At 38.6% G+C, this 288358-nt stretch overlaps 10 protein-coding genes and 1 long non-coding RNA gene across 13 annotated transcripts in view; 3 read left to right on the top strand and 8 right to left on the bottom strand.

Annotated features, from left to right (window-relative positions):
* The window catches only part of LOC106065295 (uncharacterized), an 8956-nt gene extending 599 nt beyond the window's left edge, over positions 1-8357 (bottom strand). The window contains exons 1-3 of the mRNA XM_013224078.2: positions 8226-8357; positions 3905-5249; positions 1-1582 (exon numbers count right to left, since the gene is read on the bottom strand). The exon at positions 1-1582 is cut by the window's left edge and continues 599 nt beyond it. Of these exons, the coding sequence (XP_013079532.2) occupies positions 1406-1582; positions 3905-5188 (1461 nt within the window). The 5' untranslated portion in view covers positions 5189-5249; positions 8226-8357 and the 3' untranslated portion in view covers positions 1-1405. The remainder of the gene's footprint in view (positions 1583-3904; positions 5250-8225) is intronic.
* A 45064-nt stretch (positions 8358-53421) lies between these two features.
* LOC106064170 (T-box transcription factor TBX3-like) lies at positions 53422-173038 on the top strand. Of its 3 annotated transcripts, none has more exons than XM_056006731.1 (10): positions 53422-53982; positions 81556-81646; positions 84694-84944; positions 87982-88110; positions 106711-106806; positions 112655-112826; positions 158392-158538; positions 159715-159791; positions 163043-163338; positions 167205-173038. In XM_056006731.1, exons 3-10 carry the CDS (start codon positions 84694-84696, stop codon positions 169181-169183), a joined length of 3147 nt encoding a protein of 1048 aa, XP_055862706.1. In that variant the 5' UTR covers positions 53422-53982; positions 81556-81646; the 3' UTR covers positions 169184-173038. The 3 variants fall into 3 exon arrangements, with proteins under 3 accessions (XP_055862706.1, XP_055862705.1, XP_055862707.1); XM_056006730.1 differs by having other exon boundaries at positions 53422-54013; XM_056006732.1 differs by lacking the exon at positions 81556-81646 and having other exon boundaries at positions 53422-54013.
* A 29841-nt stretch (positions 173039-202879) lies between these two features.
* Positions 202880-207818, bottom strand: LOC129922087 (brorin-like). The gene is made up of 3 exons (XM_056006618.1): positions 207663-207818; positions 203513-203663; positions 202880-203177 (listed from the first exon to the last, which is right to left on the bottom strand). Exons 1-3 carry the CDS (start codon positions 207765-207767, stop codon positions 203053-203055), a joined length of 381 nt encoding a protein of 126 aa, XP_055862593.1. The 5' UTR covers positions 207768-207818; the 3' UTR covers positions 202880-203052.
* Positions 207819-208944: 1126 nt separating this feature from the next.
* LOC106065700 (brorin-like) lies at positions 208945-213721 on the bottom strand. The gene is made up of 3 exons (XM_056007226.1): positions 213561-213721; positions 209831-209981; positions 208945-209146 (listed from the first exon to the last, which is right to left on the bottom strand). Exons 1-3 carry the CDS (start codon positions 213657-213659, stop codon positions 209022-209024), a joined length of 375 nt encoding a protein of 124 aa, XP_055863201.1. The 5' UTR covers positions 213660-213721; the 3' UTR covers positions 208945-209021.
* Positions 213722-222956: 9235 nt separating this feature from the next.
* On the bottom strand, positions 222957-234983 carry LOC129922160 (uncharacterized). Its single transcript, XM_056006998.1, has 3 exons — positions 234767-234983; positions 230571-230646; positions 222957-223333 (listed from the first exon to the last, which is right to left on the bottom strand). The coding sequence occupies exons 1-3, from the start codon at positions 234854-234856 to the stop codon at positions 223149-223151; spliced, it is 351 nt and encodes a 116-aa protein (XP_055862973.1). The 5' UTR covers positions 234857-234983; the 3' UTR covers positions 222957-223148.
* An 11313-nt stretch (positions 234984-246296) lies between these two features.
* LOC129921937 (MAP7 domain-containing protein 3-like) lies at positions 246297-246806 on the top strand. Its single transcript, XM_056005308.1, has one exon. The coding sequence runs from the start codon at positions 246297-246299 to the stop codon at positions 246804-246806; it is 510 nt and encodes a 169-aa protein (XP_055861283.1).
* A 2066-nt stretch (positions 246807-248872) lies between these two features.
* On the bottom strand, positions 248873-251409 carry LOC106062892 (brorin-like). The gene is made up of 3 exons (XM_013221206.2): positions 251229-251409; positions 249700-249775; positions 248873-249109 (listed from the first exon to the last, which is right to left on the bottom strand). The coding sequence occupies exons 1-3, from the start codon at positions 251355-251357 to the stop codon at positions 248967-248969; spliced, it is 348 nt and encodes a 115-aa protein (XP_013076660.2). The 5' UTR covers positions 251358-251409; the 3' UTR covers positions 248873-248966.
* A 6209-nt stretch (positions 251410-257618) lies between these two features.
* On the bottom strand, positions 257619-263810 carry LOC129922035 (uncharacterized). Its single transcript, XM_056006029.1, has 3 exons — positions 263354-263810; positions 259269-259428; positions 257619-258289 (listed from the first exon to the last, which is right to left on the bottom strand). The coding sequence occupies exons 1-3, from the start codon at positions 263552-263554 to the stop codon at positions 258105-258107; spliced, it is 546 nt and encodes a 181-aa protein (XP_055862004.1). The 5' UTR covers positions 263555-263810; the 3' UTR covers positions 257619-258104.
* Positions 263811-266491: 2681 nt separating this feature from the next.
* LOC106079996 (uncharacterized) lies at positions 266492-270940 on the bottom strand. The gene is made up of 3 exons (XR_008774166.1): positions 270699-270940; positions 268782-268938; positions 266492-266720 (listed from the first exon to the last, which is right to left on the bottom strand). It is a non-coding gene; the product is annotated as an uncharacterized LOC106079996 (long non-coding RNA).
* A 2334-nt stretch (positions 270941-273274) lies between these two features.
* On the top strand, positions 273275-278166 carry LOC106078001 (uncharacterized). The gene is made up of 3 exons (XM_013238723.2): positions 273275-273601; positions 276134-276287; positions 277770-278166. The coding sequence occupies exons 1-3, from the start codon at positions 273401-273403 to the stop codon at positions 277949-277951; spliced, it is 537 nt and encodes a 178-aa protein (XP_013094177.2). The 5' UTR covers positions 273275-273400; the 3' UTR covers positions 277952-278166.
* Positions 278167-278385: 219 nt separating this feature from the next.
* On the bottom strand, positions 278386-282253 carry LOC129921936 (uncharacterized). Its single transcript, XM_056005307.1, has 3 exons — positions 280935-282253; positions 279781-280779; positions 278386-279241 (listed from the first exon to the last, which is right to left on the bottom strand). Exons 1-3 carry the CDS (start codon positions 282251-282253, stop codon positions 278386-278388), a joined length of 3174 nt encoding a protein of 1057 aa, XP_055861282.1.
* Between the last annotated feature and the right edge of the window lie 6105 nt (positions 282254-288358).

Here is a 288358-nt window from a genome sequence, read left to right as displayed (position 1 = left end):
TAATTGTTGTTTTAAATTATATCCAGCTTATATGTATACTAAATAGATTTTTTCTCTTTAAAAAAAAACAAAACTTTTTTTGTGTGTGTAAATGTAGTAATTAATGTGACAGAACTTACATAACTTAGCAATACAAATGTAATAAAAAAAATTTTTAGACAAAAAATCTAAATCCATTTGCCTAAGTGATTTTAAAAATTAGATTTTTCGCTTTCAGAAAAGAAAAATGTTGCCGTAGAATCATAACTTTGAATGGTCTAAAATATTATGGTGTCAGATTTTCACTATCTTTTCTAGTTTACGAGATCTAAACGGGACGGACGGACAGACATTCCATACAAAACTAATGGGTTTAAAATATGGATACAAAAAACGGATAAAACTATAAGATTATGAGGCATGAGAGAAAAACAATGTAATTACAATGTTATGGCCCAACAATACTTAAGCACTATATGTGTCAATATCCAATTGTATACCAGACATATTGAAATACCAGACAACATATGGACATATATCACGTGTGAGAGACACAAGTAATTTGAATATGTAAATGTAAACTTTGTGTTGAATGGTAGAACACATTAAATGTGACAATTTATATTTCTCTTCATCAGGACCAAACTTTAGTAGAAACAAAATTATACAAATGAAATCCTGACATAGTTTTTGGCCATGACCCAGGTCTAATGACCTAATTATTACAACCTAGTTTCAGTGACCTACATCTAATGACCTAGTTCCAATGACCTGCATCTAATAAAAACCTAGAAGATGTTTGTATCACTGTTATAAAGGAATTCATTTATTTAGTATGTGACCTAATGCAGGTCTATTCATAACTGGTCGAGCTATTTCTTGGGTTCGGTCCATCATCACAAGAGTACAGAAACACTTTCCCTAACAGGATTTAATAGACCTTGTTCGCAAAATGTTTCGGATGTCCCTTCAGAGCTGAAGATAATTTACGTCCTAGTCCAAACCCTCTCTCTCAGGACGACGTGGGATGGCAGCGAGCAGGGTATGAACTCGGGACCATCGCCATGTCCGAACGACAGTCCAGCGTAAAGAAAGTGGTGAGGTCTTCTCTTGTTTCCAACGATTTAGTCAGTTCTCTGGAGACCCCCCACAAAGATGTATTCCCAATGAATTCCTTCTTCGTTCGAAAGTTTTCAACGTTGACGAATGAATTTTGAACGTACATTTTTTTTTTAATCTCCAATAAGATTTCAACCCGAACCCATCGCTTCCAAACTGAAGCACTTAAGCAAAACAAATTATTTAAAAGCAGACATTTTGCATGACAAAGTTCTGCCAGTGTCTATTTGATAACCCCTATTTTAATCGAATGACGCATTTTGAAAACTAAATTCATAATTCAGCAGATGGTGAACAATAGTCACTTCTAAAGCATACTGGCAAGCCCTGGTTGGGTGCCCTTGTTCTCCGGGACGTCCTTAATGACAGCGAGCAGGGGACTGGACCACGCGAATATGACGGATGTCTTTTGTGCAAGATTTTCTGGAGAAGCTCGTGCATTGCGAGAGTCCACGCGGGGACTAGAACTGGCCATGAAGCGTTCCTGTTGAGATACAAACAAACAAAATCTACACAGCATCTTCATATGTAAGAAAAAAATGTACTTATAAGTCCGCAGTTCTTTTAAACACGTTAATGACCATAAGAATGTTTAACAGGCCATAGAGCGTTCTTTAACAGGTCATTAAGTGTTCTTTAACAGGTCATTAAGTGTTCTTTAACAGGTCATTAAGTGTTCTTACACAGGCCATAGAGCGTTCTTTAACAGGTCATTAAGTGTTCTTACACAGGTCATTAAGTGTTCTTTAACAGGTCATTAAGTGTTCTTACACAGGTCATTAAGTGTTCTTTAACAGGTCATTAAGTGTTCTTACACAGGTCATTAAGTGTTCTTTAACAGGTCATTAAGTGTTCTTACACAGGTCATTAAGTGTTCTTACATAGGTCATTAAGTGTTCTTTAACAGGTCATTAAGTGTTCTTTAACAGGTCATTAAGTGTTCTTACACGGTCATAAAGTGTTCTTTAACTGGTCATTAAGTGTTCTTTAATAGGTCATTAAGTGTTCTTACACAGGTCATTAAGTGTTCTTTAACAGGTCATTAAGTGTTCTTACACAGGTCATTAAGTGTTCTTTAACAGTTCATTAAGTTTTCTTTAACAGGTTATTAAGTGTTCTTACACAGGTCATTAAGTGTTTTTAACAGGTCATTTAGTGTTCTTACACAGGTCATTAAGTGTTCTTTTACAGGTCATTAAGTGTTCTTTAACAGGTCATTAATTGTTCTTACATAGGTCATTAAGTGTTCTTTAACAGGTCGTAAAGTGTTCTTTAACAAGTCTTAAAGTGTAGTTTAACATGCTATAAAGTATTTTTTGACAGATCATAAAGTGTTCTTTAACAGACCATAAAGTGTTTTTAAACAGGTCATCAAGTTTTCCTAGGGTGATCATAAAGTGTTATGTAACTGGTCATATAAAAGAGATTTTCAAGCTAATCTAAAGAAATTTCAAGATCAATAAAAAAGATTTAACATGTGATTCGAAGGTGTTTAAAAAGGTCAAAATTTTGAAATCTTTAAAAGTACTCAAAAAGCTCTTGCAGTGCTGAAAGATCTTTTAAGAAAAAGCAAATATTTATTTCAAACCTTGATGTCAAAGATGTGAGGTTGTTGATATCAAGTTATTCTGTTTCGATGGTCAAGTTATGGATGGTTCAGCTCAATGACATATCTGTATTAGCAACCTACCCAAACCAATCGTCAGAGGCCTGAACACTGACCTCCAACTTCGCAATGGAGACCAATATCCCGTTGCTACGTCACAGCAGGTCTGTACGACGTGACAAGGAGCTATTGGTTGTGACGTCGCATGTCGGTATTAAGGCCTATTAGAACGAGTGGTCTCTCCTTAACAGATCTAGAGCAACTTAAAGTTCGGGCGTGGAGAAGAAAAGCTTAAGAGAGTTAAAGCAGACCTAGCCCTCCAGGGGCTGTGGCTCCACTGGGATGGATCTATGGATATGTCAGTAGCGCTAATACTGAACGGTTTATTATGAGAGAGAGTTAGAGAGAGAGAAAGAGAGAGATCGATAGTCAGTGTATTGTCTAACAGAAAAACCCAGAAATATTAATAATCAATTTTTATGGACATTTACATCTTCTCTAAACGTAATTCGATATTGTTAAACAGATCATGTGTGATGCCCAAAAGGTTAAAAAAAAAAAAGTTGGACTAAGAGATAGGTGAAGATGAATTAAAGGTAGACAGAGGACGTTAGGAAGACGTTATAAGTCGAACGATGTTTGGTGAATGTCGTTAGGCAAACAAGCAGGGGGGAAAAAATTAGAGTTGAAAGGTCAATGTTACTAACAGTGTAGATTCTCGTGCATGGAGTACGTAGAAGCTAAAAAATATATTACAAAATAAAAGGAAAAAAATGAAAAAAGAATGGAATAATATACAACCTTCTACTTGACCTTTACCTTGACCCCACCCAACTTGACCCTTCAACTTGGACCTAAACATGTCCCTCGGGCCTCAACATGGCTCTCAACTCGACCCTAATTTTAGGCCTGAGCTTGACCAATGACGTTTCAAGAATGCTGCTAAGTTTTCTTGTAACGGTCAATTAGGTTTATAATGAAATGCTGATTTGCTTCTGTAGACATGTAAACTGGCAAACTTCACGACCAACCTTTCCCCAAACGATTTCCGATACTTACAACAGTTGAATACACTATAAACCCAATTTAAAAAAAAAAAAACTAACCGGTCGAACTCGGTTTGGAAACCAAATTATTTCGCATCTTAACAACCGCGCAAGCCTTGCCCAGAAGAAACAGTTACCTTGTGTGGAGACTTACCGCGTACTCTTTTCGAAGCTCCGTATAGGACACCATGCTGAGTTTTCGGTCTCTCTCGTCCACAGCCAGCTGATACTTCCTCAACTTCTGGCTCGCGCAGTGACGAATCAGCATGACGTAAGCGACACAGGCGACGAGGAAGGCCGTTGTCACGATGACTGAGGCGATGATGAGCGGGACAGAGTTTCCGGACTTGACATAACTGTCCATCTTTGACCTTTCGGGTTCCCGTTTCACCTCTGGTTGTTGCATCCACTGCTTGTCTTGGAGCTCCTTACATCTAATATCCTTGGATTCTATCTCTTCCGGGGTCATCCGGATCTCGCACCGTGCGCCGTAGCTCACACCGTCTTCGCATTTTTTGCAGACGCCTGTGGACAGGTGACACTCCCTCGGGCTCCCTCCACACATCGCTGAGCAGGTTTCGGAACAAGACGGGCCATACTGCCCATGGCTGCAGGCGTACCCCCTCTCCCAACAATTTCCGTTGGACGGGTGGCACTCTACCGCGTCGCATGGGCATCTGCATGTCTGGTCGCACATGGCACCCCATGTCCCGTATGCGCACACAGGCTGGCCTTTCACCGTCACCTCGGCCGCCTCGTCGCTTAGGCACACTGTATTGTTCTTAGAGATAACGCTCTCGATGAGAAGAAAGTCGGCGATGGTCAGTCTCTTGAGCTTCTGGCTCAGTGTAACCGAGGAGTTGACGAGGGTAGAGTCTAAGGGGACTTGAAATGAAGAAGCGTTTCCGTGAAGTAGTGAAATGAATGTCACGTAAAAGGCTTCCTCCACAGAGGGATTCACACCCAACACGATCGCAATGTGCTCGACGGCGATCGTGACGTTGGTGGTGACCTCCCAGCGCTTCCTCCACGCCTGTTCTGCGGGCACCATGACGCAGCTCTCCATGGAGGAAAATCTGTACGTCACACTGTCGACCAGAGAACGTCTCGGAAACGGATGAGGTCGTGATTCCCCGCGTTCCAGTCTGACCTCAGAACACCCCGCGGGCACTTTCGCCCCGGAAAGTCCTTCTCTGCACCCACTTGGACAGACAAGAGGACGTACACATTCTGTCAAGTTTAGGCAGGGACATGGAAGGCTGCAATTGTACTCCAGAGAACCGCTATTCTGCGGAATGCAGGGAAGTGAAGTGTTTGTAGATTTATAGAGAAAAAGGGTTAAAATAACAGCTGGCTTCAACAAAAAGCTAATAGGCCTTATAACCGTCACGTGACCATATTGGAGAAGAGGAACTGTTTTAATTCTTTTGACGTCCATAACGTGTAAAGTAATCCCAGAAGTAATAGTGGTTGAAATTTCCAAACACAACTTTAATTCTCTATGGAAAGAAAAAACAACAACATTGGCATCAATGAATTAATCATATAATACAATTTTTAAAAATATTTTAAAAAACAATAGCATGAACAAACACAAAGTCAGTACCTTTGTTCAGCTACTGAGCCGATTGTCTGAAAGTTCGAAACTTTTAGTTTTTCGTGTTTGAAGGAGCATGAGACATTTAGTTTGGCCGGACACGTGACTTCCTCTAAACCACATAAACATAAGCCCTTTGGCGTCCACTTGAGTATATGAAGTTGGAGATGATAAGATGACATCTACCGCTTGTCATCCGTCCTCCAGCGCCGGACATCTTCCAAACTGGACCCACTGGAAGCCCCCCCCCCTCCCAATGTGATGCACATAATGAATCACGCAGTGAGAAGTGCCTAATTACAAACGAAACAGAGTAAAGCTTCCACCTGAAGAAGAGCCTCAGTGACAATAGAAGTAGACACCGGACGAATCTACCTCCGGCAAGCGATGCACAAGAATAGCTTAATAACGTATTCGCAAAGCTTATATCAACTCTCTCCGTCTGTCTGGTACACATCTCGGTACAAATTGTGCACACTTTATATCTCCCACTTCTCGTTCTCGGATCCAGCTGAAACATTGCCCAGCTATTTAGTGTCCATAACAAAACACGAATCAGTCAAAAAAAAAAAAAAAAAGACAATTAATTAATCATTAGAGATATTTAATTAATTTTGTTTGATGTAGTAAAAGGAAATAAATCTTACAGTATTGAGATAAATGACTGTAAATGTACAGTTCTCTCCCTTATATAAGCTATGTTTTTTTAAAAAGTATTTTCCATTCATGTCTTGCACAAGACTAACAGAGATACACTAAGGGAGATCCCTTGGGAAGATATTATTTTTGTAATTTGACACATCTTCACATTTTCTGACCATGTCACAACAACACAAGCTCACACACACACATATACACAAAGATCAACCTACACTTTGGGCCAATATTTGTTTTTCCCAATTTAAGGAATCACAATTCAGACTAGACCCCTAGACCTAAAGATTGTTTATGACTAGAATTAACTAGAATTAAGGAGACTAGATACAAATCCAGATACCAACCAAAGACACCGATACTTATCACAAATGAATATATTCAAACTTGACAACAGTAGAACCGTTAGTAAAATCACTTCTTTATGGAGAAGATTCATAAAACACTAAACAATAACATATATATAAAACACAGACAAATGAAATACTTTAAAATGACACAAATATAAAGGCACATTTCTGTTTCTAAATGCTCGACCCGGCTCATAGAACTACCGCTTCAACTCAAGTGCCATTACTGCAAGGAATGGATGGCCAGAATCAGCCAAGATAACCAAAGACTTAGCATGGAATGGATGGCCAGAATCAGCCAAGATAATCAATGACTTTGCATGGAATGGATTGCCTGAATCAGCCAAGATAACCAATGACTTAGCATGGAATGGATTGCCTGAATCAGCCAAGATAACCAATGACTTAGCATGGAATGGATTGCCTGAATCAGCCAAGATAACCAATGACTTAGCATGGAATGGATGGCCAGAATCAGCCAAGATAATCAATGACTTTGCATGGAATGGATTGCCTGAATCAGCCAAGATAACCAATGACTTAGCATGGAATGGATTGCCTGAATCAGCCAAGATGACCAATGACTTAGCATGGAATGGATTGCCTGAATCAGCCAAGATAACCAATGACTTAGCATGGAATGGATTGCCTGAATCAGCCAAAATAACCAATGGCTTAGCATGGAATGGATTGCCTGAATCAGCCAAGATAACCAAAGACTTAGCAAGGAATGGATTGCCTGAATCAGCCAAGATAACCAAAGACTTAGCAAGGAATGGATTGCTTGAATCAGCCAAGATAACCAAAGACTTAGCATGGAATGGATTGCCGGAATCAGCCAAGATAACCAATGAGTTAGCATGGAATGGATTGCCTGAATCAGCCAAGACAACATATGACTTAGCATGGAATGGATTGCCTGAATCAGCCAAGATAACCAATGACTTAGCATGGAATGGATTGCCTGAATCAGCCAAGATAACCAATGGCTTAGCATGGAATGGATTGCCTGAATCAGCCAAGATAACCAAAGACTTAGCAAGGAATGGATTGCCTGAATCAGCCAAGATAACCAAAGACTTTGCATGGAATGGATTGCCTGAATCAGCCAAGATAACCAATGACTTAGCATGGAATGGATTGCCTGAATCAACCAAGATAACCAATGGCTTAGCATGGAGTGGGTTGCCTGAATCAGCCAAGACAACATATGACTTAGCATGGAGTGGGTTGCCTGAATCAGCCAAGACAACATATGACTTAGCATGGAGTGGGTTGCCTGAATCAGCCAAGACAACATATGACTTAGCATGGAGTGGGTTGCCTGAATCAGCCAAGATAACCAATGACTTACCAGGGAGTGGGTTGCCTGAATCAGCCAAGACAACATATGACTTAGCATGGAGTGGGTTGCCTGAATCAGCCAAGACAACATATGACTTAGCATGGAGTGGATTGCCTGAATCAGCCAAGACAACATATGACTTAGCATGGAGTGGGTTGCCTGAATCAGCCAAGACAACATATGACTTAGCAGAGTTTACGTCTCCAATTGACACGCACGACTAGATGAACACATGGATACGCGTAGCACATAATTACGATATAAAGGAAAGGAATTATATAATCAGTGTAGTGCAGCATGTGTACACGACCTCTTAGGTCTGCGCTGGATGTGGCAAAATATGTAGGTCACAGCTGTGGCTGCGTGGACACGTGAAATACTGCAGCCCTCAAAGTAGTCATAGACTTAAAGACTCATTCATCTTTAACATTTGGGAACCGGTGATAGATGAGGTCTGCTCTGTCAAGCTTGAAAATAATTAGTACTCATTTCATGGCATACTTAAAAAAAAAAAAAAAACTAGATTTACCTGTGAAAATAAACCTAAATTTGGACACCGTACACGTACAAAATGAATACAAAATAAGGAAGTATACGAACTGATTTGAAGACATTAAGAACCTTCTATTCAAAACAAGGCGTTCAACATCCTAAAATTTTAGTGTCAATTGGGTAATTGCTTCCCATTTGTCAGTATTACCAAATTTCCCGTTTTTGTGTTAGTTCAAATACACTGTGTTTTCTAGAATTCCTACGGGGGGAGAATAAAAGATCTAGCAAGACTTTTCTGCTTGCTCTTTTTTTTTTCTCTTTCTTGACAGTGTGGACTAGGAGATATCGACGCCACCCCAATTTGTTTGTCAGCGTTCGGAGCATCGGCTTAAATCTAAATCACTCCCGGAAATGCCCAATGGCTAGCTGAGAGGCTTTCGTTGTTCTTGGTATCAGAGATGGCTCAGATGGAGTGGCGATACCTCCCCGGCTCCGAACACACACACACACGCGCACACATCACCAGCACCAAAATCTCATATCAGATAACAGCTGAGGTGGTCTTTTCTTTTTTTAGTTTCGGTTTAAAGAAGTGGAGTTTTTAAAAGAACTACAGAAAAAGGAAGCAGGGAGGAAAGAGGGGGGTATATTTACGAGATGACATCTGCTCCTTGTCATTCGTCCTCCAGAGCCGCACATCTTCCAAACTGGACACTCACTGGAGGCTCCTCCCCCTTTTTTCCCCATTGTGATGCATCTCTCCAGTATATTTTTGTGTGGTTATTATAAAGTCTATTTAGTCTTGATTTACATCTTTAATACCTCTCTGTCTCACTCTTCTTCTTCTCTCTCTCTCTCTTTTTCTTACACTTCCTTCCTCACTCTTGATCTTTCTCTGTGTCCCTTTCTTAATATCCCTTTCTCTCTTTCTCTTTATCTCTCCTTCTTTCTTTTTATCTCTCCCTTTCTCTTTATCTCTCCCTTTCTCTTTATCTCTCCCTTTCTCTTTATCTCTCCCTTTCTCTTCATCTCTCCTTCTGTCTCTGTATCTTTCCCTTTCTCTTCATCTCTCCTTCTGTCTCTGTATCTCTCCCTTTTTCCTGATCTCTTCCTCTCTCTTTTTTCTTCCTCTTAATGCCTTCCTTTTTTCTGTCTTTCCTCTTTCTCTTTTAATACTCTCTTTACTAGCCTCCTCCCCTCTCTCACACTCCTTTATACACCTCACCCTCACACCCATTCGTTCTTTCTCAGGCTTTCATCCCCCCCCCTCTCTCTCCCTCCTTTCCTCCTTTTTCTCCTCCCAAACAAGTTCTTATCCCGACACTTTTATTTAACCCCCCCCCCCCCCAGTGTCTTATATTGAGTGCGACAACTGTAATGACGTCGGGAAAATGGTGGGAATGGAATTAAGACTGGATGAGACCAACCGTGACCTCGGGTGACGTGTCGAAGGTGTCGGATCTGCTTAACCTTTTTAAATGATTTCGTTGTCCACGTTTATCAACTTACGTCCTAAATTTTAATATTTCATTGACTCGGCTTCAACTTTTGATCAATATTGATCAAGACACAAAGATAAAGGCACATTCCTCGTTCCATATGCTAGGACAAATTTGTACAAATAGTCCTTCTTCCCTAGTGCTATTAGAGCATGGAATGGGTTGCCTGAGGCAGCCAGGAAAACCAGTGAATTCGCAGAATTTAGATCATTTGTTAATATGCATGACTAAATGCATGACGCGTAGGACGTAATCATCTTCGTCATTATTATATAAGGTAAGATAAGATTACATATTTTCATACATGGAAGCTAATCCATAAAAAAACAAGCCTTTTAGTGTATCTGGTCTAATTAATAATACAGATGTATTGATAAAGCAAGGTATTTTAACAAACTATTTTTTTTTCCCTTTTCAGCACTTAAGAATCAAACTTCTAAGATCTTTATCTTGCAGTACAGACAACATGGGCGCCTGCATTTTGCGTAGTATTTAATTTTTAATGTAAAGAAAAAAAACGCTCATTTCACCCCCCCCCCCCACATTAAGTGGGGGCCGGGGGATTTTCAAATCCCCCCCCCCGCCCCCGCCTTCCCCCCTAGCTACGCCGCTGACAAAGTACTTTTTAGTATTTAGTTGGCAAGATAATCTTTCAATACAACGTCCTTGACGTTTTGTATGTTTCCTATTTCAAAGTTTCTCGCAATTTCTAGGATGGCTGCCTGGTCGTGCGGTTTGAGCGCTGGACTGTCGTTCGGATTTATCGATGGTCGAGGGTTCAAATTCTGCCCGCTCCCACCCCCCGTCGTCCTGCGGGAGGTTTGGACTAGGAAGTAAACTATCTTCAACTCTGAAGGAACATCCGAAACATGTAAAACATTTTACAAACAATCTGCGTCTTATCAGTTTTTTATTCACGTTTTTCTTTGAGTTTCATGACATCGCCGCTACATTTCTTCCTATCACTTCTCTTTTTTCCTCCTTCTATTTTCTCATATTTAGTGGGAGCTTAATTATTAAAAATGAAAATTCTCAATTAAAACAAAAATACTTTAGATTCCGTTCGGGTAATTAAAAAATGTTTGCAAGCTAAAAAAAAACCCAACTTGTTGCGAAATAAACATCGGACACGAAAAACATTTAAAAGTACATTCCCAAAACATACTATACCTTCATTATACCTTCATTATACCTTTATTATTAAACTTAAAATATAATAAATAAATAAAAATATTTGGGTCAGACCGAGGTATCGAACGCGTGACACCGGCAGTTGTTGAACATACGATGTTTCTGATTCTGCCAGCGGGTAACGCCTATGTATCTTCAATATATAGATATCTAGATTTAACACTAGACCTATACTTCTGATTTAGAACTCTAAAGATCTAGTCTAGATCTAGGTTTTGTTTTTTTTAACCTAAAAAAGTAGGGGTTTTTTTATTTAACCTTTTCTCAGTGTTGCCATCTTGCGTTCATCGAACATCATTGTAGTAAACATCTAAACACTGACATAAAATGGACATAAAATTCATGTGTTTAGCAGCACTGAGACTAGGAAACATCTAAACATATTACACAGATTTTATTTCAGAACAAATTAAAAAATATTTTTACATGTATACTTTACACTAGAAAATACTTATTTCTTTTCTTTTATTGTCTAATTAACTCATTCTGTTCACTTTAATAACTAGAAAGACAAGACTAAAAAACTCAAATGACAAAAACAAAAAAAAAAAAAGAAAAAGAAAGTCAAATTAAAAAAAAAAAATAATCATAAACATCTATTTTTATATAAGCCAATTATCAACACTAAATATTGGCTGGAAAAAAAGAGGATATTAAAAGACAGATATTTTATTGTAGTTTGAACACTATTTTTATCGTTTAAACTGATATTTAAATTCCAAAAATTCCTAATATTATGAAAGAGTAAAATAATTGAATAAAAACAACAACAAAAATTGTCATTGAAATATTTGATATTAAAATATATATGGTCCACTATCATCCTGACGATGGTCTTTCTCCGATGGTCCGGGTCCCATGACCTTTGTGTATGTCACTGATACACACCCACTGAGATTCAAGATTATCTTTCCATAAAGTCACCTTGTTATCTGCCCCAGACACTGCCAATATGTTGCCTGTAGTTGACCAACTAACAATGCCACACTACGTCATCAAACTTGTGAAGTATTTTCGATGTCCAGGAATTGCTGACACCATCATTTGTCCAGATCCTCGACAATCCTGTGAGCAGTAGGCTATTATTGTCTTAGGCAGACCAATGGACTGTAATATGGATTAGAATCGCGTACAAAATAAAAATAAAGCTTAGATAATCTTTCAATAAACTTACGATCACTTTCAATGTACTTATCGCATAATATCTGTAAATTACGATTGACTACGCTATATTTTATTACTATTATTATTATTGAATAATTCCAACGATAGGCCTTTAAATCTAGACTAAGAAGACGCTACACACACTTTTCCCAAACATCAACTTTGTATATTCTTGAATCAATAATGTCTTACATTCGGAAATTCCCAAACGTGATAGCATTTCCAAACCGGTCTAAGTTACTCTAAGTCTAGTACTCAAGCCAAATTTAGATTTATTTATTTTTTTTTACTTTGAAAAATTACAACGGTCAAACTAGAGTTTTGTCCATGTGGCCAACGAGCTAGTAATTCTGCTCTTAGCGATATACGTCAACAGTTTAATTTCTAGAAAACTTGTTAGAGCCGTTTTTAAGATCAGCGTCCTTGCTGGTTCCTGGCTGATTGCAGGCTGGTTCCAGGTTCCATGAAGTTCTTACTTGAATAGAAGTATTGTAACAAAATACATTTAGAGGACAGAAAATGTTAAGGGTGCCTTCGTCTGTTTTCTTGGTGTTTGCATATAGATACCATAGAAGTTAAGCCCAATTTTTTAATCTGCAGGTCTAATTACATTGATTTTCATCAATCGGAAGTGGGCGTGTCCACATAAAACTCGGGGGCGGAGTTCAGTTTTAAATTGACGCTCAGAGAGGACGTGTGCTTAATCTTTTCATATATCTCCGATCTTTTGAATGTCAGTTTTCTCCAGCCAGATCATTCAAGTTCATTTCTTCTCTTTGGTTTTTATAGGTTTAAGTTAGCATGCTCACAAATACAAGAAATCAACTCCCCACGCCCATTTCCCCCCCCCCCCCCCAATATTGTCACATTCTGTTCTTTATACCGACCAGACATGACGAAAAGAAAGGCGAGTACATTAAACGCGCCCCGCGTGCCTTCCACCCTTACCCAAGGAACGAGTTTCAAACACCCCCCATTCTCGTCACGTCCTGGGACCATTTTTCAGCTTGTTAGCGTCAGAGATTTGACTTTAAAAGTCCCTCTGTCTGGGTTATTTTCTAAGCCTCAACCCACTTAATACGTTGTTTTTTTTAAAGAGTGTGTATTGACTGTTAACTCTATCATCTAGTATCCCTCTTTCACAAACTGAATCCTCCTTCCTCCCTCCTTATGTGGCCCCCCTACCTCTTTTCCTCCCCCTGTTTAAATGATCTAATTTGCTTGCACAATGCTAGGCGCATCAAACAGTAGGAATTAAGATTCGACGGGATATGGAAGACCTCGGGCTGGTGAAGAGAGGATAGGAGTAGGATAGGGAGGGGGGCGGGTGGTCGTGTGGAGTAAGGGGCAGACGAATAAACGTGGAGGCTGTGGCACGGGAATGGGTCGTCAAATGTCTCCTATGGAGACAGATGTAGCTGCAACTTTTTGGAGGGTTTTATTTTACACGACAGGGACGCAGTGTGGTCAGATTTAGATGAGGATATTTGAGGTTTGATAACGGAATGGTGGTCAGATTACGGGTATTTGTGGCGCGGTGTGCAGTGGGATTTTTTCGCAGTTTGATGGGATAGATGTGGTTGGATGGGATATTTGTGGGTTGATAGGATATTTGTGGTTTGATGGGATATTTGTGGTTTGATGGGATATTTGTGGTTTGATGGGATATTTGTGGTTTGATGGGATATTTGTGGTTTGATGGGATATTTGTGGGTTGATAGGATATTTGTCTTTGATAGGATATTTGTGATTTGATGGGATATTTGTGGTTTGATGGGATATTTGTGGTTTGATGGGATATTAATGGTTTGATGGGATATTTGTGGTTGGATGGGATATTTGTGGTTTGATGGGATATTTGTGGTTGGACGGGATATTTGTGGTTTGATGGGATATTTGTGGTTGGATGGGATATTTGTGGTTGGATGGGATATTTGTGGTTTGATGGGATATTTGTGGCTTGATGGGATATTTGTGGGTTGATAGGATATTTGTCTTTGATAGGATATTTGTGTTTTGATGGGATATTTGTGGTTTGATGGCATATTTGTGTTTTGATAGGATATTTGTGTTTTGATGGGATATTTGTGGGTTGATAGGATATTTGTCTTTGATAGGATATTTGTGTTTTGATGGGATATTTGTGGTTTGATGGGATATTTGTGTTTTGATGGGATATTAGTTGTTTGATGGGATATTTGTGTTTTGATGGGATATTAGTTGTTTGATGGGATATTTGTGTTTTGATGGGATATTAGTTGTTTGATGGGATATTTGTTGTTAGATGGAATATCTGTCGTTTTATAGTAATATTAAGATATTGTAATTAGAGTGGTGTATTTCTAATTAATTGAAGCTATTTGTATGGGCACCAGTTGACAAGAGCAGTCTATCTAGCTTATGTACGATCTCTGTGGAGACAGCTTGTCAAACCACGTACCGATTAGCGCTGGAGGACAAGTGTTGGCATTTCTAAGTGGCTAGATTGGGACATTTGTGGTGGGATTCAAATATAAGTAGTTTGATTTGGATATGGGGGTTTTGGTATTTTTAGGAAGAAAGATAAGTGTGGTCAGATTGGAATATTTATTGTTAATTTTGGTATCTATGGTTTATAAGCACATATAAAGGGAGTTTTTTTTCTTCTTTTGTTTACAATACCTCTATTCAAGTTAGAACTTCATGGACGCTGATCTCAAAAACGTCTTTAACAATTTTTCTAGAAATTTAACAGTTAATGTATACACGGGGAAAACAATAGTTTGTGACTTATCATTTTCAAGTAAAAAAATGAAATAAATTTAAATTTGGATAGAAAATTAGATCTAGGATTCTAATTTAAGATCCAACATCGGTTTTTTAAGGACTATCGCGTTCTTGAAAGGACTATCGCGTTCTTGAAAGGACTATCGCGTTCTTGAAAGGACTATAGCGTTCTTGAAAGGACTATCGCGTTCTTGAAAGGACTATCGCTTTCGGGAATCTCCGAGTGTTAGGGTTTATTGATTGAAGATTTTTTAATAAATGAATGTTCGGGAAAATTTTGCGCCTCGTCTTGTAAGTCTAGAAATAAATGCTTAGCGTTGGAATATTTATACATATCAAGTGTACAAGATCTATCATCATCATCATCACTCCTTTGAGTTCCTCATGGAACATAGGGCCTCGACAAAAACACGTCACTCTCCACGGTCTCTTGCTAGTTTTTTGATGGTTTCCCAGCTCTTCCCGGTCTTCTCTGCTTCTTCAAGTACACTGCGTCGCCATGTTCTTTTTTGGTCTTCCTCTGCGTCTTGTTCCCTGGGAGGTTCCACTCTAAGGGCCTGCCTAGCTCTGTTGCTGGTATCTTTTCTAAGGGTGTGACCAATCCATGTCCATTTGCTCTCTAAGATCTATGCATTCGCTTAAAAAGGAGACTTTCTCATGGAGAAGGGCGGGGTTGGGGGGGGGGGGAGGACGGGGTAAAATAAATGTTCCATTGTTTTTAATCGAACATTCATTAATTAATGAGTTATATAAAGGAGGTATTGTCTTTAAACACACACACACACTATGAGTTATATAAAGGAGGTATTGTCTTTAAACACACACACACACTATGAGTTATATAAAGGAGGTATTGTCTTTAAACACACACACACACTATGAGTTATATAAAGGAGGTATTGTCTTTAAACACACACACACACTATGAGTTATATAAAGGAGGTATTGTCTTTAAACACACACACACACTATGAGTTATATAAAGGAGGTATTGTCTTTAAACACACACACACACTATGAGTTATATAAAGGAGGTATTGTCTTTAAACACACACACACACTATGAGTTATATAAAGGAGGTATTGTCTTTAAACACACACACACACTATGAGTTATATAAAGGAGGTATTGTCTTTAAACACACACACACACTATGAGTTATATAAAGGAGGTATTGTCTTTAAACACACACACACACTATGAGTTATATAAAGGAGGTATTGTCTTTAAACACACACACACACTATGAGTTATATAAAGGAGGTATTGTCTTTAAACACACACACACACTATGAGTTATATAAAGGAGGTATTGTCTTTAAACACACACACACACACTATGAGTTATATAAAGGAGGTATTGTCTTTAAACACACACACACACTATGAGTTATATAAAGGAGGTATTGTCTTTAAAAACACACACACACACACACAAAACTATTTTCAAATGTTATTCTTGTTAGCTGACAGAAGTGATATTTATGGTTCGACCTGGTATTGGAGAAATTTTGTTCTTTTTGAAGGTCAGTCTATTTACGAGGTCTGGTCAGGTACCTAAAATTGAGCGTTATTGTTTAATGTAGAGACTCGGTGTGCTTTGAGAATTTAGAAATCAACTGTTTATGTTGAAATATGGGGGGGGGGGGTTCATACTTTCTCTCTGTGACAAGAGGGACAATAAGGGTAGCTACTTTTTTTTTCAATAAGAGTTAGTCCCCTTTAGTACTTGATTTAAGTCCCTGTTAACTGTTTACAATTGCCACTCTCTCTTGAGTCCTTGAGCTGACCAGTGTATTTTGAACAAAGTCTCCACAATGTGTAACTAATACTTGTGCTTTTGTGTTCTAACTGTATTACTCAAGAGGAGTGTGCCACTGTTATGGGAAGAGTGTTTCAATAATGAGCTAAGTAGACTTTATTTATTTGTTATTAATAAGTTGGTTTATGTAAATAGTATATGTCTACTTCGTCTCTTATCCTCCCCTATATATTTTTTGTAAAAGACATCTTTTGTTTTGATACGAAACTGTAGTGTGTCTCATGGATGGTGCCATTTAATTGTCATGACATGTATTATATTATTGTAAACCATTGTTTTGGTTTTTGAGATGAGACACTATTGTGCCTCTGTGATACTGGTTCTTTGATTAGTTTGAACTGAACCTGTCCTACTATTTTGATTTGTTTCATTATTTCAGCTTCTTTTGATAGCCTTTATTTCCGTTTTTAATTTACATGATCTATTTCTTTTGTTTCTAAATAAATTCTTTGTTGTTTTTTTTTTTTTTGTTACAACTGACATCTCAGTATTATTACTTGTCTGTCTCAGTAATTTTGTATAGCTAGAGGCTATAGTTAATAGCCTAGATAATATATTTTGGGACCACAGAGTACCACTGGACTAACTTGCCAGTACAGCAGAGGTCACTGGTCTTATGACCTAATCAAAATACTAGGTCACACCCTCCCACTCTCTTTCTTCTTATTCACTCTCTTTTTCTCTTTCTCTTTTTCTTTTTTTTTGCTCTCGTACTCTTTATCTCTCTTTCTCATTTTCTTACTTTTTCTATTCCCTTCTCTCTTTCTCTTTTTTTTCTATCTGATTTTTTTTTCTCTCTCTCCATTTTTTCTTTTTATTTCTCTCTTTCTCTTGTTTTCTCTTGATCTCTCTCCCTTTTTTCCTCTCGTTCTTTCTTTCTCAATATTTTATTTCTGTTTTTTATTCTCTCTTCCTTTCTCTATTTCTCTTTCTCCATTTCCCTCTTCTCTTTTTCTCTCCCCCCTTCTCTCTTTGTATGTCTTTAGTATTTGTTTTTTTTTCTTCTCTCTCCTTTTTGTCTATTTTTTCTCGCTCTTTCTCTCCTCTTTCTCCATCTCTCTCTCCCTCTCTCTCTCCCCCTCTCTCTTTCTCTCTCTTCCTCTCTCTCTCCCCCATCTCTCTCTCTCTTTCTCTTTCTCTCTCTCTCTCTCTCTCTCTGTTTTGCTCTCTCATTCCATCCAGACACAGCACAAGGTAAAATATTGAGTAAAGTAGTCATCCCGGGGCGGGGGGCGGCCTGGGGTGGAGCAAAGGTAAGTTAAATCTTACAAAGGTGAAGGGAAAGAGGAGACTGAGGGGGGCGGGGGCTCGGGAGGAAGCCCCTACTTGAAACTTACCTAGACGACTGCCCAAAGTTTTGAAACTATTGGCGCCAGTAACAGTAGCAGGAAGACAGACCTCCGCCCTTTTTTTTTTCCTCCTGACTTCTGTTTGCACAGTTTTGTTGTTTGACACTGGGGGAAGAGAGAGACAGAGAGTGAAGGAGAAAGAGGTGAACTAGACAGAGGGCTGCTATGGAGTTGGGCAGGGAGGGGTGAAGTAAGGAGGTGGGGGGTGGTTTTTTTTTAAAAAAGGAAGCAGCATTGGCATACAGTAATTGACAGTTTCCTTTATTTGTTAAATTACTTTCTTTTTCTCTCCCCCCCCCCTTTTCCGACACTCTTTTATGTGCGGGGGGGGGGGGGAGTACAAAGCGGAGCAGCGATAGGGAGGCACCACAGATGCATGCATTATGTAAGAGGGTCGGGTCCTCTGCTTCTGTTACACCATAAGATCTCCGGTTTTCAATTGCATGTTTTATTTCTAATTTTCTTTTTGGATTTTCTTCTTATGCAATAGGTACCATAGCTGTGTAGCAGCAGTGGATCCTTTTGTCCATTTAACAATTTCAGTGTCATTTGCGTCATTTTATTAGTGATAGTTGAAATTGAACTTGACCTTTGACCTTATGTCATTGCTCTCATGCTAGTTCTGTGATAATCTAGTACTAGATCAAAGTGTTGTTATTTGATTTCCATGGAGCTATTTCCCCTAGCACACGACTATTTCTAACTGAGGAGGATTTATTTTTAAAGAGTTTATGGTAAGTTCATACAACTGTAGATCTTGTTCATAACACCCACCACCCCCCTTCCTCCACAAGCACTCACAGAACAGACAGACATGGAGGCAAACACAGATACATATATAACCTAATGCAACAACATATGGCACACCACGTTTAAGGGTACTGGTTAGAGAAAATGCCTGACATGCCTGTATGTGCAAGTATGCACAGCCAACCATGGCCTTATCGTTATATGGTACTCTCTCTTACATTAATTACTTTAAAAACAAATTATATAGATCTATATCAAAAATAAGAAAATGATTTAAATGAGGTGAACGTTAAAAGTACTCTAATTTTTAAAAAAAAATGCTTGAATAATTATTAATATTATAATAAATGAAGTGCGTAAAAAAAAATAAAAAATAAGTATATATAAATAAAAACAAAGTAAAATATTTTTTAAATTTATGTTTTTAAAATAAAGCTTACATTGAGTACAATTACATCAATTATTTTTGAATCAATTCTTAATGGCTCCAGATTTAATGATATCAAATCCATGCAATACCATATAGGTTTGTCGTACTAAAAGGATGAACGGTCTGGCTAATCAGTGGTCCTTACGTTTTCAGAGTGCTATCATTTCGTTTAGAGAAACTCTCATGTTCATTGCAAGCTCATTGCTCTATTGTCCAATCACTTTTGTGGACTAGTTGGTGGTATCTGAGAGAAGGTTTCCGTGCTGCCATTTCAAAACCACTTTAAAAAAAAAAAGTACTCGAGTTTGAATTCGAACTCGAGTCTCCATCATGATGAAAGGCACCGCGCTATTCAAGTACTACAAATTTAAGGGTTTATACTAAGTTTGAAATTTTGAGCGGGCGAGCTAATTCTCTACAACAGGCTTATTTATACTTTTCGTAGTACATTTTTAGACTAAATAATTAACTAATAGGTTAATTTTTTAAATAAATTCGTGTATTGTCATCAACAAGGAATAATTGTGTAAAGTTTTAACTTGATTCGACAATGGCAAGAGGGTAAAATTGCGTGTACAAGATTTCACCCAGACAGACAGACGGAGTGAGTTTATATAAGCTTTGTAGTAATAAATGGACAGGCACACTTTCAGGAGAACAAAACTATAATCCATTGCGCCTATGTCGAACATTTAACAGACGTGGAGGAAATCGAATTTCCCTAAACACATAATCTAGTCTATCGGTTCATATCAACAATATCACAACGACAATGCCACGGAAGACTTATAACTCTGTGACATTTTACGTCTCGAGAGATCATCTTTTCCCTTTGCAACTTCTTGTGTGACTAAAGAGGCCAATCCTTGATACACAGCTGCAGTCACAGGTTGGGCATCTGTAATTACCAGGCGCCGTTGCATTTAAAACCTTCTTTCTACTTCTGTTGTGTATGGCATCTGCAATCCAGGACTCATCCTTTATGCTCACTGGATGTGAATTTATCCAGTGCCACTTTTTGTCTATAAACTTGAGATGAATAAGTCCTATGATAAAATAACATTATAAAAGTTTAGTATTGTATTAGTATTGGGAGGTCAGGGTTGTATGTCCTAGCTCAGATGTATAGTAGGACGGTCAGGGTATTAAGTCCTAGCTTAAATCTCCTGCAAGACAGCAGCATGACAGTCTGAGCATATATCTTAAGATCAACAATCAATTTAGTGATATCAAAAAATATTCTGTCGCAGCTCTATTAGTTCATTTTCATCTTTTATCTTCGCCTATCCCTTAGTCTGCTGGACAGTTAGGGCACCACACATACCATTCCTCTGCTTTTTCGCCTTTTCCATTATCCGTCTGCTTCCACTTCTTTTCCCTGGTACTGTTCCTTGCAGAAAAGTATTTGCGATCATCAAGGGCCACGTGGTATTGTCATACAGTATTAGTTGTTTTTTGATATAGTGGTCAATAGGCCATCGTGGGGTCCGATTGCCATTGTGATACTGTGTCAGGTGACCTCATTTGTGATGCTGTCGTTACAGAGTATTTTATTCAAAGTTATTCATTATCGCCGACTAGTGTTAAAATTAGACCACATACTTACTACATAGTACAACTCAACACAAGGTCATATAATAAAGAGCTAAAAACTAAAATTTATGCAAAACCACAGAGACTAGGTTTTTATCCAAAACTTTAAAGAGATTTTTTTTTCCCATAGAGCATTGCGTACATGCATTCTGAAAACATATCTCAGGTCTTCTTATGACATATCGCTGGTCAGCATCTCATATCCGAGCTTATATCTTAACTCATATTCCAGGTCATATTTTAAGTCATATCCCGAACCAAACGTTAGTTAACGATTGACACGGTATTTTATATTTTAAAAGCCCGCAAGATGGTCATACTTTCTCTTCACCACGTCCAAGGCGCAAACTGCGCCGAAGAGAAAAAAAAAGGGAGATGGGGCAGGGGCTAACGATAATATTTTAATCAATAACTTAATTAATGTCAACAAAAGAGAAGTCAATGTGTAACGTGGTTACAAGGTGAAAAAATAGCTGGCGGTACAAGGTAGCATGTGTAGCACAGGGAAAATGAAAAGAAAAAAAAAACGGATATTCAGTCTGAAGCCTGAGGTCAAGTTGTGAAGACAAGCCTCAATCTTTTCAGTCTTAAGTCTGATGTTGAATTGAGAAGCCAAGCCTCAATCTTTTCAGTCTCAAGACTGATGTTGAATTGAGAAGTCAAGCCTCAATCTTTTCAGTCTTAAGTCTGATGTTGAATTGAGAAGTCAAGCCTCAATCTTTTCAGTCTTAAGTCTGATGTTGAATTGAGAAGTCAAGCCTCAATCTTTTCAGTCTTAAGTCTGATGTTGAATTGAGAAGCCAAGCCTCAATCTTTTCAGTCTCAAGACTGATGTTGAATTGAGAAGTCAAGCCTCAATCTTTTCAGTCTCAAGACTGATGTTGAATTGAGAAGTCAAGCCTCAATCTTTTCAGTCTTAAGTCTGATGTAGAATTGAGAAGCCAAGCCTCAATCTTTTCAGTCTTAAGTCTGATGTTGAATTGAGAAGCCAAGCCTCAATCTTTTCAGTCTTAAGTCTGATGTTGAATTGAGAAGCCAAGCCTCAATCTTTTCAGTCTTAAGTCTGATGTTGAATTGAGAAGCCAAGCCTCAATCTTTTCAGTCTTAAGTCTGATGTTGAATTGAGAAGTCAAGCCTCAATCTTTTCAGTCTTAAGTCTGATGTTGAATTGAGAAGTCAAGCCTCATCTTAAGTCTGATGTCGAGTTGAGAAGTCAAGCCTCATCTTAAGTCTGATGTCGAGTTGAGAAGTCAAGCCTCATCTGAAGTCTGATGTCAAGTTGAGAGGTCAAGCCTCATCTGAAGTCTGATGTCAAGTTGAGAAGTCAAGCCTCATCTGAAGTCTGATGTCAAGTTGAGAAGTCAAGCCTCATCTGAAGTCTGATGTCAAGTTGAGAAGTCAAGCCTCATCTGAAGTCTGATGCCGAATTGAGAAGTCACGCCTCAATCATTTCCGTCTGTCTGTCATCAACACGATTATTACTGTATTTGAAGCCAGACCCGAAAGAGTAGACTCCGTGTCTATATTTAAAAACAATCAAGTATTTTGCCTAATTAATATATTAGCACATAAAGTACGCACATTGGGCATCACAGAGCAAAGAACAAAACAAGAAACACCATTAAAAATACTTTTTAGAAAAAGACTAATGGTTACGCCAATGGATATATAATATTCCAATAATAACCATTTAGATCTAGACCCTAGAAGACGATGTGCATAATTTTCCTGAACATTAATTTATTAAACACTTGAATCAATATGGCTTTACATTTGGAAAGTCCCGGAAGCGATAGTCCTTTCCAAAATGCACTTGTCCTTTCAAAACCGATGTTGGATCTAGACCTAGAATCCCAGATCTAGATCTCTAGCCAAATTTAAATTTATTTAATTTTTTTTTTTAACTTTAAAAATGATACAAGTCAAACTAGTGTAAGCTAGTAATTCTTTTCTCAACAATATACATCAACTGTTACATTTCTAGAAAAATCGTTAGAGCAGTTTTTGAGATTAGCGTCCAGCCTCCGTTGCCCTCCTGTAAGTTTTGACTTGAATAGAGGTATTTTAGAGGTATTGTAGGAAAAAAAGGCTAATACAATGAAAATAAATATTTGTTGTAATGTTCCTAATGTATTTAGCAATTAAAAATAAATATTTTTTTTGGGGGGGGTTGAAATTAAATTTTTTTTAAATACCTTTACCACACCTCCAGCAGGACAGTGTAGGTGGGTAAACTCGGGAACATTGAGACGACGGTCAACAGCGTATGTCACATTTCACATTCCGCCATCCTCTATGAGGGTGGAGGGAGCGTTCTCATCAGTATCATATCATAGTCTTTTTTTTTGTTTGTTCCGTACCATTGAGTTATTATGACTATTCCTTATGGATAATAAAAGTATATTATTATTATTATTATTATTATTATTATTATTATTATTATTATTATTATTATTATTATTATTATTATTATATTATCTTATCTTATATAATACAGACGTTACTTCAAAAAAAGAAGATGATTACGTCCTACGCGTCATGCATTCAGTCGTGCACATTAACCAATGACTTAAATTCTGCCAAGTCACTGGTTTTCCTGGCTAGCTCAGGCAATCCATTCCATGCTCTAATAACACTAGGGAAGAAGGAGTATTTGTACAAATTTGTCCTAGCATATGTAATGAGGAATGTGCCTTTATCTTTGTGTCTTTCTTGAGTATTTTATTAAATTTTGTTTTTGTATTTTTCATATTATAATTATTATCTTTAATAAAGTGCATTTTTTCTTTCTTATAAATAAAGTACAATATTAATTTCTGTATTAATTACTTCATTAATATTTCCCCATAGAACACCCCTTTTGAGCAGCTCCCGGGTCGAGAGACGCCATGCTCTGGGGGGGGGGGGGGCGCTATTAATCTTTCGTCCCACCTCTCAAACTCTTTTAGTTTAATGCCAGAATATCGATATCAGCTCTAGACTAGTTAATTGCTAACTTGGGAAGTTGACGCTTGTATTGATACCAAAGATTTAGCCCAAACCGAATTGTTCCCCCCCTTGGGAAGTTGACGCTTGTATTGATACCAAAGATTTAGCCCAAACCGAATTGTTCCCCCCCCCTTTTTTTTTCCTTGCCGTAAATTAAGATTGCTATGTGGGCAACTTATTTATTATGTCTGTGTTTATGTTTGCGATACACACACACACACAGCGTCACAGACAGACAGACAGTCAGGCTAATAACAAGAGAAAAAAGAAATAGAGACAGTAGCAAGATTAAGACAGAAATAAAAAAAAAAACAACAGAATGGATTATCTGATAAAAGAAATAAAAATATTTTAAGTTTTATTTATATTTTTAAATCTAGAAACGCATCGTGGGGTCAGTTCAATACCCTTTGTTACACCTCGCAAGAAGTTGACTACCCCCCCCCCTCCCGATACAATGACCTATCACTGGCTTTTGGATCTATCTATTTACTTTTCCCGGCCATGAAGGTGTAGGTTTAGGATTAAACTACCCATCAACAGCTTGACCATCGATGGACCAACACCGTGGGAAGAATAAACATGAGGAAAAAAATGAGCAAATATATAAACTAAAACTTACTCTCTCTCTCTCTCTCTCTCTCTCTTTCTTTTGAGTTAGAATTTGAAAAACAAATCTAAAACAAAAAGTTTACTTCTTCTAAATGGGCAACAGAATTGTGGATTCTTCTGGTTCTAGATGTCCAACCAATACATTGTAATATATCCACTTCTAGGGATCACTAATAACGAATGTACTAAAACAAAACAATACTAGAAGATGCATCAATAGCTGCACAAGATGAGCGAGCATCCGTATCTATTTACTGTCCTTCTTTTTAAATAGTTTGTCAGTGAAATACAAACAATTAACAAACATACCCGAAGAAAACAAACACTAAATTCATATAATTCATGCTAAGCAGTTTGACGTAAATGTTTGTAAATTGATTCCCAATCGTTCGTCTGCTAACATTCCCAGGACAGTACGTGTGAAATCAAGTGTGACAAAACCTAAGTTCCAGACTAATGAAATATAACAACTGCTGTTTGTCACGAGGGACGACTCACCCTTTCTGATCAAATTGGTGTTTTTTTGTCGGTACCCACAATGCCTTTTGTTTACCGTATGTCGTCACGTATAACTGTCTCTATAAATATTGTAGCAGGCAAAGATAAGACCGCTTTCTTACATCGGTCAGTGCGCGCGCCATTTTGTAGGTATTGTTTTTTGATAGGATATACTCTCAAAACAGAATCGCTCTTAAGAAAGAAAAGACGGCAAGAAAATGATTGTTATTATTTTTTTTTTTCAAATCAACCTTTTTTTTTAAAATATAATTTAGGACTTACCAAACTATCCCGTACACGTTTTGCGTACATTGGACAAAGTCCCTCGCCAAATGCATAGTTAATATAAAGTGTTATCAGTGAGCCCACTGTAGCAAAACAATTTAAAAAAAAATAAGAAACCCACATATTTATTTACTTTAAAATGTTTTAGTTTATTTTTTTTTTAACTTGTGTATTTTTTAATTATTTTTTTTTAAGTGGGTGGGGAAAGGCTGGATGTTTCCTAGCGTCAATTTGTTTTCAAGTTGTGAGTGTTGATCGTTTACAAGATTAAGAGAAAAACAAACTTTAAGTGTTTGTTTTTAGTTATTTTAACAAAGCTTCTATCAACTCACTCTGTCAGTCAAATCTTTTACACGTTATTTCTCCCACTTCAAATTCATATCCTCGGATCAAGTTGAAACTTTGCACAATAATTCATTGTTGAAGACAATACATGAATCAATGAAAAGGTTCAACTATTAAATAATTAGTGGTAATTGATTAATGATTGTTATTTTATTATATAGAAAATTGAGAGAAATCTTGCTGCATTTCGATATTGCAATAATTGTGCGGTTCTGTCCTTTATTTAAGCTTTGTTTTTCTTTTTATAGGACATTTTGCTTGTTTGACGTAAACATATTTTAACGAAATGTCATAGATATTTTCTTAAGACCTGGTATAATGAGTACCTGTTACTCTCATGAACTCAATAGAGGCTGTTGGGCCCAAAGAAAGAAAGACAAAAACACACATTTCAGAATTATTTGAATATTTATATTTAAGATCAACTATGTAGCCCATTCAGTATATCCGCCTCTTTTCTCCGCTTCATGAGAGTAGATGGAATGGGGGCCGAGACTAAAGTTCCCAAGAAATAAAAATGCCAAACCGCCGGGCAACTGATAGAGTGATTTCACTACTAACTTAATTAACGCCATTACAATCAGAAGGACATAGGACACAAATGGAATTTCAACTGATCACATCAGACATAGGACACAAATGGAATGTCAATTGATCACATCAGACATAGGACACAAATGGAATGTCAACCGATCACATCAGACATAGGACACAAATGGAATGTCAACTGATCACATCAGACATAGGACACAAATGGAATGTCAACTGATCACATCAGACATAGGACACAAATGGAATGTCAACTGATCACATCAGACATAGGACACAAATGGAATGTCAACTGATCACATCAGACACAGGGTCTCAATTTATAACATGTATATATATAATCGTATTCTGTTCACAGACATTTCTAGATCGAGTTTCACTTCAACTCTTGTTCTTATGTCTGTTATGCCGTCATAATCATAGTGCCTAAAGCTTTCATTATTTTTGCTAAAGGCGCTCTATAAATTAAATTGTTATTATTATTATTATTATTATGTAATCAATACTATGTAAGATTCATCAATTCCTTGATATTGACTGCTCTTTAGGTCTTCGGCCTACCTTGACATTGGTGCTGTCTGTTACACGATTTACAATCATCGAAAGTTTTGGTAAATCTTCCTTTTAATTCTTAGTTTCCAGGATTGAAACGGTTGGTCTAGCACAAATTTCTTTAGTTCACAAAGATATCTAGCTAGCTCGATAGATTGAAAGGCAATTAGGTAATTAAAGACATAGATAGAGACAGACAGACAGACAGACAGACAGACAGACAGACAAACAGACAGACAGACAGACAGACAGACAGACAGATAGATAGATAGATAGATAGATAGATAGATAGATAGATAGATAGATAGATAGATAGATAGAATGGGGCAGTGAATAATATCCCAGATTATAGTCATATTACTCCAAATCATTAACTCGGACCAGCCTACATTAGTTGTGGAAGTTTAAGATGCGTAACGTACGCAGAATTTGTTTAAATTATTGCTCCTCAAGGTGGTAGGTGCGTCATCTAGATCTATAAAACTGTCCTATAGCTGACGGCTAAAAACAAATAATATCAAAAGAATGATAATATCTGAACTTTAAATAATCCCCCCACCCTGTTCTGAAATATTTTTTTTTAGGAAATATGCTTTAGCAGTTCAGGGGAGGCAATAAATTGTTAAAAGGGTTAATAAAAGAAAGGTAAATGTTTTTGTAAAGTTATGAGTTGTCCCCCCACTTGAGCCGTTAGATTACTTCCACTTGACTCTTAAATAGTCCCGCGTTTTCAGGTGGACGCGTCAAACTGACATCAGTTACTAACTATTTTCCGGTCCGACTTTTGATTTAGTTCTTGTGCCGTAAATCGGAGTCAGTGCAGACTGGGAAGTTTTCAATATTGCGTTAGGTTTGAAGCACAGGGGCCCCAAAAGTAACGCAAGACATAAGGGCTTGAACAAATAGAGAGATCAATAATTTAACAAAGTGAAGATTTATTTTTTTTAAAGGCTGGGGAGGGTGGGGGGATACTATTAAAAACCAGCGGGTAAATCTCAAAAATATATCACGAAACACACAGGAATAAAAAAAAACAGAAAGAAAAAAAAGGGAACACATAAAGAACAAGGAACACACAAAAACATAACAAACACACACACACATAAAGAATACACAAAAACATAACAAACAACACACACACACACATAAAGAACACACAAAAACATAACAAACACACACACACACATAAAGAACACACAAAAACATAACAAACAACACACACACACATAAAGAACACAAAAAAAACATAACAAAGAACACACAAAAACATACGAAAGAACGCACACACAAACATAATAAACAACACACACACAATCTTAACAAACAACACACACAAAAACATAAAGAACACACAAAAACATAAAGAACACACAAAACATAAAGAGAACACATAAAAACATAACAAAGAACACACAAAAATATAAAGAACACACAAAAACATAACAAACAACACACAAAAACATAACAAACAACACACACAAAAACATAAAGAAAACACAAAAACATAAAGAACATACAAAAACATAAAGAACACACAAAAACATAACAAAGAACAGACAAAAACATAATGAAGAACACACAAAAACATGACAAACAACACACACAAAAACATAAAGAACACACAAAAAAAAAAGAACACACAAAAACATAAAGAACACACAAAAACAAAAAGAACACACAAAAAACATAACAAACAACACACAAAAACATAAAGAACACACAAAAAACATAAAGAACACACAAAAACATAAAGAACACACAAAAAACATAACAAAGAACACACAAAAACATAACAAACAATACACAAAAACATAACAAACAACACACACAAAAACATAAAGAACACACAAAAACATAAAGAACACACAAAAACATAACAAAGAACACACAAAAACATAATGAAGAACACACAAAAACATGACAAACAACACACACAAAAACATAAAGAACACATAAAAACATAAAGAACACATAAAAAACATAACAATGAAAACAATAAAAATAAGGTTGAGACAATACAGATATCAAGAAATACGATAAATATATCAAAGAACTCGTAAAGAGGTAACAACGAATACAATAAATATAACAGGGAACACAATAAATATAACGGGGAACACAATAAATATAACAGGGAACACAATAAACATAACAAGGAACACAATAAACATAACAAGAAAGAAACACAAAGAGACCAGAAGAAACACATAGGACATAGTGAATATACTTACAAACCCAAAGACTTACCAAAGCATAGTGACATTCAAATAAACTGTGGCGATATTTACGATGTCCTAACCATTGTCAAGGACGCTACATTGATGTTGCCTAGGAAATAAAATATGTAATAAAAAATAGATCTACAAACGGAAGGTCTCAGAAAATTGGATTCTCCAGAGCTAAAGAGTGTATAGGCTAAATATTATATAACTTTTTATTGGATCACCGGATACACCAAAGAGCTGTCTATTTAAAGTGTTTTCCACCTTTAACTTAAACTCTCTATTTAGCAAAAAAAAAAATATATATATAAAATTACAAATTTAAAACATTAAAAAATATATAATACACTTTTTTCTTTATAAAAAAGGAACAAAATAAAAGGTATAAAGTGAAAATAAAATGTAGACAGAAAAAAAAAAGAAAGAAAGAATAAGGGAAAAGAGAAAAAGAGAGAGAAGTGAAAGAAAAGGGTGGAAAAAAAGAGATGTGTAGAAGGAAATGAGAGAGTTGAAGAAATGACAAGGAAAGGAGAAATCAGGAAACAAAAGAAACACATTAAACAAAGCAAGACAAGTGAGATGTAAATAGAGAGAAAGAGAGAAAGAGAGAGAGAGAGAGAGAGAGAGAGAGAGAGAGAGAGAGAGAGAGAGAGAGAGAGAGAGAGAGAGAATTATGATCTCATCACTACTTGCTAAAAATAATCTCAACTGTTTCTCCAGGACACCATCCAGATAGGACAAAAGAAGAAATAGAAATCTAAATAAAGATATGTCAACACAGTTATACATAGACACATTTAGACACTCCGTCAAGTTAGACCACCCTGGAGATGACAAATGTTAAAAAGTGTGTGTGTGTGGGGGGGGGGTGAGTCAATTTATGTATTTTTTTTTTAAGTAGGACATTTGAAAAAAAGATTTGATTGATTGATTAAGTGAATGTGTACGCTGGTCTATCGATGAAACGAGGACTATTATAGTGACCGTGAAGGTAGCTGATGGTTTGTATTTAGAGTTGGTAGCTACTTTGAAGAATCGTCGCCTTCGTTGTAGACTTAGAGACACAAAGTTAGAGACATAGACTTAGAGACACAAGGTTAGAGACATAGACTTAGAGACACAAGGTTAGAGACATAGACTTAGAGACACAAGGTTAGAGACATAGACTTAGAGACACAAGGTTAGAGACATAGACTTTGAGACACAAGGTTAGAGACACAAGGTTAGAGACATAGACTTAGAGACACAAGGTTAGAGACATAGACTTAGAGACACAAGGTTAGAGACATAGACTTTGAGACACAAGGTTAGAGACACAAGGTTAGAGACATAGACTTAGAGACACAAGGTTAGAGACATAGACTTAGAGACACAAGGTTAGAGACATAGACTTTGAGACACAAGGTTAGAGACGCAAGGTTAGAGACATAGACTTAGAGACACAAGGTTAGAGACATAGACGTTGAGACATAAAGTTTGAGACATAAAGTTTGAGACATAAAGTTTGAGACATAAAGTTTGAGACATTGAGTTTGAGACACAAACTTTGAGAAATAGAGTCTGAGACACTGCTCTGTTTTATTTTACAAGTTTCGGAGGTTCTGAAATCATTATGTCTTATAACTCAGAGGTCCTGCAGGACGGCAGCGGGCTGGGTTCGAACCATGAAGACAACATTCCTAAGTTCTTGTCCCACGACCACCCCGTTTAACTCAGATGCTAGGCTAGCTGGTGTGGGCTGTGCCTTACAGAAGTATTTCCTTTAAGAAAACTCTCAACAACAAACAGTAGATCCATTTTCGTGCTCCGGGTTTCGTAATCATTGATTGTAGCTCTTGCATTAATAATATTATTATGAAATAGTTTCTATTCTTGCAATGTCAGGGGTCGAGCTTCGTTAATGGGAAAAACAAAATTCTATGAAGTCCCATCAACAGTGTCCACTGAGGAATTTTCTGGTGATGTGGCAGCTCTGCGGCAATACCGCACCCCGATGAGCGCGAAGTTGGGGACCACAAATGATGAATCTCGTCTTAAATCGGGTAGATTCGAGTGCCCTGAAAATCGCAGTATTTAATGGGAATCGATACCGCTCCTTTTGAAAACCATGTATACATACGATACAACATTTCCGGTTTAAGCAAGGAAAACAATGTTATTTTAGTTTTGCAGTTCTTCCCCTTTGATAACCTTTTTAAGTATTTTTTTTTTATTTCTCTTGTTTATAAATTCAAGACATTAATGTAATTAATTATTCTCAAGTGCAAAGAGATGGTGCGACCGAGAAGGGAGACAGGCGCCCCCCACGTAACTGCTGCAAGTGTTTGGAATAAATTTATACAATTGAAGTGGTTGTGATTTTTATATTTCTAAATATTGCATCGTGACCCACATAATAAATTTCGGGAACGAATTAAAATTCATATCGCATGAGTGCATTGACAATAAAAAAAAAATATTTTTTTTGAAGTACCGGATCCAGGTATATAAAAAAAAATCTTCGCAAGACGTCTGTGTAACATATGTAACGAATGAAATTCAGACACCAGACTTTACTTTTGAATTGCAGACGAGACATGTGACACGACCTGATGGATCTTACCATTTGAAATACAACATGTTGTGCCCAGAATATTAAGGGCCAGAGATGAGGCTGTCGCAGGCGTGATGCGGCTATTGTTTATGTTTTGTTTTGTTTTGTTTAACATGTTTCAGATGTTCCGTCAGAATTGAAGATTATTTCATCCTAACCCAAACATCCCGCAGGAGGGCGGTGGAGGGGTTCTCACACCGGGGGCCATCGAAACGACAGCCCAGAGCACATATGGCATGACCTGGCAGTGAGAGATCGCTTGTGGGAGGTTTGAACTCTTTCTCTCCATTTTATTGTCCACGTTCCGACAGAATTCTTCATTTTCACCCTCAATAACTTTGTCGTTAGTCATCAGACAATGTTTTATTTGGTATAGCGTGCTCTTTCTATATAACACAAAGTAAAGGTTATAAATATCAAAAATTTATTTTATTTAATGAGGTAAAATCAACGTTGGTATCGTCGATTAAGAGAGAAAGGGTTAAAACAGGCCACAAAGTGTCAAAAACTGATTGCCTTTGACTTTCCTCATAGCACTTTGATTCGTTTCCTTGCTTACAATGTCTAGAGTTCAACACTAGCTCAGTGTGGACTGCATATCTTCTTTGGTTGATATTGTTGTAATATAGGCCGGCAACGTAACGACCAGTGAATAAGAGATGACGAAGCGGCTGAACTAAACAAAGGGATCGATACAAAGAATTGAATAGCCACGACTTCAACACACAGTTCTGCTTCTTGTGGAAGCCCGGGCCATGCTTCTCAGCCTCACCGTGGCGCTCGGGTGGAAGCGTTCGTTAGAGGAGACCATTAGGCCAGTAGAGAAGCAAAATAGAACACCCGTTGTGGTGCTTAAGGACCGACTCTATTGCACTGGCTGGGGTGGAAGAAAGCCCCAACAAAAATATCACTATCCCACTCACCGTTCCTAAACGGGACGTTTTTTTATGGCGGACACCTGCACGGCTGATGTGTTGCAGTGAAGAAATATGGAGGAATTTCCACGGTGTGCTCGGCCTTTGGCCTCCCTCCTAAGCTGAGGGTCTAGCGAGACGAGTCTTCGGTAATAGGGATGTAATAATTTACATCTGCTTGCATCTTTCCCAGACAGAAATTTGTTCCGACAGGCAGATGTAGGCAAAGCTTCCATAGGCCTAGAGTTCCAAGAGTCTTATGACGATGAAGAAGAATAGTTAGAAAGACTTCCCTTATTGTGCCATAACATTGCATTTTAGACCTGTCTAGGATAGTGCCCAGGATAGTGATCTCTACACTATACAAAATAAAGGTACTTTAAGTCTACCACACTTTCAACCCTTTAAGTGCTAAGCTGTTTTACTATGAGTGCAAACAAAATGGAATTACAATTCTGATGTTTAGAGGCTAAACTAACACACGCGTTTAAAGGGTTAAGATAGTCGACAATGACCCACAAGCAGAAATTAGTTAAAACCATTTTAAACTCAGAGCTATTGAAGAATTGAACAGATTTGAACATTTTAAACGCGTTTATCAAGTCTGTGAATATGCACATGTAAGGTGTACAATTAATTGAAATTTTATTCAGATGAACGCAACATAACAATCTATTTGCGTCTTTGAGGAGAATTGAAATTGAATGAGATGCAAGCGTTTGATCTCACGTCTGCTTGTCTTTTTATGACCTTGGCTGTTATGGTAGCCGCAGGGCCGAACTTACACAGTGAAATACACCAAGCACTAAGCGCCTTCACGTAATGGCGCCCCCTTTCTCCACTCGCACCTCCAACATTGTCACTACTTCGACATGCTTCGTATGAACATAATATATAAAAGGGAACATCTGGAGCAGTGGCGTAGCTAGGAATTTACATTGTTTGGGGGTCCGGGGGGGGGACTTGACCTCTTCATGGGGGCCCCTGTATTTTGACATTCCACATCACGATTACCAGAGAATGGCGTAGTATTTAATATTTACTGTAAAAAAAAATCGAACACTCATTTGGGGGACCCCCTCAAGTGGGGCCGGGTGGATATTCAAGTTTCACCCCATCCACCCACCATAGCTACGCCGCTGATCTGGAGCGGTTCCGGCATGAACATAAAAAAAAAATCATGTTGCAATGGTTTTAGGGGGTGAAGACGTCTTCGTACTTCCAGAAATTTAAATCTGATGACTGATTATCCAGTTCTATGCGCAGTGCGCTATGGTCCCAGTTGGGAGAGGGGGTGAGGGGGTATCTGGGAGCATATTTTAGTGTTGCCTTTACAAACACGATTCTAAAAGAAGATCTCGAGCCTCTATGACGTGCTAGCCACTGAGCTATTCAAGTACTTATAAAAAAAAAAGGTGGTGTAGACTATTGTTAAACATTTTTAGCCAGCGAACAGAGCTTGTCTACCCTAAGCTTAGTACATTTTCTATGTAAAACAAAACTAATTAACTACGACAAATTGATTAACTAATTGGTTAACTTTTTTGATTGAATCATGTTTACCATCAGGGGTGTAGCTAGGGATTTGGGGGCCCGGGGGGGTTGACCTCTTTGGGGGCCACACTCAAGTGGGGGCCCGGGGGGGGGATCTTCAAATTCTCCCACCATCTCCCCCTTAGCTACGCCACTGTTTATCATTGACAATGAGCAATTGTGAAAATTGGATTCGAGAAGGGGAAATGGGTGAAATAACGTTATCTACACAGACAGACAGACGGACAGACAGAGTGGGTAATTTAAGCTTTGTAAAGAAAGGGTTATTTGGAGCATTGATTGCATTTTGTATCTCACCCTACTTTTATATTTCAAGTTTTAAAACAACTGGATAGGACTCAAACCTGTGGAATAATGTCTATTAATTATCCCCTTGATGCCACCTCTTCCGCGTAATGCCCTAAGAGCGTGCTTAACGTGCTGAAATACCGATCCAGCTCGAACACGCACACACCTATGGAAGTACACATCACACGTAACACGCACGGCTAACTTCCCCCTTGCGTCGTGTGTGGTAGGTATATTAAAAAATAAAAGGGGATAATAATTTACACGAAAGGGGCACCTTGTAAGTCGGTACAGGTAATACGCGGACAGTTAAAAATAAAGCTTCGATGGCGCCCCCCCCTCCCAACCCATCGTCATCCCCTTGGACACAGCCCCCTCTACATCATCTACTGACTGCTGACTGTTGAAGACGAGTGCATTGAATGATGTAGATATGATGTTATCCCCTGCACTTAACTCTCTTTCTCTCTTTTTTCTCTTCCTCTTTCTCACTCTTTCTCTCTTTTTTTATCTTTCCTCTTCCGGTATCTGCCTTTGTCTCACTGTCTTCTTGTTTCTCTATCTTGTTTTATCTCTCTCGCTCTGTCACGTTCCATCTTCCATTCTCCCTCTGTCCTCCTTTCTCTCTCTGTATTCCTTTCTCTCTCTGTCCTCCTTTCTCTCTTTGTCTTTCTTTATCTCTTTTGTACTCCTTTATCTCTTTGTACTTTCTCTCTTTGTCCTTCTTTATCTCTTTTTCCTCATTTCTCTCTATGTCCTCCTTTCTCTTTATGTCCTCCTTTCTCTCTATGTCCTCCTTTCTCTTTATGTCCTCCTTTCTCTATTTGTCTTCCTTTCTCTCTATGTCATACTTTCTCTTTATGCCCTCCTTTCTCCCTCTGTCCTCCTTTCTCTCTCTGTATTCCTTTCTCTCTCTGTATTCCTTTCTCTCTCTGTCCTCCTTTCTCTCTTTGTATTTCTTTATCTCTTTTGTACTCCTTTATCTCTTTGTCCTTTCTCTCTTTGTCCTTCTTTATCTCTTTGTCCTCCTTTCTCTCTATGTCCTCCTTTCTCTTTATGTCCTCCTTTCTCTCTATATCCTCCTTTCTCTTTATGTCCTCCTTTCTCTATTTGTCTTCCTTTCTCTCTATGTCATACGTTCTCTTTATGTCCTCCTTTTTCTCTTTGTCCTCCTTTCTCTCGGTGTCCTCCTTTCTCTCTATGTCCTCCTTTCTCTCTCTGTCATCCTTTCTATCTTTGTCCTCCTTACTCTCTCTGTCCTCATTTTACTCATGTTTCCTCTTACTGTTGCTCCTCTACTTTCTCTCTTTGTCATGTTTCCTCTTATTGTTGCTCTACTTTCTCTTCTCTTTATTTCATCCCTCATGCTCTCTCTCTTTCTCTCTCTCTTTCTCTCTCTCTCTCTCTCTCTCTCTCTTTCATAGCCTCAATTGAAACTTGGAACCATAAGAGTGGGAGGGGGGGGGGGAATGGTCTCATTGTTAGACCTGGCCGGATCTAGCTTTGTGGCACTTTTTTTTTCATATTTAACCCTGTACATATGTTATTGTGGGTATTTATAGCCTCCACCTTTTTACCAAGCGATTACCTGTAAATCGAGTGTCACGTAAATAGTTCATCTTAATGGCAAAGCATTTTAAAGACTCTTAAATATATTTATTTCCAAGATGTCTAATGCCCCAGCCCCCCCCCCCTTTTTTTTTATTTATTTGTCCTCCTTCGTTTATAGTATTCAGTGTTAATTGTAGTTCGAAGAGACATTTATAACAAGAGTAGAAACTCATCACATTTTTAGCTATTTATTGTCTAACACTGTCAACTTTGCTCCTTAATCGTTTCTAAACCAAAAAAAAAAAAAATAAAAAAAAATGGTGCTATTAAATTGCAATAGTCAGTCTACAGGTCCAAGATATACACTTCGTCCCGAGACATGACGTTAAACTGCGCTCCTCTTTCCTTAGCACTTTTGGAGCTCAAAAGTGCCCTACTTCTTTTCTATCATTGTGTCTGCCTCCTCTTTTCCTAAGTCTGCCTTCATTGAACATCACACTGTCTCCTTAACTTTAAATTCTCACTACGTCCTAGACCAGTCCGTTTGCCGTGGACTGCGACGGGTAAGGGGGGATAAAGAGATCCTGGTGTTTGAGTGGTGGCTATCTGAGGATAAACCACAACAACACAATACTTTGGCTCCAAGTTCCCCTAGACCTGAGACCCAGATGGCCCGCTCTGGGTCAACCGGCTGGTCATGCCGAGCTACCAGCATAGGTCGTCGACCTATGCTGGAGGGCGGTGGCTGGAGGGTCAATCAGGGAGCTGCTGTATCGGACACATGTCCGATGTAGCAGCTGACTGAGTATAGCACCTGTGTAGCCCTGACGGGCTCATTCTGGACATCCGAATGGCCCGTCCCCTTGTTGGACTCGATGGCGGGTGGGGAGCACAGGTGCCGAATTAACCAAAATATATATGGACAAAAAAACACACACAAAACTACTTGCCCCAGACCTATGTCTGGGCAAGAAACGCCGAATCGACGATAAAAAAGAGGAGGTCCCAAAAAGCTGTGCCACCTGGCCATCATTTCTGGTGGTTAGATGCACAGAGGAGGGAAAAAGCCTGACCAAGTTGAGCCCTTTTATTATCTATAAGGGACTCAAGTCAGTAGTGGGAGAGCCCAAGAGTGTGTCTAAGCTACACAAAACAATGGAACTACTTGTAGAAGTAGACAGCAAGACACACTCTGATGGGCTTTTAAGATGCAGAAGACTCTGTGATCTCCAAGTGGAAGTCATGCCACACAAGAGTCTGAACACCAGCAGAGGTGTAATCAGCTCTAGGGAACTACTGGAATGTTCCGAGAAGGAAATAGTGGAGGGCATTGAAGGAGTCACCCATGCCCGGCGCATTACCAGGCGCAGGGAGGGTGAGGAGGTCAAAACCGCCACTATTATCCTCACATTCGGAACTAGGACACCGCCAGAGTATGTGAAGGCAGGATACCTACGAGTTCCAGTGAGGCCCTACATACCTAACCCCATGAGGTGCTTCAAGTGCCAGGGTTATGGACACGGCGCGGCAGTCTGCAAGAGGAACACTGTGTGTGCCAGATGTGCTGGAGAGGGTCATGAGGACAAGGGCTGCACAGCCCAGTTCAAATGCCCAAACTGTCAAGCTGGCCACTCAGCCTACTCCAAGGACTGCCCTGTGTGGAAACAGGAGGTTGCCGTGCAGGAGTACAAGGCAAGAAACGGATGTACCTTTAGCCAGGCGAAATCGGCTGTACTGGCCCTACCCAAGGGCCAATTCGGCTTGACAAAGACCTACGCCCAGGCTATTGCTAAGAAAGGAAGATCCATAGCCACACAGACGGACACATTGACCCCACCACCCCCTCCTCCTCCCCCAACTCAGAAGAAAACACCGCCAAAGAACACACCTCTGAAGAAACAAGAAAGCCCTGTTGTCATGCTAAAGAACAGGTTCTCTGTGCTCGCTGATGAGAGCATGGAGACTGAGCAGCATGTCAAAACCAATACTCCGGGAGAACCCGGAGACATCATGTCTGACACAGGTTCTCCTCAGAGAACCCAGCCAGACACCCCAACCTCTACCGAGTTAGAGGTTGACCAACTCCCTAAGGGGAGAAATCAAAGCGGAGAGGATGCCCGAGGTGAGAGAGGAGGAAATAACTTCCGCTCTAACCAGAGGGATCTCCCCTCTCCAGAGAGAAAGACTTCCCCCAAAAGGGGGTTGTCCTCCTCTCCATCCAAACCCAAGAATAAAAATACCAAGGTCACTGGAATAAAGGGAAACCCCTCCGGGGGCCTCCCAAGGCCAAATAGCTCCAAGTAGGTCATCTAGAATAAGCCATGGATTCCAGAATTGTACAATGGAATTGTAGAGGCCTCAAGGCCAATTACGAGGAAATGCAGCTACTGATGGACTCTGAGACTCCTGTAGCTGTCTGCTTACAGGAAACATTTCTGAAAGATTGCATCAGCTTCCGAAGCTACCGTGCTTACACCAAGAATGTTGAGGATGCAGAGAGAGCATCAGGTGGAGTCTGTATCCTTGTGAAGGATAGCATCCCCCATGAGAGGGTAGAACTACAGACCACACTACAGGCCGTAGCATCTAGGATAACCCTTCACAAGGTTATCACTTGCTGCAGCCTGTATCTACCACCAGGCGCTCCATTAAACCGAACAGACATGGAGGACCTATTGAAACAACTCCCCCGGCCTTATTTAATCCTTGGGGATTTCAATGCCCATAACACCATGTGGGGATCCAACAATACCGACACAAGAGGTCGTATGCTGGAGGATATCTTCCTCCAACATGATTTATGCATACTTAATGATGCATCACCGACCTACTTGCACCCAGGAACTGGATCATTCACATGCATTGACCTCACCGTATGCGTCCCCGGACTTCTGGACGATTTTAAATGGTCAGTTAGCAATGATCTACGGGGAAGTGATCACTTCCCAATCATCATTACTAACAATCTCCCTTCATTGGGACGACCTCAGCGGTGGAAACTGAATAAGGCCGATTGGGAACAATTCCAAAAAAGATGCTCTGAGGATATCACAGAAAATATCCTCCATGAACAGAACCCAGCTGATACCTTTGCTAGCAAGCTACTAAGTATAGCCAGGAAAGTTGTACCCCTAACCTCTGCAAATCCAAAACGGCCTAGCAAACCATGGTTTGATACAGCTTGCAAAAGTGCTATTGGTGATAGGAAAAAACGACTGGCTGCATTTATAAAGAATCCTTCCCAGGAAAACCTAAAGCTATTCAGGATAGCTAGAGCAAAGGCTAGACAAACCATACGGTCAGCCAAAAGGAATTCCTGGAGAAGTTTTGTCGGCAGTCTGGATGCCAAAACTTCTGCTAGAGCGGTTTGGAAGGCAGTAAGGCGAATCAAAGGGAAAGAATCAAATGCAATAGGGCATCTGAAAAACCAAGGACGAACTGTCACGTCCCCCAGAGAAATAGCTGACTGCCTTGCATCCTCAATAGCAGAAAAATCATCCACTGCACACTACACGCCAGAGTTCCAAAAAGTCAAAACCAGGGAGGAAAGACACCCCATTGATTTCAGGTCAGAGAACAATGAAGACTACAACAAACCGTTCTCGCTTGAGGAACTGAGAGAATCGCTGGACAAGTCACATGACACAGCGCCTGGAGAAGACGAAATCCATTACCAGTTCCTCAAGCACCTTCCCGAACCCTCATTGGCAGTCCTGCTAGGGTTCTATAACTGTGTGTGGCAAACAGGCGCTTTCCCAAATAGCTGGAGGAAAGCCACAGTTATACCGATACCTAAACCGGGAAGAGACGGCTCTGACCCAGCTAACTATCGACCAATAGCACTAACAAGCTGCATCTGCAAAACCATGGAAAGAATGATTAACAGTAGGCTGGTCTGGTACCTGGAAAGGAATAAAGTGATCTCAAACTACCAGTGCGGATTCCGGCAGGGGCGGACAACAACTGACCACCTGGTAAGGCTGGAAGCTTATATTAGAAATGCATTACTCAGAAGAGAACATCTAGTAGCTGTATTCTTCGATATAGAAAAGGCCTATGACACAACCTGGAAACATGGCATTCTACGTGACCTGGCGCTTATGGGGCTTAAGGGACACCTCCCCCGTTTTGTGGAGGAATTCCTGAAAGATCGAAAATTTCAGGTTCGAGTGGGCAACTCCGCTTCTGACACTCATGACCAGGAAATGGGTGTACCCCAGGGCAGCATTCTGTCAGTCACCCTGTTCAACATTAAAATAAATAGCATCATAAATGCGCTGTCCCCTGGCATAGAGTGCTCTTTGTATGTTGATGACTTTGTCATTCTTACTTATGGGAAAAACATGAACACCTTAGAAAGGAAATTACAGTTATGTTTAAACAAAATTCAGGGTTGGACAAACTATAATGGTTTCAAATTCTCAGACTCCAAAACAGTTAGTATGCATTTTTGTAATCTAAGGGGACTCCACCCAGACCCTGAACTATTTATACACAAAAAGAAGATCCCTGTCGTGAAAACTACAAAATTTTTAGGCCTCACCTTAGACTCCAAATTTAATTTTCTCCCCCACATTAAGGAACTTAAGAAGAAATGCCAAAAGTCATTAAACATACTAAGAGTACTCAGCCATACGGACTGGGGAGCTGACAGAGATACCTTGCTGCTGCTCTATCGGAGTCTAATTCGATCCAAGCTAGACTACGGATCCATAATATATGGAGCAGCAAGGAAGTCGTACCTAAAAATACTGGAACCAATACAAAATGCTGCCCTGCGTCTCTGTCTCGGCGCGTTTCGTACATCACCTATCCCAAGTCTCCATGTGGAGGCTGGAGAACTCCCCATGGATATAAGAATGAAAAAGCTTGCAATGCAGTATATAGTCAAGCTAAAATCCAACCCCACGAACCCTGCTTTCGACTCCATATTTAACCCCACAGAGGTAGAATTATACAATCGAAGGCCTAACGTCATACAGCCGTTGGGCCTTCGAATGAGAGAACCCATCCAAAATTTAACCCCACCCATTGACCAAATCTCTAAAATAGAAACCCCTCAGAATCCTCCTTGGCTAATGAATAAACCCAAATTAAATTTATCCCTCCTTAATTTCAAAAAAGAAAATACAGACCCAAGCATACTACAAGTCCACTTTAGGGAACTGCAGGAGAGCTACGGAGATTGTGGCACCATCTACACAGACGGATCCAAAATGGAGGGAAAGGTCGCGTGTGCCTGCTCCTTTCGGAACAAAACAATCTCCCGTAGACTCCCCGATGGCTGCTCCATCTTTACGGCCGAATTGCACGCAATATTGCTTGCACTTATGGCCGTAAAAGCATCAGAAAGGAGTAAATTTATAATCTGCTCCGACTCCAAATCTGCATTGCAAGCTTTGGGGCGGATGAAGACTGACATCCCATTGGTACATAAGAGCCTGAAGCTGCTGGACCTAATAACAGCCGACCGTAGGGATGTCACCTTCATCTGGGTCCCCTCCCATGTTGGCATTGAGGGAAACGAAGCCGCAGACAGAGAAGCAAAGAGACCCCTAAATCATGCGGTGTCAGGAACCCAAATTCCCTACTCGGACCTGAGACAAAGTATTGCCTCTGCCACCTATCGAGAGTGGCAGAACCGATGGGAGGCTGAGACTCACAGTAAACTCAGGCAGATGGTGGCGGATGTCAGGTGGCGGCCCACATCTAAGGGTCTGACAAGGCGTGGTAGCACAACCATGTCCAGACTTAGGATTGGCCACACCTACATCACGCACTCTTTTGTACTGAAGAGAGAGGAGCCCCCACTTTGCGAGTACTGTGACTCTCGCCTCACCGTGGAACATATCCTCGTTGATTGCCCCAGATACCAGGATGTCAGGGCGAAATATTTTAGAGCCACTAATCTAAAAACACTATTTAATAATGTCGACCCTGGGAAGGTACTGGGCTTTATTCGGGAAGTGGGGCTATCTACGAAGATCTGATTTCTGAATTTGTGAACATGCACTATTTACATTAGATTTTTACCAAATATTTAAATTTTTACTACCTTTACTATTTTAACTGTGAATAGACCTTGATTTTAATTATATGACTGTATAGAATCTGGCCCTTGTTGTTTAGAGAGAGAGTGGTCCTTGAGGGACTGCAGGCACGACATGGCCTAAATTGTGCCGATGTGCCTCAAATCAACAAATCAAATCAAATCAAGATATACACAATGGTAAGACAATAGTTTGAGCAGAAAAGTTGTGTACATGCATCAAGTTGAGAGGTATGTCTCTTGATAGCAATGAAAAAGATGGTGTGCATCGAAGAAGCACGTTATGCTCCTATAATGTACCGCCACTCTCATGAAAAGGTCTGCCAATTTATAAAGAGACGGAACCCGAATGACACGATCTATTGGGTTAAAACTTAAGGTTCAGGGGTCTTTCTTAGGTTGAGTTGAATGTCATTGAGAGTCGATTGGGTCATTAAATACCTACTTTCTTTAAGAATATTTTCACAAGGATGGTAACGCTACGGCCAGGAAAACTAATTTTTTTCTGGCTCTAGACTGAAATCTTCATCCCGTTGGCATTTTAGTCGCAACGATCTTGTTGATTTATTATGAGTTGACACGCGTGACGTAACGCTATACTAGGAATCATACAGCAGTTTTTCTTTCTTTCCCGTGTTATGGTCTTCACCGTTGGACCTAAGAGAAGTTAGTGGAATAGTGGAGACAACTTGCGTTTTTGCGGCTAAAGAAGTTGCGAGATTGAGGTGGAAAATGTCAAAGATGATTCCGCTGCTGTCCTCGTGTTGAGCTGCACTGGCACGCTGCGCACGTGACCCAGTTTCTTGATTTACTCTTCTTTGACATGGATGGTGTCACGCTACTCGCTAAGTTTGGACTCTTGTTGTGCATCTCTTGGGTGTAACTAAATATTTATTACAGGGTTGGTGGAAAGGAAGTCAGGAAGTAACAAGCTGAATGTTGAGTACAGATTTGTGTGTAAGTGAATCCAAATATCACGGTCGCTCCGCAATTTGCTCTATCGCTCTCAATTTCTTTGGCCCTTTCTCCACACTTTCTCTCTTTCAAGTTTGTCTCTCTATGTATTCCTTTCTCTTTTTCTCTCTCTTTCTCTCTCTTGCTTTCTTTTTACTCTCTATTTTAAATCTATTTCTTACTCGCTTTTTATCCTCTTTCTATCAGTCTCTCTCTCACTCTCTCTCTTTCTCTCTCTCTTTCTTTCTATTTCGTTTTCTTTTGCTCTCCATTCTCTCTATCTCTCTTTCCTTTCTCTCTCTTGCTCTCTCTATCTCTCTTTCCTTTCTCTCTCTCTTGCTCTCTCTATCTCTCTTTCTCTCTCTCTTGCTCTCTCTCTTTCTTTTCTCTCTCTTGCTCTCTCTATCTCTCTTTCCTTTCTCTCTCTTGCTCTCTCTATCTCTCTTTCCTTTCTCTCTCTTGCTCTCTCTATCTCTCTTTCTATTCTCTCTCTTGCTCTCTCTATCTTTCTTTCCTTTCTGTCTCTTGCTCTCTCTATCTCTCTTTCCTTTCTGTCTCTTGCTCTCTCTATCTCTCTTTCCTTTCTCTCTCTTGCTCTCTCTCTCTCACTCAATTCTCGCTCTCCTTTTCTCTCTATCGCTTTCTCTTTTTGCTCTTCTATTTATTTCTATCTGTCTATCACTCTTACTATGTAAATGTTCCCTTTTCAAACCATGCAGTCTATAGGGCAGATGATGTTAAGGTCACCTGTTTATGTGACCAACGGTTAACGAGGGTGTCTTCTGGCCAGCATAACAACCAACCGCCTTTACTGATGTTTGGTACCCATTAGAGCTGGGTCGACTATGAGGTACCTTTAAGATCCCGAAGTAAAAAAAAAACAGTCTTCATCAAGATTCAAACCTGGGACCCTCCGTTTCGGAAGCCAAACGCTTTACCACTCAGCCATCGCGCCTCCTTACTATCACATTCACTATCACTATCTTGTACCATACCTCTCTTTCTTAGACTGTCTCTCTCTCTCTCTTTCACTCTCTATGTAATTGTGTGTGTTAGTGTGTGTGTCTGTCTGTCTGTTCTAAATGAAAGTGTCTGTCATATGGCACTTTAGTTCTGCATGAAGTTTGAAATGCATATAAAAAGAACGCATTCAGTTACACCTGCACTTAGTATTATGTCCACTCCCAGGTCTGTCTGCCTTAAAGGGGGAGAAACGAGTCGACTATTCTATTCTAATTATTGTCACTTTCAAACGATAAAAGTCGCAAGTGTCTGGTAGCAGATTCATTTTTTTTTTAACATGTCTCTCAACCTCGCTGTTGTTGGAGGATGTCTTTGTAAGTACAAGGACGAAGAGCCTCAAGTAAGTCACATTTCGAGATCAAATCGCTGATAGTGTAGCATGACTTTTTAAAATGACATGGTTTCTGTGACCAGGGTATGTGTTCACCACAACATCGACTTAACACCATTATATATATATAGAGTTCGTCCATCGTGGTTCGATGATGACCACCTTATCATCCAGGGGGCTGAGGGCTTTGCATTGGGGTTTTATGCCTCCTCATGTGGCTGGTGAGACCTATGTGAGCCCGGATTGTTCGGCCGCACACTGGGCAGGTTATTCCAGCTGGAACTAGTGTCGTTCGCCTTGCTTTTCTTTTCTGGCGTTTTTCTTCTGCCAGCGTTGTTCTTTTTTCCTCAGCAACCTGTGCGCCAGTTTTCACAGCGCGACGCCATGATGCTCTGTCTTGTGCCTCTTGCCTGGGTCTATGCTGAACGCCTTCAGAGAAGCTTTGAGGGTGTCCCTGAAGTGCTTTCTTTGACCACCTTGCGAGCTCTTTCCTTCGCTTAGTTGGCCATACAAGAGTCGTTTAGGGATGCGGTGGTCTTCCATTCTGTAGATGTGACCTGCTCATCGCAGCTGGGACTGCATCAGGCTTGTGTGGATGCTTCGCAGACACGCTCTTCGAAGGACTTAACATCATTACTCCCCTACACACACACACACACACACACACACAACACACACACACACGTGTAACGGGCACACCGCGACGTCCTAAAATAAACAGAAAGGAACAAAATATTTAAAAAAAAAACGTATATAAGTGAAAGAACCGCAAAATTATTGTCGTATCGCTAAATACTGCAAAATGTATCTTCCTTTTCTATTTTATAAAAAATATCTACCTATCTACCTCAATATGCTGCATACTTTTATATACGTCCTACGTCATACAATAGTCAACTGTGTCATGTGTTTAACCTGGCATAGTGCCACATTTAGTACTTCCTTATGTGTAATACAAGGTATAATGTCACGTTGGTTCATGTACTATATGATGTAATGTCACGTTGGTTCGTGTACTATATGATGTAATGTCACATTTGTTCGTGTACTATATGATGTAATGTCACGTTGGTATATGTACTATATGATGTAACGTTACGTTGGTTCATGTACTATATGATGTAATGTCACGTTGGTTCGTTTACTATATGATGTAATGTTATGTTGGTTCATATAATACATGATGCAATAACACGTTGTTACATGTAATGCAGGGTGTAATGTCACGTTGTTACGCGTAGACACACGATGTAATATCACGTTGTTACATGCAATACCTGATGTGATGTTACAGTGTTATATTTAATTACTGGTTTAATATCATGTATTTACATGCCAAACCTGGTATGATGTCACGGCTCTACGTGTAATAACAGGCAGACTGTCACGATGTCACTTGTAATGCATGACATAGTGTCACGGTAAGACATCTAATCCATTCTCATTCACATCATTAGAAACATCTTACTTTTCCTGTACACAATGTCTCTAAGTAAAAACGTTTTCCAACTGCGAGCCAGAGACAAGCCTTGAACGATTAGACAGGAAACATTTAGAATTTACTCAGCGTTGAAATGGAACCTGAACCCTGATCTTTTCTCATGACAGGTTGTGGCGAAGGAACACAAATAATAATATTAAAAAAGCATGTATCATATATTTTTTTTATTTTTTTCGGAATTAAGCTAAAATTCTAAACGGCTGAAGTGTTGGTTTATTTTTGTATTATGACGTCATGATTGATGTCTGCGTTCTGATGATCTCGTATATCGTTGACTTCCCAACATCTCGAAGCGCTAACGGTGTTCAGCACGGCGCCGTTGACATTAGCGGGCCAGAAGTGGGCTTGACATTTGGTGTTCCTAACGTACACGGCTCTCAGGGAACCACGCAACGGTAGCTAGGCGCCAATGAAAAGGCAGGGAAGAGAGGCCACCAAGTGTAACAAAAATAAGAACAACAAAACCTACAGCGTCCCAATCGATACGGAAAGTAGATATCGAAATTATTCTTTAACACTAATTGGTCGAGAAAGAGATTGTGCATCATTGTGGCTGCAGTCCTGGGTAGAGGACTTCATCAAACATCGAAATTCCTGCTATTCAGTAAAAAAGAAATAAAAAAAAAAATTACGGATGTTTTTCGCGCCAATTCATTTATTAGCCCTCAATTTCTTCTTCTTCTTCTTCTTCGTTCTCATTGTCATGTTGGAGTGTTCAGATGACTAGACATGAGATGAACTGCGCAGTGGTTTCCAAATCAGGGAGCTCTCCATATAGTTTTCTCTCTATTGGGGTGTTTTGGGGCCAGTGTCTTATACGGGCCTCTTGGTAGAGAGAGCAGTTTTGGAGGACGTGGTCGGCATTCTTTGGTGACACTCCACAAGGGCAGACCTCACTGGTTCCAATTTTGAGCTTCCGGTACATGTGTTGTCGCATTCTGTTGTGTCCGGTCCTAAGTCGAAAGATTAGACTTTGATCTTGTCGGGATAGCTTATAGTAAGCGTCATCTTGCTTGTGATTTGGATGAGAGCTCGTCCATTTCTCATTTATTTCATTTACAATTAATTTCTTCATTTCTTCTGGATACTGTGCAGAGTTTATTTGTGAGTTAGTTCTCCCACTCTTGGCGAGTGTGTCAGACTTCTCATTTTATTCTAGTTCTATATGTGCTGGTATCCATTCATCAAACATCGAAATTCCTGCTATTTAGTAAAAAGAAATATAAAAAAAAATTACAGATGTTTTTCACGCCAATTCATTTATTAGCCCTCAATGACAGTAGTATTGCAAATAAAGCAAAGGGTAGTGTTTACTGAGAATTTCAAAAGAGCATGGAACGTGTTGCCTGAATCAGCCAGGAAAAACACATGATTTTACTTATACTTACTTAGATCCTCCCGCGCTGTTAGGCGGATTGGGTGGCAAGCTGTCTCCACAAAGAGTTGTCACTGGCAATGTCTGAAGCGTCTTCCCATCTGGTGTCCACCGCTCTGAGGTCCTCCATTAAAGTGTGGCGCCAAGTTATACTAGGATTTCCCTGTTTCCGCTTTCCCCGTAATGACCTCCATGTCATCGCAACTCTTGGTATGCGTAATTCATTTTGTCGGAGAATACGTCCCGATGATTTAGCAGAGCTTAAGTCTCGAAAGAACATGCACTATTAGATAGGACGTAATTATCTTATCTTATTAGATGCACGTCTGAATTTTGTTAAGTAAACATAATGTACGCCAGACGAACGGAATTAAACTGATATTACACAGTAAATAATTTGTCTAGGTTTTTTTTTTGTTTACTTATTTCTGTTTCACATGTTGCGGTGGCTGTATTTCTGTTTCACATGTTGCGGTGGCTGTATTTCTGTTTCACATGTTGCGGTGGCTGTATTTCTGTTTCACATGTTGCGGTGGCTGTATTTCTGTTTCACATGTTGCGGTGGCTAAGTTTATTTCTGTTTCACATGTTGCGGTGGCTGAGTTTAATTCTGTTTTACATGTTGCGGTGGTTGAGTTTAGTTCTGTTTTACATGTTGCGGTGGTTGAGTTTAATTCTGTTTTACATGTTGCGGTGGCTGAGTTTAATTCTGTTTTACATGTTGCGGTGGCTGAGTTTAATTCTGTTTTACATGTTGCGGTGGCTGAGTTTAATTCTGTTTAACATGTTGCGGTGGCTGAGTTTAATTCTGCTTTACATGTTGCGGTGGCTGAGTTTAATTCTGTTTTACATGTTGCGGTGGCTGAGTTTAATTCTGTTTTACATGTTGCGGTGGCTGAGTTTAATTCTGTTTCACATGTTGCGGTGGTTGAGTTTAATTCTGTTTTACATGTTGCGGTGGCTGAGTTTAATTCTGTTTAACATGTTGCGGTGGCTGAGTTTAATTCTGCTTTACATGTTGCGGTGGCTGAGTTTAATTCTGTTTTACATGTTGCGGTGGCTGAGTTTAATTCTGTTTTACATGTTGCGGTGGCTGAGTTTAATTCTGTTTCACATGTTGCGGTGGTTGAGTTTAATTCTGTTTTACATGTTGCGGTGGCTGAGTTTAATTCTGTTTTACATGTTGCGGTGGTTGAGTTTAATTCTGTTTTACATGTTGCGGTGGTTGAGTTTAATTCTGTTTTACATGTTGCGGTGGCTGAGTTTAATTCTGTTTTACATGTTGCGGTGGCTGAGTTTAATTCTGTTTTACATGTTGCGGTGGCTGAGTTTAATTCTGTTTCACATGTTGCGGTGGTTGAGTTTAATTCTGTTTTACATGTTGCGGTGGTTGAGTTTAATTCTGTTTTACATGTTGCGGTGGTTGAGTTTAATTCTGTTTTACATGTTGCGGTGGTTGAGTTTAATTCTGTTTCACATGTTGCGGTGGTTGAGTTTAATTCTGTTTTACATGTTGCGGTGGTTGAGTTTAATTCTGTTTTACATGTTGCGGTGGTTGAGTTTAATTCTGTTTTACATGTTGCGGTGGTTGAGTTTAATTCTGTTTTACATGTTGCGGTGGTTGAGTTTAATTCTGTTTTACATGTTGCGGTGGTTGAGATTAATTCTGTTTTACATGTTGCGGTGGCTGAGTTTAATTCTGTTTTACATGTTGCGGTGGCTGAGTTTAATTCTGTTTTACATGTTGCGGTGGCTGAGTTTAATTCTGTTTTACATGTTGCGGTGGTTGAGTTTAATTCTGTTTTACATGTTGCGGTGGCTGAGTTTAATTCTGTTTTACATGTTGCGGTGGCTGAGTTTAATTCTGTTTTACATGTTGCGGTGGTTGAGTTTAATTCTGTTTTACATGTTGCGGTGGTTGAGTTTAATTCTGTTTTACATGTTGCGGTGGTTGAGTTTAATTCTGTTTTACATGTTGCGGTGGTTGAGTTTAATTCTGTTTTACATGTTGCGGTGGTTGAGTTTAATTCTGTTTTACATGTTGCGGTGGTTGAGTTTAATTATGTTTTACATGTTGCGGTGGCTGAGTTTAATTCTGTTTTACATGTTGCGGTGGTTGAGTTTAATTCTGTTTTACATGTTGCGGTGGTTGAGTTTAATTCTGTTTTACATGTTGCGGTGGTTGAGTTTAATTCTGTTTTACATGTTGCGGTGGTTGAGTTTAATTCTGTTTTACATGTTGCGGTGGTTGAGTTTAATTCTGTTTTACATGTTGTGGTGGTTGAGTTTAATTCTGTTTTACATGTTGCGGTGGTTGAGTTTAATTCTGTTTTACATGTTGCGGTGGTTGAGTTTAAACATCTGAAATTTCAGGGCACCCTAGAGTCTAACAGGTAACTCAAATAAAATGGGGTACGTAAAGGCGGCTGTGCTGGTCACTTGACAATATGGTTAACCGTGGGTCACAGAAACAGATGACCGGTACATCATCTGCCCTATAAATCTCAAGTTCTGAAAGTTGTAATTTTCTTCGCAAAAGAAACGAAGCTGCATGATTCAAGAGAAAGAAGAAGAGAGCTGCCCTATCATCTAGCTCAAGGACAGATGTATATACATGCACGAACTGTGGCAAACTCTGCTTCTCCAGACTTGACTTGATCAGTCACTCCAGATTCTGCCCCGTCTCAAGACGAAACCAAAGCCAGTGACTCACCTGGGCGCATCCATTGCCCTCCGAGATAGAAGAAGACATAATTTTCTTATTTACTATTTCTGTTAAAAAAAAAAGTTGTAGTTTCTTTATACCTTTGAACTTAGTCTTTTAAATAAAGCGAATGTCAAATAATAAGTTGATGGATTGTCAAGTTTCATGTTGTCGTTCCTCTCTTCACCTCAAAAGCCAGTTAAACATTTCTAGTTTTAAGACTCCTAAGGATTAGGGTTCACTTCCGTTAAAAGTTATTTCGTGTCCGTATCGATTACCAATAACTGCACAGTACAAAGTTTGGATATGATAGAGGCCAAGAAATGTTAGCTACTTAGATGCCTTAACAAACTAGAGAAAGACCACGACCTTTGTAATACTAAAAAGAAAGCGAATACAGTCTTCCTGGGGCAGGGATGGACTCATCGTTAGATAACTCAAGATGTTTGTTTGTCGACTTGAAAACAACTTACTAGGAAACAAGAGATATCTATCTAGATCTACATTTTTTTTTCAACCCATTGGTAAAGATGCTGACACTGCCTCATGACAGCTGTCACAAGATGACACAATCTGACATCAGATGACAGAACCATCACCGGCCCATGTCCTGACTTCCCGTGTATCCACTCTAGTCCGCCCCCTGTGCATACTTGAGTCGCTATCGAGCACCCCCCCTCCCCCGCCTCCTCCACTAGTAGTACTTACCACTGGTATCTGTGGACACTGTCGAGTGATACGACTTCTTAAAGTCTTGACAGATGTCTGGGGAGGTTTAAAACCATCTCACTCCCACCGACCAGGCCGTGAAACCTGAAGGTTTGACCATAGTGAGAGAAAGGTTTGGAAGAAAGGTCTACTCACCTACTAGGTCAGGACGTTGTAAGTAGAAACAATTTATACCATATATACCATATATACCATATACCATATATACCATATATACCATATATTCCATATACCATATAAGGCTTGTCTTCGAGTCCGAAGATTAGTGAGGAATGCAATATTTCCCGTGGCTGCGCAGCCCCAGCTGTGACCTACATATTTTGCCCCACCCAAGACAAGCATAACCATAGCCATATATGTCACATAGCGTATATGCCATATACCATATATACCGTACACCATATAGTCCATACAGACTATACATATTAGTACGAAAGTAAAGGAAATTAACCCTTTCAAACCTTGCGATTTCTAGAACGGATGATGTAAAGCTTATTCCTTTCTTTGGCCGACGGTTAACGAGTGTGTCTCCTGGCCTGTACAATGACCAGCCGCCTTTACTTTCCCCATAAAATATCTGGTGCCCACTACTGTATCGCGGACTCAGGGGCGTCCTAAAAAATCCTGAAGTTTAAAATCCTAGACTTCACAGGGAATCGAACTGGAGATCTCTCGGTTATCACTCAGCCACCACGACCTACATGTACATTTATAATTAGTAACAAAGAGAAGGGGAAATTGATAGATAGATAGAGAGAGAGAGAGAGAGAGAACAACAGAAGAAGAACTATAATATGAGATATTAAGGATGACCGTCATTCTCTGGTCACGACTGCTCCTTTGCTGACTTTTAATTATGTATCTGGTTGATCGTGTGGGTTTTTGATCGTGTGGGTTTTTGGTCGTGAGGGTTTTTGGTCGTGTGGGTTTTTGATCGTGTGGGTTTTTGGTCGTTTGGGTTTTTGGTCGTTTCCAGTTGTTCTTATTTGAATGGATCATACCAACAAACAACGTAAGAATGTTGTAAGTTCTGTTTAACTGTTTATCTATAAGACTATGCCCCCTCTCCCCTCCCCCGACTATTAAACAGCTAGTACTCAATGTCAATGTTCCTTACATAGTTTCATCCGAGTCATTTTGTATTTTAACAAAGCTTATATCTACTCACTCTGTCACTCTGTCAACACCGATCTCCACTGTTTTGAAGACACATTTGTTAACATATAAATACTGGAGGTAAAGGCGGCCAGTTTTTCTTGTGCAAGTTGCAAGTGACCCGTAGATGTGGACTTGGGCCGGGCGTGACCAAGGCGGCGTAACCTGCAGATGGTGAATGAACTGAGGGAGTCCTGAGCAAGTTTCTCAGTGTTTCTTATTTAGTCTTGCCATGAAATTTTTTACAAGTTACGGGAGAAAAAGACAAATGGAACCCGTTTTTATTTGCGCTCTGGTTTCACATACGTGATACTTGTTTTTGATTAAAATATCTAGGTCATATCACTGCCAGACAAGGCCGGCCTTAGGCCCATTTAACCGATTGCTCCAATCGGGCCCTGTGCCTGGGAGGGGCCCCGCAATTTACATTAAGCATATCACTATCAGTCATGGTTCTTGTCACAGGCTTTTAAAGATGTTGGACTCAAAGGGTTAACGTATTTGGTGTATCGTTCGGCTGGCGTCACTTTCATTAACCCACTGGCAACTATTGCGTTTGAGTTGCTTCTTATGCATGTTGTATAACAGATGTTGGTATAATGATCTCATTAATAGTAATACTAATTGTTTTTAATGTAAAAAAAAAAAAAAATAAGATGGGTCTCGCAAGTATCCATTAAATAGGGCCCCGCTATTCGTAAGGCCGGCCCTAGCTGGACATCCTAATCTGCTCGACTAATTCAATTATAGTAAAGTAAAGTTTCCCTTTCAGACCTTGCGATCTATGGGGAGGATGATGTAAAGTTTTTCTGTTACTGTGGCTCACGGTTAACGAGGGTGTCATGTGCACCACGACCAACCGCATTTACTTTCCCCAAACTAATGTAGGTACCCATTAGAGCTGGGTGGACTCTAAGGCGCCCAAAGATTCAGAACTTAAAAATCCTAGTCTTCCGTCGATTCATATATATTTCATCAATTCGGACATCATCGTAATTATCACCATCATTATGTTATTTTTGGTGATTATTCTAGATCTAGTCATCACTATCAACTTTTCTAGTCAAGGTTTCTCTGCCTCGGTTTGGGTTAACCAGCGTGCCTCGTTTTAAAAACTTGTTCCGGTTTTTGTCCTCGTTTGATTAACATTCAGGACCAGGACATATGGTTCTTAACCGCTCAAACTCGCTTCTTGCTAAGCTCACTCTTCATACTCTGTAATCCTCCCCTATTTCCCCTCTGCGTCCTCCCCCCCCCCCACACACACACCTTTTCCTCCTGTTCTCCGTTTGGTCCAGGCAACACTCTTGCAGTTTGAGTCTCCTTTGCATCAACCCAGTCATAGCCTTTCTTCACGTTCTTCAAACAATGTTGACACGGCGCCCCTCCCTCCACCTTGCTTCACCACCTAGACCTCCCCCACCTTCCTCCGTTATTTCACGAACCCCTCCCCCCTCCCACCACGCCAACCACTCTCTTTTTCTCTATTTCTTGCCTTATTGTTCTCCACCCCTTCTCCTTAGTTCAGCAAGATTCCCCCCCCTCCCAATTTTTTTCAACCGAAATTGACGCGCCGCCCAAACTACCCCCTCCCCCCCAAAGCCTTCAACATTATTCCCCCCCCCCTTATCCCCCTTCGAGCTAGGTTCGACTACCCACCAGCTAACACCTAGAGCGCCTGAGCTCGCGGCCAAGGCTCCCGAAATCCCGCCTACTTATCACCCGATTGGTTCCTCGACACTGGCCCGGCCAATCACTAACAGTTTTACAGTTGCAGAAACGAGGCGAAGAAAGGCCGCCTGCGAAGCCAAATAATGGCGGCGAAAAAAAGATGGGGGAGTGGGGGGGGGGGACTGTCTTCCATTTTTTTTTATTTTTTTTTGCCGTCATCGGCTATGGTGAAGTCTCAACAGCAGAGAAAAACAAAGGGAAGAATTCGAATTTCTCCTTTGTGCTAAGAATCTTCTTTATCTGTTCGAAATGATAATTATAATGATTAATTAATTATTCACGCGGGAACACGAAAACAACGATCGTCTGCTCCTGTAATCTGAACCTGTGAATAGGAATTTCTACTTACTACATTCTACTTTGTCTACCTTAAAGATTTAATTTAAAAAAAAAAAAACATTTTTGAAGCTGTTGTTATTGAAGTCGATAATTTCTGTTTATAAACTTCCATAGCAGTTGACATTTGTTTGAAGTGCGGACTTGGCTGGAATTAAAAACAACAAAATTTACAGCTTTACCGAAGTTGTGACTATTGTAAGGGCTAGGTCTACGCTCGCGTGCGTGCTAGATCTAGATTTATACCGTGTGTGTCTGAGCGGCCTTCACTGTTTTGGCGCCCTCGGAGATTAATACTTCTAATGTTTCACGGATGATGACCACTGCAGGCAGATTATCAGGGGAGGCTGCCAACGGATCCATCGCTGGCTAATCACACGTACTAACGAGGTTTGTGGATTGCGTGTCCTGTAATTGAACAGTGAGTAATACTCTCCGTCTTTTTCTCTCTCTCTCTCTCACTCTCTCTTTCTTGCTGTCAATTCCTCATCATCTAGATCTTTCTTATTCTTATCTATATTTCTTCTTTTTATTTCTTTATTTTTTTCCTAATTGTTTCTCTTTTTTTCTCCGCCTCTCTCCTTCTCTCTCTCTCTCTCTTTCTCTCTCTCTTTCTCTTTTACTTCTATATTTTCCCCTTGTGACCCACCGTTTCTCTTTCCACATTTTTTTTCAATGTTATTATTATTTTTGCTTTCCTTAATTTTTCTTCTTAAATTAAAAAAAAAAAACTATTTGTCAACAATGTTTACATATACCAGTGGTGCTAAAACTACAGCGCGTGGCGCCGAGTAATGCGGTCCGTCAAGACCACCGCCTACGGTACCCGTATAGTAACGAACCGCAAAGCCTTGGTTCCACCAGACTCGACCATTATGGTTTGCATCCACGCAGTCCATGACGTGTCTGGAATTAAAATGTCCCTGGTCTTGATAAAAGTCTGTAACCAATGATATAAACAGAACTATATAATTAAGCGACTTTCAATAGACAATAGTCTTATATTAATGCGCCTGTGCACGTCACCATACTGGAAATACTTCTAATACTTTCGTATTGCATATATATGAATGAAACATCAATTTTTTAAAATGGTTTATTCTGATTATACTTTCCTTTACACTAACACACAAGACAAACAGGTTAACGCATCCACGTCCAGACCATGTAGTACTGTTGAGCAGTCAAGGTTATTGAAAAGTTATACATAGTTCACACTCGGATACACTGTTCTTATTACCGCTGAAGTTCATCACTTAGTCATTATATGGTAGATTTAGGAGTACAAGCAATATTTTTTTCCCACTTTATTATCCAAAAAATACATTGCAAAAAAAAAAAAAAAAACAAAAAAAAAAAAAAACGAATTTTATGGTAACACAACAAGAAATGTAAAAGCTTTGTTCAGAAATTGTTCATAGTTCTTGCTTTCATTTGCTTGTCCTTTTTCCTGCCCTAGACGCATGAAAGTCCGCATACATTTTAAGCCATATAATCCACATCTCACACGAAATGCCTGATCTCCGAAGTTTTGAAGGTCAATGTCTTTATTTACTAGTAAAGTCCAATAGTTCTTTGACACATTCAGCAATAAAAAATACATTATTGTGAGTTTTGGGTAAGCATGTGTAAGGTAACTGGCAATAATTTACTATATTCCTAATTTAAAGGATTATTTCAACTTTACTAAATTTGCATATTGAATATTTCAATAATGCATTGGCATGAATAATTAATATTGTAATCTATTTCAATTGCTGATTTAAAGTTTAATATTATTATAAATATTCTGAAGGATAATTAGTATTTAAAGACTAATACTGATTTATTGATCCTTATTGGGAATTGAATGTGATCAAATTGACTCTGTTTCTTATCAAAAACACATTACACAAAAAAAAGTAAACACAGTCACACAAGACACAGATACGTTTAGTGACTACACGAAAACAACGACTTGGTATGACTAATTAATTCTGTAATACATTTATATTGGTGATAATTAATTGAATACATTCTTAAGGATAATTAAACGTTTGTAATACACCTATGCAGATGATTAATGCTGTATCACATATAAAGGTCGTTTAAGTACAGGTGTATCAATGATTTAATGGACAGAACCCCATACCATCTTTCCTAAGAATAGAAGAGAAAAGGGGGGGGGGAACTATGTCTATGCGTATGTCAGCATATGTCAGCATATGTCATATGCCTATGGCCCACATCGTTTCGTACTTCAATTCTATTCTGTTTTACAGAGCAGTGATGACATCTATCTAATAGTCTATATTTCTTTTATTGTCTAGTCATTGTTCCAAATGTTAACAATAGAAGTTTATATACCAGAGACATGACAAAAGACTCTTAAAATAACACATTTGTTCTCAAATTCTAATTTATAACAAGATTATAAAAAATATGAAATGTTAGCAGCCATGAAATATATAAATGTATAAATAATAAATACAAACAAACTGCCCAGTTCCACTTAAACGTTAGTTCCAAAAAAAAAATATATATATAATAATAATAAATAAATAAAAAAGTATCTCTTATTTATTTTTCAGTTTTAAATTGTACGAAACAAACCTTTATTTCACTGAATGTAAGACATTCTTCTTGTCCACGTTGCGCCTTTAAATAAAACTATGCAGGGCAGGATTTACCTTATAGGCAGTGCCTTATTTAGACTTGAAAGTAACCTTAACTCTCTGAGATATTGGATCCTTTATACGATCAGAAATTATATGAAAGTGCTAAATATTTCTTGGGGGGGCCCTAAGCAAGAGATTGTATTGCCTATAGATGAATCCGTCCCTGTATATAGTGCTATTAGACCCTCGCTAGATGACATTTATATTAAATACAGCATTAATCATCTGCATTGATGTATTAAAAATAGTAATTATCTTTAAGAATGTATTCAACTAATTATCACCAATAAAAACGTTTTAAAGAAATAATTACAAAACAAACAAACAATATCACGTGATAGTAGGGAAAAAAGCCTTATTTCAAACCAGTCATTAAACTTTTACCTTTACCTGTCTCTTAGTCTGTTGGACCGTTGGGGCACCAGGCAAGACTTGTCGACCGTCTTTCTCCATTCCTCTCTGTCTTTTGCCTTAAGTTAAAACCTCTTTCAATGGCAGGCCCGTCCATTCTTTCATGTTGTCCTCCCATCGCTTGCTCTGTCTGCCTCTTCTTCTGTTTCCTGGTATTTTCCCTGAAAGAAGGTCTTTGCGGGCCCCGAAGATCTTCTCATATGGCCATAGACATAAACTAGACTTTGCTTTTAGCAGTTACAGGAATCTTGGAAGCATAGGTCCACAGCTGTACCACGTCATCTAGGGCCTTTTCCGTAAGTTGGGTTCATGTCCATTCCGCCATCTTTGGTTCTTGGTCATCTGATCTTCTCCATGTCTGCTTTTGTCTTCCAGCTTTTCTCTTCCCCTTTTGGGTTCCAGCCTGCTTTACAATGCTGTTTGCTGTTCATTGTCTGCCCAACACCCAGCCCCCACTCGTTTGATTGCTAGCTCTTTTTTTTTTTTTTTTGTTGGTGTTAGCTGGGTTGTTTCCCCACATACGGTTGTTAAAAAATTTTGTTCGGCCATCTTAGCATCTATTATAGGCCGCAAGCGTTTGTGTAGGACTGCTTGGAGCAGAGACGTAGCTAGGGTGGGGGGGGGGGGGGAAAGGGGGAGAATTTGAACATCTCCCCGGGCCCCCACATGAGGGGGGACCCAAATGAGTGTTGTTGTTTTTTTACATTAAATATTACGCAAAATGCAGGGCCCCCCAAAAAGGTCAAGCCCTCTCCGTGCCTACCAAATGATGGCAAATTCCTAGTTACGCCACTGGCTTGGAGCTTGCTTGTATTACTATTACTCTCCGAGTTTCTGTGCCATATAAAGGAACTGATTTCACAGTCATGTAAATAATGCGAATTGTATTGTGTAGATAATTGAAATTTTATTAACAACTATGCAAATATAACTTGATATCTTATGTAAACATCAGGATTTTAAATCTTATGAAATACGCACGGTACTTCACAAAAGAATATGATTACGTCCTACCCGTGTTCCTAGGTCAATCTAGTCATGCAATCAACGACTTCAATTCTGCCACGTCATTGGTTTTCCTGACTAACCCATTCCATGCTCTAATAGCATTAGGAAAGACGGAGCATTTGTACAAATTTGTCCTAGGATATGGAACAAAGAATGTGCCTTTATCTTTGTGTCTTTCTGAGTATTTTATTAGATGTTGTATTTTGTATTTGAAGATTATGGTTCAGTGTTTTATGTATAATTGCTACTTTACTTTTAAGTCTTCATTCCGGAAGGGTTTCTAAATTTAGTGATATTACTGAAGGTGTTACTCTAGTCAAATGTGAATATTCGTTATAAATCTCACTGCATTCTCCTCCCACAGTAGCACTACCAACACGTTAAAACTGACCACTGAGACACCCATGGCGATCTTTCAATAGCCCAGCTCATTACAACAACGATAATAATGATAATAAACCCTTGACAGGATTTCCCCAGACTTAGACAGGAAGTACTGATTAGGTTATAGAAGTTTAATTTTTTTTTTCTTGGAAATTTTGGGGTTTTAAACTTAAGTGGAAGAAACAAAAAAAAAAAAACTTGGAGTGTGCGTGATTGCCATAATGTAACTATACATATTATTATTACGCTTTGGTCAGATCTTGAGATAACCCAAGATAAACTTCGCAGTGGTTTTCCAGGTCAGTCAGCTATACGTATGTTTTTCTTCTATGTCTTCTGGGGGCCAGTTCCGGCCTCTCATTATTTACTGAAGGTTAAACCCAAATTACGGGCCTGCGGGCTATACGAGGCCCATGACGCGTTGATTCCGGGCCTATTTAACTTCTACCCATTGTGCATAAGGCGCACAGGATTGCATTTTTTATTAAAATAGTTTTGAAAGTATACGTCTTCCCCCTCCAGAGAAATAAAAGTTTTGACAGAACTGGTTTAACACTATATAGTAGTGCTAGAAGCATCAGTTAGGATGACAATTTTTGAATTGACAGGAGAGGCTGATTCTCTTTCACATTGATAAAAAAATAAAAATGACTAGAATGGAAGCACGCGGTTAAGAAAATCAAAAACTTAAAACTTAATACAATCGTAACTTGTACGACACTTGACTTTCTAGAGAAAGCTTCGGAGAGTTACATTTTGTTGTTCTCGGAAGTACGTGAATAGGAAGCAAAGGGAGAGTCGAATGAATATCACAGGCAATTTCACTGATCTGGTCAAACACTGAGCCATTAAATTATGAGATTTCGTGTAGTAGTGGTACTAGTTCCGTTCCGTTAGGACTCTATTTACTGGTACTATCATGTAGTATCTAACAGCTTAAAGGGAAGTAAGAAGTATTCTTATAATGTGTAATTGCTGCAGGGACTTCATACCAAAAGTACACCAAAAATACTTTACATTTCAACAATAAAAAAAGCAATTTAAAAAATACAAAGCCTGAAATACGAGATTCATGAAAAAATAAAAAGCTATTAGTAAAAGATATATATTTTTTAAGTAAAATGTTTCATGAAATCCCGGCCTAGAGAGCAAGAATCAGCTTCCTTTATTTAAACCCGTATGACCCGGAGCTTCACCGTGGCATTACCATAACGACAAGAAAAAAATTAATATACTTTCTGAAAAGTACAATATATATATATATATATATATATATATATATATACAGCATTGTATCATTGTTTAGTCTGTGATTTATATTATTGTGTGTTTGATGTCGCACCATCTTAAAACACAAAAAAATCCGCAGGTACTAACTGGGAAGAGGCTGCCGGTGTCGCAAGTGACCCATCTCTTGAGAGAGCTTGCACCCCCCCCTCCCTCCATGAGCAGAACGGTTAAGGAGGATCCAGGTCCACAAGTAAGACGACAATGAAAACCTAGTAAGCCATAAAAGGACATATGAATTATAATAATTTGAATCTAAGTTTAAAAAAAAATGTATGCCAAGCTTCCTTATGCAAACAAAAGGCTACCTACTTTAAAATTCGAAAATGACATTATAATAAAGCATTGAAAACAAGAACAGTAGGCTACCGACAAACTCTAGCACTCGCAAACAAACACGCTCACAAACAAAAAGAAAAGATTACAACGGTTTGGGGGCAAAGAGGGGGAGATAATGAGAGGAGGAAGTCAAATAATTTCGCCATGGATCAGGCGGGATCGTCTGCCTCAATTGCCGTTAAGTGGCGCTCAATACCTCCGCCATTTCCCAATGTAATCGCCATACTTATCTCAATTATTATTATACACGATAAGTCATCAGTACACGAGATGCTAGTGGTGCAATAAGAAAGTGGATGATGGAGTAGATGTGGATGTGTGGGCGCTAGAAGGATCCCCCCCCCCTTTTTTTTATATTATTTATCCTGTTGGTGTATAAAAACAACAACAACACGCAACTCTTTCCCGGCTAAAGTTATACGACTATCTCCTTATCTTCCTCCTTCCATATAGCATTGCTTCTGACACCAATGTAATAAGACTTTGTCGAAGGAATTAGTGACAGCTCAGCAATTTAGCTTCTTCATAAATACGATCATTACTCTTAATGCGATTACTTTGAACAGGACGCGAGTGTAATTGTTAATATACACTATATGAACTCGAGTTATCTGATTTGTATTGAAGACCGTTCATGTTCAGGAGTTCCGATTCCGGCCAATTTTTTTTTTTCAGAGACAAAATATTAAAAAGCTTTTTTTTTTATTCATAGGGGGTTGATTAAAAAAAAAAGTTAATTAATTAAAACGCATTGCAAAGAAACAGTTGCTTACGCTTTGGCGTAATCAGAAAAGATATTTTTTTTTACTAGCAAAGATTTATCATTCCTATTTCCGCGTTGGCGGCAGTGAGAACAATTAAAGGCTCTTGTGGTCATTTGATTGAAAATCCAATGAAAATGGTTGAGAGTTAGGAACCAAGTCAAGGCTCGATTTCTATCTTATCTTATCTTATCTTATCTTATTAGCTCCAGTGCCAGTTGACCTACATGACCACTAATGACTTGTACTAATCATTGAATCAAGGCTCGATTTCTATCTTATCTTATCTTATCTTATCTTATCTTATCTTATTAGCTCCAGTGCCAGTTGACCTACATGACCACTAATGACTTGTACTAATGAAGGCTCGATTTCTATCTTATCTTATCTTATCTTATTAGCTCCAGTGCTAGTTGACCTACATGAACACTAATGACTTGTACTTATCATTGAATCAAGGCTCGATTTCTATCTTATCTTATCTTATTAGCTCCAGTGCTAGTTGACCTACATGACCACTAATGACTTGTACTAATTGAATTCTCCTCCTACCTTGCTTAGCAGCTTCCGCCTTTATTTTTAAAATCTTTATAAAGTTTTTTTGTGATTAAGATGCGTGACTATTTTACTCTCAAGCTTCAACTTTCTCGACCTAATTACAAGAGATTTATTGTGTCGTGTGTGTGTTTACAGGTAGTTGCGCTAGTGTGTCTTTTATTCGCCGTGTATAGCTGCCCCTCCCTCCCCCCCCCCCCCCCCGCTTCTCTTGTTTCCATTCGTTGGTGAACTTAAGCAACAGGCGATGAGTGAAAGTCATTTGCATCATGTGACATGTCCTGTGTGGTCTGGGCGACCAATGTCACATTATATATATATATATATATATATATATATATATATATATATATATATTTATTTATATATATATATATAATGTGTGTGTGTGTGCGTGTATGTGTGTGTATCTATATATAGCTTAAAAATGGCTGACTACCACGTCACATATAAAGAATAAAAAAAGAGAAATCTTGTCCGCCCACAAGAAAAGAGTTGAGTCTTTATATACACATTCATTGCGTATTTGTTACGTTATATCAGATAAATAGACTGAAAGACTGTCAGACAGACAGAAATAAAGAAAGAGAGACCAACAGAAAAACAGACAGACAGACAGACAGACAGACAGATAGATAGATAGGTAGATAGATAGACAGACAGACAGACATATCAATATATAGATAGATAGATACATAGATAGACGGACGGACGGACGGACGAAGAGATGATAAATCAGGGCAGGAAAGGCACCATTCATTATGATCTCTACGTTTGTTGTTTCTAAACAGTGAATGTTTTTCCTTTCATTTGAACCTTTGACTATTACATCCACATCTGGACGTCGTAAAAGAAATAACTACAACAAGTTGAATGACTGATTCATTAGCTTTGTTATGTCATTCTCATGACATTTGACATTTAACAAAAAAACTTGTATGTCTTCCGTGTCCGAAATTCCCTCAGCGATTGAATGTCTAATTAGTTTTATTGAGATCAATATAAGGAGTTCGTTATAAACTTGCAACATATTAAATGTCCAGCTAATAGGCCTATTTATATTTTTAATGAAACTTCACACGTGAAAGAAAGAAATGAAGGAATTTCAAACTCAGCATCAAGTATCGTCTTGTCTTATAAGTTACAGACGTATTTTTTTTTTAAAGTATGCTATTGCATTCATGTTAATCTAGTCATTGGTGTTAATTTCAGATTTAAACGCTTAGAAAATCCTTTGCTGTTCCTTACTAATAGAAGCAATGGCTTCTTGATCTAATGGTATTTGCAAAGATAGACCACTTAAATGAATTTGTCCTAGGAAATTAAACAAAATTATGTTTCTGAGAATTGTAAAAGGTGTTTGTAAATAATTGTTTCGTGTGTGTACCTAGTAAAAGTAAGTAAAGTTCCCCTTTCGGACCTTGGGGCAGATGATGTAAAGGTCATCTCTATCTGTAGCCAGCACAACGAACAACCGCCATTACGTTTCCCCAACTAATGTCAGGTCCCCATTAAAGCTGGGTGGGCGCCCAAAGATCCCGAAATTAAAAATATCAGTCTTCACCAGGATTTCGGACCCCCGGCTCGGAAGTCAAGCGCTTTACAACTCAGCCACCGCGCCTCCATGTGTACCTAGTACTGTACTTAGGTTTGAAACATTTTTCTCTGGGATGATTCTTTTTGCTCTGTGTGATCATTAACTTTGAATAATGTGTTTTCATCTTATCTTATAAATTACAGACGTTTGTTATAGGAAGAAAATAATTTCGTACTACTCGTAGACCTTTATCCATTTATTTTCATGCATGTTAATCTGTGATTTAGAATATGTCAAATCGTTGGTTTTTACTGTCTGATTCAGGCAACCTATATTATGGTTTAATAGCACTAGGAAAGAAGAAGCACCTCAGGGCCGACCTTAGGCATAAGCAAACTAGGTTGTCTCCGATTGGTGACCTCGCACAGCACTCAAACCAATATTTTAGAGAAGAAATAGCCCAATGTTTGCCCAATGTTAGCCCAATGTTAGCCCAATGTTAGCTCAATGTTAGCCCAATGTTAGCCCAATGTTAGCCCAATGTTAGCCCAATGTTAGCCCAATGTTAGCTCAATGTTAGCCCAATGTTAGCTCAATGTTAGCCCAATGTTAGCCCAATGTTAGCCCAATGTTAGCCCAATGTTAGTCCAATGTTAGCTCAATGTTAGTCCAATGTTAGCCCAATGTTAGTCCAATGTTAGCCCAATGTTAGCCCAATGTTAGCCCAATGTTAGCTCAATGTTAGCCCAATGTTAGCCCAATGTTAGCCCAATGTTTGCCCAATGTTAGCCCAATGTTAGCCCAATGTTAGTCCAATGTTAGCCCAATGTTAGCCCAATGTTAGCCCAATGTTAGCTCAATGTTAGCCCAATGTTAGCCCAATGTTAGCCCAATGTTAGCCCAAATGTTAGCTCAATGTTATTGTTGAAGCTCACTAGCCTCTATGTTTGAAACAAATTGCGTGATTTTTTTTTTATGTTTATTTATTTTTTTTTTTCTGTTTCATTTGGAGCCACTAAATTCACTTCAACTAGGACCTCCGATTATCAAAGCCCGGCCCTGAGCACCTGTAGAAGTTTGTCCTAGCATATGGAATGAGAAACGTTCCTTTATCTTTGTGTCTTTCTGAATTTGTTTTTTTGTATTTGTGAATGAGTGTCCAATGTTTTATATATTTTTGCTACTTTAACTTTTCTTCTTTGTCCTGAAGTGTCTCTAAATTTAGTGATTTTACTAAAGATGTTTCTCTAATCAAATGTGAATATTAGTTTGTTAATAAATTTCACGGCTCTATTTTGTGTCTGTTGTATTTTCATTGTGTTGTTTTTTTCCTAGTTGAGAACAAAGAAAGCACATTATAATAATGGTCTAACTAATAGCATTGTTGTAACTATTCTTGTTTTAGTGTTGATATTGTCTTGATTCCTTGCAGTCCTTGTGTTAGTGTTGATTTTGTCTTGATTCCTTGCAGTCCTTGTGTTAGTGTTGATATTGTCTTGATTCCTTGCAGTCCTTGTGTTAGTGTTGATATTGTCTTGATTCCTTGCAGTCCTTGTGTTAGTGTTGATATTGTCTTGATTCTGAAGTCCTTGTTTTAGTTTGTGTGTTTCGGACGTTGCTTCCGAAATGCAAATTATCACGTAACCTAGCCCGAAACCTCTTTCAGGACAGCACGAGATGACAGCGGGCAGGAGTCGAACTCAGATTCATCTTGACGACAGCCCAAAGCGTAATCCCCTCTACCATTTCTTATCCCAGGCATAGGATGCATTTTTTGGTACAGAGTATTTTACATTTTACGTTTCTTTAGGGGGGCGCGGTGACTGAATGGTAAAGCACTTGGTTTTAGAACCGATGGGCCCAGGGTTTGAATCCTGGTAAAGAGTGGGATTTTCAAATTCGGGATCTTTAGGTGGCTATAATGGATACATGATGTTCGTTAGGGAAAGTGAAGGGAGTTGGTCGTTGTTCTGGCCACATGACACCCTCGTTAACCGTGGGTCTCACAAGCAGTTTACAGTTGTTCAAATTTATGTTAATTGCAACCTAATGTGTATGGTTGTATCACCATCACCAATATTATTATTATTATTATTATAATCATTACAGTATTGAATATTATACAGTCATACTCTACACTGCCATGACTGAGCTTCAGAAACAAATCTTCTTCCCCTTCCATGAACTCATTTTTTTTTTGGCTCCTTTAGACGCAGAACGGCTATGGTTCATCTCGTAGAACGGCTATGGTTCATCTCGTAGAACGGCTATGGTTCATCTCGTAGAACGGCTATGGTTCATCTCGCAGAACGGCTATGGTTCATCTCGCAGAACGGCTATGGTTTATCTCGCAGAACGGCTATGGTTCATCTCGTAGAACGGCTATGGTTCATCTCGCAGAACGGCTATGGTTCATCTCGTAGAACGGCTATGGTTCATCTCGCAGAACGGCTATGGTTTATCTCGTAGAACGGCTATGGATCATCTCGTAGAACGCTATGGTTAATCTCGTAGAACGGCTATGGTTCATCTCGTAGAACGGCTATGGTTTATCTCGTAGAACGACTATGGTTCATCTCGTAGAACGACTATGGTTCATCTCGTAGAACGGCTATGGTTTATCTCGTAGAACGGCTATGGTTTATCTCGTAGAACGACTATGGTTCATCTCGTAGAACGACTATGGTTCATCTCGTAGAACGGCTATGGTTTATCTCGTAGAACGGCTATGGTTTATCTCGTAGAACGACTATGGTTCATCTCGTAGAACGGCTATGGTTCATCTCGCAGAACGGCTATGGTTTATCTCGTAGAACGACTATGGTTTATCTCGTAGAACGGCTATGGTTCATCTCGTAGAACGACTATGGTTTATCTCGTAGAACGGCTATGGTTCATCTCGTAGAACGGCTATGGTTTATCTCGTAGAACGGCTATGGTTAATCTCGTAGAACGGCTATGGTTCATCTCGTAACGGCTATGGTTTATCTCGTAGAACGGCTATGGTTCATCTCGCAAAACGGCTATGGTTCATCTCGCAGAACGGCTATGGTTTATCTCGCAGAACGGCTATGGTTCATCTCGTAGAACGGCTATGGTTCATCTCGCAGAACGGCTATGGTTCATCTCGTAGAACGGCTATGGTTCATCTCGCAGAACGGCTATGGTTTATCTCGCAGAACGGCTATGGTTTATCTCGTAGAACGGCTATGGATCATCTCGTAGAACGCTATGGTTAATCTCGTAGAACGGCTATGGTTCATCTCGTAGAACGGCTATGGTTTATCTCGTAGAACGACTATGGTTCATCTCGTAGAACGACTATGGTTCATCTCGTAGAACGGCTATGGTTTATCTCGTAGAACGGCTATGGTTTATCTCGTAGAACGACTATGGTTCATCTCGTAGAACGACTATGGTTCATCTCGTAGAACGGCTATGGTTTATCTCGTAGAACGGCTATGGTTTATCTCGTAGAACGACTATGGTTCATCTCGTAGAACGGCTATGGTTCATCTCGCAGAACGGCTATGGTTTATCTCGTAGAACGACTATGGTTTATCTCGTAGAACGGCTATGGTTCATCTCGTAGAACGACTATGGTTTATCTCGTAGAACGGCTATGGTTCATCTCGTAGAACGGCTATGGTTTATCTCGTAGAACGGCTATGGTTTATCTCGTAGAACGGCTATGGTTCATCTCGTAGAACGGCTATGGTTCATCTCGTAACGGCTATGGTTTATCTCGTAGAACGACTATGGTTCATCTCGTAGAACGACTATGGTTCATCTCGTAGAACGGCTATGGTTTATCTCGTAGAACGACTATGGTTCATCTCGTAGAACGACTATGGTTTATCTCGTAGAACGGCTATGGTTCATCTCGTAGAACGACTATGGTTTATCTCGTCGAACGGCTATGGTTTATCTCGTAGAACGACTATGGTTTATCTCGTAGAACGGCTATGGTTCATCTCGTAGAACGGCTATGGTTTATCTCGTAGAACGGCTATGGTTAATCTCGTAGAACGGCTATGGTTCATCTCGTAACGGCTATGGTTTATCTCGTAGAACGGCTATGGTTAATCTCGTAGAACGACTATGGTTCATCTCGTAACGGCTATGGTTTATCTCGTAGAACGCTATGGTTAATCTCGTAGAACGGCTATGGGTCATCTCGCAGAACGGCTATGGTTCATCTCGTAGAACGGCTATGGTTTATCTCGTAGAACGGCTATGGTTTTTCTCGTAGAACGGCTATGGTTTATCTCGTAGAACGGCTATGGTTTATCTCGTAGAACGGCTATGGTTCATCTCGTAGAACGGCTATGGTTTATCTTCGTAGAACGGCTATGGTTCATCTCGCAGAACGGCTATGGTTTATCTCATACAACAGTTTTTCATGTGACTGTGGAGCCCTATTGGCTTATGATTATGATTATTATTAAAGAAGCTCTGTTATGGCTATTTCTTTTGTTTTTGTATGGGACAGTAGACGTCGAAGATGGAACACATTGGACACTTTGCCGTACGGTCTGAGAGAAACCTGATGAAAAGAATCTAAAACGGCCAACGGTGGACAATGGTTAAGCGTCAGATGTGGCAAAATATGCAGGTCACATCTGGGGCTGCGTAGTCACAGGAAATACTGCACTCTTCATTAATCTTCAGACTCGAAGACAGATCTTATTATGATTTTGATTATGATTCTTTTTATCATTATGTTAGAGACGAACGAGTGATCATTCTCTAGCACTGCCAGGGTCGAGTTTCGTTAAAGTGAAACAATTATTATTATTATTATTATTATTATTATATTGCACTTCTGTTCGTATTAAAGTTCATAATGCGAATCTCGCGCGACACTTCCGTCTAGACAGCCATCTTGACGAACCTGACCTAGTTTCTAGATTTTGGGGTTAAATAATTTTAACATGTTAATTATTATTCTTAACTTGGACATTATTTAATGTCACACTATTTGCACCAGACAAATTACAATGTCTGATTCGACATGACAGCAGTGTGTGTACTAGTGACATGTCATAGACTTATGGGCTTATTGTCACTGTGACATACAGATGAGGCAGTTGGTAACTCATATCTCAAAGACCATCATTCTTTAATCATTGCAATAAATAAACAAGTTTAAAAAGAGAGTCTGTGTTTTACACAAACTCGGAGGCGGCCCCATAAGAGTCCGCCTATAACTTTAGTAAGTAATGAAGATTTAAAGAAAAAAGCAGGCTTAGAAATATCAGAAGTTATGCACTACAAAATACAAACATTTATCTTTTGCATGTTAAATCAACAATTTCACTTTTTTTTTTACAAAGCTTATATCAAGTTGATATTATCAACTCACCGTGCCTGTCTGTCTGGTAAAACGTTTGTACACGCAATTTCTCCCACACCCAATTTTGCACAATTATTTCTTTTACAGCCAACACAAAAAAAAATAAAATTAACTAATTAGTTAATAGTTAATTATTATTAATTAATTATTTTGTTTGGTATCTCAAAAAAGGAAAGAAAGTGTACTTGACTGATAAGGTGTATAAGTGGAATTAGTCCCCTTTATTATTTGTAGAAACAAAAGTTTGTTAATAACTATTAAATCCTGTTTTCGTAAGCACCCCCCCCCCCCCAGGGTACAATGGTTAGACGTAGAGTTCGAAATCAGGTCACTTGCCTTTTTTTTTTTAAAAAAAAGGTCACCCAGATCCCCCCTACCTCCTCCCCCAAACTGGTTCATACAAGTGAAAGAAACAGAGCGTATTTTCAAACCTTTTTCCAGATACCCCCCTCCACTCCTCCTTTAGCTGGTAAACATATTTCTAATTACACAGATTTATTGTTGTAGGTCTGGGTTTATTTCAAACTTAATGATATGACTGAATCCAAACTAATTGATACAAATACACTTCCTCTAAGGTTGTTGTTTTTTTAATGTATTTGTTTTTTTGTTAAAATTTATTTTTAGGACTATTTTTTTTTGTTTTTGCTCAGTGCTGTCAGGTATACATGTATCCTGTCTAGGTCGAAGTAACTTTGGTTACGGAGTCTGTATCTAGACCTAGATCTGGCATCCACTGCACTCACTGTCGGATCAAACAATAGAAATATAAATATTATTTCGTTTTTTTTTTGTTTTGTTTATTCATTTAAATCTTGTTGCTATCCAGTCCTACTTTTTATTCAAACAATTTGTTTTTAAAGCGTTCATCTAACTTTAGAGCCAGTACCAAGATAACCTTTTATTGTTACATCTAAAAATAAAAATCTGTCTGTCTGTTTGTCTGTCTATTCATCCTCACCTGTTCAGTTCTTTGTAAGGCCGTTGGGGCGCCACAATTTGGATTATTTTTATTCTCCTCCACCATCTATTCTCATCAATCTTTGGGCTCTCAGTGTATAACCCCTCCATTTGTGTAAAATACTTGTTCAAAATTAAAGACTATTATTTTTTTTCCAGATTTACTTTTCGAATTTGATATACATTTTTTAGATCAGTTTCAACACCAGAAGAATGATTTCAGGAACATAACAAAAAACGAATCAATTTTCTTGTTGCATTTTTGACATTCGGTTTTGTTTCGCCCCGTGGGAGACTATCCCGTAACTCGACTGAACGGACCATTGCACCCGGAGTGACACCTCCATTAGGGGGGTTAGAGCTAACGGTTATAAATAATTAAAAAAGTGAATGTCGATGTTTTGATGTGGCGGGGAGAAAGGGGTGGGGGCGCCAAAGTCAAGAACAAAACCATGCGATGGAGAAAGTGTGGTAGGGAATGTGTGTAGGGAGTGGGGTGGGGAGGGGATATGTTTTAAGCATGTGGGTCGAAGGGTGTCACTCAGTGCAACGAAGGGTGTCACTCAGTGCAACGCTTAAGTTGTAAATCTTTTGTTGAGTTCACGCATTGTCTTGATAACTGTTTAATTGTGAGATATGGGAAAGCAGGTCTGGGGAGGGGGGAGGAGGGAGATAACAGGGAGGAATAGAAGGAGACGAGAGAGAGAGAGGGAGTGTGTGATAGAAACAAAGAGAAAAAGAGTATGAGTGAAAAACACAGAGTTAGAGAGAGAGAAAGAGAGAGAGAGAGAGAGAGAGAGATTTTATCTCATCATATGCAGATCAGTTCAGCTATCATGTCATTGAGTCCAGTCTACTGCTTTAGCCTGGACCACTTTGGAATGTAGGGGAGGGGTAGTTTATATCGGTGGGCCACGATTGATGTTAGCACCTATTACAGGTAAAGCACCACTCCCCACTTTTTTTTTTTCAATCCCACCAGAACTTCTTGACTAATACTTTCCATAAGATACATCTCTATACATAGTAGTATACAGTCGAGTTGGCAGTCTCAGGGCACAAATATTAGCATTTAAAAATAAAAGAACAAAAGAGGTAAAAGGATTGTTAATAAACTTATCTATGATGCTCTATATTACTTTTTGTTATCAGTAATACTCTATATTACTTTTTTTGTTATCAGTATATGCTCGTGTGCATGCGAGAGCATTGGCAAATCAATCCATGAGTCCTGGCTGACCCACACACTACTTAAGCATAGATGCTTATTTTGTTCAAACCTATTCATAAGGCACAGTTATTTCTTTTTGTTCAAACCTATTCAATAGGCACAGTTATTTCTTTTTGTTCAAACCTATTCATAAGGCACAGTTATTTCTTTTGTTCAAACCTATTCATAAGGCACAGTTATTTCTTTTGTTCAAACCTATTCATAAGGCACAGTTATTTCTTTTGTTCAAACCTATTCATAAGGCACAGTTATTTCTTTTGTTCAAACCTATTCATAAGGCACAGTTATTTCTTTTGTTCAAACCTATTCATAAGGCACAGTTATTTCTTTTGTTCAAACCTATTCATAAGGCACAGTTATTTCTTTTGTTCTTTTCATACCCACTAGCAATTGCAGCGTCTTCAGCCTTTTTTTTTTGTGCTTCTGATATATATTACACATCAGAATATTAGTACTTTATACACAAATACCTACATATGTTGTAGGCCTCATTCAGTCTCGTAGAGCACTTTTTCATGTGACTGTTTGGCCCTACTGTCAAAAGACACTCCCGTCCACATGTGTCGGAGGTTAAGATGGCATTCGCTTTTGGTAGAGGAGCCAGCCAATTTTCGTTTGGCACGCTTTTCTTCCAGAGCTGAAACCAATGCTTTATTGGTGACCATCTCTCTCCACATAGTGCCAGTTTAGGGTATGTCTTCCCAGTACTCAGCATCAATGTCCACTGCTTTAAGGTCCCATGTGATAACATTCACATATAGGAGGTGGGGACAACTAATTTTTCTTGAGCAGGTCACTAGTTGACCAAAAAGGATGACTTTCATGATACGATACGTCCGTCTGACTTGATCAAGCTAATGCAGCGTTGTCTGAGGATTGTAAAGATGCCGGAAAGATCTGTTCTAGCGAGTATCACAGTGTTACACACTTTTTATTGCCATGTAATTTTCAAGATCAATCGGAGGCCGTGCAAGTGAAATGAATTTAATTTTCTCTCTTTTGCTAGGTCGGCCTTGACTCACTGCCGTACAGAACCGTGCTCAAAACATATGCCTCCATTTTGATCATTGCAGTGAGCTTCCAGTTCCTCTAAGGTCATGACTTTTCGTATGCTGATCTTGGAAATCATGTTTTTTTTTTAACACTGTTTCTCACAACAGCGAAAAAGAACAAAAATGTGTAGAAATTTAGCCCCCATCAGGTATATCACTGCTCCAAGCAGATTATAGCATTAGATCTCTGGGTGATGTGGGAAATAGTTTTTACTAGATAAAAAGAACGCATCTTTAGTTCAAAGCATCGATCACATTAATAAACGAAGACTTTTTTTTTTATCCTAACACCAAAGATAATCATGCAGGCTTTGTAAGTGATAAAACCGGCCTTGTATAGTGACCTGAATGTAAAGAGTCTAGCAGGAGTTTTTTTTTTATGACTTTAATGTGACAGTGTGTACGCAGGAAGCTCTTACCTATTATCGATAATCTAGAATGGTTTTATTGTTCCATGACATCATGAATATATCATGAATAAATTAACTTGAACTACTTATGACGTCGTTTTTCTATTAGAGCCTTACATAATATTCTGCCCCCCTCTCCCCCAAAGCGAGGGTTCTCATCCCTTTGACCTACAAAGACACATAGCTTCTGACAAAGTAACTGATCAATACTTATAAGCAGAAAACTAACACAAAAAAAAATCTTGTTTCATTTAAGTGCTATTTGGGATGTAAAAAAAAAATTAGGGTTAGACTCTTGAGGCCAAATAGTGTAGTTCCTGATGTGTGGTCTGTGCCGAAGCTTTGAAAGCTTAGCTCTGTAACATCAAACAGTCACTTATATATTTTTATTAAAATATAGAGGCTAAATAGCAACAGGCAGCGACAATTGGTTGTGAATGATGCAAGATAATTGGCATTGCCGTCTGCGGTCTTAGGTAGGAGAGACCACTCCTGAACGCAAGACATAAAAGACGCGTTTTTCTACTGACTTAGATTTTGCCTATAATACCATCGTATTAAAATAAAACCTCTACCTAATATTGTTCACCAAAGAAGCTATTCAAGTCATTTCAAGTTTGACAAGCTAAAATACAATACAGCGGGTTAGTTGTCTCCCAGCAGCTTGGTGCTACAAGTCAACCACCGCCCACTACAAAGATCCTCCTAAGAGGCCGAAGGCTTATCCCACACAGTCCCATAAGAACTGAAAGATGATTGCGAGGCCAGACAACCCTGGTTTGACCGTTGTGATTTAAAAACAACAACAACTAATAATCATATTACCAAATTTGGTCTGGGGTTCAAGACATTCCGTACACATACGTCAGATGTTTTTTTTTGTCTAGATCTGGGTCTAAAGGCCCATAATTAGAATTCTATATACTCTGAGTATATCAACCAGGATTTTATTTCGGAAGGGGAGGGGAATATTTGGGCGGACTAAAAAAATGTCAATTTTTTTTTTCTATTTCATTAGTTACTAAGACCAAAATAACAAAATATAGGAAATCGCCACACACAAAAAAATATTAAAGTTACTTGTTTTAATTGTTCTTATTTATTTACTAAGCTTTTGTCCAACGGTTAACATCTACAGGATACTTCCTGTGTAAATTTTGAGAACCACCGGGGCGAAGCGTACGCCTGTATGTTCTCTAATAGGGTAAATTCCATGCATTAACTTCGACCACTCATTGGCTTTACATGAATAATGGAACAGACAGGCTTAGGGCGCCCCACTCCCGGCTTTCTTCACGCGCACCAGCGCCACCACCGCGGCTTCCACTTGAGGTAGACGACCATTCTGTCGTTCTGTAGAGAGAGGGGGGGAGAAGCTACCGGTAAACACACTTGACTGTCTAGAATCAGGTCTTGAAGTCACCCACCGCCTGGCTCTCCATTCTCTCTCTCTCTCTTCACAGTTTATAGGTCTCTCCGTTTCTCTTCGTCAATAGAGAAGTTCGCTTCTCATTCTGCTTTCCCTCTGGCTAGTTCTTTCTCTCTCTTTCTCTCTTTCCTTCTTTCATCCACCTCTCTCCTTTTCATCATCTCTCATTTTTTTCTCCTTCTCTTTCTCTCTCCTTCTCTTTTTCTCTCCTTCTATCTCCACCACTCTCTCTCCTTCAATCTCTCCTCCTCTCTTTTTCTCCTCCTCTCTCTCTTTCTGTTTCTCTCTTTCTCTCTCCTTCTCTTTCTCTCTTCTTCTATCTCCACCACTCTCTCCTTCTCTCTCTCCTTCTCTCTCTTCTTCTCCTCCTCTCCATCTCTCTTTCTGTTTCTCTCCTCCTCTTTCTCTCTCCTTCTCTTTCGCTCTCCTTCCCCCTCTCCTCTTTCTCCTTCTCTCACTACTTCTCTCTCTCCTTCTCGTCCTTCTCTCTTTCCCCTCCCTCTCTCTCTCCTCTCTCCTTTTCACTCTATCCCCCACTCCACTATCTTGTCGTGTCACTAAGTTTCCTACAAAAGATGACGACCTCGGAAAGCTACTTCAGCCAGCAGACATTTAGATGATGGACAAACCCAGTCCTAGACGAGGATCGGTGAAAAGACAGACACTTGTCTTGTCTTGAGACATCGTGAGATATGTCTGTTCTTGAAAGATGCTGCCAACGTAAACCACCATGTATACATTATCTATTTACATTTATCTCAATATCAACATCTCTCTCTCTCTTTTTAACGTTCTCTCTCTCTCTCTCTCTCTCACTTTCTCACTCTTGCTTTTTTTCTGTCTCTCTCTCTCCCTCTAGCTCTATCTCTGTCGTACACTTCAGAGACTCTACAAAGTTATTGGTTTTACTGGCTGATTCAGGCAACCCGTTCCGTGCCGTAATAGCATAACAGAAAAAAGTGCACATAGGAATATGACCTAGCATGTGGAATAATAAATACACTTTTCACTCTCTCTCTCTCACTCTCTCTCTCTCTCTCTCTCCCTCCCTCTCTCTAGTTTGTGTTCACATTATATTGAAGCATTCGCTACCTTTTAGTTCGCTACCTTATAACTCGCTACAACATAAAATGGTTTTTATCTCTACTATGCTGTGCTGCTATCGATGTTTGCGTGATTGTGTAAACGCACTTAGAACTTTCGTCACGATGGACCCGAGTTCGGATCTTGGCTACTGACGTCTGCAACCATTCTTCATGATATCTGAGCCAGGATATAACTTTGACAAAACCTTACACTTCTAAAACAGTTATAGTCATTTTTGAATGGTTTGTCTCGTTCATAATCTCTATGATCAAACTTTTTGAAATCTGGTTTAACCTGCTTACGGTGATATTCTCAGCGTAGGAAAAAAAAAAAGTGGCGTATCGCTGGTTAGATACGTGTGGGGAGGAGGGGGAAGTTCCATTTCATTAATTACCATAATTCCTTTAATGTCGGCATAATTTTTTCTAACACTTCCTGAATCTCACGTGACACAGTAACACTAGTTGCCACGTACCACAGATGGTTTTTAGTGTTTTGAAAGTAATGTTGAACAGTTTCTTGTGACAAATGATTAGAAATGTCACGGAACCACTTTAGAACTAAATTAATCATCATTAGCCAAGTCTAGTGGTTTCATAATACGAGCCTCGTTCAGTACCAGTAGCGTGACGAGGTACGCGCGGCCCTCGGTTCGAGGATATAATGGCGGACCCCCTCTCTGTAAGGTGACCAAAAATAAATTCAGGTAATTCTGTATAGTCACATTTATAAAAGCGGTTCTAATACATGTATTATCGCTTAGTAGTAGGTATCTGACTATATTCCATGTAATCACCCATCGCATTCAATCGTAGAACGACTATGGTTCATCTCAGAGCACACTTCCTCGTGTGGCTGTGGAGCCCTATTTTGGAGAGACACTCCCGTCCACAGATAACGCAGGTTAAGGTGACTTTTGCTTCGGTGGTTGAGGAGCTGGCCGTTTTTCAGATTGTACGTTTTTCTTCCTGAGCTGAGACCCATGTACTTTCACTGTCCATAGCTTTCTTGGTCACTGTTTCTCTCCATCTGGTGCGGTCTAGAGCTATGCCTTCCCAATAGTCAGTATTGATGTTCACTGATTTGAGGTCACGTTTTATTACATCTATGTAACGGAGGTGGGGGCGACCAGTTTTTCTTTTTTAGTTTATTTAGTAACACACATAATAATCATACACATTTGATGATTTGACAATATCAATTCATTCAGGAATACTTGTTTTCTTTTTTCCCTTCTGTTACAGGCTCCTGTGGGCCCCTTAAAAAAACAAAACATTCGCGTTATGGTTGCAACGTCCCTGTTGTATGAACAACCATTGCTTTTGATAATGTTTCTTACGTAACTTGAACAGGAACATTGATAGGATAAACAATATTACATTCGCAGATGTAATCTGACCTTGACCATTGTCATTTGCAGTGATGGAAAATTTATTTACACACCACCACAATAATAGATAACTTTAATTCATTTTTTAAAAAAGCTTATTTTTTAAAATAAATTATTTTAAACACTTTAGAGTCCTGTTTGTCTGTCACTGACATATCCAATTTCGTCCCGAATATTTAAAGGACCTATTTTTTCACACCTACTGATTTTAGCCCGACAGATTTTTATTTTTAAATTTCCCGCCTATTATATCAGCGTTTGCTCATTTTATTTCCATACTGGATAGCCGAACAAGGACATCGGAGAGTTCACTTTAAGCCTTTTTTTTTTATGTTTGTCTTTTTTGTTTGTGTGTAGCTCACGAAGGCCTCGTGGCCCGAACGTCCATTGTTATTACTTTGATCCAGCAGGGTTTCCTATGTGTATGTCTACTGTATTGTCCTAGAACAAACTTCCTGAGGACGCAGGAGGGGATGGAAGGTTTCTTGAAGACGTATATAAAATAAGATAAGATAATTGTGTTGGTCTCAACAAATGGACAATTTGTTTTAACTGCAATAGTCCGTCTGTGCATAACTAATTTAACAATTACAACATAGATGCAAACACGGAAAAAAAAACTTTTTACATATGAAATAAATACACACACACACATACAGCCAGAGCTTTCTTGAATTAGGCTTCATTGTACTTCTCGGTAACATCACACACACGTACACACACACACACGTACACACACACGTACACACACACACACGTACACACACACACACTCTCTCTCTCTCTCTCTCTATTTCTCTCTCACACACTCTCTCTCTCATTCTCTCTCTCTCTCTCTCTCTCTCTCTCTCTCTCTCTCTCTCTGGAAAGGACTGAAAGTAGAATAAAAGATTGATTAAAATATTTCTGTTTGAGCCTTAATGGAGATGAGACGACCATTACGTGTAGGTCTGACGGCACTGTGGCTTATAACTTTATATCTCTTTATAAATGCATCTATGTAGCTATAGTGGCAGTATCTCAACACATAAATCTATGTATTATGATGTGGTTAAATGTTTGGTTGTAGTTTTGATGGAATCGAAAAGTATTCGTAAAAGTTCTCACGATCGATTCATCATTTGAAAAGATAATAATAAAACTCTTTTTATCGACAATTCTTGGGCTAGAAACACATTAATTATCTGTAATCGATATCTATTGTTGTGTTTTTTGATTCAATATGCGTTTAGTTAGGTGTTTGTTTTTTCCTATGGAAACAGATTAATGATTGAATGATTAATGAGGCTGCACAGAACACATGCAGTGATGAGCTCTTCTCTGGTAGTCAGAGGCTGGCGTCGGCTGGCGAGCAGGGAAAGAGCCCAATGGCCTGAGTTATAGGAGAGTCCCGTGATAAAGAAAATTTGTAGTAACCATCGGCGCATTTCTACAAATCTACAAATATTCGTGGTCCTGATATGACGCTTGCCCAGAGCTCCACGCACTGCTAAGGCCGCCTCAGGGTTGAGTTGGCAGGAGAGGAATTTACATTTATTTTTTTTTACGATAACAGTAAGACAAGATATTCAAAACACATGTTTCATAAGTAGATGTCTGTTTCGATTTGAGAGCCTAACCGGGTTGCCATTTTACATTTTCGACCCAACGTGGTACGACCGGATGTTAATATATAAAATGGTCAAGTCAATCGGATCCTATGTGGCTTCATTACTTTTTGTTGTAAGACATTACTCGATTAGACTATTGTATTGTTAAGCCTGTAAACATTTTCTTATGTCTGGAATTATTTCATTAGCTTTGGAAGTATTGCATAAAGTCTGGAAGTATTGCTCTAGGTTTTGAATATTTCCTTCGGTCTGGAAGTATTGCCTTAAGTATGGAAGTATATTTTTTTTAGGTTTGGAAGTATCACCTTAGGTCTGGAAGGTTTGCTTTAGGTTTTGAATATTTCCTTCGGTCTGGAAGTATTACCTTAAGTCTGGAAGTATTTTCTTAGGTTTGGAAATATCACCTTAGGTCTGGAAGGTTTGCTTTAGGTCTAGAAGTTTTGCTTTAGGTCTGGAAGGTTTGCTTTAGGTCTAGAAGTTTTGCTTTAGGTCTGGAAGTTTTGCCTTACATCTCTTGAAAGTGATTGAAAGTCAAATGCTCCTCTATGAAGTTTTATCTAAACAAATGGTGTCAGAAACAAAAGAGATAAACTCCTCTTTCTTCAGACTTGTTCCTAGATGTATCTCTTTGGCATGAAAACAAAGTCTGTGACAAAATGCTTACTTTCTGACAAATATTAAACAAATATGTGAACACTCAAGAAGCAAGGAGACATCCTTATGTTTTTCATTATCTATCCATTGATGCACCTCTCTACCCTCGCATTGGTTCAAACTAATGAGTTCAAAAACCGTTTTAACTCTTTATACATTTCTTTGGAATCTAATTGTGCATTTTTTTTATGTTGATAACTTAACTCTTTAAAATGTCTTGAGCTTATATTAAGAAATTCAAAATGGGATTTTAATTTTAGGAGGTATGTTTTTTTCTCTTCTTAAATAAGTTCATACCTAACCAATCCCTGGGGTATATCTTCCACCATGATGCCTCGCAACGGGCTACCATGCTACGCAAATTAGGTCAATCAATAGAGTCATCGATTTTGAGAACATCGCTGCACAGATCTATAGACAAGCCTCTGGTCTCCAATCGTTGAGTCAGATTTCACTAGGATGGACATTACAGTTACCGCCAGTACACTAACCTGTGCAACCATTCTCAATAATTCATCGCATTCTACACTCAAGGCAATTTCTCTCCATAAGCCCATCTTGTCCCAACATGCTGCATAAGCCCATCTTGTCCCAACATGCTGCATAAGCCCACCTAGCTCAATCCCGTAAGTCTTCTCGCGTATCACCGTGTAAAAGCAATTTAAATAACAACTTTAAAGCCGATCAATCCAATCTAAAAGCCCAACCAAGTATTTCTAAAAGCCATGCTAAAAGCCCTATTAACACTTCTAAAGCTCATCTAAAAGCCAATCTAAAAGCCCTTCTAAAAACCAATCTAAATGAACCATCCAAAGATCTGAAATCCTGTCAAAAAGCTCATCTTTCATATAAAATTCAACAAGTGCTAACAATTACATAGTATTGTTTGACCAAAAAAAAAAAAACCCACAAAAAAAAACACAAAAAAACAACAACAACAACAAAACATCTCTTCGCATTCCAGCCTACAAACGAAAAAGAAAAAGGCAAAATGTTTTAATGAGCACCCCCAATTAATTTCAAGCACATGAAAACCGAATTCATACAATAATACACTGACATCTAGATGTGTTCTTATGTACATAACATTAAAATGTTTATTTACAGAAACAACAAGGAAAATATTTTAAAAACTTATACAACTTAAAATAATATATATATATATATATAAAACAACAACTAAGTATAAAAAACTTAGCTCAAACGAATATCGATCTCGTGATTTTGACACCGTCAACTTCTTGAACGAACGATTCTGTCAATCAGGCCAGCGACCATTGTATAAGAATGTAATTCTATTTTGATACGTTTATTACACGTATCTGATTTAGAACTCTTAAAATCTAGTCTAGATCTAGATCTACTTCTATATCTAGAATCTAGAATCTAGACGTAATCAATATTACATTTACTTAAAAATATAAACAAAGCCTTGATAATCAATCGATACACTTTAAACAACTTTAAATTTATAAAAACAACTCAGTTATCGTTACTCTACGGCTGACTACAATGTTTTTTTAATTCAATTTATAGCCGAATATATGTCCTCCGAAATTTTGTTTCATTTTTTACCTTCAAAATAAAAACACTGTCAAACTAGAAATTTTCCCATGTAAATCATTGCTTAACTGTTATATCTCAAGAAAAATCGTTAGAGCCGTTTTAAAGATCTACGTCCAGGTTCCGCCCTCCATGAAGTAATGACTTGAATAGAGGTATTGTAATAAAAGAAACGAATTTAAAATATCATATAAAACAACAATAAAAATAATAGAAAGTAACAAATGAGAAATACTTGAAGACTTGAACTTGATGGCTTCACTAAGACATCTTCCTAGACTTATTGGGTACCACAACATGAAGGTTCTTTTGGTTAAATCGCTTCTAGATTCTTCCTTATTCAATCAAACATGTCATAGACATTTTCTGATAGAGACAGGGGTACACAGTTCTCAAACTACAAGGCACTGACCCTAAAAATTATTAGTGTACAAAGTATATAGTCTAGTTCTAATTAATTAGCTGTTGGCCATCAGGGCTTTAAAAGGGGCATCAGTATTGGAAGTGAAAAGCTGACCAGTGTCAGTAGTTTCAAATACCTCAGATGAGGGAACGAAAATTGATATACTTAACATTTTCTCTCCAAACTGACGACACCAGCGTTGATTCCACTAGAATGTGGTAAATTATTAAGGAGAAAAAGAGTTAAAATAATATGGAACGACAAAGGCAAAGCTTATGCTTATGAGTCTTGGACGCCGACTGCAGAGCTAGAGAGGAGGAATGGAATTGAGAGCTACAGCAGGATCCTAGGTATCACATTCAAAGACCGCATCACAAACCAAGAGATTAGAGACGGGGGTACTTCAGAGATTGGACCCCATGATGACCTGCTAACTATAGTGAAAAAAAACAAACAAGCTGACAATCTATGGCCATATTACAAGGTCTTCGGGGCTCGCAAAGAACTTCCTTCGGGGAACAGTACCAGGTAAACGAAGAAGAGGCAGGCATAGAAAGTGATGGGAGGGACAACATAAAAGAATGGACGGGCCTGCCATTGAAAGAGGTTTCTAACTAAGGCAAAAGACAAAGAGGAATGAAGAAAGACGGTCGACAAATCTTGCATGGTGCCCCAACGGTTCAACAAATTAAGGGATAGGTAAATGTAAAATTAATTAGCCATAGCTTCAAAAACATCACAAGAAAGATAAGAATACAAATGACAACATAAGTCAAACAATGGCCACCCGTTACAGCAGCAGGGCTACTTGACATTTACATCCAAACCACACAGGTCATTCTTTCAAATTAAAACATTGAGGGGTCATCTATTACAAAGGTCAAATAGAGTCATCCACACAAAAGATCACATTCAAAAGACAATATATAAGTATGAAAGTACCGACACCTATCTAAAGGTTTATGTAATAGCCCAACTATAAGTCCATCTAAAAAGCGATTCTGTTTACAATAAACCCACAGCACTTTTGTCTTCGTGTTATTTTATTTTCCACCTCCACCAATTCCACCCCTACTTTAACAATTCATTAAACTAATCTAACCTCCTGAAGTCCCTATATACTTTCTCTTATGCTTACTGACGCTTTACCTACACTTTTTTTAAAATAAATAAGCAACCAGTGTTTTTATTATTTTTGCTTCTAGACTAACTTATTAAAAAAAATCTAAATAATATTAATATTATTAAAAGTTACAAAATTTATGCCAATTAATGATAGGTATTAAAAGTTTTTCTAGCTACTTACATAGCAGTTGTTATACACCCTTCTTCTTTAATTGGAGGGTGCGCATAAGGTTAGAAAACAAAAGCTTTTATCTTCAATCTCAATGTTTACATCTCCTTCCCTCTAGAACACTCATTCTATATCGTCCAAGTTAGTCCGCTCGTTGACTGCTAGGTTACCCATCAAGAGGGCCTGAGTTCGAAACCCGACTCAGCAGAGTTGTGTTTAGCTAAATCTAGAAGTATCGTGGAAACCTTCTCCCAGATAAACCCTTCCCCCAACTGGTCTGCAAAAAAGATAGGGCGAGACCATTCGTTGTAGAAGGCCTCAACGCTGACTTGCAACGTCACAGCCTGTGGGCAGTCCAGACCAATAGCTATTTGCCAAGTCGTACAGACCTGTGACGTGGCAACGAGATATTGGTTTAAAATGCCACAGGTTGTGACGTAGCAGGTCAGTGTTAAGGCCTCTAATAGGCATGAAAGATGCACTACATGAAATAAATAAAAAGCAACAACAGTTTGTCTCTATGATATTAGATAAGTTTTTCAATTCTCTAGTGCTTCGTTGATCTATACATATCTTTTTTTTCTAGTTGAATGAGACTAAAGATTGTAAACTATGAAAAGTCAAGTAGCATGGGATTGAGAGGCAGTGCAATGACACAAGTCTGAGACTAACACAGTGTAAGTACACATCTTTAGTGTCCATTTTTATACGCATGTTGTTTTTTTTCCCCTTGGTTTGTAAGCTTCAAGGTAAATGGTCATTGACCTGAGTGTAACTTTAATGTAACAAAATATTCATTGACCTGAGTGTAACTTTAATGTAACAAAATATTCATTGACCTGAGTGTAACTTTAATGTAACAAAAAAGTCATTGACCTGAGTGTAACTTTAATGTAACAAAATAGTCATTGACCTGAGTGTAACTTTATGTAACAAAATATTCATTGACCTGAGTGTAACTTTATGTAACAAAATATTCATTGACCTGAGTGTAACTTTATGTAACAAAATATTCATTGACCTGAGTGTAACTTTAATGTAACAAAATATCCATTGACCTGAGTGTAACTTTAATCTAACAAAATATTCATTGACCTGAGTGTAACTTTATGTTGCCTGTTAAGTGGTATGCCTGTCAAGTGGTATGCCTATCGAGTTTAATGCCAGTCTAGTGGTATGCCTGTCTAGTGGTATGCATGTCCAGTGGTATGCCTGTCAAGTGGTATGCCTATCGAGTTTAATGCCTGTCTAGTGGTATGCCTGTCTAGTGGTATGCATGTCCAGTGGTATGCCTGTCCAGTGGAATGCCTGTCCAGTGGAATGCCTGTCCAGTGGTATGCCTGTCCAATGGTATGATTGTCCAATGGAATGCCTGTCCAGTGGTAATTATCCAGCATGTATATTCATGTCCAGATTTCCTGTGCGACTGCTATCACTCTTGTAGGGAATGGAATATAAAAGTAAGCAATATTTTCAAGTAATTTCTTTCTTTCTTAACCAACAGGGCAAACTGTTCCATTGATCAATATTATTAAGAGCATTGAGATTGATGATTAAAGAAAGTAGACACCTCCATAAAAATCATTCCCATGACCTCCATTTACTAAAATCCCGAACTGTTGGCATATATTTATGTGTCTACGCTATACGCTGTCCTTAATGTATATCACAATATGTATACCTATGTGTGCCTCGCTCTTTCTCTCTCTCTCTCTCTCTTTAGCACAGATAATTGAGGAGCATCACTATAGGTCATTTTGATGATCACGTGATCCAACTTTAGTTCTGATCTGGTTGACCTCACTTCAAGTTTCAGTCCACCCTCCTCCCCTCCCCCAAAACTATTCCCAAACCTCCGAGCCAGACATCTTTTTTTTTAACTCACGTGGAACTTTCTGGATAATTCCAAAATCATGTACCCAGGAGCGTCGTGGGGGAGCCGATGGTACAGGGGGAGGGGGGGGGGCTATCTTGTACCTCATGAACCAATAAAATCCCGTCTGTAAATTCTCTCTCTCACACACGCACTCACGCAGACACACATTCAACTGTCAGATGTTTTTGTCCACTCACGTCATTGCCACACAAAAGGTACTCATCATCTCCCACAGTCTAGGGAGAGGAGGGGGGGGGGAGACGCTTGTTAGGGGAGCGGGGGGTTCCTGGAAAATGGCCAGAACTGAAAAACTCCAAAAAATCTCGGACAAAGGAGCTTTAAACCAAATGAACTTCTGGCATTTCCGAGAGAGAGAATCACGTAGTCCAGCGACTTGGGCCGAACTCTCAGACGAGCATTGAACCGTAGCGACAATATTTTTTCCCCGGTTATTTAGTAAAATATTTACGTTGTTGTTGTTTACGTCATGACGTCTGCATGACGTCTGCTTCAGAAATGGAAGGGGTTTGAGGTTTTGGGATTTTTTTTCCCTGGACGATGCCAGCAATGATGAATGTGTCTGTGTCATTTAGTACAGGGGCAATAACATTATAAGGCGGCGATTTTAAACAAACAAATAAATAGAAACCATTACTGTACACATAGAACTGAAAATGTTTAGTATTTATTTTGTAAAAAGCTTATGTCTTTCTGTCTGTCTGGGTGGATTCTTTTACAACCTTATTTCTCCCTCTTCCCATTCTCGGATCAAGTTTAAATTTAGCAAAATTAATCCTAGTCTAAGACAACATAATAATCAATTAAAAATGTAACCAATTAATTAATTAATAAGTGGTAATTAATTATGTTTCTTTTTCATAGAAAGAGGAGAGGCAAACCTTTCATTATTGAGGGATATGTCAGTGATTGTACGGTTCTTTCCCTCATATACGCTTTGCTTTTAAAAAAGTATTGTTTATAAATTTTGTTAAATATTTCATTTGAAACAAAAGACATCGATACACAAACTTTACCTTTTGACACATCACAGACATACACAACACATTCCTTAGTGATCGAACAGACAGATTCTCATTCAAATGTGCTACAGACACATGGAAGTAGCCTTATTGCTACACGCAAACATCAGCAGATACTTGATAGCGACATTACACACGAAACCAACTCACCTCACAAGCACATCTAATTGACCATGCACACACAAAAATAAAATTAAAATGACGTAAAGCAAAATGATAGGGGACCGTACACAGATACACACTCTCTTATTAATCTTACACACAAACGAATTGAGATTCCATAAGTACAAACATCAAAATGATCTAACACACAATAATAAACAATAACAAGGTTTGTCTTCGGGCCCGAAGATTAAGAAGTACAGTATATCATGTAACTACGCAGTCCTAGCTGTGACCTACATATTTTGCCAAACTCAGTACAGACATAGCCGTTTTCTGCCGATGGTTGGTTTAAGTTCTCATTCCGCCGTCTCTACGTCTGTCCTCAGCAGTCGATTTCCTTTTGTTCTCTAATGTGTTCAGTATAGCATACATCCGTAGTAAGAAATCTCCAGCTGTCATTATTGATAGGACAAACACCAAAAAGAAAGATGAAATTTTGAATCGCCAGCAATCATAATCACTTCACCAGCTAGACATGTATCATTGTAAATGCCGCAAACTGATTGATATAGAACATAGACAGACAGACAGACAGGAAAAAAAGAAAGAAAGAAAGAGGTATTGGGAATGAGAAGAGAGAAGTTATAACAATTAAGCTCTTTCAAATGTGCATACATTTCTTTTTTTTTAAATATATTTTCAGATGGCGTATCATCCATTTTTGTACCAACGACCGTCCGAGTTTCAAGGTCAGCCTACTCATCCTGCTCAGTTTCTTTCTCCACGTGCAATCCCCTTCACCCTTCCTCTTGGCGGCCCATTCACTCTCGGCTCGGGCCCCCCACATCCAGCTGGAGTGACCTCCTACTGCCCAGGATCTGGTGGACTGGGCCCTTTACCTGGCTTTCTGCTTGCAGAGTACCTGGCTCACCCTGAGTACTACAGGACACTAAGGTAAGGACAGAAACATTAAGTACGTGGTACAGGACCAGCACAATGGCTACTTGTAACTTTTCTTTAACCAAAAACAACATACTTCAAATAGATGGAAATTAAATGTAAATATTTACACTTTGAAATAAAACAAGAGGAACATATCGAGGAGTTTCACCACTAAGCAATGCCAAGGATGTACAGTTAAAAACTTCAATCATAACAACTTCATTAAAATAGAAGTAGAGCTTAGAAAATTGGATTCTGCTGTGCAGAATCTCCTTACTTAGATTATACCTGACACATAACATACTTCTTTCAATAACTCAAAGTGACGCCAGAGATGAATTAACAACAAAATATAACTTTAATAATTGTAATCAGGATAACTGTAGTTGTAGACAACGCTACAAATGTTAGATAGTAAGCATATACATAATTATGCAAATTGACTTCTACATTACTTATACTATACGACTGGGATCCCAAAACTCAGGCCTCTGACAACAATAACAAAAAACCAAGCCATGTGAAATAATAATAAATAAACCTAGAATTCCTTAAATCTTACACCCAAGATCCTCTCAAGTGTGGTTTACAATATTATATACAAACATAATCAACACATTTGCCCCTTACCAAAATAAAGTATTAATATACATTATTAATAGCGTACAAAGTTACTAGCTTAGATTTAGTACAATGGTAGATTCAGTAAATAAATAAGTAACTTTTAAAAAACATAGCTGAACACTAGCTATTTATAGTTTTAGTGATGTGTCATAGAGGGAATGCTCTAGTATTGGCCTAACAAATTCTTGAAAGCCGTGACTGCATTCTTATGTTTACTTATTGATAATAGATTTCCAGTTGGTTGCAAAAGAAACCTATCTGCTTCTATTGCTAATATTTCAATCTTATTTTACTTACAATCTTATTGGTTTGAATCTAGATAATTGCGGTTTCTCTACTGTTGATTCTATTGCGTTTGACAAGTTAATATCTTATTGGCTAGGAGCTGTGGGCGTTTCTGGTTATAACAACAAATAATAAAATTATAATCAATTCCGACTTTATTTTCAGTTAATATAGTAAAGATATAATTGTGTTAGCATGGGGGTGGCCATATGCAAAAGGTATTACTACTAGTCAGTAATCAGAAAAATATAATAGGTAGCTACCTTAAATCCAATAGGTTGAGACTTTCAATAGAATTTTAATAACTTTAACTATTAATCAAGGCTTTATGAAATTTCAATTAAATGTGTTGACACGGAGATCGAATCGATGTTCAAAATTTCAGCCCCGAAATTATTTTGACTATGAATAAGTGAGAGAATCAACAGACAAGAGAGAGCCCAAAATACAGCAACACAGCCTTCTCCCTGGTCTTTAATCGTAATCACTTATCACCAATCAGACTGAGCTTCGTAACCCACTTTCATGTACACAGTAGCCTACAACTAAGAATGCGCTCTTCCTGTTTTGTAAAGCGTCAATATGGTTCTTATCATTGATGAGCACTAAGGGGCCGTTTCACACTATTCAAGATTAATTCTTAAAAGGAACATTTAAAACCTATAGGATGGACACATATAATGATAACATAAGTAAGACAATTGTTGTAATAAAAATGCGATCAAATATTTAAGGCTATATACAAAATAAAACGAATATTTTGTAATCTTTATTTTTGAAATTTTTGGAAGCAAAAAAAAAGAAAAAAAAACACGATCTCTCGCTTAAATTCTTTGTTGTTGTTTTTTTTCCTCCTCAAGTTTCAATTTCCATGAAAGTTAATTTAAAAAAAGAAAGCGAAATGAAATCGATCTGAATGTACTTCCGGGTTATAAGGTGTTAGTTTTCAGGCTTAGTAACAGCTGCCACGTAACATTTGATAACTTTGTACAACAACAGACGACCTGATTATATACAAGTCTACGGGTCGTTAATCTTAAGCTTTCTTTTGTTTCTTATGATGAAGAGGGGTGGGGGGAAAGTGGAATAATAAAGAACAAAGGGGATGTAAGCAGTAGAGGTGATGCATGTTTACTTACATGTTGCCACATGTGTTTACTGTTTGTGTCCGACAGTTTTCTCTATTTGCATATGATTGATATTGTGACATTTGTCTAGCTAAGGTTTGAATGTCACATCTAGGTGTTACACTAGAATTGGGTGTTTAATTACAGCCTAGCATTGTAAGACGTAAATCTAGTGGTATCATAGAATCATGAATCCACGGTGATTGGGTTGATATGAAACAGAAAAACAAATAGGTCCAAATGTTCAAAGATGCCAGATTTTAATACTCGCGACCTAAGAAGTTTTTAGAACCATCTGGTTTCTCGTAATATTGAAGTTTATTTTAGCTCCCTTTGGCTTCTATGATTAAAGTGTTTAGTCATACTATATTGTTGATATGGAAATGTGAAGCAAAATAGCTTCTGTATATATATATATATATATATATATAAAAGTGTATGTGTACCTCAGCGTGTATTACGATGTTTAGGTCTAGAATTATTGTTTTGAATCTAAGTTTCGAAAATGGTTTTTATGTGCATTAATAATCTTTGATAAATTAAAGTGTTTCTAGATTTTAAAAACTCCAGAGAAAATGAAAGTAATGAATAAATACAAGAGATTAACAAAATACATGTCATGTCTTTGCATCCACGAACTTTATTCCTTTATTTGTGTCCATACTTCTCCAGTCTGGCTCCGTCACAGTAAATAGGTCACATGAGGAGGCATAAAACCCCAGTGCAAAGCCCTCAGCCCCCTGGATGACGACAGCGTGTTTATCATAGAACCACTATGAACAAACAAAATATATATGTTTTAACAATACTGAATAGAAGCTTTTGATAAACCTCTCTCCTAAAATAAATGTTAGGATTTGACTAAAACCTGTCTTCAATAGAGATTGCATCACTTGATTGTGATACCAGCCCTTTCATAAGCCATCACGAGGTACTGTAACGCTCTATTGAGCCCACACATTGTATTATTTTATAAGGATTTCACTAACCGTATATTTTTTTGTCCTCACTAGGGCGGCAGCGGGATTTGAACCCAAAGACGATGGAGTAAAAGATAACCCAAAGGCTGACTTGGAAGGATTAAATTTATGGGATATGTTCTACCAGCATGGGACAGAAATGGTCATCACTAAGTCAGGAAGGTAAGAGTCTCAGTGTGTGAGCTGATAATTACTTAAGGGTTACTCTTGAAGATCATTTACAAAGGCCGCGGGATACACATTTGAGTCCAAAATAAAAATAGAAGAAGACGGCGAAAAAAAGCTTATGTCTGTGCTGGATGTGGCAAAATATGTACGTCGCAGCTGGGGCTACCTAGCCTGGGGAAATACTACATTCCTCGTTATTTTTCGAACTAAAAGACAAGCCTTATTAATTCTTAGTTTTTTTTTTTTTACATCTGTGAAAATACAAAAGCAGTTTCGTCTTGCGTATCAATTGGAATTGGGCTGCTTTGAACTCCGAGACATTTGGACAAGACTTTCGCAGGAAGACGTGGGATCGCAGTCGACAGGGTTGCCGAATGACAGCCCAGCGCACATATCCCACCACCAGGAAGCCATCTATGACCATCATGGAGGGGAGGGGGCTGGATAGCTTAAAGAGAAAGGGAACGAAAGGTCCACCCTAAAACTTTTTGGACGAACGTCTAGGACGCAGGATATACTCGCATGCCAGGCAATACTGATTTGTTCCTGAATCTATTAATAGATGACGAAAAGAAAGTGTGGGGAAAACTAGATGGGGTGGGGTGAGGGGGGTGGGGTAGGAGGAAGACACCACACACTCCCCGTTTCATTGTAAAACAATGAGCTCGAACAAAAGAGCGGGAACACGCAGACAGGACCACGTGTCTATTAACACCCATACCTGACAGACGTAAGACAATAGACTCAGACAGACAAGACGAGGGGACACTCTGTAGAGACCTCGGAACTAGCGAAAACCTCAGTAAATGGCTCAGTGAAAAGAAAAAATTAACAATGTCTGCAATTAACGAAACATGTCATCACCGATGTCACGTCTGCTGTCTGAGCGGTATGAAAACTGCCAATGTCAAGGATCTCTTTTCCTTTCGACAACACACTCCCCACCAGGCACGAATTCGCCCTCCGCCCCCCCTACTTATATTTGTTCCACCCGTTTAAAGGCCGCCCCTTACTCTCTTCCGTTTGTTTTCTAATGAACTGACCTGAAGGCGATGTAAGCTTATACATGGAGATGTCATGCAAGATAGTAGCGGGAGGGGAGGTGCAAGGGGAGGGGGGTAGTGACAGATTGACATTACAGCTTGTGACATTAGATGGACAAGTCAGAAGAGCAGTGTGTAGACATAATGCCAAGTAGTTCGATGAGCTAATCGGATCTATTATAATGCAGCAAGAAGAAGCAAAATGAAGCAAGATGAAGCCAGATGAAGCCAAAGAAGCAAGATGAAGCAAGATGAAGCAAGATGAAGCCAAACGAATCAAGATGAAGCAAGATGAAGCCAAACGAAGCAAGATGAAGCAAGATGAAGCCAGATGAAGCCAAACGAAGCAAAATGAAGCAAGATGAAGCAAGATGAAGCCAAACGAAGCAAGATGAAGCAAGATGAAGCCAAATGAAGCAAAATGAAGCAAGATGAAGCCAAACGAAGCAAAATGAAGCAAGATGAAGCAAGATGAAGCCAAACGAAGCAAGATGAAGCAAGATGAAGCCAGATGAAGCCAGATGAAGCAAAATGAAGCCAAACGAAGCAAGATGAAGCCAAACGAAGCAAGATGAAGCCAAACGAAGCAAGATGAAGCAAGATGAAGCCAAATGAAGCAAAATGAAGCAAGATGAAGCCAAACGAAGCAAAATGAAGCAAGATGAAGCCAGATGAAGCAAGATGAAGCCAAACGAAGCAAGATGAAGCCAGATGAAGCAAGATGAAGCCAAACGAAGCAAGATGAAGCAAGATGAAGCCAGATGAAGCCAAACGAAGCAAAATGTAGCATGATGAAGCAAGATGAAGCCAAACGAAGCAAGATGAAGCCAAACGAAGCAAGATGAAGCAAGATGAAGCCAAACGAAGCAAAATGAAGCAAGATGATGCCAAACGAAGCAAAATGAAGCAAGATGAAGCAAGATGAAGCCAGATGAAGCAAGATGAAGCAAGATGAAGCGAAACGAAGCAAGATGAAGCCAGATGAAGCAAGATGAAGCCAAATGAAACAAAATGAAGCAAGATGAAGCCAAACGAAGCAAGATGAAGCAAGATGAAGCCAGATGAAGCCAAACGAAGCAAGATGAAGCAAGATGAAGCCAGATGAAGCCAAACGAAGCAAGATGAAGCAAAATGAAGCAAGATGAAGCAAGACGAAGCCAGATGAAGCAAGATGAAGCAATATGAAGCAAGATGAAGCCAAACGATGCAAAATGAAGCAAGATGAAGCCAAACGATGCAAAATGAAGCAAGATGAAGCAATATGAAGCAAGATGAAGCCAAACGATGCAAAATGAAGCAAGATGAAGCCAGATGAAGCAAGATGAAGCAAGATGAAGCCAGATGAAGCCAAACGAAGCAAGATGAAGCAAAAGGAAGCAAGATGAAGCCAAACGATGCAATATGAAGCAAGATGAAGCCAAACGATGCAAAATGAAGCAAGATGAAGCCAAACGATGCAAAATGAAGCAAGATGAAGCAAAATGAAGCAAGATGAAGCAAAAATGAAGCAAGACGAAGCCAGATGAAGCAAGATGAAGCAAGATGAAGCCAAACGAAGCAAAATGAAGCCAGATGAAGCCAAACGAAGCAAGATGAAGCAAAATGAAGCAAGATGAAGCAAGACGAAGCCAGATGAAGCAAGATGAAGCAATATGAAGCAAGATGAAGCCAAACGATGCAAAATGAAGCAAGATGAAGCCAAACGATGCAAAATGAAGCAAGATGAAGCAATATGAAGCAAGATGAAGCCAAACGATGCAAAATGAAGCAAGATGAAGCAAGATGAAGCAAAATGAAGCAAGATGAAGCAAGACGAAGCCAGATGAAGCAAGATGAAGCAAGATGAAGCAAGATGAAGCCAGATGAAGCCAAACGAAGCAAGATGAAGCAAAAGGAAGCAAGATGAAGCCAAACGATGCAATATGAAGCAAGATGAAGCCAAACGATGCAAAATGAAGCAAGATGAAGCCAAACGATGCAAAATGAATCAAGATGAAGCAAAATGAAGCAAGATGAAGCAAAATGAAGCAAGACGAAGCCAGATGAAGCAAGATGAAGCAAGATGAAGCCAAACGAAGCAAAATGAAGCAAGATGAAGCCAAACGATGCAAGATGAAGCAAGATGAAGCAATATGAAGCAAGACGAAGCCAGATGAAGCAAGATGAAGAGAACTTAAATAAAACAACACAATAAAACATAAAACGAGGACGAACTGATTTGTGGTGGAGAGGCTTAAACCACTTGGCTACCTCTCAAGAAGGATTGAGTTCGACACCCGATCCGAGCAGAGCTGTGTTCAACGAGCACCTAAAGGCAGCACGGAAAACCTTCTCCTAGATACCCTCTCTCCCCACTGGTCCATAAAAATAGATTGAATTAAAGCGCTGTGAGCGTGCTATAAGCATGAAAGTTGCACTTTATAAGAGCTATTCATTAGGATAAGATAACTAGTTATAAAGTGATACTTGAGATTGTAGCCATGCAATACTTTCATATTGCTGGACATTATTGACATTGACTCCATTTCTGCCTTAAATGGCTACCTGGTTGTGTGATAAGCGCATCATACTGTCACACGATGGTTTCGAGTTTGAACCTTTCCCGCTTTCATCCCTTGACGTCTTGCAGGAGGTTTGGACTAGGACGTAAAAGACGTCATTTCTGAAGGAACGTCCTAACCTTAAAACAACCAATAGAAAAAAAAAAGAATACTTTTTAAAAAAAAGCTTATCTAAGGGAAGGAACCGCTAAGTACTGCCATTTATCTGAAAATTACGGGGGGTTGATCGCTGCTATATAAACAAAATTAATTAATTATTTCTAAATGGGGACTTAATCCATATATATATATATATATATATATATATATATATTAATATATATATATATATATATATACATATATATATATATATATATATATATATACATATATATATATATATATATATATGTATATAATTGAGTAGCATTTATTCCCTGTATTTCAAAATCAAAGAAACTTATGACGATGTCTACCATCATTACTAGTGACAATGAATAAGTCAATTAATTATTGGTAGTTAATTATTTAGTTTGATATTGAAAAGGGAAATAACTTTTACTTTATTGAGAGATTTAGTTGTAATTGTGGATTTCTTCACATTCGTTGAATTTTTGAAAAAGTATTTTAATATTTCGCTAGCGATTAATTAGGTCACATGTTCAAGCCAGATGTTGTTGGATTACTCTCCCCTGGTTATTGCGACCTTCATATGTATATTCTGATAACGCTGGACTCACGAGCCTAATCTACTCTTTTATTTATTTACTTTTCCACATTTGTCAATGACATTTTGATCTTGTCAAAGGGTATTCTGTCTATAGTTTCTGGTCTTGATAACTGGGTAATGCGTGCCAACTCACTTCCGCATTGGAGGTATAAATCTAGGTATCGATTTTTAACCCGATAATTACAGGGTTTAGTTGATCTTGTCTTCGATGACTTTTCATTTCACTGACGACCATCACCGCTGTCTCCCAAACCAACATCACCGCTGTCTCCCAAACCAACATCACGGCTGTCTCCCAAACCAACATCACCGCTGTCTCCCAAACCAACATCACCGCTGTCTCCCAAACCAACATCACCGCTGTCTCCCAAACCAACATCACCGCTGTCTCCCAAACCAACATCACCGCTGTCTCCCAAACCAACATCACCGCTGTCTCCCAAACCAACATCACCGCTGTCTCCCAAACCAACATCACCGCTGTCTCCCAAACCAACATCACCGCTGTCTCCCAAACCAACATCACCGCTGTCTCCCAAACCAACATCACGGCTGTCTCCCAAACCAACATCACCGCTGTCTCCCAAACCAACATCACCGCTGTCTCCCAAACCAACATCGCGGCTGTCTCCCAAACCAACATCACCGCTGTCTCCCAAACCAACATCACGGCTGTCTCCCAAACCAACATCACCGCTGTCTCCCAAACCAACATCACCGCTGTCTCCCAAACCAACATCACGGCTGTCTCCCAAACCAACATCACCGCTGTCTCCCAAACCAACATCACGGCTGTCTCCCAAACCAACATCACCGCTGTCTCCCAAACCAACATCACCGCTGTCTCCCAAACCAACATCACCGCTGTCTCCCAAACCAACATCACCGCTGTCTCCCAAACCAACATCACGGCTGTCTCCCAAACCAACATCACGGCTGTCTCCCAAACCAACATTACGGCTGTCTCCCAAACCAACACCACGGCTGTCTCCCAAACCAACATCACCGCTGTCTCCCAAACCAACATCACAGCTGTCTCCCAAACCAACATCACCGCTGTCTCCCAAACCAACATCACCGCTGTCTCCCAAACCAACATCACAGCTGTCTCCCAAACCAACATCACGGCTGTCTCCCAAACCAACATCACCGCTGTCTCCCAAACCAACATCACCGCTGTCTCCCAAACCAACATCACCGCTGTCTCCCAAACCAACATCACCGCTGTCTCCCAAACCAACATCACCGCTGTCTCCCAAACCAACATTACGGCTGTTGTTGTTTTTCTTACTTCCGTTCAGTCTCCTTAAAAAACAACAACAACAAAAAAAACAACATTTGAAGGACACAGAAGTTCACAGTTTTTATACTGTCACAATAGAATTGCGCGATAAATATGTTCTGGTAGCTTCAGAAGCTACACAATGTGACATTTTTTCTCCTCATCTAAGGGTACCGAGACTGACCTGACTCTGATGATTAGCAAGTTCGCCATTGAACTACAATTGGTTTCCGTTTAACGAATATTGGAATAATGTTTTGAATAATAATAATTATAATAAAAAAATAGTGGAAATTATTATTACACTTGCGGTAAAGCGCTTGGCTTTCGAACCGGGGTCCGGGGTTCTAATCCTGGTGAAGACTGGGATTTTTAATTTCGGGATCTTTGGGCGCCTCTGAGTCCACCCAGCTCTAATGGGTACCTGACATTAGTTGGGGAAAAGGCGGTTGGTCGTTGTGCTGGCCACATGACACCCTCATTAACCGTAGACCATAGAAACAGATGACTTTTACATTATCTGCCCTTTAGAACACAAGGTCTGGAAGGGGAACTTTACTATTTAGTATCGTAATCCTTAAGTATGTCAAGTTTAGACATGTTGGTTTTTTTTTGTTTGTTTTAGTAAGAACTACTCTATCTTGTTTTCTTCTAATCCCTCCGTCCAGAATCTACTGGACCGAAACCAATCGTCACAGTAGGCTTAAACTCTGACCTGTGATGTGGCAATCGTCACATTAGGCTTAAACTCTGACCTGTGACGTGGCAATCGTCACATTAGGCTTAAACTCTGACCTGTGATGTGGCAATCGTCACATTAGGCTTACACTCTGACCTGTGACGTGGCAATCGTCACAGTAGGCTTAAACTCTGACCTGTGACGTGGCAATCGTCACAGTAGGCTTAAACTCTGACCTGTGACGTGGCAATCGTCACAGTAGGCTTAAACTCTGACCTGTGACGTGATAATCGTCACAGTAGGCTTAAACTCTGACATGTGACGTGGCAATCGTCACAGTAGGCTTAAACTCTGACATGTGACGTGGCAATCGTCACAGTAGGCTTAAACTCTGACCTGTGATGTGGCAATCGTCACAGTAGGCTTAAACTCTGATCTGTGACGTGGCGATCGTCACATTAGGCTTAAACTCTGACCTGTGACGTGGCAATCGTCACAGTAGGCTTAAACTCTGACATGTGACGTGGCAATCGTCACATTAGGCTTAAACTCTGACCTGTGACGTGGCAATCGTCACAGTAGGCTTAAACTCTAACCTGTGATGTGGCAATCGTCACAGTAGGCTTAAACTCTGATCTGTGACGTGGCGATCGTCACATTAGGCTTAAACTCTGACCTGTGACGTGGCAATCGTCACAGTAGGCTTAAACTCTTACCTGTGACGTGGCAATCGTCACAGTAGGCTTAAACTCTGACCTGTGACGTGGCAATCGTCACAGTAGGCTTAAACTCTGACCTGTGATGTGGCAATCGTCTTATTCGGCTTAAACTCTGACCTGTGACGTGGCAACCTGTGGTCTGTGGAGACCAATAGTATTCAAGTCTACTATGACGAGTGATCTCGATTGGACTGGCCAAGTCTGAAGACACACAAACACAAACACAGTTGTGGAATGTCTTAAATCTAAAATAGAAACGTTTTTTGTTGCTGCTGTTGTTGTCATTGTTGCTGCTGTTGTTGTCATTGTTGCTGCTGTTGTTGTCATTGTTGCTGTTTATGTTGTTATTGTAGCAATTGTTATGGCTGTTGTTATTGTTTTTGTTGTTGTTGTTGCAGTTGTATTGTTGCTATTATTGTACGGTTAGCTGTTTTTTGTTGTCATTGTTGCTGTTGTTGTTATCGTTACTAATGTTGTTATTGTTGTTGCTGTTGTTGTGATTATTATTGCTATTGTTGAAAAGCCCTATCAACTAATTCCATAATCTAAAGACAGCAATGATTTTAATATCAATCAATAGGTTAAAATATAACACAAACTTTAATTTCTGAGCGCCGCCCCTGTTACTGCTATATAGCCCCCCCCCTCCCCAACTCCTTTTTTCTTTTCAAACTGCATTTAAAAACGAATAAAAAAAAAAACACAAGAAAATCACAAGTTTCTATCTCTATGTTTGAACATTTCTTCCATTCCTCTTATCTAAGCCTTAGATGGCGACAGCTTTCTTATCCCCCCCTGAGTCTAGCGCCCCGGGGGCAGACCACACAGTGTACAGGACGGAACGTAGAGTGGCGAACAGCGTTCAATTTTTTTTGGCCGCTCAGGTAGAAACGATTATTAACGCCTTCTGGATTTTTTTCACCAATCAGGCATACATTTCTAATAAGTGACATTTTTGTTGATTTATTAACACTTTTCCTTTTCCAGAACCCCCCCCCCCCAAACCTTGCTTTAATTATTTATTTGGATTAAACGGAATTTAAAAGGAAGACGAGACATGAACATACCAGGTCATAGATTTTAAATTCCGCCTGAAGTTTTAGAAATATAGAAACTACACACTGTTTATAATTTGTATTATTAAAAGAAAATTTTTTTAATCTACTTATGTGTTTCACTATTGATAGTTTGTATTCATCATCATCATCAAACTCCATTTGAGTGAGGACTTGAGAGGCTCAAATCCTCTCTTGCAAAAGCCCTGGACAGAAACACTGCTGTCTTGCGTAGTGCATACACGTCACCATACAGGCCGAGAATTTTTCGAGTCCCAGACCTTTCGATGCGGAGATCAGCAAGTCTGGGGCAGTCAAACAGAATATGAGGCACGGTTTTCTCTTCTTCCCCGCAGCGGGGGCACCGTGAATCGAAATTTGGCCATAGCCCTGAGATATATGAGCCAACAGGACAGAGGCCTGTCCTGCACTGTGCTATAATAGCCTGGTCAGGCCTGGACAGCCTCCACCACGGGGAAGTGCGGTCAGGGAGCCTCATGCGCTCCCAGACTCCACGGGCTTTTTGAGACTTGTCCCAGCACTCAAACCATTTCTGTTTTTTTTGAATTATAGCCAGTTTCATTATTGTCGGTTTGTATTTGATTATTTAATTATTTTTGTATAGCGACCAAAGTAGTGAAAATCAGATAATTTTTGAGCTGTCGATCCATAAGTCGCATACACTATAATGGCAGTGTATAATACACAATATTGTATGCCCAGACAATGAACAGTTTTCAGTACAAGTTTAACAAGCAATAGAAAAAAAAAAGAATGCTTTTTAAAAACAAAGCTTATATAAGGGAAAGAACCGCTAATTACTGCCATTTATCTGATTAAATTACAGGGATTAGCTCCCATTTCTGCTATATAAAACAAAATTAATTGGTTATTTTGTGTCTAAATGTAAGTTTGCGTATTTATGCACATTTACATACACCATTTTAAACAAGATTTGGAAAATCTATTTCAATCAATTAACAAAATACATTCAATTGACACAAACGCACACACGCTCCGAATTCTCCTAACGTCTTTAAAATGCCGTTTATTTTAAAGGCTGGACAGTGTTCCATATCATGTTTTCCTCTTAATAAAAGACATTGTTAAGGATGAAAATGCATTCCTATTATTAGAATTGAACTTAATACTGTAAAAGCGTTGTGATGGAGACAACCGCAACACTTAAGCAGACTCGGTTTTGAAAGCTACCACCATCTGGGGCTTAGCACTTCTATATCATCTCTATATCCTTACATACACCTCACCCCCCCTCCTCTCTACGCCTATACACATCTTCGAGATGTTCATTCTCTCTTTGAAAGATAAGCAACAAGGGGAAAAAAATCGATCACATTTTAAAATAAATAAATAAATAAAATGTATTGTTGCGTAAAACTAATCCAACCTTTTAGAACAAACACGCCTTCAAAGGATGTGGTGGATACAAGATCAGAGCGAAGGTGGGGATGGAGGGGTAAAGGTTCAGATCCAGGGATTTAAGAAAAAAAAAAGTTTGGTAGGGGGGGGAGAGGCTTAAAGAAGAGATGAGATTATAAGACACAATAATCTTTCTTTAATTCCGCCATCAACAAAATATGTTCTCGGCATTTCAATCTCTCAGCGAATGTGTTAGTGTCCGGGTCGAGTCCTTTATACCCACGTGATGGAAGCCGGGCCGTTGAAGTGACGAAACTCTCTAAAGGGATTAGCTGGGACCCAGGTGTGGATTGCGGATAAGTGTTTGCGTAGACGTGTGTGTGTGTTTGTGAGTGAGCGTGTGTGTGAGGGGGGATTAGGGGGATAGGGTGAGAGAAGAAACGCGTGAAAGAGATTAGAGTCGCCCGAGTGAGCGCTGTATCTGTCGAATGGTGCTTGTGTGTGAGTGAGGAGCTTCATCTAGTGTATGTCTAAATGTGACAGACAGACAGACAGACAGAGAAAGTGAGACAGGCAGAAAGAAAGAGAGACAAAAAAAACAGAGATAGGAAGACACAAAGAGAGACAGACAGATAGAGCGAGAAAGACAGACAGATAGAGTTAGAGGGAGAGAGAGACAGCGAGAGAAAGACAGACAGAGAGATATATAGACACAGAGAAACATGCAGAGAGACAGGAAGAGCGAGAGACAAAGAGACACAGAAAGAGCAGGGAAAGGCAGAGATCAGATCGAGACAAAAAAGAGACAGAGAGACAGCGAGAGAGAGAGAAAGAGAGAGCAGAGCGAGGCAGAGAGAGAGAGAGAGAGAGAGAGAGAGAGAGGCAGAGAGAGCAAAGGAAAGACACAGAGAAAGACCGAGACAGAGACATATGTAGGGGCGTGTTTGTTCTATATATTACAAAGAGAGCGTGAGTGGGGATTGACAAGTGTGTGTGTGTGTGTGTGAGTGCAACAGTGTATGTTTGAGTTTGTGTGTTAGTTAGCGTGTGCGCGCGTGATTGAGAGTGTATGTGTGATTGTCAATGATCCTCAATAGGCACGTGTATCTGATGGTGAGTGTGAATGTAGCTTTGAGTGTGTGTATATAGGCCCTATCTGTTTGTGAGTGAGCGCATGCGAACATGCACCACATGTTACACTGGGAGGAAAAAAAAAAAGGTTGATGAAATGTCCTTATTTGTGGAGAAAGTTTGATGTTCAAGAGACGGTTCAGAAAAGTTATCTGTCTATGTCTGATAAAAAATAGGCTAGAGAAAAAAAAGGGGGGGGGGGGTAAAAAAAAATTATCAAACCAGCAGAAAGGAGTTAGATGGTGAGTTAAGTTTGGTGTCTTTGAACATGGTAGGTTACTTCAACAAAACTAAACCAAGAGATCAGCTTTTGACATTTTAATCCTGGAGTAATAAATCACAGGATTTGATTTTTCTGTTCAATGCATCCACCACTTCCACCACCCACAACCTCCACCATCTCCACCACCGACAGCGTCCACCATCTCCACCACCCACAGCATCCACCACCCACCGCAGCTCAATGTAATTTTTTTTTTCGGCGCCCCTTCCAGTTTTATGTCTACCTCAGCGCTGACCCTTTGACGTGGTCACATCTTTGAAGTGTTACATGATCGATTGAAGGAGGAACAAAATGACTAGTAATGTATTCGTTGTCACTGTTTATCGCTTTTAGCCAAGAAGACCAAGAGACAGAGGAGATAATGAGAGAGACAGAGGAGAGATAGAGAGAGACAGAGGAGAGATAGAGAGAGACAGAGGATAGATAGACGTAGACAAAGGAGAGATAGAGAGAGACCGAGAGAGAGAGACAGAGGAGAGATAGAGAGAGACCGAGGAGAGATAGAGAGAGACCGAGGAGAGATAGAGACTTAAAGTAAAAAAAGAAAGCAGAGTGAGACAGTCAGAGAGAGAGAGAGAGAGAGAGAGAGAGAGAGAGAGAGAGAGAGGTTCGCGAGACAGAAAAAGCAAAGCTAGACGATTCTGATCTAATTTTTTTTTAGCGTTTAAGATTCTCCTTGTCTACTGGTACATAGTTCTCTCTCTCTCTCTCTCTCGTTCACCTTATCTCTTGCTCACACTCTATCGCTCCCTATTTAACATATGCACCCCAACCCCTCCCCATACACACCCCACACACTCACAGGAAGCGGTCGTTCCCCCCCCCCCCCCATGCTAAAACTCGGCGGTACCCCCATTTTCGTCGCTAATTACCAAAAATTACATTCACCGATTCGAAGGAGATAACCGTGTCACCAAGTATTGTTTTCTTCTCCGCAAGAGAGCCGCAAATCTAGAAACCAATCAGAACAAAGTCTCAGCCGTCCCACACTTCCATTAGTTTCGCATCGAATTTCAGACCATCATTAACATTTTGGCAATGCTCGAATGTTCTCACAGCCACTGTTCCATCATTATTCAAATTTAACCCTTGATCACAGGTGTATCCTTGCTCTCAGTGTTTGCGTTGTTATACTTACAATGATACGTCTTACTGCGCTGCCAAAAAACAAAAAGTGCATATTTTCTTAAAAAGTTAAAATAATTTGAAGGTTACAAATTTCAAAGATGTTTGAGTAAACAATCCAGCACATTATACTTTGTTGAAATAGAAACTCAGCGCATCTAAAACAAAAAACTTGGCTTTAACAGCAACTACGCATTTCGCACTCATAAAACTGTGTTCTTTTTTCTATATTTTACAATCACATTAGTTTCTAAATGTCTTTAGCGCATCGAGAAAGCTAAAAGCATGAAGCTGCGCTAAACAAAAACAATTGGTAAAAATATTTCTAGTAGCACATATTTATTATTGTTAGTCTCGAGTCTAGACCTATTACTAATTTAACAACATGAACGCTCCAAACTTATTGATACCATTACGCCCAATATAATCTTTGTTTTATAAACTTTATGTTTAAAATATTTGTCTTGTTATTACCACTTTAAAAAAATATATAAAATATTCAGATCTAGTGGAAAAAATCCAACACTCTTCCTGACGTTCTCTATGTTGTCTTTGTGTTGTTCTTCCCAAAGCAGCTCTATCGACTTGACGTCTGTTTGGCCTCATTCAGATCAGTGACCTGGCTAACCGCAGGACTTGTACGCCAATGACAACACTATTAACCTCGGGCAAAGAGCTTATGGCGTGGCTCTGCTTCTCTTTTTGCGGCAATAATTAAAGATAGCCTTCTGTCTGCTGGTCTAGTATGTCAGCAATTGCACTTTAACCCCTTCCCGCCTACATGCGCACCCCTCTCTCCTCAAGTCCCCCCCCCCCATTCATCTTTCGCTCCATTCTTATAAAGACGATATCGCCTGCTTGTCGTTTGGTGAGCTTCCTGCATCAAAATTGACAGGCTGCCACAGTTACAACTGAAAAGAGACACATTCTCCATCCCCCGTATTAAGCACGCAAACACACACACACAAAGTATGCACTGTACATGAAATAACATAAGTGTAGAGATAAGAAATTGTGGTCCAGCGGAATATACCACTTGTCTACCTGACTGGTGTGTACTAGCTCCAGTGGCGTAGCTAGCAATTTGCGGTTGGTGCGGGCCGCACGGGGCAGCAAGTGGTGAAGGGCATCAAACTAGGGATAAACTTTCTCGGTAAAAACAAAACATTGTACATATATGAAAAAACACAAACCTGTATTTGAAATGGTAATTCATTGGCCTCCTTCAGTCGTAGAACGACTATGGTTCATCTCAGAGCACACTTCCTTATGTGGCTGTGGAGAGACACTCCCGTCCACAGATAGCGCAGATTAAGGTGGCTTTTGCTCCGGTGGTAGAGGAGCTGGCCATTTTTCGGATTGTACGTTTTTATTCCAGAGCTGAGACCCATGTTGTTTCGCTGTTCATAGCTTTCTTGGTCACTGTCTCTCTACATCTGATGCGGTCTAGAGCTATGTCATCCCAATGGTCAGTACTGATGTTCACTGATTTGAGGTCACGTTTTATTACATCTGTGTAACGGAGGTGGGGACGACCAGTTTTTCTTGAGCCAGTCGCGAGATGTCCATAGAGGATGACTTTCGGGATGCGCTTGTCCTCCATCCAGCGAACATGTCCAAGCCAGCGCAAACGGCGTTGTCTGAGGGCTGCAAAGATGCTGGGAATACCTGATCGCACAAGGATCTCAGTATTGCACACTTGGTAATGGTAATTAAAAATTTAATTATTTTGCTACTTTGTTCATAACCTATGTTCTTTCCTAAATTAAATGTCAGCTACAGACCAGGTTGTATCAAATTTAATAGATTTGTTTAAATCTCTTATTAAGGCGACGTACTTTTGCATGCCCTTTTTCTTCTGGGACACATGGTTACTTCATTGCTTGGTATGCTGATGTCATCTAGCTCTAGCTCTAGAGCTTAAACCTCTAGACTCTAAATCTAGAATAATTGTCGTTGTTTATTTTCATTTCACTTAGATTGTTGTTAGTTTCTTGTAAATTGTAATGATCATTGAGACAATGACAATGATCAACAACCAGTCAATCGTAATACTGTAATGTCAACAATATTATGGTCGTTGCTCAAGACTGAAAAGTCCTGTTGTCGCGCATAGTGCTAGCTCAGACAGAGAGATTATTATCTCTGGTTAAAATGGTTGATTGTAGGGATCAAACGGTCTCACGGGTAAAAATCTGATAGTGCTACCCCCTTAAAAGAATCTTGGAAATTATTTCTTTTCTCTCAAAACAGAATCTGGCAGTCAATAGACATCGCGAACAAGTTGAAGAAGAATTGCGAAGACAAAATCTGGGTATTTTCTTGGAGTTTGTAAAATTACTATCCAAGACAAAATTCACTCCTAAGAAAACATGTAATCCGAATTGAGCTGTTTTCAGACCGAATAAGTGAATGTCCCCTTAAACGAACTTATTGTAATATTGGGTGATGGTTTAATTTTCAAAAATTATAGAAACTCTAGAGACATTCACAAGTCTTCTACAAGATCTGAAACAGGCGTGCTCTCTGTCGCCTCGATAGTTCCTAGAGAGTAGATGCTCCCCCTCCCCTCCTTTTTACGTGAGGTAGAAATTTAAAAAGTGATATTTCTTGGTTACAACGGTCCGGCCCTGCTATTTTGTGAATACGTGTTCTCCCTCCTCCCCCCCCCCCCCCCCCCGTCTTGTTTTTTCTCGTGGGGTGACTATCCGCAGAAATAAGGGAGTGATCTTTCCCATACTTCTTCTTCTCGTCCAAACTCTTGAGCGACGAAGAGAATTATATATATATAGAGATAATAGCTTATTAAATGTCAATAGAATTCTATGAAATGTCACTTTGAATTAGATAAGGGAGGTAATTAATAACTTATACTTGACTTCAGCGTACGAGAAAGACGTATGAATTAAGCAGAAGTATTCCGTTTAGTTGAGAAATAAAGCAAATTCCTTTTATTTAAATTTTATTTTCATGGTGACAAAATGTGATTGTATTACACCTAAATAGATAAATTAGTAAATATAAAACCCTTATAAAAATAAGGCAAGCTTGTAATAAGCTTTAAAGTGTGTTATAAATATTTATTTAGTCAAATCGTTTTAATTCGTCCGTATTGTCCGGAGGTCTCCTTTATAAAAAAAACCTTTAAATAAAAGTTCTGTAAATGTATATAAAGAATAAGTAGGATGCTTTAAATCTATATACTATACGACGCTTGCGAAACATGTTCCCAATGTCATTATTGAAGTACACTAGTTTTTAAATAAATAGTGTGATGCATTGATATTTTTATATTTTTTTGCTGTTTATTTCTTCTTTTTTTTTTTTATTCTATTGCATTTGGGGGTCACCAAATTCCCTTCGCTTAGTCCCTCCAATAATTCAAGTCCGGCCCTGCTTTTGGTGGATATCCTGTACTCCCGCTCTCAGGTGAATCAATGATCGGTGTGACATCTATGTCGCTTTCCAGACATTCAATCATAAAGCAAGGCTCAATAAAACGTTTTTTTTTAAGAAATCATAAATTGTCTGCCCTTAAAACGATGTAGTGGCGAAGGCTGATAATACCAACGGTTATCTCCCTTGCTTAATTTAACCTGCCTTTGTAAAAATAAAAAATATATATCTTTTAAAAAAAAAAATAGCGTATCTACTGGAGCTATGACTAAAACAAGACGTTAACCTTCTTGAGATCTTGTGTCAATACAGTTCGATTAGCAGTAAATCGATCACATGACACTGAGTGCCCAGTTGCTCGTACATGTAGGCTCAGCTAAAGGACATCAAGAATATAGTTCTTTGTTTTCAAGTCAGGCTGAAGTGGGCGCCGACGATCAATCAATCTCCAGTTCTGGAGCTATTTCGCGTGTATTGCTCTTTCTTGAAGTGTTTCTCTTACATCTAGCAACAGATAAAATGCATAGGTAGAGCGATAACAAGGCTTTAGGTGGAAGACCCTATCTTGTGTGTTTCGAAAGAAAATGGAGGCGTGGGGGGGGGGGGGAGACAGACGGGAGCGTCTAGACTACAAATTTCAGACTACGGTCATCATTGCCGCCGTAACCCCCTACTCAACAAACCCAATTTTCTGACATGTGATATGAAAAGCAGAGGCGTCTTATCATAGACACTTTCGTTAGGGTGTATCCTGCACCAAATTTTTACATTTTTTTTTTATTTTAATAAAAGAAAGTACTTTATTAATTGTTATGGTATGGGAATATTGTCCTTATTTTGCTCATATAGAGAAATCTTTCCTGTCGGCCATAGGGTCTAAGGAGGCTGTTAGGCCTCAGAGGTCTTTTAGATCTCAGAGGTCTCTTAGGTCCAGGGGTGCTCTAGAGTTTTAAGAGGCATCAACTTGATCTTGGTTGGGCCTCTTCCAAGATGGTTAAACTGGCATGTATTGTAGCCCTTACAATTGCGAAACGTATTGCGCGGGGCCCAGTCATGGTAGGGATAAGCATCATTTCAAAATGAAGATGTTGTATTAGAAAATACATTCGTCTTTGCAATAAATTGATGCCTTTTTTTTTATCGCGCCTAGGATAGGCAAACCAAAATGACATTTTTTACTATTTTTCAAGAGATTTTTTAAAATTTTTAGGCGATTTCATGAAATTTCCATGACTTTTTGATATATTTTACTATTACAGGATATTTCTAGAAGCCCCTTAAAAATCAGTAGGCCGCGTAAACCATGTTATTATATATGAGTTATAATGAATGAATTTCATAATTTTCACCTAGAATTTTAGCGCCGGGGCCAATGAAAGTGCGGGGCCCACTGCTACCGCATATGTTGCCTAACTCCGGGCCTGGCAAATAGCTATGATTGGTTGATTGTCATCTTCGGTCATTTTCTTAAACCTTAACATTTCTCTGGGGGGAGGGGACTCTCTACCTTCCCACGGAGACTTTTTAACCCGACACTGCTCCAGACCAGCTGTGCGTCATTATGGACATTTTGTTTCTAGCTTGTCTCAAACTGATTTTTTTGTAGACATAGTAGCTTTGTGTGTGTGTCTGTGTGTGTGTTTTGTCTGAGTGTGTGTCTGTGTGTGTGGTTAGCCTTTGACCAGAACTTTTTTTTTTTGTAACTTGTCATAATTTATCTTTTTTTTGTTTTTTTTACAACTTACAGCAGCCCTGCACCCCACCGCCGCCACAGCTAAGCAATTCCTCATAGTACCCTTTGGATAGTCTAGCCTGGCGTCAGCGTCACCGACGTCGGGGCTGTTGCGGCCTGGCGACGTCGCCTTGGTTTGAAGTTATGACGTCGGTCATGTGGACGTTTTTTTTTTTTGTTTTTTTTTTTGTGTGTTTTTTTTTTAAAGTCACTAGTAGTTCAGGTGAAAAACAAAACACTGGGGACAGAGAGGGAAAGAGAGAAATATAGAGAGGGAGAAAGAGTGACAAAAAGAGAGAGACACAAAAGAGAGAAAAAGGGGAAGAGACGGAGAAAGCGAGATCGATAGATAGAGAAAGAGACAGGGCCGGCCTTAGGGCACTGCAGCCTATGCGGCCGCAGTGGGTCCCGCACTAAATTATTAAATTAAACCAGTTTTACTTATAATATTGTTTCCGCGGCCTCCTGATATTCCAGGAGCTCCTGGAATTCTCCTAAATTATTCAAAACAGTCATGAAAATCTCCTGAAATTATTCAAAATATCCTGAAAACTCATAAAAATGTCCGGAAAAAATAGACCAAATTGTCATTATGGGGTGTCATTCTTTATGGGAAACGCCAATCCTACTCGCGATTTATAACATATTATGATAAAATGATGAAGTCGTAATGGTAGTTACAACAGTAAGTACACATAATACAACTATTTACAATAGCTACAGCACACCTTATAATACGGTGCCCCAGTCAAACATTGGTTTGCAACGCCCTACAGACTAAATTAAAATAAATCACTCTATAAGTTGTAATTCACTTTCTTGACTATTATTTTATTTTATATTTATACAAACTCATAATCAGTGTTATTCTACATGTTAAAAAATAAATTTCACAAAGATAGGGTAATGAAAAAGGATGTTTTTCAATGTCAATAAGATTATATTTTATTTCATTATGGTGCGTAACTTTTTGTAATGCAAATAGTAATCCCACCAATGGAATTCTCAATTGTTAACGGAATTATAGTTTCTGATGTACAGAAGTGGCATTAGAGAATTGACTTCCGACTTCCACGCAGTAAGTTAACGTTACACGTCTCAAAATATATGTTTCATTTGTTGGGTTTTAAAAAGGTTAGAATCATCACACATTTTAACTCTCTGATACCTGAAATACATCTTGTCTTTTCCAACTTCATATTTATGAGGAGTTGCTTTTTTCAGCATTTGTAAACATTAAGTTGAAAAAAAAAGGAACAGACTATTAGACATGGAACAGCATCTCAGATTCAAATTAAAAACCAGGGAACCAAGTTGTATGATCTGTCATCTCAGCACATAGCTGCAATCAATTAGAAAAAAAAAAGGGGGGGGGGTGGAACGAGAGGTAATTAGCGTTACAAAACTGATAAAAGTGGAACCCAGGTCAAAAGTTAGCGAAACACTGACTTAAAGTATAACGTTGTTGTTGTTTTTTTTTTATTTCTTTCAACCAGGCGGATGTTTCCTTCCTTTAAGGTCAAAGTGACCGGTCTGGACAAGAAGGCCAAATACATATTGCTGATGGACATTATCCCAGTGGATGACTGTAGGTAAGTGACTGTTGTTTTTTTTTATTTGCTCAGTTGGTTATCAAATGAAAACAGCTGGATGTAAAGATATGTATAGTTTTGTGTCGCTTCATGGCTTAGCAAACATTAAGATGGCTCATCGAACTCGGCAGGAGGAAGCAAGAACAATAGTCAATGAAGCATATCGGAAGAATAATTCTCTCTTTCTCTATGTGTGTGTCTCTCTCTTTTTCTCTTTATCTCCATCTCTCTCTTTTTCTCCATCTCTCTTTATTTCACTCAGTCTCTCTCTCTTTTTCTCTCAATCTCTCTCTTTCTCTTCGTCGCTCTCTTTCTCTCCATCTCTCTCTCTATCTTTTTCTCTTTATGTCTCTTTCTCTCGATTTCTCTTTATTTCTTTCTCTCCGTCTCTTTATTTCACCATTCGCTTTTCTATTTTTAAACTCCTTTTCTAACTCTTTTTCTCGTTCTCTCTTCACGACTTTCTTCGTCTCTCTCTCTCTCTCTCTCCTTTTCCTTACCTTGTTGCTTTGTTTCCTTATCTCTTTGTCACCTTATCGGCCACACATTCCGCTCCTCCTTGATGCACGAGCCATGATTACGGATCACAACTAATAGACACCTCCCCCTCCAACCCAAAAAAAAATAAAAAAAAATTAAAAAACCAGATTACGAGAAACATCTCACGAAATCGGGTTCAAATCACAGCGCATTCACACTATACTCCACCCCACCCCGTCCCCCCAAAACCACTATCCTTCATTTAATATCCTTACCCCCCCCCCCCCCTAAAAATAGCGCAAAGGTCTGCAACGCTAATCATGGTGTCACGCCGCGTTATCATAGAGTCTGGAATTAGATAACAGTAAATAGGAATTAGTGTCTGCTTAGAGTTACATTGTAGACTACTCACACCCCCTCCCTCTCTCCTTCCCCTTCCCCCTCAATCCACCTCGGCCAACCTTTTATATCAGAACATGCAAAGCGCGTGCTAATTCAATACATTCACACCCCCGCCCCCCCCCGGCTTTTTTCTTTATACACACCTCCCTAGGACTCGTTCCTCTTCTGTTCCGTCTTGACACCAGTCTTCTAGGATGTGTGGTCTGGTAGCTCAGCTAGTGTCATAGTGACATTCCGCTATGCAGACGATGCCAGGCGTGAGTTAAGTTCGGAGTTCTTTTGGAAAAGTTGTAGGTGAACTGTATCACAGACTGCCAGGAAGCGGTGGTCTGTGTCCCGACACATACAATTATTATATTAGTCCCATATCCGTTGTAAGGATCCTTCGGCCTCTGGTTGAAAGCTGACGACTTGCAATTAAATTAAGATTATGAGGAAATAATGTAATACCTTGACTACAAAAAAAAAAACAAAAAAAAAACACATTAGCACTGGTAGAATACTCCAGAAGTATAGAATATTTGATCATTAAAAAAAAATAAATTTTGACTCATTTTTATAGCATTAACATTTTTTTAATAACGTCATAAAATCTAACCCCCGACCCACTTTTTTTTCTTCATTAATTACAAAACTTACTTCTAGTAATTTCTAGTATAGAAGTTAAACTAAATTGTTTTGTTTGGTCAAGTTTAACAATGAATGGAGATTAAAGTGAAAAGGTGATGAGTGATTCACGCTCCTCTTCTACCAAACGTAACAATTACCACCCAAACCTTTTGTTTATAAGAAGAAGATTAATTTACATTTTAAAAATATTGGAAATACTCTTATACCGGCCTCCCCCCCCCCTTTTTTTTTTATTTAACAAGAGCCCTCAAATCACTGTCGCCTCTTTCCTCATACCATATCCTCCTATACTCGCACAGCACCCTTCTCCCCTATAACGAACGATTCCTCTCACAAAAACGCTTCTCTTCTCACTCCAGCGCTCCCTATAGCTCCTACCAGAGCCCCTCTTATCACACAAGCTTTCTGCTCTACACACATTGCATCAGCCCACCTTGTCACTCACACCAGCGCCCATTTCCCTCACACCATTGCCCATTTCCCTCACACCATCGCCAATTTACCTCACACCAGCGCCCATTTCCCTCACACCATTGCCCATTTCCCTCACACCATCGCCAATTTACCTCACACCAGCGCCCATTGCCCCTCACACCATCACCCATTGCCCCTCACACCAGCGCCCATTGCACTTCACACCATCGCCCATTGCCCCTCACACCATCGCCCATTGCCCCTCACACCATCGCCCATTGCCCCTCACACCATCGCCCATTGCCCCTCACACTATCACCCATTGCCCCTCACACCAGCGCCCATTGCCCCTCACAACATCGACCACTGCTTCTCACACCAATGCCCATTTCCCTTACATCATCGCCCATTTCCCTCACACCAGCGCCCATTGCCCCTCACACCATCGACAACTGCCCCTCACACCATCGCCCCATTTCCCTCACACCAGCGCCCATTGCCCATCACACCATCGCCCATTTCCCTCACACCATCGCCCATTTCCCTCACACCATCGCCCATTTCCCTCACACCAGCGCCCATTGCCCCTCACACCAACGCCCATTTCCCTCACACCATCGCCCATTTCCCTCACAGAAGCTTTCCGCTTTACTCCCATCAAACCCCTTCCCTCACAGAAGCTTCCCTCAAAGGGGGGCACTACAATTCGTTCAATGACATTTCGTTCACCCGACAATTTCTTCACCCGAAATATCGCTCACCGACAACTTGCTCACAGACAACTGGTTCAACGACAGCTTGTTCACCGACAGTTGGTTCACGACAAATCGTTCACACGACAAAAAGTTCACTGACAATTTGTTCACCGACAAATTGTTTACAGACTTATCGATAATATTGTTTATTCTCGTCGCGTGTTTATTTTGTTTGCATTAAAATTTTTGTGAACGATTTGTCGGTGAACGAATTGTCGTGGAACCTCCCTCATAGCGCCCATTTCTTCCACAGCAGCGCCCCCATTTTCTCAAACCAGCTCCCCTTGCCTTCATGTTCTATCTGCTCCCTGCATTAGAAAGCTGAATAAAAGCTGAATAAACGTCCTACTTCACACTATTGCAACGAATACTTTTCAAAAGCAATATTTTATTTGAACTTTCACATTGGTCAAGAGTAACAATGGCTTAGACTGAGAGCTGTTGGCAAAGGGAGGCTACTGTAGAGGTAGAGTAGTGGTACATCTGTCGCTGCATTGATTAAGGGATTAAAACGCCTTGACAATGCCGTAATCTAAGGGAACTCTAAACAAATGCTTAATACTGTCATTCAAGTAAGGTCACGTGTTTACAAACAGACAAACGAAATCTGTAGACATTTTAAATCTATAAATCTCATAACTTCTTGAAGCTTCTTTTTCTCTTTCTAACTCCCTCTTTCTCTTTTTCTATCTCCCTCTTTCTCTCTTTCTATCTCCCTCTTTCTCTCTTTCTATCTCCCTCTCTTTGTATCTCCCTCTTTCTCTCTTTCTATCTCCCTCTTTTTCTCTTTCTATCTCCCTCTTTTTCTCTTTGTATGTCCCTCTTTCTCTCTTTCTATCTCCCTCTTTCTCTCTTTCTATCTCCCTCTTTCTCTCTTTCTATCTCCCTCTTTTTCTCTTTGTATGTCCCTCTTTCTCTCTTTCTATCTCCCTCTTTCTCTCTTTCTATCTCCCTCTTTCTCTCCATCTATTTCCCTCTCTTTCTCTCTGCTTCCCTCCCTTTCTTCATAATTTTCTCTCTCTCCTTTTATTACAATGCCTCTATTCAATTTATAACTTCATAAAACCTGGAATTTTCTGGGTGTGTGGAGAAACCTGGACACGGATCTCGGAAACGGCTCTAACGAAATTTGACAATTGCTGTATATCGTTGGCCACACTGTGAAAATGTTCCGGTTTGTTATTAAACCTAACATTCCTTGGTTATTAACAGAAAATTAATCGCTCTACAAGTTCTATATAAAAAATGTATTTTTTTTTACTTTTTCTTGTTTCTCTCTCTTTTTCTCTCATTCTTTCTTTTCTTTTCCTATTTTTTTTTTAATGATTCTTCTTTTTCACTATAACTAAGACACTGTGTTGGAGTTGGATGTGACCACGTTGTGCAAACCTTAGTTTGCGTAAAACTGATCTAATACATTGGATTTAGATCTATGTAAAAAAAAAAATTTGGAATGTTCCCTAATTTTTTTAAAAAATTTTGCCTAGAAAATAAAAGCAGAATGTAACAAAAGGGTTTACCCGTTCAACTGACTTATTCATATAAATAATGTCGAGGCCTGAGTGCCTTTTCATAATTTTTTTAAGTAGCGTAGCTAAGGATCTGCCATCATTTGGGGGCTCGGGGGCCTTGATCTTTTTAGGGGCCCCTCCATTTTGGCATTCGATACCATAACATGAGATAATGGCATAATATTTAATATTTAATGTAAAAAAAATATTCCAACACTCATGTGGGGGTCTCCTCAATTGAGGACCCTGGGGGTTTTCAAATTCTCCCCCCATCCCCCTACCATAGTTACGCCACTGATTTTTCCCTTTCATATTTAATATAGTTACTAAAGAATGTGCCGTTGCTCCGGCCTTTGGGGTGGAGCTAGCGATTCCGGCCCCATGCCGTAGTTGGGCCCTTGATATAGAGCGTCTCTTGTCACAGGATGGCTGCCTGGACGTGCGGTTTGCTCACTGGATTTATTGACGGTCGAGGGTTCAAACCCTGCCCGCTCCCATCCCCAGTCGTCCTGCGGGAGGTTTGGACTAGGAAGTAAACTATCTTCAACTCTGAAGGAACATCCGAAACATGTAAAACATTTTACAAACAAACATTTTACAGTCTGCCCATCCTTACAAATGTTGTACCCCGCAGACACTAACCCAGAGCCCCCCCCCCCAACCACTTACTAAATACTAACGCCTCTGTATTTATCGATCATCAGTGTGACATTCAGTTACTACAGTAGTCTTACTTAAACTCCATTATCGAACGATGCTTATGACGAAATTAATTTGTAAAAAAAAAAATATTAGTGTATCGACCAACCCGTCACTGCTGGGAGAAATATTTTGAGATTAAATGAGCCCTCACCTAAAAGCCCCCCCATCCCCACCCACAACATACCACACCCACCCACCCTCTCAAAACATGTGTTGACTTATCAGCCATGTCACACCTTGTTTAAGATAAATACCTTCTGTTTCATTATTGTGTAATTTCGAACACGCTCTTCCATAAAAAGAGTTTAAAAATAGATCGACCGGCTCCAACGGAAAGAAACAGTCGTGAGTGGCATATGGAAGATAGAAGAAGAAATAGGTCGGTACAAAAAGATAGAGATGGATAGAGTTGGGATCAATAGAGGGAAAGGGGCGGGGGGATTATCATGATGCAAGCATATCTATCAGCGGCTAGCCCTTTTAGTGTGCCCGATGTTAGGGATAATAATAGATTTGGCACGTAACAGAGGCGTAGCTAGGGGGGGGGGGAGGGAGGGGGAGAATTTGAAAATCTCCCCCGAGCCCCCACTTGAGGGGGGCCCCCAAATGAGTGGTTTTTTTTTTTTTTTACATTAAAAATTTAATATTAAGCAAAATGCATGCCCCCCCCCCCCAAAGAGGTCAAGCCCCCTTCCACCGGGCCACCAAATGATGGCTTATTCCTAGCTACGCCACTCGCACGTAAATTGTGGGTTACTTTATTTTGGACATTTTAAAATTAAATACATCTCTTATATTTATATGAATAATTTATTTTTTTATCTTAAAAAATGTGTGTGTGTGTGTGTGGAGGGGGGGGGACTTGAGGAAGACTGGGCTTGTTTGGACATGGTTACGTCCAGCTTGACCTGGTCCACATTTTCAATGTTTTTTGTTTCCTTTCTGTTCCGACAGATATAAGTTTCATAACGGCAAGTGGTCAGTGGCCGGAAAGGCTGACCCCGAGATGCCCAGGAGGATGTACATCCACCCAGATTCTCCGTGCACCGGCGAGCAGTGGATGCAGAAGGCCATCAGCTTCCAGAAGCTGAAGTTGACCAATAACATCGCGGACAAGAATGGATACGTGAGTTGTAGTTTTTTAACGGGCGGAGGGGTTCTCGGGGTGGTCCTGTTGAATCGTCTAGAACTACAGGAGGAGATTAAGATGTCGGAGCACACACAAACACACAAACTTACACACTTTATGTAACTATGCGATGGAAGCAGAGTTAAAGGGAAACTCTGATGGTTTTGAGAATTTTGCATATAGTTATGTGTTTTGGTTTACAAATAATGAATATATTATTCTTTTTTTATTTTTATTTTATGTAATAACTTAGTAATTGATGTTTTTCTGACGCAATTTATCTGAGCATCCACATCAGATTTTAACCGGGTTTCTATGAGACATCAGAAATGTTGATTACATACTATAGATGACCAGGTTTGGCCTACGTATGTATGTAGACTATATCTGACCATGTTGTTAAAATAAGTCAGACATTCAGCCTATTTACTTTTTTTTAGGGGGGGGGGGGAAGCGGAAAGAGATCAAGTCAAAATTAGAGTCTAGATTTAGATAGTTATCTAGGTCTATTGCTTTTTTTTTTTTTTTAAAAAAAAAAGACTATACCAAAGACTATCATTGCCTATGGCCAAAGGCTAGCACTAGCAGTCACTGTAACAATGAAGCCATCGTAATCTTTGTGACCAATTTCGTATATGTCGAAGCGATGCGATTTGTTAAAGAGTAGGCATTTATGCCTAAATACAAAATCTCATATATTTCAGTTTTGTTTTTGTTTTTTAAGATGTTAAAAATTTTACTGTCTAATTTATGAAATACAAATGTTTCTACGCATATAAATAAAAAATGGTACAATGTCTAGTATTACAAACTTTTTCGCAGAATTTAAATAAGTTAATTATTCATATGTGAAAAACCATTGGGGTTTCCCTTTAAAGTGGGAATGTGGTCAACCATAGACCGTTAGAGCACAGCCTTATCCACTCCATGCACAGCGTTATACCTTTGAAAGGAATGTGCACCATTAGTTGAACACTATATGTTAGACCAGAGATGTAAGGAGTGCGCTAGTGGCGTCATGTGGCGTCATGGGAGGGGGAGAAGAGTGTGTGGGTTAAAGGTCAGGACAGTTACAGGCGCCATTCGTTCAAAATATTTGTAGACAGAAGCGCTGCTCCGCCTTCCGGTTTCTCGGAGTTGATCGCCGGAAGTCAGCGAAACAAATCTGTTCCTGTGGCTTTGCATTGTGGGCCTGAGAGAAGAGACTGGCTGATGGGAAGGATTGTACAGAAGCATGTTTTGGGTTTAACTCTGTGTGTGTGTGTGTACTTTTGGTTGTGTTAAATGTGTGTGTGTGTGTGTTTGTCTTATGTATATGAGCGTGTTATGTAGACTGTATATATTCAAAGGCTAGACCTGATAAGTGCGAACCAGGTGCAAACTATCAGATTGGTTTGATAATGGAGGACATGCTTTTAGAGGCATAGTTCGTGGCAATATCAGGGGGGGGGGCGACTGTGGTAACATAACATGTTGCAATTAGTAGTTATCTTTGACACGAATGGAGAACATCGTAACATCAGAGTTGGTCTTGAGCCCATGTCAAGGAGGTCAACGCTTTTTTTTTTTTTTGGGCTGGGGGGTAACATTGACGCCATTTTTTCTTCGCAATCAACCCTGCCCCTCCCTCTCCCGATATACTATATCTTTAATTTAAGAATATATTGTTTTTCTTGTCTAGATATATTAGTGACTTAGTGTTAGTACAGACCAAGGAACGCTTAAGTTTCTACAAAGCTTATATCAACTCACTGTACAGGCCTTCTGGTCACTCTACAGGCCTTCTGGTCACTGTACAGGCCTTCTATAAGGAATGGTCTGCCTTCTGGTCACTGTACAAGCCTTCTGGTCACTCTACAGGCCTTCTGGTCACTGTACAGGCCTTCTGGTCACTCTACAGGCCTTCTGGTCACTGTACAGGCCTTCTATAAGGAATGGTCTGCATTCTGGTCACTGTACAGGCCTTCTATAAGGAATGGTCTGCATTCTGGTCACTCTACATGCCTTCTGGTCACTCTACAGGCCTTCTATAAGGAATGGTCTGCCTTCTGGTCACTCTACAGGCCTTCTGGTCACTCTACAGGCCTTCTGGTCACTCTACAGGCCTTCTGGTCACTCTACAGGCCTTCTATAAGGAATGGTCTGCCTTCTGGTCACTCTACAGGCCTTCTATAAGGAATGGTCTGCCTTCTGGTCACTCTACAGGCCTTCTATAAGGAATGGTCTTGGACAGACGGAGTTAATATAGGCTAAGCTTTGTATCAGGGGCGAAGCTAGGATTTTTCCATCATTTGGGGGCCGGGGTGGGGGGGCTTGACCTCTTTGGGGGCCCCTGTATTTTGCGTAATATTTAATTTTTAATGTGAAAAACACTCATTTGGGGGCCCCTGTCAAGTGGAGGCCAGGGGGATTTTCAAATTCTCCCCCCTCCTCCCCCATCATAGCTACGCCACGCACTGGCGGATCCATGGGGGGGGGGCGGTAGGGGCGATCGCCCCCCCCCCACTCGGCCGACCCCCCCCCCTTGGGGGGGGGCGGACGAATTTTAGTATAGAATTCACACAATTTGTATACGAATTTATTACTTATGTTAATAATATATACTAATTATTTATATTTCAACCTATTTTTAGATTATTTCGCCCCCCCCTTTCTAGTATTTTGGCCGATTTGGTAGGGTCGGGAGGGGGCGATGGCATCAATCCGCCCCCCCCCGCCCCACCCACCATAAACTTTTGAGTGGGGGGGGCGGTCCTATTTATTTTTAGAAATCACAGCTTGCTAACAGAATCAATTAAATATCTATATGATTAAAACTTTTTATTGGTATTTAACAGGGATTTATATTATGTCTTTCACCTGTTGGCCGATTGGAAGGGAAGGATCGAATACCTCTACTGCCCTTCCCATCTAAACCCTTTGAGTGGGGGGGGGTCCTACTTTTATGGAGAAATCATAATATGTGAACAAAATTAGTCGAATGTCTATATAATATAAACAGGTGGAAGGGCGATACATGCAATCGCCTTCCCCCCCCCTCCCCCCGCCATCGGAGAAACCAATACTTTTTCTTTTTGTATTATAGTAAGAAATTACAAAATAAAAAAAATCTGTCACTAATATAATTTATATATGCTATAAAGTAGATTCTTATATCGAGTCTCCCAACCTATATTCTTTAATGCAAAATGCAATCATTAGCAGAAATTATAAAAAGGAGGGAGGATTAATCATTTTCATTTTACCGCCCTTCCCCTTTCCAGACAGAGTTTGTGTAATTTCACATGAATTTATCATAACTATTTTAAGAAAGACTTTGCTTTGGAAAAGTTATAATTCAAACGAATTTTTTCAATATAACAGTCACGGTTGAGATGAGTTCAAAAGCCAGATAATCTTTTCCTAGTCGACTTATTCCAACCTTTACTCTATCTCATATTTTTCTAGTTAAATAAATTTAGGACTATAACTCACAATTTATGCTTACATTTTATTGAATATTATTAATCGAATTTTTTTTTTCGGCGGCGATCCTCAAAGCATTAATCTAAATATGTTGGGTATCTTATCTTTTCAAAGAACAAATCGGCTGTATTTGCAATGTATTAAGGGACTATAAATTCATATTAGAATATTTTTCCACATTATTCATTTGTAATAGAATGAATAATGAGCTGTAGGTCAGGAGAATGCGTTACTGCAGTGAAGAATGACAAAAAACACTTTTAGCTGATGAATAATAAGCTGTAGATGTCAGGAGAATGCGTTTCTGCAGTGAAGAATGCAAGAAAACGCTTTTGGAGTCGGGGCTTCGCCCCGAACCCCACTAATAAATAATGAGCTGTAGATGTCAAGAGAATGCGTTTCAGTCGTGAAAGATTGAAGAAAACGCTTTTGGCGTCGGGGCTTCGCCCCGAACCCCACTGATAAACGATGAGCTGTAGATGTGAAAAATGCAAGAAAACGTCGGGGCTTCGCCCCGAACCCCACTAATAAGTAATGAGCTGTAGATGTCAGGAGAATGCGTTTCTGCCGTGAAAAATGGAAGAAAACGCTTTTGGCGTCGGAGCTTCACCCCGAACCCCACTGATAAACAATGAGCTGTAGATGTCAGGAGAATGCGTTTCTGCGGTGAAAAATGCATGAAAGCCCGAACCCCACTGAGGTTACAGCGCTTTCCCAGACCCCAAAGCGTGCAAGAGAAAGGCCTCAACATTTTTTTTCCTGTTTTTTTTTCGCCGAAGATTGAGAAACAGTCTTATTTTATTCTCATATATATATATATATATAAGCTGTAGGCACGTTTATGCATAGGGTTAGGGTTTACTGGGCGTTAGGGTTAGGGTTTGGAAAAAAATCGACCCCCCCCACTCCAAAGTTCTGGATCCGCCAGTGCGCCTGTGCTTTGTATAATAAAAAAAAGTAAATCGTGTTTGGGTTCATGACGCCCCTGTCCTATGCATACAATGCCATGCTTGAACGTGGAAGTGTTTAAGTTCGTCAGTTTTCAACTCGATTCTACAAACCAAAGAATGGGACGCACCTATCAGTAAAATGGTTACTACACAAATTGAACGTGCCTTTTTGTTTGTTTATGTCTTCTTTAGACTTTGTCCTCTTCTTTTTCTTCATACTCTCTTTCTCTCTTTTTTTTTATCGTTTCTCATTTCTCCCCCCTTCTTTTCCGTGACACCAGTTAACTATACCCCCCCCCCCTCTCTCTGTGAGTAGCCAAATCACTCAGCCACTTACTTTCAAATGACTTTCCTTTAAATGTAAACATATATCAGTTATCAGCGCCCAAGAATTTCCCCGTTGGTCATCTGGTGCCCTTATCATGACCGACGCCCCAAACATCCCCTCCTCCAAGCTCCCGTCTCAAAATTTTCGACCTCTCCCCCTCTCCCCCCCCCCCCCTCCAAACAAGTTTCTGCCGAAACTCGATACACTATTTTCCTCCAAATTATTTCGACATAATTACTGTTTCTATAAGCTCCATTAGCAACCAGGGCCGGGTTTAGGCCACTGCAACCTTTGCGGTCGCAGTGGGCCCCGCACTTACATATGCCCCGCGCTAATTCTGAGTGTAAACTATTAAATTAAATCTGTATAACTTCTAAGGGGTCCCGTGGCCTCCTGATTTTCCAGGAGCTCTTAAAAATCTCCTGAAAATAGACAAAATTTTTATTTTGGGGTGTCATTCAATATGAAAAACGCCTATCGAACGCACGATTTAAAAAAAAAAAGGCATTGACTGAATTCATTTAATGAAAATGTGATGCATAAACTTATTTATTTCCTACTATAAATGTTAATTTTCACTTATTATCCTTATCCCTACCTAGAATAGGTCCCGCTCAATCCGTTTGGCATAGGGCCCCGCAATTGTTAGGGCCGGACCTGTTAGTAGCCCACTGTCCCATTTGTTTCAATCCCTCTGCTGCAAGATATGAAGTTCCCAAATATATGTTTTATTATGTCACTGCTGTACAGTGGAGGTGTGAACATAAAGGATAGTGGCAGATTTAATCTAAATTTAGTTCGTTGTCTGGCCTTTTAGGGCCCAAGGAAAACTTATAAAAATAAGTATAGGGAAGTAGCTGACCGGTATATAGTCAAAGACAGGTGTAGGCCTACTTCAGACTTACACAGTGATACAGAAACGAACAACCAGAATTTTTATATTCACTTCTAACTCGTTCAGTTGGTACCTTCGTCTGAATAAAAAAAATAGTAAAAGTTTCCCTTTCAGATCTTGCGATCTATGGGGCAGATCAACTGTTAACAAGCATGGTGTCATGTGACCAACCGCCTTTACTTTCCCTAACTAATGTCAGGTACCCATTAGGGCTGGATGGATTCAGGGGTGCCATAAAATCCCTTAAATTCAAAATCTAGGTGTTCACTAGGATTCGAACCGGAACCCTCGGTTCGGAAGCCAAGCGCTTTACCACTTGGCCACCGCGCCGCATGTTCGTCTAAATGACAAAAAAAAAAAAATTAATAATAAAACAAAAATGAAAAAAAAGTTTAAGACTTGGTTACCTAACCTAGAGATGGATTCCCGGCGTAGGCTAAGAATTTTAAATTCCATCTTTGGCTAGAGCTGAGTTGTGATTGGTTAACGCACATGGGCAGCACGGAAATGCTCTAATGACCTCTCAAACTCATGACCGTAAGGAGAGGAGACCAGTGCGTACTGAGCTTGCTGAGCTTGCTTGGGGCCTTATCAAATTTAAATCCGGTTCTGGAAATTGGTAGGGGGATTGCGCAACACATACTAGATAGAATCCTAAATAAGAAAAATATTTCAACTGAATATCATGAAACAGGTAAAAGGGAATTTTAAAAAACAACTCATTTAAACAAAGATAGTTACGCCTTTGATTAAAGTCTGTATGTATAGATCTAGATCTGTATTTTTTTTTAATTCTTTCACTTTTTCTTTTTTCAATTGGAGGCCTCCATGCAGACTACACACAATCTGTATAATTTATATTGAGTACCACACAGCTCCTGACCTGCGCCTAGGAAGCCAGACCTACAGCGTGGCACCTGCATGTTTGGGGGAGTGGAGGGGGGGGGAGAAGGGAGGCGCTGTAGAGAGACGAGTCCCAATACCATCACGTGACTGGTAAGATCAAAGCAGACGATGCCATGTGATGGATCTAGTGTTCTTTCCGGAAAAGTTTCCAAGCCAACACGCAGATTCAAAGTCTCTGCACATTCAAGGACTGACAACTCGACATGAATAAATCACTAATGCACGTAGAGAGTTAAGCCCTTAGGTGTTCATGTAATTTTTTTTTTGCTTATTCTTTAATAATTTGATTTATGAAATTCTTTTTACCACTACACTGGCCTGGGCTGGGGAGGTGTGTCCCAGATAATTTCTTCTCTTGTAAACTTATTTAAAAGATAAGAAATGATACAGCTTAGAGGCAAAGACCTTGCTTCCGAGTTGATGTCCAAATGATGTAAACACACTACAGGCTGGACTGCAGATTTTCGGCTATAATATATATATACGTCTTTTCTTGAAAGAAGAATCTAGCTTCATCGAGGCGCGTAGCTGAATGGTTAAGCGCTTGGCTTCCGAACTTGATGTCCTGGGCTCGAATCTTGTTGAAGAATGGGATTTTTTTAGGGCGCGCCTGAGTCCAGCAAGGCTCTAAGGGGTACCTGAATTTAAATTGGGGAAAGTAAATTCGGTTGGTTGTTAAGTTAGCCACGTGACACCCTGCTCGCTAACCATTGGTCAAAGAAACAGATGACATGAAAATCATCTGCCCCATGCATCGCAAGGTCGGAAAAAAGAGGAACGTTACTAGAATCTAGCTTCGGTTGGTCGCTGTTATGGCATTATGTGTTTTTGTGCGCCTGAGGCAGTGGAATACGGCTATTTCGTATTTCTATAGGGACATTTCTTTTGTATTTATAACAGGTGTGTAAACAGATGCATACAATAGTGTGGACAGTACACAAAAAAATTAATATTTTCGAACCAGAGGTCCGAAAGATTTTAATATGCACTCAAAGTATAGGCCTATCCGTTCCTACTACCAACGAATAACGAGAACGGGATGTGGCCAGCACAATGTCCACTGCGATAACTTTTAGAAAAAGAACAACGAATTGTCAGTTTTTCATTAGCATTGGGTTCATCCAAGCCCAATACCTTCGTTTCAGTACCGGTGTTTCCTTAACCAACAACGTACATGCTTTAAATTGTTATATTTATAGCCAGGGGCTATAGCATTAGCTTTCTAATTAAATTATCTTATTAAAACTTTTCCGGGACGTGAAATAACTTTTTATGTTCCTCCATCTTTAACGTAACTGAGAATTCGATAGCAGACGTCAGTCCTTCACCGAACCACCAAGATTTTGTCGTGTGCCCCACGATTAATTCTTTTTTTTTTTCCTATGTTAAGCTTCATAATTCCATTCCCATAATTCCATTCCCATAATTCCATTTCCCATAGTTCCAAACGATCTCTTCGAGACAAACTATAAACACAAGAAAAAAAAAAGCTATAATCTTGGCGCCTAGATGAAAACTGTGGAGGAGAAATCCACCCCATCCGCCACATCAACGCCAGCAAACAAACAGCAAACATTTCCACCCTGCGGTCCAACAACCTGCTATCTGGTTCCGTCAAAACTGTCACAGTTGATGCGACGACTACGGCCAACTTCTGAATAGAGCGCGGCCCTTTCAGAATGCTCTTAGCTCCGGCCCGCGAATGTTTACCTTGGTAAATACGGCTCGCTGCGGTAGAGATGTTTGGGTGAAAACTTTGGCTCTGCCTTGCGATAACGTAAATAATTGACTTTTGAAAGACTAACGGATAGAGCTAATCTATTGATTTTGAAGACTTCGGCGCCAAAATTTGACAGTATTTGGCTTTCCTCAGCCAAATAAATTTGCTTCGATATATAGGCTATTGAGATTTTGTTTTTTGGCATTGGGTGGAAGGAAGGGGGAGCGGGGAAGTAACTCAACTTTAGTTTCTGTCTAAGTATTCCAGAAGAAAAAAAGATGATTAAGTCATTGTTAATTGCAACAATTGTTTAAATAGTGTATGTCTCTTACGTACTTCGTTAGCAGAAACTTTTCCTGAAATGCGCAGCTTCCCGCCATTTTATAGGTATCAGATTTAGTAAGTCGTGGTTAATATAAAGATTATTTCTCATCTTGTTTAAAACTCTAAAAGAATTTTGGTTATAACAGGTATGTTATTATATCATTACCATGGTATTACTTTTTCTTTTTGTATTTTAGTTAAGAAATTACAAAATTTAAACAAAGTTGTCACCAATATAATTTATATATGCTTTAAATTAAATTCTCATATCGAGTCGCCCCACCTCCTATTCTTTAATGCCAAATGCAATCATTAGCAGAAATTATAAAAAGGAGCAAGGAGTAATCGTTTTCACTCTACCACCCTCTCCCCTTTCCAGATGAACACATGACGTTTTAAAACAGAATTGTCAAATATGGCGACAGAGTTAATGTAATTGCACAAGAATTTATCTGTTACTTTTATTTTAAGAAAGACTTTGTTTTGGAAAATTTAGAATTCATACGAAATTTTTCATTATAAGAGTAACAATTGAGATGAGTTCTAAACCCAAATATTATTTTCCTAGTCACCTTTTTCCAACCTTTACTCATACTGATATTTTTCTATTGTATAAAAAAAAATTGGGACAATAACTCAAAATATATACTTGAATCTTAAAAATGCAATAAATTTAGAGTAGAACCTAATTGGTCGACTTAATTTCTTCTCCCATTTCCGAATTTTTTTTTTGTTTAAAGCTTTGCATTATAGTTCTGTAAGAAAACAGAGTTACAAACATGTCTATTGAACAAAGTGTATCACTTACAAATGAGCTTTTTTTTAAATTATTATTTTTCGATGCTGAGATCAGGAGGATGCGTTTCTGCAGTGAAGTGCAAGAAAACGTTTTTGTCGTCGGGGCTTCGCCCCGGACACCACTGGCTGAGCTTACAGCGCTACCCCAGACAACATAGCTGTCAGAAAGGTCTAAACATGGCTGTTTTATTATTATTATTTTTAAAATAATTTTTTTTTCGGCGGCGATCCTCAAAGCCTTCATCTGAATATATGGGGTATCTTATCTTTTCAAAGAACAAATCGGTTTTATTTGCGATGTAGTAAGAGCCTGTAAATTCATATTAGAATATTTTTCAAGTAAAACATTATTCAAAAGGTACTTTTTTAATAGGATGAATAAGAAGCTGTAGATGGGTTTCTGCAGTAAAGAATGCAAGAAAACGCTTTCGGCGTCGGGCTTCGCCCCGGACCCCATTGGGTCAGCTTATGGCACTCCCCAGGACACCCAAGCTGTCAAGAGTAAGGTCTCAACATGACTGGGTTTTTTTTTGTTTGTTTTTTTTCCGCTGAAGGTTGAGAAACAATGCTTTTTAAATTCTAATATTTATATATATATCATCATTGCTATCATCATATATATCATATATATATATATATATATATATATATATATATATATATATATATATATATATATATATATATATATATATGCTGTACGCGCGTTTATGCTTAGGGTTAGGGTTTACTGGGCGTAAGGGTTAGGGTTTTGAAAAAATCGCCCCCCCCCACTTCAAAGTTCTAGATCCGCTAGTGATATATATATAAATATGTTTTCTTTTTTTTTTTTATCTATTATACCTACTTTTGCACCCTTCTTTATATATTATATATATGTATTTATTTATTCATGTATTTATATATTATTAAGATATTCAGTTTGTTTCCAAGTTTAAAGTAATGCCAAATGATTCTTTGAAATTCTATTACTTTAGATAATAAAAATTACAGACGTTATTTAAAGAAAAAGGATTTGAATATTCCTTGCCGATTTGGCGGATTCGATGCGTGCCGCTTCTGAGTTTGTGTGATAACACAATCTCTCTTTTGTAATTTTGTTTATTTATGCTACCGTAATGAATTTTATTAAAACCCTGAGCAAGATTCGTAAGAACCAGAGCAGACGCTAGTCACTGTTGGAATTAAGAATTTATTTCTCGTACCAAAGAATATTGCAGCCATATTGCAGCCATGTTGCAGCCATACTAGTTCCCTAGAAACCTGTCTGTCATTTATCTGGGACGTCGCCTTGTCTGGGCAACAGTTTATAGAATCATAATTGACATTCTAGATTTTTCTATGTCTTTGCGATTATTATAATTATTGGAAGTCGTATCAGACCGCTTGGACAAACACACTGACAACATATGGCTTAGAGAAAAAAAAATGTTTTTGTCATATTTAGAAAACTTACTGATATGCTATATTTTTTTTTTATTGATACAGCTGATATCGCTAGTTAGTCGTCTCGGCGTCGCATAGTGTATGGTCCGACGTAACTATCACTCTAAAGGAATCGGCTTGCAGAATGTTATCACCCTCGTTCATAGTCTCGATGGTTCATTGTCAGATCTCAGCACACGCACATAAAAGAGCTCCTTCTAGACGTTTATGTAGATCTATTCAGCTAATATCTGTACCTTACGGTCACTTTGAGGTGTATGGCGCTTACTAATAGTCTAACGCAGCGGTTCTCAACCTTATAATATCGGCGACCCCTTTTTACAATTGCCCACTCTGACGTGACCCCCCCCCCCTTGCACACACACACACACACACACACACACACACAGAGGAATAGAAGAATAGACAAAACAATCCAGTTTTTTGATAGTCTTTGGCGACCCCTGGCAAATCGTTAATCGACCCCATAGGGGTCGCGACCCACAGGTTCAGAACCCCTGGTCTAACGAGTCGAAAGTGCAGACGCCTTGTCTCACGGGAGAAACACAACAGCGTCGTCTAATCTGTTATCTGTCTGCAGATCTGAGACTAAACTAAACTACAAGACTTAGCATATATGTGTTTATTGGAAATATACCCGCATGCCTGTTTATTTCATGCATTTCTGTTGTACCTTTCGGCAGAGGTAGAAAGTAGAAACCCATCTACCTAACTACTTTCTACTCACAACTGAAAACTATGTTGTTATCGATTGTTTAATTGCAGCACCAAACTGCTGGTAGACCAATAAACCGTTGTAGGCGTAATTTATCTTAACTAATAAGACTTCAAATAACTTGAATAACTTCATTCTGTGTACAAACACAAATAACACTTTATTTATAATATAGAAAAAGTCAACTTGTCATCAATGAAATAAATGTAGTAGACTTTAGTAATAATATTTCTTAACAAAATCTAACTCACTGCAATAACACAGCCTTTCAGTCTTACGTTCTGGAGTCGTCTCCCCTAACTCAGACCAAGTGACGATACTGCCACATATGTTGCATTATTCAAAACCTATCGCTAACCTCTTCTCTCCGTCACCTTATAAACACACACACACACACACTCCATAACAACCTACCAACCTATCAACCAACCTAACAACTTACATACTAACATACCTTGTAATATCTACCTTCCAACCTACCTACCAAACCTACTTACGTATGAAGTTATATAGTGACCTCCTAGTTAACAACTTGCATTCGAACTACTTCGTTTCATTGTGTCCATTTTCAATTATAGTGTTTGAAGAGCTACACATACAAAAACATACCAACAAATACAAACACAAGCCAAATACTTACTCTACTCTTCATAACAGACTTAACCCTAAAAAACGTATTCACCCTCAAAGGCCTCATTTGCCTTCAAAAATTCTGCAATTCTGTCTGGACTGTTTTCAACACTTGCTCAAAGGGACGACCCAATTCTTCTCCCATCCGGAGGAACCCCTTCTATAGTATTAAAACAGTTTTTGTTGTTGTTGTTGTTGTTTTTCTATTTTTCTACCATTGCTTAAATAGAACTTTTACCAAGATTCATGTATGTGTTTCAATATTTGATTTTTTGGAGGACAGTGAATTGATGTTTTGTGGCATGCCCCTTCCCCTCTTGCGAGAAAGCTGCGCTCAAGAGACGCCTCCATGGGCACTCTCCATCTCTGAGACCATCGACAATCTACATCTCTGAGACCATCGACAATCTCCATCTCTGAGACCATCGACATTGAGACCATCCATAATCGCCATCTCTGAGACCATCGACATTGAGACCATCCACAATCTCCATCTCTGAGACCATCGACAATCTCCATCTCTGAGACCATCGGCACTCTCCATCTCTGAGACCATCGACAATCTACATCTCTGAGACCATCGACAATCTCCATCTCTGAGACCATCGACATTGAGACCATCCACAATCGCCATCTCTGAGACCATCCCCAATCTCCATCTCTGAGACCATCGACAATCTCCATCTCTGAGACCATCGACATTGAGACCATCCACAATCGCCATCTCTGAGACCATCCCCAATGTCCATCTCTGAGACCATCGACAATCTCCATCTCTGAGGGCGTCCTCAATGCCATCAACCTGCTTCTCGACCTCGATGGCGTGCACATCCTTCTAAGCATCCTTGTTGTTGTCCTCAGAGTACTCAACTTCTTCTTCAAGCTCCTAAAATCAAAATAATTATTGTGAATAGATTGTCACGAAATGGTAAGCGTGGTCCACAATAATATGCCCGAATCACTTTAGGTCGTTGAGACATCATGCCATTTTACTTTTAATCTAAACAGTCCAGTGGCTCTCCAAACACAACTGAAACACCTGCGGCTAGTAGCGCGCGTCCCCCCTAACAAGTACTACATCAGCGGCCGCAACTATGGATGTCGGGTCAGTAACGATAACCAATCTTTAACTTTTCTAATGCATGACACGGTTATCTGGTAGCACTTTCGAGTCGTGCCACGCGATTCAGGCCTCAGTCTAATGGGGCTTTCGAACCGATATTGTCCTGGAATAAAAGGCGGATTAAATCTTGTTAGAAAGAGACAAACTCACCTTGCACACGTATGACACAAAACCTAAGCGTCGGCCCTGGGTTATCCTTATCTTGACACATTTTCATTTTGAGCTAAAACATTCAGCAAAACATTGTTATTAGATCTAGGCTTGACACGAAATGGTCGGGATATACGTATTAGTCAAGCGATTAACACCGAAGCAAGCCTTAGAATATTTTGTTTTCAAAATATATTTTAGAAGATAAATAAATTGCATATTCAGAGCTGCTGTTTTCGTGAAAACTGGACTGGTCAGACGTGGCAAATTTTATATAGATTGTTGAGTTTTTCCTTTGAGACGAGTTGGACAACGGACACAAACCTCCACTCATATAGGAGAAAGACTTATTGGGTCGATGATGAGAGAACTGTATAAGAGAACTTTGCTAACGGACTGACTGAATGACCCCCTCGGTGAGTGTACATTTATGGCCCTTTAACCAACGGGAAGGATTTAACCCAGTGGCTAGCTAATAGAGATTAGCTCTTCATCGATCCCTCTGTCCGGAGGACCTCCGTCAACTAGAGGATCATTAAATCAGATTCGTTTTCATGGGCACGACTCATTGAGCTAAAGCTACGAGTCCCTACGTATTCCTATAATGTACAGCCACTAGCCGTGGGAGGGCCATCACCACGAGTATGACCCCCCACTGGAGAAAGGCGTGGAACTGGTTAGGGGGGCTTTTATTACATCCTCTCCACGTACAATTCTTGTTCGCTAGAGGGTGCTGCGGGAACCCATTGGAGACAGTGTTCTATCCCAGCAAGCTTATCCGTCTCACCAAACGGACGTTTCCATAGGGGTGCCACGCTGAGGCATGGAAGATACCTTCGACTGACTGACCCCCCTCCCCAGATATCGCAGTCACGTTTTTCACTTTTCTAAAAACACTTTTGGATTTCAGTTTTACAATTATAAGTAGACTATCAATTTGAAACCTATTATAAATAAATCCGAGACCACCTCGCACCTCCCCTGAGCCTAGATACACAATTCATCAATTACTGCTGTAGCAAGAGTCAACATAGCTAGTAAATCTTGATTTAAAAAAAATACACAGATAAATCTATGAATTCTGGTATGATGAAATGAGAAAAAAATGGAAGTCTGGATAAAATGCACTCTATTGTATTGATTGGAGCAGGACTGGCCTTAGGCCGATTGCTCCAATTGGGCCCCGCGCCTGGCAGAGGCTCCGCAATTTACATTTAGCATACCACTATTAGTCACGGCTCTTGTAACAGGCTTTTAAAGATGTAGGACTTAAAGGGTTAACATATTCAGTGTATCGTACGATCCTTAATTAACCCACTGGCGCCTATTGCGTTTGAGTTGCTTCCTAAGCATGTTGTATAATAAATGAGGATATAATGATCTAATTAATATTGATAGTTGTTATTGTAAAAAAAAAAATAGAAAATAGGCCTCGCAAGCATCCATTAAATTGGGACCCGCAATTCGTTAGGCCGGCCCTGGAGTGGAAACAGATTAATTCTCAATGTATGCTTACTGACAGATTCCTATGGCTTTGGAAATGTTTATTTTTTTCTCCTATTTCCCAACTTTTCACTCTTCACTTCACCCCTCTCTTACCTCCTCCCCCCCCCCCCCACTCTCTCTCCTCCTAGCCACCATGTCGCCACATCTGTCTGACTACAACCACAATTCTATTCCCAATACCTTACTTGGACAGCTAATAGGATTCCGCCGTGCGACTCGCGACCGTTATGATGCCCTATGATGCAATAGTCCCACGGACTTGAAGAACGACACGATATGAGCGTGGCATCGATCTCTCTCTCTCTCTCTCTCTCTCTCTCTCGAACTATTGTCACTGTTAGAATGTTTACCTTAACGCTTATAAACCTTTCGCGAAAAAAAAAATTACAAAGATTGTTTGTGTGGAAACACAAACTCAGAATCGGCCCCCGAAGCGGTCTAGTCGGGCAGGTAAAAAGGCAGGTTTTAAATAGTTTTAATATTTTCAGCAGCATATAACAAGGCTATGAACTACAAACTATCAACATCCACAACCCCATCTCCGCCAAAAAGAAGAGACGCGTACTTATCGAAAATGTTGCCGATATTGTTGTACTGTTATTCCGACTAACGACATAATACAATCATACAACAAGGTACGGAGATATATTAATGTTATTATTATTAAATTAATAATATTCTATAAACTGACGGATTGTAAGATATTGTCCAATGTGAACCTACAAGGGTATACCTTTGCCAGTGTGGATTATAAATGTTAAATGGACATTGCTTATTAAATTTAGTTTTAAAATCTGTTCTACATACATACTAAATGCGTTCTTTCTCTTTTAAAAAAATAGTAAATGTTTTATTTTAAATGTTAATAGTTTTCATAGCATATAATCGCGGACTCATTTACTAATAAGTATATTTTTTTGGAAACATTATTTTAGAAAAGAAAAAAAAAAGGTTGGCATAAATGTACATAAAAATCACCTCCCTTATTAATAAAAAATGTCCTCCCCCTTTTATATATATATATTTGCACATGAGTTATGAAAATCCAGGCTAATAATAATAAAAGTGTAATAAACCGAGCATGCAGATTTAATTACAGATATTTATTCTGATACAGGCCATTTTTTTTAATTTAAATTAATTTAAATTAATTGATTTTTTTTTCCAAACACCTTTTATAAACCAGTAAACAGACACATAAAATGTAACCAAATTTATATCGTTTATGTTTGAAAATCTTGCCCCAAACAGTTTACATAACAGATGTATCATGTTTACTGCTGAAGATATTGACGTAACAGCGAAGAATTGATAAGACCTTAACGATAATACTGAGCAATAACAAATACATATTTTAACATAATGTCATTCAATACTCGGAAAGACACAAAAATAAAGGCACAATTCTTGCCCCGTATACTAGGACAAATTCACACAAGTGCTCCTTTTTCCTTGTTCCCATTAGATTATGGAACGGTTTGGTTCAATCAGCATGAAAAACCAATGACTTAGAAGAGCTTAGGGTCAAGTCTCTAATGCATAGGACGTAACTAAATTCTCTTTTGAAGGACTTCTGTTTTTTTGTGTTTTTTTTAAGATAAAGGATACAATCACTTCCGTATGTATAGGATTTTTTTTTTTCAATACCTCTATTCAAGTAAGAACTTTATAGAGGGCGATTTTTCAAGAAATTAAACAGTTCATGTATATCGCTGAGAAAAGAATTACAAGCTCGTTGGCCACATGGGGAAAACTATAGTTTGACTATTATCATTTTTCAAGTAAAAAAAAAGGAAATAAATTTAAATTTGACTAGAGCTTTAAATCTAGCATTCTAGGTCTAGATCCAACATCGGTTTTGAATGGACTATCGCTTTCAGTAGGCTTTATTGATTTAAGAGTTTAATTAGTTAATATTCAGGAGTATTTTGCGCATAGTCTTCTAGGTCTAGAGCTAAAAGCTTATTATTGGAATATTATTAATTGTACTAGATCTATATATTCGCTTAACCAGGAGTCTTTCTAGAGGCGAAGTGTGAGAGGGTAGGGAAGGGGGTAAAAATGTTCCATTGTTTTTATAATGTAACAAACATTAATTTTTAACAGAAAAACTATCGCTCTATAAGTTACATAAAGCAGGTCATGTTTTTTTGAAAAAGTATTTTTAATGTTTTTGTTGTTTAGAATAATTCTATTGAAGTCAGAACTACCTGGAGGAACCTGGGTGGAACTTTGCGTAGTGATGATTTTCCTAGAAATGTAATAGTTGATGTATCTAGCTGAGAAAAGAGTTACAAGATGTTGGCCACACGGGAAAAACCCTATTTTTAGATTTGGCTAAGGAACTAGAAAATATTTTATCTTGAACGCAACTATAAGTCTTCGGGTATTTCCGCATTCCTTGAAGAGTTTAATAAATTAATTTTCATGAACATTTTGCACACCGTCTTGCAATGCAGTCATGTGACTATTATAAAGTGTATTAGATATGTATACATTCGCTTAACAAGATTCTTTCTTGGGGCGAAAGGAAGGGGGGGGGGGCGGGGTAAAAAAAAATTTTTAAAGAGAAAAACAATCGCTCTGTAAGTTACAAAACTTAACTTTTTACAAGACTATTCTTAATGTTCCTCTTGTTTCTAAATTAACTGTACAGAAATCTTAAATGTTAATAAATTGTGTGCATACATTCAGCTCTGGTGTCCGTGCTTTATTAAGACTTGAAAAGGCCCTAAGCAATTTGAGAGATGGGGCCCTTAATAAGTCCAAATATTATATGTTAAAAGCATTTCTTGGGGGACCCTATGCTATAGCTTGTGTTGCGTTTAGGTAAATCCAGCACCGTCTGTGTCTATAAAGCAGTGTCGTAGCTATAGTTGGGAGGGGGGAATTAGAAAATCACCCCCAGGCCCCCAAATGAGTGTTCGAATTTTTTTTTATTACGGTACATTAAATATTACGCTATTATCTCATGTCATGATGTCGAATGTCAAAATGCATGGCCCCTAAAGAGGTCAAGCCCCCCCCCCCATTGCCCCCAACTGATGGTAAATTCTAAGTTACGCCACTGCTATAATGTAGTATTTATAAATGTGGTGGTTTGAATATGAGACGATGGGGTTGACGTCGCTACAAAGCGGCTCATAAAAACATCTTCTGTTGTGGCGCTGTTTATTAGTAGGTGTGCCAATGCCTTCATCGAGAACGCCTTTTGTAGGGTTAATGGTGTGAAAAAGAAACCTGGGTAAATGGGATTAAAACTAAATGGCTGCTTTTCCGTAGAACAAGCGAGGGACTACAAAAAATATTTTTAAAGAAAAAAAAAAAGGCGACAAAGTACATGATTTCTAAACTTACACTAAATAGAAAAGTGCTGAATTATTTCCCCCTTTTCTAAACGCTCGGTTGTGCGCCTTGGCCCAAGAACAGCAAGTGATTCAAAACGAGGCTAGAGTTAATCCGCGCCATTGTTACTTCTGATTTCAAACGCCGGCAGACGTAAGCTGCGAAGCGTCGGGTAGATCCCTTCAAGTTGCGGCAGTTTTTCTTTGAACTCTGCATCCATTTGGGTGGCTTAGAGAAGGTTCAGAAAGACAGGGAAAGAATACAATGAGGTGATAAAAATCAAGGTTTATCACTTTAAAATAAAAAAAAGGACAACTCCAGATGAAAGGCTGAATGGGTAACGTCCCATTTTTTATTCCCCCCCCCCCCCTTTTTTTTATATCCACCATTAACCTGCTAAGAAAGAATTATTATTTTTTTACCGTGTCTTTTATGAATGTTCCTATTCAAAACATAATTTTTTTTATTATGTGCTAAGTCCCTTCAATGCATGACAAGTGGGGGCCGACTTTGATGAGGTAGTAGATTTGTTTCCCTTTGTATGATTAGAAAAACTCGAGGTGTGAGAATTTGATTTTTTAACAGCCGTATTTTTTTTTTATGTGCGATACGGTGGGTGTGACAGGGAAAAAATATAGATATACATAAAAGATATAAATATGGGGGGGGGGGGAAGGGCGATGTGGGGAGGCTAAACTGGTTTTAAAGGAGGGTATCTAAAAGAGAATTGTGCCTTTTGGGTAAGAGATTTAAAATGAATCATAAAAGTGTACCGCACTCCCCCCCCCCCTCCCTCCGCGTTGATCACAAACACACACACAGAGACACAAACCTGAAGACATGAACAGTCCATCACCTCTCAGAGACTAGATCACGTATCTTCTCATGCTGGATGAATAGTCCATCACCTCTCAGAGACTAGATCGTGTATCTTCTCATGCTGGATGAACAGTCCATCACCTCTCAGAGACTATATCACGTATCTTCTCATGCTGGATGAATAGTCCATCACCTCTCAGAGACTATATCACGTATCTTCTCATGCTGGATGAATAGTCCATCACCTCTCAGAGACTATATCACGTATCTTCTCATGCTGGATGAATAGTCCATCACCTCTCAGAGACTATATCGTGTATCTTCTCATGCTGGATGAACAGTCCATCACCTCTCAGACACTATATCACGTATCTTCTCATGCTGGATGAATAGTCCATCACCTCTCAGAGACTATATCACGTATCTTCTCATGCTGGATGAACAGTCCATCACCTCTCAGAGACTAGATCGTGTATCTGCTCATGCTGGATGAATAGTCCATCACCTCTCAGAGACTATATCACGTATCTTCTCATGCTGGATGAATAGTCCATCACCTCTCAGAGACTAGATCGTGTATCTTCTCATGCTGGATGAATAGTCCATCACCTCTCAGAGACTAGATCGTGTATCTTCTCTGAAAGACATTGTACTTGACTGACAAGGTGATATAAGTTGAATTAGTCCCCTTTTATACTTTGCTTTCAAATTTGAACATAACAATAGAAAATTATATACCCTTCTTGTTTCATAACCTGGCACAGTGGTTAGTGTGTTGGCTTGAGGAGGCTAGATCCCTCGATTTCAAATCAAAGTCGTTCAGCTTTTCAAAACATAAATGCATTTAGAAAGCGATCACAGTTTATATTCATCCAAATGTCCCATTTTTTCTCACCCTCTCCCTTTCCTTTACCCAACTGGTCCAGACAAGAGACATGATCATAGCAGATACAGAAAGCTAAAAGCATGAAATAGCGCTAAACGAAAAGAATTGGTAAAAATATTTCTATTCCCACAGATTTCTTTTTGATAGTCAATATCTATAACAAATTTAATTAAATGACTGATCCAACCTCATTGATATAACTACTTTTAATATAAGCTTTTTTTTTAAATATTTTATATATTTTTCTTGATGTAAGTATGTGCATAGCTTAGTGTTTTTTTTTTTATTATTGCTCATCTTTTTTAACCCCCCCCCCCTTGTAACAAATCATAACAGGTTTCAACCACCCCTCTACATTTGGCAGAGTAACATAACTAGAATATTCGAGTTTTACGTAAAACTTACCTATTCATTATCAATTTCCCAATTCACAATTGTCATCATGGTATCGATATCAATTATGGTAGAAGTATCGACTACTTTGTTTTTTCGGCGCGTCGATGACATATTCAGTTGTTTTACTAGAGACTGTACATACACATCGGGTGACCGCCAGAAAACCCGTGGTGTTCATAACAAACGTGGGTAATTTTTTGCGTCAATAATTTTTGAAAACCCGCGAAAGCTGCAAACCTCGAAAGTCAGACCTGCAAAAGTCAGGGGGTTCACTGTACATGTTAATTTAGTTGAATATTTTATTATTTTGTTAGGCAACAAATCTTCAGACTCGTCACTACCGCTTGTAACAAATCGTAACAAATGTTTATAGCCCTCACCCCTTTGTCGTTACGTAATATCCGAACGTTACCAAACCGGAACTTTTATCATTTTTAATGTACCTTATGTACTTTTAATGTACTAAGCAAACTTGATAAAATAAAATATTTTATTTTTATCTCTACCCATAGCGCCATTTCCTTAAAAAAACAAATGCAGGATTCCAATCCCATCTCTAGACTTGAAAACCTTAAATGTTGCGAACTTCCTAGAATGTGCTTAATACAGAATGCGCTTTAGCATTTTATGTTCTCTTCTTCTTCAATGTCCCCATATGTAGTGTAACGCTTGGTCGATGTTTAGTATTACAGAGGTAGATCTAGTCTAGCTGTAACTAGGTGCAGAAAATCAATTTGGAAAGGATTTATCACCAAGCTCTGCATCTTACTTCAAAGATCTAAGGCGGTAAAGTAACCAAGCGAGATAGAAGAAGCAGGGGCCAAGCACTCTTTGACCTGTTCATTATCTCCTCTTGGTCGCATAAAAGGGGGATTACTACATATCCCAAAAAGGCTCATTATAACTCAGTTTGACTTCAACGTCGGCTCAAAAAAATATTTTTGAAGTGTTTCTTACCTGTCACAAACTGACCCCACACAAACTCAGGAGTGTAAAAGAAACTGCCCCCTTGGGGCAAAAGTACTGGATGCCCCACTCCGACCTACATACTTAGTATTTATATAAGCCGCGCGGCGCGACAGTACCCCTCCCCTCTCTGTCTTACAGTGGGGCAGAGTAGACACATTTATACAGCTAAGGTGTGGGGGGGGGGGGGGGTTGGATGTGAGGTCACGTTGAAAGAGTGGAATAGAGTTAGGGAAAGAGTTGGGATAGAGTAGGATAGACTTAAGGAAATAGTGGAATAGATTTAAGGAAAGAGGAACATAGATAGTGAGATAGAGATAGAGATATGGATAGAGTAGGATAGACCAACTAATAGAATAGGATAGACTTAGGGATAAAGCGGAATAGAGCTAGGGATAAAGTGGGCAGGGGCGTAGCTAGGAATTTTCCATTATTTTGGGGGTCCGGGGGGGGGGGGAGCTTGACCTCTGCATTTTGCATAATATTTGATTTTTTTTTTTTTTGTAAAAAAACACTCATTTTGGGGCCGCCACCAAGTGGGGGCCTGGAGGATTTCAAACTCTCTCCTCCCCCCCCCCCCCCACCATACATATGCCACTGATATAAGTGGGATAGATTTGTAAAATCATGATAATCTATTTAATCGATTTACCAATCAGTTTAGACTTGTTAAAGTATTGCCAGACATCAAAATGCAAGGATTAGCACAAAACTGATGAACTGTCTTTATCTATCTGATTGGTTTGTATAAACTTTGTATATCAGCTAGGTCTGTATTCGGTCTATATATACTTTGTATATCCGAATTGATAGTTTATACTTATGATATATACTTGCTTTGTATATAAAATAAAAAGTTAAAAAGTTCCCTCTTTTAGATCTCGCGATCTATGAAGCAAATGATGTAAAGTTAATCTGTTCCTGTGGCCCACTGTTAACGAGGGTATCATGTGGCCAGCAGAAAGACCAACCGCCTTTTCTTTTCCCAAACTAATGTCAGGTAATGCCATATATATATATAGTGAGGCGCATTGGCTTGGCTTCCGAGCCGGGAAGGGGGGGTCCCGAGTTCGAATCCTGGTGATGACTGGGATTTTTAATTTCGGGATCTTTGGGGCGCCTCTGAGTCCACCCAGCTCTAATGGGTACCTGACGTTGGTTGGGGAAAAGTAAAGGCGGTTGGTCGTTGTGCTGGCCACATGACACCCTCGTTAACCGTAGGCCACAGAAACAGATGGCGTTTGCATCATCTACCTATAGATCACAAGGTCTGAAAGAGGAACTTTACTTTACTGTATATATACATGGTGCAACTGTAAAAGAGATATCATAGTTTTATGTCTAGTTATCTGTGGGATGTTACTTCATAGACTTGACTGAGTTTTACTTATCTTTTTATTTTTGTTCTGAGACGATAGTTTCTACACCACCATCTTTTTAAATTCCCCTACGTCATATTTTCTGTATGTCATAATCTTATCTTATAATTTCGTCTGTGTCATAACAGTCTTACCACCATCGACACCTGATTGGCAGGGGATCGAACCGCAACATTTCCAAATAGAATAGTACACAACCTGGTGAAGACTTATGCGTAAAAATAAAAAATCTAAGTTTGTTTTGTATTGAGACAAGTCTTTTTTTTTTTTGTTTTTTGTTTACTGAAAGACAGATTGGCTTTTTCTCCTTTTGGGAAGAAATATGTGTTAGCACTGGTTTTCTCTAAGAGTCTGTCCTATAACAAGGAAGTCCAACCCATTTAAACAAAGAGAGAGAGAGAGAAAGAGGGAGAGAGTCAAGAGATTTAGAAACCGGGCTCCATTTGGTCATAAAGCCCCCGCCAGGTACCAGTGGTGGACCATAATTATATATGACATGAGGAGACTCGGTTTCGCGACTGGTCGTCTCGTGCCGTTCCACACACAGTCTCACTTAAATTCACACAAGTGAAAGGGGCGAAAGGATAGACCGGGGGGTGGGAGTGGGGAGGCAGGTGTAGACGAGGAAGGGAGTCAGAGGCAGGAGGGGGGGAATAGGTATGTCTTCGACCCCTGCAGTCATAGACAAAACCCTAAGTTCGATGTTTCTCAAACCACAGCTTTGCCTTGTTCACGAGGCGCGGAAGATACTGGTATTTAGCCTCTAAGTCCAAGAGACTGACTAAGAAATATATTTGAAAGTACTTTATTTTTTAAACATATCATCTCATATAATACAATATTTTTTTGAATATTTAAACTAAAAAGTTAATCGCATTAATTTTCTCTTTATGCAATTGACTCCATGTATGAAAATCTGCAATATAACAGAAGCGGAGAGGATAAATGCATTCTGACTTAGTTCAATATATACTTATATATAGAGATTGAATCGTCAGCTTTATAACATTGGTTCATTGCTTGGGGAAATGTTCACAGTGCCCGTTCGTGGCACAACAGAGGGTATTTCTTTGTTGTTGGAACTTAAGAGGAGAGGAACAAACTCCTGTTGTTGTTTTTTTTTTTATTGTTTTTACAAAGCTTATATAAATTAACTCACTCCGTCCGTCAGTCCGTCTGTCTGGTCAAAAGTTAGTCCATGTTGTTTCTCCCACACCCAATCTCGGATCAAACTGAAATTTTGCACAATTATTTCTTTTACCTGACAAAACAAAATCAATTTTTAAAAGATTAACAAAACTAGTTAATTAACTATTTGTAATTAATTATAATGCTTGGTATATCGAACAAAGGAAGGAAATTGTACTTGACTGAAGGGGTGAATTAGTCCCCTTTATAGGTCGCCGCTCTAAATTGAAACACACAATATATAACTATACAATCTTCTCTAGTCATAAGCTCCTCACTAGTGCTCTGGTTAGCACGTCGGCCCAAGGAAGAGTGAACCACGAGTTCAAATTCATGTCGTCCTCACCCCTCCCCCTTTTTTTTCTTCTTTCTAAATGTTTTTCAAAACCAATTATGTAAAATTCCCCCAGATAAACCTTTCTTATCCCCACTACCATTTTCCCAACTGGTCCAGACAAGTGATAGGGTCATAGCGTAGTGAGAAAGCTAATAGCATATACGCTAAACAAAAACAATTGGTCAAAATATTTCTAATCGAACATGTTTATTGTTGTTGGTCCAGATCTAGTACAACTTGAATTACATGACTGATCCAAAATAATTGATACAATGACACTTCGGTACTGGAAGTCACTATTGTCAACCCCTTGCCGTAACAACCTTTAAAAACATATAGAATGATAACCCTGCGGTAAAAACTTCCTATAGATATAGACCAAGTCCAGTACTTAGTTTTCCAGTAGAGCTTAGTTTAAGTAGCCGTGTAGAACATCTTTTATTGACAGATTAAAGATTTTAAAAGATTACTTGTGTCTTTAGATTTTGCCACTTGAAAATCTGGTGTTTGATACCTTAGTTAGAAAAATCACGAGTGGCGCTCTTTAGGGCATCTTTTGTTAGCCCCCCCCCCCCCAGCCCAAAGGCTGAAATTTAAATCTTCTGTAGAAAGGATCCATGTTCCTAGCTGTGTTCCTTAGGTTTTTTGCTGTCTCTGTTCAGGGAAGACCCTTGCATGCACCAGCCCAGACCTTCTCAAGACCTGTCGTACCTTTGAAACCTGTCATGTTCTGTTGTAGCCTCCTGCCACCGTAGAGTAAATGCGCCACTGTTTCCGTGAAATCATGGCAGTGTAGACATCTGGCTTCGAAATTCTCTCGGATCCTAGCAGAATAGTCTCCAAACTTGTGCCAAGCTTAGCCTTCCCTTAGAACACGCCAAGACAGTGGAAGAGGGCAGTGGAAGAGGGTCTCCATTAAGCATGGGAAATCCATCGTCATGTCTTTATACCTAGAATGCACCACCCCCTCCCACCCTCACCGGAGAAGAGACTTTGGTACTTCTGCGAGAAGATGACACCAGTGACTCATCTGGGCACATCCTTTGTCTCACTTAACAGAAAGAGGCTTCAAATAATTGATCTTTCTGATAAATGGAGGCTCTTCCAAAATAAACTTAAATCGTTTTGCAGCCTCGGAGAACATGTGCATAAAGCCTGAATAAGTTCTGTTGTTTGCACTCTGGGTTGGCAGCTTACTTGGTAACCAGCTAGTTATTTTTCTTTTGTTACGAGTTCTGGGACCAACCTTACTTCCGGTGACAATAGTTCTCTTCTTAAAATCTCGCCTTGGTCTGCCAGCGTATTGTTGGACGCAAGTCTGACCAGTGGTACACTTCTGTTCTTGCATTTATGATGAAAGCCCAGAAGTGACACTTGGTCATGAGTGTTGGGGTCAAAGAACGTAGGTGTACGGCCTACTTTAAATTTTTAATATATTTTTTTTTTAAATAATTATAAGTACACTTATAAGTAATTGTAAGACTCATTTGTTAAAAACAAGAAAAACATTGTGTAAAAAAAAAAAAAAAGAACACTTCTTTTCTACAAGTTATAAAAAGAATTTTTAGCTCTTAATAACTAATGAATGATAGATTGAAAAAACAGGAACATTTTACCCCATTCCTCAACCCGCGCGAGAACAATTCTGGTTAAGCGAATGCAAAAATCTAGTACACTTTATACTATTCTAAAGATAGTGCTTTAGATCTAGACTTTGAAAACTATGCGCAAAATGTATTAAACTCTTCAATAAATAATACCTACATGCTGAAATACCCGAAGACGCAATGGCCGTTAAAGATAAATATTTTCTAGTTCTCAAGCCAAATGTAAATTAATTTCTTTTTATATTTTGAAAAATATAAACTTAAACTAGAGTTTTCCCAATGAGGCCAATGACTGAGCTAGTAATTTTTTTCCCAACGATATACATCGGCTGACAAATTTCTAGGAAAATCGTTAGAGTTGTTTCCGTGTGCAGGTTCCACCCAGTTACGAGTTGAAGAGAGATACTGTAATCATTTACAGACACTATAAATAATGTAACATATAGTGCTTTTTGTTTGTATTATAACACACCGTAACGTCCTTTCTCTTTCATATGCTCTCTCTGTCTCTCTCTCTCTCTCTATCTATCTATCTATCTATCTATCTATCTATCTATCTATCTATCTATCTATCTATCTATCTATCTATATCTATCTATCTATATCTATCTATCTATCTAATCTAATCTAATCTAATCTAATCTAATCTAATCTATATCTATCTATCTATCTATCTATCTATCTATATCTATCTATCTATCTATCTATCTATCTAATCTATATCTATCTATCTATCTATCTATCTATCTATCTATCTATCTATCTATCTATCTATCTATCTATCTATCTATCTATCTACCCATCTCACTCTCACTTTCTGTCACTCTTGTTCTCTCTCCTTCTCTTCTCTCACTCTCTCACTCTCTCATCTTTCCTCCCACTCTCACCCTCCTTCTGGATCATTGAGTCCAGATTTTGTCTCCTTTCATTTTTTGTCTTTCAATTTCGGGACCAAGATAAAGGAAGATATCTCTGACTAACTGCTGACCACGTATTTCAACAACTAGTTATTCAGTCCCCTAAAGAAGAATAAGTTCTCGTCCTACTTTTAGTTTTGAGAACCACTGTGATAGTCTCACCCCTCTCATTCTTTTCCTTTTCATTTGGCGCCGCACTTGCCGGCGTTAATTTCTCCCAAGTAAATAAACCCGGCCAGGGGTACAAGCTCGTCGGCAATTAGTACACGCGGTGGAAGGATACGCCTTGGCACTCTCACGTAGCACGCTGCAGAACCTCACAACCCCTTAAATAAAACTCTCACAAAAGTAGTTCCACTCGGTTAGCCAAACGGTGAGCCGTTTTTCTGTCAGAGGATTCACTGTCTGCAATACTCGCTCTTGTATATATGTATATACTTGTAGTAATAATTGACATGCCATTTTTACAGAGTTATCCGTCAGTCTATCTGGTTTCAATTTTGTACACCATTAGTCCTCCCGTTTCCCAATCTCGGATCAAGTTGAAATTGTGCGCCATTATTCATAGTCCATGACAATACATGAACCAATCAATAAATTTACCAATTATCTATTCTATCAATGGTAATTTCTTAGCTTTGTTTTATATAGAAAAAGGAGTTCTTGCAGTATTGAGAGATATTGCAGTGCATTAAGATATTGCTGAATTTATAGCTTAATTCTTTTTTTTTGTTCGTTTGCAATAATATAAAAAATCTATTTCGCGTCCTTGACATTTAATTTATCGTGACACTGTCCAATATAAGCAAGGTTTTTAAAATAGTTTGATATATTTATGTATATATGTATTTCCCTTCATTCAATTTTTACTGAATGTATTAACTCACCATTTTCGTCTTATTATTGTGATATTACATCAAAAGTAAAGTTCCCCCTTTCAGACCTTGTGATCAATGGGGCAGATGATGTAAAGGTCAACTGTTTCTCTGACCCATGGTTAATGAGGGTGTCATGTTTACAGCACAACAACCAACCGCCTTTACTTGAACAAGCAAAACTTTTTTTTTTTAATTATAAGGGAAAGAACCCCACATTTACATCTAGGAGATAATGCCCTTTTTCGTTATGAAACAAAATACATTAATTACCACTTTTTAATTAACTAATTGGTGGTTTGTTTTTTTAATTGTTTCAAGTTTTGTTAAGAACAATAAATAGTTATGAAAAGTTTTAAGTTGATCCAAGAGCGGAAAGAGGGAATATTAACGTGTTCAAAAGTTTTACCAGACAGACAGACAGACAGAGTGAGTTGATATAAGCTTTGTAAAAATGAAAGCGGGTGTACCGTTTCTCATGATACAACCAGTAGGCTACTGCTCGTACATCAGAGCATGGCTATTACCTCAATAACGAGCTTACATTGTAATTAAATCAAGTATTCGCTCATATGCCAAAACCACGGCAATAAAACTATTTCGCGTTTTGGGGATTCTGCTTGTTTTGCGACGACCTCGTTACCTCGCCATAAATTTTGACCCGATCCTTTGAAAGGCGGATTAATGAGAGAAGACTAAAGAGTCTCGGAATTCCAAGACTGGCCCCGTCAACAAGAGCGAGGGCGCCTAGAATATTTAAAACTTAAATAAGTGCCGTTCCTCTTTGAATGCCCTTGTCTTATTTTACTACTCGCTCGAGTCTCTTTGCTTTCCGCCGCTGTCGATTCGGTTTATTCTGGCCGTCTCTCTCTCGTGTTTTTTTTTGTATTTCTTCAGACTGACACGACATCAGGGAAAAAAAAAAAAAAAAAAGGCGTTGACCATAATGATTAGTAGCAGGCTCAAGATGGGGTTAATTGGAAGACGAACTTTGGGGTGTTCAGAAACATAGAGTGAGTAGTGGAGTCGGGAGAAGGAGAAGATGGTGAAAGAAAGATTTATGGAGAGGTAGAAAGAGAAAAGAATATGAGGGGCTGATAGACAAAGTAAAGAGAAAGAGGGAGAGAAAGAGAGAGAGAGAGAAAGAGAGAGAGAGAGAAAGAGAGAGAGAGAGAGAAAGAGAAAAAGGAGAGAACATAAACTATCCATGAAAACTTAACATTTGAATTGAAAACGTTAGATCATCTTGTTTGTCTATATCGAATGTATATAAATAAAAAGACAGTAAGGTCAAAACTAAGTCACGAGAGTCATATCCGGAAACGTGACGCGGTGCTATTCGGTGCTTCGAGATTTCGCCAACAGTGCGTAACAAAGTAGCTACAAAGAGGGAAAGGGCAAATGAATTGTGAGAGAATGAGAGAGAATTAGAGAGACAGAGAGAATGAGAGAGATTTAGAGAGACAGAGAAAATGAGAGAGAGAGAGAGAGAGAAAGATAGAATGAAATAGAATTAGAGAGAGAGAATGAGAGCGAGAATGAGAGAGAATCAAAGAATGAGAGAGAATAAGAGCGAGAATGAGAGAGAATGTGAGAGATAGAGAGAATGAGAGTGAGAATGAGAGTGAGAATGAGAGCGAGAATGAGATATAATGAGAGCGAGAATAAGAGAGAATGAGAGAGAATTAGAGAATGTGAGATATAGAGAGAATGAGAGAGAATGAGAGCGAGAATTAGAGAGAATGAAAGAAAATGAGAGAAATCGAGAGAATGAGAGAGATAGAGAGAATGAGAGAGATAGAGAGAATGAGAGCGAGAATGAGAGAGAATGAAAGCGAGAATGAGAGAGAATGGGAGCGAGAATGAGAGAGAATGAGAGAGATAGAGAGAGATGAAAAATGAGAGAGAATGAGAGAATGTGAGATATAGAGAAAATGAGATCGAGAATGAGAGAAATCGAGAGAATGAGAGAGATAGAGAGAATGAGAGCGAGAATGAGAGAGAATGAAAGCGAGAAAAAGAGAAAATGAGAGAGAATGAGAGCGAGAGTGAGAGAGAATGAGAGCGAGAATGAGAGAGAATGGGAGCGAGAATGAGAGAGAATGAGAGAGATAGAGAGAGATAGAGAGAGATAGAAAAAATGAGAGAGAATGAGAGAATGTGAGATATAGAGAAAATGAGATCGAGAATGAGAGAAATCGAGAGAATGAGAGAGATAGAGAGAATGAGAGAGAATGACAGATATAGAGAATGAGAGAGAATGAGAGAATGAAATAGTAAGAGAGGGAGAGAGAAAAAAAGAGAGAAGAACGCTTAGTGGTGTGAGAGGTGACAGAATGAAAGAGAGAACGAGAAAGGGAGAGAGAGAGAGAAAGTGACAACCACCAAAACGCCCAATGATAAGCCAGGATTTATTCTAAATGCTTCAAACAGCACTATGGGTAAAAACGAGGCGCTCCGCGCGCGACTGGATGTCTCCTCCGTAATATACTCAGCCAATTTAGGCGCAAACACTAGCCGACAAGTGGCGGTCTGGTAGGCTCCCTTTCTCCCTGCCCTCCTCTCGAAACTGACTCGCTTATTCAGACATACTCACAACCCCAATGTATTTAAATAGCACCCGTCCCACACAGGCACAAACTGAGATAGCTCACTACACCAGGGATTCTCGGCTCATTACTTCTCTCGGGTCCTGGAAAGGGAAATCCCGACTTGTAAAGAAGTCGAGTCTATTTTTTACAAAGTTTATATCAACTCTGTCCGTTTGTATGTCTGTCTGGTAAAAAGTTTATACACGTTATTTCTCCCTAACCCAATCCGGGTCAAGTTGAAATTTTGCACAATAATTTCTTTTATAAAAATAAATTAGCCAATTAGTTAATTTACTATTAGTAATTTGTGTGTGTGTGTGTGTGGGGGGGTATCTCAAGCTAGGGAAAGACAATGTACTTGACTGAGGTGGTGTTATATTCTGAATTAGTCCCCCTTATAGGTCGTCGTCTGAGTTTTAGTGAACACAACATGAAAAACAGGACGACGCTATAGAAACAATAGACAGCTAAACAATCTTCCATGTTCATAGGCTCTCCACTAGAAGAGTGGTTACCTTGTTGGATTGAGATCCCTGAGAAGGTTTGAGCCATGAGTTCTAATTCAGTTGGTCCCCCCCATACCCCTTTTGGTATTTTTATCAATGCTTTTTATTGTTAGTCTAGATCTGTTACAAATTTAATTACATGACTGATCCAAACGAATTAATACATTATACTTAATATAAGCTTTGTTTTATACTTTTAAAGTATTTTTGTATACTTTCATGTTATTCAAAATAGTTGTGGTGGTATTGGGTATTATAACGTAAAGTTACAACTAAGTCATTCCAAACAATTTGGCCCACCAAAGTTAAAAAACAAAATGGTAAGTATCCCGTTCAGACCCTACAGTGTAAAGGGGGGGGGGGGAGATGTAAGGCTCATCTGTTTCTACGTTATCGAGGATGTCATGTGGCCAGCACAACGACCCACCGCTTCTTACTTCACCAACGTATGAATATGGATGGACTCAGGGACGTCCTAAGATTCTCTAAATACAAAATCCCATCCTTCACCGAGATTCGAACCCAGGACCCCTCGTTTCGGAAGCCAAGCGGTAGAGAGACCTTTTTGCAAGAGAGGTTTGAACCTCTCAAACCCTTAAATGATGCTTCTGATTGAGAACATCTAACTTGAGGGAATGTTCATTCCTTGACCACCCAACCACCCAGCCTTAAATCTGCATCATGCTTCTTACTAATGTAATCTTGTAAGTGTCATTAAAACATTCTAACGACGTCTTAGCAGTAGGGTAGTCGTTCTCCTCTCTATTTCACTGTTGCTGTCAATCTGCCCCATGTCAGTTTCCTCGCCTAAATCTACACTCAAATGATTAGTTAGGTCTCCACGCATTACCCGACGCCTCTGATAGCTTAAGTAAACATTCTTTCTTAGTTTAGGGAAGCGGGGAGGCACACCATTACTGCAGGAGCAGCAGACGCAAGAATAGCAAACAGGTGACGCCATGTTTGTCCTCTTATCACTGTAACCAAACACGCGACCATCAGCTATTGAGCGCTGAGACATAAAACGGCAAACTTTGTTGATTTAATACAATAATGACTCGGCGATCGCGCACAATGGAGGATCCCTAACTACCCCCCCCCCTTTTTTTTTCTTCTTTTTAATCGTTTACCTTAGTTACTGGCGCCCGTTGCCACCCACCTTCATTGGGAGCCTGTAGGGTAAATAAAGTTATTGTGAGGTGGGGGGTTAGGCTATTCAACACAAAATACGAATTGGGGAAAATGGTCGGTAGCAAGTTCAAAGTTTTAGATGTACAGACCCCCGCCCCACTCCCCAATCCCATTGCTTACCTGCTGAAGTGAATAAGAAAAAGAAGTCTAGCGCTAAATTAAGATTGTTCTAGAATTCTTGCAGCACCGACGTTCGTAGTAAGAAGATTATCTAAGACAAAAGTGTCTGGAAGTTAAGACAGTTGTTTGAGATAGTTGCTTAAAAACAATTATGACAGTTGTTTTAAGACAATGTCTGACACAGTTGTATAAGACAGGACAGTTGCCTGAGATAGTTGCTTAAGACGGTTAGGACAGTTATCTGAAGGCTGTCTAAGACAGTTGCCCGAAACAGTTGTTTAAGACAGTTGAGACAGTTATCTGAGACAGTTGTTCAAGGCTTTTGTCGGAGACAGTTGTTTAAGACAGACCCAGATCCAAGGTGGTGTTTGTCCAAGAAGAAATGCAGCCAATATAAAAAGTAGACTTATGCAATGCACAAAAAAAATATTTATCAGATTGTCTTTATGTCCGTTTAGAGATATTCTTTATACAGGCTAAAAATGTGTTATTTGTTTATTTTTTCATTTTTAAAATAGGACTTTGAGTTTTCAAGAACGTTTTTTGTTTCCAATAATGAGCAATTATTTCATACTAATATTAATTTCGTATTTTTATAACCTTTAAAACTCCCCCACCCCCTCCCCCGCGGGCCAACACACACACACACACACACACACTACTGTCACACACACACACACACACACACACACACTGTCACACAAAGGTTTTGAAATTAAAAAAAAAGATCTCATCGGAATTCTAAACTGTTTTAAAATGTGCACATTTTTTTTTAAAAGCAAACTTTTTTTTTCAAACGCTCGCCGCCCCTGAGATGCCCACATTTTGAATCTCCCACGAAGTCTGGGAGTTAGTGTGCATTGTTACTTAGTAATTGGTGAATGAAAGCTCATCTGGCGGGTAGGGCACATGGGGGTAGTTCAGAAGGAGAAGAGGAAGGGGGAGGACCTGTAAGGAAGGGTGGTGGTATTTAGGCAGGATGCACGAGCTGCGACAGTGTCGATGGTATCACAGCTACTTAGTCGCCGCGGATATAAGACGAGGGTAAACCAATTGTCTACCGCGGGAGTACATTTTTTTTTGGAGGGAGAGTAAAGCGATTCCATCGGCTGGCTGGCTGGCTGGCTGGCTTCGTACAGAGCAAACCTGGCTCTGTGACGTCACGTGGCTTGCTGCAGCAACCCCCAACAGCAGTCAGGTCACGCGAAACATGCATTGCAAAGGTGTCTGCCGAAATAGCAATTTAAAAATTGAATCATGGGTTTGTTTTTCAGTTCCAGCTAGAATAACCTGCCCAGTGTTAAGCCGAACATGGGTCTCACCTGCCACTTGAGGAGGCACAAAACCCCAGTGCAAAGCCCTCAGCCCCATGGATGACAAAAGTTGTCATGATCGAACCACGATGGACGAACTATACATAAGTTCTTCATGAGTATTTCCATTTCAAATAAAAACACCTTGAGATATTAAAACACCGGCCTAAGTGTAATCAAAGCTGCCTATGAGTATGTACATTAGAATTGGCCGAAAGCTGGGGCGGTGGGTTTAGAATTGAGAACCAGTTAATCAATCTAGTTGGAGAATGTTCTGAAATTGCTATCATGCATCAGAAGCCTTTTACCTTGTAGCGCATTTATTTTTGAACCTAATATTAACATTATCGAGACAAAGACAATAGACATGAATTATTGTAGTTTTAAACAGGAGTCGCGGTAGCTGAGTGGTAAAGCTTGGCTTTTGAATCGGGAGCCCCGGGTTCGAATCCTGGTGAAGACTAGGATTTTTAATTTCGGGATCTTCATGGCGCCCCTGAGTCCACCCAGCTCTAAAGGGTGCCTGAAATTAGTTAGGAAAATATATAAAGGCGGTTGGTCGTTGTGCTGGCCATATGACACCACCCCCCCCCCCTTAACCGTAGGCCCTAGAAACATATGACCTTTACATCAGCTGCCCTATAGATCTGAAAGGGGAATTTAATAATTTATAAAAAAAATTTTTTTTTTCAATTAACAAAAAAAATAAAAATTTAAAAAATCTAAATTGAGTGGCATGTAACTTGTCTGTAACAGACTCACTTCAAGTTGATTTATATTAGAGATTATGTTTTGAAAGTAAGTTTTTCCATTCATTTTGTAACAATTGTTACTCTTGAGGGCCATTATTTTTCCCAAATATTACATCACTCACTAATAATAATCTTTTTATTGTTTACAATACTTACTCTTAGAGTACACTATCTTGATGGAGAAAGGGCCAAATGTGAAAGTTGGTTAAAATGAGCTGATAAGTGAGAAAGTAGAAAGGTGCAAATGCGTGTTGAATTTAAAAATACTTTAATACTTTGTTTAAAAAAAACGAAAGACAATACCTCCTTTATGCAACTTATTCAGGGATTGTTTTCCTCTTTAAAAATTAAATAATGTCAGATTTAAAACATTTTTTTACCCCGCCCCCTTCTCCCAGGAAAAAATCCTGGTTAAGCAAATGTATGGATCTAGTACATTTTTAAGTATTCCAATGATAAGCATTCAGATCTAGACTTAGAAGGCAATGCGCCAAATTTTCCTGAACATTTTTCATTTATCAAACTCAGTTAAGTCTTACATTCGGAAATTCCTGAGTACGTTAGTCTTTTAAAGAACGCGATAGCCCTTTCAAAACCGACGTAGGATCTAGACCTAGATTTTGTCTCTAGCCAAATTTACATTTGTTTTATTTTTTTTTACTTTGCAAAATTATAACGGTCAAACTAGATTTTCCCCCATGTGGTCAACGAGCTAGTAGTTTTTTTTCTCAGCGATATACATCAACTGTTAAATTTCTAGGAAAATCGTGAGATACATTTTTTAGGTCAGCGTCGTCCACACTCCATGAAGGAATGGCTTGAACTGCAAGGAAATTAAGGAAATCGACACATTCAGAAAATGTTTTGTATTATTAATTAATGGTGACCAGGGCCGGCCCTGGGCCACTGCAACCTATGCGGCAGCAGTGGGCCCCTCACTTTCATAGGCCCCGCGCTAATTCTAGGTGTAAATTATTAGATTAAACAATTATAACTGAATCTCATGGAATTCCAAATATACAACAACAAAAATCATGTTAATCTCCTGAAATTATTAAAATCTAAGATCTATGCAGGAAACAAAATGTTGACTTCGCTACACGCAAGGCTCCTACTCAGTGTAGAATGACTAAAATTCAAAGACGAATTTATTTTCTAATACAAAACTTCAGTTTTCCCTTATTATTCTTATCCATACCAAGACTGGGCCCCACGCAATCTGTTTCACATAGGGCCCCGCAATTGTTAGGACCGGCCTTGATGGTGATATTCAGATCATGCAGCAGTGAAAGTTCTAGACGGTATTTAAAACATTCAATATATGAATAGAATGAGAATTCACTGACCACTATAACTCCATTGCTCTTGTTTTAGATTTACTATTTGGAAGTCTTAAAAAAACTAAACATTCATAAAGGAGAGAAGTTTGTCGCCCCTTCTTGTCACTCTGTTAACCTTCTGCTTCTGATGTAATAGCTCTCCCGCCAATTCTAGGTGTAGAGTTTCTCAGTTGGCAGCTTCAGTCCAGGACGATCAAGGGGTGGATAATAAGGGAGAAAAACTGATCACATGGGGAGATAAATCTTACCAAGTATATCAAACGCTGCAGCAGTGATGCTTGCATCTGTCGTCTGAGGCCACCACTGCGAAAATTTGGCGCTCGTCTGAGCGCGACCCTTTGCACGACGTCTGCTCTGAAAGTTCAAAGTTAAAACTTGTGACATGGGCGAATACCTCTGTCCAGAAAACACACCCGACAAGCTAGTAATGTAGCAATGAAAAAAATAATATTTTAAAGTAAGTTCAATGTGCACCTTTATAACATACAGAAAGATGGTGTGGTTTAAACAGTGCAAGGCAATAATAAGATACAAAATAAAAAAAAATATACTAAGAGTTTATCGGTTTAAAAAATGCTTTATATATTACTGATGGGAATGATAGTTTTGATACAGTGACAAGTGTTTTAAAGTACTATGATCTATTTTATGGCATCTGTTACAAATATAACATATTATTAAGATAAGCTTTTAATGTGTTAAATTAGGAAATGTCGAACGTAACCACGGATTTAAACCAATATTAAATTTAAAGGAATATGTGTGACTTTTTACTTTGTTTAAGGCGCCCCTAGCATAGCACACACACCCCACCACCACTCCAAGACTGTGGCCTATTACACCGTTGTCTTAATGGGGTGCCGTTCAATAAATATATTGTTTACGCTCTACACCCCCACCCCTCACTCTTCTCAGTGTATCACAAAGTTTGTAACACAGCGTATTATGTTTGAATATCTGGCTGTACAAGTTGTAGGGGAAAAATGACTAAATAAGCAGCATCTTCATAATTGACCTTATTCTCTCCCTTGTTGTTCTGCCACATTTTCAGACTCCGACTTTTTTTTTTGTTATCTCCCTTCTTTATAATCATATTTAATCTGGCTATAACCGCCCGCTAATTATGATCAACAATTTGCCACCGACACTCCATCCCAACCCCCAACCCCCCTTTCCCGCCCCGAGGGCCGCAAAGCAAGACAAATCAACACGCTCTCTCTTCACCCCTCCCCCTTTCTCTCTTTCTCACATACACGCACACACACAAATACACGCTATCTACTAATTTCACACATTGCTACATTAGAAATGGTGAGAGTATAGGAAGATCTACGAGTGAATGTACTAAAAAAAGCCAACACTTCTGGCATCATAACCAATACAAGTCTAAGTGATTCTTCTGGCATTTTTAAAAGTCTTTTTTTTATTGTAAGAGAAATCATAATGGAGCCAATGATCAAGAACGTTTCTGGAAAGTTCTAGAACATGCAGAAAACAATACTCTCTAACGGTTTGTTTGTTTTAATTGCCAGCAATTTGGTGTCATAGAGTATCTGAATCTTGTCTGATTGTCGGGACGTGTGTTGTTGGAGACAACTTGTAATTTCTGAGATGGTCGTGAAAGGTCAACGGGTCATGGAAATGTCCAACACAAAAGTGGGGGGGTTGAGCTGTCTTTCTAACTAATGCTCAAAGTAAAACAGAATGGTTTAGTACTAAAAATACAATGGCATTGTTTCTAGGCCGTATTTTGGGCAAGCTTAAGGTTTCAATAAGTGATCCTCAAACTGTGAGCCCATTCCAACATAGTGCTATTCTGTCCCACGACTCTCATCCCCACACTGTACAAAAAAAAAAAAAATAAGAATCCGCAGAAGTCCTTTTTTTTTGACACGCATGTGGAACTTCTTTTGGTGCTCAACCCGACAGTTTATAGACACCACTGGTTTATATTACACAAGATCATACAGTGTCAAGCAAGCAAGTTCCTTGTCTAATAGTCTAGAACTTTGCTTTCAAAAAATAATAAACGTCTGGTAATGAGTGCAGGCTCTAGATGGTTTGAAAGTCGTTTGTTGTAGAGCTCGTTTGACATTGTCCAAAGAGAACCTTCTTTCCTAAAGTGAAGTTTAAAGCATCCCTAAAAAAAAAAATTATAACAAATTGTCAACTAAGTATTGTTATAAAAAAACAACTAGTAAATATATTAAATGTAAACACTGCACCAAAACAGAAAGGGATGGATTTAATTCAACGCTTTAATAGCAAAGTGGACTAAAAAGTTATTGTGTCTGTTTTTTAAGAGCTGTGTCTTGTATCCTTTTTGTGATCGAAATATGTTACAATCGGGATCCTGTGAATATGGATTTTTTTTCTCCATGGTTCAATATAAACGAAAGTGGATTTGAACCCTCCTGACGCTATACACTTTTACACACTTTTTTTAAAACCAGATGAGTCTAGACATACACACAAGTTAGTTAAAGTACACCATTTCTGACTTCGAAATCTAGTAGAGCAGATGATGTATAGCTTATCTGTTGAAATAGCCGGCGGTTAATTAGGGTTTCGTGTGGCCAGCACAACTACTTATCTCCGTTTACTTTGACCAACTGATGTCAGGTGTCCAGCAGAGTTTGGTCAAATCGGTTCTAATAAACCTGAAGTTCAAAATCCAAGTTTTCACTGAGATTCAAACTCGGGACCCTCTCGTTTCGCGTCAAGCGCTTCAGAGCCACCACTCCCATTAGAGACAGACAGTCGAATAATATTAAAACAACACAACTTGAACATCATCAGCATTTTATTTCAAATGTCATTGTAATGGAAATCGTGGAAATTATATTCTCTAGTAACGTTATGGAATGCTCTGTGGGCATGTCACGTGATCAAATCCTATAGCTACGTTTAGTCACTGAACTATCCTGACAAAATGTCATAAATCATCTGCTTCTTCTCCCTATAACATATCTATAATAAATAAATAGTTCTATGCATTTTTCAGCCTTGCTTCATCATATAGATTAAAACATAACGAGAAAACTAATAATAATAATAATAATAACTTAAGAAAAACTGAGATAGAAAAACAAAGAAAATATGGGAACCTAGGCTTGGAGATTAAGCGTATATGGAAATTGTCCAAAATAACAATATACCCCATTGTTATATCAACCGAGGGGATAATAACAACTGACCTCACAGACACCTTCAAGACCCTTAACATTTCTAGGAACATTCTCGTTGCCTGTCAGAGGGCGGTACTACTGCAGACCTGCCACATCACAAGAAAATTTCTCAGATAAAACTGTTAAAGGGACAACGATGAATTTTGTTTCTCTTTAGCGAAACTCGACCCTGGCAGCGCCAGAGAATGACTACTCGTTCATTTCTAACATAATAATAATAATAAGGCTTGTCTTCGAGTCCGAAGATTAATGAGGAAATGCAGTATTTTCCTTGGCAACGCAGTTCAAGCTGTGACCTACATATTTTGCCACACCCAGGGCAAGCATTACTACCTATAGAGAATTCTATGATTAGCAGGAAGCGTGGTCAATAGGCTAAGTACTTTGCAATATGCTTGGCTTGGCTACCTCTGAAGGGGGCTCGAGGTTCGACACTCGACTCGAGCAGAGTTGTGCTCAATGAGCGCCTAAAGGCAGCACGGGAAACCTTCTTCCAGATACCCCCTCCCCCCCACTGGTCCACAACTGAGATTGGACCATGGCGCTCTAAGCATGCTATAAACATAAAAGTAGCTCTCTCTCTATATATATATATACATAAAAGCTATAATAATAATAATTTCCATCCCTGAAAGTTCGCATGTTTTCAACCCCCCACCTCCCACCCCACCCTCGAAGCCATACTTCATCTTAATTTGTCTTAACTTATCCAAAGAAATTTCTACGTTTTTTTCTCTTCCCGCCCCAAGGGAGAAATCTATACCAAGAAGTAAAAAGAGGGACAGCGATGTGTGTTAAAATAGTTCTGAAGCCGTAGTGACGTGCAGATATTAATTGCTGCAACCAACAGGTCTAGCTCTATGGATTGGACTGCGCAGAAATTTGCTAAGAAATTTCACATAATTAGTTGAGTGCAAAACCTAATTGCAGCCTCTTGTCTGTAGTGCCCCCGACATATCATGACCCAGCAATCTCTTGGGGGCAAGCAAAAGGTCGCGCTAAACATATGCTTACATCTATGTGATGTTTTTTTTTTTTAATTCAAAGGTTCTAAATCTGGTCTTACCCCGAGGCGCGAATTTCACCATCAATGCAAACAATACTATCATTCGTGTAAATGCGGGTAGTATATTATTGTCATCAAGTTTGATGTACATAACTTCAGCATATGTTCATAGATCTATTTTGTACTTTGGTCATATATGAAAATAGCTCTGTTGTTATAATATTTTATCATTTCAGTAATACCAGAGATAGGATAGTGCTAAAATTTGGGAAAGTCATTTAAATATAGATGTCCACTGCTACAAGGTCAGATGGTTTAATGGTCGACCATTGCCTTGTATAAATTGTAATCCTATTGCACTGTCAAACTCATCTTTTGTCTGGTATTTCTAGTTCCATGTCCAGTAGCGGCCCTGGCAAGTTCCTTGTGGGGTCAAGTTCCTTGTGGGGTCAAGTTCCTTGTGGGGTCAAGTTCCTTGTGGGGTCTTGCGTGTTTTTTATGATAAGCAAATGGGTGACAAAATAGATAAAACAATTGTCTTCCCTACTAATCACCCTCTCTCTCTCCTACAAAGACCAATTAGAGCTGAGTGTACTTGGGGAATGTTCGAAATTTCTAGTCTTCACAAGTTCACAACTCTATCTCTCGACCAGCTCACGCAACTCAAAGACCTGGAATAAGCATTCCAATAATTCCAGCTGAACAAATGTTTTCCCTTTTTTTTTTTGTTTCGAAAACTATTTAGAAACTTCTGGAAGCTTCCAGGAGTTCCGCCCCGTGGATCTCATGGCTTGTTAATGACATGAATCTATAGCTCTACATTAAAACTATGTTATTATGAGAAACTGATTTTTTCTGAGCTCGCGCGACCCGCACCGCCCGCCACTGTCTCACCCTCCCCACCCTGGAAAGCTTTAATTGCTGAGGTCACGTAATGATGATGCTGACGACGGTCGTGTTATACGTAGCATCCAATTTATCAACATGATGTATAGGTTGATTCCAGTACAGCTCAATTGCTTGACTTTTGCAACAGTGAAGTCAATAACACTACACAACCGTTTGATCTCGTACTCATTATCTCCTGCATTTCGACATTTTTGTGTGTTTTTTTTTGGATTATAATTTTTTTGGACAGCATTTGTCTGTCTGTTTGTTTGTTGTTGTTTTTTTTAAATAATTTTTTTCCTTGACTTTAAAAACTTCTCTTCCTTATTTCTTTCTTACTTTATTTGTCTTTTCATTCTTTAATTATTTACTTCTCTGTCCGTCCGTCCTTCCGTCCCGTTAAGATCTCGTAAACTAGAAAAGAAATTGAAAATCCGACATCAAGATATTTTAGAACATTCAAAGTTCTGATGCAAAGGCTACTTTTTTCTTGTCTGAAATTGAAAAATTTAATTTTTAAAATCAACTATGCAAGCAGTTTTTTTTTTTCATAAAATTACACCATTTTTCATTTTTACAACTATTCACAATTAATAGTAACAAACACAGGACGCGCATTAGTAAGGGAGAAGACCATAGAAGATGTTTTTAACATAATTTATGCAAACTATTTTAGATTTTTTGTCCAAAAAAAATTGTTTATACAATTGTATTGTTAAGCTAAGTACGTTCTGTCACACTAACTACTACATTTACAAAAAGAAATGTTTACTTTTATTTTTGAAGAGAAAAAAATCTATTTTACTAGTCGACCGGCGGCGTAGCATTCGCCGCTATTTTGCAGGGCCGGCCTTAGGTGACACGCAGTGGGCTCCGCACTTATGCGACCGCAGCGGGCGCCGCACTTTAATAGGACCCGCGCTAATTCTAGGTTTATAAATTATTAAATGCTGCTGGACCATTGGGGCACCACACAAGATCTGTCATTTTCTTTCTCCATTCTTCTCTTTCATTTGCGTTTGATATAATTTCTTTCTGATACTTTCTGTAAATATTCAAACCTGCTTTTTTACCTGCCTGGGTAGACCACTTCGGGGGCCGATTTTGAGTTTGTGTTCCCACACATACTGTCTTTGTAACCTTGTTCTTTTAAAATTTGTTCTTTCTTTTTTTTGTCTGTTTTTTTTCATTCTTAATTTTTTAAACTCTCTTTCTCTGGTTCTTTTTTTTTCTTGCTTCTTATTTCTCTTTGCTTTTACTTTCATTTGTTTATTTTCATTCTTCCTTTTTTCCAAAGATTCCTTCAACTTAATATATTTTTTTATCTGTTTTTCTTTCCTTCTTTCTTTCTTTTCTTTCTTTCTTTCTTTCTTGTGCTTGTGTATTTTTCCTGTTATCATTACCTCATCCTCCTTTTATTCTCTGCCATGTTTGATATCTTAATTCTAGCATGATTAGCTTCTCGCTCGTTTGAATTCTTTTATTCCCCCCCCCCCACACACAAACACCATATCTCTCACTCTGTTTAACTTTAACGTCTCTCTCATATCAACTCCTCCCCCTCCTTTGGTCTCTCTCTCTCTCTCTCTCTCTTTCTGTCTGTCTGTCTTTCATAACAAATCCCCCCTGAGGTCTCTATCTCTCTCTCTGTTTGTCTGTCTCTCTCTCTGTCTCTCTGTCTGTCTCTCTTTCATATCACTCCCCTTTTAGGTCTCTATCTCTCTCTGTTTCTCTGTCTGTCTGTCTCTCTCTGTCTGTCTGTCTCTGTCTGTCTCTCTCTCGTTTCACCTGCTCCATTTGGACTCTCTCTGTCTCTCTCTCTCTCTCATTCACTATTTTTTTCTGAGTTTGTGAATGTCTATACTTCTGTCTTTTAGTTTTAATTTTTATTGTTCCTTTAAATTGATCTTTCACATCTTAGAATCAAAATAAATCTTCAATTAAATCTCGTTCTTTTTTCTTTCTAAACTCTGACTATTGTTTTGTTTTTTCTTTCTAAACTCTGACTATTGTTTTGTTTTTTCTTTCTTAACTCTGACTATTGTTTTGTTTTTTCTTTCTAAACTCTGACTATTGTTTTGTTTTTTCTTTCTTAACTCTGACTATTGTTTTGTTTTTTCTTTCTTAACTCTGACTATTGTTTTGTTTTCTTCACAATTATTTTTTCTTTCTTTTCATTTTCTCTCGTCCTTTCGTTCTTGTCTTGTGTTCCCTCGATCTTGTGTTCACTGTGCAAGACACTTCCCTTCTCTCTCCCACCTCATTTTATGGCCGCCCGGCCACTCTTGTACTGGAAGGAAGTTGAGAGCAGGAGTGGGGAAGGCTGCTGGCGACAATCTGGCATCGGGAGCATCTCTTTTCCCCGGAGTCTCTGAGTCACCCAGGTGAGCGACACAGACTAAACGATGGACCACCGAGGAGTGCAGACTTCAGAGAGCCCCCTCCTCCCTCCCTTATTTTAAATGCTGCTTCCCCCCTTTTCTAACGCCAACAACAGTTTTAGTGGCGAAATTCTGGCACTGAGTGGGATTAGCCGAGCATCCTTTGGTTGGGGAGCGCGTTTGTAGGTGAGAGTAGGTGTTTGATATACAGCGGTTCTAAAACTGTGGAGGCCTGGACCAAATGTCTAATGCTTAACGTTCTCAAAGCTGATCAACAAATAAAACTTAAAGAAGAGAAACAATCAAAGCAGTTAATATAAAATAGATAGATAGATAGATAGATAGATAGATAGATAGATAGATAGATAGATAGATAGATAGATAGATAGATAGATAAATATAGGTAGATAGATAGGTAGGCAGGTAGGTAGGCAGGTAGGTAGGTAGGTAGGTAGATAGGTAGGTAGATAGATAGATAGATAGATAGATAGATAGATAGATAGATAGATAGATAGATAGATAGATAGATAGATAGATAGATAGATATAGGTAGATAGATAGGTAGGTAGGTAGGCAGGTAGGTAGGTAGGTAGGTAGATAGGTAGATAGATAGATAGATAGATAGATAGATAGATAGATAGATAGATAGATAGATAGATAGATAGATAGATAGATAGGTAGGTAGGTAGGTAGGTAGGTAGGTAGTTAGGGAGGTAGGTAGGTATGTAGGTAGGTAGGTAGATAGATAGATAGATAGATAGATAAATAGATAGATAGATAGATAGATAGATAGATAGATAGATAGATAGATAGATAGATAGATAGATAGATAGATAGATAGATAGGTAGGTAGGTAGGTAGGTAGGTAGTTAGTTAGTTAGGGAGGTAGGTAGGTAGGTAGGTAGATAGATAGATAGATAGATAGATAGATAGATAGATAGATAGATAGATAGATAGATAGATAGATAGATAGATATACTGATTAGATAGAATTCATTCCAACTTTTACCCATACTTCCTCTACAAACACTTGTTCTTATATTTTGAGAATCGTTTGTTAAAAGCCTGTTAAGAGGACTACAATATTCAAATAATTCTATCAGCTGCCTTTGGGAAATGGAACTCCCCTACGGGGTAAGAGAGATGTAACAAACTAATTTGCGCTTTTCGCACCCTGCACTTAACACAAGAGTTCCAGGGACAGAGGAAAGGCACGCGACTTCTTGTATGGTATGTTGTGTGAGTACTTATGATCCTCACTCCATTTTGACGGGGTGTTAATTGTACCCCCATTGCGCGTGCTAATGTTTGCATTCGGGTCATAACGAAGCGTAAAGGGGCACACTTTTCCGGGGGGTGGGGAGGTTTACTTATAGAGGAATGTTAAAAGGTTGGCGAGAATGCACGGGGTCGCCGCCTGCGGTGGCGTGAAATGAAGATGTAGCATTATAACGTGATATGATTGCAAGTTTTTGTTTCCTTAGCGTAACCCCATTTCCTTTTAGTGAAGTGCTTCGCTTTTAGGGGGAGAATGGAGAAATGTGTGAAGTATGTGTGGAAGAAGGGTTAGGATCGGGGTGTGTGAGGGGTAGGAAAGGTCAGGAGAAGTTCATGATTAGCCAATCAGCATAAGGCTACACTTATGGTAGTGTATTAACTCTTTCTCTCCGTAATTATTTACCACATTCTAGTGGAATCAACGCTGGTATCGTCGGTTAGGAGAGAAAGAGTTAAACTCTTAAGATCACTATGTATTTGAAATAACTTCTACAGAACACAGTCAAAAGTGAATGACAAAGTGAAGATATCAAATGAAAATTATTCGGGTGGTTGGCGTGACAAACAAAACACTATCCCCTAACGTTTACAAGATTGTTTACATCAGCAAAGGGCCAAGGCAGATAGTGTAAAAATAATGGAAGAACCAATATTGGTGCTCGGAGACTGTTCTGTTGGATGGATAGGCGTGCTTGTTTTTCAAAGAAAGAAAATAATTTTTTTAAAGAATAAGCTGAAAATAAACTTTTAAATATAGAACTGGTGACAGATAGATAGATAGATAGAGAGAGAGAGAGAGAGAGAGAGAGAGAGAGAGACAGAAAGGGAGAGATAGAGAGAGAAAATGGGAGAATGTAGTAACTACGTATGACATTATTGTGCAAGTACCAAAAGTGTAATACTTATGAAACATTGAGTAACACACTTATGCGGTCTCTAGATTCCAATGTTATTTGCTTCAATTGTATTCTGCCTTTGATTTGAATGTGGAGGTCAAAAGTGTTTCCTTACATCTTGATAGCGTCATGGAGATCTTTTCTTCTTTCTCAAATCTTTGTTGGTCGTGCATTTTTTAAAGTTTGTGTGTTTGTTGTTGTTTATTTATTCAATTACTTATGCAATTTTACTTTGTCACAGATATCTTTATTGGGCAGTAATTTAAGACGCTTACCATTTGCTTACCTCTATTACCGCCCTTACTTTTCTTACCATTCTTACCTCGCTTACCTTTTTACCACTATTATCACGCTTACTGAGCTTACCATCCTTATCGTGCTAACCATGTCAGTGTTAATTAATAACGATTGTTTTTTGTTTGTTTTTGTTTTCCCAAGCAGACGATTCTCAACTCTATGCACAAGTATCAGCCCAGACTTCACATTGTGAGAGCCGCTGACTTCCTGTCCCTACCTTTCTCTGCCTGGAAGACCATTGCCTTCGAGGAGACGGCCTTCATAGCGGTCACCGCTTACCAAAACGAAAAGGTAATTAACAAGAAAAGTGCTTTAAATCTTTGGACATCTATGACACTGATAAAATCTTAACCTTTATTAGGTAAATATTAAACCCAGAAACAATGTTTTATTCTGAATCAGCCAGGAGCCAGGATAACCAACTACTATTAAGAGAGTATGTCACTGATTAACATAAATTAACATAGATTGACATATGAAATTCGTAGCACGTATTGCTCTCCTCTTGTGAAGTAACGTCTGTAATCTATAATATAAGATAAGATTAGTTTCCATAATAGCAATTAAGTTATTGCAGTAGATTCCTGAAAAGTCCTCACTAATATCGTCTGGAGGGTGCCCAAGTTTGTGAACTTGCTGGGTTATCTGGAATGAGGTTTACATAGTTTTAACATGAAAATATTCTAAAATTTCAAAAAAACATGAATAAGGCACTTATAAATTCGGTATATGCTTGTAATACACCTAAAATTAATCGAAATTTTGTTAATTTAGACTTCCATTGAAAGATACTGTGAGAAATCATGTAGTATGAAAATAATTATTATGCTCATTAGAACTAATGATTTAATAATATAAAGCAAAGATTAGCTGCTCTGCTACCCCCCCCCCCCCCCGCCCAGTAGCTCAGGACATAGAGGACAGTTTGTTTGTTCCATGGGGCTATGGGCTGGTAGGGTTAAACAAGAAAAATATAGAACATACAGAATAGTTCTTGTAGATCTTGTTTCTTTGGGAATAAGCAAGTGAGGAACTTCCCCATTACCGTTAAACAAAGACAGGCAGTGTTTCCCAAACTGTATTTCATAGAACTAATGGAATAATTAACTAGTAGGCCACCATGGAAAAACAACAGAGAATAGACGGGCTTGTCATGGAAGGAGAATCTAATTAAGGCGAAGGAAGGGGAAAAACGAATAAGGTTGACAGATCTTGTGTGGTGCCCCAATGGTTCAACAGTTTAAGGGATAGGTGAAGGTGAAGATAATACTCTTATTGGCTGATGTTTTAGTTTATATGAAGACACGGTGGGTGGGGGAGAGATACTTTATAGGTTACTCCCCGTGTTGTCCGGACTGCGGATTATTAAATGATAGATCATGGAAACCACAATAAAGTTACAACAAAAAGAAAAAGATCGATCAAAATCTTGTTTTACTTTCTACAACATACTTTCATTCTATCCAGATAACGCAATTGAAAATCGACAACAACCCGTTCGCCAAGGGCTTCAGGGACACAGGAGGAGGAAAAAGAGAGAAAAAGTAAGTAAATTTACATCTATTAGATAATCTTCCTTTTCTGTTTGTCTCCCCTGCCGCCTGCGAGTCTTCTCGATTTTCTTTACCTTCTCTGTCTGTCATTTCGCCTGCTCGTGTTTTTACAAATGAAAGCAGAGTGGCAAACTTTAGAGTGAACATGAACAATGAAAACGAAATTCTCTGTTCATGAACAGTACTACCAGCGTACTCTTCTCTGTTCATGAACAGTACTACCAGCGTACTCTTCTCTGTTCATGAACAGTACTGCCAGCGTCCTCTCTTCTCTTTTTCTTCCTTTCGGTCTAATGAAAACCTTGAAACAAAATTTCGTAATGAGGATTTCAGTTTGAGCCTGGGTGCTACGATTGCACTGCCCATAAGTAAACATGTGTCTGGGGTCAATAGAGTATATGAAGGGACGGGATGCGGGCGAAAGGGGGGGGAAAGGGTGATGGTCATTGAATAAAGCGAGGAAACATGAAAGGTCACGCGTTAATTTCGTATTTCTTTGTCGCCTTTTCCATCTTTCAAAGCCTGAGGTCTCCCCCCCAAAAAGACCTTTATTGGAACAGCTGATTGTGGTTGAATGCAGCACTGATTGACTCCCCTTGACCCCCCAAAGAGGAAATGATCAGTGTCTTGGCTCTTTAACTGGTCAGACTGGACAATGTCCCCGTGACTCCTACTCCCACCTCCCACCCGCGCAGAGGGGAAGAGAAAAGGAAATATGATAAATAATGATAGAAAAAAAAAACTCCCAAAAAATCACGACCCCCACATTGGAGCCCAACGTTTTCATGATGATAATCATATATTATGATCCTGGCGCCCCATCTTCTAAGCGCCCTGTTTGGCTAAGCTTTACATCTAAGCTATGTGGGAGCGGGTGCAATTATTACAAGGCTGCCCTTGTGACCAGAGACCGGCTCAACACTATGCAAACACCAGCAGATAATTCTCCTCTTTTAACTTCCAGCTTCCGCAAAATTAGATGGAATTATCCCCCTTTTGACATCTCCCTTTTAGAAAACTGACTTTAAATGAGCCCTTTAAACGTCAGGCCCGACCACCCGCCTCCCCCCCCCCGCCCTTAGATGGAAATCTTGATGAGTTGTGTTATGAAGCTCGAATCACTCACGATCTTGTCTCAATTCATTTCGCGTATGGGGATTCGGGAAAGGGGGGGGGGGGTCGGAACGGTAACGGAAGAATCGGGGGGGAGGGCAGAGATAGTTAGGCGGAGCTCGACACACGCAAAAAGTTGCACGATAGAAGGTTTGCTCCTTTTTTTTTTTTTTTTTTGGAAGAATTCGGTGATTCCCTTCCACCTCCCTTTTCTTTTCTTTTTCTGCCGCCACTCTTTTGTGGTCTGGTCTGGAGTTTTAAGATTGATCTTAGTCTCTATGAAGTGCACTGCACATTGATCTTAGTGTATATCAATTAGTCATTAGGCGCACATTAATTTTAGTTAATATCAATTAGTCATTCGGGACACATTAATTTTAGTTAATGTGAGTTAGTCGTTAGGTGCACATAAATTTTTAGTCAATGTGGATTAATCATTAGATGCACACTGATCTTTAATTGTTTCGGATTGTGCTTTTTAATTGTGTCTGAAAATTTAAATATACCCAGCTAACGACACAAAGAATCCTGGAATCAGCAGGCCCGCCTCCAAAAGTATTTGGGTCCCAGACAACTGGGTGTTACTATTATTTGAGGGGCAAAATGAACTAGTATATGAGGGGCTAAATGAACTAGTCTATATGAAGGGATAAATGAACTAGTCTATATAAAGGGCTAAATGATTAGTCTATATGAGAGACTAAATGACTAGTCTATATTAAGGGCTAAATGAACTAGTCTATATGAGAGACTAAATGACTAGTCTATATGAGAGACTAAATGAACTAGTCTATATGAGAGACTAAATGAACTAGTCTATATGAGAGACTAAATGACTAGATTATATGAGAGACTAAATGTACTAGTCTATATGATAGGATAAATGAACTAGTCTATATGAGAGACTAAATGACTAGATTATATGAGAGACTAAATGTACTAGTCTATATGATAGGCTAAATGAACTAGTCTATATGAGAGGCTAAATGAACTAGTCTATATGATAGGCTAAATGAACTAGTCAATATGAGAGGCTAAATGTACTAGTCTATATGAGAGGCTAAATGAACTAGTCTATATGAGAGGCTAAATGAACTAGTCTATATGAGAGGCTAAATGAACTAGTCTATATGAGAGGCTAAATGAACTAGTCTATATGAGAGACTAAATGACTAGTCTATATGAGGGGCTAAATGAACTAGTCTATATGAGAGGCTAAATGAACTAGTCTATATGAGAGACTAAATGAACTAGTCTATATGAGAGGCTAAATGAACTAGTCTATATGAGAGGCTAAATGAACTAGTCTATATGAGAGACTAAATGAACTAGTCTATATGAGAGGCTAAATGAACTAGTCTATATGAGAGGCTAAATGAACTAGTCTATATGAGAGGCTAAATGAACTAGTCTATATGAGAGGCTAAATGAACTAGTCTATATGAGAGGCTAAATGACTAGTCTATATGAGGGGCTAAATGAACTAGTCTATATTAGGGGCTAAATGAACTAGTCTATATGAGAGACTAAATGACTAGTCTATATGAGAGACTAAATGACTAGTCTATATGAGAGACTTAATAAGTAGTTTATATGAGGGGCTAAATGAACTAGTCTATATGAGTGGCTTAATGATCTAGTCTATATTAGGGGCCTAATGAACTAGTCTATATGAGGGTTTTAATGAACTAGTCTGTATGAGCTATAAATGAACTAGTCTATATGAGGGTTTTAATGAACTAGTCTGTATGAGCTATAAATGAACTAGTCTGTATGAGCTATAAATGAACTAGTCTGTATGAGCTATAAATGAACTAGTCTGTATGAGCTATAAATGAACTAGTCTGTATGAGCTATAAATGAACTAGTCTATATGAGGGGCTAATTAAAGCTCTATCAGATGCTGAATAAATCTATACTTATAAAAGCAAGAATAGGCAACAGAAGCCAGAGTAGTTCAACACATTCTACAACGTCTCTCAAATGTTTACCATAAATTGCCCGTTAGGGAAAAAAAAAGGTAACACGTTATCTTTTCTTTCTTTTAACTTCGGTCCAAGTGTATTGACCACCATCCCTTGGTGAGTTTTGTTTTTAAAGTTTTATTGATGAGTAATTTTTTTTCACAGGCGGTTGGCAAGTCAAGCAGCACACGAGAGCTCACCGTCAAAGATGATCCGTCAAAAATCCAACGAGCCGAGAATCACCGAAGACGTCACGTCGGCAATCGAAGTCCGGGAAATGACCCGGGGAGGAGATACCGAAGAGGACACCAGGGACGAGGACGATTACGACGACGACCCGGAGGACAACGACATCGAGGTGGACCGGACTGATGACGAGGAAGATAGCCGGGGCCAAGAAGGGGCCAAGGGAGCCCAAGAGGCTGTCGTCCCTGGTCGACATCATGAGACCACTCTGGCGTGTAAGTTGTTGAGTGCTCTCTCAGCTGCTGTAGTTTAGTGTGACGCAGAGGTGCGCGTTCGTTCACTATGGTTACCTATTACCAGGGGCGTAGCTATGAATTTTCCATCCTTTGGGGACCCGGGGGGGGGTTCCTCTTTTGGAGCCCCTGCGTTTTGTGAAATATTTAATTTTTAATGTAGAAAACACTCATTTGGGGGCTCCCTCAAGTGGGGGTTGGGTGGGGGGGTTCAAATTTCCCCTCCTCCCCCAACTTAAGTTACGCCAATGCCTACTACAAAGATAAGTCCAACACTTTACGGAATAAAACTAGTTCTGTTTTATCTTTCACCCTAATGAGTTACATTTAACACTAGTCTGTAGTCTGTGCGAGATAAACAAGAAGAAGAACAAAAAAAAAGCCTATGTCTACTCTACACAAACAACTTTTAGCAGGGCCGGTCCTAACAATTGCGGGGCCCTATGCGGAAAGAATAGCGCGGGGCCAAGTCTGGGTAGTGATAAGCATAATGTCAACATTAAGATTTTGTATTATAAAACACATTCATAGGCCTATTTACAATAAATTTTTATTAAATGAAAACTGACAATGCCGTTTTTTTTTAAACGCGCATAGGAATGGCACATCAAAAAGACAATTTTGTCTATTTTTCAGGAGATTTTTCATTTCAGGAGATTTCCAGAACTTTTTGGCATACTTTACAATTGCAAGAGATTTCCACTAGCCCCTGGATAACCAGAAGTCGAGCAAAACTTGTTATTATATAAAAGTTATAATGCTTTAATTTCATAATTTACACCTAGAATTAGCGCGGGGCCTATGAAAGTGCGGGGCCCACTGCGACCGCATAGGTTGCAATGGCCTAAGTCCGCCCTGACTTTTACTCTTCACATAGAAAAGAAATTCAATTTTCTTTTTGTGCAGTCAAAAACCGTGGTAATGTATTTAACAGATAAGAAGGGGGCCTTAGCAGTGCGCGGGGCCTGGGGGAGTATCAATAGTCATGTGTACGAATAGGTGTGCGATTGGCTGACGGTGAGTTAAACATTCTCTTTACCACAGGCCCCTCTAAGGCGCGGGGCTCTAGGTGGGTGACCAACTGACCATCCACAGAGGTTGTCTCTGAACACATCCTGAAGTACCTTGCACATGAATGGCAATGTCTCGGGGCTCTAGGTGGGTGACCCACTGACCATCCACAGAGGTTGTCTCTGAACACATCCTGAAGTACCTTGCACATGAATGGCAATGTCTCGGGGCTCTAGGTGGGTGACCCACTGACCATCCACAGAGGTTGTCTCTGAACACATCCTGAAGTACCTTGCACATGAATGGCAATGTCTCGGGGCTCTAGGTGGGTGACCCACTGACCATCCACAGAGGTTGTCTCTGAACACATCCTGAAGTACATGAATGGCAATGTCTCGGGGCTCTAGGTGGGTGACCCACTGACCATCCACAGAGGTTGTCTCTGAACACATCCTGAAGTACCTTGCACATGAATGGCAATGTCTCGGGGCTCTAGGTGGGTGACCCACTGACCATCCACAGAGGTTGTCTCTGAACACATCCTGAAGTACCTTGCACATGAATGGCAATGTCTCGGGGCTCTAGGTGGGTGACCCACTGACCATCCACAGAGGTTGTCTCTGAACACATCCTGAAGTACCTTGCACATGAATGGCAATGTCTCGGGGCTCTAGGTGGGTGACCCACTGACCATCCACAGAGGTTGTCTCTGAACACATCCTGAAGTACCTTGCACATGAATGGCAATGTCTCGGGGCTCTAGGTGGGTGACCCACTGACCATCCACAGAGGTTGTCTCTGAACACATCCTGAAGCACATGAATGGCAATGTCTTCAATTCCGAGGTTTAAAGACGAGTGCATCGGTTCACAGCACTACGCAAACCCAGTTGCGACCTACATATTTTCCCGCACCTCCTGCAGACAAAACCGTTGTCTGCCGGCGGTCTATTTACGTTCTCTTTTCGTCTTCTGTACCCGCCTAATAAAAACATAAACACATTTTTGTTTTTGCAGTCATTAAGTTGTTGGTTTTTTTTTATTGGTGGGTTGGATATTTTTGAGTATTACTTTAATCTTAAATGCATTTTTTCTATGCTTCCTATTTACTTAAATACAAATTTGTAATTTGTATCGGCCCTAAATCTAAATACAATTATTTTAATGTATTTTTTCACTTAATTAATTTCATTTTATCTTATAAGAAAAAAATATTATTTTTTTTATTTATAATTTAAATCCAATCATATGTAAGCTTGTATTAAAACATTACTAAGAGAACGATGAATATGGATCGTTTAAAAAGATTTGCGTACATTTTTGTTGTATTTGAGGAGCGGTGGCTTAGTGTTCTGGGTTCGAATCTCAGTAAAGACTGGGATTTCGAATGCCGGGAGTTTAAGGACGCCCCAACTCTAATGGATACCTGATTTAATTTGGGGGAAAGTAAAGGCGGTTGGTCGTTGTGCTGGCCACATAACGCTTTTCCCGTTAACCGTGGGTCACAGAAACAGATGACCTTAACATCATCTGCCCTATAGATCGCAAGATCTGAGAGAGGAACGGTCTTCTGTTGTATTGTTGTATTGCTGTATTGTTGTATTGTTGTATTGCTGTATTGTTGTATTGCTGTATTGTTGTATTGTTGTATTGCTGTATTGTTGTATTGTTGTATTGTTGTATTGTTGTATTGTTGTATTGTTGTATTGTTGTATTGCTGTATTGCTGTATTGCTGTATTGCTGTATTGTTGTATTGTTGTATTGTTGTATTGTTGTATTGTTGTATTGCTGTATTGTTGTATTGCTGTATTGTTGTATTGTTGTATTGTTGTATTGTTGTATTGTTGTATTGCTGTATTGTTGTATTGTTGTATTGCTGTATTGTTGTATTGTTGTATTGCTGTATTGCTGTATTGTTGTATTGTTGTATTGTTGTATTGCTGTATTGCTGTATTGCTGTATTGTTGTATTGCTGTATTGCTGTATTGTTGTATTGCTGTATTGCTGTATTGTTGTATTGTTGTATTGTTGTATTGCTGTATTGCTGTATTGTTGTATTGCTGTATTGCTGTATTGTTGTATTGTTGTATTGTTGTATTGTTGTATTGTTGTATTGTTGTATTGCTGTATTGCTGTATTGTTGTATTGCTGTATTGTTGTATTGTTGTATTGCTGTATTGTTGTATTGTTGTATTGTTGTATTGCTGTATTGTTGTATTGCTGTATTGTTGTATTGCTGTATTGTTGTATTGTTGTATTGTTGTATTGCATTATATCGTTTTCGTTATAATAATGTCGATATGAAGATCAACACAAAGATGTCCTTTATATCTTTATACAAATTGTCCTTTTATCATGACACAAAGATGTTCTTTATTTCTTGATACAAAGATGTCCTTTATATCTTTATACAAAGATGTCCTTTTATCATGACACAAAGATGTTCTTTATTTCTTGATACAAAGATGTCCTTTATATCGTTATACAAGTATGTCCAACATATCTTTATACAAAGATATCCTTTATATCTTTATACAAAAATGTCCTTTATATTTTTATACAAAGATGTCCTTTATATATTTATACAGAGATGTCCTTTTTATATCTATGCAAAGGTGTCCTTTATATCTTTATACAAAGATGTCCTTTAATGTTACTTTTTGCTTTCTTTGATTTTATTTGACGGAGAAAACAATCGAAAACTATAATTTATCGTCTTAAACAAGCTCTAGATGCGCATTCTTTTCCCCCCAGCCTCTGGGTCTCCCAGACTAAACATTATATACAATTATCCGATACCCAATGTCAATTTTGTTTCTTTGTGTTTCTACCAACAGGCCACACTCACGTGCCGGGAATCGATCCAGAAAGCGAGTCCCCGTGTGGATCAAAAGCGGGCACGGAGGACAACAGAGCTTACATTACGCTGAAGGGGACGGCGGACGCGGGCCGCGGCGATGGTTCGACGAGTAAACGCTGGACACTCAATCCGGAAGAGAAGGGGCTGACCACCACCGACTACCGCCCGACGGAGGCCGACAATTTTCGACCGCTGCCCCAATCGAATCACGGCCCCGCGGTGGTTACTCATTACGGGGAAAAAATCGATACCAGGGAATCGGACTCCCCAGCCAAGACGATGGATATTAGAAAAGAAAACACCGGAGGCGGAGAATCGCCCGGGGGCAGAATCGATGTTGTGGACGACGAGATAGACTCTCCGAGGAGTACGCCGAGATCTCGTGACTTAGCCAGCGTCTCGAGAAAAAGCGAGAGCTCTGAACCTGGAGAGATAGACTCTACTCTAGCCTCTTCACTTACGGATAAAAGCGCTTTCAACGTAGCCTCTACTGGAAGACTATTTTCAGGAAATTCACTGAGTTATGGGCCTGGAAACAATCACCTCGAGCCCTCTCACCATTTTCAAGGAGGCTTGTACAATCCCCTTCTCTACACCAAACATGACTTCAGCAATAATATCTTCTCATCTTCAGGTGCATCAGCATTTTCTCACTCATCTTCAGGGGGGTTGAACCCTTTCTCTATCCCTCTACCGCCGCTATTCGGCTCTCCACCTTACAGCTTGGCAGACCCAGAACTAATGAGCAAACGCTATCCTCTGTATCTCCCATTCCCACATTTTCCTTATTCCCTTCATGAGTCTCCGTGTCACTTCCCAGAATCAATCTTCAAAAGTTCCTTCTCTGCCTCTTCGCCCAAACCGCCTCAGCCTCGGTATCAGTTCGTGCATGGCGGAACGCCACCCGGGGCTGTTGCTGCCGCCGCCGCTGCTAAAGCGGCAGCTGACGCGGCGGCAGCTGCTGCAGCTGCAACGGTCAACATTATTCAAAGATCCCCAGGTGAGTCTTCGTCCAGAGAAGCAGAGTTCAATCATTCGTCGCCCTTAGCTCACAGCTTAGCTCATCGAGATCCTACGATCTCGGCCAGTCATCGTTACCAATTCACTGGTTCGAAACATTGCTCACCTACCACTGGAAACAGCTCAAACTTTCAAACATCTGGAGCGTCTCGAGCTCTTGCCAACCGAGAAGATGAATCGCCAAACTGGTCTTCCGGTGAATACAGAGACAAACACCGCCATACTTTAACTGCCGGATTTAGCCTCCGATCACCACTACTTCGAGATACATCGCATAAAGAAAAAAGTCACGCGACTTTGGGCAGACAAGAACCCCAACGTCAAAACGAGGAGGAAACTAGCAATAAACAGCACGGCGCTCACTTGCATCTTAAGTCTGACATTAAACTTGAACCAGTAAAGAAATCCTATGACATTAATTCTATCATCAAGCCGGACGAATGCAGCAAGGGGAGCGATCATTCGGAAGCACAAATCTACAGTGGCGAGGACTTGCAGAAGGCAGCATTGCTGCAATTGCAGCGAGATAAAGCTTCGTTGTCCGCATTACCTGCCGGGTTCCAAAAGCAACATTCGACCGCGCCCATGTCGTCTCTTCACCAGCATCATCATTTTCATCATCACTATTATCGTCACCAGCTGATGCTCGCCGCTGACTCCATGAGCAGGAAATCTTTGACGGAAATGTCATCATCGTCGGCCGAGGCTTTGGACCGCTTCTCTAAAGCGCACCCAAACTCCGCTCCGGAAGACAGGCCTGGAGAACATTCAGAAAAATCTCTTTCAGACCAGCAGCAAAAGACCCACTTCCCTAAACCCGTCCAACGAGATAGTTCTGAAGACCACACCCCAGGCGAGCAAGGTGGCAGCCAAATTAGAAATATGCAGCTAATGCTCCGTGGACTGAAACCAAGTTCGGGCAATCACCATTCTTGATTCGCTTTAGCTCAACTTTTGTGATAATTTTCGTTTGTTGTAAAAACTCGTCCAATGACTGAAGACCTCGAGAAATGAAAAAAAAATCCATTTCACGTTCAAGACAATGTATTGACACTTTTTTTGTCACGTGGATAACTTTCTGAACTTTCAATCTTGTGGTTCTTTACAAAATAATTGGGATGTTTACTGCTATGAACTTTCCTCTTTAGCCTGTTGGACATTGCCACAGTATTGGAAATGAAGATGTTTCTAAGCGTAATATTTTTGTGTCTTTAAAACGACAAAAGTTTACCTGGAAATGTTATTTCATATGTGACGTCATTTATCCAAAACTTCTGGAATATGATTTTAAAACGATTCAGGTTGTTTCGTTGTAAAAAGCCACGAGGTCGTTGGTCTAGAGCCCTGCCCACGACGTCTCTGACCTAGAATTCTGACTACTAGGTCTCTGGTCTAAAATCATGATTTTGTGTTTTATATTTCGTCATACGTTTGGCAAATTATTAGCTCTAACTTTTGGTGATACTTCCATAATTTATGGTAATTTTTTAAATTTGTCAATAATTTATATCTTAAATGGTTTTATTATTTTTTTTTTTTTGCTCATGTTTATATATTTATATAGCACTAAATAGTGTTACTCTAAAACCAAGTCTATAGTTCAAGTAAGATTTAATTTTATTTTATTAATAACTAATAAACCTTTGTTGGACATGCGAAATATATGTAAAGAAATGGGATTACAGGTTGAAGTAAAGTGTACATCCGCTCCATTCCCTTCCAACCACAAGGCCATACCCCCCCCCCAAACCCTGATTCACTTCTTACACCAAAGATTTACACACCTTCATTGTTATTATTTGCACTCTTCTTCATTATTGCTTTTCTTTACCTGTATATCACTAAACATTTTTGTATGTTAAACTTAATATAGTTTAATTTTATTAGATATTTATATAGAATTTGAATGTGGGGACAATTAATTACATACTCAGATGAGATAGGACGAAATTCGAAGCTCTAAAGTTTAACTGACATTTTGGCTTTTTGAATGACTGAGAGTTTAGTCAATGTATACTAGCAAAGTATCCAACAAAACTAATATCAGATCCGATAGTTTTAGCTTCCCTGTACGGAGTTATTCATCTAGATAAGTATTTCTATGCTAATGTCTAAGTAAGACAATTGCACTATTAGTATTAGTGGCACTCAAAAGTCCCAGAAATTACCCCCCCCCCTTTTTTTTTCTAATTTTTCCCACGACCATACTTAATCTTTTTAAAAAAGTGTGTAAATAATATATATATATATATACAGTTTAGAATATATATATATATATATATACGCGGGCGGACTGACTGTCAAAATCGGCCCCGGCATTTCTATACCATTCGGCCCAAAACTTGAATATCATGTAATAGGCATCCAATTCTAGTTCTACTTGTCCTAAAAATCAATTTGTTAAGTTTGATGATGTATTGATAATTGAACGCATGCACATATATATATATCTTTTTCAAAATTATCACAAAAGACCAAAACTGAAAAGGAGGCAATCATGTTTGTGAACTAATTACATATTGTCTCCCCTTAGTCGAAACTTATAGAGAGTTTGGTTTTCTATAGTGACCATGTTTTGTTTGGTGTAATGCACAAATTGTAAGAATAATTTCCATATAGAATAGATAATAAAAGATTATTATTATTAACAGGATAATTAAATAATAGTATATCCCATTATTGTATTTAGCTCCTCCTTCGTGCTCGAATAAGAGCTCATTAATTATATCCCATAAGCACGTCTATAAATTCCAATCGTCGCTTTGAAAAGCCGGCTACATGCGTGGCATGAGTAGGTTTTGGTCAATTACAGATAGGCCTGCTTCTTCTCTCCTATACTTAAAATTCAGGAGTCTATAATTTCTTAGACAATTGCAGACTTTAAAATGAATGACAAGTTTCCGCGGTGACGTGCATACGTCACTTCCTCTGATAGAACTAAAGCTGGTCAATGTGAAACAATATAATTTATAAAAAAAAAAAAAAGGAATAAGGTAGAAAGGCAGAGTGACAACATAGTTTATGTAAACTTTTGTTAACCTCAACCTGTGGGAGTCGACTGGAAAATGTTATTTCATTTGTCACCTTATTCATTAAAACTTAATTGAACAAAAACAAGTCAGTGGTGCATTTTTTTTCACTGATCCTGACTCAATATATATAGGTCATAGCTGGGCCACATGAAGTGCTGCACTGTTTTCTTAATAGATGGTCTCACAGCCTGTTTTTTTTTTTTGTTTTATTGACTGATATGAAAAGTTATCATTCATAGAAACACTTCAGAATTTAATTCATATTACATTATTTGTACTAATGTGTTTAGAATACAGTTCAATAATTCTAATCCCCAGATTGCCACTCAAACGCTTTCATGTTCTGTCCCATAACGTTTTCATTTTAGTATCAAATTATTTCGTCATTTTATCCACTTTTAATTTTATGCTTCTTTTGTCGCTTTGAACTATGATCTGTTTTTTTTTTTTTTGTTTTTTGTTGGTTTTAAACATGTTTTTTTGTATATTAAAAACGTTCTCTGATTAATGTAATCATAAAAACATCAGTATTATTATTGAGCTCGCCAAAAATTCGCGCTATAAATAAACCTGTTTGTTGCCTATTTATGTTTTTGTAAGGACAAAATAGTCCTTAGTCCCAAACAATGTTTAAACACATCATCTGATCCGGAAGTTGGAATATGAATGTACAAGTGTTTAAAATAAGGTTATCAATCTGTCAAACAAAAACTAAAAGGTGGGGGGTTCAGTGTATCTTTGAACACGAGGAAGTGAATACAAATACAAGTTTTGCAGTACAGTATTTTGTTTTGAATGTATTATATATAGACATTAGCATAACCTGCCTCGTCCTGGAAATCAAAATGGCAAAAAGTGCTTACCCCCTCCCCCCCCCCCTAAAAAAACACAAAAAAACTTCCTATTGAGAGTAAGTGTGCTCTTGCAACTCTATTTCGGAGCTAGACATTAATCACTAGATATCTAAGAGATGTGTTCAATCCTACTGACTTCAATTTTGTTTTCTGGTATTTCTTCTTGTTCCTCGTTCCGATTGTTATGTCGGAACGTTCAGATAACTAAACCGATATACGAGATGAACTGCACAGTGGTTTCAAATCATGGAGCTCTCCATATAGTTTTCTTTCTATTTTGGGGCCAGTGTCTTTTTCGGGCCTCTTCATAAAGAATGCAGTTTTGAATGACATGGTCAGCACAAAGGCAGATTTCGCTAGTTTCAATTTTTAACTTCCGGAACAATTTTTTTGGTCATATTCTGTTGTGTCCGGTCCTGAAGCGATAAACCTACTTCTCTTCTGCTGGTCTTCAAGTTTGGTGATGTTTCTCCCGCGCGCAAAACCTCCAACCTTTTCCTTTGCCATGAAACTCCGTTGATTTAAAACTAGCAAAAAAATGTTACCCTCTATTCCACATAGAAACCGCATATCTTACCCCCTGTGGCCTTTTCGTTAGTATTACGTGCCGGTTTTAGTTTGTTCGATTCCTCACAATGTTGTACTCTATAATAGCACAATGGGAGCATGCATTTATGTTTTCTGGAGGGAAAAATGGTGTCAAAAATATTTTGGTGATAATTTTTTATGTTAACATTTTTTTATTTGTTGTTTTGATTTTTTTCGCCATGATTGATTTGTACAATTCTATTATTTATATTTGAATAAAAAACAACACTGCAATAACATGTAGACATCTATAAACATTTAGCTTCATTTTATTTTTGTTTTAATGTTAACTGAAGTAAAGATATTTATTTATCGAGCATTGTCTTTGTCGAGTCATTATTTGATTTCATAAATTCATTCGTGGAACATGGTATGAGTGGTAAAGACCATGGCTTCCTATTCTTGAGGACCAGGATCTTAAAATTCAATATTTAAAAAAAAAACACACCTTATGTTGGTCGGGTAAAGTAGCAATAGGTGTTTGTGCTGGCTACACGACACCCTCATTAACCGTCTGTCATAGAACCTGATAAGTTTTATATCATCTGGAACCATATATTCAATCAAAAAGAAATACTAAACGTATATATTTATAAGAATAGAGACCTTGATCCTGTCGTTCGGTGGTGTCGATGGCCACGGGTTTGAAACCTGGCCGCTACCAATCCCTGTCGCTTTTCGACGAGACAATTTTTGGGCTATGATGTATCTATCTTCACAAATCTGAAGGGACATCATAAACTTGTAAAACAACAACAAAAACAAAAAACAAACTTAAAACAAGTCTCTTCTGGAAAAGATTGAAATAGCACAAAGAAAAGGTTGGCAGAGGGAAATTTATTTAAAAAAAACAACAACATTGAATTGACCCATGAAAGGTAGTGCAGTCGACTTTACACCAAGACTATTGTGGAAATAGTAAGCTGTGTAACTGTTTGAATTATTGACCTTGTGTCACATAAAGTGTCATGAAGACTGTTTTGAAACTTACAAGTGTTAGAATTTGACCAATTTTTTTCAAGGGTTCATAACCATTCTACCGAAAAACAGTAGCCGATACAGTATTTTATCAAGCAACATATTTGCTTAAACTACCTTTACTTGAAGATATCTAATGGGAATCACTACACATTTATAGCTATATCCTACAATACTGTAAGATTTTTTTTCTTTTTTCAATATAACAAAAAATAATAATTACCACTAATTAACTTATTAGTTAGTGACAATGAATAATTGTGAAAAGTTTCAATTTGATTTAAGAATCAGAAATAAGAGAACTAACGTGTACAATATTTGTCCCAAGCAGAGAGACAAACAGCGTGAGTTGGTATACGTTTGTTGGTTTTTTAATTCCAGTAGATAACCCATTTTCATATACTTTTAGAATCAGTTATATACGACAGTAATATGGGCATGATTGCTAAGTGGAGAAACACGAGGTTTGTTGAATAGTCCTCGGTTCGAATCCCGACGAATGCTCGGATATTTACTTTTGAAGTGTTTGCTGTGTATTGATTCTTTCAGTCGTCATGGGTTTCCAAAGTTTGTTCCAAGATGGTGACCATAAGTCACCTTAGTGCTAACTAGTGCTAAATATGGGACCTGAGTCTTATATTAAAAGCTATCAAAATAACTATTTCATGTTTTAAAATGTCACAAATTATAATCATTCATTATTTTGTTAGTAACAACAGTCTAATATAGAAAGTCATTTTTAATCCGCCATGTCAAAATATTTTCACTTGACAAGAATGTCGTGTCAATATTTAGTTTGGCGGGAAACGTTTAACCGGATACAGACGACAAAAAAAAAATATCAGAGAGCTTTGACCACACCATCCAGAGAGCATATTCAAATCAAAAAGTTGTCCATTTCAAAAATTGGTATGCGACAAATGGATGCCGGTGGCGCGAATCCGGGCGCCGTCTGCTCCCGCCTCTACTATTAGAATCAAGTGGTTCTCAAATATATCGCGTTAACAAATTAACCCGGTCCATTAGCCGGACATAGCATGCAGACGTCGGGACCAAGCGAAGTGGCCGCATCGCTGGCCCGAAATAAGGGTGTCCGTTTCACAGACAGAAGCAGGAGAGAGAGAGAGAGAGAAAGAGAGAGAAAGACAAGATTAGAAAAAGGAAGAGAATACTTGAGCAATAGGACACTGGGAAGAGACAGAATAAACAAGAAAAAAAAAACTATTTATAAGGCGGAGGATGATTCTCCGAATCAACATTCCCTGCTGCCCCATCTGATTGGTCCCTTCTGCTTCCTCCAGACACACAATACTACGCGAACCTTAGTGATCTGTAGACAGAGGGGCAAAGTAAACTTGACTAACTCACTCTGGCCATTCTATCTATTCTTCCTCCCCACTTTAACCTTTTTTTTTTTTTTCAAAGTTTACTTTATCTGATGTCGTCGTCTAGGATTTTCATAGAAAAACAATGGCATATTCGATTTCGCTTCCCTAAACGACATAGTTGTTGGAAATGAACCAAAAAAAAAAAAAGCCACACAGGTTTAAGTTAGCATCAATTCTGTTGTGGTATTGACTAAAGATCTAGAATCGAGTTACTGAGTACTTGGCGAAGGTTCGGAAATCAGAGTTCAGTGAGAAGTCAGCAGCGGCAGTAAAAGAGTTGTTTTTTTTTTTTTTTCAACAGAAATGGCGTCCGGTATCCTGCATTTCCTGCTCGTGGGCGAGGATTTCGAATATCAAGGGCAGACTTATGGACGCCCATCAATGTTGAAAAAGTACAATCACTTTGAGTGATGGCTTGCCGTTTTAAAATCCAGTGTTCTAATCCTGTCAACGGATTTTTTTTTTTAGTACCTTCATAGTGTACCCCTCTCCAATGGTAACTTGAAATCTGTAAAGTAAGGGTTGGACCTTGCGCTGACCACATGACATTCAAGCTACCCGTAACAGGATTAGCTGCTTCTAGACAAGAGTCAATGTTTGCTGCCACATTTTCTGGCGTTAAGTGAAAAGAATTTCACAATGTGTGGGACCTTTAGCGGTAAAACTAGTTCCTGAGTCTAACAGATCAAGTCTGAACTGCTGCCTCAACACTAATACTCTATGACCTGTAACATATTTGTATGGGGCACTCCAGGTAGATTTTTAAAACATTATCTCAGTGGAAACTTAATAGGATATGGCTTTGTTTCATATATTTGCGTGAATACGGTATATAGTTCTGTGAAATGATTTTGCATTATTTCTAAACTTTGAAAACTAAAGATAATTACTTTTCTAAGGCAGAAAAGATTGATTGGGCGACTTCCCTTAGAGCTTGAAAAAGAGTTATGTATATAAAAATCTATATATATTGGTCTGTGAATCGATCAATCGCGGATAAGAATTTGTTTCCGGTTTCCAGTCTAGGTATAATATATTTAAGTCTATGTTCAAGAGTTTCGTAAAATTAATCTTCAGGAAAAGTTATATACATTGTTATGTATTAATCACAGAAGTACATATTTACGCAAATTCATGAAATAAATACATTGCCTGTTAGTTTCCATTACGATGATGTTCCGAAAATCCTAGATCGAAATAACTCTTCTTAAGAAGATAACTTTAAATAAACTTGAATACACTTTCTTTGTTAAAAACAAAAACCTCAACTTTTTATTTATCAAAATACATTCAACTTGAATTGGAGAGGACGATCTAGTAGTAAAGGACATGATATTTCAGCAAAATGGAAGTCACAATGGAAGTCCAGAGTCAGGTCTTATGAAAAACCCCTCCACTATCACATATATGACTTATGACAGACCACATAGGAGAACCTCCACTATGTGTATGTCAATAGGACGCCTAAATGATATCTAAATGGAATCTACATTACGTCTTTTGGTGTCTATATTTCCAAACAAGAAAAACATTTAAAATACGTTGTGTTTTTTCTAAAAGACAATACATCCTTAAAGTTAAACCAAACCTGTGAGGAGACGAAAGCTCTGTTCTGCATCAATTTTTTTTTTTTTATAATTTTTATCTCGTAGGATCAATGAATACCGCGTCATGGACCTCTTTGCTAAGAATCAAAATAAACAGAAGAACAATAACGGGTGAAAGTTACCTAAACTTCCCCGCAATATCGTAACGGTTTTAGTTTTTTTGTTTTTTTTGTTGTTTTTTTTATACAATTCTTTCATCAGCGGAAGCGTTCTCAAACAATAATTTACAGTAACTTGACTTTTGAATAAAGTGTTTGAACTGGTTTCTAGGAGAGGGTTACGAGGCGCCCTCTCTTTCCCTCGTTTTATTATTTTTTGTCTTTTCTTTTCGCCCAGATTCGTGTCTAATGCCGAGCCCGTCTGTTCAGACCTCTCTCTCATCTAACAGTCGCGCTTCTTTAAGTTTTTGGACTATTTCGGCACGGCGGACTTAAGCAAGTAAACACTTATCTCCCCTTGCCTCATTACTCCGAAACTACTCAAAATCACATTCACGAGCGGGGCGCCGTTTTATCCCTTTGTGCGGCACGCCCTTCTCCCTTTCTGGGTCTTTTCTTTTTTTCGTTAGCGTCTCCGTCGCCCCTTCTCTTCTAACGTAACCTCGCTTTTCATCCGTTCGTTTGGTCACTTGATTAACGTAGTGGTCAATTCTTTGGATCTAATCTGATACTTCAAACAAAATAAACTGACCACTGAAAAGTTATGAAGAGCCCCACGGCCCAGTCTCATTAGAAGTGGCTGGCTTACGCTCTTAAGTGTTGACAGACTTGGCACAGCAGGGGGAAAAAAAGCAACCTCTTTTCTAATACACTGACCAGTGGTCACTTGTCCACGTCAAATATCGCCGTGAAGTGGACAGCGCCACCAGAAAGTCTTTTAAAGGTCAACTTTTCACAAATTCGTTATAACGATTCCGGGTTAGTACAAAGAGATTCCCCCCCTTTCCCCCCCCCCCCCCTCTGTTAAAGTCAGACTTAGCAACGTCAATTAAACAAAGGCACGCACATGAGGTGGGGTAAGGGGTGGGGGATGAAGGTAAACTTTAGGCGGCTCCCTTGTAAGTTTGAAGTTTACACCGCCTCTGAGTTTTTGGAAAGCTTTTTTTTTTTTTTTAAATGTAAAGTTGACAATAAACACAGCACTACTAGAGATTACAGTAAGAAGGTGGATGGGGGGGGGGCGGCATTGGGAATGGACAGTGTGGCGACGTTAAACCAAAGAAGTGCTCCACGTAAAATGTCTAGGTTTAAACCCAGTGGTAGCAGTACACAAACACATTAGCTTGTGTTTAAACACAGGGTATGTCTCTCAACGAAATCGGGGCGCTCAGTACGCATGGTTCCAGACCTCCTCCCCCTCCCTTCTTTTCCTCTTAGGAATTGCTGAGCGTTCGTCTGCTCACTTCAAATTGTCGTTTGTCAAAATGTGAAGCCCACGGGAAACCTGCCAGAGAATTCAATAAGCCCCCACTGGGCTTAGTACGAGAAAGCCTCATTCTTGATGAATGTCCGCCTGAGCAGTGGTAGACCCTTTTTTTTTTGGGTAGAGTTTTGTTCCCTTTCAAGTGCGCGCAAACACGCACACACACACACACACACATACATTAACATAACATGTGTAACACAAACACACACACATACATTAACATAACATGTGTAACACAAACACACACACATCGTCTTCTGCTAAGTTTTTTTTTTTTTTTTTTGTAAATGTGTCACTTCAATGGTGAACTAAATCTCCTCAGTCGCCCCAGACCCCTTCACGTGTCTAGCCCCACAGACTCGCGCCCCTTTGATGCTTTAGCCAGGTCCACCCCACATGTCTAAGTCATAAAACGTATTGATTGCAATAATAACTTTCTCTATTGACAAGTCTAGAGCTATTATCCAAATATAAGTATAATAGTCAAAGTCTCCAGCGTCCTACTTCTTGAGACATACAAGACAAGAAGAAACACAAAACAAAAAGTTCTAAATTTAGACATGGTTTAAAGTGAACGTTTTCTAAGACCAATCATGTTAGTAAGTCTGTCAGGGTTAATACAGCCATTGGACCCCCCACGGTTATCTCCTAACTATTGAAAAAATCAAAAACGCAAACTAATACCCTATGGCCATATTACAAGGTCTTCGGGGCTCGCAAAGACCTTCCTTCAGGGAACAGTGCCAGGCAAAAAGAAGAGGCTGAGAGAGAAAGCGATGGGAAGTCAACATGAAGGAAAGGACGGGCCTGCCAGTGAAGGAGGTTCTACCTAAGGCAACAGACAGGGAGAAATGGAGAAAAACACTAAACAAAGCAAGGTTACAAAGACAGTTTGTGTGGGAACACAAACTCAAAATCGGCCCCCGAAGTTGTCCACCCAGGCAGGCTTCAATATTTTCAGAAAGAACATCCGAATGAAATTATATTAAAGACAAATGACAGATAAGAATGGAGAAGGAAGGTTGACAGATCTTGTGTAGTGCCCCAGCGGTCAGCAGATCAAATGATAGGTGAAAGTGAATGTAAAGTTAGATGTGAACCTGGCCTAACTTACGTCTTATAATTGATCTAATTCTAAAAAGTCTCAATCTCTAATTCGAATCCTTAAGAAAAAAAGACGTTAGTGGTTTGGCTGTTATGTATATGATAAATATAACAAAATGCAGTTTACAAGATTATTAATTGTTTTAAATTATGTCTAACTTATAATGCATACTAAATAGTTTTTTCTCTTTAAAAAATAGTAAACTTTTGTTTGTGTGTAAATGTAGTACTTAGTAAAACAGAACTTACATAACTTAACAATACAAATATAAAAACAAAATATTTTTACAAAAAATCTACAACCGTTTGCATAAATGTGTTAAAAATATGATAAACTTCTCCAGTTAAAGAGCCTGAAGTGATAGAGTGTTTAATAGTTAATAGTTGTAAAAGTGGTGTATTTTTATGAAAAAAAACTGCTTGCATATGCGATTTTAAAAATGAGATTTTTCGCTTTCAGAAAAGAAAGAAGTAGCCGTTGCATCAGAACTTGGAATGATCTAAAATATCATGATGTCCGATTTTCATTTTCTCTTCTAGTTTACGAGATCTAAACGGGACGGACGGACGGACGGACAGACGGAAGGACAGACAGACGGACAGACAGGCCACACAAAACTAATAGCGTCTTTTCCCCTTTCGGGGGTCGCTAAAAAACACTAAACAATAACTTACAAATAGAAAAACAAAACTTAATGAAACACTCAGAAAGACACAAAGTGGCACATTTCTTATTCCATACGCTAGAACAAAATTCGTACAAGTGCTTCTTGTACCCTAGTACCATTAGAGAATAAAATGGGATGGGTTGCCTGAATCAGCCAGGAAAACCAATGACTTGGCAGAGTTAAAGTCATTGATTAACATGCATGACTTAGATTGAAATATGAAATACATAGGACGTATTATTTTATTATTTTAGTATCTAGATGAAAAACATATTTTAATTTAGTTTTATACATGACACAGCGTCGACATGAAAAAGATCCAAATTTATTTTTTTTTGGAAGCTCAAAATTTTAGCTTGTTCCGAGATTGTGTGTGGGAGAAATAACGTGTACAAACGTTTTACCAGACAGACGGACAGAGTGAGTTGATATAAGCTTTGAAAAAATACAAAGCTCAACTGAGGGAAGTAACTGCACATTTACAACCTTTTATTTGAAGAGACAGGACTCCTGATGTTGGAAGTCGACGTACACAGGGTGCCACTTTGGTGACGGAACGATGTCAGGCGCCAACACAAAAAAGGCAGGCACTATGGGGGTAGGGAAGGGTAAGTGGGTAAATATAAAGCAGTTAAACCCTACTTCAAGGAGTTGGTCGTGTTTCTATGGATCACAGCGGGGGCGTTTAAAGTCATCTTTTGTTCTGCTTGACTTAGCCGTGCTTCAAGTTCTGAAGTGTGAAGGCTTTTGTTGTTGACATGTCTATAAGGACAGCAGTCAAGCAGGCTAGAGTATTTCAGTAGAGTCTATCTATCTATCTATCTATCTATCTATCTATCTATCTATCTATCTATCTATCTATCTATCTATCTATCTATCTATCTATCTATCAATCTATCTATCTATCTATCTATCTATCTATCTATCTATCTATCTATCTATCTATCTATCTATCTGCCTCTCTGCCTGTCTGCCTCTCTCTCTCTCTTTATATATATATATATATATATATATATATATATATAGAGAGAGAGAGAGAGAGAGAGAGAGAGAAGCGCGGTGGCTGAGTGAACCGGGGTCCTGGGTTCGAATCCAGTTGAAGACTGGGATTTTTAATTTCAGGATCTTTGGGTGCCTCTAGTTTCACACAGCTCTAGTGGATACCTGACAGTAGTTGGGGAAACGTAAAGGCGGTTGGTCGTTGTGCTGGCCACATGACACTCTCGTTAACCGTGGGCCACAGAAAGAGATGACCTTTAAATGGGTCTGAGTAAAGATGTCCTTTCACCGAGTAGCTGTGTGAAGTTTGAAATTTCTTTTCAATTTCAAAAGGAACAGAAAGTAATGGTCGGTCCAGAAATAAGGTCTATCAAATAAGAAATGTCCAGAAATCTATTCTAGTGAGAAAGGTCGTCTTCTAGACTTTGTTTGAGTCAATACGATTCATTTGTTAGCAAATAAACAGAACTGTCTGAATTCAGAAATGTGTTTAAATTTTAAAAAATAAAAATATTACCGAGATTTAAACTCGAGAACTTAAACTCGACACCCAAGGGTTTTATCACTCCGTCACCAGGTCTTCAAGATTTAAGATCTGTGGTTTACTGAGTACGAAAAGAAGCATTTTTTGACCTGATATAAAAGATCTTAATCTCCTTATCCCAAATAGGTTTGCACTTTGCGACATCTCGTGTAGAGAATACGTTTTTAATGGCATCTTCAAAATGTTGTCAGTGGGTCCTCCCCTGCATAATACACACACACACACACACAAGTGTGACACTCTGCATGTGTCACATTCAGAATGTCACATCTCTTGTCTTGTCGCCACGCGTTAAGAAGCCAACACTCGAGTCAAGTTAATTATTATCATTATGTTTTTTTGTATGAAGTGTGACACCAATTGTGACACAGGACAACCCCCCCCCTCCTCTCCCCCATTCCTCAACAGCACCAATCTCCCTCCTCCGTACGCCTTTTCACACTAACACCACTTTTAAAAAAAAAATACTTAAGGTGCTTAGGGGTCAAGCGTGACCTCCTTACTCTCTATGTATCAGACGTTAGGTTTTCTCTAAGCGGACTCTTGTACCACAACTGTTGACGAGAAAATGGCTCGCCACAATTTAATTTTTTTTTTTAAATTCTTAACAAAAATTTTCCGCCAAAGATTCGCTTCACGGGGTCTTCGTTGTCCTCAAAACGTGTCACTGTAGTGTCACAAACACTGAAACTGTGACACAGACGACACTTTCCGACAGACATTATTCTCACCACCCATTCTCGTCTGCCTTCATTCAATAATTTCGCGCCAAAATGTTCGAAATGTCTCAAACGTTTTTTGTTTCTTTTTAAATTGTTTCTGCCAAGAACAACAAGGACCGGAACTTTTTTTTTTTGTTGTAATCTTGCGCCATGTGACATTTCACATGACAGTTACGCTTGGCTAGTGTCTCTGTCTGTCTGTCTGTCAGTCTGGTATGAAGAGTGCTCGGATAGCGACGAGGGAAAAAAAGGCCAGTGTGGATTTAATTTTGAAGATGTCATTCCTAATTTCTTTTGATTCATTTTTTGTTCAAAGCATTGAAACACAAAACCAGACAAAATATTTGTACCCGATGAACTTACTTCGAACTGGCTTCGAACTCTCGGATCTAGAAGAATCGAAAATGCATCATAATACAGCGGGAAAAAAAAAGCCCACAATATTTAATACAACACGTCTCCCTGCGTGTAATATTACGCACTAATGTAGGAAGGACAACGGTTATATCTGTGTATCATGTGGCAGTATATTTAGGTCGCAGCTGGGATTGCAAATTCACGTGAAATACTGTACTCTTCATTAATCTTCGGAAACAATTTCATCATTATTGACATATATTCGGACTTTAAAATATAAACAGCTTTTTCTTAAGAGAATCAGAAACCCCATTAGTAACGAACCATGTTGAGATAACTCCCTTAGAGCAAAGGAAGCGTGAAGTGAGTTTTAAGGTCGCCTTGTCCCCGTACATGGACAGACCAAATGCAGTACACGAACCAGTTGTCTCTCTTTCAAATCCATGTACCTTAAGAGAAAAAAACATCTGTAAGGTAAGAACCGAATCAGATTTTCAGGAAAACTGGTTCTTGAAAGATTCTTAAAGATTTTTAATTAAAAACAAATTACAAAGAGAGTTTGTGTTATCACACAAACTCAGAGGCGGTTTTATTTTTCAACAGGAATTTAAAATTTAATCCTCCGTAACATATATGAAAAACAAGGTTAGAAAGATAGTTTTTTTTTGTGGAAACACAAACTCAGAATTGGCCTCTAAAGTGGTCCACTCAGGTTAAAACTCAGGTTTCAATATTTTCAGCATGAATATCTGAAACTATGAACTACCAACTAAAACAACCACAACCCAACATCGACCAAGACAAAAAAAAGAGACGTACACCTATTCAAAGTGTTGCCGACACTGTTGAATTGTTTGACCGACTGACGATTTGATACCACGGGATACATGTATTCAAAGCACTATTGCTGTATCGATATGATTCAACTGGCCTGACTAATGATGTAAAGGTCATCTTTTTCAACTTTCTATGGCCAACGGCCTATGATGGTATCATATGACCAACCGCCTTTATTTTCTGCAACTAATGCCAGGTACCCATTTGGGTTGGCTTGAACCGTTGGACGTATTAAAAAAAAATCATGAAATTCAAAACAGTCTTCGAACCCGAGACCTCCATCGGTTCGAAAGTCAAATGCTTTTCCAGTCATCCAGCACAAACCCTCCTGCCCCTCCTGGCCATCATATTTTTATCTTTTCTTCAGAAAACAGTCACGAACTATTCGAAAATACATTTACAGTGATATATATTTGTAATCGATGCACAGAGAAACACCAGACACTTAAGGTAGATAGATAATTATTCACTTGTACTTATGATCTAAACAAAAAAAAGTTTTATATAACAAGCAAAATGTAAAAATTCTTTTTTGCTTATCTAAGGGAAAGAACTCCTCACTTACATCTATATCGAAGTTATAATTATCGAAGTTATTTCCCTTATTTGATATTTAAAAGATAGTTACAAATAGTTAAATGACTGTTTAGGTTAATTTGTTACTTTATTCATATTTTGTTGAGGACAGTTAAAAATTGTTTAAAGTTTGAACTGAATCCGGGAACTGGTGTTGGAGAAATAACGTGTTCAATTCTCCAAGTGGACGAAACCCTACATATTTAGCGGTATCTGTGAATACTCAAGAATTAATTTTCACTGTTGGAATCAAACAAAATAATTAAATTCCAGTAATTAATTGACCAACAGGTTAATTCATATTTTATATATGCCATTGAATAATTATGCAAAAGTTTCAACTTTGGTCCAAAAATGGGTGAGGGAAAAATTGTGTGTACAAACTTTTTACCTGACAGACTGACATACAGACAGACAGAGTGAATTGGTATAAGCTTTGTAAAATATGATTTGAATGAGTGCTGCCAAAAGGCTCGTTTTAGTCAATTTTAATATTATCCCTTGCCAACCCTTTCATTTGCCTTCAACTGCCAACTATGCTCACTCAGTGCGATCCACTTCATCAACAAAAAAAGGGGGGGGATTAATGGGCCCCTCCTCTTAGTCTCATTCAAAACTTAGGCCCCCATAATGTAAAGTCATGCAAGAAGTGTTCCGAAAACAAGGACCAGAATCAACCCCTTCAAAGCCGCGTTGGCCGTGTCAACTGCGCATGACGTTAAATGCTCGCGACCAAAACGAGGCCAGAACAAGCGATTCGAATGAGAGATAGAGCGAAAGGAAAATGTGAAAAGGGAGGGGGGAGGGAAGAAGAGGAAGAGGGGGAGAAGAAGCAGACGTGAGAACTGTGTCCCCCCCCCCTTCTTGTTATCAGATCTCTAACGATCCGACACGAAACGTGCACGCTGGTATGACGTCGGCACGCCGGTGTGACGTGGTGTGTTAGCTAACAGAGCAAGACATGCTTGACGGTTTTTTTTTTCCACTCGCTGACCTCACCGGCAGATAAACCTGGAGATTTGGGCCCCACCATGACGCCGCTGATGACGATGTCTTGGAAAGAGACAGGGAGTCTAAGCAGAAAGTGTATATTCACACTAATCAGGGCCGGTCCTACAGATTGCGAAGCCCTATGCAAAACTTATAGCGCGGGCCTATTCTGGGTTGTGATAAGGATAATAAGTGAAAATTAAGATTTTGTATTAGAAAATAAATTCGTCTTTGCATTTTATTCATACTTTACTAAGTACAAAATCACTTTCAAATTAACTTTACGAGCCATCTACAGTAGATAGTAGTTTTCCAACAAAAAGCCGATAAACATTCAGATCTGAATTTTAGATTTACTATAGACTAGCAAAATATCGCTTTTGTGTTGTTTTTTTAAGAAGTCGAGATACATTTATGTATATACTTATATGTCAGTGACTATTTAAGTAAATTAAGAATTTGAACTTCTTAGTTTGGTTAAAATTCGTCTTATAATTACATTTTTATTAAATGAAAGCTGACAATGTCGTTTTTTTTTATTGCTAGTAGGATTGACGTTTTCCATATTGAATGACACTTAGAAATAAAAATTTTGTCTGTTTTTAAGGAGATTTGTATCAGTTTTTAGAAGATTTTAATAATTTCAGGAGATTTTCATGACTTTTTCGTATGTTTCACAATTTCAGGAGAATTCTAGAAACCTTTTAATAATAAGTTAAAATGGTTTATTGTAATAATTTACACCTAGACTTCGCGCGGGGCCTATGGAAGTGCGGGGCCCACTGAGGCAGCACAGGTTGCAGTGGCCTAAGACCGGCCCTGCACACTATATATCCATTTCTTCTTTTTCTTTTTAGATAAATAATCCTATATCTGAAATGAATACCTTCCAGACCAGGCAGCTCTCCAAATTTTATTCTATGTAAGTATTTAGGGGGCCAGTGTCTTGTACGGTCTTCTTGACAATGTTTGCAGTTTTGCAGGATATGGTCAGTATCCTCTGGTCAAACTCTTCATGGGCTTGTTTCACTAGTCTCAATTTTAGCTTCCGGAACAAGAATGGTTCAGAATGGAGAGATGTGCTAAAGCAGGCCAGAGCTCTCCATGGGCTGTAGCGCCACTGGGATGAATATTTGCGTGTATATAGTATCACTACTACAACCACAACTAAACAAAATATATTTATTATGCTGGAGGAAATTAGTTCTACGATAGTGCAGTACGTATCACTAAATGTTACAATAATTTAAATAAAATAACTTTGTTCATGCAACAGTTTATTTCTCAGATTACATGGATGGCTGCAGTGTGGTATGCTCTCTGCATTACCGTCATGACATTTGCAATGGAAAGACACAGTTCGAGTCTTTGTTTTAGTGATCGGTGACTTTTATCTTCTCTGTGAATGATAAAATGATAAAATTGTGCACCACAGGAAAATTGGCAGCGGCTAATTTTACCTGACGCAGACCTATTGGCGGACACATTGGGGCCGTCTCTGAGTGTGTGTCAAACACAAACTCGACACGTAACCCTTTTTTTATGTTTAAAATGTTTTTAAGTTTTTACATAATTTTTTTGCTCTCGAATACGTTCAGTACGAATATAAACTTTTGTTGTAGTCATACGGATATGACCCTGCATTGTGCACTGTGATTGTACACCATGGTACACTACACAACAGAGAAACAGAGGATGTTGAAGATGTAAACAAGGAACGCTTTGGCTGCTACTGGTTTGACTCAATTTTCTTATTTATGATTAAATGTGTTGTTTTATCATCTTTTCGTTGAGGTTATTTAGCCAAGTTATAACAATACCATTTTATTTTCTAATTGATCAATGAGATATAGTTCAGTGTTTTATCCTTTGCTTCTGCACAGAAGTATCTCTAAGTTTATTAAATTTACAAATGGTGGTAACACAAACATTAGCACACCTAAACACCCATATAAGTATGTGTATTATTTAGTATATTTATATAATACAAAATTAGAGTTATCAATGATATCTTTAATAACCTGATATTATAAACACTACACACGCAATTATTGCTTTAACAATTTACCTGTTTCGTAGTTTAAAGTTAAAAAAATAATAATTTCTCAAAGAAGCCAAACAACTAAAAATTATTTAATGTATAAAAAAAACCCACATTAATTTCTAAAAAGCAATTAAAAGACAACAGTAAATGAAAAAAACACGGAGACAAATCCTCGGTAGCTGTTTCGTCTCAGCGGGGAAAAAAAATGGCGTAAGGGCGATAACCAGGAAAATTCTGAATGTTGAGCCTGTAAAACCTTGTTATATTTATTTTCTAGACATTTTGAGAGAGAGAGAGAGAGAGAGAGAGAGAGAGAGAGAGAGAGAGAGTAAATGAGAAGAAATAAGAGAGGAAATAAAGAGTAAAGGACTAAAATTAGCTAGGAGAAGATATAGAGAGGTTATAGAGCAGAGAAAGGAAGAGTTATAACAATTATGGAAATATTGACTTTGTATTGATATATATATATATATATGACTGAAAACTGGCTATAATTGTGCAGGTATACACTAAACGGAACGCTCTTGCTACTTTGGCACCACAAATACATATGACCTTTACATCAGCTGCTCTATAGATCTCAAGGTCTGAAAGTAAAGCTGTACTCTTTCTTATTGAACAGAATGGATGTATGATATAGCTTTTATGTTTCAAGACTGCTTCATTGACGGTTGACCATACACTCTAATATATATATATATATATATATATATATATATATATATATATATATATATATATATATATATATAGAGAGAGAGAGAGAGAGAGATAGATAGATAGATAGATAGATAGATAGACAGATAGATAGATAGACAGATAGATCTCTCTCTCTCTCTCTGTATATATATATCTTCTCTTCTTATATCTTCTATATATGCTCCTTCGATCTCAGAAGACAGTGGCTGCGCCCGCATGAGTCAATGGCCTTGGCTTCGTCTTGCCACAGTTTGTGTATGTATCTGTTTTAGGGCTCTCTAATAGGGCTCTCTTACTTTTTCTTTCTCTTGACTAAGGCATCTTCGTTTCTTTTGCTCTCAGCATCTATTGTCTCCATGCTGTTCGGTCTTGGGCTATGTACTTCCACATGCTTTCGTTGATGCCTGTGGTTCTCATGTCTCTCTTGCAAACATCACTATAGGTTGGTCTTGGGCGGCCCTTTTGTATAAATATAATATTTGTCTTTGGGTGAACTCTTTTTTTAAGATCTTCCTACCTCCTGCCACTTTTGTTTTAAACAAGTAAAAAACATTTTTCAATACACGAAATTAATGTCCAGTAGACCCCATAGTTTTATTATCTTGGAATGTTGAGCACAGCCTTGAGAAAGTTGTGGCCTATAAATCTTCACCTACAAGACAAGCCCTCACCTGGAAGAGGGGGCGACGCAGAGATTTGGAAGCAGATCCCAAGCAGATGGAAAAGACGTGGGTACAGTTGGAGAGACTCGCCAAGAACCTAGACTACTAGAGGAAACTGGTTGGTGGCCTTCAGACGGAACCACATGCAGAGATGAGATGTCCCCAAAGTTACGTCAGTACTCTGTCCAGGGTACGTGCAATCCAGATTGAGAAACATTCATTCTGTAGCAATACAAAGATCTGCAAGAAATTGTATGACTTACCTAGCTGAACTCCAATCCTCACGTTTTAATGACGCTATTGTGATGACGACGGTATAACCTCTAATTCATTAAAAACAAATCTTGATCATTAGAAAAAACAAGCATAAAAAAAAAAAAAAACTCTCGGGGAAGACAGTATAATACACTTCTAAGTAATAAAAAAACTTACTTAATGAAAGACTGATGAAGAAAGTTTCACCTTACATGTTTACGCTTCCCGCCTCAAGAGTTCAACTTTGACAGAACGGTGGGATGGTCCAATAAGGCGTATACGCCCTAACACCCTTGTTCATTTAACAATAAAAAAAAAAATGATATTAAATTTTGGAAAGCCCAAGCCACGTGAAATAAATTTTATGTTAAGTAAAGCATATTCAAAGATACACATGAAATTCATTATTACGATATAAAGTAAAAGTAAAAGTTCCCCTTTCAGAGCTTGCAATCTACAGGGCAGATGACGTAAAGGTCATCTCTTTCTGTGGCCCACGGTTAAAGAGGGTGACATGTAGCCAGCACAACGACCAACCACATTTACTTCTTCCCAACTGAGGCCAGGTACCAATTAGAGCTGGGTGGACTCTCCAAAGAAAGCATTATGCAATGTGCAATGTACATATAGATGTTTTGAAAAACATACATACACATAGAAAAGTGAACAGATTATACAAGAAGTTAAACAAAAATAAAATAGGCTTGATCTCCACAGAGGCGCTATTGCAGATTGCGTCTAGCCTTCAAGAAAGTAAAGGCGCTTTTATTATCACAATTGATCGCTGGGAAGGATTCTGTCCAGCGAACAGGCGCGGACCCGGAGGTCTACACCACTTGCCCTTGTCTGAGGGTTCCAAACGATACGACCACACTCAACGAAAGGTGATCATACAGTGTACGCAGGGCAAGGCGCTCGTATCCGGCCCGCTAGATATAGTCGGCCGCGGGCAGTGCTAACCACTAGAAATTTGCCTCAATTCCTATACCGTGACCACCACAGGGCGTGCAAGGGTCGCCTATCCAGCTGCCAGTACTAATGACAGCGTGGTAAACTTTTTGGACTGGGTCACCGGCAGGGGCGGACTGGGTATCAAAATCGGCCCGGGCATCACCATATAAACCGGCCCACAAATGTCATGTCATGTACTTTTGGTGTGTGTGTGTGTGGGGGGGGGTAACCCCCCCTCCGCAATTTATATATAAATATATATATATATATATATATATATATATATATATATATATATATATATATATATATATATATATATATATATATATATATATATATATTAGTGTGTGTATATGTAATTAATCTTCATTACATTCTTACCTTTCATTCTTTTAAACGTTTTTTCTACTCTAGAATATTCTCTTCCTTTAATTAGTGAAAGGTAGTACACACCGCCAAGGGACAGCTACAGCTAGGAAGACTGGGGGAGCGCCGTAAGCTCCCCCAGTGGGCGGATCCAATCATTATTTCCGTTATTTTAAGCTTTAAAAAATTCATATTCTGAGGTATCTGCAGTGCAATTAGCCTGCTATTCTTCCGCTAAAAAAATCAAAAACTAAATCTTCTATTCACTGGAGTCCAGCGACTGTTAAAAAATGGTAAAATGCTTTACTTTTGTACTGGAAAAAGGGGGGGGGGGGAAACCACAAAACCCCTTTTGGCTACGCTCATGAAATTTGGTGACTGTAGTTTGCTTAAGTTGGCTGCACTGGGGAAGTAAGTAAAGTTTCCCTTTCAGACAATAAGATCTAAGGCCGGTGATGGTTTGAACTCCTCCCCTCTCGGCTACGCCCATATGTTTTATCATAGGTGTAAGCCTAATTCTATTCAAAATATATAAAGTTTGATAACGCATCGAAAACTGCATGTATGCTTTCGTAGGCTTACATAATGTATTCTATTTATAGATCTACATGTATGTAGTCTGAAAACTATAGACACTACAACAGCAGCCTTAATGAGTTTCAAACTTTTTGGTATTACTTATAGATTACAGACGTTTCTTCAAAAAAATAAAATACTTAGGTCCTACGCATTTCGCGTGTCAATCTAGTCATGCATGTTGATCTGTGACTTAAAATATGCTAAATCATTGTTTTTCCTGCCTGACAACCCATTCCTTTAAAGTGGTATCACCACAAATACAAAACTAGGAGTTTATCGAGCCGTCATCCTCATCTACATTGCTCTGTGCCTCAGAAACATGGATAGTGTACAGTTAACATGCAAAGAAACTGAATCACTTCCACATGACATGTCTGTGAAAAATACTGAATGTCAAATGGCAAGACAAAATACCAAATACTGAAGTCTTTCCAAGAGCCGGTCTGCAAAGCATTCACACACCCTGATGCAATCCCAGCTGCGATCGGCTGGACACGTATGCAGAATGGAAGACCACCGCATCCCTAAACGACTCTTGTATGGCCAACTAAGCGAAGGAAAGCGCTCTCAATGTGGTCAAAGAAAACGCTTCAGGGACACCCTCAAAGCTTCTCTGAAGGCGTTCAGCATAGACCCATCCACCTGGGAGACAGAGGCACATGGCAGAGCATCATGACGTCGCGCTGTGAAAATTGGCACACAGGTTGCTGAGGAAAAGAGAACAAAGCTGGCAGAAGAAAAAACGCCAGAGAAGAAAAGCAAGACAAACGACACTAGCTCCAGATGGAATAACTTGCCCAGTGTGCTGCCGAACATTCCGGGCTCACATAGGTCTCACCAGCCACACGAGGAGACATAAAACCCCAGTGCAAAGCCCTCAACCCCTTGGATGACAAAGTGGTCATAATCGAACTACGATGGACGAACTATTTATATTCCTTTAAAACAGCGATGCCCAAACTACGGCCCGCGGGCCAGATTCGGCCCGCGACGTGTTTCCATCCGGCCCGCCTAAACCTCGGCACAAAGTGAAGAAAATGTTTAAAAAGGTTGAAAATGTATTTTTTCCTACGTTAGGACTCTCACTTTTTCTTTGGTGGATTTCATTCTAATCCACGGCATTCTAAAGTCATATTATTATTTTTTTTTTAATGAACACGACGTTTATTTTTTGGTGACAAGTGTTGACAGTTGTTTAAGGTTCTTGAATAATTCCTCTGCTGATCTAGTCGTGTATTATATTGTGTGTAACACAGGGCATCAATTTTGCATCATTTTTTGGTAAAGTTCTTTTGATATCAAAGAGAATGGTTAGTATCATTTAATATTTGAGCGTTAATGAAATGAGAGAGCCATAGGAACGAAAACTAGAATGTAAATGTAGAAACTTCGGAAAAAAGTGAAGACATCTTTGCTTTTGTGGAACATATGCCAACAAGATTCCGAAATGTTGCTGTTTTCAAAACTTATAACAAAAAGTCATAAGCAAAACATCAAAACATTAAAATAAATATGGCAGCATTGTTGGTTATAACCGCCAAGAAAAAGATCGCTAAGCTGCGCCTAGTTGAATGAGTAAAGTGACTGACGATAAAAAAGAAATGAGTCCACGGTAAGGACAAGTTACAAAGCTGCTCAAAGTATGAGACATGATGCGTAAAAAATTGCTTTCTAGCAGTGGTGAAAGAATTAGTCCTGGGTAAAAAAGCAGTTAACGCAGTGCAAAACTAAATGACAGAGCAGCAGATTTTGAATATTTTCTATTGCCACTGAGAATTACTCCAATAGCTCTGCAACTGAAATTGATTGACTTACAAAGCCAGACATCCTTGTTTGAAAAATTTAGAATGATGCAGACAGTTCATTTATTTCGCCGTGTTGCCTGGCCAAACTTTTCAAATGTCCGAAATGAAGTTTGAAGGACGATCAGAAAGTTTACTAGCACTTCATTGAGTAGACAAACCTTTCAGTAATAAAACGGATGAGACCGATCTTAGGTAATCGTCCTACGTGTGTAAGTTGGCCTAGTAGTGCTACAGGTTTCTAATAAAACTATTTCAAATAGAATTATTCTCTATTTCATTTTTTTCATCTATTCGACGATGTGGCCCGCGACACGAGTGTCGGAAATGAAAATGGCCCGCTGGGCGAATAAGGTTGGGCATCACTGCTTTAAAAGATAAGAGAAAGCAGAACGGTCAGAGAGGTACTTCTAAATGTGAAAAGCTCTTGCTTCGTCCTAGTACATCCTCAAAAACGAGATTTGTATATCAATATATTATTTAAAATATAAATGATTCTAAATCTCCTTTCATTAAATATCGGATGTGACAGCGCTATATAAATTATTGTAATAATTTTCATCATCAATGACTTCATACTAAGCATAAGTTTGCCGTTAATTACAACGTTATAAAATGATTTAGATCTAGATATATGTTTTAATTAAATAATTATTTTTTTTTGTAAGCCATAAGTGTAGTATTTTTAGATCTATGTTATTACAAATAAACAACAAGAAACTTACTTTTTCTTTTCAAATCTCAGAAAGTAGAACTACTGTTTTTGTACAGTAGTTACGCTGAGGTTGTCAATTGTAGTCAAACTGAATTTCCATTACATTGAATCAATAAAAATTATCTTATCTTTATACCCATATTGAGCTGTGAATAAGTTGGTTGGTTTGCAATTTCGCGGCTGTGTGTATGTGTTTTGTCCAATTGTCTCCCCTTTTGCCGCGTTATATCAATGTTTTCTAAATCATCTTTTCCCATCCCTCTTTTTCGTTAACTTTCATGGAACCATCAAAAGACGGGTGAGGGAAGGAGCAAAACAAAATAGGAGTGCCATCAAAGGCCCATGCCGACCAGCAAAATGATCAGGCCAAACACAGTCTCGAAGACATCAAAGTAGTGTTGAAGGCCATGCCGCTCATGCATAGCAGAAAGTACGGTCTAACGTTTTACAAATGATAATACGTACAATGTACAGTGTAATTCTTAAAATTATATTCTTGTTGAATTTCAAACAAAATTAATTGTAATAATAATTTAAAAAAAACAACAACAACAAGAAAACGTGTTCGGGCCTTTGTGTCTTGCTGCTATTATTTTTTTTTAAGTTGTCTGCATTGATTTTTTTTCTTTGGTCGCGACCAGACCGGCCCATTTGGTACCGGCCCACCGGGCATTTGCCCGTTTGCCCATATAGCCAGTCCGCCCCTGGTCACCGGGCTATTTGCTCCACACCCACACAGAGTGAGATGAAAAAAAAACTTCACCCAAGGTATCCCGGAAGAGGCTTTGTTCGCTACTCGTCATTGGTCTATCTAATTCCACTATTAGGCGTTTCTACAGAGGCGCCACGTTGAGACTACTGGAAGCGAATACCTCCAATTGCGTCTGGCCAGGTGGCTGGAAAGCCCACGTTACTCATATCGTCCAAGCACCATCATGGCGCAGCCTTTGGGTCAGGATTTTGTGATTTTACCATCACAAAAGAGATACAAGACACCGACAGCAAAAGACAAACAGACACAAAAACTCTTTTGTTGCCCTGGCAATCAAATCATTAAATAGAAACTGATATAAACTTTTCACGAGTAAATTATGAGTGAGTCTGGTGTGAATGTACACTTTGGTTTCTTATAGTCATAATGTTTTTTGTTTGGTGTAATGCACAAATTGTAAGACAAATTTCCTTAAGGACAATAAAGATATTATTATTATATTATTATTATTATATTATTATTACAAAGAGTCCGATGCTGAATTATGCCTCTATTCTATAAACGCTGACAAGTTAACAATGCACACATTTTGTTTATAAAATGAAAAATAACGTTTGACTTGCTGGATGAGACCCCTCGTTAGCCGGCCATAGAAACAACTCTGCAGGGACACCCATGGACTTTATTTTTAGCGCCTCTCTCCTTTCCAGGCCTTGGAAAGAATTATTTTTGAACCAACGCGTTCATATCAATTGTTATTATAGCCATCGTTTCGGGTTGAACAAAAAACAAAAAAAAAAAAAAAAAACAACAATGTCGCACTCATTGACTTGAGAGCACTAATTAGCTTTTTTTTTTTTAGACCTAGACCTAGTTATACACCTCGACAAGCAATCATCCATGACTCCATACGGGCGATACGTGACAGGAGGGAAAGACATACTGTCGTGTTGTGGGAAAGGGGGGGGGGGGGGAGCAACGGTAAAGGGTGTGAGAGACTTTGAAACACAATGTGTTATACAATTGTAGATCAACATTTAGACCCAACGTTATTTTGTGAATGGGTTTCTAAAGGGCATAGCTATTGTAGCATTGATGTTTATTGACCTTCAAACCCAACTACTAAACTAGGCAATCAAAATGAGGCGAGCACCACCAACTATTGCAAAATTCATTAAAACCGCAATACAAGGGAAGCAATGCTGAAAACAGTTATTTTTTCTGAAATACCCCACAGCTCATTTTGAAAACTAAAAAAAATATTGATCTTAATTAGCAAAATAACAGGATCGATTCTCCCAGATCAGTGATGTCGCACCTTCTAGAGTCTGGTCATTGCTAATAATACAAATAATGAAACAGGCTGTTACTGTATACCCTGTAACATCTGGACATAAAATTAAATTGCTTTTTAATTCAGAATCTTTAAAGCTACACCATTAAATGGAATAACGATTCTCCCCCCCCCCTCCTTTCTTTTGTGCTACTTTGTAAAGCCATAGCCGCACCTCCGACAACATTGTATAACACCCAGAAACAAATGGTGTAGTATATTTACATTGTAAGCATTCATCCGACAAGTATCTGACAAGAGAATGCCTAAAAAATGAGAATGTGTCAATCCTAAACAGTGGCGTCGCTAGAGGAGTGAGAGTGGTGGGTAGTGAAACCAAAGTACTAACTTGTAAGAGAAAGTGGCGCTTATCTTAGAGCTGTGATTTAAGAAACAACGATACTTTTTAAAAACAAAGCTTTTATTAATGTCTATCAATTAGTTTGGATCAGTCATATAATTTTATTTGTCATAGATCTAGACTAACAATAATAAATTTGTGCGATTAGAAATATTTTTTACTGATAGTTTTTGTTTAGCTCAATTTCATGTATTTAGCATTCTCATTACTTTTTGACCCTATCACTTGGACCAGTATTCAGAGTAGAATACTGCCAAAAAGTCTGCCAGACATTTAGAGACAGTATTCAAGAGTAGAATACTTAATCTCAATAGAGATGTGTTATAGAAGATTTTAGTTTGGTGATATAGATTCCATGCTGATTTCTATATAAGAATGTGCGCTAAATGTTTATGAATGTCTAAATGTTGGATTAACTTTTTGTCGGAATTTCCCATTGACGTGAGTTCAAAATATAGGTAGATCCCTAGACCATATTTACTTTTAAGATATTTAAATTAAAGCTGTCAAGCCACAATTTCTCATATGTGGTCGTCCGTAAGTATCTTTTCATCCAAAAAAAAAACTACGAATTTCAAAGAAAAATTGTTAAAGCCGTTTTCGAGTTTGCTAGCTAATTAGAGAAATTGTATAAATAGGCTTATAATTTAATTAATGAAAATTGACAATGAATCATAATCAATTAAACCTAAATTTTAATTTGGTTGCCCTGTCATATTTCTCAGACATAATGACATTTTCCTCAGATTGTCATTGCGGAGAAGAATGCTTCTGACTGGATCAATGTGCAGTCTTCTTCTGTCTCTTGACCACTGTTCCGCGACTGTCCAAATATCTTTTCAAATGGAATATATACACCACTGTCCATGAAAGAGGTTAAAAAAAAAAAAAAAAACTAAAAAAAAAAATAGTTATATGTTTAAAAAAAAATCCTTTTTAAAAAAATAAATAAAAAAATAAAAATCGCTTACATTGAGTGAACAGTGCGTGATTATTGTCAATAGTTGCGGCTGTGCTTAGAGAGAATAGCACCACTCAAAGGCGTAGCTAGGAATTTTCCATCGTTTGGGGGCGCGGGAGCTTGACCTCTTTGGGGACCCCTACGTTTTGAGTAATATTAAATTTTTAATGTAAAAAAAACACTGATTTGAAGGCCCCTTTCAAGTGCGGGCCCGGGGGGGGGGGTTCAAATTCTCCCCCTCCTCCCCCACACTAGCTACGCCACTGACACCACTCAATCACTACCATATCTCTCATTATCATATCTCCCCTTAGCTTAGTACATTTTTTATATACAACAAAATTAACTAATAACGACAATCTGATTAATTGATTTGTTCATTTTTTGAGTAATTCCTGTGTTGTCATCGATAATGAATAATGGTGCAGGTTACAAGTTGATCCGAGACCGGAAAGGAGAGAGCAATAATGTGTCCAAGATGTTGACCAGACAGACAGACAGACAGCTGCTAATATAAGCTTGATAAAGCTTGATAAGAAAAAGTGTCTTTCTGACTTACAAATAATTTTTATGACTGGTCAAACAACTGAGCATCATTACACAAACCCACATTTTTTAAAGGAACTGCACGCATGCCCATATCATTTTAATATGAGTTGGTGTCGAAAGATATAAAGATTTACATACAACTGATATAGGCAATTACTCCAAGTAACCGAGTAAAAGCCGGGCATTTTTCATATTTTAGGTCACGGCTTGTCGAACGGAAGGTGGCTGAGTGTTAAGGCGCTGTGCTTCCAAACCAAGAGCTCTGGGATTTCAAATCTCGGGAATTTTAGGGCGCCTCTGAGTCCACCCATTTCTAATGGTTACCTAACATTAGTTGGGGAAAGGTACAGGCGGTCTGTCGTTGTGCTGGCCATATGACACCCTCGTTAGCTTTGTTCCACAGAAACAGGTCGCCTTTACATCATCTGCCCTATAGATCGCAAGATCTGAAAAGGAGAATCTCAATTTTTACTTTCGAACGAAGACTGCGATATGAAAAAAAGGATATGTTAGTACTTTGTCGGACTTCCGGTAACCGATATAGACCATATACATTGGTCTCTATAATCATTCCTAAAGATGCAAAATATATTGGTTATGAAATAAATAGTTTAAAAAACACCACTCCATAGTATTATTAGTTTGTTTTTTTTTTTATTTTGTTGGTGTGTTTTAAAAGCAGTGTCTGTATCTCCAAGAACTTCAAAGGAAACTCGGCCTCCATGATTTCACTATGATACAAGAAAAAAAAATTCTTACGCCTAATGCGTTACTCGTATCACTGACACTGTCAGGATAGCACGCTGGTCTCCCTTTGATCTTGTCTTAACGACGTGACATTATTCTTGGGTTACCTTTCTTTATGGTCATTACCTGGTAGATGAGGTCATTTGTTCTCTAGAGTGGACCTTTTTGTCGGTGGAGGAAACAGAGAGGTAGGGCGGTTAGAGAAGAAAGGTCCATGGTCCATTAAGGTCTGAGGTCGACGAAGGAAGGATGGAGTAGAGATCTGCACTTCCTGGCGGAGGGCGCCACTATGTCAAAAAGCACCCGCGAGTGAGTTGTATGTGACATGACGGTGTCGTGAGTGTCTTGTCCTCAATAGATGCTGATAGTCTTTGATGGAGCAGGGTTATGGGCTCAGGAAACTGTCTGTGTGTGTGTGTGTGTGTAATAGTGAAAGAAAGAATGTAAAACAAAAAGAAAGGGAGAGAAAGACAGAAAGAGAAAGAGAGAAAAAGAGGAAGACAAATAGGGAAAGAGAGAGAAAGAGAGAGAGAGTGAGAGAAAGGCAGAGAGAGAAAGCTAGGATGAGAGGAGAAAAAGAGGGGTCAAATAGAAAGAGAGAGAGAGATAAAAGAGAGAAGAAGAGAGGGGAAGAGAGAGAGAGAAAAGTGAGAAAAGGTGAAAGAGAGCGGCAGAGAGGAAGAAAGATAGAGAGACAGATAAACAAGAGAAATAAGGAAAGAGAGAAAAAAAAAGAGAGATGGAGAGAGCAAGGAAGAGATGGACAAAGAAAAGAGATAGAGAGAAAAATAGAGAGAAAAATGTATATATGTATATATATATATAGAGAGAGAGAGAGAGATAGAGAAGAAAAGAGAAAGAGAGAAAGATAAGGAGGGAAAAGGAGAGAGAGAGAGAGAGAGGAAGAGGAAGAGCGTCAAGGAAATAGTTGTGTTTATATCTGCGCTCGTGCGTCTTAATAAAAAAAAATTTGCAATTTTAGACCATTTCGCTTGACCGGACGCAACTCGGACAAAAAGTCATAAGGACTGAAGATCCAGGAGTTCAACATGGCGTGAAACCTGTCAAAGTTGGAGGGTGAGCCGGTAAAGCGGGGCGCCCACAAAGGCGTATAATCAAAACGATCCAAGATAGGGAGAGTTTCAGTGAGTCGTGTAGATGGCAGCTTAGGGCGATTGCTCTAGGAAGAATTCTCGCTTTTATTAGCACCATGACATATCTCTACGGGTGGTTTGACACTGAACATGATATCATTGACAGTACTATTTGATATCATGTGTGACATGATTTAACCAGGACTAGACAGGTGTTATGTAGTGTATGATTTGTCTTTATATGTAACGGCGAAGTGAGGTGTTGTGATTTAGAAGGATGAAACCATAAGCTGGTCTGTCCTAATTTATTTTAGGAACTCGCGTGAGAGATAATTGAACGAGAGACTAGATTATATCTCGTCTCAAGGTAAATTTGTATCTATTATTACTATAAGTTATATTAAGTTGTGTTTAAACAAAGAAGTTTGTTTAAATTTTTAAAATCATTTTAATGATTTAAATAGATAGATAGATAGACTAGATAGATAGATAGATAGACTAGATAGATAGATAGATAGATAGATAGATAGATAGATAGATAGATAAATAGACAGACAGACAGACAGACAGACAGACAGATAGATAGATAGATAGATAGATAGACAGACAGACAGACAGACAGACAGACAGATAGATAGATAGATAGATAGATAGATAGATAGATAGATAGATAATTGTGCAGATTTTCTTTGAAAAAAAAAATATCCTTTCTGTATGGATGTCGGGTAAAAAGTTTGAATACTTTATTTCTACCACTTCCTATTCTCGGATCAAGTTCAAACTTTGCACCATTAGTCATTGGCAAAGACACTACATCAGGGGTGGGCAACCTTTTCGTGTCGAGGGCCGCATTAAGAAAAGTTTGGGAATGGCGGGCCATATATATATATATATCTTGAAAGATACGCTAGCTAACTGTGTAGAATGTCTTTACTCATATTTACACAGTATTATATTCGCAATCCACACTGAACAATTTCAACAAGAGTTAGCAATTTTTGAAACCAATTTTACGATTTTTTTAATCACTGTTGTCTTTTTATATCACAATATACCCACAAATATACAGTTGTACTTAATGTCCAGTATTATACTTTTTACGCTCGTGCATAATGTACCGGAACTGTGAAACTATCTTACTAGTTGTTACCCATGTGACTGCTGTCAAATTACAGTCAGTCAAAATTGACCAGTGATTATACTTGTTTAGTTTCCACCCAAAAGTTCTTGCTCACTGAATGAGACAATATATGTTCCGGAAGTTAAATGTCGGGACGAGCGAAACCTGGCCTTGTGGAGCATCACCAGAAAATGCTGACCATGTCCTTCAATGATGCATACTAAATCAAGAGACCCGAACAAGACTCTCCAAAGACTATTCGGAGAATTGCCTGATCTGGAAGCCACTGCGCGGTTCATATCAGATGTAGAATTACTGATCTGAAACCTGCAACATGTAAAATGAGAACGAAGAAGAAGAACTGATGTATGTGTATCCAAATAGTATGAAAAGCAGCAAGTTTTCTTTAATTGTGGAAATGCAGCTTCTGGCACCCATGAGACTCCCGTGGATGTACTGACTGGAACTTCTCTTTGCTTGGAGTTATGTCTTCTGGAGCTGAATCAGCTTTTGCGATAAAGGGTGAGATGATGGTATTGAAAACTGGCTCTTGACGTCTTACAATTTGCTTTTATAAATTGCACAATTAAGGAATTTTAATAAGTGTTGTACTTTTAAACATTTCACTAAAAATAGTCTCACCTTTCAGCAAAGGAAAATGACATACTATTTTCTTTTGCTTCCCTGTAAAAAAAGGGAAAGCTTTATTTGAAAAGATTTAACATGCATTTACATTTCATGTGTAAACAACCAATTGCAATAGCAATTATAAATAGAAATATTGCTGACAAAGTCACAGTCAATGTCGACAATTCAAGTAACATAACAATTTCTTCCTTGAGATATTATATTCTTCTCATTTGCCTTGCCCATGCTAAGCTAGCGAATACATTGGATCACTTTCTTCATAAATTGGAACTACCTGTGGTTGACACATGTGTCTCTTGTGTACCAATACAATGTTGTTTTTTTTTAGCTTTGTGCAAACTTTCCAGTTTAGAGTTCATGGTTGGTATATTTTTTAAATTAAAAAAAAACAAACTTTTTTTCTCAGTCAAAGATCGAGCTCCATCAGTTGTTACACTTGCCATTTTGTTCCAAGCCTACCCAACACAGAGAGATTGTGTCTTGAATTGAGTGTATTGATGCATAGGCAATAAGCATAATCTTAGTTTACTTAACAATTTTTATAATGAAACAGTTTCAATAATTTATAGAGATAATATTTTTAATATTTGCATTTTTATATACTGTGAGCACACCTGATTTCTGTAGGTGTTGGCGGGCATAAAACACTTCGGCGGGCCGCATATGGCCCGCGTGTCGTAATTTGCCCACCCCTGCACTACATGAATCAATAAAAATAAAACCGAACCAATCATCAATCATGTAATGGTATTTCATTATTTTGTTTGATACCGACAAAAGAAAGAAAGCCTTCAGTAGTCACATCTATGGCTAAATATAATTGTACACGTTATTTATCGCACACACATTTTCGGGTAAATTTGAAACTTTAAACAATTATATAGTGTACCTCACAAAGTAGGATCAAATAAAAACCATTTAGTCATTTAATTATTGATAATTATTATTTTCGCTTGATAATCGAAAAAGGGAAATAACTTCTTCATTATTGAGAGACTTAGGCGTAAGTGTGGAGTTCTTCCCCTTAGAAAATGTTTAAAAAAATATTTGGCTTGTTAATGTTGGCGTGAAGTTTCTCTTGCTCTACTTCCCAGTCTGATATTCTAGAATAGATAGAACTTACACCGATCTACTTCGTTTCCATATTTCATTTTTAGCGGCCCCCGAAAGGGGAAAAGACACTATTAGTTTAGTGTGAAATGTCTGTCCGTCTGTCCGTCCGTCCCGTTTAGATATTCATCATAAGACATCAGTTAGGGCATATTGACATTTAATTTCACATTCACTTTCACCTATCCTTTGGTCTGCTGAACTGTTGGGGCACCACACAAGATCTGTCAACCTTCTTTCTCCATTCTTCTCTGTCATTTGTCTGATAGAATTTAATTATGATGTTCTTTGTGAAAATATTGATACCTGCCTTTTTACCTGCCTGGGTGGACAACTTCGGGGGCCGATTTAGAGCTTGTGTTTCCACACAAACTGTCTTTGTAACCTTGTATAATTTAGTTTTAAACATGCCTTGGTAACCAATGATTGCCGATGTTCTAATCCTCATCTCAGTACAGTTGAGGATGACAGTTGAAAAGTCTCGATCACGTTGTTTCTCATAATAATAATAACATTGACACGGTTGCAGAAAAGAGTGTGGGACAACACTTTTCTAACTAACAATACTAAAGCCTTAGTCTACCGGACCTGTATGATGAGCACTTTGATATACGAAAGTGAAACATGGTCAACCTACTCATGTCAGGAAATGTCTTTCACCTCCGATGGCTAAGGCAAGTCTTTAAAATAAGGTGGCAAGATAAGATAACCAATGAGGAAGTGCTAAGAAGAGCAGTGTGCCAGGACATCCGCTGTGCTATCAGCAGCAGACGCCTTGGCTGGTTTGGCCACTTTCGTAGAATGACAGTAGGTCGACTTTCACATGACATTTTGTATGAAGATCTAACAGAAGGCAGGAGATCCTCTGGTCGCTCAATTTTACGGTATACGGATGCATGCAAACGCGACATTAAGCTCTTCAAAATCGACACTATTAGCTGGGAAAAAAGTGGAACTGGATAGATCCAAATGGAGAGAAAGCATAAAGGAAGGGTCACGGATTGCAGATGTCATACACAACAGAAGCAGAAAGAAGGGTGAAAATGCAATGGCGCCTGGTGATTACATATGCCCAACCTGCGACCGCAGCTGTGTATCAAGGATTGGCCTCTTTAGTCACACAAGAAGTTGCAAAGGGAAAAGATCGTCTCTCGAGTCGTAAAATACCACAGACACAGAAAAATATTGAGTTAATTGTATGTCAGATCAGTGTTCAGATTGGCTTGTTAATCAGATACATGACACAAAGTACTATGCAATCGTATAATTTTGTTTTATTTATTACTTTATAATAGAAGTTCTGTAGTTTTGTCTCTTCATAGAATCAAATCCCATGGTAACAAACAAACGTATTAACAAAGCCACGCAATAAGCTAAACATGACGGATGGAAGAGTCTTTTCTTAAAGGTCACCAATCTGGTTGGTCAGATGCATTTGGCCATCAAAAGTCCACTTCCGTCTTCGCTTTCTACACATGCGCACCAGACGCCACCCACGGAAACAGTCCGATTTATTGGAATGATGACGTCAGTGAATTTACAGTTCTCACCTTTAACATAAAAAAGATACATTTAAAAATAGATCAGGATTAATAAAGGGGAACTACCTTTCGCTCTCACAAGTACTCACATATTATTATTATACAAATTAATAATTATTAAATGTAAACTGAGGATTAACCCTAATTACATAGAACATTTGGTTTTAAAAACATTTTGATAAATATTTAGTGTAGTGTAAATTTTACTATACATAGTTTTTAAATACACAAACTAATTAACTTTCTCGCAAGACCTTAAAGGGAAACTCCGATGGTTTTGACAACTCTTTGTGTTTCATATTCTCTAATTTGCAGAGACATAGAACGAAAAGGAACACACTTACCATTGGGGCACGTTTGGCAACACATATTAGTCTCGGTGAAGTAGCCATCAACACACTGGTCACTCGTACACGTGACAGGATCACATTCCCACTGGCCATTCTCACATCGGTCACATGTCCAGCAGGGAGGTGCCACTGGCTTCGCGACATTCTAAAAATTGTTGAAAAAAAAAACAACTTATTATCATCAACGCTCCTGTAACATCGATTCGAAGAGCTACTCATTTAGCTGAACACAATCTTGTATCAATGTCATAAACATTTCATAAAATAGTCACATCATTAGTTGAGTATAAAACATTAAATATCGATCAAAATTCATTGGACTAGGCGAAGGCTCTCCATGCAGAGATAAAAACTATTATACTACAGGGTGCTAGAGACGTTTTTACTCTCTATCGGTTCTTCTCTTGTTCTACTGCTTAATACAGCCACATTCTCATTCACGGGGCCGCCCCTGCTACAAGGAGGTAGAGGACACTGCCCCCCCCCCTCACCTACTTTTAATCATTTTCTATTCAATTGTCGGGAAGGACTTTGGCATTTTGTCCGTATGAAACTATGCACTTGTTGAAATCCTCGAGTTTTAATCCAAGTTTTTTTTTTTTTTTTAAACGAACGTCTTAATTATTTAATATCCTCATTTAGACGAAATTTGAAGATGTTTATCAAGACGATGATGATGATGATGGCGACGATGCTTGCGACTAATCAATATAATTTTTAAAAAAAATGTTTATGTTGCTACGTCATTAGCCCATGCGATGACATATTTAAAAAAAAAAGAATTGTAATAAACTCTGACAGAGTTTGATACTTACACATTAAAAAGAAGAACAGTTGAAAAATCTCCAGTAGAAACAACATTCATCAGATAGAATATACATATAAATTATTTGTATGTTTGATATCTACACCATTTCTTTTTTCTTTATATTCATATCTAACTAGGTCAGTTTCATATCTTGCTAGGTCAGTATGTACCTGTAATTAGGTCATTATTCATAACTTACTAGGTCAGCATTCATAACAAACTAAGTCAGTATTCATATCTAACTATGTCAGTGTTCGTAACTAGGTAGCTCAATATTCATAGCCAACAAGGTCAGTATTCAAACGTAACTAAGTTATTACTCATAGCTAACTAGGTCAGTATTAATATTTAACTAGGTCAGTATTCATATTATAATATATATTATATATTTATATTCATATCTAACTAGGTAAGCATTCAAAACCAACAATATTCATATCTAACTAGGTCAGTATTCATATCTAACTAGGTCATTGTTCATTACTAAAAAGGTCAGTATACATATCTAACTAAGACTGAGACTAAGACTGCTTTATTGATTTTATTGAAATTTGTTGTGATTACAAGGACTCTTTTCTCATATAAAGACAACACAATAGAAACATACACATAAATAGAACAGATACAACATAAAGAGTTCATTCTGCAACTACACAATAGGTCAGCTTTCAAATCAAAGTAGTCTAGTACTAATATCCTACTAGGTCAGTATTTATGTCTAAGTAGGTCAGTATTCATATCTAACTAGGTCAGTAATCATATCTAACTACGTCAGTATTTACATTTATCTAGGTTAGTATGTATATATATAATGAAAATGTTTTGGATCAAGCTGAAAAGTACTCGATGACAGCTGATCTAGTATCGAACCCAAACCCATTCATCTTGAAATCTTAATCTGCTGTAGCCCGAGTTAATGGAACATGTCTAATTAGGACTGTAACACATTGACTTACAACACGACGCTTCACGTCTGCTACAGTTGAAAAATAGTTTGTCACGAGACTGGTACAGCAGTTCTCAATCTATTTGCACCTACGTACTAAGATGAGTAGAACAATTATACGGGGCAGGATTTAAGTGAATGGGGGCTCAATGACATGATTTCAGTTAATAGAGGCCTCTGGATAGGATCTAATTAAATAGAGGCCCTTGGACAGTATTTAAGTAAATAGAAGCCCCTAGACAGGATTTAAGTAAATAGAGGCCCCTGGACAGGATTTAAGTAAATAGACCCCCTGTTGAGTCATCGGGACAGTACCCACGCCTGCCCTGCCTTAAATCCGGCTCTGTGTTTTTTGTACATATCTCTCTCTCCTCGTAATCTTCCTGTGACAAACAGCTTATGTATCAATTTTGTTTTGATCAAAACATTGCCCTTGACTCTACCGAGATACTCGTTGAGAACCTCTAGCAAGTCATAGCAAGTCATTCTGTGAGAATTGCTGATCTCGAGATTTCTCGGACTATGTGAGTTAGTTCAGTAGTTATTTTTCTTTCTTGCTTTCTTTTTTTGTTATTTGGCCAAAACGTGACGAAAGCTTGTTGAGCTCTCTCTCTCTCTTTCTCTCTTTCTCTGTGTGTGTGTGTGTGTGTGTCTGTGTGAGAGAGAGAGAGAGAGAGAGAGAGACAGAGGGGTCTTTACGAGTTCCCATTAGCGTAAAATACATAAAACACTGAACCATAATCTTCAAATACAAAAACAAAATTTAATAAAATACTCTGAAAGACACAAAGATAAAGGCACATTCCTCGTCCCATATGCTAGGACAAATTTGTACAAATACTCCTTCTTCCCTAGTGCTATTAGAGCATGGAATGGGTTGCCTGAGCTAGCCAGGAAAACCAGTGACTTGGCAGAATTTAAGTCATTGGTTAATATGCATGACTAAATGCATGACGCGTAGGACGTAATCATCTTCTTTTTTGAAGTAACGTCTGTATTATTATATAAGTATAAAATCATATTCGGAACAAGTTGTGTCCCTTAGATCAAGTTGATTCATGTCTGGTGTTTCCAAAGAAAATAGAATCTATTTCTCCTCTAGCCACCCTATGCATCTCTTCTAAACAAAAATATGTCGGAGCCTCAAAAGAAAGTGCCGTCTGCCGGGCAAAAAAAAAAAAAAAACCAACAAAAACTTCTCTTGCCTTTTGGTTGAAATAACCTAGATAAAAGTTCATGTACCACAAGAATTTTAGTTTCCTTAGAAAGGTAACCAGACACGCACGTGCTTGTACGTCTGCTACCGAGACCAAGTGTTATAGAAGGCCTCAACACTGACTTGCAACGTCACAACCTATGGGCAGTTTAAAACCAATAGCTCGTTGCCACGTCACAGGTTGTGAAGTTGCAGGTCAATGTTAAGGCCTATTACATTAGGAGGCGCGGTGGCTGATCTGCAAAGCGCCTGGCTTCCGAACCAGGGTCCCGGGTTCGAATCCTTGTGAAGACTGGGAATTTGGGCGCCTCTAGGTCCACTCAGCTGTAATGGGTATCTGACATTAGTTGGGGAAAAGTAATGTCGGTCGGTCGTTGTGCTGGCCACAGAAACAGATAACGTTTACATTATCTGCCCCATACACCAAAAGGTCTGAAAGAGGAACTTGACTATATTACAAGGCATTGTAATAAAATATAGTGCAAGTGACACTAAATGTGTTTTTGTGTGTGTTTCCATCAGATTATTAAATTATCACTCCAGACACCTAAAGATAAAAACTAACTTAGAGGCATTCTTTAAATCCTAATACCAAATGTGACGGTCGCCTGTATATCTCTGTTGATTATTACAAAATTCGGAAGAAAAAAAATAAAGGAAACAAACCGATTACATTTGTTTTTAAAAAATTATAATTAAATCAAGAAGCAGAAGAAATACCCTATTGTGAATCAGCGAATCTATGCCAAGTTTATGCTTGGCTCATCGCTTTATGTAAAAATATTAAAATTTATCATCTTTAAAATTCCTCTTATCAGCTTACAAAATCTGCGTTCGTGGTGGACACTGGTTGGGTGTGTGGTTGAACAAGGATCTCGAAAACGTCTCTAACGATTTACGCTAACAATTTTTGACAATTTATATCCTTCAAGTTACAAATTGTAACGAAATTGTATTTATGTGATTATTTTGTTAATTTTATTCTTGCAAGTTGATTCTTTGGATTATGTGAGACAAAAAAAAAACAATTTCAAAAATTCTGTAAAAAGTAATATCATAGACTCTAGAGCTTTCACTGCAGTGGTCTACGAAACCAAATTAGCAAATTATTTTTAATCTGAAAGGTAATTGTAAAATGAAAAAGTGGGGGGTGGGGAACTGGGCGAATTCTTACCTTACAAGACTCGTCCTGGCTGGCAGTGATGGTAATAGCCAACCATGCGCCCATTAGTAAAATGATAACTCCATGCCAAGATATTATTCTACCACAAATCATCATCAACTCTAAATGATACGTACACTCGTCACCACTGACTTAAGAATATACACGATAAACAAAGTATTTAAGATAGAAGCAGTAGCGAACACCAATTACAGATGTTTTCAAATACAAGGCGGAGGCTAATGTGGGCTTGTGAAATGAATTGTTTCGAGTGTCACAGAATTTTTTAAGACTAGAAAATACGAAACTATAAAAATCGTAGTTTCAAACTGTAGATTTCAATGATTGAAGTTCATTATAAACGTGTTTCGGTCATCGAACGATACTAATGGTCCTTTCTGTCTTGAAAACTAGAAGGGTTGTCCCTATTTCATTTCATGTTTTTTTCTTATTGTTTTTCTTATGTTTCCACGCCCCTGTAACACATAAGCGGATTATCTGAATGAACAAATTTAGGGGGTCATTGAAGACTATAGTTCAGTGGCTAACAGAGAGGAAACTATGGAGAGGAAACCTAGGTCGGCAGTAATGTGTGGTGAGTTTACTCCAAGATCTTTAATTTTTGTTACATTTAAGAAACGTCGATTCGTGTGTTTAAGTGTGTGTGTGTTTAGAACAGTTTGGGCATGATAACATGTGTATGTGTTAGTGTGTGTTTGGATGTGTTTAAGTTGTGCATGTGTTTTTGTGTGTAAGAATATGTGTGTATATAAGGTTTGTTTAAGTATTGGTGTTTGTGTGTGCTAGATCTAGTATTTCTTTTTTAGTGCTGGGGTGTCTCAGATTGTGTTTGTTTGTACGTATTAGGCTAGTGTGTTTATGTGTCTGTGTTTGTATATTGTGCATGTTTGGGAGTGTTAATGTGTCTATGTTTGTGTATAGTGGGTGTTGGTGTGTTCTTGTATGTTTTTCTATTTGTTTGTGTGTGTTAGTGAGTGTACCCAGGGGCGTAGCTAGGAATTTTCCATAGTTTGGGGGCCCGGGGGACTTGACCTCTTTGGGGTGGCCCTTGCTATTTGCGTAATATTTCATTTTTTATGTAAAATGACACTCGGAGAGATTTTCTAATTCTCCCCCTCTCCCCCCACCCTAGCTACGCCACTGAGTGTACCTGACGTTTATAAGTGGAAGTAAAGACGGTCCGGCCCTTGTGTTAGCTGCATTAGTTTTTATGCTAATTTTATATTGATTCCTACACACAAATTGAAACAACCAAACATAACAGTAGACATAATTAGGTAAAGACATCTACATTTAATGTATTTCATTTGCTCGCAGATTGCATCAGAGCACCATCTCGCTGTTGCTCCGTCACATGCACTTGGCTACCAAGGCTCCTGTCCCGTCCTCACTTTCGACGCAGGCGCATATGCCGCCGCCCACGGAAATAGTTTTATTTTTGGGAATGATGACGTCAATGAATTTGCAGTTCTCGCCTAAATAGTGATAACAAGAATAACATTAAAAAAAAGCTCTTTAAAAAAATACAAAGCTCACAATAAGTGTAATTGTATGAATAAGTTTGTATGTCACACATGCAACTGACCTAGACATATAAATCAGTGCGATGGAAATATTTTTACCAATTGTTTTTGTTTAGCTATTAGCTCTATTAGCTCTCTTCGTTCGCTATCACTTGTCTGGGCCAGTTGTGAAAAAAAGAGAGAAGAAAGGGGGGGGGGGTTGGTGAAGGTAAGACGATGATCGTTTCAAAATGCATCAAAAAATGTTTCACGCAGGTCTCAAGATTCCTCAAGGGGACTAGTTTAACTTATATACCACCACATCTGTCAAGTACGATTTCTTTCCCTTGTTAAAGATACCGAAAACAAAATAATTAATTACCAATAATTATATAACTAATTGGTAAATTTCTTTTTATTGATTCTTGTGTTGTCAGATAAAGGAAATAGTATTGCAAAATTTCAGCTTGACCCGAGATTGGGTGGGGGAGAAATAACCTGTACAAACTTTTTACCAGACAGACAGAGTGAGTGGATAGAAGCTTTATAATAAAAAAAAAAGCTACAGTAAATGATGAAGATAAGATTTTGAAAGAAGAACCGATGCAACCAATGAATAAATATGTAAGTGTTGATAAGGATTAGGTCCTAATTTACCGTTTGGACAGGTCAGGCAGCACTTATTGGTCTCTGTGAAGTAGCCGTCAACGCACTGGTCATCTTGACATTCGATCGGGTCACACACCCAATGACCGTGGTCACATCTGTCACATGTGTGACAGGGAGGTGCCACCGGCTTGACTACGCCCTGGAGAGACAAGAACAGGTCTCAGCAATGATGTTTCTTAGATAAGAACAGAATTAAAGCTTTGTATTTATTGTTGAAGGATCTTAGTTTTGAAATTTATAGTTTACATTTGTATCTCCTGCATCCCGATATTGTTTGAGTGCTCAGTAATTGTTTTAATGGAGAAATATATACTAAACAATAACATCAGAAACGCATTGTCTGATCAACACAATCTCATGGTAACATCATCCCATAAGCCTTAAACAGATATAGTAACAATAAAACCTTATATGTCCATTAAAACTCATATTCTCTATGAATATTCAATGCATTTTAGTTTAAGATCTAGAACACTTGTCGATCTAATCTAGACGGTGCTTACAAAACTAAAGATTTCATTTAGACATTTCGTGTTTTCGAAAAAAAGAAAAAAGAAAGATAAAAAAAAAATACAAAATACAAAGCTTAAATAAGGAAAGAGCCGCACGATTACTGCAATATATCGCAATGCTGCAAGACCTTCCCCCCCCGCCACTTTTTTTTCTATATTTAAAAAAATTACTAATTATTACAATAAACTAACTAATTGATTCAGATTTGTTTTCGAATGAATAATTGTGCAAAGTTTAAACTTGATCAAGGAATGGGAAGTTGGAGAAATGACGTGTACATGAGTCGTACCACACAGACAGACAGACAGCCAGACTGGGTTTATATAGGCTTTGTTCAGAGAAAATATAAACTTGATTGTTTATTTCGATTGTATTTTTTAAACAAGTTTTCCCCCCGTACATATTTCACACGACTAGAAGGTACAAGCAGCCCTGTGTACACATGTCGTGCAAGTCTTGTGGGTGGTTCCATAGTTTTCTTTTCAAAATTAGTGATTAAATCAGTCAGTCAATGATTGGTATCTTGATAATATATTACTGATTTCGGAATGTTGTGTGTTATTTATCTTAGTGTTGTTACTTTGAAATATTATCTCAAAACATAATGTAACTTATTGACATAACATAACATACGAGCTGACCCGCGTTCCCCTCGTTTTTTTTTTTTCTGAGACTCGCTCTATGACACCGCGAAAGTTACGTGGGGTAACTCAGTCCGACTTGCAGAAATAAAAGAGTTATCTTTCCATGACTTTTTCATCGTGGTGTCCCGCATGGTTAGGTCACGAAGAGAATTATATATATAGACATGATATAATATATTGACATAATATAACATATCGACCTAATGTAACAAATCGACCTAGTATAACATATTGACATAATATAACATATTGACATAATATAACATATTGACATAATATAACATATTAACATAATTTAACATTTGGACATAATTTTACATATTGACATAATTAAACATTTGGACATAATTTAACATATTGACATAATATAACACAGTGATGCTCAACCTAGTTCGACCTGCGGGCCCTTTCAATTTCAGACACCCTTGTCGAGGGCCACTGGACCTAAAAGGTACAAAAAGAAAACGAAATGAAATTGACCTGAAACATTTTTTTTTTTTTTTTAGAAATCTGTGAATTTCGTTCCTTACGTTACTTAATTAGACATTGGAAGTTTATCTTTTGTTTTTTAACGCATCGAAGAAAACGGCTTCATTTCTCTACTTCATTTCTCTACTTTATATCTCTACCTGAAATAGGAGCAACATTTTAGCTGCTTTACCACCGACTCATTTTCTCTTCTCTGTTTGTAAACTATTCCCATCAATCCTCCAATCTCTAGGCGTAGCTTAATTATAAGTCGCGGCTTAAACCAAAACTGCCGCCCACCATATTTGGTTTAAAATTCCGTTTATATTTTGTTTTATTTTGTTCAAACAGCCTTATGATTTCTGGACAAATCAAATTGTTGGCAAACCTTTTCACTTTTCCTGGTAGATTCTGAATTCAGAGTCCACTTGAGTCCACTTGAGTCCACTTGAGGTTTCTTCGGCTTCGTAAACGGTCAAATGTTAAAGGCAGAATTGCCTACAAGTACGCATCTTGCGTATTTTGTACGCAAACGGACACGAAAATACGCGAGTACGGTTTATCATCTGAAAATACGCATTCACACAATCCTGATACAGTCCCAGCAGCAATGTACAGGACACGTTTGCAGAATGGAAGATCCGCCGCATCCCTAAACGACTCCTGTATGGCCAATTAAGGGAAGGAAAGCGCTCGCAAGGTGGTCAAAGAAAGCGCTTCATGGACACCCTCAAAGCTTCTCTGAAGGCGTTCAGCATAGACCCAGCCACCTGGGAGACATAGGTACATGACAGAGCATCATGGCGTCGCTCTGTGAAAACTGGTGCACAGGTTGCTGAGGAAAAGAGAACAACGTTGGCAGAAGAAAAACGCCAAAGAAGAAAAGCAAGGCCCACGACACTAGCTCCAGCTGGAATAACCTACCCAGTGTACAGCCGAACCTTCCGGGCTCACATAGGTCTCACCAGCCACACGAGGAGGCATAAAGCCCCAGTGCAAAGCCCTCAGCCCCCTGGATGACAAAAGTGGTCATCATCGAACAACGATGGACGAACTATATATATTTACACGGTATAATACAATTTTATTGAAACAAATTTACTATCGTGTTTCAAGCTCCCAACTGAGTGTATCCATCCTTAAAATATTTTTTTACGATCTACCTCTTTCCGCAATTCGAAAACAACCAATCTTCTCACTCTCACCCTCTGAATTTCTCCACCGCTCCTTTTATGGTCTGGAATTAACTTGCCGCCATGACCTTGTGATGCAGCTATTCAACCAATGAAAGCATTAATAATTTTTAAAAATCTAAATTGACTTGCACGCTTCCGTTCCGTGAAGTTCGTCAACAACATATAATCATGACTTCGCGCTGTAGAAATACAATCTAAAAATAAACTTAATGCAACATCTGCATCTGACAGTTATATAATTTTTATTTACTTGCAGACCCAGACCGTTCCAAGCTAGTTTCATGGATCATGGATGGTCATTGTTTGCTAGAGGATAGGGGTGGTCTCAACTAGTCATCCGAACGGGCTCAGCTCTTTAAGGAATCTTTGGGATCAACAAGGAAAAGTCTTTCATCGTTGTACTGTCGTCGTTAAGTTGTATTTGAGGTCACTGTTGTTGTTTTTTTAGAATAATCGAGAAAAGGATAGTGAATGTTCTCAATTACCATCCAGGTTCATAAATAGAGCATACAGTTATTAGGGTAGGTTTGATTTATAAGTGCAACTGAATTGGTTTAAATAATTTTATTCCCATTATGTTAAATTTTACTGCCTGACATCGATAAAGGGATTTTAAAACAGCGTAAAGATATAAAAGAAAAAAATAAACACATTTTAACTGTTTAGTTGAACACATAATTTACATACATATTGAAGGAGTGAAACGGGCAATCTTAACAATGTCACAGATAAAAATTAAAAAATCCCATGTACCTTTCTACCACAAACTGTTGTTAGTATAGCTATAGTAAGCTCTAAAGACATCACTCCATCGGTTAGGATTAGTCTTATAAAACCAATTTAAAAGGACAATCACAGACACAATGATTTAATCACAAAATAAGGATAGATACTTACATCGCAAGGGTTGCTCTGAAGAGTCTCGGTAATGACCAGCCCTGTTGTGGTCAACATAATGACGATCATACGAGCCGAAATCATTTTCAAACTTGCCATGCCGTGAAGCGAACCAGTGACTGCATCATAACAATGAGCTATTGGATACCAATTTTAAATCAATACTTTTTTTTTAATACCAGGAATTATTTTATCAATACTACTTTGGACATCATGACAGAGTACATCATATAGAGGCGGAGATGTTCACGACGAAGGCGTAGACGAAGATGGGCTCGTCTGCTAGAGGTTTGAGATTCGTGAGACTTATCCATTGGCGAGACGAAACACGTTAACTAAACTCGGACATAACATGGAAGCCGAAAAGAAGAATACGAAAGGAAGGACGCAAAAGTAAAACATGGCGTCGCAGCTTCTTGGAAGACCCAGAATCCGTGGGCACCAGTTGAGGAGCGGCTGTAGAAGCGAGACCGTTCATTATAGAAGGCTTGAACACCGATCTGTGACGTCGCCACCTGTGGGCAGTGGAGATCAATGGCTCGTCGCCACATTGTACAGACCTGTGACGTGGCAACGAACTATTGGTCTCCACTGCCCACAGGCTGCGACGTTGCACTTCAGTGTTCAGGCCTTCGATGACGCTTGGTCTCGGTAGAATGTCACCTATGATCTATCTTTGTGGAGAAATATTTCGCCGAAATGCGCGGGAGGATCTAAGACTTAAGTAAGTCATGTTTGGGACAAGGTTTGTAAAGACCATTTTAAAAAACAACCTAATGTTGGAGGGTTTAATTCTATATCAATATTCTTTTAGTATAAGCATAAAATCAACTCATTTGTAATTATAGAGAGACAATAAAAATACAACAAAGTTTTCTGAAACTCTCATTTTGGCGACCCGACCTTTTATTTTTCCTTTAAGGTTATTTACAATTAGTTTAAAAAACAACAACCTATATTAGCATCTTTATATAAGATATTTTGCCTTGGTGACGCCTCTGTCTCTGCATCTCTAAGCGGATTAGCATTGTGCATTGTTTCTGTAAGTATCACCTTACACTAAGAGCGGCTAGAAAGTACACGAGGGGGGAGGGGTGGAGAGAAATTAATTAAACAAACATTAATACTTCATGCCCTGGTTGTCCGTTTCAGTTTATACCAATATATACATGTGTGCGTGCGTGCGTATGTGTGAGTGTGTGTGTGTGTGTGTGTGTGTGCGGGTTTGTCAATAATTGACTGTATCTCACCTTTCTTTATATTCTTGGCTGAATGCTAGTACAATTAATTTTCTTACAGTGGTGTAACAACCAGGAGGCGAAAGGGTTCGTTGCATCCGGTCTCTTGACCGATATGACCTTCATATTGAAAGAAACACACACACAGTTAACTCTATAACTTTAAATGTGTTTATTTTTTTCAAAACTTTCTTTAGTATCTCAAAAGTATGTTTCGTTGTCCATCTACGTAAGAACGAACTGTTGTTATGTTATGGGTAGCCCTTTCAAACCTTGCGATCTATAGGAGCAGATATTTTCTACGTCCGACAGTTTAACCAGATTGACCAGGGGCCCACAAACGACCCACCGTCTTTACAGATGGCTGGACTAATGGCTGTTCTAAAAACCCCAAATAAAAAACGCAGGATTCGAACTCAAGAGTCTTGGGTTCAAAATCCAAGCTCTTTATCCCTCAACTATCACGCCTCTGTTCTAATGTTAATAACTCTTTTTTGTCGGATTTTTTGTTGTAACTTTCCTTGATACTAATAGTTGTACTTTTTTTTTCAATGACAGATCCAAGCAACTTAGAAGACCTACTCGGACACGCAAAACAAAACGACTGTTTATCGTCTTATTCTAGAAGTGTTTTCGTTTTTTACTTGTTTCCCAAAGCTTTAGAACTAGATCTAGATCCAGTTGTATCTGACTTGCTCCAATAAGGCCTGAAAAAAACGCTAGATCTAGATCCACTTTTCTCTGACTTGCTCCACATAAGGCCAGATAAAACGCTAGATCTAGATCCACTTGTCTGTGACTTAAGGCCAGATAAAACGCAATCATATTTATCGAGACTACAGATAGTTGATATCTACTGATAAATAATAGGCATAATACTATATTTATTTTAGTGTTTGATAGTTCTAACATGTGATTATTTCAGCATCTTATCTCTGCCCGTGGTTCCGTCTGGGGTATAGACCCCCCCCCCCCAAAAAAAAAAAAATCAGCTTTCTATATTACACAACTATACGTAAGAAGACCTACAAGTACTGAGTGGCATGCGCTTTTACTTATAAACAAAACATGACTGAATAAAGTATCATGACTTTACCACTTGGTTGTGCAATCATCAGAATGTCTTTTGAAAAGGTACTGATACATGTTAATGCGCGGTGGCTGAGTGGTAAAGCTCTTGACTTCCGAACCGAGATACCCCGGGTTTGAATCAAGGTGAAGACTGGGGTTTTCAACTTCGGGATCTTTAGGGCGCCTCTGAGTCCACCCAGCTCTAATGAGTGCCTGATATTAGTTGGGCAAAAGTAAAGGTGGTTGGCCGTTGTGCTGGCTACATGACATCCTCGTTAACCGTGGGCCACTGTAACAGATGGCCTTTACATCATCTGCCCTATATATCGTATGGTCTGAAAGGTAAACGTGACTCTTATTTCTTTTAGTAATAAATATAGGATAGCTCAATTATTTGGAATCATTTATGTATGTCTGTGTGTGACAACATTCGAGTTTCAAAAAAGGTTGACCACAATATACAGGAACGGGACCCCACCTCTTTGATACGCTACGCCACAGTGTCTTAGTATTACACACTACCTAGTTCTATTTGTTTTGTTTCCTGTGCTAACACACTTATTTGAGTCATGCAACTTTTTTTTTTTTTTTAACCCAAATATTGATGACGTTAATGACGTCCTTTTCTGTGGGTGACAAAGAATTTGAGCAGTAAGATGTCTTCACCGTAACCTTCATCTATCTCTTGGTCTGTTGGACCTTTGGGGCACCACAAGAGATCTGTCTACCGTCTTTCTCCATTCCTCTCTAACCTTTGTCTTTGATAAAATTTCATTCACTGGCAGGCCTGTCCATTCTTTGATGTTGATGGCTGGTTTTTTGCAGGGGATAGCAAGGAGTGCTGTCTTGTAATAACTGTCCAGATAACTATTACGGTCTTAGAGGTACAATTTATTAACCCCGGGGGGGGGGGGGAAGGGGATGAAATCGTCAGCTAGGCTTTCGATTTAGTGCTTTCGCTGTAATGTACATAAGTAAATTTAGAAATAATGGTATTGACATTTTTTTCTACATATTAAACATTGAACCCCCCCCCCCTCCCGTGCCCCCACTTGAAGGGGGCCCTAATTAGCGTTTTTTACATTAAATATTAAATATTACGTAAAATGCAGGATCCCCCAACGAGGTCAAGCCCCCCTCCTGGGCTCCCAAAAGATGGCACATTTCTAGCTACGCCACTGGATCTGTTTAATCCCTTAAAATAGAATAAATTGATTTGTTTCGTGTCGCCTTCATTTTAAGACTTTTTTTTGTGTATTCCTTGTTGTGGATGTTTCTTCTAAATTGAAGATTATAACTCCCTAGTCCAAACCTCCCGGCGAGCAGGGTTCGAACCCGGGACCACTCCAGAGCGCAAACCACACGAACAGGTAGCCATTAAGTGTTGGGGGGCTCTAGTAATCAGCATAACGGAATTTTATTTTGAAATCTCGCTTCAAATGATTGAATATATCCCTTGAACGTTTTATTGGGGTTTTTTTAGGGGGGGGCAAGAAGGGGGCCCTAAACTATTGCTTATGCTACCGATAGCTAATCCAGCACTGAAATTTAATTACTCTGAGAGCAGATAACAACAGATACATATCATAAGCCAACATGTTTTGGGACGGATCGTATGGTTATGCCAGGGTCGACTTTGACATCCAAGCTGCCCCTAGTAAGATTAGATTATATAACATGTTTGGTATAAGTCGCCAGGTCTCTATCTGAACATTATCCGTATCTTATAATAACTGTGTAAACTCATAGTGAAACTCGTGACTATTTGTTTAGAAATCTACACGTCTACCACTTATCCAGGGGCGTCTCATTCATCTTACTTATATGCTAAATGTTAACACTTTTAAACAATATTGACATTTCGGGCACATCTGTTCTCAGGGTGTTACAAGGTCAAGTCAACCTTTTGAAAGAAATCTTTTCACCGTTACCGAGCTTTCTAGCTTTTTATTTTCTTTTCAGATCGATGGAGATTTAGACGTTTGTTGTTGCTAAACGGAGATATGTTGGTAAAAATGTTCCTTTTTTAAAACTTAAAACTAATTTGTTATAAGGCAAAAAAAATTGCTATATAAGATGTAGGCTATTATGTCAAAAGGAGGTATTGTCTTTTTTTAAAAGTATTTTTTATATTATTCTTGTTCTAGCTCTGGCACTAAAAGTTTAAAAAAAAATTAAAAAATTTTCGGTTGTAAAATATATGGGCTACAAGATTTCCTTTGCATTTTTGAAATAAACTAAAATAATTTTCAGGACAGTTACTACAAGGCAGCACTCCTTCCTGTCACCTCCATAAAACCAGCCATCAACATCAAAGAATTAACAGCGAATGAAATTCTATCAAAGAGAAATACGTATGTATAGAAATACTAAGGACATCGACTTTACCCATTCCTTACTCTGTTAGATGTTTGAGGCACCACATATGATAAGTCGAACGTCTTTCTCCATTTCCTTCTGTCTTTTGTTAGGATTAGTGATTTGAGTCTCTTCCATAGAAAAGCTCTTCCATTCCTTTATGTTGTCCTTCCATGACTTCTTTTGTCTGCCCCCTTTCTTTTTCCCTGGTACTGTCTCCTGCAGAAAAGTCTTTACGAGCCCCGAGGCTCTCATTACATGGTCGCACAGTCCTGCGTTTTTAAACAGTGGTTCACCAAACACAAAAAGATCCAGCTCTGATGTAAATAAACCAAAAACTTTGTCGTCAACCATTGAACTAAAAAATATTTATGTTAATGTCTTGACCCAATAAATTCGTACACTTCTAAGCGCAGTTAAGATTAATATATACGGATGTATGCGAACGCGAATTGAAGCTCTTCACAATCGACACAACATAGATCCACATGGAAAGCGAGCATAAAGGAAAGGTCCCGGATTGTAGATGCCATACACACAGTACTAGATAGAAGGGTGAAAATGCAACGGTGCCTGGTGATTACATATGAGCAACCTGTGACCGCAGCTGTGAATCAAGGATTTGATTGGCCTATTTAGTCACACAAGAAGTTGCAAAGAGAAAAGATTGTCTCTCGAGACGTAAAATGCCACAGACTATATATATATTGTTACGAATCTCACTATCCAGGCTCTCTGCAAACTGCACCATACACCACCAACTTAAAGAACTTGACAACTCAGGGCTCCAAAGTAACGTAACACTTTAATAGTTGAATAAATAACAGCCAATACTGTACAATTGGCAACACGTACACTGTACAAATATCTCTCCGATAACAGCGTTCCGCAATATCAACTCTTGCACTGGCCTCTCCGTCTCGTTCCGGGCTTGCACTGGGTTCAACAGTTCAGGACTGACTTCACACACTAAGCTCGTTGTGTCGGACTCGATCGCAGACCAAGATCAAGACGCCAGCCGTCTCAACTGTACTTGACAGTACTCCGCACTGAACCGTCGTAATGCTTCGTACAGAACCACACCGCTGAACTGTGCTGTAGTCGACCGGACTGTAGTGAACCGGGCTCTGAACCCCTGCCGTGAACCGTCTTGACTGCGACACCTCCGCTCTTATATAGGGTCCCTACTGTCCTTCTCGAACCGGACAGAACGCCGCTCGACGTTTCTAGGTGGTCAGATGACTACAACTCTCGTGACGCTCCTGAGCTCTGTTCACGACGTCGATCCTTCCCGGACCGCCGTCGATCCTTCCCGAACCGCCGTGTTGACACTCGTCTCGGCTGACAGTCGTAACTCGTCACGGTTGACCGCTCGTCTAGCGCTGGCCTGGGGCGATTTGCGTCGGCTGACTACACACACACCACTACCCCCATTTGTGCCACCACCAGGTTTATAACAATATATATATATCCACCACAGTTCCAGCAATGTGACCGGCTTGGCTTATACTCTTCGAGGACCTCCGTCATCCGTCTGAGTACTTGTGTTAGATCTATTTCCTGAACTTCTAGTCTCCAACCATGATGAATTTTGATGTGTGCGTTCTTAGCGGCTTCATAGGAATATATATATATATACAGTGCCGGTACTCAGTGATGGATTGCCGCATTGTCCAACTTTTAACTACTAATAAATTAATAATAAATATTAAAATACAAGAAAAGTAATAATTTTTTACCCACATTGAAAAAAGTGTCAGTATGCCTTACAGGTGCCTACCGTCAAAATATAGCATTGTATATATAAATATATATATATAAACATTACATCAACTTTGAACTGGTCGACATTCGGCTCATTATGACGCTTAAGATTGGTTGCACATTTTCACATTGCTAACAAATCAAGAATCTCTCACGCTAATCAAGGCATGCAACACATGATTGAAAAAAAAAATAAATTCGATTTTATTTATGCAACACAAACAGATTGCTCTTTGATAATATACTGATTTACATCAAACATTTGACCAAACAATCAATAGCAATATAATGATGTCATGAGCATTGATTTGAACAAATGTTTATATAATGTTGTATAGTCTGATATGTTTAAGTCCTTAAAAAAAAAAAATCGAAAAACAAAAATGTTGGATGACAAGAAAAAATGGCGAAGGCATGAGAACTGAGACAGTGGGCATCCGTCATTGGCAGAACGCCTCCAGGCCGCCCCACCCCCATTCGCTTTTTCTACAGCTGCATTGCATTCCAGTGGTTAGCGTGACCACTTGTCCATAAGGAATGATGACGTCAGCATGTTGGCAGTTGGGACCTGGAAAAGAGAAATATAACTTGAGAAAATCGTTATGTTGCTTATATCAAGTATCAACTGACTATCTGGTAATATGTTTGTACACGTTTGTTCTCCCCCACACAATCTTAGATCTAGTGGAAATTTCGCACAATTATTTCTTGCACATGACAAAACAGGAATCAATTTTAAAAAAAAAATTATTAAAATAACTATTGGTAATTAAATATTCTCTTCGGTATTAAACAAGGGAAATAAATCTTACTTGACAGATGTGGTGGTATGAGTTGAACTAGTCCCCTTGAGATGCCTTGTGCCCAGAGTAAACACGTTTTTTTTTTTCATGCGTTTAAAAAAGCTGTCACGATAACATTCACCCAGATACCCCCTTCTCCTTTCCCTCCCACCCCACCCCCATTTTCCCCAACTGGTCCAGACAGTGATAGGATCATAGCGCAGTGAAAAAGTTAAAGCTACTTAAAAGCATAAAATCGCGCTAAACAGAACAATTGATAAAAATATTTCTAATGGCAAAGATTGATTACTGTTAGTCTAGATCTGTTACAAATTTAATCACATTGCAGATCCAAGCTAATTGATGCAATATAATATAAGATTTTTTAAAACAACTATTTTAAATGTTTTTCTAGTTCAGTAGCATCATTCTTTTGTTATTACCATTAGGACAAACGGGGCAGCATTGATCAGACAAGACGAGGGCATCTACGCATTCATCAGGGCACTCTCTGGTGTAGCAAACCCAATTGCCTTGAACGCATTCGGGGCAGCTGATACACGGGTGTGTAGGTGGTTTCAGAGCATCCTGTATACAAAACCGAAACCAAAGAAACATTAGCTCAAAGATCTATACTGGTAGGCTGTGAAGTACACTCAATTAGTTATGATGTCTATTGTGACACGGTTACTGTGTGGTCAACCGTGACACACGGTCAAGTGTTGGGTATCGAGAGTTAGGGGACTTGGGGGAAGTGACGAATGTGTAAACAAGAAGAGAGAAAGTCAGCTAGTGAAGTTTGAGATCTGTAGATAATGTCTGCCGTGTATATATGTTATGTTGAAATGCTTCACAATTAAAAGCACTTTAAACTTAAAAGGACTTGTTTCTTCACAATGTCTTAATGGCATGAAACACGAGATAGCATATTTCTTCAACTCTTCACTATCAGACTTGTACAAATGCTCCTTCTTCCCTACTGCTATTAGAGCACGGAATGGGTTGCCTGAGCCAGCCAGGAAAACCAGTGACTTGGCAGAATTTAAGTCATTGGTTAACATACATGACTAGATGCCTGACGCGTAAAGTAACGTCTGAAGTACATAAGATAAGAAAAGATAAGATAAGACTGGATATTTGTAACGTAATTTCCAAGTTAGTGATCTTTGGTGCTTTCAAGTTTAATAACAGCGAAAACAATACACTTCATCAAAACCTTGTTTGATTTTATTTAAATAAGTTTTGAACTCAAGACGTTTCACCTCAAGTCCTAAACATGGCTTCTTAATGTGTTATCTATACATAGAGATGTCAGTTATTCCGTAAATGCGAAAAACTTTATTTCTTCAGGGTAGAGAATTTTTGCGTTTGCTTAGTGAGAGATTTTAAAGCAGCGGTAATGCAAATATGCGTGAACTGGCGAACAAAAAACTTGTGGCGTCCCAGCAGTCCAACAGACTAAACATTGATAAGAGGTGAGAAATGGTACCACGTGATGTCACATAATGTCTGATCTGTTGGGCTAAAACCCCCATGACAAGTAAGTTGACGTTTTTAAACTTACTTTATCTATGAGACAATAAAATTTACATGTTTTTATTTCACCACAATTCGTTCATTTAATAAGAAATCATCACAAATTTTATCTAAAAACTTCAGGAAAAAAAAAAAGTCAGTAAAAAATGTAATAAAACTTAGAATAAATATAAAAAATGAAATGACAACTCAATGTTTCAATTATTACCTTTCATGTCTCCCCGATTGCTTCCAAATTCTGAGGTTTTGGTGCTGAGGCGACTAAACCTACCAGCACTGTCACCAGAAGTACCAAGTCCATAATCAAACATGAAAGTATTCGCTAGTTGTGTAACTTTATACCAAAAGTCTCGGACTTCCAAAAAAAAAAAAAAATTATAATTTCGCAATCTCTTTATTTCAGCCAGTAAAAATTCATTGATCAATTTTCTCTTATTTAATAAACAAAGCGTCAATCAATGAGACCCATGTAAATGATTTCTAGCCTTAATTTATGTTCTTTTTTTTTATTTATTACATCTTATGATTTTATGAGGAATCAATTTGAAACCTTTTCCAACAAACGGTACAAAGCATTCACACGCCCCCACATGCCCACACATGCCCCCACAATTCTCTTCTACCGGAAATACACTTGAAGAACGATGTGAACAGCTGAAAAATTTTATTCGATTTTTGTTTTCTTAAATATTCAACTTTTGTGCATTACTACCAGAATTGAATTCAAGTGCAGCACCATTTAAAAAAAACAACAAAAGTACATCTACAAGCAACAAAAGCAACTGCTTTGATCTACACTTTATTGCAACCTATTTGTACACGTTCTGTTGGCTGATAACTCAAGGCAGAGGATAATCAACTTCTCCATTGGTGGTATAATAATCCTCAACGGGGGGAGGAGGAACACAATCGAGTTCAGGTTTGCGGAATGAAGACGTATAGCTACAGCTGCATTGGTAGCCTCTTGAATCAAATGCCAGATCATCCAGTTTCAGATATGTATCATCCATGGCACAGTTTGGGCCTGTGTGAAGTTCAAAGTATTAGAATGAAATGTGAAACTGAGAACGATAGACAGACAGACAGACAGACAGATGTATATATATATATCTGTCTCTCTCTCTCTCTCTCTCTCTCTCTCTCTATCTATCTATATACAGAGAGAGAGAGATAGACAGACAAATAGATAGATAGATAGATAGATAGACAGACAGATAGATAGATAGATAGATAGATAGATAGATAGATAGATAGATAGATAGATAGATAGACAGGCAGACAGACAGACAGACAGACAGACAGATAGATAGATAGATAGATAGATAGATAGATAGATATATAGATAGATAGACAGACAGACAGACAGACAGACAGACAGATATATAGATAGATAGATAGATAGATAGATAGATAGATAGATAGATGATAGATAGATAGATAGATAGATAGATAGATACATACATACATACATACATACATACATACATAGACTGATAGATAGATAGATAGATAGATAGATAGATAGATAGATAGATAGATAGATAGATAGATAGATAGATAGAGAGAGAGAGAGACAGATAGATAGATAGATAGATAGATAGATAGATAGATAGATAGATAGATAGATAGATAGATAGATAGATAGATAGATACAGAGAGAGAGAGAGAGAGAGAGAAAGAGAGAAAGAGAGAGAGAGAGAGAAAGATAGAGAGAGAGAGATGGATAGATAGATAGATAGATAGATAGATAGATAGATAGATAGATAGATAGACAAACAGACAGATAGATAGATAATGTCTAATGTAAACAAACCAAATGTAGGTAACACTCAACGTAGTCTACTAACACCGGCGAAAGGTCATACAATCAATAGCAAATAGTCGAAGGCTCGACGCTGATATTGAATGTCGAACAAGTTTAATAGCTATGAAGGGAACCGTCGAATGTCAGCTAACTCTATACATTGAGTATACATTCATAAAACGTTATCTCTACGTTGTTCTGGAAGTAGTCTGTTTACGTCGGCTGATTTTTCGTTCTATCTCTAAAACCAATTCTCGTTTTTTACTAGTCACGTCATTGTCACTAAGTCAAAACTTAACCTATTTCCGAAACAAATAACTAATTCCTAATTGTGCCAAAATCCTAGAAAGTTAACTGTAGTGTAAGATAGAAGTGCGATTATAATCTTCATTACATTTATTTGGTGCAGAATTGGTGTATTTTTGTAAAAAAAAACAAAAAAAAAAACAACTTCCATAATCAATTGTATAAACTAAAGGTTGGCTTTCAGAACCAAAAAAAAAAAAAAAAGGCGTTGAACCTAAATTTTGCAAGCCACAACGTAAGGTGAAATAAGATTTTTTATTTCTTTTCTAGATTTTGAGATCTGAGTGTGACAGACGGACAGACGGACGTTTTGTCGAACCTAATTGCGGCTTTTCCCCTTACGTAGGCCGCTAAAAAGAATAAGTTTAAAAAAGACAAGAACATAGTAGGCCAATGTCTTCTTTACCCTGTGCTAAGCTATTTCAAGTTTCAATGGACCTCATTCATGGTAACCTGATAATATTGATAAAACGACGAAAAAAAATCTGTCACGTGATAACTATTATTTATTAAAATTATATCGTAATTTGTATAAAAGAGATAGGGAAACACGTGGCTCAGTGTTGTTTAGTTACGATTGGTGAATGACGTTTATTAAATACATAATTCTTCGACCAAACTAATCGTATTTTTAAATACCAATACACATTACTGGTGACTATAAAATTGTTTCCTTTCTTCAAACTAAACTCAAATAAGAATTTAAAAGCTAAACCGTCTATATGCCACTGCTAAACAGGGATGAAATAAATTCATACTATTCTTAAACGTTGTCCTTTCAAAAATAATTGTATCAGATTAACTTAAATACAAATATAACTTGGTCCAATGTGATCTCATGACGAATATAACGAAAAAGTAATTTAAAAAAAAACTAAATTGCCGTTAAAGCAAAAGGAAAGTCTTGTCTATCACATTGTCTATTTATACTCGTTTTTATTTCAATTCCCAAGTTTTTTACCCACTGAGGCTTACTGGACACCTTCCCTCCAATAGGAGGACTTATCTCTTTTGAGATAAAGTTTTACAAAAGGAGGAACAAATTAAAAAGAAGACAACCAAAAAAAAAGTTTCCTCTTTCAGACTTTGTGATCTATGTGACAGAAGATGTGGCCAGCACAACGACCAACCGCGTTTACTTTACCCAACTAATGTCAAGTACCCATTAGAGCTGGGTTGACTCAGAGGCGCCCAAAGATCCTGAAAAAAATCCTAGTCTTCACCCGGATTCGAACTCGTTCGGAAGCCAAGCGCTACATTGCTCAGTCGCCGTGCCCCCATCCCCCCAAACAAGACAAAGTGAACGTTAAAAACTTGAATTACAAAGTATTGAACGAAAAAATGTTAGTAAGTCATTCGCACAAAACAAAACAAAAATATGCAACTCCGTGTTCGACAATTTTTTCCAAAAATTTTTCTTGAAAAAAAGAGCTTTTAATTAGGCAATGTAATGTTCTTATTGTTATCTGCAGGGAAAATGAAGTCAATTAGATCAAACAGATGGCAAAAATTAAAATGAGAAAATACCTTATTATAATGATTTTCTTTTTTTGTAAAATAGCCCATTGAGTTGATATTACAGTGCTAGTTCAAGACAAGTTTTATAGCATACATGTCTAGGTATTCACATATATAATCTTCCTATCTTATGAAATATAGACGTTACTTCAAAAAACTTATTTGTAGAGAGCTCAACCATGCTGTTACGGTCTGTGAGATGGGAATACTCTAGAAACAGCCTTGATTTAAAAAAAACAACAACAGACAAACAGAAAACGCAATATTACTAAACAAATGATTTAGTGCTATACTCGTGATAAAAATAGCCGTGTTCATTTTCGACCATTGTCAGTTGGGAGAATTCCTCAAGGAACCACCAAAATATGTAGTTGCCAGGCCACTATGCACCACCAAAAGGTGTAGTTGCGAGGCCACTATGCACCACCAAAAGATGTAGTTGCGAGGCCACTATGCACCACTCAAAAGGTGTAGTTGCGAGGCCACTATGCACCACCAAAAGGTGTAGTTGCGAGGCCACTATGCACCACCAAAAGGTGTAGTTGCGAGGCCACTATGCACCACCAAAAGGTGTAGTTGCGAGGCCACTATGCACCATCAAAAGGTGTAGTTGCCAGGCCACTATGCACCACCAAAAGGTGTAGTTGCCAGGTCACTATGCACCACCAAAATATGTAGTTGCCAGGCCACTATGCACCACCAAAAGGTGTAGTTGCGAGGCCACTATGCACCATCAAAAGGTGTAGTTGCCAGGCCACTATGCACCACCAAAAGGTGTAGTTGCGAGGCCGCTATGCACCACCAAAAGGTGTAGTTGCGAGGCCACTATGCACCACCAAAAGGTGTAGTTGCGAGGCCACTAAGCACCACCAAAAGGTGTAGTTGCGAGGCCACTAAGCACCACCAAAAGGTGTAGTTGCGAGGCCACTATGTACCACCAAAAGGTGTAGTTGCGAGGCCACTATGTACCACCAAAAGGTGTAGTTGCGAGGCCACTAAGCACTACCAAAAGGTGTAGTTGCGAGGCCACTATGCACCACCAAAAGGTGTAGTTGCGAGGCCACTAAGCACCACCAAAAGGTGTAGTTGCGAGGCCACTATGTACCACCAAAAGGTGTAGTTGCGAGGCCACTATGTACCACCAAAAGGTGTAGTTGCGAGGCCACTATGTACCACCAAAAGGTGTAGTTGCGAGGCCACTATGTACCGCCAAAAGGTGTAGTTGCGAGGCCACTATGTACCACCAAAAGGTGTAGTTGCGAGGCCACTATGTACCACCAAAAGGTGTAGTTGCGAGGCCACTATGTACCACCAAAAGGTGTAGTTGCGAGGCCACTATGTACCACCAAAAGGTGTAGTTGCGAGGCCACTATGTACCACAAAAAGGTGTAGTTGCGAGGCCACTATGTACCACAAAAAGGTGTAGTTGCGAGGCCACTATGCACCACCAAAAGGTGTAGTTGCGAGGCCACTATGCACCACCAAAAAGTGTAGCTTTAGCTACTGAATACTTTATTGGAAAACTGATTGACGTTTTGAAACATCGTGAGCAACCTGTCGCCTAAATGCATGCTTTTGGCTGAATTCTAATTAGGCATGTTTCAAAATGTGTTGTAAACTTTTTGTTATTATTCTTAAATGTAGTGTTGATCGATTTAACAATCAAACACACATAAAATAGGACTACATCAGCTGATATGCAAATCTGTTTTTCTTTAGTCACACAAAAAAAAATTGACTTTACTTTTAGCATAAGAAAAGGAGTGAAAAATTATTTTTTTTTAATAAAAAAAATTATGTAAAGGTCTAGTTTCGTTGAACGCAGCATACTATATTATCTTGCTATATAATGTGTGTGTGTGTGCGTGCGTGTGTGTGTGTGGTGTTCGATGATAACAACTTTTATCTTCCAAGGTGCTGAGGGCTTAGCACTGGCGCTTTGTGCCTCTTCGTGTGGCTGGTGAGACCTATGTGAGCCCCGAATGTTCGGCTGCACACTGGGCAGTTATTCCAGCTGGAGCTAGTGTCATTGGTCTTCCTTTTTTTTTTTCTGACGCTTTTTTTTCTCTGCAATTTGTGCCCCCAGTTTTCGCAGCTCGACGCCTTGATGTTCTATCATGTGCTTCTGTCTCCCCGGTGGGTTGGTCAATGCTGAAGGCTTTCAAGAAGCTTTGAGGGTGTCCCTGAAGCGTTTTTTTTTTCCATCTTGTGGGCGCTTTCCTATCCAAGCGATACATTTTTTATCTGACGCTACTTCAAAGCTTTGATGTTGAACACAAAGCGACATTTGATAATATCATGTCTCGTTGCTGCAGAACAATCGCAGACAAAGGAGATGACAATGACAAAATAGAATTGAATAGTCTACAGGTATGGCGGTAAGTGAAATCTGATGACACATTATCCAACAGTTAGCAGCGATTCTTGATGACGTGAAGAGATAACACTTCCTCCCTTTGATTTCAAATTGTTTAGCCCCTCAAGTAGAAATCAAGTCAAGATTGAAGACACATTTTACATGAAGCAATACAACACGTCATAATTTGACTTCAATAACGGAATCACAAATGTAGACTTAACAAGCAGAATGAGACGTGTGAACTAACTGGATCCTGTTATAAGCTCGTCACCTCCTTCTCCCCAACTTATCGGTGCTTTAAACCCAGACCAGTCGGCCCGAACACTGACTTGCCACATCGCACTAGTGTGACACTTGTGCTTTGTGGCAAAACAAATAAAATTGTTCAAATAAATTGATAAATTGTAACTTTGTCGGCAGTTCAGACCAATAGCTCGTAGCCAAGTCTCATTTCTAAGTCATGAACATTTGGTTCATGCTTCCAAATCGCGCGCCATGTCATATTGTATCTATAGATTGACCTAAAAACACGCAGGACGAAGTCATCCTTATAGAATGAACGTCTGTATTTTGTGTTACTGTAGTAACTCAACAGCACTTTGCAATATTGTTTATCAGTTGTTGTAGTTTTTCTTTCGTCTTTATTATATATTCATCCTTGATTGAGTGCTTTTGGTGAAGTAATCTTTGTGACAAAATTAGTAATGACTAGAGAATCTCATGTTTTTGTAAAGCTAAGAATGGTGTTGTCTTGTGTCACTTTTTTTTTTGAATAATTGCAACGTTGTCCATAAACAAAGATGCTTAGTAATCTCCGTTTATGTCTGGCATTTATTTATTTCACAACAGGTTTTTAAAAGAGGAATAAATTCGAACATGAATGCCGGAAAAAAATATGAATGGGATATCTAACTCTCTAAGAATACGAATTAATAGGTGGACAATTATACTGACCAACTTACAAACGGGAGAGGTGTGTTGGCTTAGTGGTAAAGTGCTTGGCCTTCAAACCGAAGCATTTAAGGTTCAAATGTCGGTGAGGACTGAAATTTCGTATGTCGGGATTTATAGGACTCCCCTGAGACCAGCAATCTCAAAAGGTTGCCTGACACAGGTTGGGCAAAGTAAAGGCGTTAGGAAGTTAAGCTGGCCATATTGCACCCTCGTTAACCGTCGGCCATAGAAACAATGACAGATACACAAGTAAACTACGCGCCAATACACATTGCTTAAGAACAGAGGACATACAAATAGGCTGATAGTCAAACTGATTAAAATACAAATACATTTAAGTTACCCAAGAATAACATCCACGTTGTCTTAATGGGCCAAGTTTAAGTATGATATTGTTGGCCTCCTTCAGTCGTAGAACGACTATGGTTCATCTCAAACACTTTTTCATATGACTGTGGAGCCCTATTTTGGAGAGATACTCCCGTCCACAAAAATCGCAGGTTAAAGTGGCTTTCGCTTTGGTAGTAGAGGAGCTGGCCATTTTTGTTGCATGACACGCTTTTCTTCCAGAGCTAAGATCCATGTTTTTTCGCTGTCCTTAGCTTTCTTGGTCACTGTCTCTCTCCATCAAGTGCGGTCTTCCCAATGCTCAGTATTGATGTTCACTGATTTGAGGTCCCGTTTTATTACATTCACGTAACGTAGGTGAGGGCAAACAGTTTTTCTTGAACCAGACGCGAGTTGCCAGAAAAGAATGGCTTTCGGGATGCGATTGTCATCGATCTGGCGAACATGTCCAAGCCAGCGCAGGCGGCGTTGTCCTATTCGCGCACGGATCTCAGTATTGCACACTCTTTCTTTCCATGTGATTGACAAGATCCTTCGGAGACAAACGGAATGAGTTTAGTTTTCTCTCTTGCTTTGCGTAGGTGGTCCACGACTCACTGCCTTACGGTAGCGTACTTAGAATGCATGCATTGTAGGCCTCCATTTTGTTCGCTGTAGTGAGCTTCTAATTTTCCCATACTCTTGACCCGAGTCTAGCGAAGGTCAAGGCAGCCTTCCCTATGCGTTTTTTATCTCCTCTTCTAAAGAAAAAAGGTTGTTACCTAGAGTCGCACAAGTATGACATAAGAAATAAATTACCTACTGATAGATAACATACCACTAGATGACAAATAGATAACATACCACTAGATGACCAATAGATGACACAACACTAGATGACCAATAGATAACATACCACTAGATGACCAATAGATGACATAACACTAGATGACCAATAGATGACATACCAATGGACAAATAAATAGTACTTACCATTAGGGCACGAATAGCAACAATCCCCTTCAATTAGAACTTGGTCTGCACATGGAGCTTCACGGCATCCTACACCCTGTCAATAATAGATGTATTGACCTTGTTTAAACTATTATCATTCTCAATAATTATCATCCCCTGGGACTACCAGGGTCGAGCTTTGTTAAAGGGAAACCAAATTCAGTGCAGTCCTCTTAAGAGTGTCGACTGAGAATTTTTTTGATGATGTGCAGGTTCTGCAGCATTAGTGCCTTTCGGCAGGTATCGAGAATCTTGTTAGGGTTTTAAGGCACTCGAATGTGTTTGCGAGTTCATTTGTCACTATTCCATCAGTTGATATACCATTTCCATAGTCGCTTTATCTCTAAAGTTAGGTTTTTATCTTTTGTTCTCGTTTTTTTTTAGTTGTTCTTGCATTGTGGGATAGATGTACCGCGATGCCGATGCTCATTGCAGAGTTTCCTGTACGTCTACTAAAGAGTAAATCTGGTCGTCTTAAATCCACCGTCTTGTCAGTAGATAGGTCTGACCCAGTAGAGTAGATATTATAATTATTATTAAAACTAATAGTTCTTTAAGTTTAAGATACATTTTATCGTATATCTAAAGATGTTATATAATAAAATATTGATATATACACTAATTTTTAAAACAGTCGGAGAAGATGAGTTTTAATTCTGGCATTTGCCAATAAATCCAGTTTAAGGATATTCTTTTCATAATTGTTAGTCATAATAACCCGTACCTCTATTGCTGTGACAAATCTTTTAGTTTCAGGTTAGAGACGACCTGCTTTGAGACCTGACACAATAATACTAATATTTATTATTATTATGTCAGAAACGAACGAGTATTCATTCTATGGCACTGCCAGGGTCGAGAAACAAAATTCATCGTAGTACCTTTAGTCCCTTTAACAGTTTCCACTGAGGAATTTTCTGGTGACGTGGCAGGTCTGCAGCAGTACCACCCTCTGACAGGCAACGAGAATGTTCCTAGGAATGTTATGGGCCTTGAGGGTATCTGTGAGGTCAGTTGTTATTATCCCCTCGGTTGATCTAACAATGGGGTATATTGTTATTTTGGAAATATGCCTATCCCCTTATATTATTTTTATTATTATTATTATGTTAGAAATGAACGAGTAGTCATTCTCTGGCACTGCCAGGGTCGAGTTTCGCTAAAGAGAAACAAAATTCATCGTAGTCCCTTTAACAGTTTCCACTGAGGAATTTTCTGGTGATGTGGCAGGTCTGCAGCAGTACCGCCCTCTGACAGGCAACGAAGATGTTCCTAGGAATGTTAAGGGCCTTGAAGGTGTCTGTGAGGTCAGTTGTTATTATCCCCTCGGTTGATATAACAATGGGGTATATTGTTATTTTGGACAATTTCCATAGACGCTTAATCTCCAAGCCTAGATTCCCATATTTTCTTTGTTTTTCTATCTCAGTTTTTCTCAAATTATGAGACAGTGGTACGGCGATATCGATAATGGTAGCGGTTATTATTATTATTATTATTATTATTATTATTATTACACACAAATAAGTGAAAAGAAAAGAAAAGAGAGACAGAGATCAGAGTACAAAAAAGAGAGAGAAAGAAAGAGAGAACTAAGAGAGAGAAAGAGAGAGAGAAAAAAAATAGACAGACATGTGAAACGAAAAAGCTAGAGAGAAAAAAAAAGAGTGATAAAGAGAGAGACAGAAAGAGAGAGAGAGAGAAAAAAAGAGACAGACAGATAGACAAGTGAAACAAACAAACTAAAGAGAGAGAGAGAGAAAGAGAGAAAGAGTGAGGAAAAGAGAGAGGAGTGAGAAAAAGAGAGAGAATCGGGGAAAGATTAACGGAAATATAGAGGCAGGCACACTTGATGAAATGTAAAAACCACCAATCAACAGATGACGTCTGCTGCTGATTCGACGTGCCCTAATTACTATTGCACTAATTAAACATATATCATTGTTCAATCTGACACGTGACAAGCGAGGTATCCAATCGTTATGACTTCATAACAAAGTATATTAAATATGTCACCCATTAGTTCCCCCTCTCTCTTTCAACATTCTCAACCAATAGCTATGTAATAACAAAATATGTCTTGAGATAACACATGGGCGGTAACTCTCTCTCTCTCTCTCTCTCTCTCTCTCTCTCTGTTACAAGTAAAATACTTAGAAAAAAACAACAATGCTTATCAAATGAGAACTCCACATTTACAGCTATATATCTCAATAATGTAGAAAACAAGATTACAAAGAGGCGGCCCCCATCAAATTCACCAATGGACCAGTAATATTCAAGCCATAGTCTTGTTTTAATTGTTTAAAGTGGTAACATTTTAAAAATCATTTGGCGTTATTTTTCACATCAAGGAAGACAGGATAGCATTTCGTCTTTGATATGACTCTTCTAACTCTTCTGGAATAAGTAGAGTTTAGTAGAGTAACGTAAGTTGATCACCTAAAAAAAAAAAGCATGGAAACCTCCCAGACTGTGTCGGTGGCATCTGGTGCGGTAGCTCAGGGTGTCACCCCTCCCCCATTAACTTTCTTCAAATGTTCCAAAAAACAAAAACAACAACACTACCGCTAGTTAGTTCTTATTGTTTGAACCAATACAGTGAGCTGATAGCCTACTTTTATTAATTTTTACTCACATGTAAAATGAGTGTCAATTCGATCGTAAAATCCCACTGTTTATGACATTTGTTCAAATTTATTCAAATTTTTAAAAACAAATCTTCTTGCAGAGATAATTTTAAAAATTAAATGGTTCACTTTCGGTAAAGAAAAAAGTAGCCGTTGCATTAGACCTTTCAATGATGTAAAATATGATGTCCGATTTTCATCTCTCTTCTAGTTTCTGGTTTCTGAGTTCTAAACGGGACGGACGGACGGATGGACAGACCACACAAAACTAATAGCGTCTATTAGCGGGGGCCGCTAAAAATAATTCTATTATTGATATTTTCTACCTCAGGACATAACTTTTACATATGAAAGGGAGCTATTCTCAACAGTCTAAAGACTTTAGAAACCGCAAATCGACGTTAGTCTTTGTTGACAGACTTCTCTGTACAACTGTTATATATATATATATATGTATATTTGTCTATTAATATTGATCTTGGTATCTTTAAAATCAGTTCCTGAATTTAAATACGATCGTCTTCGTGACGATCTAGTGGGAAAAAAATATGAATGAAGTTTGACAGAAACATTTTTCTGAAAGATTTGGAGAGGAAAGAAATGTATACCTGACTCTTATGATCAGACGAAGAAACTAGAAGCGTTGGCTGTTCTTTTAGTATATGAGAGTCAACATATTTATGCAGTCAAGCGTGAACTAATCCAGAGCTAATTACGAAATCGAATTATAGAAGGGAGCTTGCAAACGTGCCCGAAGTGCATGCCGTTGGTAATAGCAAAGTAAACTTACCCTTACTTTTCAAGAAAATACAATAGACATTGTTAACATCAATGTAGTATCTCGGAATTTTTAAAGAAAGGATACCGTTAATATTATATTATAATTTTATAATATTTATATTATTATATATAATATACCTTTAATATTATTCAATTTTGTTCTATTTTTACCAAATAAATATTATCTTTATATAGACTTAAGTAGGTACAAAATTTTTTTCATATAAAGTAAGTTAAATTAAGGCATATTTAGGATATAAAACATCAGCATTATATAAATCGTGGCACCTATACCATAGACATGTAGCGACCACTGGTACACGTCGTATACGATAAATAAAGTCCACTTTTTAGCCTGAAAGTTTAAATGTCTAGGTTCGTTCGCCTCTAGTACAATACAACTGTTATTAGTGAACTTGTAATATAGCACCACTGACATTGTTCAGAATTGAAAATTCCGATCTATCCCGTTCATTTAAAACAGTGTTTTTCAAACTGAGTACCGCGGAACAGTTCCGCGAGGCCTGAATAGGTGTTCTACGAACTACTGGAATAATTAATAATTAGGCCAGCATTTCAATTAATCTCTTTAAAAAACACTTATTTAAAACAGCAACTACATCCAACTCTCTGGAGTGGTTTTAAGAACGCTACACACACAACAAAAAATATAGTATTAAATGTATTTTAAGCATAATCACTATCAAGAATAGTATAACTGTAACGAACTACTGACTTAAAGGCATTAAGCTGCCATTGACTAACCTCGCAGTTAGCAGCTCTGGTAAGATCGCACAACGATGCAATGAGACAGACTCCTGCCACGAAAGCTGTGAAGAAGAAGCTTGGCAACATTTCGCTGAAGAGTATGAGGCTAGCTGCGGGCGTGCGTGTGTGTGGTCGCACCGACTTAAGTGATTTAACAAATGTTCACTCTAAGGGTAATGCTGACAACCTGGACCAGCACATGGAAAGGTAAGGCTTTGTGTCATGTATATATAGGCTACCGTCATTACGGCATTAGTATAAAGGATTAGGGATAAAAAATGTGTGTGTGTGTGTGTGCAGGCGTACGTGTTAGTCTCTCCTTTCATGTTACGACGTCATACGATCAGAAATATTGACGATCCGTAAGCAGACATTAAAAGCGCGGACGAAACGGCTAGTGTTGTGTATTACCCGCGGATTAGGCGATCAGCAATGCTGAAACGCTGTATGTATGCAGATGAAAAGCCGCTAAGAACTCTGAAGGATCCAGACGAGTCGAAAGTAATGTGCCATTAAACGCCTCAACAAAGAAAGAAATAAAAAAATAAAAAGAGGTCAACCTATTTCAATAACGGGACCCATAATGTCCTTCCAAGATGACTATCAAGCGTAACAGAGATCTGTACAAATCAGCGGCGTAGCTAGGATGGGGGTGGGGGGGTGGGGGACAAATTTGAAAATCCCCCGGACCCTCTCTTGATGTTCACCCAAATGAGTGTTCGAAATTTGTTTTTACATTAAATATTACGCCATTATCTCATGGCGTGACGTCGAATGTCAAAATGCAGGGGCCCCCTAAGAGGTCCAATCCCCCCCCCCATCCCCGGGTCCCCAAATCCCTATCTACGCCACTGGTACACAGGATTTATAAGTTAAATGACTTGATGATGTATCAAGCCAATCGGATACAAACACGGAAACCAACATTTAAATGTCTGTCTAAACAGCTGCCAACTTTAAATGTATTGAATCCATTATTGAACAAAGAGAGACTATCCCTGGTTGATTTTTTTTTTCTTCCATCTGTCGTTGCTCCATTAAAAATATTTTAATGTGAGATGACGAAATACATATGCGTACGAGTTCGTTGCTAAAAATGGCCTGTGAATTGAACATACATCCTGTTACCGTGTTATACAGGCTGGGCTAATAGGTTACTACGATTCTGAAAACAAAACCGAAAAAATGTGTTCCTTATTGAGTTTTTTTTTAGTTAAGCTAAGGCCGTGATGCTCATCCTTATTCGGCCGGCGAGCCATTTTAATTTCCGACAGTCCACATCAACAATTTTTTTTTTTTAAAAATAGAAAAAAAACGACAATAAACTATTTTTTTTTTACGAGCCCGTGAATCAAGTGCTTACCTTAATTCATAAAGAGGTTTATTCTAAACAAATTTTCAAATATACGGCTGCATAGATGAGACGCCAAGTCGCTGCACTTAATCTAGAATTGTAGATGTTCGTCCCTGAGATGATGACGTAGCACTGGTTTCGTGCGATTCATCCCTACAAATGTTTATGTCTGGCACTATCCAAAGTCGTATCCACTAGTTTTTCCAAGGAAGAGAAAGATCCTCTGCGAAGGTTGAAGCTTCTTCGACAGGACTACGTTAGTGGTGATTCCATGCATGCTCCTCATAGCTACTTACTTCTATGATTTAAAAACTGCTGTTTGTACTGTGAATAAATAGCTAGATTTTTAAAGAGAGAAATCAGATATACTGCAAGACTCGTAAGTGGCAACTGTAAACATTTCGAAATATAAATTTTGTGATGGTTTTGAATGAATGGAGATTTTTACCCATATCTTTCAATCGACTTCTAATCGTGATGAGAAAAACGTACGGCTCCAACAGTATTGTTCCTTTCAGGACACATTTCTTTCATCATAGCCAGCAAGTATTTTTGTATGCATTCTTCTCGGAAAATGACTTGGTATCTTAAACAAGGGGAAAAAAATTACTTGACAGATGTGGTGACTTACTCAGACTTAGACTTAGGTCCTCCCGCGCCGTTCGGCGCATTGGGCTGTCTCCATAAAGATCTGTCGTTGGCAATGTCTGAAGCCTCCTCCCACCTGGTGTCCACTGTTCTGAGGTCCTCCATGAAGGTGTGGCGCCAAGTAATACGAGGACGTCCCTGTTTGAGCTTTCCTCGTATTGGCCTCCATGTCATCGCAACTCTTGGTATACGTAGTTCATTTTGTGGTAGAACATGTCCCGCAAACCTCATGCGACGCTCTGTCACAACCTCTCTAAGTGTTCGACTCCCAGTTCGGCAAAGGATTTCCTTGTTTGAGACACAATCTGTGTAACTGACTCCCAAAATCCGTCTCAGCCATTTTTGTTGAGCCACATTTAGCCTTTTCTCAATTTTGACAGATGACTTCCATGTCTCACATGCATATGTTGCAGTTGTGATGACAACAGTGTTGAAAAGGTGTATTTTTGTCTCGAGCCCAATGGCTTGGCTTGTCCGAATAGGCTGCAGGCTTTAGAAAATGCTCCCTGCCTTCTCTATTCGGCACGCTACATCATGGTAGGCATCCCCATCATTTGTTATGATGCTGCCAAGGTAAGTGAACTTGTCCAGCTCTTCAAGCTTTGACTCGCCAAGTCTGACGGGGGCACCCTTTGCCTTATATCCCACTCGCAAAATTTTAGTCTTATCCAAGTTTATGCGGAGGCCAATTTTGGGTGCTTCTCTATTTAGGCTCTCCGTCATTTATTGTATGCATTTATTTGTAGCCCCGAGAAGTGCAACGTCATCAGCAAAGTCCAAGTCCGTTATTCGATTTTGTTCACGCCATGGAATACCAAAGGCAGTCTGGTTCATTGCTCTCCTCATTATGTAGTCGATGCCTAGAAGGAAAAGGAAGGGAGATAAGATGCACCCCTGTCTCACACCTGTCTCGATGCTAAAAACCTCTGTTGTTCCTTCTTCTGTTTTAATGCAGCAACTAGACTGACTGTAAAGGTGTCGTAGGATCTGGACGAATTTTTCTGGGATGCCATATCTCTAACTATTTTCAATAGTGATTCTCGGTGGTATAAGTTCAATTAGTCCCCTTTATACTTTGACTATTTTATTACTTTTTATATTTTCTTCTTATTCTTCTATCTAGCGTCTCTACATTTACTCTATTCAAATGTGACTGTTCGTATGTTACAAATCTCACTGCTCTTTTCTGTGTCTATTCTAGTTTATCAATGTTTTCTTGTGTTGAAAGGTTCTAAACTGAGGACACATATTCTAATATTGGCCTAACCAGTAGTCCAATGTGAAAGAAGTCAAAGCTTCTAGATCAATGTAGATTTACATTTTCTTTTTATTGATATGACTAACAGAAACCTTTCATGTGCAGTACTTCGTTGCTCTTCATATTGACAATAAATTCAGATCAATACTTACGACTGCTTGAGACACTGCGTGAAAAGAGAAGGTTACTGTTTAAAAACGAAAATTGACGAAGAAACCAATCCTTTATATTTTTTTCAATAAGTACTAACTACTGAAAGTTCAAACCTTTGCGTAGACTCACTCAAAAAAAAGGTCATACAGATAAGCTGTCAAAAGCAAGGAAGATTTAAGCATGGCCTTTGAATCGTATATTTATGTCGAATCGAATGGAGTGAAATAGGAAGGGCTACGGACTGCGTGTTTGTGATTAAGAATATATAATCCGTTAAGATTATGCATAGTCAAAAATAATTATATTTGTGTAGGGTTATGTTCATTGTAAGTCTAATTTAAAATATCGTGAACATTTTGGTAACTAAAACATTGTATCTATAAATACGCGTAAAAATATGTTCGTATTATTTCTAAAAAAAATTTTTTGCTTGATCTTAACAGAGAAACTCGTTTATCTTCACTATGGCGTCGTGTCAAACTTTCCAAAGCTGAAGCTATAAAAAAAAATATTTTTGCTGGACAATGGGACAGACACAAATTTCGAAAATTGAAATTTAATCTTTTTTTTTTTTTTTTTTTAAAATCTCTGCTGTTATTAATTGCATATGCTATAAATTTGCAACTTTATTGGCCAGAAAAGCAAAACTTTTTTGGTTATAACTATGGGTTAGTATTGTTTCTAATATTAATGTTTTTATTGAATATTTATTTTTATTCTCTTCAAAGAAAGTTATAAAAGCTTAAATTATTCTTTTTGTCATTATGGTGATATAGATTGAAACATTTCCATTAAAATCTAACCCAAAAGACCTTTTATTGAAATTAATTCTTCTTATAATGCTAATAATCTTTAAAGTTAATTATAATTTTAAGCAAGGTTACGAAGACAGTTTGTGTGGAAACACAAACTCAAAATCGGCTCCCGAAGTGGTCCACCCAGGCAGGTAAAAAGGCAGGTATCAATATTTTCAGAAAGAACATCAGAATTAAATTCGACAAATGACAGAGAAGAATGGAGAAAGAAGGTTGACAGATCTCGTGTCCAGCGTCCAGCAAACCAAAGGATGTGAAGTTAAGTTTGAACCTGGCCTAACTTATGTCTTATAATGAATGTCTAATTATCTAATTGCTTTGTAAATGGTCAATCTCTAATTCCTCAAAAAAAAAAAGCCATTTCGTAAAAAAAAAAAAAAAAAAAATTCCTATTGTTAATTGTTCCATATACGGTTGCAACACTGCAGTTCACACGATAATATGAAAAATTACTTATTAATTGTTGTTTTAAATTATGTCCAACTTATATGTATACTAAATAGATTTTTTCTCTTTAAAAAAAATAGTAAACATTTTTTTTTCGTGTAAATGTAGTAGTTAGTATGACAGAACTTACTTAATTTAGCAATACAAATGTAAGAAAAGTTATTTTTTTTTACAAAAAATTAAAAACCGTTTGCATAAATGTGTTAAACATCTTCCTTAGATTATCCTTCTCTTAGATTATCCTTCTCTTAGATTATCTTTCTCTTAGATTATCCTTCTCTTAGATTATCTTTCTCTTAGATTATCCTTCTCTTAGATTATCCTTCTCTTAGATTATCCTTCTCTCAGATTATCCTTTTCTTAGATTATCCTTCTCTTAGATTATTCTTCTCTCAGATTATCCTTCTCTTAGATTATCCTTATCTCAGATTATCCTTCTCTTAGATTATCCTTCTCTTAGATTATCCTTCTCTTAGATTATCCTTCTCTTAGATTATCTCATTTTTTTCACGACATACGTTATTCTCCTAGTACTAACATGCTCTCGGCACCTACAAGAGAAATGTATAAAGGCTTATGAGAGAAGAACAGGAGACCAGTTTGGACTACGAGAATGAGCAGACAGAACATTTTTTTCTACATACTTGTGGACGGGGACTGGCCAAAAGGAGTTGGGAACCTTGGTTGCTGCACTCTTTCAGCGCAATCACAAGGTTCAGCGATCCTTACATGTGATAAAAATGGCGTGTACAATCCTGTTGTTTTCTAGTTTGATGAATCCATGCGTGCTAAGCCGTCTGTAACATTTGTATGCAATGGTTATTTTTAGTTTAACTAGTAACATTTGTATCCAATGGTTTAATTTAAACTAATATTAATGTTACAAAAATGCCAACGTCGAAGTGCTATCTGCTCACGTCCATTAATTCACCTTCGTAGGTTGTATACTATTTAAGATTGAAAGTTTCTATCCATAGATCGATATGACATGTTGAAGAAAATGACTTCTTTGTACTACCAGCAAATCGATGATTACAATTTGTTCTAAAGGGAAAAAAATGTTGTTCTTTTTTTAAATTGATGAACTTTTCCACCGCTCATTGTTTCTAATATCATTAAAAAATAGAATACAAAGAAAGTTTATGTTTTCACACAAACTCAGTGGTGTCCACCATCGGATAGTCAAGTTATGGACTTATTAGGATTGTTTAAAGTAATACAAGTTTAAAGAGTTAACTGAACAACCTATTATCAATAATAAGATCAACAGATCAATTTTAAAGAACCATATGACATTGTTTTTCAATGGAAAACAAACAGAACCTATCATCGATAATGAGTTTCTGACTTATATTTACATTTTTTTTTTTTCAAAGTGAGAAATCAGCTTTTCAATAGCTTTTTTTTTTATCTAAACGTGACAGACTGACAGACAGACGGCACAAAATTAATGGTAACTTTTCATCTAAATTACAGATCACTTAAGTTATTTTTTGGGGCTAACATAGCCCCCCCCCCCCCTTGTACACAGAAAGCACGCTATTTCAAGTACCGCCGACTTAAAGATTTTGGACCTTCAAAAAAAAATGAATATCTCCGCTTTTATTACAATGATAAATTTGATGCGTTTGGATTTTTGTTTTTAAATAGCACAACGTACAGGCTTATACAAATATGTTCTTGTGAATCTGAGGGGAAGGAGTATTTCGAAGAAGATGTCTTTGCTGTCTTTACAAAAGCAGTACAAAAATGTTTTTTTTAAAGTTGGGATTCGAACTCACGCCCCCTCGATAAGTGGCATATTATGAAGACTTTCATTTAAAAAGTGGTGCATTTTTTTGGGGGAAAAAAAACCTTTTTGCTTATTTAATTTTTATAATTAAACGGTTCTCTTTCAGATAAAAAAAAATAGCCGTTGCAAAAACACTTTGCAAGATCTAAAATATCGGATTTTCAATATTTTTTTCTAGTTTTTGAGATCTAAACGAAACGTACGGGCAGACGGACGGACGGACAGATAGGCAACATAAAACTAAGAGCAGCTTTTTTTTTTCATTTCAGGGACCGCTTATAAGCCTTACCGTATATCGAAAGTAAAATTCACCAGATTAAAGTATAAGTGAAATAATTGTTTTTCAAATGTAACCTATGAAAAGTAGTGTTCTAAAAAATTAACGCGCATTCTCAGAAGTATTTTTCAATACAGACTCACTTCATCTGCGTTAGTCTTGGTAAGATGGTATGACTTTATGCGTGCTGACCAGGCGACACAGTAGAATGAAGAGAGAAGTATCAATAGCCAAGCCAAACTCATTTCACAATTTGTATCATTAAAAAAGAGTCGACTGAGCATTTACATTTGTAGCGACACAGAAAGTATGTGTGCCTTTGTCATTTAGCCGGGATTCTCAGTCTCAAACCATGAGAGTATTTAAGGACTGGTTTTATCTAGGATATAATAAACAATCAAATAATGAGACTTGTCTTTGATTTTTAAGATTAATGAGGAGTGCAGTATTTTACGTAGATACGCTGGCCCATCTGTGACCTACATATTTTGACAAAATCAAGAATGAACCAGCGCAGACTTAACCATTGTCCGCCGGTGATCGATTTAGATTGTCTATTCGCCGTCTAAGTCTGTTCTAGGCAGAGGATTCTCTTTCGGTCTTTAATGTGTATCTCGCGACCTTTGTTAGTGATCTCCAGGTGCACTCATCTACGTCAGTTAAATCAAGTTGACGCCTAAGCTGGTCATTAAAGAGTTTCCGTAGGGTAGCTCTGTTACGCCGATCACCAAAGCAGACTGCCTTTGACATACACATTCGTCACCCATACGGGACTATAAGAAGCCTCTCTATACTGTTCATAACGTCATTCGCAAGAAAATATCTGTTTGTAGTGTGGTCTTGCCATCGTATATCCATGATGGAGTGCAAACATCTTTGGTGAAAGCGTTCAAGAAGTCTTAGCTGCTGTCTCTATATAGTACCCATGTCTTGGATCCATATAGAAAAGTTGAGAGAACCGCTGCCAGGTAGACACTAATATTGCCGAAAATGAAAATGGCAATCACAGTTTGAAATATGAAATATATCTATTGGTTATAAATGTAAAAAAAAACAACAACAACATTATAATGTTCTAATCAGCTAAAATATAAGTTAAGTTCGCCTATCAGACCTTGCGATTTACTGAGCTGATTTCTGTTTCTATGGCGGACGGTTTTACATGGTTGCTATCTGGCCAGCACAACGAAGCCAAGCGAAAGGTTATTCAACCAGCACGTTACGTCCGGTCAGACCAAGAGAAAATTTAAAATATGTTTGGTCATAAACACAAACTTCTTTGGTTTGTCATTTTTACACTGTTAAAGAAATCAAAAAAATGCGTCTGACATGACTTCAAGTGTTAATACATCCAGATAGTAAATACAATTGGTTTGTCGCCTCATACAAATGTATTTCATGTTTTATTAAAATTATTATTATTATTCAAAAGACATCACAGAACATTACAGAATTGAAACATACAACACGAGAACCACTGCAGCACACCAGGGTAAAACTATCCCGTGTCACTGACCCATATGTTTCGAACTTCTGCAATGCTTATGGTCTAGAGTAGTCTAGACCATTGGTTATCAAACTTGAAAGAGAGCAAAGAAAAGTTGAAAAAGTGAAACTTAAAATTCTAAAACACCAAAACCCTGGCCATGATGTATGCGAGCTGCGCCTCGTTCTGATGTACACATTTCTACCACAAGTTCAATGTAAACAAAATAGTGGAACAAATTTGAACAGGGGCGACCACAGGATTTTTAGCAGGGAGGTATATGTACACTACCATGCAACCCCTTCGGGCGCAATGGAACTCGAACTATGTTTAACATAGATTGGACTATCAAGACTAATTGGCCTCTTTCAGTCGTAGACCGACTATGGTTCATCTCGGCCACTTTTTCATGTGACTGTGGAGCCCTATTTTGGAGAGACACTCCCGTCCATATATATTACAGGTTACGGTGGTTTTCACTTTGGTGGTAGAGGAGCCGGCCAGTTTTCGTATGTCACGCTTCCAGAGCTGAGGCCCATGTTTTTTTCACTGTCCATAGCTTTCTTGGTCACCGTCTCTCTCCAACTAGTGCGGTCTAGGGCTATGTCTTCCCAATGGTCAGTATTGATGTTCACTGATTTGAGGTCACGTTTTATTACATCCACATAACGGAGGTGGGGACGACCAGTTTTTTCTTGAGCCAGACGCGAGTTGCCTTTACAGAATGACTTTCGGGATGCGATTATCCTCCATCCGGCGAACATGTCCGATCTAGCGCAGGCGGCGTTGCCTGAGGACTGTAAAGATGCTGGGAAGGCCCGTTCTCGCAAGGATCTCAGTATAGCACACTCTCTCTTGCCAAGACTAAAACAGTTAAAACATCAGTTGCCGCTTTACTGTTGGAATACTTAAAAAGGGGGAGGGGGAAGCAATTGCTTTAGTGAGATATGTGCAAGAATTTATTGTTTTCTAAAAGAAAAAAAAAGACCTTGTTATCATCCGTGACAAATCTCTGATTGTGTCGGACTACTTACTTTATCAAACGTGATCCTAGGTTCTCAAACAAGAAGAGAATCTGAGATAATGTACGTACTTTATCAAAAGTGATCCTAGGTTCTCAAACAAGAAGAGAATCTGAGATAATGTACGTACTTTATCAAACGTGATCCTAGGTTCTCAAACAAGAAGAGAATCTGAGATAATGTACGTACTTTATCAAACGTGATCCTAGGTTCTCAAACAAGAAGAGAATCTGAGATAATGTACGTACTTTTCGAGAGTAGTCGTAGTGAATCACTTTAGTTTGTAGTTTGTACCTAACAGCATTGATACTAGATAACGTGCCCGTCGTGACGGTGGAGAAATGCAAACAAGCGTTGCTACTTCTTTTCGTATAAGACTAAATACATGACAATTATCATCGGTGCATTCGTGTATCTCCATAAACAAGTGAAAGCTAATGGAAATATTTACACCGGAAAAGGAAGAAACTATCCTTAAAAAAAAAACAACTTTTGGACTTCTATTTTTTTTAAAAGTGAGCCCTTTAAACAGCTTGAAAACTTTAAGAACTTCAACGATGACCTCTTGTTTTTTACTTTATCTTAAAATCCTCATAAAGCTGTTTCAAAAACAAAGTGAAGTTTATAGAGAGAGAGATCTATATACACACGCAAATAGAGTCACTCACCTATCACTAATTTGGCCACCTGCTGTGGACGAATATATTCGAAAATTTAATTATTATTGTTTACCTTGAGTCAAGAACAATTAAGATATTTTATAATCCAAACCGCAGTGTTTAAATTTACCAAAAAAGATTTCGACCCAATATTTTTTTTGAAAGCGATCTCTTTCAAAATTTGCACTTCTTTTTTTATAGCTATAAAGATCTAATTCCTGTTGGCTTCATCTTAAGGCTTAATTTAAATTCTAAATATTTCCTTTATTTTTTTTTTCAAACACGTAGATCCAGACAAAGTCGAAATAAGCAAAACCAATTAATAAAACCAAATTGAGATTTAGTTTCGAGACCACTGAATATCAGCTCGAAGTGTTGAACACCTGAAGTAATTATTTTTTTTTTTGCGACAATCTTCCATTAGAAAGCACCGTCTGTCATTTATAGGGTTAGGGGATAATATTTTAATTTGTGTAATACATGAGTGTAGCTTTTTTCATTCTGTCTGTGTGGGAATCTTGACATTCTTGACAATATAAAGGAGTCCCGGGTCAAAAAAGTTTGAAAACCTCTGTCCTAAAGCAACTGTTCTTAATTCTCATAGTTTCTGAGATTTTTAATACAATTAAATACCAATTCCTCGTTAGGCTGCGAACCCCAACGGTAACATTATGTACGCCCATAAGCCTAAGTAGATGTAATTTTACTAATGTTGAGTGATGGGAACAAAACTAACTTTTAAAAGTTAAACTAAAACTAGTTTTCAACTAAAATAAAGTAGTTAAACTAAACGTTTATCATGAATTTAATTAATTAAACTTTTCATAACTTTTTTTATTTTTTTTTTGGGGGGGGGCGGGGATCAACTAGACCTATATAGATATAATCATCCGACTGTATGCCTACAGTTCGATCTTATTATTTTAACAATATAGAAATATTTATCCATAATAAAATCAGTATTAAGGAATATGTTTCTTAACATAAACGTTAATGCACAATAAAATAAAAGATGTCTAAATAAATATGTGTGCTTGTATTTTTGCCTTGAATTAAAACCATTAGAAAAGAATCGTACTCCTTTTTTTACAAATTATATTAAATTATTATGTAACCGAAAATCTTACTTATACCGGTAAAGTTTAAAATCTCATTAAATAACAGATTTAGGATTTCAAATGTAGAGCTAGTAACCAAAGAAATAGAAACGAAATCGTTGGAGTTTTAAGAAACATTTTACCTGTATAACTATTTTATAGTGTAAAATACATGCTTGACTAACCATGCCGATGTTCTATTTTCTTGTCCACTTCTTGACCACTAAAACTACAACACTATTGCATAACCGTTAAACGCACAAGGGGAGTCTTGTCGTTATGGACTGCACACTCAATAGGTCTACACTACATATTCCTACACGTGTACGTTTATCTGGCCAGGTTGTTAAAATCAGTCGGACACACCGTCTATTTCCTTTCTGGGCAGGGAGGGTGTGTAACTATTTTAGTGTAAAGATATGTCTACGAACATACTCGACTAGCCATGCCAGTGTGTTATTTTCTTGGCTGACCACTCCACATTAAGCAAACACTATTGTATAACGCTTAATGAAAAAAATGCAGGTTGTTGAAACCTCGCCAAGAGATGTTGTTGAAACCTCGCCAAAAGATGTTGTTGAAACCTCGCCAAGAGATGTTGTTGAAACCCCGCCAAGAGATGTTGTTGAAACCTCGCCAAGAGATGTTGTTGAAACCCCGCCAAGAGATGTTGTTGAAACCTCGCCAAGAGATGTTGTTGAAACCCCACCAAGAGATGTTGTTGAAACCCCACCAAGAAATGTTGTTGAAACCTCGTCAAGAGATGTTGTTGAAACCTCGCCAAGAGATGTTGTTGAAACCCCGCCAAGAGATGTTGTTGAAACCCCGCCAAGAGATGTTGTTGAAACCTCGCTAAGAGATGTTGTTGAAACCCCGCCAAGAAATGTTGTTGAAACCTCGTCAAGAGATGTTGTTGAAACATCGCCAAGAGATGTTGTTGAAACCTCGCCAAGAGATGTTGTTGAAAACGCAAGAAGAAGGTGCGAAACGTTCTCAAACAGAGCCTTGACTCCGGAAATGTGGAACTGACATTGAAAAGAACAAAAAAATTTCTGATGAGTTCGTTCAACTTTGTGACGTCTCCGAGCATCTTTTGTCGTTCAACTTTGTGACGTCTTCGAGCATCTTTTGTCGTTCAACTTTGTGACGTCTCCGAGCATCTTTTGTCGTTCAACTTTGTGACGTCTCCGAGCATCTTTTGTCGTTCAACTTTGTGACGTCTCCGTGCATCTTTTGTCGTTCAACTTTGTGACGTCTCCGAGCATCTTTTGTCGTTCAACTTTGTGACGTCTCCGAGCATCTTTTGTCGTTCAACTTTGTGACGTCTCCGAGCATCTTTTGTCGTTCAACTTTGTGACGTCTCCGTGCATCTTTTGTCGTTCAACTTTGTGACGTCTCCGAGCATCTTTTGTCGTTCAACTTTGTGACGTCTCCGAGCATTTTTTGTCGTTCAACTTTGTGACGTCTCCGAGCATCTTTTGTTTTCTTTCACAGCAATTATCATTGTATTATTACATCTGTCACATCCAATGCCATTTTCCTCACAGAACGCAGATAAGGTTGGCAACATGATCATTTTTTTTTTTTACCAATTTAGCTTCATTCCCTGATCAAATTGAGACTTTACACAATTATTATTGTTTATTTTATCTAACAAAACATAAAAATGTAAAAAAAATAATAATTAATGAGTCATTTACTTATTTTCCTTAATATCGAAAATGGGGGAAAAAATGGCTCACATAAGTCAGCTCTGCAAGGGTCTTTATCTGCAGCTGCGTACATTAGGCCAGATCCGACCATATTAAACAATAAAGTCAAACAAAAACGCTAGCTGTGGCATTAATACTCTCCCGCCTTGACTACTGTAACGCCGTGCTAGCAGGTATACCTGATGACAAAATATCCAAACTGCAACGTATACAGAACAACGCCGCTCGAATAGTACTTAGAAAAACAAGACAAGATTCTGCTACTACGCTCTTGCGCACGCTCCATTGGATTCCCGTGAAAGCGAGACTCGATTACAAGGTCGCCACACTTTGTCATCAGTGTATTTATAACAATGAGATGCCCCTAAACCTTAGCGAACTGATCACTCCATATGTCCCTCAGAGAGCCCTGCGCTCAATGGACTCAACGCTTTTAGTGGTGCCACGTTTCTCCCTCAAAAGCTACGGTCTGCGGACTTTTCCAGTGCACGGAGCAAAGGTTTGGAACTCACTCCCCATTGATCTCAGACAGATAATATCATGTGTCTCTGTTAGGGAAAACATTAAGATCTACTTTTCTAAAACTTTTTTTTAGATGATTTGACGGTTACCACTGTCAGGTTTGTGTTTGTAATGTTATTACAGCGCCTTGAGCCTACATTTTGTTTGTTAACAGCGCTTAATATATAAAATTATTATTATTATTATTATTATTACTATTAATAAATATAGTTGTAAATGTCATACTTTCTGTTCAATAAAATTATTTTTTAAAATATTGTCATATTTTACTTTTAATTTGTTCAAACTTGACGATCGATCATATTTCGTTTGATAGTAATATTTAAAAGAGTAATGTCCCTTTGCTGTATAATTTGAAATCTAAATGTCTATCAAATAGTTTATGCAAGGCGTTAAAAACGCTGAAACAAAAGTTCAAATCTTTTAACGACAAACAAACAACAACAAAAAAATTCCGATGTTCTCATCAACCCTTGGCAAATGGTCATTGGACCCACAGGTTGAGTACCCCTGTCTTACAACAACCATACAGGCCTACACCCTTCACTTTTGTTGTAGGGGTGCTGTGACAGTTCATCGTACAGGTGCTGTGACAGTTCGTTTAACGAATCACTTCCATTTTTCCCGTTTTTAGCATAATATCAAGAGAGAGGCCGGTCCATTCTTTTAACGTTCTCCATCCAGTTTTTCTTTGGACGGCCCATTCTTTGTGCTCCTTGCACTGTACCTTCAAGAATGACTTTTGACAGTGAGACATGTCTTACAATATGACCGTAACAGCTCAGCTTTGGTTATTTTATAATACTATCATGAGACGAAACATGTATTATTTAGAAAAAAAATAGAGAAGTAACAAAGGGATATTGCAACAAACAATTTTTTTTTCTTTAATTAAGCTCAATCTCACCAATTCTTTTTAAAGTGAACATGCAATCGTCATTCGATAGTTATTTTCTTAACTTGGCTCTGGGTTGGGCAAACAATCCAACGTAGGCTGGGCGAAGGATGAAGTGTAGCTACATTCACACCACAGACCGTCTGATCTTAGTCCCATGCTGTTCAGTGCAAGGGGAAAACCATCCAGACTGCAGTTGGGACCTGGGGATATAAAACACAAGATGCGTTCGGCATCACTGGTTGTTGTTTAATTACACTAATAGATAGAGAGATAGATAGATAGAGAGATGGAGAGATAGATAGATAGATAGATAGATGGGCAGACAGACAGACAGACAAACAGAAATACAGACAGGTAGATGGATAGATAGATAGATAGATAGATAGATAGATAGATAGATAGATAGATAGATAGATAGATAGGCAGACAGACAGACAGACAGACAGACAGACAGACAGGTAGATAGATAGATAGATAGATAGATAGATAGATAGATAGATAGATAGATAGATAGATAGACAGACAGACAGACAGACAGACAGACATATAGACAGACAGACAGACAGATAGATAGATAGATAGATAGATAGATAGATAGATAGATAGATAGATAGATAGATAGACAGACAGACAGACAGACAGACAGACAGATAGACAGACAGACAGACAGACAGATAGATAGATAGATAGATAGATAGATAGATAGATAGATAGATAGATAGATAGATAGACAGACAAACAGATAGACAGACAGACAGACAGTCAGAGAGAGAGAGAGAGAGTTACGAACCATTTGGACAAGATTTGCAGCACTCCCCACTCTTCAGTACACTATCCATACACGGTGGCTCTTGGCATGCTACATTCTGCAAGAATCAGTTGACATCATGAGATGCTAATACTGCTGGCTTACAATAGTCTTACATCATCATAGCCGAGTTTCATACATGGCCGAATCAATATTGTTGGTGTATCCGGTGTACAAAATAAATGAAGTGTGGATAATCTAGGTTTTTTTTTTTGAAAGGTATATAACACTTCTATTTGCACTTTGTAGCACTACAAAAACACATTTTCTAACCTCTTCTGCTTGTAGCACGAAATAGTTTCCATATAGAGACAGTACTTCTACGTTCACTCAATGTACTAAACCGTTATAAAAATAAAACGGCTACTACGTAGCTGTACTTCAGCAGTATATTTTGAACAGCTATGTATTGTGATAGTGTTACAATTATTTGTTCAGTTCTTTCTTTCTGTTTAGTTGGCAGCAGTGACAATCAATGAAACGTCCTTGACATTGTCTTGTGTATCGTGAAAATCTCCAATAATCAACGCCTCTGTCGAGGTTATTTTTGCCACTCCTGGTTACAACTAATCCATTCAGCTCTTGTCAATGCTTAACTATTTTAACTAATTATTTAAGTTTTATTTATATATTTTTAAATTGAAATGCACTGAGCTAAAATGTAGCACCTGCCAACAAGCCCTTTCCGGAATAGATTCTTAATCTTCAGAAACGCCCAACTAATAGTATGGTGCCGTAATATATTATGAATATGTCACGTGACCGAAACATAATTCCAGCAAAAATCGCTTAGGTACCTATCAATTGGGCTGGAGTTCGAATCCCGACTCGAGCTGAGTTTATTTCCTGAGCTTCTCAAGACAGCACGGAAACCTTCTCCCTAGTACCCCCCTCTCCCTCTCAAAGGTCCACAAAAGAGGTTGGACCATAAAAGCACGCGCATACGAAAGCATAAACATTTCGCTATACAAAAGCATTTTAAAAATTAAGAATAATAAACTTAAAAATAATCTTTTTTTTTTTTCATCCAGTCCAATTGGATAATTTGGGTGGATTACTTGGGTGGATTATTTATTATTATTTATTATTTATGATCCTACATTTGGCCATTGATATGTTCTTTTTATGTTATATCTAAACATTATTTTTTTTACATCTAGTATACTATTAAACATTTTGTACATTCTAACATTTTCTATATAAAAGTAAAGTTTCTCGTTTCAGACCCAGCGATCTATAGGGCAGATGGTGCTAAGGTCATCTGTTTCTTTGGCCAACGGTTAACGAACAGGGTATCACGTGGCCAGCACATCGATAAGCCGCCTTTACTTTCCCTAACTTAAGTCAGGTACCCATTAAAGTTGGGTGGACTCAGGAGCACTCTAAGAATCCCAAAATTCTAAATTACAGTTTTTAACGAGATTCGAACCCCGGAAGCCAAGCGCTTAACAACTCAGCCACAGCGCCACCAACATCTTCTATATAGGTATAAATTTAATTTATGCACGTACCTTGCATGAGATGACTTTCCCTGCATCACACTGCGTTGCTAAGAGACAGACGCCAACGATGATAGGTAGTATTGAAGACCTCTTGAACATTTTGTCTCTGGTTGCACTGTCGTGTGTTAAGCTTAACATTCACGCCAGACTATGAAAGAAAATGTCTCGGGCCAGGCTTATATCAGCTACCAAAAGTCCTATTGTATTTATCCTTTGTGTGCGTATGTTTGTGTGCGCCGTGCTGAGTGAAATATCGACGACAAGAACAGATGAGATTAATATTCTTTCATGTGACGGGCCGGCCTTTTATTTCTTCTATAGGATTAAGCCACCAGTAAGGCTTAACACTGTATAGACTTGAATGAAAAGGTTTATCAAAAAGATTTCGGGGGAATCATAAAAGTTACAACCAGTAAAACAAATACAAATAGAATGGAATGGTTGTTCAATACTTTCTTTACCATCTAAGAGTTTGATCAAGCGTGATGAGCTGAAGAGAGCGAAGATATTTATGCTCACGTTGCAACTACAGTAAACAACAACCAACAAAGCTAAAAAAAAAACACAAAAAAACACATAAACAATTATTCGTTTTGGTGGAGAAAGACTTTGACCTAATCGATCTGACTTTGACCCCCTCTTTGAGATGTTCACTCAGTATGGATCTATATATCTTTTGAAGAATTACATTGTACGGAATTTTTTTGCTTATTATTTTATTGATAACCAGTCTAAGATGTCTGATTTAAAGCTCCTGAATTTATGAAGTCTGATGGCCGCCTGGTTTGTGGTATGTCGACTAATGTTCCTGAGTGTCAGAATGTGAAAGAGCTTTCTGAAAGAATGCTGGGAACTTAAAGATACAAAAATTGATCTAAAAAATCCTTAAATTCATATTTTATAATGCATACAGTATTTAGTACACAAACTTTTTGTACTCTCAAGTAGGTCATAGCGGGCGTATCGACTGCTTCAGCAGCAAGACACCTCAGAAAGTTTACATCATGTCAAGGGGTCAACAGCAAGAGAAGGCATGTCCAGTCAACAAACCTGGAATTTCACATTTACGGTTTTGTTTTTTTGTTTTCTCTCTCTCTCTCTCTCTCTCTCTCTATCTCTCTCTCTCTCTCTCTCTCTCTCTCTGTCAATGTCCTAATTAATAAAATTTGAATAGCAATTTGCCAAATGAAAGTATACACTGGGTAACGTCAAGGCACAATTGTGTGTTAACAAGGCTGAGCAAAATAACGTTGAAACAAGTCGTATTTATATTCTTAGATTATGCAATATAGAGGACTACACACACAATAACACACACAAATGAATGCTTTAGTTCGCAACCATAGGCCTGATATTCCATTGGCCGCCTTCATTATAAGGAAGCCAATGGCTAATCTCGTAGAGCGCTTCTTGCTGTTACTCTTAAACCCCTAAATTGGACAGGCATTATACTCTAACCTGCTTTGGAAGAGCAAATCTTTTTCCGTTCGGCTCGCTTTTCTTTGTCGGCTACTTCACTGACCACTTGAATGGCTTGCTACCAGTTCTCTCCACATTGTGCGGGCTAGAGCTATCTCTTCCCAGACATTCACCTCTATGTCCACCGCTTTGAGAATCCCTTTGATTACATCCACATAGCGGAGATTGGCTCGACCAGTTTTCCTAGTACCAGTTGCAAGTTGTCCATAGAGGATGACTTCTCATGCGTGTGCTGTATATACTTGGGCAGGGGTGGGCAAATTACGGACCGCGGGCCACATGCGGCCCGTCGAAGTGTTTTATGTGGCTCGCCGACACCTACAGAAACCAGGTGTACCCACAGTATATACATATTAAAATGCAAATATTAAAAATAATATCTATATAAATTATAAATCTGATTATAAAACGTTTTAAGTAAACAAAGATTATGCTTATTGGCTATGCATCAATACACTCAATCCAAGACACAATCTCTGAGTGTTGGGTAGGCTTGGAACAAGATGACAAGTGAAACAACTGATGGAGCTCGATCTTTGACTGAGACAATTATATTTTTTTAATAAAAAAATATCCCAACCATAAACTTTAAACAGGAAAGTTTCCACAAAAGTGCACAAAACTTTCATCATTACACTGTCACTACGAAGTAATTCATAGTAATCGAACTTTTTAGGGTTAGAGGTTTTAACCACGGGTAGCTCCGATATATGAACAAAATAATCCAATGTATCCGCCAGCCTATCATGGGCAAGGCAAATGAGATATACAATCTCAAGGAAGAAATTGTTGTTACTTCAAGGGCATTGACTTTGACTTTGTTACCGAAATTTCTAATGAAGAGTGGAAGACAGATTTCATATTTTCATGCAGATCTAGTTGCAATCGATTGTTTACATATGAAATCTAAATGCATGTTAAATCTTTTCAAACAAGGCTTTCCCATTTCTACTGGCAAGCAAAAGTATTTTTAGTGAAATGATTAAAAGTACAAAAGCTGTATTTCCACACTTTAAAAAAAACTATTTGGGTACACATACATCAGATCTTCTTCTTCCTTTTTCTCATTGTACATGTTGGAGGGTTCAAATCAGTAATCCTAGATCTGAGATGAACCGAGCAGAGATTTCCAGATCAGGCAGTTCTCCGAATAGTCTTTGGAGAGCCTTGTTCGGGTGTCTTGATTTAGTATGCACAATTGAAGGACATGGTCAGCATTCTCTGGTGATGCTCCACAAGGGCAGGTTTCGCTCGTCCCGACATTTAACTTACGGAACATATATTGTCTCATTCAGTGAACAAGCTTTTTTTTTTTGTTGAAACTAAACAAGTATAATCACTGGTCAATGTTGATTGACTGTAATTTGACAGCAGTCACAAGGGTAACAACTACTAAGATAGTTTCACAGTTCCGGAACATTATGCGTGTAAAAAAGTAAAATACTGCACATTAAGTACAAAAGTATATTTTTGGTGATATTGTAATATAAAAGACAACAGCAATTTTTAAAAAATCAAAAAATTGTTTTCAAAAATTGCTAACTCTTGTAATTCCTTAACGTGGAGTGTGAAAAAAAGGAAAGAAACATGAATAAAATAGTGTCAATATGAGTTAAAAGACATTCTACACAGTTAGCTAGCGTATCGTTCTAAGATATATATATATATATATATATATATATATATATATATATATATATATATATATATATGCGGTCCGCCATTCCAAAACTTTTTTTTAATGCGGCCCTCGATACAAAAAGGTTGCCCACCCCTGTACTTGGGGAATCTGAGCAAATAAGTCTGTCTCTGTCTTGACATGTAATTTATAAGATACTACGAAAATAAAACGAGCTTATAATTTGCGCTCTTGTTTCGTAAATGTGCTCCATGTTTCGTCATCGTACTGTAGGCTGCTAAGGACATATGTAAACCTGAACTTGCTTAATCTACCTAAGGATGAAGCAGCTATCCCTATGCACTTTTTTTTTAGATCTCCTCTTAGAGGGACAGGTCATTTTAAATAGGGGAACTCACATTACGGACAACGCATTTTCAAGTTCTGTATTTAAACGCACAGTAATAACCCTACAATTAGAATTTCAGATTCGACTGTACTTGTTCCTATTTTTATACTATAGAAATAGACTAAAACAGTATAAATCATATTGTTTAAATGTTTTCATTTTACTAGCGGCCTCCGAAAGGGGAAAAGCCGTTATTAAATTTGTGCGGCCTGTCCGTCCATCCGTCCAGTTTAGTTCGCCCAAACTGGAAAAGATACAGAAAGTCCGATATCATGATATTAAAGATCTCGAAAAGTTCTAGTGTAAAGGCTATTTCTTAACTTCTGCAAAAAAAAATGCAGTTTTGTTCTTTAAATGTTTCAATTAATTAAACCAAATAGTTGTTCATAAAAATGCACTACTTTTTAGATAAAGGTCAGAGACTTCTTCATTGATAACTCTCGCTTCACTAATGAATTCAAACATCGGTAAAAAAAAAATGCATGTAACGTCACAATTGAAAAATTTATTCATAACTCATTAGTGATCTTTTTTTATTAATTTATTAACTTATTTAGCATAATGCTCATTCAAAAATTGAAAAGTTTTTTTTTTACAATTGTTTATCCTAACATCAATTTAGTTGAAAGTATTTAAAATAAATTACATACATATTGGCGATGGAAAGACACCAGCAAAGAATGGACAGTCCTGTCATTGGATGAAATTCTATATAAGGCAAAGGATAGAGAGGAATGGAGAAAGACGGTTGACATATCTTGTGTGGTGCCCCAATGGTTCAACAGACTAAGGCAGGGGTTGGCAACCTTTTGAGTCGGAAGAGCCTAAAATTACAATTAACACAATTTTAGGGTTTTTGAAGAGCCACTAAGTTTTTTCTTGCCAACTATAAATAGTAGCACTACTAGCATAAATAAAGTTCTTTGATAAAAAAAAAATATATTTATTCAAAAGAAAAATATCTATTTATTTATATATGACTAGTGTTTTTAACAATAAATTAGATAACATATATATGGCATTATTAGATAATTACTTATTATATAAGTAAATAAATTAAATGAAGTAAACTAACTTGTATTTCAATAACAAAACAATTGAGCAAACAAATTCAATGGCAGCGATGGCTTTGGTTTTAGAAAGGTTGGGTACATTTAGCTCAACACTTTTTGTTTTTAGTTTCAAACACGACTCTAAATTTGCATTTGTTAATTGGCATCTTACTTTACTTTTTAATTATATTCATACAAGAGAACGCTTGCTCGCATGAATATGTCGATCCGAATATAATCAGTACTCCAATGGCCAACCTTTTCACTTCACTGTAGCAATCTGGAAGACAATTCCATGCGTCGAATATAAGTGCCTCGCGTTATTTCATTGTAACCTGTCCACTTTTGTTGCGTTACGTACATACATTTCTGGACCTCCAACTTTTCAAACTTGCTTTTCAAATCTGCAAATTCTCGCTCCAGAAAACTTTACTTTTTAAAGTCCAGTAGCAATTCCAAATGGCTCAATGTGGATTTCGATACTATTTGTGTTGAGGGGATTTACTATGAATGCTAGAATGGTTTTGTTGGTTTTGAAATGCTCAAATCTCTCATCAAATTCATCTGTATCCTTTTTAAATAACGGTGCTTAAGTAATTCCTGTCAACAATTGCACTGGTTTTATCACGATATTGCTTTAGAAAGTGAAAATGAAGTCATTTACCGCTATGAATAACTAAAATAAAGCTTCCCTTTCAGATCTTGCGATCTAAAGGGCAGATCATGTAAAGGTCATCTCTTTCTGTGGCCCACGGTTAACAAGATTGTCATGTGGCCAGCACCACGACCAACCGCCTTTACTTTCCCCAATTAATGTCAGGTACCCATTAAAGCTGGGTGGATTTAGAAGCGCCAAAAATATCCAGTGACTAAAAATCCCAGTCTTCGACAAGATTCTAACTCGGGACTTCGGTTCTGAAGCCAAGCGCTTTACTGCTCAGCCACCGCTCTTATCTTCTACCAAAACATCGGCTGGGTTTTCATTTCCTTATAGCTTTAGATTCATCTCCTTCACTTTCGCTTATATATCCATCATAAAGTAACATTATTATTGTCGTTCTCTAATTCTGGGTGATTAATACCTTTCTCATTTAGGAATGTATTTATTTCATGCAAGCACAAATCTGGAAGTTTCAACACCATACCTGTAGAAAGCCATCGCACTTTATTGGGAAGAAGAATGTCGGAATACTGAGTCTCCATTTCGTTAAAGAATTCTTTAAACTGACGATGGTAGAGTGCTTTTGAGAAGCGCTTCTTGGTATAAGAAATTTGCGGAGAATCGCAGATTCTCCTTTATTTTTTCCTTTCATACTTCTGGCTCCATCAGTTGCTATTGAAACGAGTTAATTTAAATAGATCTTATTGTCTTCAAAGCATTTTTGCTCGGCATTCTCTTCTAGTTTGTCACGAGAGCGGTAGCAATGCTTGGGAAGACATAAACCTGACAGAAAATCAACTTGTACCGTGTCTATTATGTCGCAAGACTTATCTATATTATTGATAAGGAAGAAGAAGGTTGAACATCTTCCACCTGCAAATATGTTACATTTGAAGACATGGGGAGGGTGAGGTGAAAATCAAGTACAAGTGTCTGAGTGATTGAATCTGTGCCTAATCTTAGTTAATCGATTCATTTTTTTTTTCGATAAAATAAATAATATTTGAGTATGGAACTAAAGAGCCGCAGCTTAACATCCAAAGAGCCGCATGTGGCTCGCGAGCCGCAGGTTGCCGACCCCTGGACTAATGGATAGGTGACGGTGAAGGACATCGCAGCACTGACTAGTCGATATGCGCCTGACGTTAATCTACAATAATTCCAAAATTCAACACTTAAATTATGAAATCAATGAACTTTTAATAATTTAACAATTAAAAGAATTGTAGATCGACATGGTATTATTATGTTATTATTCCTCTATAAAGCTAATTTAGATAGTCCAAGATAGATCTGGTCTTCTTTCCTCTTCTGTTACGAGCGAAGCTCTAGATTAGATCTAGAATTCTAGATCACATTTGTGTAGCAATATAAGCAAAGCTAATCACTAATCTTAAAGAAACATGGAAATAAATCTAATTTTAATAATTTAGAGCTAGATCTAGATATTGGCCAAGTAGCAGAATGATGTATTCTGATTTTATTGATAGGAATAAATTATTAAATTTTATTTCCAATTTCCACCTTTTCCCCGTTTCCATCCATGTAAAAAGATTATAATAGGCATTGTATATAATAAAAACATATTAGAAAGTATAAAATTAGTATACAATTATACAAAAAAATATGGCGGCCTGAATGACCTTCCTGGGTTCATGAGGCATAGTTAATCAATCCACGACACGTAATCAGGGCCATGAAAGTACTCCACGACTTCCCCGTTCAACAGGTAGCTGCACTGCGTCCTCACAAGGTGACGTCCTTCATAGATGCAGTTACATGTGGTACCGTTAGGAAAGCTCACCACATTACCCATTGGGATCAGTCTGTTCTCCACCCAGCAGTTGGGACCTAGGGGGAAAAAAACAATAACCAGAACACTGATAAGCTAATGATACACATAAGAATCGATTTAAATTAAAAATAATTGTAAAACAATAAAAACAACACAGGATAAAGACATTTTACAAAGAGAATTAGATGAATTACAGAAATAGGAATCAAATTGGAGCATGTCTTTCCACTCAGAAAAATGTCAGTTATTAAGACTAACAAAAAAACTAAAACAAATTAATTCCACTTATCTTAATCATGGCAAACCAGTAACACAGACTAAAAACGCAAAATACCTAGGTGTTATAATAAATGAAAAACTGTCATGGAATCCACATATTGATGAAGCTATCAAAAAATCAAACAAAGCATTAGGGTTTATTAAAAGAGATTTCTATAAATCAAATAAGAACATAAAACTAAAATATTATTTAACCTTGGTTAGGCCAATAATAGAATATGCATCCTCTGTTTGGGACCCCTCAACTCAAGAAAACATTAAGAAACTGGAACAGATACAAAATAGAGCAGTGAGATTCATAACAAACGAATATTCACATTTGACTAGAGTAACACCTTTAGTAAAATCAATAAATTTAGAAAGCCTTCAGGACAGAAGACTCAAAAGTAAAGTAGCAATTATACTTGAAACACTGAACCATAATCTTCAAATACAAAAACAAAATTTAATAAAATAATCAGAAAGACACAACGATAAAGGCACAATCCCAGTTCCATATGCTAGGACAGATTTGTACAAATGCTCCTTCTTCCCTAGTGCTATTAGAGCATGGAGTGCGTTGCCTGAGCTAGCCAGGAAAACCAGTTACTTGGCAGAATTTAAGTCATTGGTTAATATGCATGACTGAATGCATGACGCATAGGACGTAATCATCTTTTTTTTTTTAAGTAACGTCTGTATTATTTAAGAAGATAAGACATACACACTCCCTCTAACACCTGTCAATCACATTACCACGTGATCATATTCACTTACCGTTTGGGCAGGAGGCACAGCAATCTCCTGGCCTAAGGACAAAGTCAGCACACTGCTGGCTGGAACAGTCTCCGGCGAGGCATATATTGTTCTCAGACGCAACCTGTGAGCAGTTTTCGCATAGGTAGCAAGCCACTGGGTAGTTGGATTGGTATTCATGCTGAAATGACCAATATTTTATTTAAATTGCTTGTGTTTTGCGCAACTTAAGATCAAGCTTATAACATGTTCAGTGCGATAATGTCCAATCGTGCAGATATCTAGACAGGGCCGGACACTAGCGGATCCAGAACTTTGGAGTGGGGGGGGGGCGATTTTTTTCCAAACCCTAACCCTAACGCCCAGTAAACCCTAACCCTACGCATAAACGTGCATACAGCGCGCGCGAGCACGAACACACACACACGCGCGCACGCACACACACACACGCACGCACACACACACACACACACACATATATATGTATATATATATATATATATATATATATAAATATGAGAATAAAAAAAGCAGCATTTCTCAACCTTCGGCGAAAAACAAAACAACTTGGGCAGCGCTATAAGGTTCTCTGGTGAAGTTCGGGGCGAAGCCCCGACGCCATAAGCGTTTTCTTGCTTTTTTCACTGCAGAAACGCATTCTCCTGACAAGTACAGCTCATTATTCATCAATGGAGTTCGGGGCAAAGCCCCGACGCCATAAGCGTTTTCTTGCTTTTTTGACTGCAGATACGCATTCTCCTGCGAGTACAGCTCATTCTTCACAATGTAGTTCGGGGCGAAGCCCCGACGCCAAAAGCGTTTTCTTGCTTTTTTCACTGCAGAAACGCATTCTCCTGACAAGTACAGCTCATTCTTCACAATGTAGTTCGGGGCGAAGCCCCGACACCAAAAGCGTTTTCTTGCTTTTTTCACTGCAGAAACGCATTCTCCTGACAAGTACAGCTCATTCTTCACAATGTAGTTCGGGGCGAAGCCCCGACGCCAAAAGCGTTTTCTTGCTTTTTTCACTGCAGAAACGCATTCTCCTGACAAGTACAGCTCATTCTTCACAATGTAGTTCGGGGCGAAGCCCCGACGCCAAAAGCGTTTTCTTGCATTCTTCTCTGCAGAAACGCATTCTCCTGACATCTACAACTCATTACTCATAAATGGAGTTCGGGGCGAAGCCCCGACGCCAAAAGCGTTTTCTTGCATTCTTCACTGCAGAAACGCATTCTCTTGACCTAAAGCTCATTGTTCATACTATTAAAAAACGACCTTTCGAATAATGTTGTACTTGAAAAATATTCTAATTTGAATTTATAGGCCCATAATACATTGCAAATAAAACCGATTTGTTCCTTGAAAAGATAGGATACCCCACGTATTTAGATTTTTGCTTTGAGGATCGCTGCCGAAAAAAAAACTTATTCGATAAATAGTATTCAAGAAAACTCTAGTATAAATTGTGAGTAATAGTCCCAAATTTATTTAGCTAGAAAAATATCAGATTGAGTAAAGGTTGGGAAAAGGCGACTATGAAAATGTTATTTGAGTTTATAACTCATCTCAATCATGACTCTTATACTGAAAAATTTGATTTGAATTCTAACTTTTCCAATGCAAAGTCTTTCTTAAAATACTTATGATAACTTCATGTGAAATTACAAAAACTCTGTCTGGAAATGGGAATGGCGGTAGAGTGGAAACGATTAATCCTCGCTCCTTTACTAATTTCTGCTAAAGATTGCATTTGTCATTAAAGAATAGGTATGGGGCGACTCGATATAAGAATTTAATTTATAGTATATATAAATTATATTAGTGACAGATTTTTTTAATTTTGTAATTTCTTAACTATAATACAAAAAGAAAAAGTATTGATTTGTCCGATGGGGGAAATGCGATTGCATGTATCGCCCCTCCCACCTGGTACAACCCTTTTTAATTTAAATTTACTAATGATACAATTTGAGTGTGGTACGACATATTTACAATGGGTCACATATCAATACGTAGTTTATATTAGATAGATATTCAACTAATTTTATTCACAAACTATGATTCTCCACAAAAATAGGACCGCCCCCCCAGCACTCAGAGGGCTAGAGTGGGGAGGGCAGTACATGCAATCGCCCCCCCCCCCCTCACCCCACCGAATCGGCCAAAATACCAGAAAGGGAGCGACATAATATAAAATGTATATATTAATTCAACTAATTTTGTTCACAAACTATGATTTCTCCATAAAAACGGACCGCCCCCCCCCCACTCAAAGGGTTTAGGTGGGAAGGTGGGAAGGGCAGAAGAGGTATTCGTCCCCCCCCCCCACCAATCGGCAAACAGGGAACGACATAATATAAAGATCGGTGAAAATATCAATAACAAATTACAAAGATATAGATATTTAATTGATTTTGTTAGCAGGCTGTGATTTCTACCAATAAATTGGACCGCTCCCCCCACTCGAAAGTGTAGGGGGGGGGGGCGGGATTGATACCATAGCCCCCTCCCGACCCCACCAAATCGGCCAACATACTAGAGGGGGGGGCGAAATAATCTAAAAATAGGTTGAAATATAAATAATTAGTATATATTTTTAACATAAGTAATAAATTCGTATACAAATTGTGTGAACCCTATACTAAAGTTCGTCCAGCCCCCCCCCCCCTTTGGGGGGGGGGGGGTCGGCCGAGTGGGGGGGGCGATCGCCCCTACCGCCCCCCCCCTGGATCCGCCAGTGGGGCCGGATTTAAGGCACGACAGGCAGGGCCCCGACATAAGAGAAAATTAATCCATATTTCGAAGGGTCAGCAACTTATAGTTTTTTAGGTTTTTTTTTTTTGTTTTGTTTTTGTGTGTGTTTGTTTTACATTTAAATCTTACAGTTGGCAACACTGTCGTGCTTTTAAGAAATGTAGGGTGCTCCTAATATATAAAATCAGCTCCTGATTTAAGGCAGTGTGGAAACCGCCAAAATATACAATTTTTTAGACAAAATTTATCATATTAAATATTTTTTAAAAAGAAGGAAAAAGATTAAATTTATAAGTGCTCCATTTCTTTCTGCTAAAATCTGGCATGCTTTTAGATCAAGGATTGACCTCTTTAGTGACACAAAAAGTTGCAAAGGGGAAAGATCGTCTCACGAGACCTAAAGCCACACAAAGAGAGAGGGAGAGAGAGAGAGAGAGTACTATTTTAAGTGATTTTTATTCAAGCTTTCGAAAAAGTGTTGGGGCCTCCACAAAAAACCTGCTCGGGGGCCTCCACAAAAAACCTGCTCGGGGGCCTCCACTTACTTAAAACCGGCCCTGTATCTGGTAAAAAATTTTCGTGATGCCTTTCAGCTCTCAGCTCTCAGCATTGTAAAGTAAAGTAGTAAAAGTAAAGTGAAGTTCCCCTTTCAGACCTTGAGATCTAAATGGCAGATAATGTAAAGGTCATCTGTTTCTTTGGCCCACGATTAACAAAAGTGTCATGTGGCCAGCACAACGACCAATCTCCTTTACTTTTCCCCAACTAGTGCTTGGTAGACCTTAGAGCTGGGTAGCCTCAGAGGCGCCCAAAAGTCCCGAAATTATAAATACCAGTCTTTACAAGGATTCGAACCCAGTACCCTGGGTTCTGAAGCCAAGCGCTTTACCACTCAGCCACCGCGCCTCCCAAGACTGAAAAAATAAACATTGACTATAGTCCTTGACGTAATTGATGAAGATATATTTGAAAGTGGTCTACCCAGCTGTTCTAAGCTGTCCAAAGCTGTTCTAAGCTGTCCAAAGCTGTTCTAGCTGTCCAAAGCTGTTCAAAGCTAGTATGAAAGTTGAAATTTATTATAGCTGTTAAAAGTTATTGTAACTGTTAGATGTTATTTCAGTTGTTCAAAGTTATAATAGACTTTGTAACTGTTAAAAGTTATTATAACTGTTTAAAGTAACTAAAGACTGCCATGAAAACATTATGTGAGTAATCGTATCCACATAAAATGTCCCTACAAATATAAATTGTATGTAATTATTCGCATTTTAAAAGAATACAAAGATATCAACAAAATATATTGCGTCATTAGTGCTACCTTTTTTTTGAAGACCAAAAAAAAATATTACCTTACACATGTTTCCCCATCGAGTAGACAGCCCACTCTTCATTTCAGGGGCTTGAGTGCCTTCTTGGATCTCTGGGCTTCGGAATTTTCTTATTCCTGAGGCAGACAACCAAGAGTTCAGTCTTGTGTCTCTTTTAGGTGCGGACCTAGTGAGCCCGATGAATAATGTGCAAAAATAAAGAAAAGCGAATCGAAACAGCATGTTTTTTTTTTTCAGTTCTAGCAAGTGGGCTGTTTCTTGTTTCAGTTCTAGCGAATGGGCTGTTTCTTGTTTCAGTTCTAGCAAGTGGGCTGTTAGTTGTTTCAGTTCTAACAAGTGGGCTGTTTGTTCAGTTCTAGCCAGTGAGCTGTTTGTTCAGTTCTAGCAAGCAGACTTACCTCAACGATTACACGGTCTTGATTTACTTCAAGTAACAGCTCATAAAAGACATCCTGTCCATGGATCCGAGGAGAACCTGTTCACTGATCTATATACCAGAAAAATGTCATAAATTATTTCGAAAGCCTATGGTTTCTAGACACACCGTTAAAATAAAATATATTGTTGCAGTTCAAAGGTCAAGGGAATGTTTTACCAGAGAGACGTGGCGCCAATGGATAGGGAAGTAAACACTGTAAGGTCACAAAGTAAAATAACACAAACATGAGCGTTGACACGTCCTCTGAGAGGGTTCTAGCCAGGGGCGGACTTGCATACGTATATGCCGGGACACAATGAGCCTGTGAGGCTGTAGCCAAGCGGGTCACAAGAAATGACACAAAAAAGTAAAGTTCAGCCCTTTCAGGACTTGCGTTCTGTAGAGCAGATGGTGAAAGGTCATGTTTCTATGGAAGACGGTTAGCGAGGGTGTCATGTAGCGAGCACAACGACTAATCGTTTTTATTCTCTACCACTAATGTCAGGTATCCCTTTGGTTTCCTAAAAATCATGAAGTAAAAGAATCCAAGTCTTCACCGAGACTCGAACCCGACACCCCTCGGTTCGGAAGCCAAACTCTGTACCATTCACCCACCACGCCCTAGAAATGGTTCATATTAAATTGAAAAAGATTTTCTTATAAAAAGATTCTTCTTGCCTTAAACTTTAAACACATTCCTAAATCATGTACACATCTATTGCCGTGTACAGTGCTTCTTGTAGGCTTTAATACAAATAAACAAAACATCCATATTTCTTATAGACATTGGGTTTGCGTTACTGGGAACATATTAGTAAGAATCATTTATACATGGGCCAATAACAACTTTCACAATGTTATGGGGTAGTATCATATACAGTTTTATATATATATCAGAGTGTCTTCAACTGTAAAGTTTGTGAGGACAGTTACGACTAGATGTCCATAATAAGGCACAAATTTGTCGGCCGGATTATATGGTAGGGCTAGGGCCGATTTGTACATTCAGTTCCCCATTGGTTTTAGCTGTAGGGGAGATAGTTGTGTGGAGCCTAAACCTTACATATTAACAGCATGTCGTCTATCCGATTGATACAAAAATGGTTTATTCATGTCATAAATTTGATATCCCACCTTCCCATCCCCACCACTTTGAAAGTTAGCAGTTCGTACACATTTAGCACATTTAGAGCTGTATTGAGACTTGAAAAGTCTATAAGCTAGTTAAGATATGGAACCATTAAAAAACCCAGATATCGAAAGACCTAACTTACTAAAGAAGCAAAATATATTTTTTTTTTAAAAATATACTTTAAAAAAATATAGATTGTATACGAGAAAGAACCGCACAATTACTGCCATCTATCTTGATATAAAACAAAATTAATTCATTACCACACATTAATTATTGACGCATTAATTTTTAACTGATTCATATATTTTCATCGACAATGCAAACTTTCAACTTGATTCAAGAATGGGAAATGGGAGAAAAAACGTGTTCAACATTTGTATCACACAGACAAAGCTTCGTAAAAACAATTTCACAGACAATGTAAAAAATTTTAATACGAATGGAAATATTGGAGCAATATTGCGAAGTTAAATTTGTATGTTTGCACTTCTGTTACGTCTGCTGATTTGGAATTTGCATAAACGTAGGAAGCTTACGTTCATTCTGTTTGTGAGAAGCTGTCGATTTTAGAATTTGTTTCCCAGACCGTAAAGTTAACTCCAAATCTCGTGATTTGAAAGCTGAGTGTATGCAGAAGTACTTTTAATACATCTAATAGACAAACATTGTTTCTCATTCAGAAAAGGACTGGATATCAGGATTGGGACACGTCATTTCTAAACACGAATTTGGTAATTGAGAAAAGAATTTAGCGTCTTTCTGCAATGGAAATAATCATTTTGTGGAATTAGAAATAGTGATATAGTCCTAATGGCTTTCTTATTTTAAATTGTTCACAGCTCTTCTCTGTCGCATAAAGTTTTAAATTGCTTAGATACAAGTAAGAAGCAAAATAAAAAAAATATACCTTAAAAAAAAATATATATATATAAAGTGTAGTTGTATCAATTAGTTTGGATCAGTCATGCAATTACATTTTGAATAGATCTAAACAGACAAGAATAGATGTGTGCGATAACAAATATATTTTGACCAATCGTTTTTGTTTAGCGCAATTTTCATGCTTTTAGCTTTCTCAATACGCTATGATACTATCACTTGTCTGGACCAGTTGGAAAGGGGTAGGGGAGAAAGAACGGGGTATCTGGGTGATTGCTTTTTAAATGTATTTTTTTTTTTAAATGGGGAACAACCTGAACTCGAACTCTTGGGCTAAAGCCTTCTCAAGCCAACTTGGTAACCACATTGCTAATCAAGAGTCTATAAACAGCACGATAAATAGTAATGAAACAGTTTGAACAAAAATTAAAAGAAACATTTGCAGCTACATATCGGGAGCCATCCCACAACTTCAACTCACAATGTGTTATATGACAAATACACAACTAGGTCTAACATTAACATTGGACACATAGAGGAACACATCTCAAGCTTGTTATAGATACATCTATTTATTTTATTGTATTAAAGTTTTAGACATTTTATTATATTTACAAGATATCTAAAGATAATGAAACCAAATTATAAACAAGAAATAAAAAGGTTTATATAATTGCAATATAATTATAATTTACTATGGGCCTACATTCAAATTAAGCGTGGTACGTGGTGCGTTGTGCATGCGTAATCAGGAAACTCCACATCAATACATGACCTACATCCACGACACGTAATCGGGGCCATGAAAGTAGTCCACTTCTACCCTTCCAACAGGTAGCTGCACTGCGTCCTCACAACTTGATAGCTACCATAGATGCAGTTACACGTGGTGCCGTTAGGAAAGCTCACCACATTACCCATTGGGATCAGTCTGCTCTCCACCCAGCAGTTGGGACCTAGGGGGAAAACACCAGCAACAAAAAAAACTGATGAGTAAGCGATATTGTGAAAAATAAGAAGATATATTGAAATCATAAATAATAAAGAAAAAAATGCTATCTCTCTTTCTGTTCTTGACATTCTTTCTACAAAACGTTGCAATATGTATACAATGATTTTATAGACCAGTGCTTCCCAAACCTTTTCGCAGATTCTGAGCATTTAGGGGATCACTTTGATTATTTTCTAGAGAGATTAATTCACGTGCTGGCTGACTACTTAATTATTTCAGTAGTTCGTGGAACACTCATTCAGGCCTCGAGGAACCCTAGGGTTCCGCGGAACACAGTTTTTGGAAACATTTATATAAACTCTTGAGAAAGTTGAAAGATGCCAGGCTTTCTAACTAATGATATCTAGTTATCGGTGGGATTTTCATTGGATATTTTAGGGCTGATCAATGCGTACAGGTACCCAACAAGACCCATCGTTTATTACAAAGTTTATATCAACTCACTCTGTCTGTTTGGTAAAAAGTTTGTACACGTTATTTCTCACACATCCATCTCGGATCAAGTTGAAACTTTAAACAATTATTCATTAGTCAATTAACTACTAACAATTAATTGTATAAATAAGGGAAATTAATCCTTCAGTGCTCACAGATGAGATGAAAAAAAAAAGCCGTTAAATATGTAGGGTTTGGTCCCCTTAGTTATCGTACTAGTTATTTCTAGCACACCCATTCTCAGGTCAAGTTAAAACTTTAAACAATCAAGAATTAACTAAAGAAAATTAACCAATTAGTCCATTAACTATTGGTTTGGTATCATATAAGGGAAATAACTTCTACATTTTTAGAGATATGGATGTAAGTGCAGAGTTCTTCCCCTTAAATTAACTTTATTATTTATTTTTTTTTATTTTTTTTTTACAATCGTTTTAGTTTAGCAAATTTTTCATGTTAAAAGTACACTTAGCGCACTTTGGTTCAATGTCTTGTTGATTGTTGAGAATGAATGTTTGGGAGGTTTTCTTGATGCATTTTAGGTGCTCAGCATACACAGCTTGGCTCGAGTCGGGATTCGAGGTCGAGTCCCATTGATTGGTAATCAAGCGGATTTAAGCCAACCAAGGCACATACACCAAAAGTTTGATGGGAAATAAATGCGGCTGGTCGTTGTGCTAGCCACATGTCATTGTCGTGTACCAGTTGTACCGTCCGACTCGTGAGCTTTGTATCATTGGGTGACTGCTATTCTACTTATGTTCTTTTAAAGGTCGGGGACTTTGTGCATAATGTTGGGGGAAAATTCCAATTTAAAATCTAGAGTTATATACAACTCACATACATTTCTAAGCCCTATATTTGTATGCAATATCATCTGTTTAGAACATGGAATATCGGAGTTAAGAAAACGTCTTAAGCTCTGTAGCCCTATAACCTCTATTTTACAATCATATAGGACATCACAAGTAGTTACATAGTCATCAACTAATTAAATAGCAAATTTGCTTATAGGAAACTGTATACATCGACGTGCAATTTATCCAGCTAATCGTAGCACCGGTTAATCGAACCAATCGCTTATTGGGTAGGAATTCTAAAGTACCGAAACATATACTATTATTCAGTAGAATCCTATTAATAGGACCAGTGATTTATTAAATAATCGCGGCCCGTTGTGGTTCTATAAACTGAATTCGACTGTATTAATCTTTTAGAGGCATTCTTCTATAGGCATGCCTCTCCTTATTAACGAGACCATCGTTATTCGACCTCATTAAATTCAATTATTTTTTGGTTTTATAAACTTGAATTTGTGTTATATAAAAAGGGCATGCATTCTCCTATAATTCTATACCATAAATAAAGTTTTCTGATTACAAACAAAAATGCTATTGACGTTTAATCATTACAGGGTAGGATGGACAATATAAAAAAAAATTGACAAATTTGCCAGAACGTGGAAAATTATTACGGAGATAAAGAGTTAATCTTTCTTTAATTGACGTGAACATTTATATTTCACCTTAGTTGCCGATGTCAACTGTCAATCATCTTGCCATTCACTTACCATTAGGGCAATTGGCGCACCAGTCGTTAGGTCCCACGACAAAGTCTGCACATTGCTGGCTTCGACAGTCACCGACGATACAGCCTGTGTAATCTTGTCCATCGGAGCAGTTGCTACAGACGTAGAACGCTACGGGGTAGTTGTTGATGTAGTGTCGCTGAAAGGATGAAAGAAAATTTTTACTTTTGTGATATTGTCAAATATGAGAGAATGGGCTGCTGTAGTCGTGATATTCAGAAATTCAGAAATATTGTCAAATATGAGAGAATGGGCTGCTGTAGTGATATTCAGAAATATTGTCAAATATGAGAGAATGGGCTGCTGTAGTGATATTCAGAAATATTGTCAAATATGAGAGAATGGGCTGCTGTAGTGATATTCAGAAATATTGTCAAATATGAGAGAATGGGCTGCTGTAGTCGTGATATTCAGAAATATTGTCAAATATGAGAGAATGGGCTGCTGTAGTGATATTCAGAAATATTGTCAAATATGAGAGAATGGGCTGCTGAAGTGATATTCAGAAATATTGTCAAATATGAGAGAATGGGCTGCTGTAGTCGTGATATTCAGAAATATTGTCAAATATGAGAGAATGGGCTGCTGTAGTCGTGATATTCAGAAATATTGTCAAATATGAGAGAATGGGCTGCTGTAGTCGTGATATTCAGAAATATTGTCAAATATGAGAGAATGGGCTGCTGTAGTCGTGATATTCAGAAACTGCATTTCAACACAAAAAGATAGCAAGGTAGTCAGAAAGCTTTTATCTTTAATATGTTTTTCAGTATGTTTTCAAGTAAAAAACTAATCCAACTAATTCTTTTCACCTTTATTATTTTAAATTTTCTTGTGAAAAGGTCCAGGAATCCCATTATCGATAATAGGGTTTTTCCGTTTTTATAAAGTAAAAAAAAAACGCCTAAAGATTCTGTGAAATAAATTGCGATACTTTTTTATGCAATCAAAACAAGATGATGACTTAAATATTCTTTTGTACATGAGCGAACCTGCTGAGGCTGCCTCTGAGTTTGTCTGATAACATATCTCTTTTCAATTAGTGATACTTGATCGATCTTGCAATCACAGAAAGCCAATTGAATATTCCAGAGAGCAATTGAAGATTCGCGTCTTGTTTTTCATATTCGTGCAGCGTTGTTTTGAATTAGTTGCAGCTTAGCGTTTTTGTCATCGGGTATACCAGTTACATTGAAGTAGATATCCTTCAGAGACGCTGGAGATGGATAAGTCACAGCCTGCATCCAACATAACAAGGCAAGCCCTAACCTGGAACCAACAAAAGAAAGAGGGGACGGCCCAGGAATACATGGCGCCGTGATTTGGAACCAGATGCCAAGCAGATGGGCAAGACATGGGGACAGTTGGAGAGACTCGTCCAGAATTGAGACGTCTGGAAGAAGCTGGTTGGTGACCTATGCCCCAGAAGGGACCACATGCAGAGATGAAGAGATGATGAGATGATACCTGTTAAAACAAAATTACAGTAGTCAAGCCTGGAGAATATGAATATGATATCTAGTTTTGTTGTTGTTGTTGTTTTTTTTTTGTTGACTCTGTTGTCAAATATGGTTGGATCGGACCTAATCAGTGCATCTGTAGATAGAGAACCTTACAGATTAGTATCATTAGACTAATATGTGGGTCAAAGAAAACTCCAAGATTATAGAACTACGTGACCTATATTAGTTACTCCTGCCTTATCTTTATTAATTTTGAGTTTATTTTGAAACATCAAGTTGATCACCACAGCCAAGGTTCACAGTTTGTTTTTTATTGCTTATTGGCCAGATGCGACACTTCTAATGGAAATGAGAGAGAGAGAAAGAGAGAAATTTTAATCGCAACAAAATATAGCGTCATTACATCTACCCTCTTATTTAGAAAAAACAAACTTACATTGCAAAGTTGTGTCTTACTTCGAAGAGTTTCACTCTTGGTCTCAGGTTCACGAGTGTCCTCTTGCAAATCTGGACTTTTCTCATTCCAGAGGCAAACAACCAAGTGCCCATTCTTATGTCTCTCTTGGGCGCGGACCAAGTGTGCCCAATCAAAAATAGGCAAAAACAAAGAAAACCAAAGCGAAAATTCATTTTGATTTCAGTTTTAGTGTGTAAGTGTGTAAACGTTTACACTTTGGCTTCTTTAATATTAACTTTCTGAAAACTTTCTATCCAGTGCTAGCGAATCGGGGACTTGGAGGGGGCTCTGTCGTTCTCTCTAGAAAGAAAATACTCATCATAAATTGTTTTTATTTGATTTACATGTCAGTAAAAATGAACGTTACTGCTTTAAGATTACAAAAAAACATACACCTGCAGAGTGGCATGTCTTAAGTGGCAGTAGCGGTCCTGGAGATATTAAGAGTACAAATAAGGGGAGGGGGAGCTCTCCTTGCGTTGTAACTGCCCTTTTTTTTTCTTGATTAACACTCTTTGTGAGAACATGAGACTCACTAATTTTAGTGGTTTTTGGCCACTGTAATCTTCTACTGATTAAAAAGAACATTTACCTAACAGTACAATAGACTAGTAAAAATATTGTCATCACTAATAAAGTCGCATGATCCAGTCGTATTTTGTTTTACGCAGTGTGTAACCGTTTATAAAATACCTCTATTCAACTCGTACCTTCGTGGAAAGACTGAACAGGGATCTCGAAAAATGTGACCTATGTCTAAAGTCTAAATATTTCCTCGGAGATTTGGTGCAGCCAAAGAGCAGAGCCGGCCTCAGATAAATGGAGGACCTAGGCCCTAGGCGAAGTGAATCTGGCGGCCCAAATTAAAATAGTAAACTAAAAAATAAACAGTGTTTTCCAACAATAACATTGAGGACAAGTTTCACTATTTCTTCTTTATTAGAATTGTACTGTGCGAGGCTCCAAACTTCATCCGAGAATGGGAGTGGGAGAAAAACATGTCTAGAATTCGTACCAACAAAAAGTGAGTCAATTGTGAAAAACAAAAAATAGGAAAAAATAATGTCAGTCAAAAAAAAAAAAGAAAGAATTATATAGTAAAGGTCGAAGCTCAGCAAAAGCCATGATTAATACTTAAGATAACCAAACTTGTAGAGTCGATCGTAAATCATGGTTACCCTTTTCGCCACACAACTAGACAGGCATTTCTGCTTGCTCTGCACATCTAGAGACTATTCCTGGAAAGGCCGGTAGAAGGCACTTCTTTTTAATATGTCCACTGGCAGGCCGGATCTGAGAGAGTGCAGGCGGGGCTACTGCCCCGGGGAAGCTCCATAAGATAAGGCCCCCCCCCACCATAGATTTTTTTTAGCGAAATCACCAACGACTATTTGTTAAAAACAAGCTGTCCAAGTTCCATACCTTAACGCGGTAATTTAGTTTTAAATCAATTACTAGTAATTGAGGTAAACCAATTGCTTTCACTCTTAATGCTAACGCCTTGCGGACGGAGGACGCGACCTCCTTTTGTCGGAGGTCTGATAGCCCTAGTATGTAGCAGAGTAACTAGATGTGCACTGGGTGTGACTAGATGTGCACTGGGTGTGACTAAATGTGCACAGGGTGTGACTAGGTGTGCACTGGGTGTGACTAGATGTGCACTGGATGTGACTAGATGTGCACTGGGTGTGACTTGATGCGCACATGGTGTGACTAGATTTGCACTGGGTGTGACTAGATGTGCACATGGTGTGACTAGATGTGCACATGGTGTGACTAGATGTGCACTGGGTGTGACTAGATGTGCACATGGTGTGACTAGATGTGCACTGGGTGTGACTAGATGTGCACAGGGTGTGACTAGATGTGCACTGGGGCTGACAAGATGTGCACTGGGGGTGACTAGATGTGCACATGGTGTGACTAAATGTGCACATGGTGTGACTAGATGTGCACTGGGTGTGACTAGATCTGCACTGGGTGTGACTAGATGTGCACAGGATGTGACTAGATGTGCACAGGGTGTGACTAAATGTGCAAAGGGTGTGACTAGATGTGCACATGGTGTGACTAGATGTGCACAGGGTGTGACTAGATGTGCACTGGGTTTGACTAGATGTGCACTCGATGTGACTAGATGTGCACTGGATGTGACTGGATGTGCACTGGGCTTGAAGATTAGGGAGCCGATGGAAATATATTACACATAACAAGAACTTTATCCATATATTATTTCTTCCCCCCCCCCCACCTCCTTTTCCAAGTCTTTAGGTCACTCAATGAAAAAAAAATTTGTAGGTACAACATAAGGGGAGTAAATCTCTCCCCCCCCCCCCCAACCACTTCTCTCTCTCACATGTAAATATCTCCAGTACAGCAAGAACTACTTAAAGACAGGCCACTCTGCGGGTGTTGTTTTTTTTTTTTGTTTTCTTATCTTCAGAGATTACGTCCCTTTTCACAGACATGTAAAACATTACAGAACGTTTTCTAGATTTAATAGCTGTCGAAATAATTTATGATAAGTATTTGAATTTATAAAAGAGCCCTCCTAGCCCCACGTGCATAACGCTTCGCTAGCATTCGATTGGTAGGTGTCACATTAAGAACGCAAGGGTAGATAGATATCTAGTTTGAATTATATAAAACGCATAAGCTCTCATACTAAAACTGAAACTAAAATGCTGTGTCGGTTTATTTTACTTTGTTTTTGCTTGCTATTCGTCGGGCATGTCTGGTCCGCGCCCAAGAGGGGCTCAAGATTCAGCTCCTGGTTTTTAGAGTCAGGGATAAGAAAAGCCCGAAGCCAAGCGGTGCAAGAGGGCACTCAAGCTCTTGAAACCAAGCGTGAACTATCTTCTAGGATCACTGAAGTTTGCGATGTAAGTTTTTGCCTTGTGTGTTTAGACATAGTATTATTATTATTATAGCTTTTATATAGCGCTACTTTCATGCTTATAGCATGCTCAGAGCGCTTTGGTCCAATCTCATTTGTGGACCTGTGGGGGGGGGGGGGAAGAAGGTATCTAGGAGTTGGTGCTGCATTTAGGCGCTCAGTAAACAGTGTCGAACCTCGAGCCCCCTTCTAGGTAGCCAAGACAAGGTAAGTTCAAGCGCACTTAGCCTCTCGACCACGCTTCCCAGTATGCAGTTTGATGAAATATTTTTTTTGATTTGTTGAATTGCTTGTCAGAGTATGTAGTTGTGTTGATACGTGTTGATACCTGGTAGTTTTAATCCACGCTAGTGTAGTCTTACTTGTAGCTGTTAAGTCTTATCTGCTTAACAACTTATCTAACATTATTTAACACACATGAATTCGTATGAATTCAAAATTTTCCAAAACAAAGTCTGTCTTAAAATAAAAAGTAAAAGATAAATTCGTGTGCAATTACATCAACTCTGTCGCCATATTTGACTGTTCTGTTTTAAAACGTCTGGAAAGGGGAGGAGGGAGGTAGAGTGAAAACGTTAATCCTCGCTCCTTTTTATAATTTCTGCTAATGATTGCATTTGGCATTAAATAATGGGAGGGGGGCGACTCGATATAAGAATCTAAGTTATAGCATATATAAATTATACTAGTGATATTTTTTATTTTTATTTTGTAATTTCTTAACTAAAATACAACAAAAAAAAAAGTACCGGTTAGTCTGATGGACTTTGTTTTGGAAAATTTAGAATTCATAAGAGTTTTTTCATTATAAGAGTAACAATTGAGATGCGTTCTGAAACCTAATATTATTTTTCTAGCCATATTTTTCCAACCTTTACTCATACTGATATTTTTCTATTGTATAAAAATTGTGAGACTATAACTCACAATAAATCCTTGAATCCTAAAAATGCAAACAAATTTCGAGTAGAATCTAATTTGTCCACTTAATTTCTCCTCCGATTTCCGACATTTTTTGTTTGAGCTTTGAAATATAGTTCTGTAACAAAACAAAGTTACAAACATGTCTATTGAACAAAATATATCACTTAAAACGAGCTTTTTTAAGAAATATAATTTTTAAATATATTTATTTTTTCGACGGCGATCCTCAAAGTCTAAATCTAAATATGTGGGGTATCATATCTTTTCAAGGAACAAATCGGTTGTATTTGCAGTGTAGTAATGGCCTGTAAATTCATATTAGAATATTTTTCAAGTAAAACATTTTCCAAAGGTTCTTTTTGAATAGGCTGAATAATGAGCTGCAGATGTCAGGAGAATAGCGTTTCTGCCGTGAAGAATGCAAAAATCGATTTTGGCGTCGGGGCTTCGCTGTAAGCTCTCCCAGACACCCCCCCCCCCCAAGCTGTCAAGACAAAGGCTTCAACATTACTGTTTTTGTTGGGTTTTTTTCGCCTAAGGTTGAGAATCATTGCTTTTTTTTTCAAAGATTCTAATATATATATTATACAGTGCTTTTTTTGTAAAAAAAAAAAAATAGGTCCCGGTACTCAGTGATAAGGTGCCGTTAATCAGTGATGGATTGCCTAACTTATAACTATTAATAAAAAATTAATTATGAACGTTGAATTACAAGAAAAGTAATATTTTTTTCCTCCACATTGAAAAGGTGCCGGTACTCCGTACCGGTGCGTACTGTAACAAAAACAGCCATATATATATATCATGGGCGTAGCGTTCAAACCCCCCACCCCCTCCCCCCATCGGAATCGGAATTTAGTACTGATTTTTTGCTGTGATTTTGTTTATTTTAGGTGAGATTTTAATACTAAACCATCACTTGCCCAAGTTTTGAGTTTAAAACCGCCTACCGCGTGGGGGGGGGGGGGGGTCGAGTTTAAAACCCCCTACCAGGGGGGTTTGCATTTAAATCCCCCTCTTCTATAAAACAAAACAAAAAAATGCAAACGAAAATCCCCAAATTCCAAGAGCAGTTAAGGAAGATATTGATTTTAAAACCCCCTCCAAAATTTACGATAAACCCCCTCTTCAATATAAAAAAAGCAAATTACACACTCAAAATTCTATGAGGGTAGTTAAATGGGTTTTGTGAGTTAGGTCTAGGGTTAGGGTTTGGAAAAAAATCGCCCCCCCCCCCCACTCCAAAGTTCTGGATCCCCTAGTGGCAAGATGGATGACAGTTGGAGAGACTAGCCCAGAACCGAGACGTCTGGAGCAGACTGGTTGGTGGCCCTTGCCCAATACAGGACCACAGGCAGAGATGAGATGAGATTAGATGAGTTACTTATTCAACTGTCAAAGGAAACCACGAAAGAATTATTGTAATCTCCTCTCAATATTTTACCCACATTGCTTACCAAACATTGGTACCACAGGGGGATGCCTATGAGTTTGTGTGACAAAACATACTACCTTTGTTATCTTTCAATTTTTAAATAGTCTCTCAACATCACGACAACAAAGATTTCTTGCAAATCTTCTTTCCTTCATTCAGCGTCTATACATCAACAACTACCCAGTATCTTTCTACGTCTGTAGCAGCTGCGCAGATGGACAAGAGACAGACTGTATGTACGGCGACTGCCCAAGCCAGCAGTGTGCAGACTTCGTGGTGGGTCCTAACGACTGGTGTGCCAAATGCCCTAATGGTAAGTTAGTGAAGATTGTTGCATACCAAGATGATTGACAGTTGAACCTAGCAACTAACCCAAAAAATGCGGGATGTGGAAAATTAAAATAAAGTTCCCCTTTCAGACCTTGCGATCTATATGGAAGATGATGTTCTGGTCATCTGTTTCTTTGGCCAACTGTTAACGAGCCGGGTGTCATGTGGCAAGCACATCTACCAACTGCCTTTACTTTACCCAACACCCTACCCATTAGAGTTGGATGGACTCAGGGGCGCCCTAAAATACCAGAAATTCAAAATCCTAATTTTCACCGAGATTCCAATCCAGGACCCCAGGTTCGGAAGCCAAGCGATTAACCACTCAGCCATCGCGCCCGGGATGTGTGTCTCAGAAAAAAAAAACGCTTGGCCACCTATCAAGGGAGTCGCTTTCGAATCCTGTCTCGAATTGAATTCTGTTTGATGAGCTCTTAACGGCAACGTGTATAACTTGACCTCCCTTTTATTACACTTTGGCTTTGTCAACATATGTACAAACGTCAGTAAAATAATATTCAACACATAAAGCAAAGGTCACAGTTTTCTGAATAACACATTTTTCTTAATCAAACATTTTTCTGAATCAAACATGTTTCTGAATCAAACAGGTTTCTGAATCAAACATGTAAACCATGTTTCTGAATCAAACAGGTTTCTGAATCAAACAGGTTTCTGAATCAAACAGGTTAACGAGCACAGCGACCATCCGCTTTTATTTGCCCTCAACCTTTTGGAATCTGTGGCTTATACCGCTTGACAGCACCTATCAAGGGGGCCCAAGTTCGAATCCCGACTTTAGCTAAATTATATTTAATGAGCGCCCAAAAGGCAGCGCAGAAACCTTCTTCCAGATATCCCCTACCTTCCCACAGGTCCACAAAGAGATTGAACCAGAGTGGTCTGAGCATGCTTTTAGGTTGAAAGATTTGCTTTACAATAACAATTCTAAGAAAAGTACAGATGGTGGAGGTACCCTCATACTTTGATCAGCTTTAAAATATTCAATAAAAATACCTCCCGAAACTGGGGATATCATTAATTAGTTCAACTCGATATCGTCAAGCGTCTATGAGATCATTATAAAAAATATTACAATGTATTTAGAATGTCGAGAAGAGGAGAGATTGATCAATTATTGTGTCGCATTGGAGATATCCGTACATGTCGGAAAAACTAAAAAAATAGCAAGCTTTCTGGTATATCCTGTGCACAGTATAGAAAAGTGTTGAAAAGCGATTCTGTTATATGATTATTTTTGGGTACTTTTTAGCATTGTAGAGTCAATTTTTTTGCTCGGTCGTTTGTAGCTTTGATTTAGTTTGCAGTCTTGGAGTTTTATTTAGCGTTATTGACATTGCCTAATTATCGTGAAAATGTCCCATTATAAAATGATTTGAATTTATTTCTTAATTTGAATATCGCTTATTCAACAGTGTTTTTGTTGTTGGTGTTTCCCCCCTAGGTCCCAACTGCTGGGTGGAGAACAGATTGATCCCAATGGGTAATGTGGTGAGCTTTCCCAACGGCACCACATGTAACTGCGTCTATGGCGGCAATCAAGTTGTGAGGACACTGTGCAGCTACCTGTCGGACGGGGTAGTCATCGAGTACTTTCATGGTCCCGAGTACGTGTCTTGGGTGTAGACTATGTATTGATTTTGTGGAAAGAAGCCTTCCTGATTACGAATGTGTCAACCACCATGCAAGGAGACATGGTGTTCTGTAGTATTTTATAACTTTATTGTTACTATGTATACCTTTTTAGTTCTTGTTAATAGCTTGACTTCATTTTCTTTAAATAACTTGTAAATAACTAGTCTAGAACTTTCATAGAATAAAATGAATTACATATAACTTCAGCAGCCTTAAGATCTTCTATTCAAATAAAACAAATGTTGGATTTGGTAGAAAATATGTCATATAGCAACAATGAGTTTAAACTTTTGGGCTGGTTCCAAGTATGTAGTTCTTAATGCTTGGTTCAATTTTTTTAAATGTTTAATTACTACCAATAGTGGAGAAGCTTGTTCGGAAGTCTAGCAAGATTCAATTTAAAATATATTGTAGGCTTTTGAAAATTACGAAAAAAAATCTGAACACTTGGTGCGAACGGCATTTCTTGCATTCCCGGGAGACGTCACTGAACACTTGGTGCGGACAGCATTTCTTGCATTCCCCGGTGACGTCACTGAACACTTGGTGCGAACGGCATTTCTTGCATTCCCCGGTGACGTCACTGAACACTTGGTGCGAACGGCATTTCTTGCATTCCCGGGAGACGTCACTGAACACTTGGTGCGGACAGCATTTCTTGCATTCCCCGGAGACGTCACTGAACACTTGGTGCGGACAGCATTTCTTGCATTCCCCGGAGACGTCACTGAACACTTGGTGCGGACAGCATTTCTTGCATTCCCCGGAGACGTCACTGAACACTTGGTGCGAACGGCATTTCTTGCATTCCCCGGTGACGTCACTGAACACTTGGTGCGGACAGCATTTCTTGCATTCCCCGGAGACGTCACTGAACACTTGGTGCGGACAGCATTTCTTGCATTCCCCGGAGACGTCACTGAACACTTGGTGCGGACAGCATTTCTTGCATTCCCCGGAGACGTCACTGAACACTTGGTGCGGACAGCATTTCTTGCATTCCCGGGAGACGTCACTGAACACTTGGTGCGGACAGCATTTCTTGCATTCCCCGGAGACGTCACTGAACACTTGGTGCGGACAGCATTTCTTGCATTCCCGGGAGACGTCACTGAACACTTGGTGCGGACAGCATTTCTTGCATTCCCCGGAGACGTCACTGAACACTTGGTGCGGACAGCATTTCTTGCATTCCCCGGAGACGTCACTGAACACTTGGTGCGGACAGCATTTCTTGCATTCCCCGGAGACGTCACTGAACACTTGGTGCGGACAGCATTTCTTGCATTACCCGGGAGACGTCACTGAACACTTGGTGCGGACAGCATTTCTTGCATTCCCCGGAGACGTCACTGAACACTTGGTGCGGACAGCATTTCTTGCATTCCCGGGAGACGTCACTGAACACTTGGTGCGGACAGCATTTCTTGCATTCCCCGGAGACGTCACTGAACACTTGGTGCGGACAGCATTTCTTGCATTCCCCGGTGACGTCACTGAACACTTGGTGCGGACAGCATTTCTTGCATTCCCGGGAGACGTCACTGAACACTTGGTGCGGACAGCATTTCTTGCATTCCCCGGAGACGTCACTGAACACTTGGTGCGGACAGCATTTCTTGCATTCCCGGGAGACGTCACTGAACACTTGGTGCGGACAGCATTTCTTGCATTCTCCGGTGACGTCACTGAACACTTGGTGCGGACAGCATTTCTTGCATTCCCGGGAGACGTCACTGAACACTTGGTGCGGACAGCATTTCTTGCATTCCCCGGTGACGTCACTGAACACTTGGTGCGGACAGCATTTCTTGCATTACCCGGGAGACGTCACTGAACACTTGGTGCGGACAGCATTTCTTGCATTCCCCGGTGACGTCACTGAACACTTGGTGCGGACAGCATTTCTTGCATTCCCCGGTGACGTCACTGAACACTTGGTGCGGACAGCATTTCTTGCATTCCCCGGAGACGTCACTGAACACTTGGTGCGGACAGCATTTCTTGCATTCCCGGGAGACGTCACTGAACACTTGGTGCGGACAGCATTTCTTGCATTCCCCGGTGACGTCACTGAACACTTGGTGCGGACAGCATTTCTTGCATTCCCCGGAGACGTCTCTGAACACTTGGTGCGGACAGCATTTCTTGCATTCCCAGGAGACGTCACTGAACACTTGGTGCGGACAGCATTTCTTGCATTCCCGGGAGACGTCACTGAACACTTGGTGAGGACAGCATTTCTTGCATTACCCGGAGACGTCACTGAACACTTGGTGCGGACAGCATTTCTTGCATTCCCCGGAGACGTCACTGAACACTTGGTGCGGACAGCATTTCTTGCATTCCCCGGTGACGTCACTGAACACTTGGTGCGGACAGCATTTCTTGCATTCCCGGGAGACGTCACTGAACACTTGGTGCGGACAGCATTTCTTGCATTCCCCGGAGACGTCACTGAACACTTGGTGCGGACAGCATTTCTTGCATTCCCCGGTGACGTCACTGAACACTTGGTGCGGACAGCATTTCTTGCATTCCCGGGAGACGTCACTGAACACTTGGTGCGGACAGCATTTCTTGCATTCCCCGGAGACGTCACTGAACACTTGGTGCGGACAGCATTTCTTGCATTCCCGGGAGACGTCACTGAACACTTGGTGCGGACAGCATTTCTTGCATTCTCCGGTGACGTCACTGAACACTTGGTGCGGACAGCATTTCTTGCATTCCCGGGAGACGTCACTGAACACTTGGTGCGGACAGCATTTCTTGCATTCCCCGGTGACGTCACTGAACACTTGGTGCGGACAGCATTTCTTGCATTACCCGGGAGACGTCACTGAACACTTGGTGCGGACAGCATTTCTTGCATTCCCCGGTGACGTCACTGAACACTTGGTGCGGACAGCATTTCTTGCATTCCCCGGTGACGTCACTGAACACTTGGTGCGGACAGCATTTCTTGCATTACCCGGGAGACGTCACTGAACACTTGGTGCGGACAGCATTTCTTGCATTCCCCGGAGACGTCACTGAACACTTGGTGCGGACAGCATTTCTTGCATTCCCGGGAGACGTCACTGAACACTTGGTGCGGACAGCATTTCTTGCATTCCCCGGTGACGTCACTGAACACTTGGTGCGGACAGCATTTCTTGCATTCCCCGGAGACGTCTCTGAACACTTGGTGCGGACAGCATTTCTTGCATTCCCAGGAGACGTCACTGAACACTTGGTGCGGACAGCATTTCTTGCATTCCCGGGAGACGTCACTGAACACTTGGTGAGGACAGCATTTCTTGCATTACCCGGAGACGTCACTGAACACTTGGTGCGGACAGCATTTCTTGCATTCCCCGGAGACGTCTCTGAACACTTGGTGCGGACAGCATTTCTTGCATTCCCGGGAGACGTCACTGAACACTTGGTGCGGACAGCATTTCTTGCATTCCCCGGAGACGTCACTGAACACTTGGTGCGGACAGCATTTCTTGCATTCCCGGGAGACGTCACTGAACACATGGTGCGGACAGCATTTCTTGCATTCCCCGGAGACGTCACTGAACACTTGGTGCGGACAGCATTTCTTGCATTCCCGGGAGACGTCACTGAACACTTGGTGCGGACAGCATTTCTTGCATTCCCCGGAGACGTCACTGAACACTTGGTGCGGACATCATTTCTTGCATTCCCGGGAGACGTCACTGAATACTTGGTGCGGACAGCATTTCTTGCATTCCCCGGAGACGTCACTGAACACTTGGTGCGGACAGCATTTCTTGCATTCCCGGGAGACGTCACTGAACACTTGGTGCGGACAGCATTTCTTGCATTCCCCGGAGACGTCACTGAACACTTGGTGCGGACAGCATTTCTTGCATTCCCGGGAGACGTCACTGAACACTTGGTGCGGACAGCATTTCTTGCATTCCCCGGAGACGTCACTGAACACTTGGTGCGGACAGCATTTCTTGCATTCCCGGGAGACGTCACTGAACACTTGGTGCGGACAGCATTTCTTGCATTCCCCGGAGACGTCACTGAACACTTGGTGCGGACAGCATTTTTTGCATTCCCGGGAGACGTCACTGAACACTTGGTGCGGACAGCATTTCTTGCATTCCCCGGAGACGTCACTGAACACTTGGTGCGGACAGCATTTCTTGCATTCCCGGGAGACGTCACTGAACACATGGTGCGGACAGCATTTCTTGCATTCCCCGGAGACGTCACTGAACACTTGGTGCGGACAGCATTTCTTGCATTCCCGGGAGACGTCACTGAACACATGGTGCGGACAGCATTTCTTGCATTCCCGGGAGACGTCACTGAACACTTGGTGCGGACAGCATTTCTTGCATTCCCCGGAGACGTCACTGAACACTTGGTGCGGACAGCATTTCTTGCATTCCCGGGAGACGTCACTGAACACTTGGTGCGAACAGCATTTCTTGCATTCCCCGGAGACGTCACTGAACACTTGGTGCGGACAGCATTTCTTGCATTCCCGGGAGACGTCACTGAACACTTGGTGCGGACAGCATTTCTTGCATTCCCCGGGAGACGTCACTGAACACTTGGTGCGGACAGCATTTTTTGCATACAAAATGGATCAGAAATACTTCTATCTTGAAATAAAAATAAAATACCCATTTCAGACCTTGCGATCTATGGGGCAGTTGATGTAAAGAACATCTGTTTCTGTGGCCCACGGTTAAAGCTAACGCGGGTGATTTTAAAACTTCTTTTATCCCACTTTCAGTCAGGGTGTTGCGTTGCAAAGTCATTTGTCGTTACCTTGAAGCCTAATTCATAAGACCCTGGTTTTGTGTGAGTGTGTATGAGTATGACATTTTATTTTCGTGTTTGCATCTTTATTGTTATGCCTAAGTGGACAATTATAGTCAAACCGAATTACCATTTGTTTGAATCAATCTTATCTTATCGTTTCTTATCTTATATTCATTAATAAAAAATTTTTAGAAATAATTATTCTATTAGGAAGCAATAAAAATATTTGTTATTGTGTCTTCTTCTTATGGGTGACACTTTATGCGATACGCACCCCTCGTACGCATCCCTTAAGTGACGCTGCTGCTACAATATACATGTAACCTAAAGCTATAAGTAAACATAGAGGCATGGTCTTCGAACAGAAGACTTACAGGTAAAGTGCAAAACTTCTAAGCTATAGGCTGCAAAACACGTGATCCCATGGCGTAGATCAGTGGTTCCCAAACTTTTTCCTTAACGGAACGCTTTGCTTATTTTTTAGAGAGATTAATTCACGTCGGGTTCTACTAATTAATTACTTCAGAAATTCATGGAACACCTATTCAGGTCTCGCGGGAAAACTAGGGTCCCGCGGAACACAGTTTTGGGAAACACTGGCATAGAGGACTATGTTGTCTACACAATCAATTCGACTTTTTGTCTCTCAAAGTCTCTCAAAGTCACCTAACATTTGCAGTTTCGGAGGTGTCTCAATATAAATTAACACATTGAAGAGATACAATGTTGAATACTAATTCCCTGGGTTGAATATATTTAAACCCTTTTTAAAAAAAATAGAATAGCTTTACTGGCAAATAATATTACTATTTAATAAATCTCAGCCAAAATTGCTTATAAAATACTAACGACCAATGTCTAATAACAGTGATCAAAGAATAATGACTAGCATAGCTTTCCTTATATAGTCCACTGATTTCACTTTAACAGGATAGTAATATATTTCTTAACCCTTAGAGCAGCGGTTCTCAACTTTTTTAGCTTGGCGACCCCTTTTTACTATTCCCAAGCATGCGGCGACCCCCAACAGTAAATATTCTAAAGTAACAAGGCTTTTGATAATGTTATAAAAATTATAATCCATAGTTCTGTTGGTCTTAGGCGACCCCTGCAAAATAGTCATTCGACCCCCAAGGGGGTCGCCACCCACAGGTTTAGAACCCCTGCCTTAGAGCTTACATTCGATGACCCGCATTGTTGTTTACCAAAATATTCTTTCAAGGACTTTCGAAAGAATGTGGTCATCCTCACACTGCGCATATCTTGACCCACATTGGAGGCTGGCCTCTTTCTGACTACTAGCGCGTTGGAGTGGAACATTGTGTATTAATGACATTTTTTAACGTAAACGCTCTATCAATATCATTCTTATCTTAGCTAGTTATAATTATAATATTCATGCCAAACTGTCCACACCATATACTTTTTGTTTCATTCAGTAATAGTGTAACCACTTTAATATTTCATACACAACACAATCAAGAACTAAATACGATTAAGACTCATTGGGCGCAGTCATCATAATGAGGTGTTCCGAATTATCTGATTCACCGTTGAAAAAATGTTTTTGATTTATAGTGTAGAAAAGAAAAAAAGAAAGTCCATCCATATGAAAATAGCATTACATCAGCTTCGGGTAGGAAAGGTTTAGGGTTGCCGAACCGATCACTATAGAATGATCTATGAAACTAAGCAAAGTCATCTCTATTACAACTTTTACCCCCCCCCCCCCCCACACACACACACTTTCTCCATTTTTAAAAAAAATTTCACACTACTTTCATCGGATATACTCAGATATCTTCGCTGCGAATAAAAGTCTGAGTGAAGTCTGTGAATGGTAATAGAACACTGCTTGACCCCCCTCCCCCCCCTCTTATTACTCTTTAACTACGCCACTACATACGTAAAAAAAAATTTTTTTTAGAGTTTCTAGAAACGTGTTCTGTTATCTTACGTGTGGCATGGGTTAGAACGACATGCCAAGTAACATAATATCGTGGATGAAAGGCTATTCCAAATCCTTATCCTTGTTTATAATGGCACAGCGTCAGAGAAATATCTTGCGAAATGTTTTTGTTCTGTTCTGTACTATGGTTTCTTCTGAATCCAGACAAATAGTAACCTAGCTAAAATGTGTACCTAAAGTTATTTGTCATGCGAGAGAAGTTTGGGTTTTATCAATGTTTACAACGCTGATATCCAGTCCATTTGATATATTATTACAAACCAAAAAATTAGAGACAGGGTTACTGCAGCGATCGGACCCCACGATGACCTGCTAACCGTCGTAAAAAAAACGCAATATAAAAATCTATGGCCATATTACAAGGTTTTCGGGGCTTGCAAAGACCTTCCTTCAGGGAACGTTACCAGGAAAAAAGAAGAAGAGACAGAGAAAGCGATGGGAGGACAACATAAAAGAATGGACGGGCCTGCCAGTTCTAACTAAGGCAAAAGACAGAGAGAAATGGAAAAAGACGGTCGACAAATCTTACATGGTGCCACAACGGGCCAACAGACTTAAGGGACAGGTAAAGGCTAAATATTAAGTCACTCTGTCTGCTACATATTTTGAACACGGTATTTCTAACACATTCATTCTCGGATCTATTTGAAACTTTAAACAATTACTAATTGTACGTAACCAAAAAATGAATCAAATTAAAAAACAAATTTATCAATTCGTAAATAAATGTATTGGTAATTATTGTGTGCGATCCTGTAAAAAGGGGAAATATACTCTACACTATCGAGAAACGTAATTGTATATGTGGAGTTCTTCCCCATTGATAAGCCGTGTTCTTTAAAAACAGCAGACTACTAATCACAGAAAGAGAGGTATAATCCCACAAACAGAGCCGGTCTTAGGGCACTGCAACCTATGCGGCCGCAGTGGGCCTTGCACTTTCATATGCCCCGCGCTAACTCTAGTTGTTATATATTAAATTAAACCATTTTAACTTATAACAGGGTTTTCGCGGTCTCCTGATTTTCCAGGAACCCTTAAAAATCTCCTGAAATTGCAAAGTATACGAAAAAAGTCATGAAAATCTCCTGAAATTATCAAAACATGTTCTGAAAAATAGACAAAATTGTAATCTTGGCGTGACATTCAATATGGAAAACACCAATCCTACTCGCGATTTAAAAAAAAAACGGCATTGTCAGCTTCCATTTAATAAAATAATAGGGCGAATTTTAACCAAAACAGTAAGTTCCAATACTTAATTTACTGTGATAGCCAATGACATTTAAATATAAATCTAAATCTATCTCGATCTCGTAAAAAAATCAAAAGCGATATTTTGCTAGTCAATAGTAGGTAAATCTAAAAGGCAGATCTGTATGTTTATCTACATTCTATTGTAGATAGCTCGTCAAGTGAATTTTATCTTGATTTTGCACTGAGTAAAGTACGAATAAAATGCAAAGACGAATTTATTTTCTACCAATAAATCTTCATTTTGACTTATTATCCTTATCCCTACCCAGATTGGGCCCCGCGCAATCCGTTTCGCATAGGGCCCCGCAATCTGTAGGACAGGCCCTGTCCACAACCCCCTTACACACATGCACACAATATATATCCTGGATAGGTACCCCCCCCCCTTCCTCCTCCTCCATGTCATAGACTTTATTTTGTTTTTCGTTGTTGTGTTGTTGTTTTTTTTTTTTTGTTTTCTTTTTTGGGTCTGACGTGTTTACGTCCTATTTCTTTATTGCCCTAATATCTCTCACTGGACCTTGGAACTGGGACACACAAAAAACCTAGCTTGCCTGGACTCTATAGCTTTACAAATAATTTATGATAGGTTTTTTTTTTTTTTGTTGTTTTATAAATATATTTTTTCCTAGGCACGTAAGCTTGCATTGGGACGATCCTATTCTTGATTTAAAGGTAGGCTGTACTTTGAGCTTCGAGAGCCTACTTCCTTGAACCGAAGTTAAAAATGGTATGTCGGTTCGCTACTCTTTGTTTTTGCCTATTATTTATCGGGCACACTTGGTCCTGGCTTTTTGCCTCAGGAATAAGAAAAGCCCGAAGCCCATTGGTGCATAAGAGAAGTGTTTCTTCTGAAAATGTACAAATTTGTAATGTAAGTATTTTGTTTTTCGCATTTCAGTATAAAAAAGTAAATATAACATTTATCTTTTGTTGACTAATTTCGCGTTTAGAATGAGCACACTAAATCGAGATGGTCTAAATTCTAAATAGACTCTATGTAGATACAAAATATATATGTCATAAGGTCTAAGGATCACCTTCACCTGTTCTAAAGTCTGTTATCTCTTCCTCATTTCTGTCTTTGGTTATCAGTACAATCTATGGAGGTAACACAGTGATAAGTCTTTTTTAAAAACAATAAAAGGAGGACATTTTTTACAGTAGCCTTAATAATAAGGGGTTACTGGATCCGATTTTGGGTAAAAAAATCGATTTTTCAATTTTGGTGTAATTAAATAGGTGGACATGTATTTTATAAACTGGCACCAAAAATTTTCTAAAAAATAGCATTTTTTATTGAAAAAAAGCATTTTAATGATGCGTGGTGAACACTATTTTCCATATTTTTCTTAATACAAATTCACTGTTTTTGAGTGAATGCATTTTTTGTGACCCCCCCCCCCTGTAACATATTTCTAAAATCTCTAGAACTAATAGAGATAAATGTGTCAAATTTGGTACACATATTCAGAGATAAATAATACAGAGAATAAGCTAGTTTTAATGACTTTAGCTGAAGAAGTTTTTAATATATGATCTTTTGGGAAAAAAAAATGTGGATGCATTTTACAGGAAAAAAATCACCCTTTTTTTAAAAATCATAAAATGCACAATACTAAGGGAAAATGTATAAAATCTAGCTAGCTCCTTCCAGCCACCTTTATACTTTACGGTGTAAGTATTTTTAGCTTTGAAATTTATCTATTTTGAAAAATTTTAGAATTTTCCTATATGAACTAATTTTTGTTTATTTTCAAGATGGCTGCCGTTACCATGGCAACCCGGAAACATTAGACAACATTCAATATATATTTTTTATTATTGAGTTGTCATATGATATAATATAACAATAGTTATTAAGTTAAAGCAAAAATAAAAAAAATAAATTTCGCTATCCAGTAACCCCTTATTAATCTTTTTTTTTTTTTTTTTGTCTTTTTTTTTTTTTTACAAAGCTTTATATCAACTCACACTGTCTATCTGATAGAAAATGTGAACACATTATTTCTCTCACACCCATTCTCGGATCAAGCTGAAATTTCGCACAATTATTCATTGACATAGACAAAACATGAATCCTTATTAGGAAAGTGACAAATTAGACAATTAATTACTGATATTTCATTATTTTGATTAATAGCAGCAAGGGAAACTAATACTTCAGCATCCACAGATGTGGCTAAATTTATTGGGTTTAGTCCCCTTAATTATTTATTAACGCTATATCTTCCTCACCCATTTCCGATCATTCTGATACTTTAAACAAATATTTATTGTACCTAACAAAAAAATAAATCAATAAACAAAAATACTAAATTAGTCAATTAATTATTGTTAATTAATTATTTTCTTTAATATCGAATAAGGGAAATAAC

The sequence above is a fragment of the Biomphalaria glabrata genome, chromosome 12, assembly GCF_947242115.1.
Source record: "Biomphalaria glabrata chromosome 12, xgBioGlab47.1, whole genome shotgun sequence".
NCBI classification, from domain to species: Eukaryota; Metazoa; Mollusca; class Gastropoda; family Planorbidae; genus Biomphalaria; species Biomphalaria glabrata.
The sequence above is the reverse complement of the archived record's forward strand: the minus strand, read 5'-3'. Positions and strand labels throughout refer to the sequence as shown.

Excerpts from the sequence above, each read along its gene's own strand:
- LOC106065700 (XM_056007226.1), bottom strand. The coding sequence starts at position 213,659 with ATGGCAAGTTTGAAAATGATTTCGGCTCGTATGATCGTCATTATGTTG. Across the intron at positions 209,982-213,560 it reads TTCAGAGCAACCCTTGCGAT|GGCGTAGTCAAGCCGGTGGC; the intron begins GTAAGTATCTAT and ends TTGTCTCTCCAG. Across the intron at positions 209,147-209,830 it reads CTGCCTGACCTGTCCAAACG|GCGAGAACTGCAAATTCATT; the intron begins GTAAATTAGGAC and ends ATCACTATTTAG.
- LOC129921937 (XM_056005308.1), top strand. The coding sequence starts at position 246,297 with ATGCAGGTTGTTGAAACCTCGCCAAGAGATGTTGTTGAAACCTCGCCA.
- LOC129921936 (XM_056005307.1), bottom strand. The coding sequence starts at position 282,253 with ATGTGTTCAGTGACGTCTCCCGGGAATGCAAGAAATGCTGTCCGCACC. Across the intron at positions 280,780-280,934 it reads TGTTCAGTGACGTCTCCCGG|AAATGCTGTCCGCACCAAGT; the intron begins GTAATGCAAGAA and ends GGGTAATGCAAG. Across the intron at positions 279,242-279,780 it reads TGTTCAGTGACGTCTCCCGG|AAATGCTGTCCGCACCAAGT; the intron begins GTAATGCAAGAA and ends GGGTAATGCAAG.
- LOC106062892 (XM_013221206.2), bottom strand. The coding sequence starts at position 251,357 with ATGTTAAGCTTAACACACGACAGTGCAACCAGAGACAAAATGTTCAAG. Across the intron at positions 249,776-251,228 it reads GGAAAGTCATCTCATGCAAG|AATGTAGCATGCCAAGAGCC; the intron begins GTACGTGCATAA and ends TGATTCTTGCAG. Across the intron at positions 249,110-249,699 it reads CTGCAAATCTTGTCCAAATG|GTCCCAACTGCAGTCTGGAT; the intron begins GTTCGTAACTCT and ends TTATATCCCCAG.
- LOC129922035 (XM_056006029.1), bottom strand. The coding sequence starts at position 263,554 with ATGCTGTTTCGATTCGCTTTTCTTTATTTTTGCACATTATTCATCGGG. Across the intron at positions 259,429-263,353 it reads GATGGGGAAACATGTGTAAG|CATGAATACCAATCCAACTA; the intron begins GTAATATTTTTT and ends TGGTCATTTCAG. Across the intron at positions 258,290-259,268 it reads CTGTGCCTCCTGCCCAAACG|GTCCCAACTGCTGGGTGGAG; the intron begins GTAAGTGAATAT and ends TTTTCCCCCTAG.
- LOC106064170 (XM_056006731.1), top strand. The coding sequence starts at position 84,694 with ATGGCGTATCATCCATTTTTGTACCAACGACCGTCCGAGTTTCAAGGT. Across the intron at positions 112,827-158,391 it reads TCGCGGACAAGAATGGATAC|ACGATTCTCAACTCTATGCA; the intron begins GTGAGTTGTAGT and ends TTTCCCAAGCAG. Across the intron at positions 159,792-163,042 it reads GGAGGAAAAAGAGAGAAAAA|GCGGTTGGCAAGTCAAGCAG; the intron begins GTAAGTAAATTT and ends TTTTTTTCACAG.
- LOC106078001 (XM_013238723.2), top strand. The coding sequence starts at position 273,401 with ATGCTGTGTCGGTTTATTTTACTTTGTTTTTGCTTGCTATTCGTCGGG. Across the intron at positions 273,602-276,133 it reads GGATCACTGAAGTTTGCGAT|CGTCTATACATCAACAACTA; the intron begins GTAAGTTTTTGC and ends TCCTTCATTCAG. Across the intron at positions 276,288-277,769 it reads GTGTGCCAAATGCCCTAATG|GTCCCAACTGCTGGGTGGAG; the intron begins GTAAGTTAGTGA and ends TTTCCCCCCTAG.
- LOC129922160 (XM_056006998.1), bottom strand. The coding sequence starts at position 234,856 with ATGTTGCCAAGCTTCTTCTTCACAGCTTTCGTGGCAGGAGTCTGTCTC. Across the intron at positions 230,647-234,766 it reads CCAGAGCTGCTAACTGCGAG|GGTGTAGGATGCCGTGAAGC; the intron begins GTTAGTCAATGG and ends TATTATTGACAG. Across the intron at positions 223,334-230,570 it reads TTGCTATTCGTGCCCTAATG|GCCCAAACTGTGCCATGGAT; the intron begins GTAAGTACTATT and ends AACTTCACACAG.
- LOC129922087 (XM_056006618.1), bottom strand. The coding sequence starts at position 207,767 with ATGATGATTTGTGGTAGAATAATATCTTGGCATGGAGTTATCATTTTA. Across the intron at positions 203,664-207,662 it reads GCCAGGACGAGTCTTGTAAG|AATGTCGCGAAGCCAGTGGC; the intron begins GTAAGAATTCGC and ends AACAATTTTTAG. Across the intron at positions 203,178-203,512 it reads TTGCCAAACGTGCCCCAATG|GTGAGAACTGTAAATTCACT; the intron begins GTAAGTGTGTTC and ends TTTATGTTAAAG.